The sequence below is a fragment of the Hemitrygon akajei genome, chromosome 17, assembly GCF_048418815.1.
Source record: "Hemitrygon akajei chromosome 17, sHemAka1.3, whole genome shotgun sequence".
Taxonomy (NCBI): domain Eukaryota; kingdom Metazoa; phylum Chordata; class Chondrichthyes; order Myliobatiformes; family Dasyatidae; genus Hemitrygon; species Hemitrygon akajei.
Window position 1 is genome coordinate 28,790,045 of NC_133140.1, and position 243,793 is coordinate 29,033,837.

Here is a 243,793-nt window from a genome sequence, read left to right on the forward strand (position 1 = left end):
AATGGTGGAGTGAAAGTGTGAGAGGTCCAGTGGCTTTACTGATCTCTGAATTAATACGCTCTGCAGGCTCTTTATTAACTGCCTGCTGTAATAGTGGCCGCTGAGTGGAAAATTGTGGTCTTCCAGCTGCTGTAGACCATCCAACGCAAGGGTCAACGTGTTCTGTGTTCAGAGGTTACTGATGTAATGCACGGCTATTTGAGTTATTTTCACCTTCCCGCCAGGTCAAACCAGTCTGGCATTCCCCTCTGACCTCCCTCATTAACAAAGTGTTCTTACCCACAGAAGTGCCGCACACCAGATATTTTGTTGTTATTGGGTTTTTTTTTGTACCATTCTTTGTAAACCCTAGACACAGTTGTGTGTGAAAATCCCAGGAGATCAGCGGTTTCTGAGAAACTCAAACCACCTTATCTGGTATTAAAGTCAAAGTCCATTAGATTCCACGTTCTAAGTCAATTAGATCACATTTCATCCCCATTCTGATGTTTGATCTGAACCGCAATTGAACTTCCTAACTATATTTGCATGTATTGAGTTGCTGCTATATGATTCGCTAATTAAAGATTTGTATTAATGAGTATTAGTTACCTAATAGAGTGACCACCGAGTGTATGTCCATATAAACAAAAGGAAGAGTACCTGGAAAGTACATAATTTGATTCAAAAATGGAGTAAAAGCAAATATCAAAAGAGCAACATAAAATAATTAAGGATAATTTAAAAAGCAGCAATGAGTATCTGCTTTGGGAAAGAGGGCTAATAGCAAATGATATATGTAAACTTAACAGTACTATAGGGACAATACCACAGGAAAAGAGTGATTTTGGTGCAGAATATTCATTGCTAGTACAACTCCAAGCCCTGATGGTTCAGCTTGTGTTTTAACAATGCCTGGTCACAGTATATAATTTATTTTTAAAAGTTTCCTTAACTTGAGTGGATGTTAATTGGGGAGGATAAATATATATGAATTAAAGTTTCAATCAGCCACACCTGTGTCAAGTTAGAAATAATAATAGGAAGTGCAAAGAATATTCAACAGGTCAGGCAGCATCAGTGAGAGAAACAGGAGTTCAGGCTTCAGGTAAATGGTGTCCCACCATAATTGCTTGGTTCTGATACGCACAGGAACGGTTGGTTATCTGAGGTTGTTGAATTCAGTACTGAGTTCCGAAAGCTGTAATGTGCTGAATAGAAAGTGAGGGGCTGTTCCTCAGGCTTATATTGAGTTCATTGAAATGCATGCGAAGGGAAAGAAAGAGAGATCAGAGTGAGAGTGGATGAAGAACAGAAGTAACAGGCAACTGGAAGATCAATGTCACCACTGCAGACTGAATGGAAGCAGTTTGCAAAGCTATCACACAGTCTGTGTTTGGTTTCTGCAATGTGAAGGAGGTGCCATTGAGAGCACTGAACGAAATGCACCAAGTTGGAAGATGTAAGTGGACGGAGAGTCCTTGGAGGGCGGGGCGACGGCATCTCTTGTGGCTGCATGGAAGGCTGGGGTGAGAGGGTAAGCTGGTTGCTGGCGGTGATGGGAGCGTGGCGGGGTGTTGTGAAGGGAATGAGGAATGCAGAAACGGAAGAAGAGATGTGTCACATCTGGTTGACGATGGAGGACATTGTGGAGTATACCTTCATTGTAGAATGAATATAGCCCTTGGTAAAATGCAGTGTTGGTGATAGTGCATCTTCAACTCCTTCTCCCACTGGACATGTTGGAGAAGGAGCAAAGTAAAACCACTCTGTCAATTTGCTGAGACCACGTGGTCGTGGGACAGTGCAGTTCAGGGGCATCCTGGTCTTGGGTGCTGTGCATATGAAATGTGTAATATTCCCCATGACTGCAACAGGCTCCACTGGGTGCACTCATTTCCTTCCGTGCACTGAAGAGGAACTGGCAGATCAACTGGTTGCTGAAAATAACCCCTAATGTAGGCGGGTGACTGGATGATCGAGGTACTGGATAGGTTTACAGAAAATCGATTAGCTAAATGGCCTGCTTCTATGACAATAGAAAATGTGAAGTACTATACAGACACCCAGAAGTCATGCACAGAACCTTTCTTCTACAACCCAAATGAATATCCCCATTCCAGGGGGCGTGACTGTTCCACTTTGCACATCCCAAAGACTAACAGATGGGAAGGTTACACGAGCACCTGTGAATTATGCCTAAGAAATTTGGGGAAAACGGGAATGCGGAGAAAAACAAAATGGGGTTAATGGAGGATTACTGTGGATGAGTGGTTGGTGGTCACTGCAGACACGGTGAGCCAAAGGGGGCTGCCTCTGTGCTGTATGCTCATTGGTAGATGAAGTCAGTAAGGCAAACAGCAGAAGTTTGTTCAAACTTCAATAAATTTATTATCAAGGTATGTATATCTCACTATATACTGTCACTCACAGTACAACAAAAAATACAATAGAATCAGTGAAAATCTACACACAAGCAAAAGCTGGCAGACAGCCAATGTGCAAAAAAAAAAGACAAACTGTGCAAATACAAAAAAAAAAAGAAATAAATAATACTGAGAACATGAGTTGTAGAGTCCATAGGTTGTGGAATCAGTTCAGTGTTGAGGTGAGAGAAGTCAGGTGGATCATTGTATTTTATAGAAGGAAAACTTAGGGAGAATGGGTGAGAAGGGATGAGCAGGGAGTGTTCAGAGACTGAATAAAACAACGGCTAAAATCAAGTGGATAGATGTGAAGGAAAGTTAAAAAGGTTTTTTTAATGGGTAGTTTGTCGTTATCAAGAGGAAGCTCAAATATAAATTAATGGACTCAATTTAACAGTAGTACAGATCCCTGGACTCCTAATGTTCTAGAGTCAGAGTCAGAAGCAGGATCAGGTTTATTATCACCAGCATGTGATGTGAAATTTGTTAACTTAGCAGCAGCAGTCAATGCCATACATAATCTAGCAGAGAAAATAATAATAATACAAATAAAATTAAAATAATCATAACAATAAATAAACAAGTGAATCTATTATGTATATTGAATAGATCTTAAAAAGTGTAAAAACAGATATACTGTATATTAAAGAAAAAGTGAGGTAGTGTCCAAAGATTCAATGTCCATTTAGGAATCAGACGGCAGAAGGGAAGAAGCTGTTCCTGAATTGCTAAGTGTGTGCTTTCAGGCTTCTGTACCTCCTGCTTGATGGTAACAGTGAGAAAAGGGCATACCCTGGGTGCTGGAGGTCCTTAATAATGGACGCTGCCTTTCTGAGTCACAGCTTCTTGAAGATATCCTGGGTACTTTGTAGGCTAGTACCCAAGGTGGAGCTGACTAGATTTACAAACCTCTGCAGCTTCTTTCAGTCCTGTGCAGAAGCCCCTCCAGTGATGCAGCCTGTCAGAATGCTCTCCACGGTACAATTATAGAAGTTTTTGAGTGTATTAGTTGACATGCCAAATCTCTTCAAACTCCTAATGAAGTATAGTCACTGTCTTGCTTTCTTTATAACTATATTGATATGTTTGGACCAGGTTAGATCCTCAGAGATCTTGACACCCAGGAACTTGAAGCTGGTCACTCTCTCCACTTCTGATCCCTCTATGAGGATTGGTATGTGTTCCTTCGTCTTACCCTTCCTGAAGTCCACAATCAGCTCTTTTGTCTTACTGACGTTGAGTGTCAGGTTGTTGCTGTAGCACCATCCCACTAGTTGGCATATCTCACTCCTTTCTTTTCTTTTCAAATCTTTTTATTAATTTTTAAGAAAAACATAAGTAAAATATAAGTACAAAACATTTGAGAGTACATAATAGATTAATTAACAATCAAATATGTATTAATCAATACATAAAGTCTCCCAAACTCATAGTATAATGTAAAGGAATTAAGAAAAAAAAGAAAAGAACCCCCCCCAAAAAAAACAACTAAAAAAAAACCTAAAAACTAACCAACATGGGCAATTGCATAATGTTAAATACATACAGTAGTGCCGATGACTCCCAACCTCCATCCACACAATTCAGGATAGTAACAATAAGGTTCAGGATCAGACCATTTAATTCATATGAAAATGTTGAATAAATGGTCTCCAAGTTTCCTCAAATTTAACTGAAGAATCAAAAACCACACTTCTAATTTTTTCTAAATTCAAACAGGAAATAGTTTGAGAAAACCACTGAAATACAGTTGGAGGGTTAATTTCTTTCCAATTCAGTAAAATAGATCTTCTAGCCATTAGTGTAACAAATGCAATCATTCGTTGGGATGAAGCGGATAAACGCTTCTTATCTATCATTGGTAGACCAAAAATTGCGGTAAAAGGATGTGGTTGGAGATTAATATTTAAGACCCTTGAAATAATATTAAAAATATCTTTCCAATAGTTTTGTAAACAAGGACAAGACCAAAACATATGGGTCAACGAAGCAATATCAGAATGACATCTATCACAGGTTGGATTAACATAAGAATAAAATCGAGCAAGTTTATCTTTAGACATGTGAGCTCTATGTACAACCTTAAATTGTATTAGAGCATGTTTAGCACAGATAGAGGATGAGTTTACCAATGATAAAATTTTTTCCCATTGCTCAGTAGATATAGGGCAATGCAATTCTTCCTGCCATTCCTTCTTAATTTTTTCTGATATATCTGGTTGTACATTCATAATCATATTATAGATGATAGCTACTAAGCCCTTTTGACAAGGATTAAGAGCTAAAATTCTTTCTGTAATGTCCAATGGACATTCTCTCGAAAAAGACTTTAGTTCATTATATAGAAAATTTCTAACTTGTAAATATCTAAAAAAATGGGTTTTAGATAAATTATATTTATTAGATAACTGTTCAAAGGACATAATGTTATCATCCAAAAACAGATCACGAAAACATGTTATACCTTTTGTTTTCCATAAAAGAAAAGCTTGATCTATAGACGATGGTCGGAAAAAGTAGTTAGATATTATAGGACTTGACAGCATAAACTTATTCAAACCAAAAAATTTACGAAATTGAAACCAGATTCGTAATGTATACTTGACTATAGGATTAGTTATCTGTTTATTCGTTTTGAATAACGAAAAAGGAAGTGAAGATCCTAAGATTGAGATCAATGAGAAATCTTGCACAGATTTACATTCCAAATTTACCCATTGTGGGCCAGCAACTGTAGTCGATTCTTGTGTCCAAAATATCAAATACCGTATATTAACTGCCCAATAGTAAAATCTTAAATTTGGTAGAGCCAAGCCGCCCTCCTTCTTAGGCTTCTGTAAATATTTTTTACCTAGCCTAGGATTTTTGTTCTGCCACAAATACGAAGATATTTTAGAGTCAACTATATCAAAAAAAGATTTAGGAATAAAAATTGGTAATGCTTGAAATAGATATAGAAATTTAGGTAGTATCATCATCTTAATGGCATTAATTCTGCCTACCAAAGACAAAGATAGTGGGGACCATCTATTAGCAAGTTGCTTAATTTGATCTATTAAAGGCAAAAAATTAGTTTTAAATAAATCTTTATGTTTTTTAGTAATTTTAATACCTAAATAAGTAAAATAATCTGTAACAATTCTATATGGTACCTGATTATAAATTGAAGTATGCATACTTAATGGAAAAAGTTCACTCTTATTAAAATTCAATTTATATCCAGAAAAATTACTAAATTGAGCAAGCAAAGAAGAAATAGCAGGAATAGATCTTTCAGGGTCAGATATATATAATAACAAATCATCCGCATATAATGATACCTTATACATCGTCTCTCCACGGGTAATACCTAAAATATTGGGTGATTCACGAATAGCTATAGCCAAGGGTTCTAAAGCAATGTCAAATAATAAAGGGCTTAAAGGACAACCTTGCCTTGTGCCCCGAAATAACTGAAAAAAAGGGGATCTTTGATTATTGGTGAAGACCGAAGCTAAAGGTTTCTGATATATTAATTTAATCCATGATATAAATTTTGAACTAAAATTAAAATGTTGCAAAGTATTAAATAAATATGACCATTCGACTCTATCAAATGCTTTTTCGGCATCTAAAGAAATGACACATTCTAGGATGAAGAGGTATAAACAATATTAATTAATTTTCTAATGTTAAAAGATGAATAGCGATTTTTAATAAATCCAGTCTGATCCTCAGAAATAATCCGAGGCAATATATTTTCTAATCTAATAGCCAAAATTTTACTAAAAATCTTAAAATCCGTATTCAGCAAAGATATAGGCCGATAGGATGCAGATTCAGTAGGGTCTTTATCTTTTTTAAGAATTAAGGAAATAGAAGCTTCATAAAAAGATTGTGGTAGTTTACCTATACTTAATGCATCTTTAAAAATTTTACAAAGCCAAGGAGAAAGTATGGAAGAAAAGGATTTAAAAAATTCTGCAAAAAACCCATCTGGACCCGAAGCTTTACCCGAGTTCATTGAGAAAATAGCCTTTTCTATTTCAGACTCCGTAATAGGTGTGTCCAAAAATACACTATCCTCAACAGTTACTTTTGGAATATTCAATTTCCTTAAGAATTCATTCATTATAGAAGAGTCCTTAGTACATTCTGATTGATATAAAGAATTATAAAAATCTTGGAAGGCTTTATTTATCTCTTTATGATCAATCGTCAAAGTACCATCTTGTTTGCGAATCTTAGTAATTTGTCGCTTATCCGAAACAATTTTCAATTGGTTAGCTAGTAGTTTACCAGACTTATCTCCATATGTATAGAATTGAGCTTTCGATTTAATTAACTGACTTTCAATCGAGGAGATTAATAATAAACTATGCTCCATTTGAAGTTCCACCCTTTCTTTATAAAGTTCTTTACTAGGGGTCAATGAGTAGATCTTGTCAATTGCCTTAATTTTATCAACTAATGTTAATATTTTAGAATTAGTTCGTTTCCTAACCCCGGCAGAATATGAAATAATCTGTCCACGAATATATGCCTTAAAAGTATCCCACAAAATTCCACTAGAGATCTCTGCTGTAGAATTTATTGAGAAAAACAAATCAATTTGCTGTTTAATAAAGTTAACAAAGTCAGAGTCCTGCAGTAAAACAGGATTAAACCTCCAACCTTTAGTACTAATATATGAATCCGTCACCTTAATAGATAACTTCAAAGGTGCATGATCAGATATAGCAATAGAGTCATATTTGCAATCCATAACATCTATAAGTAAATGCTGATCAATGAAAAAGTAATCAATCCTTGAGTAATTATGATGCACATGGGAAAAGTATGAGAACTCTTTGTCATTAGGGTGTAGAAAACGCCAAATTTCACAAATAGCTGAATCAATCATAAAAGAATTAATAAGAGAAGCCGATTTGTTCGGAAAAGTTTGAGTGGGCTTGGATCTATCCATCAAAGGGTTTAGACAACAATTAAAATCCCCGCCCATTATCAATAGGCATATCTCACTCCTGTACGCCCTCTCATCACCAGTTGAGATTCTACCAACAATGGTGGTATCGTCAGCAAATTTATAGATGGTATTTGAGCTATGCCTAGCCACACAGTCATGTGTATATAGAGAGTAGAGCAGTGGGCTAAGCACACACCCCTGAGGTGCGCCAGTGTTGATTGTCAGCGTGGAGGAAATGTTATTACCAATCTGCACAGATTGTGGTCTTCTGGTTAGGAAATTGTGTATCCAATTGCAGAGGGAGGTACAGAGGCCCAGGTTCTTCAACAAGTCTTGGAGACCTCCCATGTTTATCAGCACCAAATTTAAGGATGAATTTACTGGCCATGTAGTTCAAAGTAAATTTATTATCAAAGTACATTTATGTCACCATATACTATCCTGAAATTCATTTTCAAGTCAAGTCAGGTCAAGTCACTTTTTATTGTCATTTTGACCATAACTGCTGATACAGTACACAGTAAAAATGAGACAATGTTTTTCAGGACCATGGTGTTACATGAACAATACAAAAACTACACTAAACTATGTAAAACAACACAAAATACTACACTAGACTACAAACCTACCCAGAACTGCATAAAGTGCACCAAAAACATTGCAGGCATTACAATAAATAATAAACAAGACAATAGGGCAGTAAGTTGGTGTCAGTCCAGACTCTGGGTATTGAGGAGTCTGATAGCTTGGGGGAAGAAACTGTTACATAGTCTGGTTGGGAGAGCCCAAATGCTTCAATGCCTTTTCCCAGATGGCAGGAGGGAGAAGAGATTGTAAGAGGGGTGCGTGGGGTCCTTCATAATACTGTATCTTTTGCGGATGCAGCATGTAGTGTAAATGTGTGTGATGGTGGGAAGAGACCCTGATGATCTTCTCAGCTGACCTCACTATCTGCTGCAGGGTCTTGCGATCCGAGATGGTGCAATTTCCAAACCAGGCAGTGATGCAGCTGCTCAGGATGCTCTCAATACAACCCCTATAGAATGTGATGAGGATGGGGGGTGGGAAATGGACTTTCCTCAGCCTTCGCAGAAAGTAGAGACGCTGCTGGGCTTTCTTTGCTATGGAGCTAGTGTTTCTTGTGGGCATTCACAGTAAATACAAAAAAAATAGAATTAATGAAAAATCGCTCAGATCAAAGATGGGGCAAGCACAAAAAGAGGAACAATAGTAATATTAATTCATAAATAAGCAATAAACATTGAGAACATGAAGTGAAGAGCCCTTGAAAGTGAGGCTATAGTTTGTGGGATCAGTTTGGTGTTGGGATGAGTGCAGAGCGGATTTGAGTGAAATGGTCCTTCATATAAATTGTAGTACATTTATCCTCCAAGTCTTATTGGAACTGAGCATTCTTTGTAAACCACAGGATTAAGATTATGGTGATGTGATGTCTTTTGAGAGCACGCAGAAGATCTCTGGATTAGAAAGTGCTAGCGATCAGGGAGTTTGGACATTTTGAATGGTTTTCTCTGGAGCAACTGAGGCTAGGGGGAGATCAGACAGAGGGTTTTAAAATTATGAGAGGGATAGATAGGGTAGGTAGTTAGAAAACTTGCCCCCAGGAGAGCTTCACATTAAGTTGAAGGGGGAAGCTTATAGGAGATGTGCTGGGTAAGCTTTTATTTTCCACCGAGAGGGTATTGGTGGAATGCGACATAATAGTGGTGATGAAGTGGCATTTTTCAGGCACATGAACGTGTGGGGAATGGACAGAAGTGGAGCCTGTGAGGGCAGATAGGTTTAGCTTCATTTGGTACCATGGTCAGCACAGCATTATGGGCCAGCAGGCCAGCTTCTGTGCAGTACTGAACTATGTTTTATATTCTAGTAGTTTGGGATTAAGGGTTGCACCATCAATACTGCTGGCTTGATGAAGTTACTGGTGTTACAAAGATTTTCCTGCCAGTGTGATCGTATGGTTCCAGAGTCTAGTTTCAGTCCCCACTGTGGATGCTGTTCATATGGAGTTTGTATGTCTCTTCATAACTGTGTAGTTTTGCTTGAGTTTGGTTTCCCAAAAGAGGTGCTGCTAGTTTAATTGGTAAGCGGTAAAAAGGTTTGATGAGCATGTGAAAGAAATTAAGTTTCAGGACCATGGGATACCAATAAGAGTCCAACAATCTGGACTTTGGACTTTGGCTCTGCTTTGGTAAATTTTCCAGACAAGTGGAGTGTACTACCATAAGTACTGAAATGCACGTTTAATTCCTTTTTTTTTATTAAACATATTTGAATACATCTTCCAGTGAACCAGGTGAGGTTGAAGGGAGCAGAAGTTTAAGTACTCCAGTCCCTGCTCTGGCTACACACTGAGCCTAACTACATACCCAACGTCTGGTGCTCTGATCCCAGTCCCTGCTCTGGCTGCACACCCAGGCTGGGCTTCAGATTCCCTGCTCTGCAGCAATGCCCTGCTTGTGTTCTGGAACCTGGGCTCACACTCTTGACCAAACTAGTGAGCCAGGTGTTAAAGCAGTAAGATTTCTGAACCATTAGATGCCAGATTATTGGTGTTTGCTCTGATTGGGGGCTGGCATGGATCTGATGGGCTGAATGGCCTCCTTCAGTGACATCTTAAGTAACTTAAGCAACTTTCAGCATAGGGTTTTGTTCCTATGCTTCAGCTTCTCCCAGTTTAAAGCCTCTTTTGCAAGTTGAAAATCCTTTATTATTGATGCTCCTAAATTATTGTTTCTTTTCTGCCCTTCATTTTACAATAATTTTATAATATCTGTTAAGTTAAATTGGTGAAAAATCAACTATCTATAAAATATCAGCATTTACGAGAGTTATCTTTTACTCAGGACCAGATCCCTCATTCTTTTTGATAAATGCCCTCCCATATTAGATCTCTCACTGAGGTATTTAGTTTAAGAATGTCTCTTCCATTGATTACTACAGCAGCTTCTGAATATTCTTAATCTTGCTACTGGACATTTCCCTTTGATACTTCCCTGCATTTGCTCATAGGACATTGCCTAGCTGAAGAATTAGAGATGCATCCAGCTTCCATTAAAATCCTGAATTGTTTTGTTTATGTAATTCCTGCATGCAATCTCCAAAAGTCACAAGCACATACCTATAGAGTACAAGAAGGAACTTGTGGCAATGAATCAATCCTTCATTGTCTGAGAAAAGAGTCTGATCATGTCCCTTCAGATTACCTCATTCAAATCAGCCGAAATTTATTTACTCCTGCATTTAACCAGTATCCCAAAGTGCTGGCGGAGAAACTCTTGGAATAGGATTCAGATAGGTTAGTTATTAATAGTCAACTCCTTCCTCAGAGAAGGTGGATTCCTGAAATCTGGATTTGTGCAAACATAAAATCTGAATGGTTGACACTTAGCCTGTATATTGGGATTCAACTCTAATCCAGAGCATCTCCAAAGCTGCCTTGAAAAAGAAATAGACAACTTTGGCCTATTTCTGGTCATTCTTTGGAAGCAATGCATAGTTTAAAGTAAATTTATTATCGAAGTATGTATATGTCATCATATACTACCTGAAATCCGTTTTCCTGCAGGAATCATTGTAGAGCAAAGAAATACAATAGCATCAATGAAAAACTATATGAAAAGACTGACAATGTGCAAAAGAAAACATACTGCATAAATACAAATAATAATAACAATAATAATATTAATTATGATTAATGTCCATATTAACATATTCTTTTGGTACAATATCTTGGTCTGAAACAACCTGGAAAATTTACAAAGGAAAATAGGAACTGAATTTCAGAAAACATTCTGTACACTCAAACATGCTTCGATTAACACTACCTAGGACAAAAGGGGGAAGGGGAATAACAGACATTAAAAATCTATACAACAGTCAGATAAAACTTCTAAGGATATACCTTCATCAGCACTCCATGTAAGCATATGCTTTTCTGATAAGAAGTACATACCACTAAACAAATGAGAGCACAATCCAGAAAAATGAAGGAATTATCTCTACAGAAGAAAAAGTTAACCAATGCAAGAGCATGACTCTCCATGGAGGACTTTCCCAGGGTCTGAGCAGACTAGGTGTTGACAAGGAAGTGTCAGACACCTGGCTCACAGTTGGAGACCTCTTCCCAGAAACAGAAGGGTTCCTTGTGGCAATACAGGACCAGGTGGTTAACACAAAGAACCTCAAAACACATAATAAAAGACCAACAAATACAAGAATGCAGAAAATGCCAAGAGAAAACAGAAACGATTCAACATATCGCAGGATTCTGCAGCAATTTAATGCAATCTGATTTCTTACACAGGCACAATCAAGAGCCAAACATTATTCACCAAAATCTTGCTTTAAAATAAAAACTCATAAAAGAAACCATATCTGACTATAAATCCAAGCCTGATCCAGTTTTAGGGTCAGAGTTCCAGAATTTATTTTATGACCAATCCATTATTATAGATGGGACAATGCATAATAACCATTCAGATACAACATTACAGGATAAACAAGCGAGAACAACTTAATTAATAGACATAGTCTTCCAAACACACATAACATATAGAAATCGACAACTGAAAAACAGCAGAAATATGCTGAAACAAAAGGGGAAATTGAAAGACTATGGAATATGAACAGTATATCTTGGACAGCTAGTGATATCTACAACTGGTGTCATCTCAAAAGCACTTCACATTAGCATTAAACAATTAGGGCTACACAGTAATATCTATGTAAATCTTCAGAAAGCCACAATACTAAACACCACTAGAATGCTCTGGAAGTTCCTAGCATTTGAGAAATAAGTGTGCTTGGTAATGCCAATACCTCAGGTTTTAAATGCTTGAGCTGAGAAAAATAAAAATAATAATAATAAATAGAAAAAATATGCAGCCAACATTCAACGTTGCCCAATAACACCACAGGATGTGACTGCTGCTGGTGTTTCTCAAGGGAGCAGTCCACTTACAACTGAGACTACTCAAGATAAGAGAAGAAAGGCACGCATGAAATGATCATTAGAAGTAAACAGATTCATAATGTGTGTATATTATTGAGTAACAGAACTTGACATCACACAGGGACAATTTTCATCAATAGTTTATAACACAATATTCCCTTATGTAAGTAGATGTACAACGAATTGCAGAGCAGTGTAGAGTGATAGTAAAAAAAAATTAATCCCTATAGACATGTTAAACCAAATAAAGCATGAAGTTGCACAAGAGCTAGAAGGAAACTAACTTAAAGACCACAAGAATGTTATACAACAAAATAATGTAGATATCAACCTCCGAAGCACTGATGAAAATAGAATTACTTCAACAGTTGCTCCATAAGCTGATGCTGATAGCAGCAAAGCAAATGCAGAGCCTCTGCAGAATGCTGATGGCAAAGCTAAGCCTACAGACAAAATTTTCCTAACCTTTAACAACACACTAGTAGAATACAGGGTCACTCACCCAACAAAAGGACCCTACATACCAAGCCAAAACACACCATCAAGATTTGCAACTATCATTAATACTCTCAACAATATTATATTACCACAATATTTAGGAAAACTTGAAACAATGGAAGAATTGCACACAATAACATACTATGCAACTTTAACAGCAGAGCAATGGATCCAGAATAAAGGCACTTATCAATAGAACCCAAAACTGAGTAATGAGAACATAGAAATGGCAGAAGAGATTAAGGAACAAAATTGTAACCTTAAGAGCAGAAATAGCCCGGCTAATGAAGTCTCAAATAGATAACCCGAGTAAGAAATTTAAGAGAAAAGCTAAGGAGATACTACAGAAATATAAGGTCCATACAAGATGTGATCAGCCTGTCAAAGGCATTGTAGAACTTATAGGCACACTAAAACAAAAGCTTGGAGCATACAAAGCCAGACTAAATAGATACATGAAATGCACCCGGTGAAGAAAACAGAATTATCAGTTCAGAAACAATGAAAAAAAAATTATACAGGACTTTGAAGCTAAATTTGGTACACCAGAATGTCACCAACCCTAGCACAGAGTTACTAACAATCACAGAGATAATGAACTTCTGGTCTAATATCTGGTCAAACAATCAAGAAGCAAGCTGGGTTAGGGAGGACAAAGAACACACTCACACAATTGAAGACATGCTAGCAACTGAAGTTACACTGGAAATGCTGAAGGAAGTTATAAAAAATACCCAAACTGGAAAAGTACTGGCACTGATACTATTCATAATCATTGGTAGAAAAAAGTTACTTGTCTTCATCCATACCTATTAATACATATCAACAAATCCTGAAAAAGAGCCTGATTTTTTGACAGAAAGTAAAACTTATCTGCTATCTCAAGGGGGAATCACAAATGACCCATCCACATATCATCCTATTGCTTGTTTAAGAACTATATGTAGAATTGTCACATCATGCATCTCGCAACTAATCACCACTCACTTAGAAAACCATAATATTCTTACAGCAGAGCAAAAAGGATACCGTAAAGGCTTGAAAGGATGTAAAGAACAAATGATAATAGATTATGTAATTCTAAATCAAGCCCAGAGGAAAAGCAGAGAATTTTCATGTTGTTAAATTGACGACCAAAAAGAATTTGATTCTGTCCAACACTCATGGTTAATAGAAGTTCTTAATAGATAAAACTACACCCAATACTTGTGAAATACCTACAACATCTGTTGAAGCATTGGTGTACTATAATCACCCTATCCATTAACAACCAAAGTTCAAAGTACATTTATTATCTATCTATGTATGTACAAACCCTTGAGGTATGTCCCCTTAGAGGCAACCACAAAACAAAGAAACCCAAAAGAACCCATTAAAAACACCAACAAATACCCAATCTGCATCGAGAGAGAGAAAAAAAACACACACAGATCATGCAAACAGTAAACGCAAGCAAACAGCATTCAGAATGAGAGTGAGTCCATACGTGTGAAGCCTGGAGCAGGCCCACAGCCTCAGCCTCAGTTCATCACACAGCAGAGCAGAAGCTCACAGACGTGAAGCCCAGAGAGGCTGGACCAGGCCCACAGCCTCAGCCTTAGTGCAGTGAGAAATGGAGCAAATGCCGCACATCAGCGAGCAGAACCAGCTCAGCCCTTGCCTGTGATCCCAACACCCTGCCTTTTCAATCCATCCGGCCCATCATTTATATCATGCAAATCAGGTTGTTCCTCACTCTAAGACCCAGGCCTTACACATCGATACTCTCTGGGCCTGGACCCTGCCGCCCGTAACCTGACCTTTCTAAATCAGCCCAGTGCTCAGATCGATCTGGGAAATCTCACTGAATTACAGGAAGGATATTAATAAGGTTGAAAGAGTGCAGAGAAGGTTTACAAGGATGTTGCCGGGACTTGAGAAACTGAGTTACAGAGAAAGGTTGAATAGGTTAGGACTTTATTCCCTGGAGCATAGAAGAATGAGGGGAGATTTGATAGAGGTATATAAAATTATGATGGGTATAGATAGAATGAATGCAAGCAGGCTGTTTCCACTAAGGCTAGGGGAGCAAAAAACCAGAGGTCATGGGTTAAGGGTGAAGGAGGAAAAGTTTAAAGGGAACATTGGGGGGGGGGGCTTCTTCACACAGAGAGTGGTGGGAGTGTGGAATGAGCTGCCAGATGAAGTGGTGAATGCAGGCTCACTTTTAACATTTAAGAATAACTTGGACAGGTACATGGATGAGAGGGGTTTGGAGGGATATGGTTCAGATGCAGGTCAGTGGGGACTAGGCAGAAAAATGGTTCAGCACAGCCAAGAAGGGCCAAAAGGCCTGTTTCTGTGCGTAATGTTCTATGGTTCTAAAAGAAAAGAAGAACTGGAATGACAAGTTTTAGAAAACACTATGTACAATTGAACACATTTAGATTAACACTACCTGGGACAGAAGGGGGAAGAGGAATGACAGACATAAAAAGTTTACACAACAGTCAGATAAAACTTCTAAGGAGATACTTTAATTACCAAAAATGGGATCCAGCACTTTATGTGAGCATTTGCAATATTGATAAGAAGTACATACCACTAAATTTAAATGAAAGTACAACCCAGAAATACGAAGAAATTATCACCATAAAAGAAAAAGTTAACTAATGGACCTTCCATGGAAAATATCCCCACGATCTGAGCAGGCTAGATGTTGACAAGGAAGCATTGAACACCTGGCTCAGAGTAGGAGACTTCTTCCCTGAAGCAGAAGGGTTCCTTGTGGAAATACAGGACCAGGTGGTTAACACAAAAATGGTCAGAAATACATAGTTAAAGACCAACATATTCAAGACAACAAATGTAGAAAATGCCAAGAGAAACTAGAAACAATTCACCACATTGCAGGATCCTGCAGCAGTTTAACTCAATCTGATTACTTACACAGTCACAATCAAGAGGCAAAAGTCATTCACCAAAATCTTGCTTTAAAATAAAAACTCATAAAAGAAACCATACCTGACTATAAATACAAGCCTGATCCAGTTTTAGAGTCAGAGTGCTCCAAATCCATTACTACAGATAGAATAATCCATAATAACTGTCTGGATATAATATCACGGGATAAACAAACAAGAACAGCTTACTGAATAGATATAGCCTTTCCAAACACACATAACATACAGAAATCCATAAGTGAAAAACACCAGAAATATGCTGAATTAAAAGGGGAAATTGCAGGACTGTGGGACATAAACAGGGCATACATTGTCCCGGTAGTATTATCTACAACTGGTATCATCCCTAAGTCACTACACAATAGCATTAAACAATTCACCCTACACAGCAACATTTATGTAAATCTCCAGAAAGCCACAATACTAAACACAACTAGAATAGTCCAAAAGTTCCAAGCATTTGAGAAATGAGTGTGGTTGGCTATGCCTGTACTTCAGGTTTTACCAGCTTGAGCTGAGAAAGAATAGAAAATAGAATAGGAATAAATTGATTGATTGATTCATTGATAAATAGATAGATATTCTGCAAACATGAGTTGTAGAGTCCTTGAAAGTGAGCCCATGTATTGTGGAATTAGTTCAGAGTTGAGGTGAGTGAAGTTATCCATGCTGGTTCAAGAGGTTGATAGTAGAAGGGTAATAACTGTTCCCGAACCTGCTGACCCAGCTGGGTTAAAAGAAATTATAAACCTGGAAGACTGGTGTTGGAAATGCTAAATGGATCTGCATATACTGTACAAGGTGGCAGACAGCTACCTTAAATAATGATGAAGAGAAGCTTCTAGTACTTCCTGGCATGCCAGCTGCATGCCAGGAGAGGGGAAGCACAAGTTAACACCGCAGGTTAATGACTTTTCATCGGGATTAGCTGGAGTTAACCAGTCTGTAAATAAAAGGGGGAATGGGGAAGATGGGAAGGAGAGAACAGAAGGGAAGGTCTTACAGTGGAGGGCAGAAAGTAAATGACAAAGAGACGATGCAATGAGGTTAAAGGCTGTGTTATTAGGGAATAAAAAGAAAGCCTTCTCAACAAATAAAATGCCAAGCAACCCTTCTAAATTTCACTGCATCTGACTGATGTCATTGTTAGCTAGTGAGTGTATCTGAAACTGGGGATACCGGCACTTGGTGAACCTGTTCTCTGTGGTAGGGATTGTGATCTGATGTAGTCTACTGGGTCACATAGTAGGGCCATCAGACTCCCCTGTCTCTTGAAGTGCCACTTGCATTAACAAGGATGTGCTGGGGCCACCCTACAAGTGTTGCCACACATTCCAGTGCCAGCATTGACGTACTTCATTGTACGTCTTGATGTACGTGTGATAAATAAATATGACTCTGAAATCTGATCTGATGACTAGGGACTACTTATTCTCCCAAGTCCATCACCAAACTGAGACTAGAATAAAATGCATGGATCTCCCTGTAACCTATTGAATATTGAAAGGCCTAGACAGAGTGGATGTGGAGAGGATGTTTCTTATAGTGGGGGAGTCTAGGACCAGAGAGTACAGCCTCAGAATAGGGGGACGTCCATTTAGAATGGAGATGGGGAGGAATTTCTTCAGCCAGAAGGTGGTGAATCTGTGGAATTCATTGTCACATGTAACTGTGGGGTCCAGGCCATAGAGTATACTTAAAGCAGAGGTTGGTAGATTTTTGATAGAGAATATTCTATCTAAGGTTATTTCTAAGGATCAAACTGGATTTATTAAGAACAGATAGATACTCATATTTTAATATTTGGAGATTATTGAACATTATTCATTCCTCTCCATCTAAAGAATGCAAATGTCTTGTTTCCTTTGATGCAGAAAAAGCCTTTGATAGGTTAGAATGGTCCTATTTATTTGAGGTTTTAGAAAGATTTAATTTTGGTCCAGGTTTTATTTCCTGGATTAAGCTGATCTCTCAAGCTCCTATGGCGGCAGTTATGACTAACAATGAAAAATCTCCTTATTTTAGGCTATACAGAGGTACCCAGCAGGGTTGCCCTCTTAGTCTGCTGTTGTTCAACCTGGTTTTAGAACCTCTTGCTATTGCTCTTCAGGACTCCAACAAGGTTCAAGGTATTAAGAGAGGAGATAAAGAGCATAAGGTTTCGTTGTATGCAGATGACTTGTTAGCTTATATTTCAGATCCTAAGAAATCTATTCCTGCTATGTTATCTATATTTTCTGAATTTAGTTTTTCTGGATATTAATTAAATTTGCACAAAAGTGAGTTATTTCCTATTAATAACTACTTGGATCAATATGATCAAATTCCTTTTAGCATTGCTAAAAATAACTTTACATATCTTGGTATTAAAATTACCAAAAATTTTAAGGACCTGTATAAATATAACTTTCTTCCATTAATTCAGTACACACAACAAGTACTTTCTAAATGGTCTCCTATGACATTATCATTCATTGGTTGAATTAATGCTATTAGAATGTTAGTGTTACCAAAGTTCTTATATGCATTCCAAGCAATCCCTTCTTTTGTTCCTAAACTGATTTTTGACAGAATAGACTCTAAAATTCTATCTTACATTTGGAATAATAAAAACCCTAGATTGAGTAAACCTTTATTGCAGGAATTAAAGAAGTACGGTGGTATGGCTTTGCCAAATTTTAGAATGTATTACTGGGCAATTGATATTTGATATATTTCTTTTTGGATTCATTTCTCAGACATACATGACTGTCCTTTATGGGTGGATTTGGAGAAAAACTCGGTGAAGGAGTATTCTTTGGCCTCTTTACTGGGAGCTCCTCTTCCTTTTTTGCTTTCTAAGATTGGTAGTCGAGACCTTAATCCCATTATTAAATATACATTAAGAATTTGGTTTCAGTTTCATAGATTCTTTGAGTTTAATAATTTTGTTCTTTCTAGTATAATCCATCAATTTCAAATCAGACTTTTTTAATTTGGAAAACCAAAGGAATAATAACTTTTTTAGACTTATTTATGGGGGATTGTTTAATGTCTTTCATTCTATTAGTGGACAACTATGACTTATCTAATGCACACTTTTTTAGATATTTACAAATTAGGAATTTTCTACGTAGTTTACTTCCAAATTTTCCCTCTGCTTATTCACCCAATATAATAGATACTCTTTTTCAGGTTAAACCATTTCAAAAAGGACTGATAGTTATAATTTATAAATGGTTATTGAATTTGTGAATGTTATCTAACGATAAAATTAAAGCTGCGTGGGAACTGGAATTTCGAGAGTCACTTTCAGATAATCAATGGGATAAAATTTTTCATTTGGTAAATACTTCATCTATTTGTGCCCGTCATTCCTTAATACAGTTCAAGGTAGTACATCGGGCATATATGTCAAAGGATAAATTAGCCCGTATCTTTTCCAATATTAATCCTATTTGCGACAGATATAATATTGAGGTGGCTACTTTAACTCATATGTTTTGGTCTTGTATCAAGGTAGATAATTTTTGGAAAGAAGTCTTTAAAACTTTATCAAAAGTCTTGAATTTGGATCTACAACCGAATTTACTTACAGCAATTTTTGGGATCATTCCATCGGAGGCAGGATATATTCCTATTTCCGCTCAATAAATGATAGCTTTTACAACTTTATTGGCTAGGAGAGCCATTTTGCTTAAATGGAAGGACTCTAATCCACCCACTGCTTTTAATTGGCTTACTTCCATTACGTCCTGTCTAAGTTTAGAGAAAATAAGAAGTCAGACATTTGATACATCTTTTAAATTTGAAGAAGCTTGGTGACCTTTTATTCAATATTTTCACATGGTTTGATTTATGGCTGTTCCAGTTACCTTCTCGAAACACTGGATTTGATCAGAAAGTCTCTCTTTTTTCTTGCTTTCACTCTCAGCATGAGCTGCCCAGTTCCTTTAGTTCTCTCTTATTCTTTGTTTTCTGTTTAGTGGTTTTTTTATGAATATAAAAATTATAAAAGTTTCTTTATCTTTTTTCTTCTTTTCATGGAATGATAAGAGAAGAATAGATTATCTTATTTTTTATTATATACTATTAGATTAATACTATGTATGATCTTGAGAATGTTTATTTTACTTTTTATTATTGATATAGATATTTGAGATAATTCTCCTCTTGTTTATTTATAAATGTACTTTTTTAATTAATAAAAAGATTGATACAGAAAGAAAGATTTTTGATAAGTCAGGGTATGAGAAGTTACCAGGAGAAGGCAGGAGAACGGGGTTGAAAGGATGTATCTGTCATGATCAAATGGCGGAGCAGACTTGATGGGCCAAATAACTTAATTCTGCTCCGGCGTCTTATGGTCTCGTGGTCTCATGAAACTGGAAAAAGACATGGCTGTGTGAGGAGAAAGATTCAGTTGTTGTGATCATGAAATTACTCACTGCATAAGGAAGGCTAAGAAACAGGCTCTGCAGAGGGAGAATGAGAGTAATAATCTCTGGAATACACTCAATGGCCACTTTATTAGGTACACCTGCTCATTATTGCAGATATCTAATCAGTCAATAATGTCGCATCAGTTCAGTGCATAAAAGCACACAGAAGTGGTCAAGTTCTTGTTCAGACTAAACATCAGAATGGGGAAGAAATGTGATCTAAGTGATTTTGGACATGGAATGATTGTTGGTGATAGACTGGGTGGTTTGATTATCTTAGAAACTGCAGAACTCCTCAGATTTTCAAGCACAGCACTTTGTAGAGAATGGTGTGAAAAACAAAGAACAAAAAATCCAGCAAGCAGCAGTTCTGTGGGTGAAAATGTTTTGTTAATGAGAGAGGTCAGAGGAGAGTGGCCAGAGTAGTCCAAACTGACAGGAAGGCAGCAGTAAGTTAAATAACCATGCGTTACAATGGGTGTGTGCAGAAGAGCAGCTGTGAATGCACAACACGTTGATGCTGCAGTGGGTGGGCCATAGCAGCAGAAGACCATGAACATACAGAAATACGAGAGGTACTTGATGAAGTGGTCCCTGAGTCCATTATCTGAGCACATGCAAATTGGCATATGTTTAAGAAAATCAGAGAGTTGAATGGTTGTTTTGAAAAGAGTTAGTGTAAATTCATTGGTCGTTGGAGAAAGAAGGCATTGTTTTCTTGGCATGGTTTTCACCTGACCCAACCTTAGACTAATGATCTAGTGAATCATATGACTAGGACTGTAGGTAATTGTGGAGGGGGGAGGTGTGTTCAGATGAGGAGGGGCTTCATAAATAAAAGAGAAAGGACAGGGTTATTATACAGGTTAGTGAAATGACCTATGATAACCATGGAGTGTGGGAAGTGGCTTTAAACTTCCACCATTTATACCTGGCTTTCCTGTGGCCTCTAAGCACGGAAGGTGCTCAGTGCCATTTCGAATGCTCCACCACCTCTTTGAACAGCTATGGTCCAGGTATTCATCAGAATCGGGGAAGAGTAACTTTCTTCTACGGCGATCTTGAGAATATTCTTGAATTCTTCTCCCGTTTCACGTAGTTTCGGAGTGGAGCAGGAGACTGGTGTTGGGTCTGCTCATAGGAGCGAGCTGAGTGTGCTGCTGGGTGTGTTGGTCTGGGAGAAGGTGCTGATAATGGATTGCTTCTCCTGCCATTCCGATTTGGAAGGCGTCGGCTGGGATAGGTAGCTGATACCCTGCCATTGCTTGCAGGTGCCTTACTATAGATGGAATGTGCTCAAAAGATAAGGGTGGGGTGGCCTCTTCTTTCTCCATAACCGTCTCACTGAAGTGAGCACTCCAGACTCCATTCCACCTCAGACTAATGGGTTCAATTTTCATGATCATCTGTATGACAACTGACCGACAAGGGCTCTGGAGCTGAAGGTTTCCTGAAATTCCAATGTTTGGCAGCAAGGAACTCCAGTTACAAGGTCACATCCCCTTCTGAGAGGGCAGGACATGGCAGAAGATCCCCGGGTGCTGGATTCATGACCATTTAGAAAAGAAAGCACCGACGCCACCTGGTAACTACAGAAGGGGGGGGGGGGGGGTCTCACTCTGTTTGTCAAAGAGAAAGTCCTGGCCAGGAAACGCCCTGAGCTGCAGAAAATCAGAGTGTGGATTCTGACCCTCTGAAACATATTAGGCATAATGGTTCCTACGGGACAAACGCAAGGGATATGTCAGGAGCGGCTGCAATCACCACAAGTGTTACCACGCCCCGACACTAAAAACGGCTCTGAGTTTCATTTTCATTTTGCTCTTTGTTTCATGCGCAATGTAAAGAATCTGGCGTTATCATGCGTTCCCAGGTAAGAATTACCACTGTTGAAAAGTGTATAAATGTTTTGTGGAAACAGTAGTTGCAGTAAGGAAGTTGATCAAGGACACTATACTAAGAGCGGTGGCTGGTGGTGATGTGATGCGCAATGTTCTTGTCCTTGGAGACGCGCGATGTTCAGACGCCAAACAGAAATATTTAATTCCGTGTGTGTGTGTGTGTTGAATACAAGAGGGAAGGGACGGAGAACACGCGAGCAAAAAGAATGAAGTTATTTCGCGCCGCTCGGGTTGCAACGTCTTAGCGGAGACCCGGCCAAAGACCGCCGCGGACCTGGCCTGCTCAGGCAGTCCCGTCGTGTTGCCGCGGCCTCCAGCGGCCGCCCTGCGCGCTGGGAAGTTCGCTGAAAGGCTGCAGTAGGAAATGCGAGCCATTCGCTCTGTCAGAGCCCCCTCCCAACGGTTCGCGAAGTGAGATAAACCGGCAATGCGTCCCAGACCTAACTTAACAGCAAAAATATCTCCCGCGTTCCACTTTACCGAGCGTATCCATGCCCCCCCTTCCTGATCCAACTGCCAATCCGAAGTTGCTCCCTACTTTCTATATTAGTGCTTTTAAACTTCTCTGTCTTCTTCCGTCGGCCTCTGCTCTCCGAGCGAGAACTACCGCAGTTTATCCATCTCACTCAAGTCCCTCATCCATCGCATCAGGATATCTCTCTGTCAGAGACAGAGAAGCAGTTTCAGCGACAGGTTACTATCGATGCAATGCTCCTCAGACAGGATGAAGAGGTCAATACTCCCCAATGCCATTAGGCTTTACAATTCTACCGCCAGGACTTAAGAACTTTTTAAAAGCTATTATTAATGCTTTTTGAGACGGTGATTTAGATGCATATCATATTTTTTTACTGAGTTAAGTATTGTATGTAATTAGTTTTGCTACAACAAGTGTATGGGACATTGGAAAAAAAGTTGAATTTCCCCATGGGGATGAATAAAGTATCTATCTATCTATCTATCTATCTATCTATCTATCTATCTATCTATCTATCTATCTATCTTTTCCAGACTCTTCTCTCCTACTGGAAGCAACATTCCAGATCTGGCCGAACCAGTTTCGTTTTGTGAAAAACATCACGATTCTCTCCTTTCTGTCGCAGCCTCTTTCTCATCCCCGGGATGCATTTAACCATTTCGCCAACTTGCCCCGTTACTCTTAATGGGCATCGCAAGGCCACACGGAGTACTGTGTCCAGTTCTGGTCGCCTCACTATAGGAAGGATGTGGAAGCATTGGGAAGGGTACGGAGGAGATTTACCAGGATGCTGCCTGGTTTAGAGAGTATGGATTATGATCAGAGATTAAGGGAGCTAGGGCTTACTCTTTGGAGAGAAGGAGGATGAGAGGAGACATGATAGAGGTGTACAAGATATTAAGAGGAACAGACAGAGTGGGCAGCCAGCACCTCTTCCCCAGGGCACCACTGCTCAGTACAAGAGGACATGGCTTTAAGGTAAGGGGTGGAAAGTTCAAGGGGGATATCAGAGGAAGGTTTTTCACTCAGAGAGTGGTTGGTGTGTGGAATGCACTGCCTGAGTCAGTGGTGGAGGCAGATACACTAGTGAAGTTTAAGAGACTACTAAACAGGTATATGGACGAATTTAAGGTGGGGGGGTTATATGGGAGGCAGGGTTTGAGGGTCGGCACAACATTGTGGGCCGAAGGGCCTGTACTGTGCTGTACTATTCTATGTTCTATGTTCAAAATAAAGCGTAGCCGCTGCAGAGAAAGTCCAAAGCAAGTAGACTGCAAGGTGCAGGATCATAACGAGGTAGATGGTGAGGTCAAGAACGCATCTGTAGTATTATTGAACCATTCAATGGTCCTATAACCTCGGAGTAGAAGCTGTTCAGGAGCTTAATGATGCGCGCTCTCAGGCTCTTACAGTACTTACAGGAATATCTAGTACAAGGTGTTTGTGTTTGTATGTTTTGTGATGTGCTGCGTTTTCACTTGCACGCACACAGACAGAGATGTCCTTGCCACCTATGGTTTACGATTGGAAGCCATACATATATGTCCAGAACAGGTAAACTTATCTAAAGCTTTAACTTCGTCAGTTACATCAGAAGGCGTCATGATAATGTGCCGAATTCAGTAGCGAACAGTTATATTCGGGTTACTTCCCTCGCTATCAGAATCAGAATCCTGTTTATTATCACTGGCATGTGTCGCGCGATTTGTGCACTATGTGATTATAACAGGGAGAATGCGGCTTTTGACGAAAGTTTGAATCCAGAACCAAACGCAGCAATTTCAATGAAAATCAGATAGGAAAACTAAAATAAGAAAGAAAATGCTGAAAAGAGGCTGTTTCCCTTTTCACGGACGATGCCTGACCGACTGGATGTTTCCAGCATTTTCCGTTTTTTTTTAATTTTAAGAAACTTTGGCCAGTTAAGAATAACCTAACTGCATGGCCGATGTTTATAGAGCCATAGAGCATTTGAAGAAGCGCCTCGGTATCCTGGGACGCACCGACCATCAAGTACCCACAGGTTTGGACAGCTCCAGATATCGCTTCCACGCCACCTAAGGGCGATAGCAAGGTACACTGTCGCGATAAAAGGGAAACAGAAAGCGTGGTGGCCCACACGCGGGATTTGTCGTCGTCTCTCGCTCTTTTTTACAACAGATCTCTGCACTCTGAGTGGGTGATATATCCCCCACCCCATCCCACCGCACCCCTCACTGAAGGTAAAAATAGGCCCACGCATCAAAGCAGGGGCACATTACCTAACAGTGAAACAACACACTGTGGGCTGTCCAAGTTAACGTCGTCGTGGTTATCCGTCGAGGTCGAGGATGACGGTCTTCATTCCGTTCATCTGTCACAGGGCGAAGACGCCTGTGCGTGTATTTGTTTAACGTGTACTCGATGTTGCATTCCAAGAAGCACCCGATACTTCACAAATCAACCAACTGATTCCAATGGCATGGAAACCACGACGATCGGAGCTGATGGATTTGTTGCGGCCTTCATCCGCCTTCACACCCGTTGAGTTCGAAGTAACTTCATCCGCCTGTTCCACCGTTGAGGTCTTGGTTGGATTGTTCTTTGTCAGGGACCTCACCCTCAACCTTACCGCCATGGGTGACCCTACCAGGAGGATAGCTCCAGACTGCATCGCTCTCGGGATCGCAGGACCACACAAACTTCTCCAGCACGGCAATCCACGGAGAAGATCCAAATTAACAAAACTCGGGAGACAAGAATCACCATCCTTCTCAGACAAATCGATTTGCTCCCTCGAATGACATTGTTCATTTATAGTTTCACTTAAACTTTTTTTCGAACTTTGAATTATTTATCAATCGATCCATGCGCCTCATCCGGTCAGCGTTAGGCTTCCGCTGTCATAAAGTGAACTTAGAGAAGTAAATATCAAAGTGGAAACCTTACGTTAAGAATGGTTACGCTAGTCCATAGCTGGGATACCAAATACAGATCGAACGATTATTTTGCAGAACATTCTATCAAATTCACAAAGAAAACCCTCAAAACCTCACTCACTTCTCGTCCCGACACGTTTCGGTCTTCCTCACCCAAATCCCAGGTGTCGCAGCCTCCCACAAGATTTCAAGCCCGACCTCTTTCTCAAAATTTTAGATGTTCACAAAATGATTTTCTCCTTAGATTTTCAGACTAACATTGGACTCTAAGAGCCTTTGATCTTGTGAAAAGTCGTTCCCTCTCCGCATGCAATGAATTTTGATGAGGGATATGGTGAACGGAGATGTCAACGCCTCTTGTCATTGATGACGACTTGAGACTGGGGTCAAATTAGTGACAGGATAATGATTTGGGTTTAATGCGACCGGTAAGGGTCACTGAGTTCGCACTGTATTGTCACTTGAATGATTTTTTCCCCGGTAATATACTGTATCTGCGTAAATTATATTATTCTCTTGTATTTCCATTTATTTAACGCCCTCGAAAAGACCTCCTTTTAAATATAAAGGCAACACGAGTGAATCTGCAGATGTTGGAAATAAATAAAAAACAAAAAAATACAAAATGCTGGCAGAACTCAGCAGGCCAGACAGCATCTATGGGAGGAGGTAATAACGACGTTTCGGGCCAAAACCCTTCATCAGGAGTTGTGACAACGTTTCGGGCCGAAACCCTCCTGATGAAGGGTTTCGGCCCGAAACGTCGTCACTACCTCCTCCCATAGATGCTGTCTGTCCTGCTGAGTTCTGCCAGCATTTTGTGTTTTTTGTTTTTTTTTTCTTTTAAATATACATTTATTCCGTTTGTATATTTTTTGTATATCAAATACATTATTTTTGGATTTTAAATTATCCAATTTATTCACTGTTGCATTAAATTTATATGTGTTGCCTTTCAAATTGTAACTACTGAATATCAACTATTACATTTGTTGTCTCCCGCTTTTACATTTTAAACTAACCATGGGTAGATCACTTCTCCCTTCACATTTGTAGTTACATTGTCCACTCCCTGCCCTATTCCTCTAATTATTTTACCTAAAGTCTATCAGGCTAGATTGTTAAATGCAAATTATCTTAACAGGAAAATATATTAAAATTGGTTAGAGAATTAGTCTGTGAGATTCCTATTTTGCGATATTTTTGGACTAGAACTTTGATCAGTGACGATGCTATTGAGGCATTAAATAGTTCTTACATCGATGGAGCATTTTGAACTATATTTAGAGCAGCGCTTTATTGATGGTGATTTTGAACCCAGATGCAATGCTGGAAGTTTGAACGGCGACGACATCGTTGGGGTGTTTGATTTCTGAATGAAGGTTGTATGGAATGTTACTTTTTGACCATTGAATAGGCTTTCAGTTATTGATGGACTTGGGTTTGTTTTTTTTCTGTCAGCATTCAGTAATAGCAAAGGATTATTTTTGTACTTAAACTGATAATTTGTCACATTTCTATAATAATTGAGCAAGTGCGTGGGCACTTCAGCATAGGGAAGAAAGAGGGGGATCTCATCAAATGAAATAAGAGGGTAAATGCAAAAACAAAACATTGTGGATGATGGAAATCTGAAGTAGGAATATAAAGCATTCAGCAGATCAGAGAGAATTTATGGATAGAGAAAGAAAGGGTTAATGCACCAGGGCATAAGAGTCACAGAGTAATACAGTGAAACACGATAACACAGAAAACAGACACTTCAGCCCAATTTGTCCATCTCCAGGTGCCCAACAAGCTAGTTGTCCACCATTTATCCACAATTGACCCACACCCCCATAACCGTCTGATTCATGCACTTTTCAATGTTGTTACTGCACCTGCCTCAACTACTCTCTCTGGTAGCTCACTCAATCTACACACCAAGTCAAGTCAAGTCGCTTTTATTGTCATTTCAACCATAAGCTGCTGGTACAGTCCACTGTAAAAACAAAACAACATTCCTCAAGGACCCTGGTGCTACATGAAACAACACAAAACTACAGTAGACTTCAGACCTACATGGGACTACATAAAGTGCACAAAATAGTGCAAGACAGTACAATAATTAATAAACAGGACAATAGACACATTAAAGGGCAAATTATAATATAAAAATAAATGATGTTGTGTGCATACATCTACTGATGCCTCTGGACACATCATCAGTGATGTTCCTGGAATCATTGGGTGTTTCGGGTCTTTCAACATCATAACCCTCCTCCAGGTGACCCAGCCGGGGCTGATCAGACCCCAGCTTGTGTCCAGATGGCTCGCTACACATGATTCCATGGCTCCCCTCTCTTGAGCCACAGCCACCTTGAGGCCCTCTCTGCCGCATCGGTGGTACTGCGGATGGCTCTCCTCTTCCTCTCTCCCTCGATGCCCAAATTGCTGTAGGCTCTGGCTAAGGAACGGGCTGCGAATCCCCTACATTCAATCTCCACTGGGAGACACCTCGCTTTCCATCCACCCTGCTGGCAGTTGCTGACCAGTCCTGCATACTTAGATAGCTTCCTTTCAAAGGCCTCTTCCAAGTGATCTTCCCATGAGACTGTCAGCCCCAGCATCACCACCTGCTTCGTAGACTCAGACACAAGGACAATGTCTGGTCGCAAGGTGGTGGCTGCGATATGGCTGGAGAACTTCAGCTGCCTTTCAGGGTCCACCAACAGCTGCCAGTCCCTTGCAGAGGTCAGGATACCTGCCGATGTTCTTTTGGCGGGTATTGGCTGCTCCCCAGCTCTTACCAAGGCAATGGTCTGCTTGGAGGGTCGGGACTGCTTCGCCCACTCCACTCCTGCACTGATAGCTTCGGCGATGGTCTTCAGGACCTGATCATGCCTCCATCGGTACCGTCCCTCACCAAGTGCCCTTGTGCAGCTGCTGAGGATGTGCTCCAGGGTTCCTTGCTTGGAACACAGTGGGCACGCTGATGACTCTGCCTTGCCCCACATGTGCAGGTTTGATGGGCTTGGAAGCACATCGTACACTGCCTGGATGAAAAATTGGATGCGGTGTGGCTCGGCTTTCCAAAGCTCAGCCCAGGTCACTTTCCTCTCCGCCACATTCTCCCATCTTGTCCAAACTCCCTGTTGCTTCATTTCCACTGCCTTGCAGGTTCTCGTCTCCTCCACTGCTGCTCTCACCTCCTCCTGAACTGAGCAGTGCCTTTCCTTCCCTCTGATGGTGTCCATTTGGGGAGTTGGAAAGGATCCTAGCCCAGCTCGGCCTTGTGTGACCACTCCCACCAGCCTCCTGTGACGCAGCCTTTCCTCTGCTTCCTGAACAGTTTCCTCTGCCCTCCACTTCCTGCCAGTCCTCACATGGATCCCTGCTCTAGCCACTTTCGGATCACTTGAGTCTCTGTACTGTACCAGTTCTCTGGCTCCTGTTACCTTGAATTCCTGCTCCAAGGATTTGAAGGGCAGTTGCAGTTTATTGTGGTGTCCATAGCGTAAGATGCTTCTCAGGCTCCTTGGTAACCCCAGCCATCTCCTAAGGTGCTTACTGACCCTCCTCTCTAAGGTTTTGACTGTTGAGATCAGAACCGCATAGACGAGGAGGGGCCGCAGGATTCTGGAAGAATGCCATGCTGATACACCCAGGCTTTGAACTTCCCAGGCAGGCCAGACTTGTCCACGGATTTCAGCCAGCCATCCAACTCGGTGCAGGTTGCCTGAATGGATGCCGTGTCCCTTAGAGAGCTGTCAAAAACCTTGCCTAAGCTCTTGACTGGCTTTTCTGTGATGGTTGGGATGGCTGAACCTGCGATGCTGAAACGGAACTTGTTTTCCACCTTGCTTTTCCTCAGCACCATTGATCTTGATTTGTCTGGTTTGAAACACTTTAGACCCACTCCACCAGCTTTTTGAGCCCCTGCAGAATCCACCGGCAGCCTGGGGCTGATTCTGTGGTGACTGTGAGGTCATCCATGAATGCCCTGATGGGTGGTTGCCGTTGAGCGGAATTCACTCTGGGCCCTCTGCACTCTGGTTCAGCAGACTTAGTGAGCATGTTCATGGGTAGGGAGAACAGTGTCACTGAGATAGTGCACCCTGTGATGATGCCAATCTCCACCTTGTGCCAGCTTGATGTAATCGCTCCTGAAGATACCCTCATCCTGAAGTTGCTGTAATAATCAGCGATATGGTCTCTTATTTTTCTCAGCCTTCGCAGAAAGTAGAGACGCTGCTGGGCTTTCTTGGCTATGGAACTGGTGTTGAGGGAGCAGGTGAGATTCTCCACCAGGTGAACACCAAGAAATTTGGTGCTCTTAACGATCTCTACGGAGGAGCTGTCGATCTTCAGCGGAGAGTGGTCGCTCCGTGCTCTCCTGAAGTCAAGAACCATCTCTTTTGTTTTGTTTACATTCAGAGACAGGTTGTTGGCTCTGCACCAGTCCGTTAGCCGCTGCACCTCCTCTCTGTAAGCAGACTTGTCGTTCTTGCTGATGAGACCCACCACAGTCGTGTCATCAGCGAACTTGATGATGTGGTTCGAGCTGTGTGTTGCAGCACAGTCGTGGGTCAGCAGAGTGAACAGCAGTGGACTGAGCACACAGCCCTGGGGGGGCCCCGTGCTCAGTGTGATGGTGTTGGAGATGCTGCTCCTGATCTGGACTGACTGAGGTCTCCCAGTCAGGAAGTCTAGGATCCAGTTGCAGAGGGAAGTGTTCAGGCCATCCTCAGCGTGAAGAGGTTGACCAAAAAAAAGTCCCTTTTAAAACTTCCATCTTTTGTTTTAAAACTATGATCTCCCCCTTTCCTGAGGAAAAAGACCATGTATATTCACCCTGTCTTTGTCCCTGATGGCTTATCCACCCTCCCTTCACCTGTGGCAACTATCTCTACAAGGTCTTCTGCAGTTTCTTCCCTACTTCCCACAAGGTCTGAGGGTGTACTTGAGAGAGGCCCTGGGAACTTTCCCACCTGAATGCACCTTAAGGCCAGCACTCCTTCCTCCCTTGTGAGTGTCATCGGAGCTGGGGAAAGAATAAATCTGAGGTTGCAGGAAAATGTTAAAGGAAGGGGGAAGCTCCACGATAGGATGGAGATCAGGAAAGTTAGAAGGCAGGAGTGATTGTGTGAGCTGAAAGAAGGTGGTTAGGAGGTGGCGTGGATAGGAAATGATAGAAAAATGAAATTTCAGAAGAGAGAGAAAAAAAGAAACGGAATGCTGGAAAATGCTATGCATTTCCAGTCACGTAGCCAGTGAATCAAGACTAGAATGGGTGATATCTGAAGTTGCCACTGTTGAGTCCTGCAGGCCACAAGATAAGGCGTTGAGTGTCTTCCGTGCAGACAGGAGAATGTTCTGCAGTGCAGTTGCTCAATCTGTATTTAGTATCCACCTCAGACCTTGTGTTCATTCACCTATACAGATCCAGTGAATTTCAGTGTAAATATTGATGAACATTGTGACTGATTTTCTGACCAGCTCAGAAATTGTAATTCATCTACAATGAATTACAATTACAAATAAATCAGCCAATCTTGTAGTGGCTACTCTTTGTGCTCTGTTTTTTTTTCCTTTCTTCTTTCAGTATTTCAGGTTTTATTTGTCTCTTCCCACTTAATGTCCTCCAAACACACTTTCATCAGCCATGCCAACACTTAATTTCTTCTTGGTTGTGCACTATCAGACTTGCCCTTCATTCTTGCCATCACACCCCACCCCAGCTTTCTCAGTTTCCCTCTTAACATCATCTGCACTGTACTCCTCTGTTTTTGTTTAAATACATATTACAATAGTGCAGCTGGACACATTTCTTGAAGCCAAAACAGAATTGCTAGAAGAGCTGGGCCAGTCAAGCAGCATTAGTATAAAAGGAAACTAGGTACTATTAATGGTCAGTGACTCTTCCTCAGAATTGAGATAGAGTGAAAGGTTTACAGCTTTTAAAGCACAGCTGGGATATCTTAGTTTTGATTAAAGTTATTATTAAGTATTTGTTTTAGTGTATTTATTGTTCAGATTGCTTGCTCCATTGAGCAAGTGTCCCCCTGGAACTTCCACAAAGATGATTTTGGATTAACTTGGCAACGTTCAATACTGAATAAGATATTTCTTGTAGTTGAGGAACCAACTTCATAATATCATCGCTGGTAGTATGTGTGGTGAACTACATATATCTGTCTGGACACCCCCCCCCCCCCCCCCCCCCCCCCGCTGACTGCTCCTGTGACTCCTCCCACAGACCCCCTGCTGACTGCTCCTGTGGCTCCTCCCACAGACCCCTGTCTGACTGCTCCTGTGGCTCCTCCCACAGACCCCCTGCTGACTGCTCCTGTGGCTCCTCCCACAGACCCCTGCTGACTGCTCCTGTGGCTCCTCCCACAGACCCCCGCTGACTGCTCCTGTGACTCCTCCCACAGACCCTGCTGACTGCTCCTGTGGCTCCTCCCACAGACCCCCGCTGACTGCTCCTGTGGCTCCTCCCACAGACCCCCGCTGACTGCTCCTGTGGCTCCTCCCACAGACCCCCTGCTGACTGCTCCTGTGGCTCCTCCCACAGACCCCTGCTGACTGCTCCTGTGGCTCCTCCCACAGACCCCCGCTGACTGCTCCTGTGGCTCCTCCCACAGACCCCCCCTGCTGACAGCTCCTGTGGCTCCTCCCACAGACCCCTGCTGACTGCTCCTGTGGCTCCTCCCACAGACCCCCTGCTGACTGCTCCTGTGGCTCCTCCCACAGACCCCCCGCTGACTGCTCCTGTGACTCCTCCCACAGCCCCCCCCCGCTGACTGCTCCTGTGGCTCCTCCCACTGACCCCCTGCTGACTGCTCCTGTGGCTCCTCCCACAGACCCCCGCTGACTGCTCCTGTGGCTCCTCCCACAGACCCCCTGCTGACTGCTCCTGTGGCTCCTCCCACAGACCCCTGCTGACAGCTCCTGTGGCTCCTCCCACAGACCCCCTGCTGACTGCTCCTGTGGCTCCTCCCACAGACCCCCCCCCCACTGACTGCTCCTGTGGCTCCTCCCACAGACCCCTGCTGACTGCTCCTGTGGCTCCTCCCACAGACCCCCCCCCCGCTGACTGCTCCTGTGGCTCCTCCCACAGACCCCCTGCTGACTGCTCCTGTGGCTCCTCCCACAGACCCCCCGCTGACTGTTCCTGTGGCTCCTCCCACAGACCCCCCGCTGACTGTTCCTGTGACTCCTCCCACAGACCCCCTGCTGACTGCTCCTGTGGCTCCTCCCACAGACCCCCCCTGCTGACAGCTCCTGTGGCTCCTCCCACAGACCCCCCGCTGACTCCTCCTGTGGCTCCTCCTACAGACCCCCTGCTGACTGCTCCTGTGGCTCCTCCCACAGACCCCCTGCTGACTGCTCCTGTGACTCCTCCCACAGACCCCCTGCTGACTGCTCCTGTGGCTCCTCCCACAGACCCCCTGCTGACTGCTCCTGTGGCTCCTCCCACAGACCCACTGCTCCTGTGGCTCCTCCCACAGACCCACTGCTCCTGTGGCTCCTCCCACAGACCCCGGTATAAAGGCGATTGGAGGCACTGCTCCTTCCTCAGTCTCCAGGATGTTGTGTGGTGGTGGCTTGCTGCTGATGGTGCTTTCTTCCAGCCAATAAAAGCCTACCTTAATATTGATGGTGCATCAGTATGAAAGTGATCTTGGGGCAGATTCAGGGATTAAGGCTATTGTGTGACTTGGGCCCCCCATCTTATGCTGCATTATGCAATTTAAAATTTTAATTGTTTTGATGATTATATAAGGTAGTTATTATATCATATTGAAGGATGTTATTATATTATAATGATAAAAAGCAGGAAGAATGTGAACATGAGGAAATCTGCAGATGCTGGAAATTCAAGCAACACACACAAAATGCTGGTGGAACACAGCAGGCCAGGCGGCATCTATAGGGAGAAGCGCTGTCGACGTTTCAGGCTGAGACCCTTTGTCAGGACTAACTGAAAGGAAAGATAGCAAGAGATTTGAAAGTAGGAGGGGGAGGGGAAATGCGAAATGATAGGAGAAGGCCTGAGGGGGTGGGGTGGAGCTGAGAGCCGGAAGAATGTGATCCCCGTTCCATGTGTCTCAGTGGCTGTTCAGATCAAAATTTATGCAGTACTCTGTACTATACCTGGTAAAATATAAGATAAACATTTTGGAGAAGCCTCCATTATATAAAATATAATTCAGCTCGGATTGCTCCCAGAGAAATGGTTACAAATGGGAATATTCTTAAACTGGAAAAGAAGAGATACTGCTATTGGAATTCTGCTGAAGTATTTATATTCAAAATAGCAATGTTCTCCCTTTTTTAGAGCAAGCATAATTGTTAAAATAATAGAAGTTTTGGAGTGAAGACTATTACATTAATCCTGCGATTCCATGGAAGGCAATTTGTTCAGAGCAGAGGAATTCCCGATAAATGGCAATCCGTTTTTTATATAGTCATTTAGGGATATACATGGGTCAAGACAATTTCCAAGTCACCCACAGGGAGAGAGTAAAATTCTATTTTAATATTTCACATGGATAAGCTTTAACTTAATGCCCAACCTCATATAATTAAGATGGGAAAAACAGAGATACTGAGAAATAGATCTATAAGTGGGTAGATAGAGAGATATAGAGATAGCTAGAGAAAGTGAGAGAGAGAGAGAGAGAGAGAGAGAGAGAGAGAGAGAGAGAGAGAGAGAGAGAGAGAGAGAGAGAGAGAGAGAGAGAGAGAGAGGTAGGGAGAGAGTGACAATAAGACATAGGAGCAGAATTAGGCCATTTGGCCCATCGCATTCCATCACGGCTAATTTATCATCCCTCTCAACCCACTCTCCTGATTTCTTCTCATAACCTATTACACCCTTACTAATCAATAACTTATTAACCTCCACTTTAAACGTACCCAATGACCCACAGCTGTTTGTGGCAATTCCAGAGATTCGCCACACTCTGATGAAAGAAATTGCTTCTTATCTCTTTTATAAATGGATGTCCTTGTCCTCTGATCATAGACTCCTCCCCTGCTATAGGAAACATCCTCTCCATTTCCAGTCGATCTAGGCCTTTTAGTATTTGATAGGTATCAATGACGTCCTCCCTGCCCACCCCACCCTGTGTTTTTCTAAACTCCAGTGAGTATAGGTGCAGAGCCATCAAATGCCCCTTCCATTCCTGAGATAATTTTCATGAACCGCTTCTGGACTCTGGAGAGATAGAAGGAGAGGGAGAGGGAGAGGTGGAGGGAGGGAGGGGGGAGGAAGGGGGGGGAGAGAGAATTATTTTAATGTAAAAATTTGCTTTGCAGTATTATCACCCAAGGGAACAGAAACCTACAGAGAGTGTTCTATAGTTTGAGGATTATGAAAACTACATAACCAGTTAACTACAGCTTCATTCAGATAAAAACAGGTATAACTGAGATGTATTATGATTTTTCTTAAATGTTCTCACTGAAAATACATTACTAAATAAACAATAAGTGAGAAAATGGACAAAAGAAATTTTAGTGCCTTTCATAGATTTCTGGTTATCTAAGAGGCATTTTAAAGGAGAACCAATTACAGTAATCTGTTTTACTCTAACCTAACAATTGAGGGATAATTACTGAACAAGTGTTAAGCTGGTTCTGTTTTCTTTGGAGTGAAGGAGGCTGAGATGTGTCACGATGTGTGCTGGCAATGCCGGAACCCAGATGCAGAGGAGAGACAGACTCCAAAGTAGAGATATCACCCAGAGTTTATTCATAAGAATTCCAACAGAACATCAGCCAAGCAGCAACATAAGACGTAGCATTCTCAAAACTAGGAGCCTGCAATAGGTGCTAATCAGGAGTCAGCTTAAATAATACAAGTAACACCAAATCCCTGAGTCTATCAAAAGAAACTTAACAAGTTTAAGCAGAAAGTGCCTGGAGACCACATTACAAAAGAGTGTGTTTCTTGAGAAAAACACAAGGAACTCTAAATGGGTAATGACTCTCCTTAAGCAACATTAACCAGTCCAGGTGCTCAGAGCCCAATGCTCTCCGGCTCCCCACACAGGCCTAAAGAGGTGACGTGATATGAATGGCACAGATAGGGTAGATAGCTAGAGTTTTTCTCTGAGGCTATGTCCGTAACCGAAGCTTTTTCTCTTCGTTTTTACCCTTCGTCCACACTAAAATGGCGTTTTCATCCCTCAAAACCGGAGCTTTTCAGAAACGCTCTCCAAAGTGTTTGAAAACGCCGGATTGGCCGGATCAGTGTGAACAGGGTAACCGGAGAAATCTGAAAATGCTGTCAGACGGCCGCGCGCTATTTCATTGTTTTCTTGAACGCAACCTAACAATTTCAGAATAGACAGCAACAAAACTAATGCCAGAAGAGTTAGAAATGTACTCACTAAATACTTTGCCCCAAACTTACTGAATAAATAAATATACTCACTTTGCTCTGTTCTCTGTCCTTGCGTGTATGAAGGTGGTTTACCTATTTATGCAAGTACTTCTCTGACAATAGATGTGTAACAGCCTAATGTAACATTGTATGGAAATACAAGATAACACTGATGCAGACATGTTTTATACATTTAACAAGGTGCTTTATCAATGCAACAGAGTTAGTCAGTTTTTCAATGTTTGTCATCAGCCGGGTCATATTGTCCGTGAACTCCCTGTCGGTTGCCTCCATACACTCCAGTATTTTTTTTTACTTTTAAGTCCTCCTGCGCAAGAGCCAACAGCTGTCCGTTGTTTAAGTTTTTCTAGTCTGTAACTAACACAAACGCGCACTTTTACGGTGCGATTCGACACCAAACATGTTGCTTGTTTTCGGTAGATGCGTCTTGCGCATGCGCAGGAGGAGGAGGAGATTCACCGAAATCTCCGTTTCAACGTGGGCAGAGATATTTTTTAAAACGCTTAGTGTGGACGCCAATCGCTTTTACGCGAAACCGGCGTTTTCAAAATTATCCGGTGCAGTGTGGACGTAGCCTAATGCTACGAGCTTCTGAAACTAGAGGCTGTTTGTTTATGGTGTGGTTAGAGGGAATCACTGAAAGTGTAGCTGGTATTTGGAATGAGCTGCTGGAGGAGGTGGTGGAAGTAGAAACAGTAAGAACACCAAAGAGGCATCTTGACAGACAGTCGAATGGTCGGGACTTAAAATGATATGGAATTGATGTCAGATACAATGATTGGCAGTGGGTAGCAGAGCCTGTTTCTGTATTATAACTAAGACACTCTGCCCATCTTCCCAATGGGCGAAGGTTTTATTTCAAACCCACATCAAAAGGCAGATGGCCCAATCCCAAGTGCTTTCATGTGAATACAAATGCACTGATGAAGTTACTCTATCAGTATCCAGAGGCCACTACTGGCCCAGGGACAAAAATCTCACCGGAATAATGTAGCCCGCATCATCAGCACCCGAACTAGCCATTCCCTCACTATCAGTGCACACCGACTGGGTTTGCCCAATGGTACCTCCAGAACCAGCGGCTTGCCCTGTGAAAATAATATACTGTATAGCAAGAAATGGAATCCCACCACTCGCTGTTTCCCTTCAAGCCCCACACTAGACTGACTGGTAAATACAAACGCCTTTCCCTCATTATCACTGAGTCTAAATCCCGGAGTTCCGGCTCCATCGGCTCCGTTGACAGTGGGTCAGGGAAGGGGGTCTCCCACTGTACTTAGGGACTGGCAACAAACGGGGACGCTCACATCGTGGTGGCAGCTCCGGGAATTTAAATTGCAGTAATGACTAAATAAATGGAGGAGCCCCTTGCAGCTGCTCTGTTGTGGCAGGAATCAGATTATCGAATGCAGGTTACGTTGAGCCGGCAATTTTGTTTTTCCCTCACTTATGAAGAAGGACCACGTGATTTTCTGTAAACCAGATGCGAGTTCTTTGAAATCTGGGCAGCGGCGGGCGGTTAGTTTCGTTTTCAGTTGCGGAGAGAATCGCTCATGAAGCTCCGCGATTCCTTGCGAGGGCTGGGGGCCGGGCCGCCGGTTACCGGGTAGGTGTACGGGGGTAGGGCTGACTGACCAGCCGGCTGCGGCAGCCTTCACTTCGGCGGGGCTCAGAAGGAATTTGCCGGCTTGCCGCTGATAAATGGTCAGGTCGGTTGTGTCATTGCGGTAAGCGGAAGCGGGTGGTGGGAGAGGAGGCGGTGAGGATGGGATTTACGGTAGCGCCTGCGAGTAAAGTCAGAGCCGGCTCTTTAGTTTTTGTTTGGAGTTAGTGGAAGGAGTGGGCGGGAGGAGTTTGTAAACAGGAGCGCGTGGAGACGCAGGGGGCGGGCGCGGAGCGGAGGGGAGGACGGCCTTTTGGCCCAATAAAGAGACTTGAGGATCGCTGAATGAGTAGTGAGTGAAATCATCTCCTCCTCGGGCACGTGTGTAGCAGCTAGGGGCTCGTATTATTACTGAGAGAGAGAGGAGGGGGGAAGTGATGGATACGGTACAGTACATCTTGGGTAAATCCCTCGCAGGCGTTGAGCACATCTAGATGAAACGCTGTGGTAACACCCATCATCAGCGATCCCTGCCACCCAGGTCATGCGCTCTTCTCGCTGATAGAAAGTCCAAGGGGTCCAGACTCGCACCACCAGGTCCAAGAACGTAACCCCTCGACCATCAGGCTCTTGAACAAAGGGGATAATTTCACTCAACTTCACTTGCCCCATCATTGAAATGTTCCCACAGCCCATGATCTCACTTTGAAGGACCCTTTAACTCATGTTCTCGATATGTATAGATTGTAATTGATTTGTATTTGCGTATCCGCAGTCACCCTGGTTCATCCAGTTGTACTTGGGATTCTGTAGATTTGCTGAGTATGCCCACAGGATAAAGAATCTTGGGGTTGTATATGGTGACATATATGTACTTTGACAATAAAGTTCACACAGAAAGGAAAGTGATTTCTTCAACATGCCAGAGAGTTTAACTCGCTGTTTTGCCCCCCCCCCCCCCCACACACACACAGACACAGACACACACACGCACTAGCGCGTGCATATGAGTGCTTAGACAATGTTTCATCAAAATACACAGTCTGAGGCCTCCTTCGGTCAGAGCTGATCATGGATACTGTGTCGTAGCTGTCTAGATACGCAAGCCTGGACAATACCATACGGGGAACAAGCTGGTGCAAGTTCCCCCTCTCCACGCATCTGATAGGAACGGCAGAGACCGATACAGTTTGGTACCAGCAGCGTCGCAGGAGTTGCCAGTCAGTGTTGAACTCAGTGTAGGACTGGCTTAGGACTCCAGCTCCGGATTTATCCCTTGGTATCTACTCTCGAAGCCTTCCCGGTGAGTGGGTATAGTCGCAAAGCAGCGGTGGTTTGAGATCAGAGTTTTCCTTCTAGGTGAGCTGCCAGCCACGGCTGATGAGCCCCATCTGCCCGAAGCCACTGGTTTGAAGGTGCCAGGAACCCGCCTTTGCCCCTTCTCCTGTCAGTAGAAATGGTTCTGTCGGACTTAGTAGCTAAGCCGCACATGAAGGCCAGGAGCTGGACTTGGTTGTCAGCGGCTGTCTGAGGCACATGCCACTGGGAACATTTAATAGGTAGTGGGTGGTTGTCCCCATTACCTCCCTGGGCTATCACGACCTTAAGGAACTCATATATTGTAAAAATATTGGGACATGTCTTTCTCTACATTCATTCTTCCATCAATTCTCATAAAAAGCCTGTGTTTCTCCTGTTTTTTCCCCCTAAACATTGCACCATGCCTGGTCCCACAGTGGCAGCAGCTGCCCAGATTTAACCCCCTAAACATTGCACCATGCCTGGTCCCACAGTGGCAGCAGCTGCCCAGATTTAACCCCCTAAACATTGCACCATGCCTGGTCCCACAGTGGCAGCAGCTGCCCAGATTTAACCCCCTAAACATTGCACCATGCCTGGTCCCACAGTGGCAGCAGCTACCCAGATTTAACCCCCTAAACATTGCACCATGCCTGGTCCCACAGTGGCAGCAGCTACCCAGATTTAACCCCTTCAGCACCGACCCTCGGCAGTACTTACAATGAGCTTCAGTTTGTTCATCAGTATGCACTGGTGCCCCTCTGGAATGCCCCAGCTAGCTATCATTTATGGACAGCTCCATAACATGGGAGATCAATAAATCAATAAATAAAGCTCAGCGTTTTTTTTTTAATGGTTGTCTAGTGGCAGCTGTTAGAGTCATACTGCACAGAAACAGACCACACAGCCAATCTAGTCTGTGCTGAAGGTTATTCTCTATAGTTCGATGACCCACACTTGGACGGCTCAATACTACGTTCAATACTAAAGACAGGAGGGACTGGGTAACCTTGTCTGACTCTAGATTGGAGGAAGCATTCTATTTCCCATCCCTTAATATGGATTTTGTGACTGATGCAGATGTAGGGCAGTTAAGTCAAACTTCTGATTCCTACCCCAAAGCCCAGTTTGGAAGGTGTGCCCATGATGTTCATGTGAAATATTCTGTGAAAGACCCTGTAGTCCAAGATGCAGTCGTCAGAGAGCTGTAGAAATGGGCCGGGAAAATCAACTTCTTGGGTCCGTGTGTGTTGAAACATGTAGTTGACTCATTTCTTCTCAGATGCTTTCCTTTGTGCATTGTGCATTTCCTTTTTTTTTAATGTAATGATTTTGGAGAAAATAAAATAGGTTAGGGCAGGGTTCTTATAAGAATGGAAGCTGGATGCTTGATGCTGACTCAGTGGCCAAAGGCTTGATGCCGTGCTGTATCTTTTTATCTCTATGGTTTTAATTCTACAGTCATAAATCTATGATTTTAATTCATCATGTTAACTTGTAATAATTTACATGTGGGACACACCAGTTCCCCTGAACACCAACTCCTTTCAAAGTCTCACCATTTTAAAATGAGGGGTGACTTGATAGAGCTGCAGATGAAACGAGGTAAAGAAAGAGTGGATGGCCAGAGACTTTTCTCCCTGGGCAGAAATGGCTAATACAAGGGGACATAATTTTCAGGTGATTTGAGGGAAGTATAGAAGGGATCTCAGAGGTAACTGCTTCACACATAGTCATGGGTATGTGGAATGCACTGCCAGTGGTGGTGACAGAAGCAGATAGATTAGGGACATTTAAGAAACTCATATATGCACATGAATGATAAAAAAAGAGGGCTATGTGGGGAGAAAGTTAGATTGATTTTAGCATAAGTTAAAAGGTCAGCAGAACATAGTGGGCTGAAGGGTCTCTACTGTGCTGTAATGTTCTATGTTATTTTGACTTCACCCCATCTACTACAACCTTATGCATTCACTTAGTCTGTCTATCTTCCCTGAACTTTCTCTGCATCATCCTCATGGTCCACTCTGTCCGCAAGCTTTGGAGTATCAACCAGCTTGGATTTATTAAACATGATCCCTTAATTCAGATCTGTGTTGTAAATTGTAAGCAATACCACACTAGTCAAAAATTCCCAATCCCAAAATAAGTTGCTTATTTGTTCTGTATTTGCCATCCAATAATCATTCCTCAATTCTGTATAATCCCACACTTAAGAATTTGGTTTAATGTGACAACATCTCAAAAACTTTCTGCAAGTCTAACTAGATCATGTCTACCAGGTCACCCATATTTATTCTACTAGTTGCAGTCTATTCAGGTACGAGTAGATTATGGTTGAAGTGTTACCTTTGCATAGTCCTATGTTTATTCTCTAATATCCCATTATCATTTTAGTGATAAATTTCATCATCTCTCCTTACAGTTGATGTCAGGATAACTGGTCCCCTGTTTTCTTACGCCTTTTAAAGAAAAATTCAAGTCTACAGATGTTTAGAAAACACTAGCCAATGGTCCATTATCTCTATTGTCACTTCCTTCAAGAACTTGGGATACAGATCTTAGGGATTTATCAGCTTTAGACCCATTAATTTCTCCAAAACTAGTTTTATAACTACATAGATGTCTTCCTTGGCACTCGGGATGCATACCCATCCAAAACTTAATTGAAAGTTCCTCTCTGTCTCCCTGTTTCTTGGCTGTACAGCTCCCCCATGCCTGCATGGCAGGTGTTGGGCAAGCTGGAACGAACAATGCGGCCTCCCACCACCAAGGAGGGAGAGGTTGGTACCAGGATGAATGCATCATTGCTGGGGACAGGCAAGTTTTTCTGGAAGCTCTCGTCTTCCTCTCTTTGTTTGGTTGCTTCAGTTCCCCCAGCCCAGATAACCATAAGACCATACGACCATAAGATATAGGAACAGAAGTAGGCCATTTGGCCCATCGAGTCTGCTCCGCCATTCAATCATGGGCTGATCCAATTCATTCCAGTCATCCCCACTCCCCTGCTTTCACTCCATACCCTTTGATGCCCTGGCTAATCAAGAACCTATCTATCTCTGCCTTAAATACACCCAATGACATGGCCTCAACAGCCGTCGGGGCAACAAAGTCCACAGACTTACCAGCCTCTGACTAACGTAATTTCTCTGCATCTCTGTTCTAAAAGGACATTCTTCAATCCTGAAGTCATGCCCTCTTGTCCTAGAAACCCCTACCATGGGAAATAACTTTGCCATATCTCATCTGTTCAGGCCTTTTAACATTTGGAATGTTTCTATGAGATCCCCCCTCGTTTTCCTGAACTCCAGGGAATACAGCCCAAGAGCTGCCAGACGTTCCTCATATGGTAACCCTTTCATTCCTGGAATCATTCTTGTGAATCTTCTCTGAACCCTCTCCACTGTGAGTATATCCTTTCTAAAATAAAGATCCCAAAACAACACACAATACTCCCAAGTGTGGTCTCACGAGTGCCTTATAGAGCCTCACATCACATCCCTGCTCTTATATTCTATACCTCTAGAAATGAATGCCAACATTGCATTTACCTTCTTCACAACTGACTCAACCTGGAGGTTAACCTTTAGGGTATCTTGCACAAGTCCCTTTGCATCTCTGCATTTTGAAATCTCTCCCCATCTAAATAATAGTCTGTGCAGTTATTTCTTCCACCAAAGTGCATGAACATACATTTTCCAACATGGTATTTCATTTGCCTCTTCTTTGCCCATTCCCCTAATCTATCTAAGTCTCTCTGCAGGCTCTCTGTTTCCTCAACACTACCCACTCCTCCACCTATCTTTGTATCATCAGCAAATTTGGCCACAAATCCATTAATACTGTAGTCCAAATCATTGACATACATCGTAAAAAGCAGTGGTCCGAACACCGACCACTGTGGAACTCCACTGGTAACCGGCAGCCGGCCAGAATAGGATCCATTTATTCCCACTTTCTGCTATCTGCCAACCAGCCAATGCTCCAGCCATGCTAGTAACTTTCCTGTAATTCCACGGGCTCTTATCTTGCTAAGCAGCCTCACGTGCGGCACTTTGTCAAATGCCTTCTGAAAATCCAAGTACACCACGTCTACTACATCTCCTTTATCTACTCTGTTTGTAATTTCCTCGAAAATGCAATGTTATTTAGATTAAAAGAGATCAGAGTTATTTGTTGCGAATTATCGAAACATATAGTGAAATGTGCCATTTGCATCGAATCAAATCAATGAGGATTGTACTGCGCAGTTTGCAAATGTCACCATAATTCTGGCGCCAACATGATATGTCCTACGTCTTTGGAATGTGTAAAGAAATCCGAGCGTCCAGGGCAGTCCCTTATGTTCATGGAGGCAAACATACAAACACCTAACAAACAGTAGCAGAAGTTGAACCTTGGTCGCTGATGTTGTAATAGCAGTATGCTAATTGCTACACCTCCATTCTGTATTACCTTTGATACCATGGAAACAACTCATTGTCAATTTGCATATGGTTTAGGCTGTAATCCAGAGACCATCATCTCCTGTGGCTGTGCTTTGTAATTTGGACCCTGGTCGCCTGATGGTATCCAGGGGTACTGTGGGAAATTTCCTGGACCGTCGCGCACCTCAGGGGCTCAAGTCTGTTCTGGATAGTGATGTTCGTAAACTGCGTGTATGATAAAGTAGTGCAATGCTGTATTTCTGTGCTAGTATAATCACTGAATAAGCCACCTTTGGAATAGCAGGAAAAACATAAAAAGCAGCCTAACCTCCCTCCTTGGCAATTAAATGTCAATATTATGAGGGGCACCACTGACAAGAGACACAGTGGTACAGTCACATAAAAACTGTGGCTGCAACTCCTGATACCTTGTGACTCGAAGCTCACCCCTTGATGTCAGAATGCCTTTGGTAGGCCTGCAGGGCACAAGCAGGTTTGATGGAACACTCTTCCTAGGTGAGCACAGTGCTAATGGAGGTAACACCGTGCAGCCTCACCAGCCTTCCACCACTGTAAACCATTGGTACAGTCCATCTGTAGATTACTGTGTTGGTTGTACATCTTCTCCGTCCATTGCCCATTTCGCTAAGTGATTGCATTGTCCTTTTTCTGTAACTTTCTACATCTCCCCTCACCATTGTTATCTTTGATTTCTCTGTATCCTTTCTCTTTATTGAACGAAGGTATTGACTATAGATATGTCGCTATATATTCCCACAGTTTTCATTAACTCCCACATACTGCAGCTGCAACACCTCTCCTGCCTGAATCAGGTTTACTATCACCGGCATGTGTCGTGAAATTTGTTAACTTAGCGGCAGCAGTTCAATGCAATACATAATCTAGAAGAAGAAAAAGAAAATAAATAAATCAATCAATAAGTAAATCAATTACAGTATACATATATTGAATAGATTAAAAATTGTGCAAGAACAGAAATAACATATATTTAAAAAGTGAGGTAGTGTTCATGGGTTCAGTGTTCATTCAGGAATCGGATGGCAGAGGGGAAGAAGCTGTCCCTGAATTGCTGAGTGAGTGCCTTGGGTTATTTATATGACTTTCTCACCCGAGTCCACACTGGTATGTGTCCACAGGTCCCTGTGTTTCTGCACACCTCTCAAAGTGGATCCCTAGCATAAATCTAGGCTGGCATTTTGGTCCAATATTGAAAGAGTTCTGCACCATTCAAGCTTCATGGTCATTGGAATGAGTAACTATTTTATGTGTTGGTTTTGAAAAGAAATTTGAAGCTATTATAATCAATCTGTAATTACAAATAAATTTTTAAAAATTAAATTGTGATTTCTTCTTACCCCAGAAGCATAACCATTATATAATCCTCAGGCCTTTTGAGTTGTTCCACAATTTTGTGTCTTTATTGCAAGTTTTCAGCATTTGCAATTTTTTTTCTGTTTTTCTGACCATTATAGTGGTCACGAAAATAAAGACAAATTTGGTTTTTGCTGACAGATTTTTTGAGGACACTTAAGCATTTACCTCACTGAAGTTTTAAATAAATCTGCAGATTTCTTTGGTGTGGAAATCATAGACCAGTGAAAATATCAGTCTTTATCTTTGTCATGGAAGCTGGAATCTTCAACCTGTATCCTCTTTCATCTCACTACAAGTCAAATTATGCCTTTGTTTTTGATTAGAACTTTTGTGCTAATCAAACTCTGTATATTTTTTATGGCACAGCTGTGTATGTAGGTTTATCAGCCTGCAGTCATTTACTCCTAAATCCCCTGTACCCTGTCCATGTTCTATTCAGACCAGTGAAGGTCTGATCATCATATCTAATATTAAAATGAGATGGAGAGTATGGATCAGCTACCGATCCGACACTAGGACAAGCGCCCTTCAACCTTAAGGCGATGTGTTCTGTTCTTAGGCAAGGTTATTTTCCATAGCAATAGGAGATTGCAATAGGAGACTGTAGCAATAGGAGATTATTCATTAAAATATGTAGACGATCATGGAAATGCAGAATTATAAATCTGGCTCATTATTTATATTTGTATTATTCATGCTGTAGTTTTAACTGTGTAGCTGTGCTTCACCTCACTCCTTCGTTTTTACAGAGAAGACTACCGAAAGTACTAATCGTTTATAAGATAAGATTAGTTCTATTTGTCAAACGTACAGCAAAACATACAGTGAAATATTTTAGTTTGCATCAGTAACCAACCAGGAATTGTGCTAGGGCAAACCCACAAATGTGGCCATGCTTCCGGCAGCAACATAGCATGCCCACAGCTGGCTGACTCTAACCATACGTTGTTGGACTGTGGGAGGGAGAGAAAACCACAACACAAGGAGAACGTGCAAACTCCTTATGCACAGCGGCAGAGTCAAAGCCCCATCAGTGATCAGTGGTCCAACAGAGCACTGTACTACTGTTTTGTTAGCGGTTCTAATTGTTTTAAAAGGGAACACAGCAAAAGTGCAGGTTCTGTAAATCTTAAATGCAGAGCACTGGAAATGCTCCGCTGGTCAGGAAGTGTCTGTGCTGCAAAAAACCATAAATCTGTCAGGTTGCTGACCCCTCATCAAGAAAAAGAAATTTTGAAATTGATCAAGTTTTAAGTTGCAGGTGGCATGATTTAAAACATATTCAATGTTTAACTCTTCTTAGTATCCTCAGCAGTATTTGTGAAGAGAAAAGTATCTGTATTGAAAGGAAATGTCTATTGTATTAAACAAATATTTTCTTTTCCTGCTGAAAGTTTCCAGCACTTTCTGTTTCTGATTTAGGGTTTCAATTGTGTTTTTCACCATGAACCTTTTAATTTCACATTATGCACGTTCAACATATTGTTAAGATCTTCCCCCACCAGGAATTTTAACATGATTGTTACCTTTCATCCATCAGAAATGTGTGGTGCCAAGATTCCAATACCACAACTCACCTGTAAAGATATTGTGCCATGGAATCACAAAGTTCTACAGAGACTGGACATTACGCCAGCATGTCCACACTGACACCTTTGCCCAATGTGAACATAGAACACAGAATGTTACAGTACAGTACAGGCCCTTCAGCCTGTCATGTTGTGCTGACCTTATAAACCTACTCCAAGATGCAGCCACTTCCCCTCTATATAGTCTTCCAGTTTTCTTTCATCCATGTTGCCCAAGTGTCCTTAATGTGTCTGCACCTGCCACCACACCGGCAGTGCTTTCCACGCGCACACCACTCTTTGTAAAAAAACACCTATCTCTGACATCTCCCCTTTACTTTCCTCCAAACACCTTGAAATTATATCCTGGGAAAAGGGTGTTGGCTGTCCACCCTATCTTATCTAATGCACTTCACACTTCACACCTTCCTTCACTCCAAAGAGAAAAGCCCTAGCCTGCTCAGCCTTTCCTCATAAGACATGCTCTCTAATCCACGCAGCATCCTGGCACATCTAGTCTGCACTGTCTGTAAAATTTCCAAATCCTCCATATAGTTAGGTGACCAGAACTGAACATAATACTCCAAGTGTAATCCAACCAGAGTTTTATGGACCTGCAACGTTACCTCACAGCTTTTGAACTCATTCCCTGGACTAATGAAAGCTAACACATCATACACCTTCTTAATCATCCTGTCAACTTTGTAGGATCTATGAACTTGGTTCCCAGAATCATCTGTTCCACCACACTGTTACGAATCCTGCTATTCACCTGTTCTCCTTCAAGTTCAACCTTCCAAAGTGCATCACTTCTCACTTCTCTGGATGAACTCCATTTGCCACTTCTTTGCACCCTATCAATGTCTCGTTGTAACCTACAGCAACCTTCTACACTATCCAAGACAACCTTTGTGTCATCTGCCAATTTACTAACCCAGCTTCCACTTCCTCATCCTAGTCACTTATAAGAATCACATAAGAGCACGGTTCCCAGAACAGACCCCTGTGGAACATCAGGCAGAATACTGTATGCTTCATCTACAACCACCCTCTGCATTCTGAGGGCAAAACAATTCTGAATCCAAGGCCTCAAGCAGGTGTACAGGCTACCTAATAAAATGGCCACTGAATGCAGATCGTTTCAATTTCAAATCGTGATTGTCTTTAACATCTTATTGCTATATAGAAGGAGGCCATCTGTCCCTTTGAGCCCATGACAGCTCCCAGCAGAGCGATTGGATCCGACCTACTGGGATATGGGAGGAAACCAGGGGACCTAGAGAAAACACTTGTGTTGACACAAAGAATACACAAGGACCTGGGGTCATGATCTAACACGAGACCTTGAAATAGTTGCTGTTCCACTGTGCTACCTTCTCTAACATAGTGGAGTGCTTCAGGGACTTATTCTGTGGTGATAAAAAGATTGTATTAAGTCAGAGACCATTATCTGTGTCCAGCAACATTTTGACTGTGGGGAAATAAAAGGTCTTTGGTGAAGATTTGCCTCAATAATGGAAGTTAGTGCAAGAGTGTCTCTCACTTGTTCATTGAGCTGTACTCCTGACTGCGTCAATGACCAACACTAGAATACTTATATTTTTAGCTTCAAATAAAAAAAATCTTCATTTGGCTCTTCTCGGAGTAAGATGGAAGTTTTGACATATAGTAAGCTAGTTTGACACCAGTTATAAACTATTGTCACCCCTTATATTTAATGATCCTGTCTAGGGATCTTTGAAAATAACATTGATATGTATGAAAAGTGTGACATTGATATATCCACACAAATACATGCTTGCATTTCAATCTTAAAAACTAATTCTTCACAATATTAAAATGATCGCTCTGGTCAAATTCATCACTCAGGCAAAATGATGGCCATTCTAACATGCCATGGATAACTGAGGAACTAAGAGATAGTATCAAATTAAAAGCTCATGTGTACAAAGTTGCAAAGAGTAGTGGAGGATTGAGAAAACTTAAAAAAGCAACAAAGAACAACTAAAGAAGAGATAAGGAAAGGGAAGATAGAGTATGAAAGTAAATTAGCACAAAATATAAGAACAGATAGCAAAAGTTTTTATAAATATATAAAGCGGAAGTGGGTGGCTAAAGTCAACATAGCTCCCTTGGAAGACGAGAAGGGGAAATTAATATTGGGTGATAAGGAAATGGCTCGGCATTGAACGACTATTTTGTGGAGGACACGTCTAATATGTCAAAGAATGCTGGTATGGATGAAATGGGAGGTGAGGACCTCGATAAAGAGATAATGATGAGAAAACTGGAGGGCCTGAAGATAAGTAAGTCCCTTGGCCCTGATAGAATGCTTTCCAGGGTACTGAGCGGAATTGGCAGAGGGTTACCAAAACTCTCTAGACTCTGGGCAGGTCATGGCGGATTGGAAGACAGCAAATGTTACACCACTTTTTAAAAAGGATGTAGGCAAAAGACAGGCAACTATAGACCAGTTAGCTTAACATCTGTAGTTGGGAAAATGCTTGAAGCTGTCATTAAGGAAGAAATAGCAAAACATTTAGAAAGGAGTGCTTCCATTAGCCAGACGCAGCATAGATTCAAAAAGAGCAGGTCCTGTTTGACAAAATTACTGGAGTTCTTTGAGGACATAATGAGTGCAGTGGATAGAGGGGAACAGGTGAATGTCGCATAATTGGATTTCCAGAAGGCGTTCGATAAGGTGCTGCACAAGAGACTTATAAATAAGATACGGATGCATGGAGTCAGAGGAAGTGTATTGGCATGGATGGTGGATTGGTTAACCAATAGAAGGCACATGTTTTCGTGATCTATTTTTAGATAACAGCTTTATGTCCTTTGAACAGCTGTCCAATAAAGATAATTTGCCTAAAACTCATTTTTTTAGATACTTGCAAGTTAGAAATTTTTTGAATAATATGTTACAGTCTTTTCCGAAATTATGTCCAATGGATATTACGGAAAAAATTCTAGCTCTGAATCCTTGCCAGAAGGGTTTAGTAGCCATCATTTATAATATGATCATGAAAATACAGCCAGGGTTATCAGAAAAAATTAAGAAGGTATGGGAAAAAGAATTTCACTGTCTTGTACCCACAGAGCAGTGGGAGAAAATTTTACAATTAGTCAATTCTCTTCCACTTGTGCTAAACATGCTCTAATACAATTTAAGGTTGTACATAGGGCTCAAATGTCCAAGGATAAACTTGCTCGATTTTATTCTTATGAAAAGCTCATGTGTACAAAGTTGCAAAGAGTAGTGGAGGATTGAGAAAACTTAAAAAAGCAACAAAGAACAACTAAAGAAGAGATAAGGAAAGGGAAGATAGAGTATGAAAGTAAATTAGCACAAAACTTACTGTGACAAAACCTGTGACAGATGTCATTCTGAAGTTGCTTCATTGACCCACATGTTTTGGTCTTGCCCTTGCTTGCAAAATTATTGGAAATATATTTTTGGTATTATTGCAATAGTTCTGAACATCAAGTTGCAACCGCATCCTATTACTGCAATTTTCCGTTTACCCATGGTTGATAATAGTTGTTCATCCCCCTCAGCTCGGCGGATGATTGCATTTGTTACATTAATGGCTAGAAGATCTATCCTATTGAATTGGAAAGAAATTAATCCTCCAACAGCTAGTTTTCTGCTTCATATTTTTGAACAATGTTATGAAATAGAAGTTTTATACTATACCTTTTATGTATTTTATAAGTGCCAAGTGCTAAATCTGCTCTCTAGAGGAAACTGTTTCAAGATTTAAGTTTGTTTATTACCTGTATGTCAAAACATAGAGTGAAGTGTGTGTTGTGCTTTCACAAGGGTGTGTTGGGGGCAGCCCACAAGTGTCGCCGCACAGTTCAGCGCCAGCATAGCGTGTTCACAGTGCTCGGCAGAACAGCACAGAACACAATGAGCAAAAAAAAAACAACAGCAAAACAAGCTGCATCCCTCCCTCCCACCATGCGCTTCCACAATCCTCCACCCCCAGTTTTAGGCCCTGAATGAGGGTAAGGGAAGAGGTAAATGGACAGGTACAGCATTTCTGTCACTTGCCTGGTGCCAAGTGGGAGATTAATGGGGAGGGATGACTAGACAAGGGATTGATCCCTGCAGAAAATGGAGAGTGGCGGGGGGGGGGGGGGGGGGAGGAGATAAAGACTCTGTATGTCTGGTGGTAGGGTCGTTTGGAAGATGACGGAGATCACGGAGAATGATGTGTTGAATGTGGAGGTTCTTGGGGTGGTAGGTGAGAACAAGAGGAACTTTATCCATGTAAAGGCAGCAGGAAGGTTGGGTGATTGCGGCTATCTGGCAAATGGAAGATATGTGGATGAGGGCAGCATGAAGGAAGGGAAATCCCGTTCTTTGAAGAAGTAAGACATTTCTGATGCCCTGGAAGGAAAGCCTCATCCTGGGAATAGATGCAGCGGAGATGTAGGAACTGAGAAAAGGGAATAGTAGTTTTACAGGAGACAGGGTGGGAAGCTATATGGTCATAGCCATGGGAATCGGTAGTTTTCTATAAGTTATCGGTAGTTAGTTTGTCTCCAGAAATGGAAACCGAGCCGAGAAAGGGGGGAGAGGTGTCAGAAATGGACCAAGTGAATTTAAGGGCAGGGTGGAAGTTGGAGGCAAAGTTGCTGAGATTGACAAGCTCAGCCTGGGTGCATGAAGCAGCACCAATGCAGTCATCAGTGTAACGGAGGAAGCGTTGGAGAGCATTACTGGGGAAGGCTTAGAATGTGGACCGTTCCACATAGCCAGAGAAAAGACAGGTATAGTTGGGGCCCATGCGGGTGCTTCTGGCCTCAGTGGAGACTGCATCTTGGAAACGCTTTCAGCTGTCCTCACCGCACAATTAAAAAGCAGTAATTGATAGCAATGCAGTGCCCTTGACTGTATATGCAAAGTATGAGAGGTGGTTTATTAAATACTCTTTGGGCATGAAGTAGTTATGCTTGACAGTAAATGGGATCACACTGAACTCCTTTGTGGGAACCAACTATTAGGCCTTTAGTGCTGGAATGATTGCACGGCCTGTGAAAACCCCCACCAACTTTACTATGCAGTATACTCATTTTGGAATGTTTTGTTACCTTACAGGTGCTTTATAAATGGTGTTAGTGTCACAACTGGATCGATGTGTTCTGTATTTGGTCAGTGTCACAACTGGATTGTTGTGTTTGGACTCTTTGGTTTTTCACTGTTTTGCAGGTTTCTCTCCTGGTATCGCCGGGATTGTATTGTATTTATCATCCTTATTCAGTTATGAGCCTCAGGGTGTATTTCAGGTGGTCATGCCAACCGCTCTTTGCTCAGTCATTGTGGTTCCTTGTCAAGTGAAACTTTGAGTTCTTCTATGTATCAGAAAAGATTCCAGTTCATCGAGATCCTGTGTAGTTTACCTTAGCTCTTGTTAATTTTTCTAGTTTAATTTTTCTGTAATAACTCTTTCGTTTTGTCTGAATTGCTGACATCTCTGTGATTCCTGTACTTGAGCTTGCTACTGGCCCTCACAGTTAGCTTGCGATGGAGTGAGCCTTGTTAATTATTTTCTCATTTGAATTACTTGGTTACGTTATGGTATATTTGTCAATCTAGTTTTGGCAGGATGAGCAGCAGTGGAATAAAGGAACTGCTGGAGAGCAACCACAGGCAGCTGGTGGAATCACTCAGTCAACATGCAAAGAGTGTCATAGAGAAGGCCAAGACTGTTCTCAGCAGGAAGGAGCAGGAGCTTGTCGACAGCCGAGAAACCGACGAGGAGAAAATCTCAACATTGTTAAAGACACTGTTTACTAAAGATAATAACACCTGCAAGGATTTCATCCAATGGGTGATCATCGCTATGCCCTGTGACTCATTCCCCATGTGCCTGGAGAGCTCACTAATGGCAGCTGGAGAAGACAATGCCCAAGGTAACTTTTGATACTCTCAAAAAGATTGCAAGCTATATAGTAAACAAGAATCTGAGAAGGAGAGAACTTTCAATTATGATGAACGAAGTTATTTAACTTTGTCCTAACATTAATAAGATTAGGCTTCCTTGTTCACTGTCAACGTTTTAGGAACAGCTTCTTCTCCTCCACCATTAGATTTCTGAATACTCCTTGAACCCATGAATACTACCTCACTATTTCACTATTTCTGCTCTCTTTTTGCACTACATATATACTTATATGACAAGGGAACACACATTGAGGGTTCAGAAGTGGAAAGGGTGAGCATTTTGAAGTTCCTGTGTGTCAGTATCCCTGAGGATCTAACCTGGTCCCAACATATCGATGCAGTTACAAGAAAGGCATGACAGTGATTATATTTCATAAGGAGCTTGAGGGGATCTGGTATGTCACCAAAGACTGGTAAAATTCTACAGATATACAGTGGAGAGCGTTCTAACTGGCTGCATTGCCTTCTGGTAGAGGGCGTGGGGGCACTGCACAGGATCAAAGTAAGCTTCAGGAAGTTGGAAGCTGACCCAGCTCCATCATGGGCACTAGCGTCCCCAGCATCCAGGGTATCTTCATGGAGTGATACCTCAATCGTTAAGGACCCCCATCATTACAGACCTCCATCACCCAGGACATGCCCTTTTCTCATGCTACCATCAGGGAGGAGGTACAGGAGCCTGAAGGCACACACTCCATTATTCAGAAACAACTTCTTCCCTCTGCCATTAGATTTCAGAAAGGACATTAAACCCATGAACACTATCTCACTACTAATTAATTTTCTCTTTTAATTTTCTATTATGCTTAGTTAATATAATATTTTTCATATATATTATTGTTACTGTATGTAATGCCCTGGTTAAGATGTCTACTGCTATGTTCATTTTAGCAGGTTTCTGTAAAAGCAGCGTGTCCTGTTGGTAAGAGTGTTTTGGCTTCTGCTAAAGATAAGGAGCCATGTTGTCCAACGTAGGAATGTTGTGTCAGCCAATTGTAACTTCTTACCCAGTGGAAGATTTGGGAGAGCTGGACAGGATCAGATTTCTGAAGGACAGTAGTCTGGTTTGTGTTTTTTTTTGGGTGGGAGCTGTGGAGCGGGGACAAGGGAAGATGTCACAGAATGCTGTTGGAAGGAGAGTCCCCATTGTAAGAGGCATTTTGTTTCGTTGAATGGCTCCAAGGAGGAACGGCCAATACTCCTGAGAGAACCAGTTCATTTGAAATGGTCTTGAGGCAAGTTCAGAATGTGACAGGTGCTTTCACGCAGATCATGGGTCTAGTGCATGAATAAAGCAATACACCCCAACTACTCCAGAACGAGCTCCAATGTTTATGTGCACGTTGGACTGGTTTATCTGTAATTAGCCCTTTTATTGCTCTTTTCTTTTTCTGTAACTGTTCGTTGAAGTTGAAAATTTGATAAATATACTTCCTTTATAATTTTCTGCTGGTGTACAACCTATGATGTCTGTGTATGGGCAGTATTTACATGGCGTTCTCTACAGCCTATGTTCCTTAATTGGAACATCTTAACTTTCCTGTTTGGTTGAACTCCAAATCATACCGACCGTAGACGTACATTGTTTATGAAAGGTGGCCTTTGCACTGCTGAGTCACGAGCCTGTTAGCAGAGTTAGCTAGTGAGCCAAGTTTGGATATGAGCCCTGGTGAGAGGGTTACATTTGGGGGTGCTTGGATTTCAGATGCTGAGTGAATGCTGTTTTAGGACTGATTGAGCAGTTTATTGTGTGTTTTATTTGTGTGTTTAAGCTACTATTTGGGGAAGGTGAAGTATGTCATAATTAAGGTACTTTATTATGGATTCCATTGGAATTAATGTTTGGTCATCTTGAAGTGGTTATCCACAAGTCATGCTTGTGTTCTGAGTAGGGTGATATTTGTTCCCCTGATGAACTGCTACTCGGAGTGCTGAGTTCTATAAAAGTGTTGGGAAGAGTTACATGCTGTCTGATAGGATAGGGGCACCTGGAGAGGTGGGGCCATGGTCAGTTCATGTCTCTAGAGAAGGGGGGAATATAGCTGAGGATGAAGACTTTAAAGACAAGTTGTTTTTGTTTCTGCAAAGTGAGGGAAAGGAATTGTCTGATCAGAAAGGCCTAATGGTCGATCAGCAGTTGATGGAAATTCTGAGCTGGTTTCAGCTATAACATCGCTGGTTGATAAATGCAGAGAGCCAACGTTATCATAGGCTGGGAGTGTTCTCTGGAGCCAAGCCTACCCCTGATAGGGAGAAGAACATGGGGCTTGGGCTGAGCAGACAGCTCAGTTACTGGACGAATGGCCGTACTCGGATAATATGAGGAAAACAGAGACCGATAGAGAGTGTAAAGGATCCGGTAGCTGATATAGTGAGGTTCCTAAAGGCAGAAAACCCATTACCCATATCGGCTAATTACTTGCAAGCTCTGGAAGATGGTTTTGGCACTACTGAAAGTTCAACTGATCTTATGAGGAAGTTTGGGCACACATTCCAGGAGAAAGGGGAGAAGCTCCCTGCCTACCTTTTCAGGTTGGAGAAACCGCTGCACTGTTTATGCCACAAAGGGACATTCCACTCTCTGAGAGAAATTGCGTGAAGATGGAGCAAGTTGTGAAGGTCGCAATGTCACATGGTATGATTGCTCTACGTATTCAAGTGACCCGCAAGATGCACCCTACTCAGAGAAGATAGGTGAAAAACATGACTGAGTAGCAGAACATTTCCTAAAGCCAAGTAGTGTGTTCAGTGGGAGCCTTCGCTACTAAAGTGTACCCTGATGTCACAAGAGATAGAGCTTTCGAGGAATGAGGTGAAAGCGTTTAAGCTGAGCTGATCTGATGGATTTCTACTAATGTTTCAGTTAAATGTGGTATTTCTGTCGGGTTACGATGCAGAGGAATGCCGCTGACAAGGATCTCTTGACCAGAGAGGTGACTGGTCTTTTCTGTTACAACTGTGGAGAGAATGGACATTTCAAGCAGACCGAGAAACTTTCGAAAAGTAATTCAAAATCAGAATCAGAATCAGGTTTATTATCACCAGCATGTGACGTAAAATTGTTAACTTAGCAGCAGCAGTTCAATGCGATACATCATCTAGTAGAGAGAAAAAAATAACAAATAAAATTAAAAAAATAATGAACAAGTAAATCAATTACGTATATTGAATAGATTAAAAAAACATGCAAAAACAGAAATACTGTATATTTAAAAAAAGTGAGGTAGTGTTCATGGGTTCAGTGTCCATTCAGGAATCGGATAGCAGAGGGGAAGAAGCTGTCCCTGAATTGCTGAGTGAGTGCCTTGGGTTACTTATATGACTTTCTCACCCGAGTCCACACCGGTATGTGTCCACAGGTCCCTGTGTTTCTGCACACCTCTCAAAGTGGATCCCTAGCATAAATCTAGGCTGGCATTTTGGTCCAATATTGAAAGAGTTCTGCACCATTCAAGCTTCATGGTCATTGGAATGAGTAACCATTTTATGTGTTGGTTTTGAAAAGAAATCTGAAGCTGTTATAATCAATCTGAAATTACAAATGAATTTTTAAAAATTAAATTGTGATTTCTTCTTACCCCAGAAGCATAACCATTATATAATCCTCAGGCCTGACCTTTTGAGTTGTTCCACAATTTTGTGTCTTTATTACAAGTTTTCAGCATTCACAATTTTTTTTCTGTTTTTCTGACCATTGTAGTGGTCACGAAAATAAAGACAAATTTGATTTCTGCTGACAGATTTTTTGAGGACACTTAAGCATTTACCTCACTGAAGTTTTAAATAAGTCTGCAGAACATATAATCCATTAATAATTGCTTCTGGATATCAGAATCAGGTTTATTGTCACCAGTATGCGACATGAAATATGTTAACAGCAGCAGCAGTTCAACGCAATAGATAATCTAGCCGAGAGAAATAACAATAATATTATTAATATAAATAAAATAAATAAATAAATAAATAAATAAACAAGTAAATCAATTACATATATTGAATAGATTTTAAAAAACATGCAAAAACAGAAATACTGTGTATTAAAAAGTGAGGTAGTGTTCACGGGTTCAATGTCCATTTAGGAATCGGATGGCAGAGGGGAAGAAGCTGTTCCTGAATCGCTGAGTGTGCGCCTTCAGGCTCCTGTACCTCCTACCTGATGGTAACAGTGAGAAAAGGGCATGTCCTGGGTGCTGGAGGTCCTTAATAATGGGTGCTGCCTTTCTGAGACACCGCTCCCTAAAGATGTCCTGGGTACTTTGTAGGCTAGTGCCAAAGATGGAGCTGACTAGATGTACAACCTTCTGCAGCTTCTTTCGGTCCTGTGCAGTAGCCGCTCCATACCAGACAGTGACGCAGCCTGTCAGAATGCTCTCCACGGTACAACTATCGAATGTTTTGAGTGTATTTGTTGACATGCCAAATCTCTTCAAGCTCCTAATAAAGTATAGCCGCTGTCTTGCCTTCTTTAAAACTTCATCAATATGTAGTTAATCAAATGGAGAAGAAAAGAAGCAAAACTACGGTGGGACCTAGTAAAGGAACGGGCTGGTGTCTTGGAGAGAATATGTTCCAATCAGTATGTCAAGGGTACGGTGTAAAACACTCTTGCTGAAGGCTTTGTGGGACCGAGCTCTGGTGTTTCCATACAGATTGAAGGTGTTCATGCTAGATCCATACTTGACACTGGTTCTCAGGTGACTCATCTTTATATTCCCTTTTACAACCGGTATTTGACGCATTCCCATTAAGGGCACTCAGCGCCCTTGATATTTGGGGGCTTCGACTTATGAGTACCTGTACAGTGGTTACTTGTCATTGAATCTGGCGTCTTCGGAAGCAGACGTTAGAGTAACTGAGACTATTGACACTGCCATGTTGGTCTGCCCAGATCTGGTTGAAAAAGGTGTAGCTTCCGTTCTTTCAGGAACAAATACACTCATTGTGAGAAGGCTCATGGGTGCGTGAAAGGAGAGAAATGGAGAGAATTCTCTGAAATCCTGGTCCATTCACCCAGTGTTCAGAGCTGTGTTTGAGAAGGTGCAAGTTCTTACTAAGCAGAATTTAGAGCATAAATGAGGAACTGGAAGTTACTCCCAGTCTAAACCTGTCATATTACGTCCTGGAGGAGTAGCTAGAGTGACTGATGAAACTTCCTTTCTGAGAGAGGTCTCACCATTTAGCACCAGCGGATGCTGAAAATGGAAGGAGGCGGAGTTCAGTCATGGGGCAGGGGTACCTGAGCCGCTGAAATGTACAAGTGATAGACAGGGGTGGTGTCCTCTCGTAGACAGGAAAGGCCACAAGGAGTGGCTGAAATGGATAAAAAGCTGAAGATGAGATAAGGAGGTCTCAGAGGGACAGGAAACCCCCAGCCAGGCTGGCAGAGGATGCACATGAGAATCAGAGTGTTATGTCAATTCCCATGGTGAGATACCTCACTTTCATTTACAAATGGATTGGGAGGTCTTGAAATCTCAAAATTCATTTGAATACTCTATTATTAGTAATGGTTTAAAAGTTCCAAAGTCATGAGGACATGACTGTTTTTGGTGAGGGGAGAACGTAATGCCCTAGGTAAGATTTCTACTGCTATGCTGCGATGTTTTTGATTTTAGGAGTTTTCTGTAAAAGCTGAGTATCCTGCTGGTAAGAGTGTTTTGGCTTCAGCTAAAGGTAAGGATCTGTGTTGTCCACCTTAGGAATGTTGAGTCACCCAATTGTAACTTCCTGCCCAGTGGAAGATTCGGGAGAGCTGGGAGGGATCAGGTTTCTAAAGGACAGTAGTCTGGTTTGGGTTTTTTTTGGTGGGAGCTGCAGAGCAGGGGGCAGGGGAAGATGCCGCAGAATGCCGTTGGAAGGAGAGTCCCAGTTTGCAAGAAGAGCTCTGTGCAGGGCCAATATTCCTGAGAGAGTCTCCCTGAGATGGTCTTTGACAAAAGTTTGGAATGAGGTGGATGCTTTCACTCAGACCGTGGGTCCAGCGTGTGAGTAAATCGATACACCTAACTACTCCGGAAATGAGCTCCAATGTTTATGTGCACATTGGACTGGTTTAACTGTAATGGGCCCTTTTATTTTATTGTTTCTTTTTCACTAACACTTTGTTGAAGTTGAAAATTTGGTAAATATACTTTCATTATAATTTTATGGTGGTGTGTGACCTGTCGTTTCTGGGCTACCGATAACAGTGTATGGACTGTATTTACACAGCATTTGGTACAATCTACTTTCCTTACTTGGAACATCCTGACTTTCCTGTCTGGTTGAACCCCAAATCATATCGACCCTGGTCATGTATTGTTTATGAAAGGTGGCCTTCTCACTGCTGAATCACGTGGCTGTCAGCAGAGTTAGCTAACGAGTCGTGTACTACTGCTGCATAACAACAAAGTTCACGACATGCCAGCGATATTACATCTGATGCTGATTATATGTCGGTATGACTTTTGCACAGTAATGTGTAAGTATGTATGTGTGTAATAGACCTGATTCTGATTCCAACATAAGGATTCCCAAATGTGAATGAAATACAGGTGAATCTAATTGTTTTGCTTATTGCCATTAACCACCATGACACAATGACGCAGGCTCATCATTTCTATTAGTTTCTTACAATTAGACATTAAAAAAATCCGGCCATAACCACAGCTCCCTGTTTCTGCTATGTAACATTTAACAAGCAATACTCAAAAACTTTGCCCCCAAAATGTTAACTATTAAAACCTTATGCTGTTCTGTTCCCATTCCGTTTTGTTCTGCTTCAGGTAGGGAAGTGTGGTTTTCCCAGTATCATCAGAGCCAGAGACTGAATTTGGAAAAGCTTTACCCTCACCATTAAAAACCTATCTCTGATTCACCAGTCTGCATTCTTTCTGTTTCCTGATGAGGCCTGCAACAGTTAGTCGCCTAGTACTCAGCTAAGCTAACATTTGATGCTGGTTAGATAACCCAATCCACGCTTTTCCAAACAGGCAGGAGAGATGAAAGTTAGATCCCAGTATATAAGTTTGATCAAAATTCAGATCACTGAATTCTTGCTCAAAAAGGGTAGCGATCAATGCCTCAGGAAACTTAACAAAAAAATGCACTTTTGAAAGAGACTACATGAAATCAAGAGCACAGCAAATGGTGCTTATGTAATGTCCTTTAAAATTGTTATATGCATCTCCAGTAACTGTTTGGTTTGATTCCTAGCGTGACCAAAATATATTGAAGCTCTCTTCTTGAATGGTACTGGTACAAAAGTCCATGTTCAGAAGCATCTGGCTTGGGTAAAATTTGAAAGGGATACCTATCAGCTTTTCCAGAAGGTGTGTTCCAACTGGTTGTATCTGGAGATACTTCATCAGGGCTACGCCTCTGATTCGTCTGGCATGTGAAATGTAAAATTCCAGCGTGACTGTGCTTTTGTTTCCTCAGATTTGGTACACCTGGACCAGACTGAAACCAGTGCTGATTCTGCGATACTGCCTGAAGTCGAATCAAGTGCAAATGGTAATAATGGAAATCAAAGGAAAGATTTGTAAAAGGGAAAAAATAATGGATGATTGATGGGGAGATGAACCCCATTAGTCCTTCCATTCTGTGATCTGACTTAGAATTATTCTGAAGACTTTAGTTATGATGGCAAGAATGTTACTTTTTTCCCACGAAGGGGAATGAACAGTCGATGTTTCTAGCTGGAACCCGTCATCAGGAGGGGAAAGGAAGGGGGATGCCTGAAAGTGCGGAAGAGGAGAATTATTATGTCTTTTTCCCTCTTCCTTAACAGTTCTGATTATGGGTCTTGGTCTGAAAGAGCAGCTGTTTATTCCCCTCCTTAGGTACGGCCCAATTTGTTGAGTTCCTTCAGCATTTTGTGTGTTGCCCTGAGTTTCCAGCACCTGCAGAATCTCTTGTGCTTATCATTATTTTTTTCCTGTTCCTCAATAAGTGGCAACAGGATTGGGGTATACTTTGAGATTGGTTTTGTTAACTCTATGCTGCAGTGATCATGAAACAGTTTTGTATCTGGTTTATCTCCTTTAACTGCTCCAAACTATACAAGAAGGAATAAAGATTGGACAGTTATGGTGGAGTGTTGCCATTCACTAGTTAACTTGAACCAATCCTTCAGCCACAGAAACACTTAAAATAAATTGGTCCAAATGGAATTACATGAATCAGTTGCAAAGGAAAAATTGCAAAACTAATGAATATAATGGATTTGGCTTTAAAGCAACAGTATGGTGCTCAGTCCCAGTTATTTTTACCAAGATATGAAACCATGCTGTTGGGTGAGATAACATGTACAACCCTTCATATTGCAAAGGAAGCTAACTATTTATTTCATAAATGAGGCAGCACAGTAGTGTAGCAGTTAGTGCAGTCACTCTACACTTTGCCAGCTGGAAGATTGAAGTTCGATTCACCCCACCATCTATAACAAGTTTGTATGTTTTCTCCGTGACTGCCTGGGTTTCCTCCGGGTGCTCTGGGATTCCTCCCATATTCATAGACGTACAGGTTAATAAGTTGCAGGCATGCTATGTCGGCACCAGTAGTGTGGCGGCACTTGGGGGCTGCCATCTGATTTGATTGAATACAAATGACATATTTCACTCTGCGTTTTGATGTACATGTGATAAAGCTAATATTCATCTCCTTTTATAATGTTACGTCATAGATGGTGAACATTTCCAGCCTTAGCAGGATCCACAGCCTCTGGCAACTGGTAGATCCACAGCAAAGAAGCAAAACCCTTGTATGTGTTTGGAAATGCAGAGCGAAGTGTTCAGTTCATTGCTTTTCCAACTGATGTTGCCAGAGAGTCACCACTAGGGAGAAAATCCAAGCTCTTCCACGGAGCAATGCTAGGGGAGCTTGTGAATCCACTTGAGAGGTTGGAGAGGGTCTCACTTTAAGATTACTTAAGAAAGTTGGCACCTCCAGCATCCAGCACTCCCTCAATAGATTGTTAGCCTGGACTTCACACTCCAGTCTTCACAACTTTATACAAAAAGGAGATCAAAGTGCAACTGTAGAGCACAGCTGAGACCTAATTTGGGATATTTTCTGCATCATACTTGTACCAAATCGAAAACATGTTGTGAATTGTGTATTGCTCCATAAGTACTTAACTAAAGTACAAAACAGGGTACATGAACAATTTTGAAGTATTTGCTAGTTATTTAAATAATTCCACTTGTTCTAATTGCTGTACTGTGATTAACAATTTATATAGCTTCAGTTCCTTTACTGAGAGGAAGAAAACGACCTCCATGCCAATTAAAGAACCATCGTCCCTCTGGAGTGAAAAAAGCAAAAACTGGTAAGCAGGAGGGCTAAAGGTAATGAATGTGTAGAATGGAGAGGCTAAAGATAATGCGAAGTTATATATGTCACTGGAATCCAGCATTGGGAATAGATAGAACTGTGGGAATTACCTGACCCAAGCCTACATGCCTGTGTTGCATTAGAGACTTGATATGATCAGGAGCTCATCTCACGTCACATGGAACTAATGTTCCAATTAGAATCAAGCTATCTTGTTTGTTTTGACAACCCTTCATTCAGTGCACAATCTTGAAAACCGGTGACATTTCACAAGGTGATGAAGTGCTCAGATAGCTACAGGATTACACCCCCACAGTTGCGAAACTGATTAGCATGCAGTTGGTTGAATAATAGACGTGTTCAGTGGCCATTTGATGGAACGGATAGTCCGGACTGTAAACATTATCTTGCTTGTCTCACTGTAGATGTGATATCTGGATTAATTACAGAGAAAATAGGAAGTTTCTAGAGTTTATTGGCTAGGAATTCATCTCTGCTGGAGTGAAAAGTCAGTAGAGTGAATTTTAGAGGCAGGTACAACATACTGACGTGACCTCCTGGTGTATTTAACTCCACTGACTGAGATTGACTTTTTAACCATCCATCCATTTATTTTGTTGCCTCCACACTCAGAGGAATACAAAACTGGACCAGGATGCAGGTACAATGCTCTGGAAATCATCATTTGTGTGTTCAGAGGCGATAGGGAACTGAAGTCATAATTTTAACGGTATTAATCAAGATTTTCATAATGGATTCTTGTATGTTTAAGTCTGAAATGCAAACTCCTTTTCCTTTTACAGTGAATTATTGGAAAACAGCAATCCCCAAGTCAGATTCCTCAGCCAAGGGAACCCCAGCTGTGTTAACCCCTGACCCTGTAGAAATGGACCAAATTCTGCACCAGTCAGGAGAAGAATATTTGAACCTGCCGGCAATTTCAGGTCTCTTTTAACCTCATGTTTTGAAATCAAATTTGTTTGTTTTCCTTATTAACTGTTTAATTCCTTGAAATGATTTCCTTGGAAGTGGCATCACAATTAGACAGGGTCATAAAGAGAACTTTTGGCAAATTGGTACAGGAGTTGGAATGTGTATGTGGAAGTAGCGTAAGATGTTGGTGAGGCCGAATTTGAGTATTGTGTGAAGTTCTGGTCACCTACCTACAGGAAAGCTATCAGTAAGATTGAAAGAGTGCAGAGAAAATTAACAAGAATGTTGCCAAAACATAAGGGCCTGAGTTATAGGAAAAGGTTGAATAGGTTAGGACTTTATTCCCTGGAGCGTGGAAGAATGAGGGGAGATTTGATAAAGGTATGCAGAATTATGTGAGTATTGATAGGGCAAGTGCATGCAGGGTTTTACCACTGAGGTTGGGTGATGCTGGAATTAGAGGTCGTAGGTTAAGGATGAAAAGTGAAATATTTAAAGTGCACGTGAGGGAGAACTTGTTCACTCAGAGGGTGGTGAGAGTGAGGAGAAGTGATGGATGCTGGTTTGATTTCAACATTTAAGAGAAATTTGGGTAAGTACGTGGATGGGAGGGGTATGGATGACTATAGTCTAGGTGCAGGTTGGTGGGACTAGACAGAATAACAGTTCAGTGTGGACTAGATGGGCCAAAGGACCTGTTTCAGTTCTGTAGTGTTCTGTGACCCTGTTACTATGAGTTGGGGCAGGTAGAAATTTACATTTTATGTTTACAAAACACTGTGTAATTTTGGGCACCACACCTTAAGGTGGATGTCAGGACCTAGGAAAGTTCTTACCAGAATGGTATCCAGGGGTACCGGTCCTTGTAATGTGGGGGAAAGTGGTGTCGTTCTCCTTACAGCAGAGACATTTAAGAGGAGATAAGGTTTTCAGTGGAAAAACTATCAAATGATCTGACCTCCACCAGCCTCAGGTAGAGAATTCCAGAGATTCACCATTCTCTGAGATATGAAATTTCTGTGCCATTAACTTCTAAGTTAAGGCTGTAGAATGTCCCTTTTTTGTTACTCTCTCACTAGTTAAAACATTCCTACATCTCAATGTCTAGCCTTGTGAGCTCCCTTGGGATTTTTCATTCCTCTATACTCCAAGGAATACAGACTCGCACTCACACTATCTAGACCCTCTTGATTGGATAACTGTCTCATCATCACTATTTCTTCATTCCAAACTGAACTCCAGTTTCTCATCAGTAGAGAACTGGTCAGAGCTGTCATTCCCAGGGATTTTTATCACCTTGTAGAGAGCTTTACGAGAGGGGAAAAAATGCCAATTTCTAACACTTTTAAGATAGATTTTCAACCGGGGAAAAGATGAAGTAGTAATTGAAGCTAACATCAGAATATTTTTGAAGACTTTTGATTTCATTTTTCCTCCTACTTAGAGACTGTTAGCTTTAAAGAAATGAACATGGGATTTGATTGCTCAGTTTCCACCTTATTGATTTCCCCATTCATATTTACTGAGTCAATCATCTTAAAACTATGGGTAAGTAGTTAACAGTTTTCAAACTCCAAAAGTCTGTTTGTTTTCCGTTGACAGATTCTGCTGAGGAATACAGAGCATTAATGATAAAGACTATCGCGCAGAAATACGAAGCCAGAATTGCAAAAGGAAAAATGAAACAAGTCACCCTTGCTCAAACTTTTCGGAGTTTAAACATGAAGGACAGAAGTGTGACCAAACTCAGAGAGAGAATAGATGCTAGCCGGGATGATGTGCTCAGTCCACATGGGATTGAGGAAAATGAGGACACAGTTGCAAACTTAGCAGAGTTTCTCAACAATAAACTCATTTCCAATTGCAAAGTCAATATCCTGCTGGGAAAAGCAGGAACTGGGAAGACCAAGTTTGTGCACAAGATTTGCTACGAGTGGACTAGAGGGGCTATCAGTCAATTCCAGTATGTATTTCTGTTTGAGTTTCGTCAACTGAACTTAATCGATAGGAACATTGATCTGAAGACTTTGTTATTCGATTTGTTCCTGAAACCAGAAAGGAGTGCCCATGCTGTATTTAGGTTTATAGTAGGAAACCCACTGAAGGTTTTGATTATTTTCGATGGCTTTGATGAGTTTTCAGCGAAAGCCTCTATCTGTCCTTCGGCTGTTACTAGCAACCCCAATGCACAACTATCAGTGGGAGAGTTATTTTCCAGCCTGTTTACTGGGAAGATGCTTCTTGGATGCACAGTTCTCATAACTTCCAGGCCCAAGGACATTCTCTGCTTACCTTTGGATGTTGTGGGCCATGTAGGGGAAGTCTCAGGGTTTAACCAGTATAAAATCGAAGAATATGCCGGCCATTTCTTTGAAGATACTGAACACAAACATAAGTCTATCTCTCACCTACAGAAGAATGGGAAAATTTTAAACATGTGCTACATCCCTGCCTTGTGCTGGGTTGTCTTCCTTTGTCTTGAACACTTGTTTTCTCAAAGCCCTTTAGAACCCAAGCTACCTCATACAATGACGCAATTTTACATAAAGATGCTAACAGTTTTTTTAAACAAGGATGCCAAGAATACAGAGGCCCATGGTCAGACTGAAAACATGCTGCTAAACAAATACAGAGAAGAGATTCATGGGTTGTGCAACCTTGCAGTTAAAGGGCTGCAGGAGGGCAAGTCTGTGTTTTATTTAAAAGACCTTCTTTCTGAGAAGGTCACCACATTTGCTTCCTCGTTTGGATTTCTTTCTACGTTTGAAGTGAAGACGATTGACCACAACCAAGAGAATGGATATGCCTTCATCCACCTGACGCTCCAAGAGTTCCTGGCTGCACTTCACCAAATGATTGACAACCAGACAACCGACCAAATGATAAAAAGCAAGTTTTACCTTAAATCCAAATGGACATGGAGGAACGATGCAAAGAATGAGTTTGCCGATGCTGATCACATATTTCTGTCTGGCTTAGCTTCGAAAAAGTGTAAGTCGTTCCTCAGCGTCCTGGCAAACAAGAACGAGATGTGGGTGCAAAAGAAGCAGAAGGCCATCTTACTGAATCTGCGGAAGCTGGCCACCACCAACCTTACCGGACCAAAGATCATTGAGCTCTGCCATTGTGTGTATGAGACGCAGGACTGTGACCTGGCAAGGGATGTGGCATCGCAGTTACGATACAAGTTTGAGCTGCGTAACTTCAGACTGACACCAACAGATATAACTGTTCTAACTTTTGTTATAAACAGCGGAACCAACTGTGCGTCTGTGGATATTGGAGGTTGTGCCCTGGACCTAGAATGTGTTACGGTCTTGGGCACATGCAAGAATATAGAAATTTTAGTGTAAGTAAATGCGGATAACCTACAGCAGGAATTTATTGTTTCTGTCATTACGTACACTCGAGAGCCTCACTTTTCCAGTGCAGCTCCTGCGGTACAGTCCCACAGGAGATTCTGCAGATGCTGGAAATCCAGAGCCACACACACAAAATGCTGGAGGAAATCAATAGGTCAGTCAGCATCTGGGGAGAGGAATAAATAGTCGACGTTTTGGGCCGAGACCCTTCATCGGGACCTGATCCTGGTGATAGGTCTCGGCCCGAAATGCGGCTGTTTATTCCTCTTCAAAGAAGCTGCCGAGATCCCCTGAAGTACAGTCTGTGTCGGTCTGGGTGACACAGGTCATTAACTTTTTCAAAGCCGCATTCCTCATGAGAAGTTTCTGGTCCGCGGGAGCAGAGACTGGAGAATGAGGAACAGACATCAACGCGGCAAAATGATGCTTACCATTCTGCGGTAGCTCTGGAAATTTGGAACTGGAGTGAATTGGATGAGGAAGTGCTGATTGGTGTTCTTATTGAGTAATGCTCTAGACCAGAAATGAACCTTTGCAAAATTATCCTTAACAAGTATACAAGGTGGTAAGAGGCATAGATTGCGTGGACAGCCGGAGACTTTTTCCCAGGGCAGAAAGGGCTAATATAAGGGGGCATAACTTCAAGTGACTGTTGAAAAGTATAAGGGGAAGGGAGGCAGATGTCGGAGGTAAGTTTTTTTTATACAGAGAGTGGCGGGTATATGAAACATTCCACCAGGTGCATCGAGATGCAGCTCCTTAGAGACGGTATTGGGGAACTGGAGATGCAGCTCGACCTTCGGCTTCTGTGGAAAGTGAAGCAGTGATAGACAGTGGCTACAGGAGAGAGATAAATAGGTGACTGTCCGCAGAGGGAAGGGAGAACATCAGATAGTGGAGAGCACCCCTGCAGTTGTCCCTCTCAACAATAAGTAATCCAATTAGAAACAAGCCTGCAGATGCTGGCAATCCAAGCAAGACACACAAAATGGCGGAGGAACTCAGCAGGCCCGGCAGCATCTGTGGAAAAGAGTGAATGGTCGACGTTTAGGACTGAAACCCTTCGGCAGGATTGTAGAAAAAAAGCTGAGATTTAAAAGTTGGGGGGAGAACGAAACACAAGGTGATAAGTGAAACCTGAAGGGGGAGGGATGAAATAAGGAGCTCGGAAGTTAATTAGTGAAAAAGATGCAGGGCTGGAGAAGAGGGAGTCTGATGGAAGAGGACAGAAAGCCATGGAAAAAAGAAAAGGTGGGAGGAGCACCAGAGAGAGGCGATGGACAGGCAGGGAGATGAGGTGAGTGTGGGAAATGGGGATGGGGAATGGTGAAGGGGGGGCATTACCAGTAGTTTGAGAAATCGATGATCATGCCATCAGGTTGGAGGCTACCCAAATGGAATACAAGGTGTTGTTCCTCCAACCTGAGCGTTACCTCATCACAACAGTAGAGAAGGCCAGAGATGGGCATATTGGAATAGGAATGGGAAGTGGAATTAAAATGGGTGTCCACTGGGAGATCCCACTTCTTCTGGTGGATGGAGCGTAGGTGCTCAGCGAAGCAGTCTCCCAATCTCACCAATATACAGGAGGCCGCACCGGGAACACTGAACGGACTCACAGGTGAAGTGTCGCCTCACATGGAGGGACTGTTTAGGGCCCTGAATGGTAGTGAGGGAAGAGGTGTAGGGCCAGGTGTAGCACTTGTTCCGCTTGCAAGGATAATGCCAGGAGGGAGATCGGTGGGGGGGGGGACAAATGGACAAGGGAGTCACATAGGGAGCGATCCCTGCAGAAAGGGGGGAGGGAAAGATGTGCTTGGTGGTGGGATCCCGTTGGAGATGGCGGAAATTGTGGAGAGTAAGTGCTCCATTTTGAGCACTGTTGGGGGAGGTGGGGATGACCTACCTGTGGGAACCAACAGAGGCCGTGCTGCTGGCACTGAGTCTGGTCGGTCCTGTGGCTCAGAAGGGTAAGGAACTGAAGAGGCTGCAGTGACAGAGGACTCTGTCGTCATTGGGTCAGACAGGCGATTCTGTGGATGTCAAAAAGAAACACGGATAATAGTTTGCCTCCCAGGTGCCAGGGTCCATCTGCGATGTTTCTGAATGTGTCCACAATATCCTGAAGAGGGAGAATAACAGCCAGAAGTCGTGGTACTTTTTGGTACCAGTGGCATAGGTAGAGAAAGGGAGGAGGTCCTGATCAACAATACGGAGAGGTAGGAAGGAAGCAGAGAAGCAGAACCTCAAGAGTAGTAATCTTGGGATTACTGCCTGTACCATGCGACGGTGCAGATAGGAATGGAATGATGTGGCTGAAGAATTGGAACGGGGACAGGGATTCAGATTTCTGGATAATTGGGACCTCTGCTGGGGCAGGTGGGACCTGTACAAAAGGGACAGGTTGCACTTGAATCAGAGGAGGACCAATGTTCTTGCGGGCAAATTTACTAGAGCTGCTGGGAGTGGTTTAAGCTAATATGGCAGGGGGATGATTGAGCTGAGGGTGAGCCAGCAGGTTTGCAAGTAGATGGTGGATGTAACATGAATGTTAGAAAGGACAAGCCATTGATTGGGTACAAATGCAGACAGAGTAAAAAGTTAAATTGAACCACAGAGGCAAAATTCAAAATGGTGAAGAATGCAGAACTGAAGGTGCTGTATTTAAATGTGTGTAGCATTGGGAATAAGGTGGACAAACCCATGGTGCAATTAGAGATTAGTCAGTATGACATTGTGGTCACCTGCATCATGGCTGAAAGAAGGCCATAGTTGGGAGCTTAACGTCAAAGACTCCGTATTGAAAAGGCAGGCAAGAAGGCATAGTGTGGTGGTTCTATTGGTAAGAGATGGAATTACATCTTCAGAAAGAGGTGATGTAGCATCAGAGAAAGTTGAGTCTTTGTGGGTGGAGCCTGGTACAGGTAGTAAAATTGCAAGGGTGAAAAAGCCATTATGGGAATCATATATATAGGGTTCCCAATAGGAGCCAAGATGCAGGGTTGAGATTGCAAAGGGAGCTAGAAGAGGCATGTAGTAATTGTAATGGGGGACTTCAGTGTGCAAGGGGATTGGGAAAATCAGATTGGTGTTGGATTGCAAGAGAAGGAATTTGTTGAATGCCTACGAGGTGGCTTTTTAAAGCAGCTTGTGCTTTTCCTTACTCTGGGAAAGGTTATCTTGGATTGGGTGTTGCATAATAACCCAGATCTTATTAGGGAGCTTAATGTAAAGGAACCCTTAGGAGGCGGTGATCATAATGTGATTGAATTCATACTGTAATTTAAGAGGGAGAAAGCACAACTGGCATGTATCAGTATCACAATGGAATAAAGGGAATTACAAAGGCATGAGAGAGGAGCTTGCCCAGGTGCATTACAGGAGGTTATTGGTGGGGAGGACAGCAGAACAGAGATGGCTGAAGTTTCTGGGAATAGTTCACAAGGTGCAGGATAGATATGTCCTACAGAAGAAAACGTCCTCATATGATGGGGGTAGGCAGCCACGGCTGACAAGGGAAGTTACAGACTGCAAAAAAGCCAAGGGAGGGGCATATAATGTAGAATAAGTGAGTGGGAAGTTGGACAACTGGGAAGCTTTAAAAACCAACAAAAGGCAACAAAAAGCTACAAGAATGGAAAAGATGAAAGATGAGGGCAAACTAGCCAATAATATAAAGCAGAATATGGCAATGTTTCGCAGTAATATGAAGAGTAAAAGGGAGGTGAGAGTTGGTATTGGACCACTGGAAAATGATGCTGGTGAGGAAGTGATGAGGGAGAAAGAAATGGCAGATGAACAATGGGTACTTTGCATCAGTCTTCACTGTGGAAGACAAGAGCGGTGTGCCAGAGGTCCGTGAGTGTCAGGGAGCAGGAGTGAGTGCCATGGTTTCTCCAAGGGAAATCTTGCCTGACAAACCTGTTAGATTTCTTTTAGGAAGTAAGAAGCAGGGTGGACAAAGGAGAGGCAGTGGATGTCATTTACTTGAATTTTCAGAAGGCTTTTGATAAGATTCCACACAGGCAGTTTAACAAGATAAAATCCTATGGCATTACAGGAAAGATACTAGCATGGACCGAGGAATGGCTGACAGGCAGGAGGCAGTGAGTGGGAATAAAGAGGGCCTTTTCTGGTTGGCTACCAGTAACTAATGGTGTTCCACAGGGGTCAGTATTGGGACCGCTACTTTTCACATTATTTGTCATTGATTTGGATAACGGAATTGATGGCTTTGTGGATGATACAAAAACAGGTGGAGGGGTAGGTAGTGCTGAGGAAGCAAAGCAATTGCAGCAGTACCTAGATAAATTGGAAGAATGGGCAAAAAAGTGGCAGATGGAACACACTGTTGGGAAACATATGATAATGCAATTTGGTAAAAGGAACAATAGTGTGGACTGTTATCTAAATGGGGAGAAGGCTCAAACATCGGAAGTGCAGAGGGACTTAGAAGTCCTCGAGCAAGACTCCCAGAAGGTTAATTCACAGGTCGAGTCTGTAGTGAAGAAGGCAAGTGCAATGCTGGCATTTATTTCAAGGGGAATAGAATATAAAAGGAAGGAGTTAATGCTGAGCCTTTATAAGACATTAGTCAGCCCGCACTGGGAATAGTGTCAACAGTGAAACCTGTTAGAGTGAATTTTTGTGTTTAGGTCATTCACACTTAGCAAATGGCTTCGGCCACCATTCTTCTGTTCCTTGACAAAGTGCTGTGGATTGAGTTCAAAACAATGCATTTCCGAAAAGCAGTGAATACCAGGCGCTGCTGACACCATAGTTTGACCAGATGCTGTAGTTTCGAAGACAGTGTAATCTATACTTTATAAATATGAATTGTCCTCTATGTTAGCACGTCATATACCAAATAAATGTATTGTGGATTTAACTTGCATTCCGAAAGGCTGTGAATACCAGCCCAGATGTGTGGGCGTCAGGAGGAAAGGATGAAGTCAGAAGGTGTAAAGTTTTGTATGTAGCTTCAAAAGAAAGCATTGTCTATACTTTGTAAATACGGATTGCCCTTTGTGTTTAGCAAATAAATACCGAGCCCCACACTGGGCCAGCAGACCTTTCCACCGAAAGTGTCTCCGTCCATATGATGCCTGCTGAACCTTGTTTTCTCGAATAAAGAAGCTGCTTTGTATCTACCAGTAACTCTCTCTCCGGTGACTTCATTCACGCAACAACATTTGGTGTCAGGAGTGGGACGCCTTCGTGACCCATCGTGTGGCCAGCAATCCTAGCAGTCTTAAGTTGGTGAGTATTTTTCTAAAATAGCATTCATACTTGGACCTGTTCACAGGAACATGAGGTATCACGAATGCAGAGAGCTGAAGGTGGTGTGTGCGCGTGCACGTGTGTTTATGTAAGTGAGGAAACTTTGCGTGTTAACTTTGTGAGACCGAGCCACCAGTTGTGAAAGGTGGTTACCGACGGTTAGAGATGCCAGAGTAGAGGCGTGTGTACTCGTTAGGGGAGCTGCATTTTAGTGTCTGCATTTGCAAGTGTGATGCAAAGGAAGACAGCAGGCATCATGAGTTCAGGTACTCAAAAGTGGCAGATTGTGGAATACATACTCTGTGGTTTTAAGTACGTGCTGTTTAACTGGTACCCATCTTTAATATTTTGTGTAGCGTGGGAATTAGGGTGGGGATATCTCAGGGAAAGGTTTCACCCAGATAGATCTACCAGAATGGCACCTATTGAGGTCAGGCAACGCCAGGTTGAGAACCCTGATGATCTGAACCAGCCTTTGACCGTGATTACAGCCATTCATAAGCCCTTCACCCCCGAGGAGAAACAGAGCATTTTGTCTGATTTGCCCTCACTTAAAGTCGCATGTGGGAATTCAGAATTCTGGTGTAAGCTTGAGGAAATGGTTGAAGTTCACCAGATGCAACTTAAAGATATACACGTGTTGGTAAAAGCGCCAGTAATGAAGAAAGATATCGCTCTTTTAAAGGGGAAGTGAGGCAGCGGCTGGGGGAAGGTGAGAGTAGCTGAGGAACGATAATAGCAGTGACCCAGAGGACTGATGAGACAGCCATGGATTATGCAGAACGTAAATATCGAGCATATGAGGAGTATTCCGGGTTGGATAATCCAGAGGGGGATGACCCAGTCTTCCTGAAAATGCTGAAGGAAGGCCTGAGCTCAGCCCACCAGGAAGTTTTAGATTTAGGCATAACAGTGGGGTCGACCTACTCTGCGATAGTTTCCTGGGCCAGTGAGATAAACCAAAGAAAGTGCAAGAGAAATCGTAATGTGGCAGCTGTTACAACGACACAAAGGGTTTGTTTTAGGTGCCGACAAGTAAGGCACGTAGCAAAGGACTGCCGGACCAGGTATAAGGTGATGAAGGAGTTGATATGCTACAGCTGTGACCTATCAGGATATGGCTGGAGACAGTGTCCAAAAGGAATGGGGAAAACCCAGGCAAAGGTCACAGCAGACACCCAGTCACTCACCCCATCAGCAGCCAGTCTGACTGTCGATCAGATCAAAGAGCTAGTAACGGCGCCTCTTGGGGCAGAAAGAGACGTGGCGGCGGGGCCCCACTGCCAGTGCTGGTGACCCGTGAATGTACACGTGGCAGCGGGGCCCCACTGTCAGTGCTGGTGACCCGTGAATGTACACGTGGCAGCGGGGCCCCACTGTCAGTGCTGGTGACCCGTGAATGTACACGTGGCGGCGGGGCCCACTGCCAGTGCTGGTGACCCGTGAATGTACACGTGGCGGCGGGGCCCCACTGTCAGTGCTGGTGACCCGTGAATGTACACGTGGCAGCGGGGCCCCACTGTCAGTGCTGGTGACCCGTGAATGTACACGTGGCAGCGGGGCCCCACTGCCAGTGCTGGTGACCCGTGAATGTACACGTGGCAGCGGGGCCCCACTGTCAGTGCTGGTGACCCGTGAATGTACACGTGGCAGCGGGGCCCCACTGTCAGTGCTGGTGACCCGTGAATGTACACGTGGCGGCGGGGCCCACTGCCAGTGCTGGTGACCCGTGAATGTACACGTGGCGGCGGGGCCCCACTGTCAGTGCTGGTGACCCGTGAATGTACACGTGGCAGCGGGGCCCCACTGTCAGTGCTGGTGACCCGTGAATGTACACGTGGCAGCGGGGCCCCACTGCCAGTGCTGGTGACCCGTGAATGTACACGTGGCGGCGGGGCCCACTGTCAGTGCTGGTGACCCGTGAATGTACACGTGGCGGCGGGGCCCACTGCCAGTGCTGGTGATCCACGAATGTACACGTGGCGGCGGGGCCCCACTGCCAATGCTGGTGACCCGTGAATGTACACGTCGCGGTGGGGCCCCACTGCCAGTGCTGGTGACCCGTGAATGTACACGTGGCGGCGGGGCCCCACTGCCAGTGCTGGTGACCCACGAATATACACGTGGCAGCGGGGCCCCACTGCCAGTGCTGGTGACCCACGAATATACACGTGGCAGCGGGGCCCCACTGCCAGTGCTGGTGACCCGTGAATGTACACGTGGCGGCGGGGCCCACTGCCAGTGCTGGTGATCCACGAATGTACACGTGGCGGCGGGGCCCACTGTCAGTGCTGGTGACCCGTGAATGTACACGTGGCGGCGGGGCCCCACTGCCAGTGCTGGTGACCCGTGAATGTACACGTGGCGGCGGGGCCCACTGTCAGTGCTGGTGACCCGTGAATGTACACGTGGCGGTGGGGTCCACTGTCAGTGCTGGTGACCTGTGAATGTACACAACAGCAATATTAGGGGGACGGCAATGCAATACATTAGTGGACACAGGGGCATCAGTATCGATAACAGACTTACCCTTGCCAACAACCAGACAGGCCATTTATATCAGGGGTGTAGGAGGGAAAACAGTGAAAGCAGAAAGAAGCGAGTCACAAATACTAGAAATCAGGGGAGTGCAGCACTTACGCACTTGGAACAGTTATAAAGTATAAATTATACTGTCTTCGAAACTACAGCATCTGGTCAAACTACGGTGTCAGCAGCGCCTGGTATTCACTGCTTTTCGGAAATGCATTGTTTTGAACTCAATCCACAGCACTTTGTCAAGGAACAGAAGAATGGTAGCCGAAGCCATTTGCTAAGTGTGAATGACCTAAACACAAAAATTCACTCTAACAAAACCCACCTGGTTTCCTTGGCTGCATAAGTCTAGGGAAGACACACTGAGGTCCCAGCAAACCTTTTCCCATCCCAAACCTGGTGCGTGTGGAAGCTGTGTAATTTCCTACCCGGTTACAACTCAGTGCCAAGAAATTACAGACAGTACAGTGCAGACAATTAAGGGAATTATATTTATGAATCTTAACTAAAGGGTTAGTAAAGAAAAGAAGGGGAAGAAACAAAAAGGGCCCATTATAATTGAACAGCCAAACGTAGACAAGCTGGAGCTCAGCTCCAAGTCATACATGTTCTCCGATGCTCCATCGAATCGCTGCCCCCCATCAGCTCAAATCCTGTGACGGGTTCTCTCCAGCATCTTCTCTCTTCTTCTCCTGCCGAACAAAGGTTCCAACTCACACCAGTGTCACAAAAACCCATTCCCCTGATTGGGTGGCTCACATTCCAAAACACCTTTTATCTCTAACCGTAACCCAAACACTGCTTGTACAGAAAGACCATCACATCAGCAGTGAAACCTTTCCCACGGTGTCACAACAGCTTTGGGCCCCATATCTCAGATAGGATGTGTTGTCACTGGAAAAAGTCCAGAGGAGATCCACGAGGATTAGTCCGGGAATGAAGGGGTTAACCTGAGAGTAGTGTTTGTCAGCTTTGGGCCTGTATTCACTGGAAACTAGACAAATGCGGGGTGTTGTTGAGGGGGGTGGGGATCTTATTGAAACCTACCAAATGTTGAAAGGACTAGGTAGGGTGGATGTGGAGAGGATGTTTCCTAGTTTCCCATGGTGGGGGTATCCAGAGCTACAAGGCACAGCCTCAAAATTGAGGGGCAACTTTTTTAGAATAGAGATCAGGACTGTTCTTTTGCCAGAGAGTAGTGAATCTGTGGAATGGTCTGCGGTGGAGGCCAGTCCATTGGTATATTTAAGGTGGAAGTTGATCGTTTCCTGATTGGTCAGGGCATCAAAGGGTATAGTGAGAGGGCAGGTGTATGGGATTGAGTGGAATCTGGGATCAGCTATGATGGAATGGTGGACCAAACCCGATGGGCTGAATGGCTTAATTCTGCTCCTGTGTCTTATGGTTTTATTCTGCTGGGGGTAGTGGAGGCAGATACATTCAGGATATTCAAAAGGCTCTGAGATAGGCACGTGGATGATAGAAAAATGGAGGGCTATATAGGAGTTAAGGGTTAGGTTGACAGAGTAGATTAAAAGAGTAACATAACATCAGAGCTGCAATGTTCAATGTTCTAACACTGGAAGATAAGAGTGGGAATGGATGTCAGTGTAGTAATGCCCTTCAGCCTGCTCTGACCATGGCTGAACTTGGTCCAAGTCCCACTCTCTCAGTCCTGATGAAGGGTCTTGGCTCGAAACATAAACTGTTCACTCTTTTCCATAGATGCTGCCTGGCCTGCTGAGTTCCTCCAGCATTTTGTGTGTGTAGCTTTGGGTCTCCAGCATCTACAGACCTGCTCCTGGTTGTGATTTCCCACTCTCCTGCCTGTTCTCCTTTACACTTGATTCCCCACATTGTTGGCCTCCAAAGTTCTCTTGGGAAAAGAATGCAAAAGACTTAAGTCCCTCTGAGAGAAGAAACTCCTCTTTACCTAAATGGATGTTAAATCATTCTGAAGTAATGTTCTTTTTATCCAGAAGGGGTGACAGCATTAGCGCTGGTAAAGTCTCTCCTTATTGCCTCTTGCCGGTTATGAGTCTAATGCTTACACTAGTGAATTCCATTCCAGGCTGAATCAGAATCTACATTCAGTGGTCTGTTCCGTGCCCAGCACTACCCTGGATTGAAAGCATGGGAAAGACATGGCATTCATCCTGGGTTGCTGGTGTAACAGAAAGCCCAGTGTACAGGCCACAGACCAAAGCCTAAACAGTTACGATGGAAGTTTAAGCAGACTCTTTGATCATCCTTTTCATTTCTCCACATACTAAAATCTAAAGGACATTAGACAACCCAAAGTCTGAATTCAAAGATATGCATTTTGCAGTCCGAAATTATTTTCTCAACTAATAGAATTCCCCATCCCCGTCCTCTGGCCGGGGCTTTCCTTTAACTTATTATTCACATGTCAAAACCATCATAAAATACCATTCAGATGCCTTCCCCATTTCACTGAGCTTTCATTACCCCTTCTTTCAACTTGCTGAGATCTGTCTGGAAGAGTGTAACACAGAGGATATTATTTACAAAGAATAATTTTACCACTATGCTCCATCAGCGTTGTCACTTCATTGGCCCCAGCTCCCTCTCTCTCTCCATCTGTTCCCTCAGCTCCTGCCCTTCCCCAGCACTGCTGCTTCATTCACCTGACCCGTCCTTCCCATTGACCTTCCCTCACAGTGGCCACTCAATCTTTTCACCAGGCTTCTAGATCTTCCTAATGAGACACTTGAGATTCTTAATGCGTTTCCTCCAATCTGAGCACTTACAGCAGCAGGGATGAGCAGTAAGGACATATTTTTCAAGGCTTTGAGAACATCCTTGGAGCTTTTTCTCTGTCCTCTGTTGCCGGGGATTGGAATTGAGAGCCTGCTTTGTGAGTATGTTGTCAAAGTTGAGTTTATTGTCAGATGCACAATTACATCATTGCACAGGTTTATAGCATCATATAAGCAGCACTCACTAGAAAAACATAAATTAATCACAATTATACACTAGTTTTTACAAAAATGGACAAAATTAGAACAAAGCAACACAAAGTCCACTTTTTTGCAAAGTGATCAAAATGGTCACAGCAGCACACACAAAATGCTGGAGGAACTCCGAAGGCCAGCATTACCTATGGAAGAGTAAACAGTCAACAGACCCTTCATCAAGACTGGAAAGAAAGATGAGAAGTCAGAGGAAGGTGGGGGGAGGTCTTGCTCTAACTCCTCAGCTTCTTTTCTAGTCCTGATGAAGGGTCTCGGCCTGAAGTGTTGGCTGTTTACTCTTTTCCACAGAGGCTGCCTGACCTTCTGAGTTCCTCCAGCATTGTGTGAGCGTTGCTTGGATTTCCGGCATCTGCAGATGTTCTCATCAAAGTGGTCATAGTGCTGCTGTACGGTAACGTTTGGGGATCTGAAAGTAAGTTCAGTAACCAAATAGTTGAAGAGAGGTAGCTGTTCCTGAACTTGGTGGCATGGAACAATAGGATTCTATACCTCTAACTGCAAGAAGAGGGCATGGCTCAACTACGGTTATCTTTGATGATCAATGTTGCTTTCTTCCCTCCTGCAGATACTACCAATTTTGGGGAAGATGTATCCATGATGTATTGGCCTGAGTCCATTATTCTCTGCAGCTTCTTTTGGTAGTCCATCCATTGGTTTGCCAGTGGATGGGGAGAGTGTTGGTGGTATCTCTCCAGTGCTTTGAGAGGCCTTATGGAGGTGGCCAAGCTCTCGAGACGTTCAGAAAGCCAGGATCACTAAAACGTTATAATTCTTTCCTCAAACAAAGTGAAATTTGTATGGGTATTTAAATGTGCATACGGTAGAGAGATATGGACTAGTGTAGGCTGAAGGGATTAGTTCAGTAGACTTTACCAGTTTAATTAGTTAATAACAAAGTTGTGGACCAAAGGGCCTATCCCTGTGTTGAACCATTCAGAAGTTCTATGAAACATTAAGGGTGTATCTGTTGCAAAAATTTGCATAGCAGACTGGAGTTTGAATTTAGTTGGAAAGCCCCCACACTTTACTCTCCAGTTTTGTGGTATAACATTAATTGACATTTACTCCTTCCCTTCCCTGCCATTTTCAGCTTTTCATTCTTCACACCTATGATGATCGATTTGATTGGCGGAAGATTCACTGGTCAGAACAATGGCTGTATTTTAATCTGCTAGTATCTGAATGCCGGTCATTTCCCTTCCTTCTCGTTTTCTGCGGAACACCAATGGTGTTGAAAGTTGTTTCGAAGCAACATAACAGTATTTAAGCTGATGGAATTAAGTCCAGATACCATCACCATTAGATAGATCCTTGCACAGAGAAATAATGCCAGGGGAAAGAAGAAAGGGAGAATTGGGGGCACTCTCTTCATTGGCCTGCTAAGACTGGGATTGATAGAGTTCTGAAAGTTGGCTCTGCCCTCTCTCCTTGGTGATGTGCATTGGCCAGGAGCAGGTAAACACCCTCCCACAATTGTAATATACCAGGCATGTTCAGTGAAATGGCATGTAGCACTGCCTCCTTGTTTTCCATATCTGATAGCAATTGTCCTTGAACTTCTGGGAGCCAAACTGGTAGTAAATGGTGAATGATACGATGGTGTGGAGGGGTCTGATTTAACCAGAAGGTGATTGAGATGAAACCAGTAAATGCTGGCAGTATTCAGCAGCTCAGGCAGCATGTTTGGCAAGAGTTTATGACTCAGGCTAATGATCCATCATTAGAACTGAACGGAGGCGGACTAATCTTGTTCGATATAGGGTAACAATCCATCAGAGAAAGATTGAATCGCTTGGCTTTTAGCACAAGGTGAAACAACCATGAACTTTAGCAGCCTTATTTTCTACATGATCTCTTAAAGGAGGAAGGGGGCGTACTGCGTTGCTGAGAAAGCCTTGAGGATAAATCTAATGAAGGTGGTATTCATTCACCAACTGCTGCTGGTCAAAGGGGAGATGCAAGGCAATCTCCAGTGACTTCCGCTAGCATTAATTATTGGCTGGCTGCCTCTTTAAGCAGGGAGTGACCAGCTCCAACTAAATCACATTGATTGAGCACAAACTATCTCTCTAGTGTAACATCCACCATAATTTGCTGCATGTTTTTATTTTTGGGCATTGAAAAGTCTCAATAAATGGGCCAAGTTCCTGTTTCTCTTCATTTGTACCATAGATTGGTGTGTCAAGGAAGCCATCATGAGAGTACAGCCAGTGCTACTATTGTCATACACTGCTTCCCCACCAACTATTTGTTTGGGCCCTTAAGATATGACACCAGCCTGTTTTGAAGCAAATGCCACAAAGCTGTTTAAGGAAATTAATGGTTTATATTTGAAACAAGCCACAATGACATGAGATGAGAGCGTTGTGAAATTTAAACCAGAATGGGTGTCCCTGACTTCCTGATTTCCCTGTCACTGATCTCCATCTTCTCACACTACCATCCCCAGTAAGTGTATCCACCTGTGACTTGAGAGAGTGGCTGTGTGTGACAAGCTAACCTGAAGCATTCCAAAGAGGGAGAAAGCAAATTCTGTGATCAGAGGGTAATACTGTCTAATAAAAGATGCTATACTGTATGTGTAAATCAATACAAAAATGTATATTGAGTGCCTTTTCAATTGTAGGTTCAAAAGCAGGAAGTATGAGGACAAATTTGCTCAAACGTTGTCAGAAGTTATTCCTAGAGTCAACAGCCTGAAGAAACTTATGTAAGAGTTTGCTAACACTACGCTTTTATAATTGTTTGCCTTGAAATTGGAATGCTTGGCGCTTCAACCTGGATATGGGATTAATTACATCCATTTGCACCTATATTTTGTGACTAAGTAACACATCACACAATTTTCTACATGTTTGCATTCACTTCCAAAGGAAATCCTACCTTTCAGGAAATTGGTCTGGGCATCTTCTGGCCTGATTCACCCCAACTCAAATATTATTTCCAACTCTGATAGTATTTGACCCATCTAATGATGTCATCAAAGCACACCACATATATAATTTACTTAATTGGATCATGGTTCAATAGGGTCAACGTCATGCTAAAAGTAGAAGAGCCTCCATTGTTTAAAGCACCTCCCAGAAATATTGGTTTATCTGTTGAAAATCATTCCCTGTAATTTTAATTTCTGTAAAATGTTATTGCCAGCGGTTGGTAACTGCAGTTCACAGATCCTTTGGTTTGGGAATCAATGGTATTGGTGTTTGCAGAGGCTCAGCACCACTCATGATCATGGTCTGTCTTAGGGTGCAGATCTTCTAAGGAAGACTCATGAGTTTTCCCTTTACATTCCCTTTACTTCCCACCCCTCATCTGTAGTCACAGCACACGACTGTCAGAGTTGTTGCCTATCTGGTAAGCTTCAAGGTACGAAAAATGATCATTAGGTTTTACTGCCTCTTAAAGTGCTTTATAATATCTTCTGAAATCAAGGATGCCCCAGTTTTGGCTTTCACTTGATATTAGCTGAGCACATGCACTCCGTGGCATCTTTATTAGTGGTGCTGCTACGTGTTGTGCATTCAGAGTTCTCCTTCTGGACACTACTGTTGTAACACGAGGTATTGTGAGTACCGTCACCTTCCTGTCAGCTTGAAACAGTCCAACCATTCTCTTCTGACCTTTCATTAAGAGTCATTTTCACCCACAGAGCTGGTTGTTCCTTGTTTTTCACACCATTCTCTATCATCTCTAGAGATTGTTGTGCCTGGAAACTCCAAGAGATCAGTAATTCTGAGATACTCAAACCATCTCGTCTGGCACCAACAATCATCTCATGGTTAAAATAGCCTAGGTCACATTTCTTCCCCATTCTAACATTTGGTCTGAACAACAACTGAATCTCTTGACCATGTCTGCATGCTTTTATGCATTGAATTGCTGCCACATGATTGGCTGATTAGATATTTGTATTAACGAGCAGGTGTACAGGCGTACCTAAAAAAAATAGCCACTGAGTATATTTAGTATGTTAAAAACGGGTGCAATCAAATTTCCAGTCATTTGTTTTTGTGCACTTGGCAACTCCATTTCAGTGAAAAAAATCAAGTATAAAGGAAATTGGGATCTTAATCCAAATTCCATGAAGTTTGCAATTTGCCAGGTTCTAGTGTTTTTGGGGCACTGACATAGGTCTGAACCTGTTCACATGTACTGGCAGTACATGCAGTCGCTGATTGTAGGTCATGCATTCAGAAACACTACTTTGCAAAGCTTATGATGCTTTCTTTGTTGTAACTTAAAGGGGTGTACCCTGGGGAGCTCGGTGTTCAAAGCTGTAGATCTTCTTCAAAGTAAAGCACTTATCCATTACAATGGTGTACAATCATGTTTTTTAATTAAAACTTTGCTTTACTTTGAAACTTCTAATGTGAACTAAACTTGTGATTCCAGCCTTACATCTTGCAGTATTAGTGTGAAGGGAGCGAGCCCCTTGGCTTCTGCACTGGGAACCTGCCGGCACTTGGAAGAAGTAAAGCAAGTATCTAAAATAAGCCAAGTTATTCACCTTTTGTCCGCAAGCCTCTGTTGTCACTCACTTTCCCCTCTTTCTATTTCTTTCCAGCTTGCACGGTAATGAGCTGGGAGATGCTGGGATAGAGATGATTCTCAACGTGCTTCCTCAAATGAATCACTTGAGAAGAATTGAGTAAGTGGTATTTTTGGGTTTGCAAGATTCATGTGGGTAGAGGACACTTGGGCGGCAAAACAGAAGTGCACTGAGGAACCTAGTTCTGTTTCCTCATGGCAAGTAAGCTGCAGGAAGAATTGGTGAAGGAGGCCCTGGCCAGTCCCTTATTACTTTCTTATGATCCCACTAACTTCAAGTTGCATTGAAGAGAAAGATCTCCATTTTGTTTAATTTGCTGGATCAGTGACTCTTTATAAATAAAATATACATTTTCTTAAATTGAATTGTACAACAAAATGTTGCACTTGACAGCTGGATAGGTGATATATCTTGGCTAAGGTCTATGACCCCGGGCACAAATGGGCACAAGGTTTAGAGCAATTGTGCCCTGAGTTAAAACTGTTTAGAGCAACCAAGTTAATACCTAACATAAAGTTGTGTTGATAGGCGTTTACGTCATGTGAAAACCATAAGGAACATTTCCTCTTCTACAGATGCATGGAGTAGCTCTGTATACATAGTAGATCTGATCCTCTTGTTTGTTCATCTCAGATTCAGATTCAGTTTATTGGCATTTAGAAACCACAAATGCGATGCAGTTAAAAAATGAGACAAAGTTCCTCCAGAATGATATCACAAAAGCATATGACAAAACAGACTACACCAGAAAATCCACGTAACGTTTGGCAATCCCCAATCCAGAGTCCGGAGAGGCTGCTGCGTATTAATATCACGCTATCGTCTTAGCGTGTTCCCCGGAAAGGGGCTCCAAATCCACCAGACTAACAAGACCAAAAACTAAAGCTACAAGACCTGCACAATATCACATAGTTACAATATATAGTTACAACAGTGCAAACAATAGCATAATTGATTAAAAAAAACAGACCATGGGCACAGTAAAAATAGTCCAAAGATGTTAAAGGACTATAAGTTCAAAAGAAATCACCACACATCTGCTCAGCTCGATAAGATTATATGTTATTGCCGCAAGGTGTTTTTTATTCTAATAATACACAACCAATAGTCTTAGGTTAAATATTATTTACTTTAATGTTACGCACATTTGGATAAAAGTCATGAGATTTAACACTTTTGCTGATAAATCTTTGCGTGTATCACCTGACACAAACGTTTAAAAGTCTCTGTTGGCCTAGTAGGGGTTGCGGATTGGGGAGCTGCTGCTGCAGTTGCTGCATTACCTCGCAGCTGTCGTGCATTGCATAGGAGGCAATGAATGTTCAAGGTAGATTCCTTGTGCTTTAACAGGTTGCTTTGACCTGGGTGTCTTGGACCACCTTAGCATTGTTGAGTCCCTCATCATCAACATCTTGGGATGTCATAATTGACAAGAGAATCATGTCACACAAATACTGTGACTACAAGATTAAGTTAATGCCATCTACACCTTGTCGGGGGCAGATGGAAGTCTCTCCATTTGCGTTGACAAGTGCAGCGTGATCAGCTCTCAAGAAGGTTGTCACCATCCACGACAAAGTAGCCTGCTCGACGAGCACCCCACCACCCAGCCTCGACTTTCAGTCCCTGCATCACTGATGATCAAACGGTTGCCTGGGCTATTCCGGCAGCTTCTCCCAAGCCTGCATCTCCAAGCTCCAAGAAGTCAAGAGCTTCAGGGACATTAGAATGCTGCCATTCTGCAAACAGGAGGAAATCTGCAGATGCTGGAAATTCGAGCAACACACACAAAATGCTGGAGGAACGCAACAGGCCAGGCAGCATCTATAGGGAGAAGTGCTGTCGACGTATCGGGCTGAGACCCTTTGTCAGGACTAACTGAAAGGAAAGATAGTAAGAGATTTGAAAGTAGAGGGTGAGGGGGAAATGCAAAATGATAGGAGAAGACAGGAGGGGGTGGGATGAAGCTGAGAGCCAGAAAGGTGATTGGCAAAAGGGATACAGAGCTGGAGAAGGGAAAGGATCATGGGATGGGAGGCCTAGGGAGAAAGAAAGGGGGAGGGGAGCACCAGAGGGAGATGGAGAACAGGCAGAGTGATGGGCAGAGAGAGAGGAAAAAAAGGTGGGGGGGGGTAACTAAATATATCAGGGATGGGGTAAGAAGAGGGGGGCATTAACAGAAGTTACAGAAGTCAATGTTCATGCCCAAGGCCTCCCATCCCATGATCCTTTCCCTTCTCCAGCTCTGTATCACTTTCGCCAATCACCTTTCCAGCTCTCAGCTTCATCCCACCTCCTCCGGTCTTCTCCTATCATTTCGCAATTCCCCCTCCCCCTCCTACTTTCAAATCTCTTGCTATCTTTCCTTTCAGTTAGTCCTGACGAAGGGTCTCGGCCTGAACCGTCGACAGCGCTTCTCCCTATAGATGCTGCCTGGCCTGCTGTGTTCCACCAGCATTTTGTGTGTATTGCTGCCATTCTGACTAGTTATGTTATTGTTGCTGGGTCCAAATTGTAGAATTCCCGCCCTCACAGTATCGTGCATGTACCTTCATCAATTCAAGAAGGTAAGTCAGTGCCAGCAGCCTTTGAATAGCAGTTGGATTACTCAGACCTGGCCAGTGATGCCCAGATCCCAAAAACATGAATTGATAAAAAATAAGTAACAGATACGGAAAATTTATATTTATTGAATATAAATTTCAATGCTCTAATTCTTTGTTAAAGTGAAAGCTGGAAACGCTTAGCAAATCAGATAGCACCATTGGAGGAAAAAGAGTTACCGTAACACTTCAGACCAAAGTGCAAGTTGAAACATTGGTTCTCTTTCTTTACCCACAAGTGCAACATTGCTGAGTATTTTCAGCATATCATGACCTTATTTCATATTCAGAACCAATACATGATTTTGCTTTTACTTTTGCTGGTGTTATTTCCTCCATATTTGGCACCTGCATTTTTCTAACTGGCACTGAGAATACAAGACAGTAATGGGAGATGTTGTCCAGATACTAGAACTTGTTTCAGTTGCACCTTTCTTCATTTCAGCTTGATTTATTCCATTCCTTCCTCACATGGGGCAGAGGGAGAAAATACATGCACAAATATAACTCTGTGAGTGTGAGAGGGTGTGTGTATGTGTGTGTTTGTGGGTGTGATATTATAAACTTATTGGAGAATCAGCTAGATCATTTGTTCCTTGGCTGCTACTTTTGAATTTTGTAGACAATGTGAGCTCTATAATTGTAATTTTCTTTTATTTCAGGTTGGGTAGCAATAACATTACGTCGGAGGGTATTCTTAAGATTGCAAATGTTTTAACGACTTGCTCAAATGCCTTGGATATCCAAGTCAGGTAGGAGATGTCTTTGACAAAAATAAACTCCTTTCACTGTTTAATGCTCGTTGGAGATATGCAGTTCCTCTGGACACTTTGATGTTCAGTAACAGGATTCCCCCGCTATCCAAAAGTAGAGCGTTCCTATGAAACCTTTTGTAAGCCGAAATGGCGTGAAGCAAAGAAGCATTTATCATTAATTTATACAGGAAAATTTTTTGAGTGTTCCCAGACCCAAAAAAATAACCTACCAAGTCATACCAAATAACAAATACCCTTTACTGGATGCCACTTTGCTACTAGCAGAACCAAGAGTAACATCGGCACCTTTCAGGATTCTTTCTCTCTGCGTGTAAGTAGTACGAATGGTGGACGCAGGCAAGTTCAACGCACGCACAGTGTCTTTATTTCATCACCACGATCGAAACGCTTAATTACATCCAGTTTTCCGCTAAGCGTAACACTCTTACGAGCTCTCTTAGGCTTTTCTGATACCTTAGGACACATCTTGCTAATGGATGCACAAATAATTCGAGATAAAGCACAGATGCTCACAAACACGGTTCAAAGCTATAGCGGCTTGATGCTGAGCATAGTTCCAAGGGAAGGCGCTTTGTGGCGCTACTCTCGCTGCGCGGGGTGCCCGCTGCCTCTATAACGGTTCGCTGCAAAACAAACACTGAACGCTATTTTTGCTTTTCGTCTTCGTTCGTAAAAGCGAAAATCCTCTTCGGGTTTCTTTCAGTTAGTGAAAACAGGTACTAATGTAGGTGTTTTGTAAAAGCGAAGTGGTGTAAAGTGAACTTACGAAAAGCGGGGGATACCTGTATAGTTTTGCAACTTCATATCTGCATTGGGGAAGTGGTATTGAAAAAAATGGGCTGTCTCAGAGGGTGTAGTGCACATATGCAGCCTTGGTTTAGGAAAGCATTCACTGCAGAGCTTGCTGGCATTGGAGAGGGTCCAGAGGAGGTTCACAGGGATGATTCCAGGAGTGAAAGGGTTATCATACAAGGAATGTTTGATGACTCTGGGTCTGTATTCACTGGAATTCAGAAGGATGAGTGGGGATCTCATTGAAACCTTTTGCATGTTGAAAGGCCTAGACAAAGTAGATGTGGAAAAGATGTTTCCCGTAGTGGGGGAGTCTAGGACAAGCGGGCACAGCCTCAGAACAGAGAGGCGTCCTTTTAAAACAGGGATGCAGAGAAATTTCTTTCACCAGAGGGTGGTGAATTTGTGGAATTTATTACCACAGGCAGCTGTGGAAGCCAGGTTGTTGGGGAGTGGGGCTAAGGAGAAGAAAAAAAGATCTCCCATGATTGGATGGCCGATCAAATGGCCTAGTTCTGCTTCTATTTCTTACGGTCTTACGCAGGATAGCGTGCACATTTATTTCTCAGCTGGGAATAATTACTAGTATGGTATTGGTATTGGTTTATTATTGACAAATGTGCCAAGATACAGTGAAAAGCTTGACTTGTGTTCTATTCATACAGATCAGATCATTATGCAGTACATTGTGATAGAACGTGGTAACACAATAACATAGAATAATGTGTGAAAGCTAGGGAAAGAGTGAAGTGCAGGTAAACAATAAAGTGCAAGATGATACTGAGGGCAAGAGTCCATCTTATCATTCAAGACCCTGATAATAGCGGGATCGAAGCTGTCCTTGAGCCTGGTGTAATGTGCTTTCCGGTTTTTGTGTCTATTGCCCGATGTGGGGGGGGGGGGAGAATAGAGAATGCCCAGGGTGGGTGGTCTTTGGTTATGCCAGCTGTTTTACCGAGGCAGTGAGAAGTTAGAGAGAGTCTATAGAAGGGAGGCTGGTTTCCATGTTGTCTTGGCGGTAGCTTGCAGAGCAGTTGCCGTACTAAACACTATGCATCCAGATTGGATGCTTTCAATGATGTATTGATAAAAATTTATAAGAATTTCTTTAGCCCCTTAAGGAAGCATTAGTGAGCTTTCTTGACCATGACATTAATATGGTTGAACTAATAAATTTAAAAGTTAAGAGTAATTAAACCCTTCTAAAGCTGTAGTTAAATAATTAAGTAGCCCCCTGCAACTGAGTGTAATAATGTTCTTTGAAAGAGTAAACTAATGTTGTGCTTCCAATGAATAAGCAGGAGTTTTATAACTTTGAAATAACCGTCCAAAGTTAAGTCTTGTTTTGAATGAAGTTTAATACTTTTGTAATGGCTTCCCCTAAAGTGGCTGTAAGTCTCACTTCTGGTCTGCCGCGAGATAGATTTGCTGATAAAGATACCAAATAATAAGGATAATGAACATTTCAGCATTTGGTTGAAGTAGCTCCTAGCGATGAGAATCACATTTACAGGGAAAATTCAGTGGTCCTGCTCATTTAGGGTTGGTGAAGAGGGAATGGGCTCTGGCATGTATTTCTTGAAGGGGATTGATGCTACAACGTTATGCCACCATCCCTGATGTTTCAGGGTTGACTCCCTATAAGGAACAAAGGGGAAAGTCAAACTCTCATTAAATCCAAAACAGTGGGCCAGAATCTGTGTTTGCAGAGTTGTCTTATTTACAGCTCTCCTCAGACAGTTACAAAGGTCGCAACTTGTCGAAGAGTAGATTCCAAGTAAATTATTGCCAAATTCAACTATGCCAATACTGCCAGCATCCTATTCTTCAGCTTCCATAAGCTTCAGCTCTGCTTCCCTTTACCCAACCCTATAAAACAAGAAGCCATACTGCAGGAGCAGCATGAAGCCATTCGGCCCATCAAGTCTGTTCTGCCATTCAATCATGGCTGATTTATTTACCTTCTCAACCCCATTCTCCTGCCTTCTCCCAATAACCTTTGATATCCTTAATAATTAAGCACCTAATAGCCTCCACTATAAAAATACCAAATGACTTGGCCTCTACAACTGTCTGTGGCAGTGAATTCCACAGATTCTCTTCCTGCTGGCTAAATAAATTCCTCCTCATCTCTGATCTAAAGGGACACTTCTATTCTGAGGCTGTGCTCTCTGGCCCTAAAATCTCCCATTAGTGGTAACACCCTCTGTGTGTCCACTCTTTCCAGTGGACTTTTCTATATTTGGCAAGTTTCAATGAGAACCCCCCTCATTCTTCTAAACTCCAGCAAGTACATTCCCAGTGCCATCAAACACTCCTCTTGTCAGGGCCTGTCCAACCTCTGACTTATTTCCTGGTCTTCCAATGCCATCCTCATTTGAGGTGAATGAACTTATTCTGTGACAAGTTGTGTTCTGGAAGTTACAACTGTGTTTGTTTCTTGATGAGTTAAGGCCTGTTCCTGGTGAAAGTCATCCCATTTTTAACCACTAATGCAACTGCTGCAGTTTTAGCTGTGGACGGGATTAACTTCATACTCCTTGTAGCATATGTGGGATAACTGCTGTCAACAGATTGTTGTATCATAGTCCAAATAACGTCAGCAAATGGCAGTCAGGGAATTAATTAAATAAAAATGATGAAGAAATGAAGCTAATTTATACTTTGAATTTCTTCCAGTGATGCTGGGAATATCGCAACAATTGGATTTTTACCAGGCTCAACAACCATCCTGATTAACAGGTAACTCAGTTTAAGTCTGAAGTTTAACATGCAATTAAATCCATTCTGTTAGTTACAGACTTCCAACATTGCTTCTGTCATTTTACAGACCTTCCAAGTCCTTATTATCTCCTATGGAATCAGAAGGCGGTCACGAGGTAGTTCTGAGGAGACTCAGGTAACGGGAGGAGTTCGACAAGGGTTATATTCTGATACTTTACCTTTCTTAACAAGTAGAGTCTGTGAGGTATGTTGCCCAGTGCCAGTTCAAGTAGGCACCACTGACCACTGTGATGAGTGTTAAACCGCAAGGAAAAGGATTTACACTGAGATCGTTACAGTACTATGGTAGAAATAGGGACAGAAAAGGCGTCATTCTTGAACTACTGAAGTAAAATATTGGTGATTTTCCTAGAATTTGCACTGCCAAGCATTCCTGTTGCCAGTCAGACAGGCTCCATTTCAGCCACTTGGTATTAGACCAACACTTCCAGATCTGTTAAGGTACAGTTGATGTTGAATGCCTTGTACTTCACTCAGCCAGTGCCATGGTTCCTTTCCACTGCCTCTGAAAGGTGAGCTCTCACTGGTGTCAATATCTGCCTCTGCTTTGGATCAGATGCCAGGCAGGATGAAACTGATGATGTTTGAAATTATTTATATGGTAATAGGAAGCCATGTCAAGACTGCTCTTTATGGATTTTCCCAGCTGCCTGCATGCTTTCAGTTCCCTTGCAAACTCTCAGTCAAGTTTATTTTGCACAAGTACATAAGTGCACTGATGCAATAGACAACCTACCAGCAGCACAGGCACATGGAATCACATAAGCTGCATTCACAAACAAAACATGAATTATACACAATTTTAACTTTAAAAAAAACACAAAACAGAACAAAAACCTATTTCGGTGTAAAGTGACATAAGTGTTAATAGTGCTGTTAAACCTTAATGATTAGGGTTTTGCTGGTTGGTTCCAGAGCTGAGTGATTGAAAGGAAGTAGCTATACTTGGATCTGGTGGTGTGGCACTTCAGGCTTCCCTACTTCCTGCCCGTTGGTAGCTGCGATAAGATGTCACAGCCTCCTTAATGCAGTGCCTTCTGTAGATGCTACCAGCAGTGGGTGGGATGTGCCTGTGATCTGTTGGGGTATGACACGATCAGAACACTTTGGGTCCAAGACACTTGATGCGAGGTTGCAAGACGTGTTGAAATTGGAAGCTGTAACCTACTGAATTCATTGTTTGCATGCTCAGTCTTGTCTGTTATTAATCAGCTCTTGTTTTGGTGTGTGCAGTTGGTTGCTCTCATGAGCTGCATAAAGCATTTTATCTGTGCAAGTATCGAATGGCCATATTTGCACACGTCTGCTCAGTTGCACTTTACTCCACATTGCTGTGTTCCGTCCCATTACCATAACTTGCTTTTCAAACTACTACTGTATGACAGTTGATCAGTTTGCACTAAATGCCAGACTAATGGAGGATGAGTTTTGTTTTCAGTAGGAGCTCACACAGTCACTCCGTCTTATTTGACACAGAATATAATGCTTATGGATTTAAAGCAATGTTTATAGCTGGCTGGTAATGGATCTGGGTTTGGGTGCCCGAATCATTTTTCTGGGTGATGCACTCCCAATTTAGTCTACTACATTTGTCGCTCAAAAATGTGATCCCCTTCACATGAGAGAAATAAAACTCTGAGTGAGTCGCCACTTCACAAAACACTTCCATACAACCCTCAAGAATGGCCTCGAACTTCCATCCATTTTAATTTTCTGATCGTTCTCACTTTGACCTCTACTTTCACCTTATATAGTAGATCATAAAACCACAAGATACAGGAGCAGAATTAGGCCATTGAGTCAGCTCCACTATTCAGTCATGGTTGATTTATTTTTCCCATCAACCACATCCTCCTGCCTTCTCCCTGTAACTCTTAGCATCCAATTAAGAATCTATTAACCTCCACATAAGTATACCAATGACTTGACCTCCACAGCCATCTGTGACAACAAATTCCGCAGATTCACTGCCCTCTGGCTAAAGAAATTCCTCCTGATCTCTGTTCTAAAGGGCTGTCCTATTCTCAGGCTGAACCATCTTGTTCTTGGCTCTCCCACAGAAACATCCTGGCCTTGTCCATTTTGTCTAGGCCTTTCAATATTCGGTAGCGTGTTGTGTATTTAACATTTCAGTAATATTTGACTAATATTGTAGGTATATCATTTGATTAAAACTTCTTTGGTTAAATAATTCATTATGGTTTTTTTGTAAAAGTACATGAATAGCATATGTCGTAACACATAAGTGCGCACTTTGCTTGCAGTAAAAACGAAACTAAGACACCCACCTCCCAGCTCTGTGTTTTTCTTTCTATTAGTTTTATATTTAAAAGTTACAAAGCAGCAGTTAAAAATGATTTTTAAATAAAATCAGAGCACATAATCTTTGGAAGGGTAGAGACGGCCGAGTTTTTAAAAAAAAGTAGAAAATGAACGAAATTCACAGGTTCATAAACAGTGAGTATTGGGTGATAATAATAATGACAAATAGCAGAAATGGCTGGCTACATTGGAATGATGTATATATATATTCAATTGCATAACAGATAACCCGTTGATGTATACTGAGCAAATTGAACAGTATTCTGAAGCAAATGAAATAGCCAATGAAAAGTGAGTGCCAGTTTTGCCAAGTGCATTGGATGGAAAGCATGCAGCTTACTTGGGAGTTTGACTGTTCCAATCAAATCAGCTGAAATGAGCTTTGCAGATAATATAAAAGTAACACAGAAACATTTAGATGAAAGCATTTTTGATTGCAAAATGCTTTAGGTTTCATAAGCAGAAGCAAAAGGAAAGGGAGCCAATTTAAGCGTACATGGCTGAATTGAAGCAGTTGTCTGAGTATTCTCAGTTCAGTGATGGGCGTAATGATGCACTGAGAGATCATTTAGTTTGTGGAATTCAAAAACAGCTCCCGACTGAGGCACAACTCACATTTAAAAGAGCAGTTGAAATCGCTGTGTCAATGGAAACACAACTGAGTGGCAGTCAGGAATGAAATTGAGCATGAACAAAATTGCAACATCTAACCACCTGGCTGGACAAATTGGGTTACCATTGTGGCAGGGGTTCACATACACCAGACCAAGACAGGTTTAAAGGTGAAACTTACAGAAAATGTAACAAATTAAGACATGTACAAAGAGCTTGTTGGACAGACAAAAATAAATGGACTGCACAGGGAAGAGATGAAAATAAAAAGTTAGGTTGCAGTTTCAGAAAGACCTAATTTGCATGCTGTTGATGAAAAATCTGCTAACGATGAGTGACGCAGGTCTGGGTACCATTGAGATTTACAGTGTGAAAACTAACAATAGATAAGTAACATGGCTTACACTAGAAGTGAATGGCAAAGTAATTAAAATGGAATTGGGCACTGGCTCAGCTGTTCCAGTTATTGCACAAGAATGGCATTTCAAAGATACTGAACTGTAGCCTGCAGATACCCAACTGAGAATGTATACTGGAGAAAAGTTAACTCACGTAGAAATAACATTCATAACAGTGAAATACTACAGCAAACAAGCCACACTGGGCTTATATGTGGTAAAAACAGGAGGGCCAGTATTGTGCAGTTGTGATTATTTGGAACAACTACAACTTGATTGGAGATTTATCTACAAATCACGTGCCACATCCTCTGCAGTACAGTCAATTTAAGATTCAAGATTCAAGATTCAAAAACTTTATTGTCATTCTAACCGTACATCAGCTCTGCAGGGCAGAATGAGACAGCGTTTCCCAGGAGCAGTGCAATCATAACATAACAAACACAACACTAAATAATAAACATAACAATAAATAGTAAAACACAACAGCCACATGTCAGTTAAAAACAAGTTATAAATGTCCAGTGCAAGTTAAAAGTGTCCAAAGCAGAGTCAGGTAGAGCAGCTATTTAGCAGTCTGACTGCCTGTGGGAGGAAGCTGTTTAGTAGCCTTGTGGTTTTAGTTTTGATGCTCCTGTAACGTTTACCTGATGGCAGAAGAACAAACAGTTCATGGAGAGGGTGTGAGGGGTCTTTAATGATGTACTGTGTCTTCTGGAGGCATCGACTCTGAAAGAGGTCTTGGACAGAAGGTAGGGAGACCCCAATAACCTTCTCTGCTCCCCTAACCACCCTCTGCAAGGCTTTTTTGTCAGCAGCACTGCAGCTGGAGTACCAGGTTGTGATGCAAAAGGTCAGCACACTCTCAACCACGCCTCTGTAGAATGGAGTTAAGATGTTAGTGGGGAGTGATGCTTGTTTAAGCTTCCTCAGAAAGTGCAATCTCTGCTGGGCTCGTTTCACAATCCCAGTGGTGTTCCTGGACCAGGTGAGATTGTCCGAGATCTGCACCCCAAGGAACTTGATGTTTTCCACTCTCTCCACTGTGGAGCCACTGATGCTGAGGGGTGTGTGCTCAGGCTGAGACTGTCTGAAATCGACGATCATCGCCTTGGTTTTGGTGACATTAAGCATCAAGTTGTTGTCACTGCACCAGCTCTCTAGGTGTTTAACCTCCTCCCTGTACATTGTTTCATCATTTTTGCTGATGAGCCCCACCACTGTGGTATCATCAGCAAATTTAATGATCAGGTTCCTCTTGAATCTGGCTGCACAGTCATGTGTTAGCAGTGTAAACAGCAATGGGCTAAGCACACAGCCTTGTGGGGATCCAGTGCTCAGTGTGATGGAGTCAGAGATGTTCCTGCCAACACGGACTCACTGTGGTCTCTCTGTCAAGAAATCCAGCATCCAGCGACACATGGCAGTGTTAAGGCCAAGCAGCAACAGTTTCTCCACTAGTCTCTGCGGGATGATGGTATTGAACACTGAGCTGAAATCAATGTACAGGATTCTGGCATAAGTGTCTTTGTTGTCCAAGTGAGAGAGAACTGTGTGCAGTGTGGTGGATATTGCGTCCTCCGTAGAGCGATTTGGATGATAAGCAAACTGTAGAGGATCCAGCAATGAGGGGAGGCTGGCTGTGATATGAGGCTTGACAAGCCGTTCAAAACATTTCATCACTATGGGGGTCAGGGCAACGGGACGGTAATCATTCAGACAGGCTACAACTGATTTCTTTGCTACAGGGATGATTGTGGAGATTTTGAAGCATCTGGGGACAATGGCTTGACTAAGGGAGATGTTGAAAATGTCTGTCAGGACATTTGCTAATACATCAGCACATTCCTTGAGCACACGTCCAGGAATGTTGTCGGGACCTCCCGCTTTTCGTGGGTTGACTCTGGCAAGGGTCATCCGTGTTTGCTCTGAATCAATGATTGGAGCCGGCTGGTCAGATGGTAAGAAGGGACTGGCTCTCCCCCTTGCTGTAGTGTTTGATGCTTCGAAGCGTGCAAAGAAATTGTTGAGCCTGTCTGGAAGAGAGGCGTCGCTGTCATCAGTTTTCTGCCTGATCTTGTAGTCTGTCAGAGCTTTAATTCCCTGCCACATCCATCTGGTGTCACCTGTGTCATAGAAGTGTCCATGTATTTTGCCCACGTAGGCCCTTTTCGCTTTCCTGATCCCTAGTGAAAGCGCAGTCCTGGCTGAGCGAAGCGCACTCCTGTCCCCGATCTGTAGGCTGTGTCACGGGCCTTCAGTAGTGAATGTACCTCTGTTGTCATCCATGGCTTTTTATAACCACGTGCGGTGAAGGTTTTCACCACAGTGACATCCTCCATGCATTTGGCTGTGTAGCTGATTACTGCCTCCGCATACTCCTCAATGTCTGTATGGTCATCATAGGAGGCTGCTGTTTTGAATATGTCCCACCCAGTCTGTGTGCAAAAAACAGTCTTGTAGTGCTGAGGCTGCTCCTTTTGGCCAGACCCTTACCTGTATTTTCTCTGATCTCACACGTTTAAGCAGTGGTTTATATGCTGCTGTTAACATGACAGATATGTGGTCAGAGTGGCCAAGATGGGGGCGGGGGGCTGCTTTGTATGCCTGTGGGGTGTTTGTATAAACCAAGTCCAGTGTGTTGTCTCCCCTGGTTTTGAAATCCACATATTGTGGGAATTTGGGGAACACAGTCTGTAAGGTGGTGTGGTTAGAGTCCCCAGCAGTCACCACAAAGCTGTCAGGATGTGTAGTCAGTAGCTCACTGATGGCTTCATGTAGGCCTCCCAGTGCTTCGTTAGCATTAGACTCAGCATTGGCACTGGGAGCTACGTAAACAGTTGCCACAAGCACGATGGTGAATTCCCTCGGCAGACAGAACGGCCGGCATTTCACAATGAGAAATTCAGCCAGCGGTGAGCAGTGTTTAGCAGCTACTGTAGCGTTCACACACCAGTCTTTGTTTATATAAATACACAGACCTCCTCCTCGGCTCTTACCAGAGCTAGCTGCCTCTCTGTCCGCACGAAACGATGTCATTCCCTCTAGCTGTATCGCCGCGTCCGGTATGTTGTCGCAGAGCCAGGATTTCGTGAAAACATACACACAGCAGTCTTTAAATTCCCTGCGTGTTTCTCTCAGCAGATGCAGCTCATCCAGCTTGTCGATGGAGCGGGCATTTGAGAGCGGGGGGATGGTACCGCTGGCCTGGTGGGGTTAGCTTTTAGCCTAGCATGGATGCCAGCCCTCTTACCCCTCCTCTGTCTTCTCTTACCCATCCTCTGTCTTCTCTTACCCCTCCTCTGTCTTCTGTCATAGCGCTTTCGCTTCCTCCTCCCTCGGGAAGTAACCGGCTTGGTAGCGGATAGTAATCCGTAGCGGTGTAAACTGTCCATGTCACACCAGAACTCGTCAGTTTTTCCGACATAGTATGCCCTGATGTTAACGAGCATATTCCGACTGTATGTTATGCGTCTAGGACAAACAGAACAAACACTAGATACACTTATCGCTCCATGAGGGGCCGCTGCGTCCATGCGCGCCGCCACCTTTAACGGAATTTTAAGCAAATGAAGACAGATACTGGATGATGCCATGTTCGAGGATGGTATTAGAAGACTCAAACATATCAAGGGTAAAATATTGTTAAATGAAAATGCCACACCCAAGTTTTCCAAAGCCCATCTGGTTTCTTATACTATCCGTGATAAAGGGATGAGTGAGCTGGACCACATGGAGGCTGAAGGAATTCTTTGCAAGGTTGAGTGTAGCTAAGAAGAATGGGTCTCTCAAGATCTGTGGTGATTTTAAGGTCACCATCAACACAGTACTGAAAGTAGATCTATACCTAAGATAGAGGATATCGTTGCAAACCTATCTGTTGGGAAACACTTCAGCAAAGTGGACTGAGCTGAGGCCTACCTACAGATGAAGATTGGAAGAAGAGTCCAATGTGTTTCTCACCATAAACACTTACAAAGGGAAAGGACTTTATCACTGTTGTAACATGAACAAAGTCACCAGAGAGACACTGAAGCCAATGGATACAGAAGGGGTTTATTCAACAGAAGTGAGCAGCAGGCATCATATTGAGGCCCTCACAGTGGAAGCGGCCTGTTCGACCCAACATTTTATAGGTTAAAGGTCAAAGGAAATTCTACATTTACAGTGTATCTACAATGCTTCCTTTGAATTACTTATAATTTTCACACTTTCTTCTTTATACTTCTGTACACAGTCAGCCCTCCTTATCCACGTGGATTGGTTCCAGGACATCCCGTGGATACCAAAAAAATGCAGATGCTCAAGTCCCTTATATAAAATGATGTGGTGGGTGGTGGGTGGCGGGTTATCAAACTACGCAGCTGCTTTGAGCGTCCTATGGACTCGGACCCCAAAACCCCTCTGATCCTCCACACTGCCAAGAGTCTTACCATTAATACTATATTCTGCCATCATATTTGACCTACCAAAATGAACCACTTCACACTTATCTGGGTTAAACTCCATCTGCCCCTTCTCATCCCAGTTTTGCATCCTATCAATGTCCCACTGCCTCTCAGGATCTTCTCCATCAACTTACCAACCACTGAGGTAAGACTCACTGGTCTATAATTTCTACTCCCTTTCTTGAATATAGGAACAACATCCACAACCCTCCAATCCTCTGGAACCTCTCTAGTCCCCATTGATGATGCAAAGATCATCACCAGAGGCTCAGCAATCTCCTCCTTCATCTCCCACAGTAGCCTGGGGTATATCTCATCAGGTCCCACCAACTTTTCCAACTTGATGCTTTCCAAAAGCTCCTGCACATTCTCTTTCTTAATATTTACATGCTCAAGCTTTTCAGTCTGCTATAAGTCATCCCTACAATGGCCAAGATCCTTTTCCATAGTGAATACTGAAGCAAAGTACTCATTAAGTACCTCTGCTCTCTCTTCTGGTTCCATACACACTTTTCCACTGTCACACTTGATTGGTCCTATTCTTTCACATCTTATCCTCTTGCCCTTCACATACTTGTAGAATGCCTTGGGGTTTTCCTTAATCTTGTCTGCCAAGGCCTTCTCATGGCCCCTTCTGGCTCTCCTAATTTCTTCCTTAAGCTCCCTCCTGCTAGCCTTATAATCTTCTAGACCTCCATCACTACCTAGGTTTTTGAACCTTTCATCAGCTCTTCTTCTTGACTAAATTTACAACAGCCTTTGTACACACGGTTCCTGTACTCTACCATCCTTTATCTGTCTCATTGGAACGTACCTATGCAGAACCCCCCTGCAAATATCCCCTGAACATTTGCCACATTTGGTCCGTACATTTCCCTGAGAACATCTGTACCCAATTTATGCTTCTAAGTTCCTGCCTGATAGCCTCATATTTTCCTTTATTCCAATTAAACGTTTCCCTAACTTGTCTGTTCCTATCCCTCTGCAATACTCTGGTAAAGGAGATAGAATTGTGATCACTATCTCCAAAATGTTCTCCCACTGAGAGACCTCACACCTGACCAGGTTCATTTCCCAATACCAGATCAAGTACATCCTCTCCTCTTGTAGGCCTATCTACATATTGTGTCAAGAAACCTTCCTGAACACACCTAACAAATTCCACCCCATTTAAACCCCTTGCTCTAGGGGGATGCCAGTCGATATTTGGGAAATTAAAATCTCCCATCACGACAACTCTGTTAATATTACACCTTTCCAGGATCTGTTTCCCCATCTGCTCCTTGATATCCCTGTTACTACTGAGTGGCCTATAAAAAACACCCAGTAAAGTTATTGACCCCTTCCTGTTCCTAATCTCCACCCTCAAAGATTCAGTAGACAATCCCTCCATGGCGTCCACCTTTTCTGTAGCCGTGACACTATCTCTGACATGCCCCTACCTCCTTTGCCTCCCTTCCTGTCCTTTCTGAAACATCTGAAACCTGGCACTTGAAGTAACCATTCCTGTCCCTGAGCCATCCGAGTCTCTGTAATGGCCACCACATCATATCTCCAAGTACTGATCCACACTCTAAGCTCATCTGCTTTGTTCACAACACTCCTTGCATTAAAATAGACAAATCTCAAACCTTCGGACTGAGCGCATCCCTTCTCTATCACCTGCCTATCCTCCCTCTTGCACTGTCTCCAAGCTTTCTCTATTTGTGAGCCAACCTCCTCTTCCCCAGTCTCTTCAGTTCGGTTCCCACCCCCCAACAATTCTAGTTTAAACTCTCCCCAGTAGCCTTAGCAAACCTCCCCACCAGGATATTGGTCCCCCTGGGATTCAAGTGCAATCCGTCCTTTTTGTACAGGTCACACCTGCCCCAAAAGAGGTCCCAGTGATCCAGAAATCTGAATCCCTGCCCCCTGCTACAATCCTTCAGCCACGCATTTATCCTCCACCTCATCCTATTCTTATCTTTACTGTCGCGTGGCACAGGCAGTAATCCCGAGATTACTACCTTTGCGGTCCTGCTTCTCAACTTTCTAACTCCCTGTAGTCTTTTTTCAGGACCTCTTCCCTTTTCCTACCTATGTCATTGGTACCAATATGTACCACAACCTCTGGCTGTTCTCCCTCCCACTGCAGGATATCTTGGACGCAATCTGAAACATCCTAGACCCTGGCACCTGGGAGACAAACTACCATCCGAGATTCTTTCCTGCATCCACAGAATCACCTGTCTGATCCCCTGACTATAGAGTCCCCTATCACTGCTGCCTTCCTCTTCCCTTCCCTACCCTTCTGAGCCACAGGGCCAGACTCTGTGCCAGAGGCATGGCCACTGTTGCTTACCCCAGGAAGGCTGTACCCCCACCCCACCTGTACTCAAACAGGAGTACTAATGTCAAGGGATACAGCCACTGGGGTACTCATTAGTACCTGACTCTTCCCTTTCCCACTTGTCTGTCTCCCATGGTCTGTCCTGGTGTGACCACATGCCTAAAACTCCTTTCTGTGACCTCCTCGCTCTCCCTGACAGGCGAAGGTCATCGAGCTGCATCTCCGGTTCCCTAACTCGATCCCTTAGGAGCTGCAGCTCGACACACCTAGTGCAGATATGGCCGTCCGGGAGACTGGGAGACTCCAGGACCTCCCACGTCTGACACCGAACACAGAAAACTAGCCTCACACACATACTTCCTCCTTTCCACAAATAACACAGGTAAACCTACCTCGCCTTGTCCTGTTACCGCCTAAGCCCGTTGAGCCAAAGTCTGTCACTCTGCTGCCTGCTGGGTATGGCGGTCTTTTTAAACCTTTCGCGCTCTACTGGCTGACGTCACACACCTGTGCAGTCTCACCTCTCTTTTACCCCGAGTAGTAAAGCTGCCTTTGCTCCAGAAATCAGCCGTTCACTGAAGACCTCTGCAGGGCACCATTGAGAGCAACCTGACTGGTACGGGAACTGCACCAACCTTGATCAATGGGCACTGCAGAGAGTGGTACAGACATCCCAGCACATCTGGATGTGAACTTCCCTCCATTGAGGACATTTACAGCAGCAGGTGTGTAAAGAAGGTCTGGAAGATCATCAGGGACACCAGTCACCCCAACCATAAACTGCTTCCGGCTGGGAAATGGTACTGTGGCATGAACACCCGGACCAACAGGCTATGGGACAGTTTCTGTCTGCATGCCATTAGACTTATAACTCACAGGTCTGTACATTGCGACAGAGTCATAATGTAAACATTTTTACTCCCTCACTTCATGGGATGGATGTAAGATTTAAATAAATTCAATTTAATATCTATGCCTCTCATAATCTTATAAGTCGCTATCAGATATTTGGAGCTCAGCCTATGCCGGTCCAGAGAAAACAACCATCGTTTGTCCAACCTCTCCTTATAGCACATGCCCTCTAACCCTGGTAGCATCTTGGTAAACCTTTCCTACATCCTTTCTAAACATTTGACATACTTCCTTTAATGGGTGACCAGAACTGAATTCAGCACTCCAGATGGGGTCTAACTAAAGTTTTATAAGACCGCAAGCTGTCTTCCCGACTCCTGAACTCAGTTCCTTGACTTCTGAAGGCAAGCATGCCTTTGGCCTCTTATCTACCCTATTAACCTGCGTAGCCACTTGCAGGGAGCTACGGACTTGGATTGGAAGATCCCACTGTACATCAGTATTAATAAGGGTCTTGCCATTTACAGAATACTCCCCCTTTACATTTAAAGCTTTACTTTTGGCCGGGTTAAATCCCATTTGTCATTTCTCCACTCGTAACTGAACTATATCTGGCTGTATACTTTGAACTATTCACAACAGCACCAATCTTTGTATCATCTGCAAACCAATCTCTGTTTATGAGACAAATAGCTGAAGTCCCATTATAGATCCCTGAGGAACACCACTAGTCTGAGGCCTCACACCTGAATAAGTCACTCTCTGATTTCAAGTCAAGTCAAGTGACTTTCATTGTCAATGGGCAAACTAATTCAGCATGGATCCCATGAATCTTAATCTTCTTGATGAGTCTCCCATGAGTTACCTTGTCAAATGCTTTGCTAAAATTCATGTGGACAGCATCTACAGCTTTACCTTTATCATTCACCGTCATCATGTCCTTGAAAAAACTCATGATTTGCTCCCTCAAAATCATGCTGTCTGTCTCAAATTAGGCTATGGTTTTCCAATTGTTCATAAATCCTATTCCTAGGAATCCTCTCCAATAGCTTTCCTATTACTGATGTAAGGCTCATTGGTCTACAGTTTCCAGGATTATCCTGAACTCTGTTTTTGAATAATAGAGCAGCATTAATTACTTGCCAGTCCACCCAGAGCTTCGTCTATGGCTGGAGAGGTCACAAAGATATTGCTCAAGGCCATAGCAATCTCACCTCTTCCTCTCGAAATAACTTGGTGTATATGCCATCGGGCCCTTGGCATTTAATCACCTTAATGTTCTTGAAGAGATTCAGTGCTTCCTCCTTCTTTATCTTGATTTGCCTGATCAAATTAGTATGGTGCGCACTGATCTCCCTACCCTCCATGTCTTTCTCCTTGATAAATACTGATGCAAAGTACTCATTTAAGACCTCACCCATTTCTTTTGCCTCCGTGCACATTCCCCCTGCCCCTTTATTGTTTTAGTAGTCTTACCCTCTCTGGAGTAATAATAGGCCTCCATTAGTCTCGCCTTGGATTTGCACCTTAGAAAGTTTCCAGGGCACATGCCTGGGTAGGGTTGTATGGGAGACTGATATTTTTGGGCAACATTTTGACCTGTAAGTTATCCAAGACTGACACAGCGTAGCACCTTCAGATTTCTGAGGCTGCTTGGTGGAGGAAATGAAGAGGAGGGGATTCCAGTAAGCATATGGGCCAACGGGGTCAAAGGTCTTACACAGAGCCTGCTTTGCATGGAGTCTGGGAAGCCGTCCTTTCCACTGTGACATTGCCAATGCCTTCTGTTATCTATGAGACCAGCTACCATCCAGGTAACTTCCCACTGTGGTGCTGAGCACTCCAAACCTTGCTGCACTTCTAGTTAAACTGTTCTAACATAGTTATAATGAGATCTAAGGTGAAAAATAGTTGGAGTACCCCCTGTTCACAAAAAACATTGTGGCTACTTGCTGCTCATTGAGTCCGTGGTCAATCATCAGTAAAGTGATGGAAACTTGTCATCCACAATGATACCTAGCAGCAGTTTTTCACCAATAACCTCCTCATGAATTCCCCATTTGAACTTTGCCAGAATCACTAAACTCCAGATGACCATAGCTTTGGTAGAAGCATTACCAAAGAGTTCAATTCCAGAGGCAAGGTGAGAATGAGGGCCTCTGATATCATTTGATTAATTTTGGCAACAAGGCGATAAAATTCAGCTCAATGACTGTCATAGAGAAAACACTCCAGTTGTGTAAAAGATGATTATTTGAGGTGAATCATTCCCGCTCTAAGCTCCTTGGAGTAATGCCCTTGGCCCAACCATTTTCAGTGGAGCCTATTTCATCACTCCCCCCAGAACTGTTATCTTTTAAATGGTTGTCTAGGAGTGTCAGCTATTGAGGCAGTTGCCACAGGACACCCAGCGTTTGTAGAAGAAATACTTAGGTGATTGGTCCTGTCATATTTCTGGGCAGTGTTGATCCCCCAAGATGTTGAAAGTGATGGACCTGGTGATGCTAATACTGTTGAATGTCAGGGATAAATTACTGGGCTCTCCTTTGTTGGAGATGATCATTAATTTATTGATCAGTTCGGGCTGCTGCTAGTTTAGTTTTCCCAATCAACCACTCTAATTCCACTCATTCCCACTTCCCACTTCCATCTTCATGGGTGCAAACTAGTTGTTCTATATGGATGAACATACAGTCTTCATTGGTTATGTGAGTATCAGATGAAAATCACACCAGCGGAAAGGTTCAGACACTGACATCGCCTGTCCTGGTTGTTCGCAGTGACCCTATTCTGTACGAGCTGTTTTTTCCCTTGTAGCTTTTGCTTTAATATGTAAATAAAATAATTGACCCAAGCTGTGACTTTCCTACTTGTTGGGTTGCTTGGCCTGACTGTACAATGCCGGCATCAAGGAATGATGGAGGATGGTTCCATGGGCTTCACCACAGCAGTAAGTTAGCTGGCCTTGTAAATAAAAATGATCATTTAACCATTCAGCATCTCGCCCAAGTTTCTGATTTTGCAATGTGCTCTCAAGCTTATTGGGTGGTGGAAGGGGGGCTTTGATGTTGCTATCATTCATTCTTTGGGGTTTCGTGGATGTCTGTGAAGAATAAGACTTTCAAGTTGTATATTGTATACGTTCTCTGACATTAAATGAACCTAAATGAAATGAATAAATGGTAGCGTAGCAATTAGCATAACTGCTATAGTGGCAGAAGCCTGTCACTTCCTGCCATTGTCTGTAAGGAGGAAATTGACTGCACGGATTTCCTCGGGTGCTCTGGTTTTCTCTCACATTCCAAAGACACACGTATCAGTAGCTTAATTGGTCACGTGGCTATAATTGGGCTTGTCGGGCCTGAAGTGCCTATTACTGTACGGTACCTTTGAAAAATAAATTCATTTGAAATGCTGTTGCCGTATTAATGTGGGACACATTGCAGCAAAGTTGTGCAAATAGGTTGTGTTCATCAGGTAATCAGTTTTATTCATGACATTAACTGAGGGATAAATAGCAGCCAGACTCAAATGTCCTTTGGTAAATGGGATTTTTTATGTCTACCTGGGAGGGGCCTTTGACCAAATATCTCATGGGACAACCCAGACCTCTGGTATGGAATGGAAAAGTCTACTAGAAGCGGTGGATGCAGCCGAGTCAATCACAGGCAAAGCTTTCCGTGCCACTGAGCACAAGCTGCCATCAGGAAGGAGGTACAGGAGCCTCAGGTCCCACACCACCAGGTTCAGGAACAGTTATTACCCCCTCAACCGTCAGGAAGGAGGTACAAGAGCCTCAGGTCCCACACCACCAGGTTCAGGAACAGTTATTACTCCTCAACCGTCAGGAAGGAGGTACAAGAGCCTCAGGTCCCACACCACCAGGTTCAGGAACAGTTATTACTCCTCAACCATCAGGAAGGAGGTACAAGAGCCTCAGGTCCCACACCACCAGGTTCAGGAACAGTTATTACCCCCTCAACTGTCAGGAAGGAGGTACAGGAGCCTCAGGTCCCACACCACCAGGTTCAGGAAAAGTTATTACTCCTCAACCGTCAGGAAGGAGGTACAAGAGCCTCAGGTCCCACACCACCAGGTTTAGGAACAGTTATTACTCCTCAACCATCAGGAAGGAGGTACAGGAGCCTCAGGTCCCACACCACCAGGTTCAGGAACAGTTATTACTCCTCAACCGTCAGGAAGGAGGTACAGGAGCCTCAGGTCCCACACCACCAGGTTCAGGAACAGTTATTACTCCTCAACCGTCAGGAAGGAGGTACAGGAGCCTCAGGTCCCACACCACCAGGTTCAGGAACAGTTATTACTCCTCAACCGTCAGGAAGGAGGTACAGGAGCCTCAGGTCCCACACCACCAGGTTCAGGAACAGTTATTACTCCTCAACCGTCAGGAAGGAGGTACAGGAGCCTCAGGTCCCACACCACCAGGTTCAGGAACAGGTCTTGCCCTTCAATCATCAGGCTCCCGAACCAACATGGATAACTTCACTCACCTCAATACCGAACTGACTCTGCAATCTATAGTCTATCTACCAAGGACAATATAACTCATGATCTCAGTATTATTTGCCTATCTATTTGCTCGCTTGTTATTATTTCATTTTACTTGCACGGTTTGTCTTGTATGTTGGTTGTTTATCAGTCTTTGAGTATAGTTTTTCATTGATTCTTTTGTATTTCTTTGTTCTACTGTGAATATCTGCAAGAAAATGAATCTCGAAGTAATATATAGTGGCATAAATGTAGTTAATAAATTTACTCTGAACTCTGAAGAAGTTTAGGCATTGATTATGTCTCTGCAGTGGGACTTGACTTGACAATCTTCTGACTGAAAGTTAAGGTTGCCAGCAGCTGATGCATGGCTGATACTGCAAGAAATTGGGCAACAGTTGGTTTTGAGGAGGTGGGGCAAACAGTTGTATTAAAAGATTTGTTAGATTTCTGAAGTTCTAAATGCATGTTGTATGCTTCCTTTACAGTCTAATGAACTGCAAACTAAAAGAGCAGCATGTACAATCTCTCTGCCAAATCTTGCAGCACTCTCCTCAACTGGCATGTCTCGAGTAAGTTGAACATCTTCTTTGTAATGCATTGAAACAGAAAGCACTCTTGCACTCAAAGATTTAAAACAATTTGACCAATGTAAGCACCAGGCCAGATTGGAAAGGTCAAGTACAGGCTGAATCGAGGCAGTGGGTCCTAGACCCAAGAGCCCAGGACCCACTCTTTGGCTGATTTAAGCATCAGGTCAGATTTAAAAGCACAGGGTGTTGGGGCCAGAGGAGAGGGACAGTCCAGTGTTCATCTCACTGCTCATGAGGTTTACTCATATCTGCACTGAACTGAGGCTGTGGCCTGCAATTAATGGGCTCCTTGTTCGGCTGTGACTGGCTTTGTGTCTGTAAACTCACTTTTGTGAAGTTAATTCTGAATGTTATTTACTTACCTCTATCGCTTGCAGTTTGCTTTTTTCTGCACATTGGGTGTTTGACGGTCTTTGTTTTTATGGTTTCTATTGAGTTTCTTTTTTTGGGGCTGCTTGTAAGGAGACAAATCTCAAGCTTGTGCATGATATACATACTTTGATAATAAATGTACTTTGCACTTTTGAACTTACTGCCAGTGATTTGTGCAGACAAGAGCAGATTCAGATCAAAGTTCATTTCTATCTCTCAACAGATCTACTGTTGAAACTTCCTTTTGAAACATTTGCAAATTTGATTCACAATACAGCCAATATTTCTTTTGAATTATGTAAAGAAATACATGTAACTATCTGGCACTTTTCATATCCTGCTTAGAAAATGATAAGGGTGTTTTAAAAGCAAAGAAATAATTTTGAAATGAGCCACATTTGCAACTTGGCAGCGGAATTTACACGTAGAATGCTCCCACAGAGAGCAATGGGTAAATAATGATCTGTTTTGGAAAAGTTAACGAGGAATAAGGATCAAGCATGACACTAAGGGCCTGGGCAAAGCTGTGCACTGGGATCTTTTGTGTTCACCTAAGATGGGTCCTCACTCCAGGCACATTGATATTACTACAGCTTGGATAATTCATATAGGGCTCAGTCATTTGTGGGCAGATCTGTAGGAATGGCTTTAATTGTTGCTGCCAGTTGACTAACATAACTAGAATCCGTGGTTACTTGGGTGAATGTGAAGAATTCAGGGACTTTATCAATGGGGATTTCCAGGACCTTGGAGTTGAATTGACCACAGGAATTCTCACTCAGTCTCAACAGCTTTAAGAGCAAAAGCCATGGAAGCTCTGAAGAATGATGAAGGAGAGAAACTCCACAAAAACTCATGCGAACCCTGCTATTTATTTCTATCTCATTTCATTTTGAAATTGATTTATTGTTGTCACGTGTACTGAGGTACAGTGAGAATCTGTAGTTTGGATGCCATCCATCCTAATCATTACAGCAGTACTTGGTTGATATTGGTAACTAAGGAGATGAAGCAGAAGTAGGCCTTTCAGCCCCTTGGGCCTGCTGTGACATTGTCACTGATCTTTTACGTGAGAGATAGCTTTGTATTCCCTTAATATTCCAAAAATCTCTCCCTCCACAGTTCTCTTCAGTAAAGAATTCCAAAGATTCATTATCCGCTGACGTCCAACTCTCATTTTCAGCTCTGCCCTGTTTGTGCCACTTCATGTTTAAGGGTTGTGCTTTCAGTGTTGGCATCGACCGTCCTGGTCACGTCCCCCCGTGATCAGTAGCAGGCGCCTTTGGTTGCTTAGTCTTGGTTCCCCACTCTGGCCAGTTCTCCTTGACATTTCAAGGCCAAGATCCATAAAAGAGGAACTTTTTACCCTCGGTCAGCTGATTTCTTGTTGATATGAGGAGCAGTTTGAGAGTTGCAGCTTCTGATTCAGGGCTAGATGATTCATTAGGCAAGCTTTGAGGTTTCTCCACAGCACAGAGTCACAGAAACCGTCCTTTCAACCTATTGAACTGCGATGGGCATCATGATCTGGTTTAGCTTTACCCTACACTAAGCCAGCTTTATTCTCCCCACATTGCCATTGATTCTGTCGAGTACTATGCTTATTTTCCAAGTGTGATCCCAGATTCAATTTTCTGACTGGACACTGACCGCTTCTTTATTGAAAGGGTTCTGTTGAGAGCAAATGCCCAGTTCTGTCCCTGAATGGCCTTGACAATGAAGCCGTCCCTCCAGGCTGATCAGCTGTTGGTGTCAAGTGGCCTGCAGATTGGGAATGGATTCAAGCAGAGTAACTGAATCCCAAATGAAAGAAAATGTTGAAACACCCAGCGTGTTGACTAGTATCTGTAGAATGGGAAGCAGACTTAATGCTTCAGGTGAAAGATCCTTTGCCAGAAGTTAATTTCCTCTGTCCATAGATGCTGCTTGACCTGCTGGTTAATGCTTACGATCACTGTTCAGATTCACAGAATCTACAGGTTTTTGGATTTCAAATGGATCTCTAAATGGAATTTACATGAGGAGCTTTTGAGAAAATGTTCGCAAGTAGCCACATGTAGAATTAATCACAAACAGGAGAAAATCTGCAGATGCTGGAAATCCAAGTTAACACACACAAAATGCCGAAGGAACTCTGCATCTATAGAGATGAATAAACAGTCAACGTTTCAGGCCCGGACCCTTTTCAGATCTTCTGATGACGGGTCTTGGCCCAAAATGTTGACTGTTCACTTTTTTCCACAGATGCTGCCTGGCCTGCTGAGTTCCTCCAGCATTTTGTGGGTGTTGCATGTGGAGTTGATGTCCCTTTCTTAGCTGCTGGTTGTCTTCTAAAAGCCAGTATATGAAACTTATCATAAAAAGGGAGTGCAACACGAGACTATCACTGAATATAATTGTGATTGCTTGGTGTCCATTTCCAGTTCCAAGCTGTAAGAACGATACTGTCAAGTTAGACTGTGAAATAACCAAGTTCCCTAATGTCACTTCATTGTATCCTTGGATACAGAGAATACACTCATTTTGATTTGGGGTTTCCACATCAAGTAAAATAATTCCTCTCTAGATCTATAGTTATTCAAATCCTTTTAACCCTTCAACGGTCTTTTTAAGCCATTCTTTGTAAGCCCGGGCTCTGCAAATCAATTTAGAATTTAACCGTATTAAGTCAGCACAAGCTCTGTAGACAAGTCAAGGGGTGGCATAGTGGCAATGATAGAGGTGCTGTCTCACAATTCCAGTGACCTGGGTTCAACCCTGACGTCTGGTGCTGTCAGTGTGAAATTAATGATTATCCAGGATCAACTTCATTTGCCATATACATTTACCTGTATCAGGGACTTGCTAAGGAGAGCTGGCCAGGGCGCCACGTGCAATGAGAAACCACATTCAACAATTATAAAAATAAAGATTTATATTAAAAAAGTCAAGTTAGAGGTTAAAGGACGGAAATGGAATAAAATGTTCATAAACACATAAATACCAACATGTGTTTACAATGTAAACAGCATGATAAAAAGTGGTTTAATTGTTAACAGTGCTGTGAAGTGATGGAAGTAATAGATAGAGAAATATATTTATATATATCGTATTAATATTATTTGGATATATGGGTTTCCCCACATACAGTACTTTGGTTTCCTGTCACATCTGAAAGAAGTAGGTCAATCAGATGCTGTAAGTTGCCTCCAATGTATGGATGAGTGGTCGGAACAGGGAGGGTTTGTGGGGAAATGTGTGCTTGCATAGGATTGATGGACTGAATGGTTTCATTCAATGTTGTATGGGAATAAGGAAAACAAAATGTTTTGTGAATTGAGTAACTGCTGAGCTAAGTTCAACCATGCAGCTTATGAGAACAATGAGCTTCCTCTGGTCTGTGCCCCGACCCTCCCCTGTCTCTCGCTATTGCTACTCTCTGCGTTCACCAGTGGACCATGGGCTGCCAGGGTTGTTGGATGTGGCGGGTCTTTGGCTGCCACAGAACAGGAACACTGACGTCAGACGACTGTGGGGAGTGCAACATTACAGCACGCCCTGCTTGGGAGAGCACTGATAGTGACGGTCGGCCCTGTGGTTCAGGCTGGTATACAGGCAGTTCTTCCGAGCAGAACCAATAGGTGCTGGCAGTTGCTCCTAGCCTGGCTTTAGAAGATCCTCTGTGATATCTGGCTTCAGCTCAGTCACGTGTAAAGTAATACAAAGAGCAAGGGCAGCAGCTCCCTTCTGAACCAAGAGAAAAGAAATAAGAAAGAAGAAAAAAGGGAAATCATCCATTGCACAGGGTCCTGGTGGGACCACACTTGTAACTAACGGGGTCTTTGTCTAAGCACATCTGTAATGATGTGAGGTCTTGGTGATACCACACCTGGAAATTACATTGCATCTTGTTGAGGCTGCAGCTGTAAGTTTCTCAGAAATATTAACTTTGAATGTCTTTCTTTAGTTTGTCCGGCAATGAATTAGAAGATCACGGTTTGAGAAGACTTGTCAAGTTCCTTCCAGAATTTCATATTTCCAAATCAATTAAGTAAGTCTGTAAATCATTTGCGATTATTTCTTTTATATGCAATTCACAGTATAATTTGAATAACAGAGGTAGCTGAGACAGTTTGCAGGCACAATATCAGCACGCATATTGAAATTTTGACCTGTATATTAATGGATAGTTAAATAGGCTAATTTTTTTCACCTTTTTCAAATAGAACGACTGATGTCATATGGCACTGAGATCAATAAATGGTCCCTGCAGCAGGTCATTGTACGAGTAACATTCCTAATAATTGCAGTAGAAGAGAGATACTCTGAGGAAAGTGTGTTCATTTGGGTACAAGGATGTAATTTCCATAAAATCAAGGAGGTTCAGGTGCCGCACCTACATTAGTGAAGCTAAATTGTGACCACCAATCACTGTGTAAGATGATCTTTGGTCAACAATGTTTGGAGAAGTAAAATGTGCCCGTTTTCAACCTTCTTTTAAAATTCCTTTCCATCTTAGCCTCAGCGACAATGGCTTCTCTGGATCGGGTGTTCTCTGCTTGGTAACAGTCATGAAGGAATGCCCCGAGGTGTTGGAAATGGAAGTGAGGTAAACAAGAGCATTTTACTACTGCAGGCTTAGTGACATGCAGTGTGTAGAGCACATTGGACGGAAGAGTTACTGGAGCCTGTTGAAAGGAAGATCAGATTGGGTGTGGGGAGGAGAATTAAAATGCTGATACTTAGTTAAAACTTACCACTTTAGATTTTACATTTCCAGTGAAAGGTAGTGAGTCTGTAAAGTTTCTCCCACCTCACAAGCTGCCTGATCTGTTATTTCACATTCTCTGTTATTTAAGATTTCAAGCATTCATAATATTTTGCTTCTTAATCCGAAGTTTAGAGGTGTGAGTTCAAATCCCAACATATTGATTGAATTTATTAATTTTAAACATTGCAAATCAGAATCAGGTTTATTATCACTGACATATAGAAGCATAGAAACATAGAAAACACAATACAGGCCCTTCGGCCCACAATGCTGTGCCGAACATGTACTTACTTTAGAAATTACCTCGGGTTACCCATAGCCCGCTATTTTTCTAAATTATTTTTCTTATGTCTTTGGTGACATACCAATTCGCCTCAAACACCTAATTAAATAGAGCTGCTGTTGTGCCTTCTTTGTAATTGCATCAATATGTTGGGCCCAGAATAGATCTTCAGAGCTGTTGACACCCAGGAACTTGAAAGTACACACTCTTTCTACTGCTGATCCCTTGATAAGGACTGTTGTATGTCGCCTGGGCTTTCCCTTTCTGAAGTCAACAATCAATTCCTTGGTCTTACTAACATTGAGTGCAAGATTGTTGCTGTGACACTGCTCAACCAGCTGACCTGTAGCCCCCCTCGTCACTGTCTGAAATTCTAGATATGTCATCAGCCACACAGTCTACACCCTAGTACACTCTCTTCATCATTGTGGCCATACGGGCAGATTTCTGTTGGGAGGCTTGGTAAGCTCATGGCATTACAGGGTCTCGTCCAGTGAAAGTGGCTTTGCACGATGAGAGTCTGCTTATAAATTGCCAAGTATGACATTTAAGTCGAATTAAAATACAAAATGCTAGAAATATGCAGAAAATCACATGGTATTTGTGGAGAAAGAAACAGCATTTCAGGTCAATGACATAAAACCATAAGCTCAGAAGACAGGAGTAGAGTTAGGCCATTTGGCCCATGGAGTCATTCTATCATGGCTAATCGATTATCCCTCTCAACCCCATTCTCCTCCCTTCTCCTTGCAATGTTTGACAACCTTACTAATCAAGAATCAATTCAAGCTCTGCTTTAGATATACCCAATGACTATATGTTGTGGAATTTGTGGGTTTGAGGCAACAGTACAGTACAGTACACAAGAAACTATGGAAAAGAGCTATCAGGACCATCACAGAGGCTTCTGAGTGAGCCTCCGGATGGCTATGCCCATGGCCGTGGACCATTGCTGTTGGGACACAAGCCAGGGCCTGATCAACCCCGGCTGGGTCGCCTGGGCGAGAGTGTCTGACATTGACAGACCTGAAAAACCTGATAACCCCAGGTTATGTCACTGATGATGAGTCTGAGCACATCCAGAGAAGGAAGTCCAACGTCTTTGCCCAATCCAGCCTACGCATGACTCCCACCCTATCTGAAATGTTAGATTCTAACAATGAATAAGAGGCTGGCTGAAGAGACACAGTAGTCTTCTTATTCAGATCAACCCACTGCAAATTGGCAATCAAGTATAAGCATTATTGTCCCTGTCCATAAATATCTACGAATCTTTATCTTAAGAAGGGTTTTGATTACTGCAGGAACCTAGCAGCCTAAATGTCGGATTGATCTGATTCCGATATTGATGACAGAAAAAAACTCGAGCCTGTTGCTGTAACAATATTCTTGGTGTCCTGACTTTGCTGGCTAACGTCTGGGATGAAATGGAAGATAAGGAGCAATGAAGAAAGATCTACATTCTTTGGATTTTAGAGGATCAAGGGTGCCCTTATTGAAGTGTACAAGGTACTAAGGGCCTTAACGGGGTAGGTGCTTAAATGTTGCCACTCCTGGGAGAATCTCCAGCGAGGGAACGTAATGACTAACATCAGAGAGCAACCATTTGAAACTGAGTGCACAGGAACTTCCCGCAGATGGTGGGGAATCCAGGATGGATTTGAACGTATTATGATCACTTGCCCCTAAAGGTTCTTTTACCTTAAGCTCTCTAATCAATTCTGGTTTGTTGTAAAACACCAAATCCAAAATAGCTGATCCCCTAGTTGTCTCAACCACGAGCTGCTCTAAAAAGCCATCTCATACGTAGGCATTCCAGAAATTCCCCTTCTTGGAATCCAGCACCAACCTGATTTTCCCAATCCACCTGCGTATTGAAATCCCCTTAACTATTGTAACTTTGCCCTTTTGACATGCATTTTCTATCTCTCGTTGTAGACCACATCCTTACTACTGTTTGGGGGTCTGTGTACAACTCCCATCAGGGTCTTTTTTACCCCTGCAGTTCCTTAATTCTATCCACAATGATTCAACACCTTCAGACCCTATGTCACCTTTTCCTAATGATTTGACTTCATTTTTCACCTACAGAGCAACTCCACCCCCTCTGCCTCCTGCCTGTCCTTTTGATGCATTGTGTATCCTTGGACATTAAGCTCCCAACTGTAATCTTCTTTCAGCCATGATTCAGTGATCATACCTGCCAGCTGGCAATTGTGCTTAAGTTCATCTCCATGTACTGCACGCATTTAAATACAACACCTTCAGTCCTGTATGCACCCTTTTCGATTTTGTCCACCTTTTATGTTGCAACTCATCCTGTTGACTGCAATTTTGCCCTACCAACAGCCTCTCCTCACTTCACATTGCCTCAGTTTGTAAACCAGCTACCTCATCCTCAGCAATATGATCCACTTTTCCTACGGTAATTCTTGCATTGAAATACAGGCAGCTCCGGACCCTACTCGCACCATGCTCAACCTTCTGATTCCCGACCTTTTCTGAGCTCTTACCAACATCTACATCCACAACCTCTCCACTAACTGTTCTGGCACTCTGGTTCCCATCCCCCCTGCAATTCTAATGTAAATCCCACCATGCAGCATTAACAGACCTTCCCACTAGGATGTTTGTCCCCCGCCAGTTGAGGTGCAAACTGTCCCTTCTGTACGGGTCCTACCTCACCTGGAAGAGAGCCCAATGATACCAAAATCTTATGCGCTTTCTCCCACACCAACTCCTTAGCTGCGTGTTAAACTGGATAATCTTCCTAGTTCTGGCCTCACTAGCATATGGCACGGGTAGCAATCTGAGATCACAACCCTGGCGGTCCTGCCATTTAACTTAGCACCTAACTCCCTGAACTCCCCGAGCAGATCTTTGTCACTGGTCCTACCCATGTCATTGGTACGTACATGGACCGCGACCTCTGACTGTTTACCCTCCTAACTAAGAATGCTGAGGACTCAATCTGAGGTGTCCCAGGCCCTGGCACCCAGAAGGAAACATACCATCTGGAAATCTCATTTTCACCCACCAAACATCCTGCCCATTCCTCTAACTAACGAATCACCTATCACCACAGCATGCCTCTTCTTCCCCGTTCCCTTCTGAGTCACAAAGGCAGACTTAAGTGCCAGAGACCCCAGCATTGTGACTTTCCTCTGCTCAGTCAATCCCTCCAACAGTATTCAAAGTGAGATACCTGTTGTTGAGGGGGACAGCCACAGGGGTACTCTGCACTAGCTCCTTAACCCCTTTCCATTTCCTGACTGTCATCCAGTTTCCTGTGTCCTGCACCTTGGGTGTAACTACCTTTCTATATGTCTTATCTATCACCCCTTCAAACTCCAGTATGACCTGGAGTTCATCCAGTTCCAGCTCCAACTCCTTAACGTGGATCGTTAGAATCTGCAGCTGGATGCACTTCTCGCAGTTGTAGTTGTCTCCCTGCCTTCACGCATTCCGCAAGAGGAGCATTCCACTATCCTGCCTGGCATCTCTACCGTCCTCACTGAGCAGACGTAAACAAGGGAAGGAAAGAGAACTTAACCTAGAGCTTTTCTTTCTCTTCACTGAAGCCTCGAAGAGCTAAAGCCTCAAGATCACCACTCTGACTCTGTCACTCAGACGATGGCCGCTGCACTTGCCCTGCCTTCCTTTTATTTGCTCTTGCTAGTTAATCCGGAACTCAGACTGGGCGCTGGTCGAAGCTCTGTTACACTGACGTGACCTGCTGCTCCCTTTCACAAACGAGAAAATCTGCAGATGCTGAAAATCCAAGCAGCACACACCCTGCAGTCGACGTTTCAGGCCGAGACCCTTCAGCAGCCTGATACATCGACTGTACTCTTTTCCATAGATGCTGGCTGGCCTGCTGAGTGCCTCCTGCACTGTGTGTGTGCTGTCTGCTGCTCCCTTTTCTACTCGGGCAGTGGACCTGAGTGAAATCCCCTCCTCTCAAAACTTGCGATGTCCGGATTGGTCGCTGATCAAAGCTTTATATCCCTTAGAATTCTCCACCTTAGTGAGTTGTGGACGCTGGATCTTAAGACCATACGACCATAAGATAGAGAAGCAGAAGTAGGCCATTTGGCCCATCACATCTGCTCTGCCATTCAATCATGGGCTGATCCAATTCTTCCAATCAACCTCACTCCCCTGCCTTCACCACACACACTTTGATGCCCTGGCTAATCAAGAACCTATCTATCGCTGCCTTGAGTACACCCAATGACTTGGCCTCCACAGCCGCTCGTGGCAACAAATTCCACAGATTTACTCCATTCTGACTAAAGTAATTTCTCTGCAATTCAGTTCTAAAAGGATGTCCTTCAATCCTGAAGTCATGCCCTCTTGTCCTAGAATCCCCTACCCTAGAAAATAACTTTGCTATATCTAATCTGATCAGGCCTTTTAACATTGGGAATGTTTCTGTGAGATCCCCCCTCATTGTCCTGAACTCCAGGGAATACAGCCCAAGAGTTGCCAGATGTTCCTCATACAGTAACCCATTCATTCCTGGAATCATTCTCCTGAATCTTCTCTGAAACCTCTCCAATGTCATTTGGGAGTATTTAAAAATGAAGTGCATATATGTTTTTCAAAGTTCAAGGAATTGAAGGCTTTGGGAACTGAAACAAAAGAGGAGATAGGTCATGGTCACACTGAAAGACAGGAGAGTCACACAAGTCCAAGTAGCCTACCCCTGCACATATTTTATTGTATTTGTTAAGCTCTTACCCTTTATTTTTTATTTTTCTTTCCCTATCTCATCTCCATTAGTTGTGGTTATCCATGAAGGTTCCACCTCTGTAGCCAACAGCAACAGCTGCCTTAACCAACAAGCCTATTCTCTCCAATGAACTGAGGCAGGTCAACCATTCTCTTTTCTCTACTTCACATCATTAATTGTGGTTATTCACTCAGAATGCAATACCACAAACACCAGCAATAACAGGTGCCTTTTCCAACAAGCTGCTCTTTATAATGAGCTGAGGGAGTACTTTCATCTCACAAGCAAGATCAGCTACTTTTGCTAAAAAAGGGTCTAGTGTTTTCCCTGCATATATGATGAATAAACTCTTCTGAGGCATCCAGCTGGGTACAGGTATCAATTATAACCAATGCTTGGATGACTACCTTTGCCATCTTCTTCAGAGTTGATGCCTGGGCATGTCCAGTTTGGTGGTATTTATACCCCCAGAGTCTGTCCCTCCCGATTGGCTAGTCCTCATCCAATCAGGATTCCATTCTTCCACCTTGTTTACAATTGAGTTCCAGCGCTTACTTAGAGTGAAACCTTTGTCTTCGTTAAAATTCTTTTCCTCTAGTTTTATTTCAGTGGCTTCCTTTACCAGGTGGTCCCAAAAGCCATTGGTGTAGCCCAATAGTTTTGTGCTGCCAAAGTCAATCTTATGGCCATTGTGAATTCAGTGTTCTTCTACCACTGATTTCTCCGGGTAACCCAAATGGATACACTTCCTGTGCTCCTTGATGCGGGTTTCTGATAGTCGTCATGTCCAGGGCTACCATCTGGTGTGCATCGTAATAGAACGTCCAGGAATGAGAGGCAACCATTCTTCTCCATCTCTATTGTAACTTAAATGTTTGGATGTATACCGTTCAGATGGTCATGGAGTTCATGAGGCCCCACTATGAGGGTATCAATTTACAAAGGAGATGGAGCAGAATGGTTGCCTCCCGTTCCGGGACATCCTAATACAAAGGAAGCTGGGACATGGCGTCTATCGGAAACCCACTCACAGAGACTTACACCTCAACAATGACAGCCACCATCACGCCTCCCAGTGTAGAGTGGTCCTTTCTACTTTGATTAACCGCGCAAATACTATTTCAGACCCAGGGAGTCTCCCCGAGGAAGTAAGACAATTACACCCGACCTCCCTTCAGAACGACTACAAGGTGAAGGGAATCAATCAGGCCCTAAAAAGGGCTGACGGAAAAACAAGGAAACCTAACAAACAGTAGGAATCCGTCGCCACCACCTGTCTCCCCTATATTTCCACGATTTCTGGAAGGATCACCAGGATCCTAATGAAATACCGGATTAATACCATCCCCAAACCTGTAAGGAAACTAGTTACAAATTATCCGGGTCAAAGATGACCTGGATTCCCTGTGAATGCGGAGCTGCGTGTATCAGCCAGATGGGACACACAGTGGAAACTCATATCAAGGAGCACAGGAGGTGTATCCATTTGGGTTACCTGGAGAAATCAGTGGTAGAACACCTCATTCACAATGGATTGACTTAGACTGCACAGAAGTACTGTGCTGAGCCAGTGGCTTTTGGGACTGCCTCGTAAAGGAAGCCACTGAAGTAAAACTAGAGGAAAAGATTCTTAACGAAGACAAAGGTGACGATCTAAGTAAGAATTTGTTTGTAAACAAGGTGGGAGATTGGAAATGAGAAAATCTGCAGATGCTGGAAGTCCAAGTAACACACACAAAATGCTGGAGAAATTCAGAAGTTCAGGCGGCATCTATGGAAAAAAGTACAGTTGATGTTTCAGGCTGAAGCCCTTCAGCAGGAGGGGGTTTCTGGGAGAGCAGAAACCTGATTGGATGATGATTAACCGGTCAGTAGGGATGGTATAGATACCACTGGACTGGACATGCCCAGGGATCATCCCTGAAGAAGACAGCAGTTTGTCATTGAAACGTCAGTTATAATTGATACCCGGTTGGAAGCCTGAGAAGAGTTTAAGCTTCTTTTGCTATTTTTGTGACACGTCTGCCTTGTGGTATTGGTTTGATGGCCACATCCTGAGGGCTAGGGAAGAGGTGGTGATTACTCTTGCCGGCATTGTCACGAGGTATGTGCCCTTTGAGGTATTGGCTATTTTAGGTCGACTACAAGCTATTTTGTTAATACTCGTGACATTTCCAAGATGCATTAGAAATGATTCTTAGTGTCTGAAATACTGTCTTGCTGCTCCAGGCTTTGTGACAGAGGGTAAGGGTGTTGAGGTATGGTCACAATGGGAATAAACTCCAGCTCAGGCTTGTTAGGCCTTTCAGCCCGTTTCCATCCTGTGACTTCCATACACGGCAGGCATTTGGAGCCAAGCACACACAGCAGTACGTTCTCTGGGAGCTGGCAGTAACTTGCAGGCTGAATGGAGTGTGCAAGGTGAATGGAGTGTGCAAGGCTCTGACTTCACCGCAGCATGTGACGAGCCAGCAGCCAGTCCACATTGCTGCATTGCAGCTATCTCTTGGGCACGAGGAGCCGGTTTTCTCGTGATCAGAATCAGCTTTATTGTCACTGACCTGCACTCACTGGCCACTTTATTAGGTGCAGGAGTGGAAGCCATTGTGGTCTTCGGCGTTCGACATACTGAGCATTCAGAGATGCCCCTCTGCTCACCGTTGTTGTAAGGCCTGATTATATGAGTTACTGTCATCTTCCTGTCAGCTCAAACCAGTCTGGCCATTCTCCTCTGACAGCTCTCATTAACAAGGCGTTTTCACTCACAGAACTGCTGCTAACTGGGTGGTTTTTTTTGTTGTTGTTTGGTTTTCACGCCATTCTTTGTAAACTCCTAGAGGCTGCTGTGTGTGAAAATCCCGGGAGATCAGCAGTTTCTGAAATACTTAAACCACCTTATCTGGCACCAACAATCATTGCACGAGCAGTCACTTAGATCACCTTTCTTCCTCATTCTAACGTTTGGTCGGGACAACAGTGAGCCTCTTGTCTGCACGCTTTTATGCATCAAGTTGCTGCCACATGATGGGCTGATTAGATACTTGCATTAACAAACAGGTGCATCGGTGCTCCTGGTAAAGTGTATGTTGTGAAATTTGTTGTTTTGTGGCAACAGTGCATATCTGTGAAAGATAAGTTACAACATATATAGATAGATAGATGTAGTGCGAAGAGAGAACAGAAAGTGAGCTAGTGTTCAAGGTCCTTTCAGAAATCTGACGGCAGGGTAGAAGAAGCTGTTCCTAAAATGTTAACATTTTACAACAACCCTTGTAGCTCTGGTCAGTCCTTCCAGCATTCACAAATAACCATGCGCGGTTTCTGGTATCACTATCACTATAAGGAAGGGGAACCATTGCTGATTGCACCCCTCTCTTCCTCCTTCACCCACATTACGTTGGTGGCAGTGTAGAATAGATGTTTCACACTTATTAATGTTCTTAAGGTTTAACTAGATTTGATAGCAACGTCAATGACAAATTATTTTTGCATGCTCTAACACTGGTGTATAATTTGTGTTGTTAGGTGCTGGGGGTTTGTGTGGGGTACGGTGGGGTGAGGATTAAATTGAAAAGAATAATGATGTATCAGTATTTTATTGAGAATAAAAAAGAAATGCCAGAGTCTTCCTTGGGAGATAACCAAAGCTCTTTGTACTGGAACATTGTCTTATTCCTTGATGTAGTCGCAGTCAGCATTCCTTCTATTTTTTCACAGCTGCACAGACCAATCATTGCTGTGGGCAGTAAATTTTTACACGGCTTGAAAACTGTGCAGCAACAACGGCTATGTGCACAGGAGCTTTTCAGTTACCGTGCAGCCTTGTACCCGCGTAACTTAGTGGGAACAGTGGTCACAGTCCCTTTATTAGAAACGTGGCCCTGTGTAGGAGGTTCGTACTGTGAACTTCAAGTTAAATGAGCAGTCACTTAGACCAGCACTCTTTGATAACTTGCTGGGACCAGGTAATCAATTTTGTAGACCTCAATCACTAAAGGTTGAGCAATGTGCATTAATTTTTTTATGTAACTTACCTTCCACAGCCTAAAATCTCGTCAGATTGTTTTAATTAAGTTTGCAGAACACTGTGAAGGTACAGACCACAGGTAAGAACTTCCGAGGGGAAGGGATTCATTTAAATTAAACTTCAAACATGGGACCACTCCAGTGTTGTATCCTGGCTGGCAAACTCTTTCACATAGTCCCGTCTCTGTATCGGGAACACTACATATGTTGACGGTGTAAATAATTTTCCAACCACGTTACTTTTGTCAGCATAATGAAACTTGCATTCTACTCCTGTGAGTTTGTACTTGAAGAATTTCTTAGTGTGAATGACTAAATAAAATTAAAGTTTTATTACAGTGGATAATGGAATTGCTTCAGTGTTTCCCGGGTTTAAGATTCCCTGATTCAGTCCACTTTTTTCAGTGAAAATCCCAAATTAAAACTTGTCAGTTGTCTTTTCAAATAAATGTTCATAGAGTTGTGGAACACTACAGCTCAAAGGTAGGCCATTTGGCCCAATAGTCCGTGCTGAACTATTAATCTGCCTCATCCCATCAACCTGCCCCCCTCACAATAGCCCTCCATACCCCTCCCATCCATGTAGTTATCCAAATTTCTCTTCAATGTTAATATCAAAACCGCATCCACCATTTCCGCTGGCAGCTCATTCCACACTCACCACCCTCATGAAGTGAAGAAGGTCCCCAGTTTCACCTGTGACCCTTAACCCATGAACTCATTACAGGGACGGCTGCAGTGCTTGAAAAGCCTCAGCTGTACGTCATCTATCACAGCTCAGCCCTTCAAGTTGAAGCTAGTCCAAATTCCAGAAAAAGATGAAACAAAGATAGCAATCACAATTTTTGAATTTAATTGAACATTTAAACAGCTTATATGAGCCTTGAAGATGAGAAAAATAAAAAATCTCTCTTGATTTGCCATTTAAACATCTTTCAGTTCAAAGCAGAGGTACAGTCGGGAGTCAGAAATCCATGGAATAAGAAGAGCAGCCTTTGCCCAAAATATCCATTCCAATCAACTCTATACTAAACCCTTTTACTAGTACTTAGTCCACAACATTCTGCGCCTTTGCAATTTGAGTTCTTGTCTAGATATTTCTTAAATATTTTGAGTCATCACCATTATTATATGCTGTTTCATATGGCATGGCTGATCATGACCATAATTGTTCTTGGCAAACTTTTCTACAGACGTGGTTTGCCATTGCCTTCTTCTGGGCAGTGTCTTTACAAGATGGGTGACACCAGCCGTTATTAATACTGTTCAGAGATTGTCCGCCTGGCATCAGTGGTCACATAACCCAAGACTTGTGATACGCACCAGCTGCTCATATGACCATCCACCACTTGTCACATGGGTTCATGTGACCCTGATTTGGGGGGAGTGGGCTAAGCAGGTGCTACATCTTCCCCAAGGGTGACTTGCAGGTTAGCGGAGGGGAAGAGCACCTTGCACCTCCTTTGGTAGAGATGTATCTCCACCCTGTCACCCATTTTGAGAGTACCTGCTTCTATCACCCACGCAGAGTGTTCCAGATTCCACCTACCTTTTAAGCAGACCACTCTAAAACTCTGAGCCTGTGCTCTCTAGTAAAGATGCCTCTTATGGGAAAAGTGCTTCCTATTATCTACCATGTCTATGCCTCTCATTAACGCAAGAGATTCTGCAGATGAAGGAAATCTAGAATAATGCAAACAAAATGCTGGAGGAATTCATCAGGTCAGGCAACATCTGTGGAGAGGCATAAACAGTTGACTCTTTGGGCTGAGACCCATCATCAAGAAATCGGGTAGATGTGGCCTGACCTGCCTTTTGTTCCACCAGCATTTTGTGTGTGTTTCTATGCCTGTCATAATTATATTTAGGAAATGGGTTTCAGTGCATATCGCATCCTCTCATCACGTCTTTGACATCCTATCAGATGTTGAGTTGTCATATTTGATTCTGTTGTATTCTTTACTAATAAATAATGGTTCAGAACTGGCTTTTCCTTTATTGTCCAATCTGTTTCCATTGCACAGAGATGAACTCAATCGCCAGCTGATGCATTTAAGACCGAGTACCATTGGCAATTCAGAGATCAAGCCAACACCACTGAGGAAGCTAAGGTAAGTTGGTCTGAAGAAGCTGAGGAATTTTAGATAAATGACACACGAAAGGACTTGCCTTATGAATTATTTTGTTGACAACTGTGGTTATCCAAGAACTTTTACTGCATGATCTAACCCAAGTACAAATGATTCCATTAAAATGGTTAATCATAAATAAGCCCACATCAGAATAAGGCCCTGAAGCAGGCATGCAGTGGGCATTAAAAAAACCATCCTTGCCATCTGAACAGACAGGCACTATGAGTGATACTGGCTGTGGGCTTAGCTTTCATTAGGCTGGTGAGTTATGGATGCCAAATGCTTATGCAGCAAAAATGTTTGTTTACTGTAAACAGGGAAAGGCTGTGAACACCCAACAGGCCTAACAACAGATATGGGGAGTGAAACATGCCTGAGACTTGTGGGCTGTTGGGGAACATGGGTTTTCCTTATTTTGTTTTGGGAGCACAGCTGATGTCTGACCTGCTGATTACTTGCTATAGTATATTTATTTCAGGTTTTCACCATCTACGGTGTTTTATTGTCTTTACCAAACATGATGACCAAAGGCCACGATTTAAGAATAAGGGATAGGCCATTTAGAATGGAGTTGAGGAAAAACTTTTTCACCCAGAGAGTTGTGTATCTATGGAATGCTCTGCCTCAGAAGGCAGTGGAGGCCAATTCTCTGGATGCTTTCAAGAAAGAGTTAGATAGAGCTCTTAAAAATAGTGGAGTCAAGGGATATGGGGAGAAAGCAGGAACAAGGTACTGATTGTGGATGATCAGCCATGATCACAGTGAATGGCAGTGCTGGCTCGAAGGGTCGAATGGCCTACTTCTGCACCTATTGTCTATTGTCTATTTAGTTGATTTCTAAAGTCTTTGAACTATTTATTAACTAATTACTTTCCTTAAACATTGCTTTTAAGCTGTTTAATTCACTAGCTGTGTAATTCAAATGGTGTTTTTTCTCTGTTATTACAGGGTAGAAAATACTTCTCAGCTATAATGGATCTAATCAATAGTAACAATGGTAGTTAGAGTTTAGGAGGGAAAATAAATGACCTCCAATCAAATGGAGTCAAATCCCAAATTTGTCTTTGGTGGTAGCATAGAATGAGGATCTTACACTGGCCTCCTGTTAAATAGCAGGTCTCATTGTCAAAGTCAAGCAATGGATAATTGCTGTTTATGTGCTTTCATTCAAGGCAAATATACCCCTGCTATAACAGTGCAGGAAGGAGAGTAATCCACTTTAAAGATTAAAACCGTAAGCGACATGGCACTGTAGTGTTTTATAGTCTGCCCCCTGTAAGATTGGGGTTTTATTCCTGCCACTGTCTATAAGAGATTTGTACATTCTCCCTGTGACTGCATGGGATTCTTTGGGATGTTCCAGCTTCTCCCCTCATTCTAAAGATGTCCAAGTTAGGATGAGTAGGTTGTGGGCATGCTACGTTGACTCTGGAAGCATAGCAATACTTGTGGGCTGCCTGGCACAATCCTCACTGATTTGACACTCAACCGTTCAATGTTTTGCGACATATAAAGCTAATCTGATGTAATCTAATCTAAAACTTGTCTTTATGATTGAAGATTCTGTATTCAATTTTTTGATGGTTGTGATTTCAAAATCAAAATGTGTTAGGGGAATCTTACGTCAATTGTATAATGACACTTTGATGTAGGCTCACAGAAAACAAGTGTGGCTTAAGTGAGAACAAATTATAGCAAACAGAGACACCAGCTCAAACTTGGACCATTGCAGTTTGCATCATCTAATCTTTCTTCCTGTTCCATTTGAGCTGCTGTAGCATTGCCTCCATGAGTGAGGTCCTTTGAGTTGTTTGAGCCGTTTTATTGGTGCTGACTGAGCTCCCTGAGTACAAACATCCACTTAATCTCTTCATGCTCTCCTTCGCAGTCTGACCAACTGTAGCTTCCAACCGGAACAACTGGAGGAATTGAGCTCCACACTTGAGCATTGCAGTGATCTGGCAGAGTTAGAGTAAGTGTTTTCTCCACTGTCTCATTTTAGCATTTCTCTCTTCTTTCCATTAACAACTTTCATTTTAATTTCATATATATTTATCATTAGAAATTATAAAATAGAATTACATATTTAGCTGTTTATTAATTACAATAAATGCTCCAATTTCTCAGCAGCTTAACTACCTGAAAACAAATCAGTTTCCACATGTTGCATAGAAGTAGTGACACAGGGAACTTTTCAAATGGGGATGACTCAGATTCCATCTTTTAGAGTTTACTGCATAGGCCTACCACACGCATAGTCACCTTTATCCAAAATGACCCAGGAGCAAAGGCTCTTTCCTCCTATCTCAGATGTCAGGATTCTGGTTAAAACTTTCCCTTAGACTGCCAACTGCTGCACAAAACCTTTGTCCCTTTGTTTGCCGGCTGCCCATTATGTTATAACGGTTATAAGGTTGAATTTCCCCATGGGGATGAATAAAGTATCTATCTATCTATCTATCTATCTATCTATCTATAACTGCTGGGCAGGGCTCTTGCTTTTCCCCAAGTTGATTGACATTCACAAGCTCCTTTTTCTGCATCTGACTTTTTTACCCCACAAATGTACCAGAGAAAGCAGAAATTCCAACCTCCTTTCTCTCTTTCCACCCCCACCCCCAACACACACTTCATATCAGAGAGCAGTCATTCTCCACCTCAAAGATTCAGCTTTGAATGTCTCTGATCAGTAACACTGTCAGTTCAAGGCAAACTCCCCCAGAAGATCAAAATGTTCCACACAAGGTAATGGGACTTTGCATCATAACATTAAGGACAAATGCCTGAGCTTCTAACAATTCTCACCTGCCTGTGCTGGCATCTTTGACCTCCATCTATTTAATTACTTATTTCTCATAATAATATAGTTCCTTAATTTCAATGTTAATTAATTGAAGATCTGCTTTCATTTGAAATTAATTAGTATTCAGTTGTTATATATTTTACACAGCAAATAATTAATGTAAGTGGGATCATTTGAATGGATTCATATGTTTAGCCTAATTTGTCTCATTAGTTTTAGTTACTCTTTTACACCTATGTACTGAAGAATGACAATAAATAATTGAATGTTGAGCTTCTTGGATCTGTATGTTGATTCAAAGGGCAATGTTGCTGTCAATATGTAGATAATTAATAGAAATTAATTTATCACTGAATATGACAAAATCATTGCTTACTGAACACTGGCTCAAGAACTTTCACTTCGTTGGGCTGTGACAGATTAGATTTCACTAGGTGGGAAGGGCGGGCAGTAGTGATTGGGACAATGTAGAGAGGTTGGGTCAAACGATATAACCCTCCTATTGGCAGACATTTCTGACACTCTGGTGAGGTAGGAATAACTGCTGTGGGTCTTCCTGTGCCGGGTTCATACTGAGGCAATGGAGAAATCTGCCTTGATGCTGCAGGCATGGCAAGGATGTTTCTTAAAAGGGAGGAATGAACAGTGCACGGAGTGAGTCCATGTAGGCCTTGACCAGAGTCCTGCAGACTCTAGATGCTGACACAATCTGTGCCTGAGTGACACCTCCCCCTGAGCCTTATGGTTCGTCAATGGACCAAACCAAGAGGCTCACCGTCACAGGAATTTAAATTTTAACCCTTTTGAACTGGGCCCATGCCTCTGCCTCTAGCAAAGTGGAAGAAAAAGAAATGCTTGAAATACTCAGCAGATCAGGCAGCGTTTGAGGAGAAACAGAGATAATGTTTCACATCAATATACCAGATCTTGGGTAGCTGTTCCATAAGAGGGACGATGGTGAGAAGGGACAAAAGAAGTGGAACCCAGTCTCTGAGCGCCACCCATTTGCCCTTAACTGTTACTACTAGAAATGAGGCCTCTCTCTAGCTGGAGCAGTGGTCTTTGCCAGGGCCCTCAGCTACTTCTTATTCTTAAATGTTTGTAGAGATGCAGCACAAGAACAGGACATTCCAGCCCAATGAGCCTGGGCTGCCCAATTACACCCTTGTGACCAATTAACCTGCTAAACTGTACGTCTTCTGGAGTGTGGGAGGAAACCAGAGCACCTGGAGGAAACCTGTGTGGTCACAGGGGGAACGTACAGACTCCTTATAGACAGTAGTGGGAATTGAACCCAGGCCACTGGCTCCGTAATAGTGTGACGGTAATCACGATGCTACAACATCAGAGCAGTCATAGCAGACTGCTTCTGCTTCTGTGGATAATACTGAGTGTATGTCACATTGAAAAAGGAGGGGGAAAGTTTCCAGTTTCACCAGAAGTTTGCATACAGGTATTTGTAGAGAACCACATGACGTTATTCTTTGCACAACCATGACATATTGGCTATTAAGTCACTGGTCTTCATAAGAACATGGGTATAAATTGACAGGCAAAGTTAACCGACGTCATGAGGAAAGAAATATTTTTAGGCAGCAAATAGTCAGGATTTGGACTGGATGCCTATCAGAGTGGGGGAAAATAATTTGATTAAAACTTTCAAGAAGGAAACATTGGCAGAGGTGTGGTGTCAGGTGATGAAGACAGGCCAGTGATTGCTTTTCAGACAAGATGGAACTGGTGAGACATAGCAACACTTCCCAGCAAGCAAAACTACTAACTATTCTATTAATTGCGCTTTTTTCTGGACTACGGACACTGCAATCCACAGCCTGGAATTTCTCTTTGGGAGCTGTGTTTTTGAACTGTCTGTATGTACTTGGGGCTAGACTGAAACTTCAGGCCGGATCGAAGCAGTGGGGCCTGAGCCCAAGAGTGAAAGACAAACCGGACGTTTGCCAGATTAGGAGGATCAGGATGTCAAGGCTGAGGGTGAAGGAAGAACTAGGGTTCAGCTCACCACTCCACGAGGTTTACTTGCTTCAGCAATGAGCACCTGCCTCGGTGCTGAACTGGCTCCGTGGCTGGGGCCTGCAGCTTCAGGCTCCTGACCAGCTGCAATGCTGAACTGACCCCATAGTTGTGGTTCATGTTTTACATGCTATTTATTTACTTTTTGATTGTTTGCTGAATTATTTCTTTTTATTTTGCACATTGGATGCTTGACAGTCCTTGTGTAGGTTTTGTAAAAAAATATTTTGTACAGTCGACCCTCCTTATCCGCGGGGGATTGGTTCCGGGACCCCTCGTGGATACCAAAATTGGCGGATGCTCAAGTCCCTTAGTCAATCTGTCTCAATGCGGTGGACCTTAAGACCCAGCGGAACTCCAGACCTTATTTAACCTGTCTCAGTGCGCTGGACATTAGGACCCGGCGGCAGAGCTCTGAATGCGTAGTGTTTCTGTTCACGAAAATAATCACGGTCATGGTTGAAAATGAAGTGGCAATAATAAAGTGATTGGAGAGAGGTGAAACACCATCGGTCATTGGAAAAGCGTTAGGCTACGTCGGTCAACGATCAGAACAATTTTAAAGGATAAAGTGAGAAAGGCCCTGCCCCGATGAAAGCTACAATTATTACCAAGCAACGCAGTGGTTTAATTATTGGGTTTTTGATCCTCCACATCAACCTGGCATGGTGGAGAGGGCGCTGGGGAGCGGTCTGTCACTGGCTCACACTCAGAAACTTCCGTTCCTGAGCCTGGTGCTGAAACATATGTTCTTAAAGGCAAAATATATACTATATACTAAGACAAACGTTTGACTGACGCTAAATAATACCGGATGTACCTGGTCCAACTTACTTAGTAAGAGAACTTCTGATTTTTTCTGATCCCAATCCACGATAACCTATGCACATCCTCCCGTATACTTTAAATCATCTCTAGATTACTTATAATACCTAATACAATGTAAGTGCTATGTAAAATAGTTGTTATACTTTATTGTTTAGGGAATAATGACAAGAGAAAAACAGTCTGCACGTGCTCGAACAATAAGTGCTGGAAGAGCACTTCCGGGTTTTCGCAATTTGCGGTTGGTTGAATTCGCACATGTGGAATTCGCAGATAAGGAGGGCCGACTGTATTGTGTTTCTTTGTTTGTGGCTGCCTGCAAAAAGATGAATCTCTAGGTTATATATAATATACCCTCTTGGTTAGTGCAGGTACTTTGAGCTGTGAAGTTGTGTGAGGTGTGCAGCCTATGCTCGGGGTGCAAACAATTCTGTCTACATTTCTCATTTCTCGTTGCAGCTTATCTGATAATGCACTTGGGGACGGAGGATTCAGCAAGTTAGTTGAGTTGCTACCAAAGCTGCATGTTGGAAGACTCATAAAGTAAGTAATTATGGAAATCCAACTGAGTCACCATCAGATAAAATGGAAAGTTTTCTTTTATTTGGTGATGTTTTATTTACTTCAAAGGGTAAGTGGATTGAATGGAAGTCTATTAATTGGGCCTGATATTCTGAAAAAATGTTGGCTCATGTTTGAAGATTTGGTTGTGATGGCCATCTTGTGCTGCTAAATCTTTGCTTTTTGATGATACTTACTGTGGAAGAGTGGAAGAGCTTTTATCCTGGCGTAGATATGGGGCAGGAAATAGCAGGAGACCCAATGCCTACCATGGGTTAATGTGTCATGCATGGTTGTTTTGTTGCTGAAGTATTTGATAATATGATATGAATCCCTTATTAGCAACAGTCTATGAAGAATGTCATTTATCTCCACATTGCTTTGTATCAGAGAAGGAAAGGTTTCATTTCCATTCACTCTGAATGCAAATGCAATAATAAGAACTATCAGGGTAGATAAAAAGGAACCAATAGACGTGATATATTTGGAATTCCATAAGCATTTGGTATGGTGCCTCTTGTCGGGTTAATGCATGAGGTAAGAGCTCTTAACACTGGGGAAATTTATTTGCATGAATAGTGTTTTTGCTAACTAACAGAAAATAAAGAGTTGAAATAAATGGAGTTATTTTCATGTTGACAGGGTTAAATAGTAAGATAGGGAAGCATAATTAGGCCATTCAACCTATTAAATCTGCTCCACCCTTTTGTAGGTGCTACAAGAATCAGTACAGGGGCTTGACTATTTATAAACTATGTTAATCTTCTTTCAAGCAATGCACACAAGCTGCTGGAGTAACTCAGCAGGCCAGGCAGCATCAATGGAAAAGAGTAAACAGTTGACATTTCAGGCCAAGACCCTTCATCAAGACTTCTTTATTCTTCTTTCATGTGACTTTAGGACTAGAGACTATTAGCACAGCTCAAGTCCTCTAACCAGTACACCACCCCCACAGTGGATGAAGTGACCAAGTGTGTTGTAGCTATACTTGCTAATGATACAACGGTAGGTTGGAAAGACATGAAGAGATATAGAGACTGCAGACCGATATTGACATGGCCATAAATGAGGCAGATGGAGTGCGATGTGGGAGATGGAAGAATAGAAAAGCAGAATTTGTTAAAATGGAGAGGGACTACCAATTGCTGCTGGAGAAGGGTACCTGGGCACTCTTGTACAGGAAATGCAAGTCAGCACTTCAGACACAGCTGGAAATTAGAAAGGCAGATGGATTCTAGCCATTTAGTGCAAAGGAAAATGCAGTTTAAAGTAGGGAAATTGTACTGCAATTGGGCAGGGTATTGGTAACTCCAGACTGGAAGAACAGTAGCTTTGGTCTCTTGAGATAAGGAAGGACAATTCTGTATTGGATGTAGTTCAGAAAAGGTTTACTAAGCAAATTCCTGGTTAATACATTGTCTTATGAGGAACAGTTAAACCAAATCAGCCTAAAATTGAAGGAATTTAGAAGAATGAGAGGTGATATTGAAATTTATAAGGAGATTGGCCGGGTTAGTATTGAGAAGACATTTCACATTGTAGGTGGGATCCAGGGTGAAGAGACATTATTGTAGAATAATCTGTCATTTATTTAAAAGGTATTGAGTTTGGGAGTTCTCTACTGCAAGTTATTGAAAATATTGAAGGCTTAAGTGGCACATTGTTTGACTCTGGGGGGTCAGGAAGACAGAAAATTGGAATTGAGGCCAAGATCAGACCAACCGTGATGATAGTATCTAATATTATTTGCTGTTACCAGCATTCTTATTCTGTGTGGAAAATTCCAGAGCTGATAGCCCTGATAGCAGTTGAAGGAATACCTCCCCATGGACGCAAGCAAGAGCTCACTCAAGAAGCAAGAATTTAACAGGTTCAAGTATTGGTAAACATAGTGCTATGGAAGGAAGACTCCAAGAAATTATTTGAAAGGAAAGATATGAATAACGTGTCCTTAAGTGAAAACTCTAGCACATCACTTCATAAAAGAACACTGAGGGAATACACCATTTGTTCCCATTCTTGTGTGCAGACTGCTCGACTCTAGACTTGACCTTAATCATTTAGCCCCCGAAAAAGAGTCCTGAATTTCTTATGATATTTCTAAGATCTCAGCAGCTTGTCTGATGTGACTTTGTGATTCCCTATATTTGGGTTGACGGGGATCCTTACTCGTTCTGATCCAGAAGTCAGGCAAGATTTGAGAGCGGCTGAGGTGAGACAGTTCCTGGTGTAGCCTTGGTACATGTGGAAGGAGACACAGTACTTTCAGTTGAAGCTGATGAGTAAGGATATGTAAAAGAGATGTATAATTTCAAGAATGGAACCTTAGGAAAGAACCAGAGGCAATGCTGTGGGAGCAGGAAGAGAAATATTGCAGTTGATTCTTGGTCTAAGGTTGGACTGGTCTGAATGGGTCCAGGTAATTTGAGAGCAGTTTATAGCAGTGAGTGCTAGACTGGAAGTAGGAAGGTGATGATTATCCTTCAGATCCATATGGTGGTTTCTGTTTAGTCTAAATGTCATTGGACTTTTGTACTCGATACAAAATAATGGAGTGTGCTAAGCAGAACTTCTAGCTTGACCAGCTTTGAAGCTCTAGTTTTCTTTCTGCATTGTCTGGACAGTGGAAGGTCAAATCTTTAATTAACAAGCAAGTATTCTGACTCAGCTTCTAACATACTGTATAAAGAATGCATAATGCAAACTAATCTCATCATCTGATGACTGCCTCAAAACAAGCTAATCCTCGGAGACCTTTGATTAAGAAAAGGAGCCAAGAACTGAAGATATCATTTGGAAATTATTAAAGATGTTAATACAAAATTTTGAACACCTTGGGATGAATTGCAGTTAGTGTTTGGAAGAATGCTGCTAGACTGAACTTCTGCCTCAGCAAGGACCTGGACCCATTGCAATTTGCCTATCACCACAAATAGGTCAATGGCAGACACAATCTTAATGGCTTTTCACACATCTTTAAACCACCTAGACAACACAAATACCTATGTCAGGATGCTGTTCATTGACTATCGCTCAGCATTTAATACTATCATTCCCACAATCCTAATTGAGAAGTTGCAGAACCTGGGCCTCTGTAACTCCCTCTGCAATTGGATCCTCGACTTCCTAACCCGAAGACCACAATCTGTGTGGATTGGTGATAACATAATCTTCCTCGCTGAAAATCAACACTGGCATACCTCAGACATGTGTGCATAGCCCACTGCTCTACTCTCTGTATACAAATGACTGTGTGGCTAGGCATAGCTCAAATACCATCTATAAATTTGCTGATGATATAACAATTGTTGGTAGAGTCTCAGGTGGTGACGAGAGGACGTACAGGAGTGAGATATGCCAATTAGTGGAGTGATGCCAGGCAACAACCTGGCAGTAAGACGAAAAAGTGATTGTGGACTTCAGGAAGGATAAGATGAAGGAACATATACCAATCCTCATAGAGCGATCAGAAATGGAGAGAGTGAGCAGCTTCAAGTTCCTGGGTGTCAAGATCTCTGAGAATCCAACCTGGTCCCAACATATTAATGTAGTTACTGTATAAAGAAGGCAAGACAGCGGCTGTACTTTATTAGGAGTTTGAAGAGATTTGCTATGTCAAAAAATACACTCAAAAGCTTCTATAGTTGTACCGTGGAGAGCATTCTGACAGGCTGCATCACTGTCTGATATGGAGGGGCTACTGCACAGGACCGAAAGAAGCTGCAGAAGGTTGTAAATCTAGTCGGCTCCATCTTGGGCACTAGCCTACGAAGTACCCAGGACATCTCTAGGGACCGGTGTCTCAGAAATGCAGCGTCCATTATCAAGGACCCCAGCACCCAGGGCATGCCCTTTTCTCACTGTTACCATCAGGTAGGAGGTACAGAAGCCTGAAGGCACATACTCAGCGATTCAGGAACAGCTTCTTCCCCTCTGCCATCCGATTCCTAAATGGATATTGAAGCTTTGAACACTAATTCACTTTTTTAATATACAGTATTTCTGTTTTTGCATGTTTTTAAATATATTCAGAATATGTAATTGATTTACTTGTTTATTTATTTTTATTATTTTTATTTTATTTATTATTTTTTCTTCTATATTATGTATTGCATTGAACTGCTGCTGCTAAGTTAACAAATTTCACGACACATGCTGGTGATAATAAACCTGATTCTGATTCTGATTCTGAGTTTGTGAGGGAGGTTTTAATACTAATAATTGTTTGATAGTAGTAGCAGCTGCCCTCATAAAGCCATGAACATAGATACAGTATCTGAAAGAACTTTCTGTCCTCTCTACAGTGTCAGCAATAACGCCATCACCACAGTAGGAGTCTTTTGCTTGCTTAAGTGCATGAACGAGATCAAAAACATAAGGGAGGTGGCAGTCAGGTAAGGTGAAAACGCAAAGAGGATTGTAAATAGTAATGTATGTTATAAATTTCACTTCAAGGAGAAGTACTGATGTCCCAGTTGAAAACTTGTGTCAGTTACGTTTATCTCACTGTAAAATTGTTAATGTTGGAACCTCTGTTTGAGAACAACATGTCCTTCAGTGTAAACTCCAGTACAACATTTCATTAAAGAACACTGAGGATGTACGCCATTTGTTCCAGTTCTCGTGTGCAGACTGCTCAATCCTTGGCTTGATCGTAACCAGAAATCTCAGCAGCTTGTGGTCCCTTTTGTTTAGCGCAGTGCTTAATCTGAATTTGACCTTTTAATTCAGTTTCATAATGGGGAGAGCTTACAATGCAGTGCTGACCATTATGTAATACTTACAACTAGCTAATTAAAGAGTTATGCTCTGCAGAAAAACCCTCTTCCATTTGTAAGCCCATTCTTCAGCTTTCTGAATGACACCCGCAGAATGTCCACTGCTCCTTGATGCAAATTATCTACATTGTTCTCTTACTGAGTACAACTTTATTGTTATAACAGGAGGCCATTTTACCTGTTGAATCCATGCCGATTCTTCTGGGAGAAATTCCATTACTGCAATTTCCCTTCTTCTCTTTCCCCTTTCATGACATACCAGCTTCCACATGCCCATCAATTCCCCTTTGACTCTGATTTATTTATCTAGTGATACAGCAGGAACTTCTGGTCCACAAACATACACTGCCTAATTACACCCATGTGACCAATTAGCCTACTAACCCATACGGACTTGGAATGTGGGAGGAAACCAGAGCACCCGGAGGAAACCCACACAGAGTCAACTCAGTTCAATTCAGGTTCGATTGTCATTTCAACCATGCGTGAATACTCATGAATACAGCCAAATGAAATCGCGCAATACAGGGTCAAGATGCAAAACACAGCACAGTCGCATACACCACAAAGCACACATTAAATACACAAAAAAACTATCACAATCAACAGTAAAAGAGCCAAAAGAACTTGCACCATTAGCCCACAGTCGACTACAATGGAGCCCGACTCCTCCAGCCTGGATGCCGCGTCCTACTGTCCCTACCACCCCAACCCCCCACCCAGCACCACGGCTTGAGGTCCAGTCCATGCACATAACAGGCCCATATAAAATGTTGGGAAAAAAGATACAATCACACAAAATGCCTGTCGAAAATGTCAGTTGACCTCAATGCCCCGGGGAGAACTTATAAACTCCTCACAGACAGCGGCAGGAATTGAACCCAGCTCTCTGGCGCTGGAATAGCATTATGCTAATCAGTATTCTACCGTGCCGTTCCGAACATTTCCAGCAGCCTGTGGAAACCAGAGAACCTGCGAAAACCCAGTGTAGATACAGGGTGAGCCTGCAAGTCCGTGTAATCCGTGCCCAAAGTCAGAATCAAAGTTACTGAACTAACTGCTGCTTGACAATGCTGCTTCATTCAGAGCTTAGTAGAAAGCTAATATTATATTTCAAAACTATTGTCTCATTTTATTTTATTGGTATGAAAGAACTCTTCTGATTGACTGAATTTGGAATTAAATGTTCCTTGAGTTGAGCAACAGATTTCCTTGGGTGTGCCAGTGGGGTGGTTGGGTGGGTCATAGTGGGGTGGTTGGGTGTGCCAGTGGGGTGGTTGGGTGGGTCATAGTGGGGTGGTTGGGTGTGCCAGTGGGGTGATTGGGTGTGCCAATGGGGTGGTTGGGTGGGTCATAGTAGTAAGACGGTCAGGGAAGCTGGCCCTGATCAGCTGCTATGATTCTGCAAACCACAGAAAAACTGATTCTCTGCAATCAGTTGAAAGATCTCTCCTTATTTGGAGGTGGCCCAACATGCTGTATACTGTAAATAGCAGCTGTTTACCATTCATCAAGCCGTCTGTATTGAGCCATCAGAACGAATGCAGATTATTGTTGCATTTACACAGTGAAAGGAGTTTCAAAAGACAATTCTCACAAATCGGGGGGAGCTCGAGGCAGTTTCAACCTGCAGTGTCTGTATGATTTAACAGCATAGACCACGCACGTGCTAATAACTTAGTGAAGTTCAGAGGTTACTTTCCACTAAAAGGGGAATGGCCTGTGGCCTTATTTCTTTTACAAAAATATCCTTTTTGCAAATTATATTCTACAATTCTGCAAAAAACTACAGCAAACACATAGACAATAACAGTGACTGACACAATTGCTAACACAAGCTAAATTAAATTAAATGCTCCCATCTCTGTCAGTGATGGTTTTAATCCCCTGCGGTACCCAAGGGTCTCGGAACCCCTCCATGGTACCTGTGGACACTGCATGTTCCATCTCCATGGTTACCTGGGCTTGGACATACCCCCAGAACATCTCTAGGGAGTTCAGCCCTGTGGTACCTGTGGTGTCATGGTCAGTTGAGTGGGCTGCTTCATGCCTCTGGTCAGGGGGGCAGCACTGGAGTGTAAAGGTATTGCCTTTTTCAAGATTCAAGATTGTTTAATGTCCTTTCTTGTACATAATTGTAAGGAGAATTAAATAATTGTTACTCCAGATCTGATACAGCACAAAAAAACATACACAAAAGATAAAGAATACAAAAAGCCCAAGAGGTTCATTTTAAAACCCAAGAGTGCCAATCACAAACCAAACACAAGCAGCGTGTGAATTGTATTAAATTGACTTTATTTCTTACATCTGTTACATACATGAGGAGTAAAAATCTTTACGTTACATCTCTGTCTAAATGTGCAATGTGCAATCATGGTAATTTATAATAATTTATAATCAATAGAACAGTCAATGCAACATAGAAATACACTCAAGTCAGAATGAGTTCATCAGTCTGATGGCCTGGTGGAAGAAGCTGTCCCAGAGCCTGTTGATCCAGGCTTTTATGCTGCGATACCGTTTCCCGGATGGTAGCAGCTAGAATAGACCGTGGTTGTGGTGACTTGGGTCCCCAATGATCCTTTGGGCCCTTTTCACACACCTGTCTTTGTAAATGTACTGAATCATGGGAAGTTCACAACTACAGATGCACTGGGCTGTCCGCACCACTCTCTGCAGAGTCCTGCAATTGAGGGAAGTACAGTTCCCAAACCAGTCAGGATTCTCTCAGTTGTGCCCCTGTAGAAAGTTTTTAGGATTTAGGGGCCCATACCAAACTTCCTCAACTGTCTGAGGTGAAAGAGGTGCTGTTGTGCCCTTTTCACAGCACAGCCGTTGCTGTGTTGCTGTTTCCAATACTTTTTTTGTTTACTCTCAGTTTGTGAGCTACACTGGCAAAGGCAGCAGCTGTTTCCTGCCCTGTTTCCTCCTGAGGAGGGAGAGGTGAACTGCCTTGAACCCTTGGAGGCCAGGTTTTGGATTTGTATTTTAAAGAGGGTTCCTGCTCCTGGCCTGGCATGGCCTCACTTGCCTGAGTGCTGGCCCAACTCCACACCTGTGGCCTCACTTGCCTGAGTGCTGGCCCAACTCCACACCTGCGGCCTCACTTGCCTGAGTGCTGGCCCAACTCCACACCTGTGGCCTCACTTGCCTGAGTGCTGGCCCAACTCCACAACTGCGGCCTCACTTGCCTGAGTGCTGGCCCAACTCCACACCTGCAGCCTCACTTGCCTGAGTGCTGGCCCAACTCCACACCAGCGGACTCACTTGCCTGAGTGCTGGCCTAACTCCACACCTGTGGCCTCACTTGCCTGAGTGCTGGCCCAACTCCACACCTGCGGACTCACTTGCCTGAGTGCTGGCCCAACTCCACAACTGCGGCCTCACTTGCCTGAGTGCTGGCCCAACTCCACACCTGCGGCCTCACTTGCCTGAGTGCTGGCCCAACTCCACACCTGCGGCCTCACTTGCCTGAGTGCTGGCCCAACTCCACACCTGTGGCCTCACTTGCCTGAGTGCTGGCCCAACTCCACACCTGCGGCCTCACTTGCCTGAGTGCTGGCCCAACTCCACACCTGCGGCCTCACTTGCCTGAGTGCTGGCCCAACTCCACACCTGCGGCCTCACTTGCCTGAGTGCTGGCCCAACTCCACAACTGAGGACTCACTTGCCTGAGTGCTGGCCCAACTCCACACCTGTGGCCTCACTTGCCTGAGTGCTGGCCCAACTCCACACCTGTGGCCTCACTTGCCTGAGTGCTGGCCCAACTCCACACCTGTGGCCTCACTTGCCTGAGTGCTGGCCCAACTCCACACCTGCGGACTCACTTGCCTGAGTGCTGGCCCAACTCCACACCTGCGGACTCACTTGCCTGAGTGCTGGCCCAACTCCACACCTGTGGCCTCACTTGCCTGAGTGCTGGCCCAACTCCACACCTGCGGACTCACTTGCCTGAGTGCTGGCCCAACTCCACACCTGTGGCCTCACTTGCCTGAGTGCTGGCCCAACTCCACAGCTGCGGACTCACTTGCCTGAGTGCTGGCCCAACTCCACACCTGTGGCCTCACTTGCCTGAGTGCTGGCCCAACTCCACAACTGCGGCCTCACTTGCCTGAGTGCTGGCCCAACTCCACACCTGTGGCCTCACTTGCCTGAGTGCTGGCCCAACTCCACACCTGTGGCCTCACTTGCCTGAGTGCTGGCCCAACTCCACAGCTGCGGACTCACTTGCCTGAGTGCTGGCCCAACTCCACACCTGTGGCCTCACTTGCCTGAGTGCTGGCCCAACTCCACACCTGTGGCCTCACTTGCCTGAGTGCTGGCCCAACTCCACAGCTGCGGACTCACTTGCCTGAGTGCTGGCCCAACTCCACAACTGCGGACTCACTTGCCTGAGTGCTGGCCCAACTCCACAACTGCGGACTCACTTGCCTGAGTGCTGGCCCAACTCCACACCTGCGGCCTCACTTGCCTGAGTGCTGGCCCAACTCCACACCTGCGGACTCACTTGCCTGAGTGCTGGCCCAACTCCACACCTGTGGCCTCACTTGCCTGAGTGCTGGCCCAACTCCACACCTGCGGACTCACTTGCCTGAGTGCTGGCCCAACTCCACACCTGTGGCCTCACTTGCCTGAGTGCTGGCCCAACTCCACACCTGCAGCCTCACTTGCCTGAGTGCTGGCCCAACTCCACACCTGCGGCCTCACTTGCCTGAGTGCTGGCCCAACTCCACAGCTGCGGACTCACTTGCCTGAGTGCTGGCCCAACTCCACACCTGCGGCCTCACTTGCCTGAGTGCTGGCCCAACTCCACACCTGCGGACTCACTTGCCTGAGTGCTGGCCCAACTCCACAACTGCGGCCTCACTTGCCTGAGTGCTGGCCCAACTCCACACCTGCGGACTCACTTGCCTGAGTGCTGGCCCAACTCCACAACTGCGGACTCACTTGCCTGAGTGCTGGCCCAACTCCACAACTGCGGACTCACTTGCCTGAGTGCTGGCCCAACTCCACACCTGTGGCCTCACTTGCCTGAGTGCTGGCCCAACTCCACACCTGCGGACTCACTTGCCTGAGTGCTGGCCCAACTCCACTCCTGTGGCCTCACTTGCCTGAGTGCTGGCCCAACTCCACAACTGCGGACTCACTCCTGGGGAGTCTGCAGCTCACGTTCTCAGTATTACTTGCGACTTTTTGTATGATTTGTCTTTTGCACATTAGGTGTTAGTTTTTTTGATGTGTGACTTTCTCATGGATTCAATTGTAATCTTTTATTTTCCCGTGGGTGCCTGCAGGAAAATAAATCTCAAGGTTGTATATGGTATACATACAATGAAAATAGACGTACTTTGAACTTCTGAAATAGAAAAATGTGAAATTGCATGCTTTACAAGTTATCCTGATGTTCAATGAACTTCACCCCACACTTTCATTTCTATTTTAGTACGGGGAAGACTGGAAAAGCATTAATCGAGTTCCAAGGGGATCACAGGTAATCCTATTCTTAGAGTTATTGAGGATTTTAAAGAGATATTTATTTTGGGTCTTTTGCAATACGTACACTTTGCATTAGTAGCTTACTAAGTGCAGGAATCGTGAGCAAAGTGACTATAGCCATCTACTTTGCAAGTTCTGATGAAACCACTGTTTATAGAATGTGCTCCAATGGGTCGTAGATGTAGGAGCAGAACGAGGCCATTCACCCACTGAGTCTGATCCACCTATCGATAATTCTCCTGCCTTCTCTCCATTACCTTTGACAGCTTTAGTAATTAGATGCCTTACAAACATCTGCTTCATCTTGGGTTTAAATGCAAAGAAATCTTCTAACCAAAAGAGGAAGTGCATTCGAGAAATTGGTGTTATCAGTCTTCAAGATGCAATGTAATTTCTCGTACACAAGTCTAAAGGAGAACAAAATAATTGTTACTCTGGATCTGCAGCACAAAAAAAGCACCATAAGATATAGAAAACAAAAAAACACACAATAAAGATAAATATGGAAGAGAGCTTATCTGCACTGATTGATTGATATGTCCATAAAGTGACACGAGGCACTGACGAAGGGTCTCGGCCCAAAACATCGACAGTGCTTCTCCTTATAGATGCTGCCTGGCCTGCTGTGTTCCACCAGCATTTTGTGTGTGTTCTTGTTTGAATTTCCAACATCTGCAGATTTCCTCGTGTTTGAACATCCTGGTAAATCTCCTCTGTACCCTCTCCATAGCTTCCACATCCTTCCTATAATGAGGTGATCAGAATGGAACACACTACTCTTAAGTGCGGCCTCACCAGAGATTTGTAGAGTTGCAACATGACCTCTCTACTCTTGAACTCAATCCCTCTATTAATGAAGCCTCACGTCCCATAGGCCTTCTTAACTACCCTATCAACCTGCGCAGCGACTTTGAGGGATGTATGGATTTGAACCCCAAGGTCCCTCTGTTCATCCACACTCTTAAGTAACTGACCATTAATCATGTACTCAGTCTTCTGGTTTGTCCTTCCAAAATGCATCACCTCACATTTATCTGGATTGAACTCCATCTGCCATTTTTCTGCCCAACTCTGCAGCCTGTCTTTATCCTCTTGTAACCTTCGACAACCTACAGCTCCATCCACAACTCCTCCAATCTTCGTGTCATCCGCAAACTTACTCACCCATCCTTCCGCCTCTACATCTAGGTCAATTATAAAAATCACAAATAGCAGGGGTCCCAGGACAGATCCCTGCAGCACTCCACTAGTCACCGACCTCCAGGCAGAATACTTTCCTTCCACAACTACCCTCTGCTTTCTTCCTGTAAGCCAATTTTTTATCCAACATCCAAGGTTCCACTGATCCCATGCCCCATGACTTTCTGGATGAGTCTCTCATGGGGGACCTTGTCAAATGCCTTGCTAAAATCCATGTAGACCACATACATCTACCACCCTACCCTCATCAATTATTTTTGCTACCTCTTCAAAAAACTCAGTTAGGCTCGTGAGGCACAGCCTTCCCTTCACAAAGCCACGTTGACTATCCATGAGTAGACTGTACTTCTCCAAATGCTCGTAGATCCTATCCTTAAGAATCCTTTCCAATAGTTTGCAGACCACCGACGTAAGACTCACCGGTATAGTTCCCAGGATTCTCCCTATTACCTTTTTTAAACAAGGGAACTACATTTGCTATTCTCCAATCCTCCAGCACCTCCCCTGCAGCCAAAGAGGATTCAAAGATCATAGCTACTGCTCCAGCGATCTCTTCTCTCACTTCCCACAACAACTTGAGATATATCACATCCGGCCCTGGGGACTTATCAATATTGATGTTTTTAAGAAGATCCAACACTTCTTCCTTAATCTCCACATTGTCCAGCACACAGGCCTGTTCTATTTCGACCTCACCCTGATCAAGGTCCTTTTCACTTGTGAATACTGAAGGAAAGTATTCATTTAGGACCTGCCCAACCTCCTCCACCTCCAGGCAAATGTTGCCTTCTTTATCCTTTTGCGGCCCCACCTTCATTCTTGTCATCCTCCTATTCTTCACATACACATAGAATGCTTGGGGTTCTCCTTAATCCTACATGCCAAGGCCTTCTCATGCTCCCTTCGAGCTCTCCTAAGTCCTTTCTTAAACTCCTTCCTGGCTACCCTATATTTCCCTTTTCCTACCATTTTTTCCTTGTCTCAGTGGGACAAACCTATCCTGAACCCAGCACAAGTGGCCCCTTAACTTCCTCCACATTACTTCTGTGAACATATCCTTTGAACATCTGTTTCCAATTTACTCTCGCTAGTTTCTGCCTCATCCCTTCAAAGTTAGCCCTTCCCCAGTTAAGCACTTTCCCATTTTGTCTGGTTTTATCCTTTTCCATAGCTAAAGAAGTTGTGGTCACTCTCACCAAAATGCTCCCCCACCAAGAGGTCTGCCACCTGACCAGGTTCATTACCCAGAACTAGATCCAGTATAGCCTCTCCTCTCGTCGGCCGGTCCACATACTGTGTCAGGAATCCTTCTTAAACACACCTGACAAATTCAGCCCCATCTATCCCCCTTGCACTCAGGAGGTGCCAGTCAGTATGAGGGAAGTTGAAATCACCCATAACTACAACCCTGTATTTCCTGCACCATTCTAAAATCTGCCTGCCTATCTGCTCCTCGGTGTCCCGAGGGCTATTTGGAGGCCTGTAGACTACTCCCAGCACAGTGATTGATCCCTTCCTATTTCTGATTTCCACCCAGACCGACTCAGTGGACACTTTCTCTGCAGCATCCTCCCTTTCTATAGGCTGTTTCTTTGTTGTAAGTTGGTTTGCCCAGAAATTCATTCCTGGTCAGTGTCACTAAGTTCACTTTGTTGTAGCCTTCACTTTGTGTTCTCATTTCAATGCTTCCATCAGGGAGGAGGTACAGGAGCCTGAAGACGTACACTCAATGTTTTAAGAAAGCTTCTTCCCCTTCACCATCAGATTTTTGAACAGACAATGAACCCATGAACACTACCTCACTAGTTTTGCACTAATATAGGTATTTATTTAATTTATAGTATATTCAATATGCTGCTAACAAAAAATCTCTTGACATATATCAGTGATAATAAACTTGATTCTGATTCTGCCTCTGAAATCCAGTTCTTTCAAAAATAAGTCTTATTACATTTTTCTCACCCATAACCCAGGTATTACCCTTCATTCTTAATTAAATGTCTCAGTCCACAACATGGACAGTTCTTTTCCCTCCATAGGTGCTGCCTGACCTGCCGAGTTCCTCTGGCATTTTGTGTGTGTTGATCCAGATATGGTTATGTCTGGTTTTATTCCACTGTACACACACATGTAAATACACAGTTTGTTGTCAGCTGATTTCTTTTAACTACTCTAGGTTTCACAAGAAAAGAGAAACACAAGAAATCTTGTTCAAAGATATATATGGAAAACAATGTTTACATCTTCCAAAGAAAATAAGGTGAGAATTTATCACAGGATACTTTATAAGATATTTCAATAAACTGGAAATTATTGACTTAAGTAGAATATACAAGAAGTTATTTTTAGAGTCCAGATGATCCGACTAAGTACATAAGAAATAGAAACAGGACTAGGCTGTTCAGCGCTTGAGTCTATTTCAATAGTATTAAAGCTTATCTTTTGTTAAGTGCCACTTCCCTGCAGTAAGCCCACATTCCTCAAGTTTATCAGCTTGCAAAGCACTGTCAATCTTGGGTTGAATATACTTAGTATCTGAGTCTCCTCAGCTCTCTTGGATGGAGAATTCCAAAGATTCATCACACTATGGGTGAAAATATTTCATGTCTCTGTCATGAATGGCTAACACCTTATAGAACAGTATAACACAATACAGGCCCTTTGGTCCATGGTGATGTGTCGACCTTGCAACCCACTCTAAGATCAATCTAACCCTTCCTTCCCCAGAACCCTCCATTTTTCTTTCATCCATGCGACTAAGAGTCTTAATTGTCATTAATGTATCTGCCTCTATCACGCCCCCTCCAGCAGTGCATTTCAAGCTCACACACTTTCTGTGTAAAAAAAAACAAACAAAAAAAAACATTAGCTCTGACATAGCCCTATACCTCCAATCTCCTTAAAATTATGCCCCGTTTTAGCCACTTCTGGCCTGTGGAAGATCTTTGGCTGTCCACTCTATCCATGATTTTGAACACCTCTATTAAGTCACCTCTCATCCTCCTTTATTATAAAGAGAATAGCCCTAGCTTGCTCAGCCTGTCCTTGTAAGACATTCTCTGTAATCCATTTAACATCCTGGTAAATCTACTCCGCACCCGGTCTCGCTTCCATATTCTTCCTAACTGAAGACACCAATCCAAGTGTGATATAACCAGAGTTTTATAGAGCTGCAACATTACCTTATGGCTCTTGAACTCAATCCCCTATTAATGAAGGCCAACACACCATTTATCTTCTTAAGGGCAGCACGGTAGCGTAGTGGTTAGCACAACGCTTCACGCTACCAGCGACTGGGGTTCAATTCCCACTGCTGCCTGTAAGGAGTTTGTCCCTGTGACTGTGTGTGTTTCCTCTGGGTGCTCTGGTTTCCTCCCACAGTCCGAGGACATACCGATTAGTAGGTTGATTGGTCATTGTAAATTATCCTGTGACTGGGCTAGGATTGAATTGGTGGGTTGCTGGGCAGCATGGCTCGATGGGCTGGAAGGGCCTGTTCTGCTCTGTATCTGAATAAATAAATTAAGTAAATTAACCACCTTACCAAATTGTGCAGCAGCTTCGAAGGATCTATCGACATGGACTCCCAGGATCCCTTTGTTTCTCCAATTCGCTAAGAATCCTTGTGCACTGCCTTCAATTTCAACCTTGCACAGTGTAATGCCTCACGCTTTTCCAGACTGAACTCTGCTTCTCAGCCCAGCTCTCATCCTGTCAGTCCTGTTTGTAACCTATGACAAATTTCTACCTTATCCATAATACCACCAACCTCATCTACAAAATTAGTAGACCACTTTTTCATTTCATCATCCAAGTCATAAGTAAAAATCTCAAAGACAATGGTTCCCAAAACAGGTCACTGCAGAACACTGCTGGTCACAGACCTCCAGGCAAAATAAGCTCCATCTACTACAACCCTCTTTTGCTGTGGACAAGCCACTTCTGAATCCACTCAGCCAGGTTTCCCTGGATCCCATGTCTCCTGGCCTTTTGAAGGAGCCTCCAGTGAGAAATTTTTTCAAATGCCTTACTAAAATCCATGTACACCACATTCAAAGATCGACCTTCATCAATTTGTTTTGTCACTCCCTCAAAGAATTCAGTCAGGCTTGTGCGGCATGACCTGCCCCTCACAAAACTTTGCTGACTAACCCAAGTCAGACTATACTTTTCTAAATGCTTGTAAATTCTGTCTCTAAGGATCCTTTCCAATAGTTTTCCCACCAATGATGTAAGACTCACTGATCTATAATTCCCAGGATTATCCCTGTTACTTTTCTTGAACAAAGGAATAACACTTGCCGCCCTCCAGTCTTCTGAGACTACTCCTGTGGCCAATGAGGACACAAAGATCATCACGAAAGGTGCAGCAATCTTTTGCTTCATTTCTCATAGTAACGAGGTATGCCCTGACTGACCTATCCTAATGTACTTTGAAAGTGCTTTCATAACATCAACATGTTCCAGCATGTTAGCCTGTGCTACGCTGTCCTTATATTTGTTAAGATCCTTCTCAAAGTATTCATTGAGGGCCTCCTCTTCTCCTCAGGCTCCAGGCACATATTTCCTCTTTTATCCCTGTTTGGTCCTACCCACTGTCTAGTCACCCTCCTGATCTTCACATATGTGTAGAATGCCTTGGAGATTTCCTTAATCCTATTCTCCAAAGCCTTCTGATGTCGCCTTCTGGCTCTCCTGAGTCTATTATTAAGCTTCTTATCTTGAGATTTGACTCCTGCTCTTCGGCTTCTTACCAGGGGAATACCCATCTAGATCAGTAACAATTTTATTATTCTAGTGATCTCATCTCCCCATAAAGATAATAGGCATCTATGTAATTGGAGTCTTTTGTAGCTCTTCAGCATTCATCTTGTGCTTTGTGTTGTAGCCTGGAAGAATGTGAACTGGATGGTGAGGCCATGAGAAACCTCTGCTTGATCCTTAAAATGTGTCCTGCACTTACGGAACTTGAGTAAGTACTAGATGGTAATAGAAAATGGGCTATAGGGAGACCGTGGGTAAAGAAACCAAAGGTCAGGCTCAGTGGCTTTAATCAGCCTGGCACTAGTAGTTGGGAGGGGCCCCTGCTCATTGAATATTTTATTGAGGAAAAGCAGATGAGTAATCTGCGTTCAAGTAGAGTGCACTGACAAAGGCACATCAGAAGCTGAATTAAAATCCACATGCCAAAATGCGTGGAATTGGCGACGCTTGCTGGCATCAAGGGCTTCTGCACTGTCGGTAATGTTGATAACATTGTGCGCATGGGGCCACTCACTCCCCTGTTAAACAGCTTGTGCTACAATACTGAAGTTTCTATGACGTTTGGAAACTTTCCTTTAGAACATAAAATTGACAGGAGTAAAGTACATTTAGATGATGCACAAGAAGACTGCACTTCACCCTGGCAGGCTCCGTTACCAAACAAGCATGTGTGCGCTCACTCATAAACACGTACAAGTAAGCACACGAGGGCTTTGCTTTTTGGAGCAATGGAGGATGAGAGGTGACTTGGTAGAGGTGTACAAGCTGGTAGAGGCTTAGATCAAGTGGATAGCCAGAGACATTTTCCCTGGGTGGAAATGGCTAATTCAAAAGGGCATAATTTTGAGGTGTTGGGAGGAAAATATAGGGGGATGTCAGGGGTATAATTTTTACACAGAGTGCTGGGTGTATGGAATGCCCTGCCATTGGTGATGGTACATCAGATACATTAAGGACTCTTAGATAAGCACGTGGATGATAGAAAAATTGAGGGCTATGTGCGAGGGAAAGGTTAGATTGATTTTAGAGGTTGAAAGGTTGGTACAACATCATGGGCTGAAGGGCCTGTACTGTCTTGTAATGATCTATGTTCTGCATCTACTGTACACACACACACACACACACACACATACACACACGCACGCACGCACACACACACACACACACACACACACACACACACACACACACACACACACACACACACACATACACACACGCACGCACGCACACACACGCGCGCACACGCACGCACATGCACGCACACACACACACACACACCACACACACACACACACACACACACACACACACATACACACACGCACGCACACACCCACACACCACACATACACACACACACACACACACACACACACACACACACACACACACATACACATACACACACACACACACACACACACATACACATACACACACGCACGCACGCACACACACGCGCGCACACGCACGCACATGCATGCACGCACACACACACACACACACACACATACACATACACACACGCACGCACACACCCACACACCACACACATACACACACACACACACACACACACACACACACACACACACACACACACACACATACACATACACACACACACACACACACACACACACACACACACACACACACACTTCAAATGACACATTTGGAAAAACTCAGGAAAAAGAAGACAATTGAACAGGACCTATGTAGTCCCTTAGACTAGGATATTGTGTCTGGAATCAATTGATATACATGAAGTGAAATCTTCATTTGTACTAGGGCTGTGTATCCCATTTGTACTGGGTGAATGGAAACCAAGAGTTCTGGGACTTCATAAGGACAGTGGATAATCTTTTAAGTGCCCAGACTACATAGCCTGGATTTGTACCATCAAAATTTCAGAAAATACTGGCTTTGGTGAGAAGCTCTTTCCATGTATTGAATATCCAGGCAAAGGATCAAACACCACTTGCTGACAGCACACCTTCATGCTACTGAACGTCGACCGTACACTGCTCTTACTTGTGCAAGTTTATCAGCAGCTTAAGTAGCGATCCATGTGTGCCAGGAGTACAGTGAAACTCCAGTAACCTGTCACCTGATTGCTTGGGAATCCAGCTCATTCACCAGGGATCCTGAGTGAGCTGGAGCCAGGATCTGGACTATGAGCAGGGTGAGTGGCCAGAGCTAGGGTTGGGTCAGGAACACCAAAGGACAGGAACATTGCTATTGGTTTATTATTGTCGCATGTACCAAAACACAATGAGAAGGTTTTCTTGCACGCTCTTCATACAGATCAGGTCATTATACGGTGCATTGAGGTACAATAAGGTAAAACTATAACTGCAGAGTAAAGTGTAAGAGCTGTGAAGAAAATGCAGGGCAGATAAACAATTATGTGCAAGATCATAAGGTAGATTGCGAGGTCAAGAGTACGTTTTATCATGCAAGAGATCCATGTTATCTCTTTTTATCATGTTTTATCATGCAAGTCTCTAATACAGCTGGATAGAAGTTGTCCTTGAGTTTGGTTGTACACACTTTCAGTCTTTTGTTATCTTCTGCCCAATGTTGGAGATGGGTGGGGTCTTTGATTATGCTGGCTGATTTACTGAGGCTGTGAGAAGTCTATAGAGGAGGGGCTGGTTCCTGTGAAATGCTGAGCTGTGTCCACAACTGCATTTTCTTGCAGTGGCTACCAGGCGGGATGCTTTCTACCTTAAAAGTTGACAAGGACATGGCAAATTTCTTGTGCCTGCGGAGGAACTAGAGGCATTGGTGAGATTTCTTGGTTTTGACATCGATGTGATTAGATCAGGACGCGCTCTTGGTGATGTTCACACCAAAGAAGTTGAAGCTCTGAACTTCCACACCATTGATCTAGACAGGAGCATGTGCACTGCTCCCCTTTCTGGTCAGCTCCTTTGATTTCTGGACTTTGAGGGAGATGGTGTTGTCATGACACTATGTCATTAAGCTCCCTATCTCCTTCCTTTACTCTGACAATTATTGTTTGAGGTGCAGCCCACTTCAGTCTTGGCATCTGCAAACATGTAGATGGAGTTAGACCACCATCTGTCTCAGTCCTGAGAGTACAGGAGTAGAATAGGATGCTGAGGACACGGTCTTGTTGAGCACCAGTGTTTGGAATAACCGTGGTGCAGATGTTGCTGCCTATCCTTAATGATTGTGGCTTGTTAGGCAAGTGCATATTCACTGGAATATTCATTATGTAACTGCAGAACATGTAAAACTGTAAAGTGAAAGTGTGTTGGGGTAATAAAGGGAGTAGTATCCAATAGTCCAGAAAACCTTCTAGTCCAGCGCCATCAAAGTCCTGAAGATACCAGATTATCAGAGTTTACTATAACTGTGTTACATATGGAGGCACTTCTCATAACAGTTCTCCAGATTTAATAGATGAACTTTGTTACAAAATTGCCAAAACAATTGGATGCAAGGAAAATGGCCCCTGCTGCTAATTCTCAATGGTTTCCATAAGACCGTAAGACTCAGGAGGAGAACCAGGCCATTCAGCCCATCGAGTCTGTCATTCCATCTCGGCTGATAGATTATCCTAACAGCATTCTTCTGCCTTCTCCTTGTAACTATTGATGCTCTGGCTAATCAGGAACCGTTCAGCTTCTGCTTTAAATATTCTCAGGGACTTGGCCTCCACAGATGTCTGTGGCAACCTCATATGGACTCTTTCCAATATCAGCATATCTTTTCCTAAATGAGAGGCCTAAACTGCTCGCAATACTCCATGTAATCTGATCAATGTCTTATAAAGCCTCAGCATTACATCGTTGTTTTTATATTCCAGTCTTCTCAGAATGAATGCCTACATTAGATAGGCCTTCTTCAGACCTAACCTTCAGGTTAACCACTAGGGAGTCTTGCACAAAGACTCCCAGATCTCTTTGCATCTCTAATTGCTGTCCTTTCTCCCTACTTAAAAAATAGTCTATGTTTTAATTCCTTTTACTGAAATACATGACGGATTCTGTATTCCATCTGCCACTTCTTTGTCCATTCTCCTAATCTGTCTATATCCTTCCATAGCCTCAACACTACCTGCCCCTCCACTTACCTTCATACCATCCACAAACTTGGCCACAAAGGCATCAATTCTGTCATTCAAATCATTGACATATAATGGGAAAAGAAGTGATCCCAACACTGACCCCTGCGGAACAAGGCTAGTCACTGGCAACCGACCAGAAAAGGACCCCTTTAGTCCCACTCTTTGCCTCATGCCAGTCAGCCAATCCATGCTAGTATCTTGCTTGTAGTACCATGGACACTTAACTTGTTACACAATCTTACATACAGCACCTTGTCAAAGGCTTCTAAAAATCCAAATAAATAACATCCACTGACTCTCCATTGTCTGTCTTGCCTGTTGTTTCCTCAAAGAATTCCAATAGATTTCTCGGGCAAGATTTCCCCTTGAGGAAACCATGCTGACTTTGGCCTATTTTCTCAAGTGTCTCCAAATACCTGGAAAACTCGTTCTTAATACTGGACTCCAACATCTTCCCAACCACTGAGTCAGACAAACTGGCTTATAATTTCCTTTCTTCTGCCTGCCGTCCTTCTTAGAGTGTCCTCTGAAACCATTCTTGAATCTAATGGTTCTTGAAAGATCATCACAATCACTTCAACTAACTCCTTCAGAATCCTGGAGTGTAGTCCATCTGATCCAGGTGATTTATCTACCTTCAGAACTTTCATATTCCCAAGGAGCTTCTCTTTAATAATAGCAACTACACTCACTTCCATCCCTTGACACTCTCTAACTTCTGGCTCACTGTTACTGTCTTGCACAGTGAAGACTGATGCAAAATACTTACTAAGTTTGTCTACCATTTCCCTGTCCCTATTACTACCTCTCCAGCATCATTTTCCAGCGGTCTCACCTATGGAAACTCTATCCTATGCAGACTCTCATATCCAGTCTCACCTCTCTTTTATTCTTAATAAATCTGAAAAAAAGTTTTGGTATTCACTTTTATTTTAATGGCAAGCTTTCCTTCATATTTCATCTTTTCTTATGGCTTTTGTAGTTGCCTTCTGTTGTTTTTTAAAAGCTTCCCAATCCACTAAATTCCTACTAATTTTTGCTACATTATATGTCCTCTCTTTTGTTTTTATGTTGCCTTTGACTACCCTTGTCAGCCATGGTTTCCTCACCCACCTTTGGGATGTATCTCTCCTGTGCCTTTGGAATTGCTTGTGGAAACTCTAGCCATTGTTGTCCCCTTCCAATCAACTTTGGTCAGCTCCTTTCTCATACCTCTGTAATTCCCCTTACTCCAGTGCAACACTGATACATCTGACTTTATCTTCTCCCTCTCAAACTACAGGGTGAATTCTATCATATTTTGATCAATGACTCCACAGAGTTCCTTTACCTTAAGTTCCCTAATCAAATTCGATCATTACACAACACACATTCCAGGATTGCCTTTCCCCTAATGGGTTCAACCACAAGCTGCTTTAAAAAGTGACCTTGTAGGCATTCTACAATTTTTTTCTCTCAGGATCCAGCACCAACTTGATTTTCCCAGTCTACCTGCATATTGAAATCCCCCATAACTGTCGTAACATTGTCCTTTAGACAAGCCTTCTCTATCTCCCATTGTAATTTGTAGTCTATATACTGGCTGCTGTTTGGAGGCCTGAATATACCCCCCATCAGAGTCTTTTTACCCTTGGATTCCAGTGTAATCTGTCATTTTTGTGCATGTCATACCTTCCTCAGAAGAAATCCCAATGCTGCAGAAATCTGAAACCTGCCCCCTACACCAATTCCTCAGCCATACATTTATCTGCCAAATCTCCTTATTCTTATCCTGACTGGCACATGGCATAGGCAGCAATCTGGAGATTACTACCCTGGAGATCCTGTTTTTCAGGTTTCTACTTAACTATCAATATTCACTCCTCAGTCCCGCCTCCTTTTTCCTACCTATGTACCTTGGTACTGATATGTGCCACGACTTCTGGCTACTCACTTTCCTCTTTTAAATGCTCTGGACCTGATCCAAGACATCCCTGATCCTGACACCTGGGAGGCAAAATGCCATCTGTTGACTCTTACACAATGCACAGAGTCTGCTCCTCTGTTTGTAGGAGCCACGCATCTGATTTCTGTCTGCATTGTATTTGGTGCTGAGCATTTATTATGGTGTCTAATCACGTGGCTGGGGGCGGGGTAAAATAATTATGTACTTGTGCTTTACTCTCAGGAATTAGAGTTGGGCATCGTCGGGTATCATGTCTTTTGTTAAAAACTTATTTACTCTCGACTTCGATTAAGTCCACTTCAATCCACTTAATATCGCTAGTTTTAGCTTCTTAAGTTTCATCACTTCAGGATTGTTTGTTTTGCTAGTTGCTAATAAAAGATCAGATAGACTTCTTTGACTTTTTGGAACATTATTATTGGATTGATCAGAAGGCGTAACACACAAGGATAACAAACCGTGGGGGTCACCAGCAGTGGCACCGAATAGCTGCTACACTATGGAATCCCCTGTCACTAACGCAGTCCTCTTCTGCACACCTTCTCTTCTAACCGCTCAGTTAATTTCCACTGAAGTCAACTCCTCTGGTCATATTTCTATTCCTTGAGAAACAGAAACTTAAATTTATTAAGTGATGCGTTGAGATGCACTTTTCATAGCTTGCTGCGCGCGTTGTTTTTTGCAGAATATCCAATAATGCACTGAGTAACGAAGCTATTGGGGAGTTGCTGCATCACCTACCATATCTAGAGGACTTGGAGACGTTGAAGTAAGTCATCTGATGTGAATTATTGCCATTGTTGGGAGTAGATTGCTGAGATTAAAGAGTACTGTGCTCCTTACACTTTATATATTTCCTGACTCTAAGTTTGAGAAAGACTATTAAAAAACACTTTATTACAGGAGAATTCATTGGACAGTTATTTTGAGGGCCTCTGTGATAAACTGTGCTAGAGTTGTTCCACTTGTTGAGTTTAGGAGTTAGCCGAAGTTTAGATCTTAAAATGTGACAAAGGCTCCAGTTAAAGAATGCAGAACCGGCTCTGATATCAGATACAGGTCTGTGTAATTTGTCACAGGTGTTCTTCAGATAACTTTTTTTTAGTATGTTGGCAGAGTGAGATTTCAACTTATAAAGAGACTGCAATATTATCAGAAGGTAAAAGTTGGAGGTTATCTCTCAGTCAGATGAACACGGGTAGCTCGCCTCTTGTGAAACTACAGTCATATCAGAAATACTTGAACTTTGTTTTTGCTTTTTCTGTATTTTTGCCTCTTCTTCACCTCAGTATCAGCAATAAGAGCATCCCTTCAGACACCGTTCTTCTGCTGGCCAAGTCTCTGAACATTTGTGAAAATGCTCAGCAAGTTGAAGTGAGGTAAGTGTGGAAATTGTTAACTGTACCAAGATACAGTGAAAAGCATTTGCTTGCATGCCATCCAGAAGTAAGCACTTGATGTAGTACGTAAGGACAACAATGATAGAATGCAGAATATAGTGATGCAGTTACAGGGAGAACACAGTGCAGATGCAATGGTTATGTTGAGGTAGAGTGGGAGATGGAGTTCATTGTACGTTGTACATTGTGCCTGGTGCACCTATTTTTAAGTTTTATCTTTTCACTGATGGAGTGGGGTGGGGGTGGAGAAGACTGAATGACCGGGGGAGGAGTCTTTGACTATGTTGGCAGGAGGTGTAGACAGAGTCAATGGAAGGGCGGTTTGTTGTTACTGTAGGCTCTGCAATATCTTGTCTTGGCTAAAGCAGCTACCATACCAATCTGGAAAGGATGTGGTGCATCTATATAAGTTCTATGAAATACAATCTTTGGAAAGCAAAGAAATATGTTTTGTTGGGATGTGTCTGGGCAAAGCAGCGGCATCCATGGGCTAAGTCTGTTGGGAGGTAGTGCCACCATGGAAAGTGTCATCTCCTAGGGGATGCATTGGAAATGGAACGGTTTTACCATTGAATCGGCACCTTTATTAAATCATGCTGAGAGTGATCTGTATCTTAATCTCGGCCATTCAGTGTTAACACCCTCAACCATCTGAAATGCATTGCTCTCACTTCTGAAGGTTGCAGATGACATTGGCATGGCTAGAGCAGAAAGTTGCAAACATCCATTAAAGAGCTCACCTGATTTCTCTTCGGTAGCTACGGGAGAGCACAGGCAGAAAATCCTGGCAACTGACCATCTCCTGGTCCTCTCATCCACTGGACATTACCTTTAATCATACTTAAACCAGTTTTGTGGAGGTTCTGATCAATCATCTGATTTACAGGCCAATTCCACCAGCTCTCTCGTACCAACTCTCGCTCCTGGAACTTCTTATTGAAAGTAACAGTGGGCATAGTTGAAAGAATGAGCTGAAATTCCATCTTTGTTGGTGGAACTAGAATTGTTTTGTTCATATACGAATGTGAGAAGTAGGAGTTGGAGTTGGAGTAGGCCTCTGGCTTGTCAAGCCTACCCCGCCATTCAGAAAGATCATGGCTGATCTGGCTGTGGTGACAACTCGAACTACCTATCTTTTTTTCCATTGTACTTAAATCCTTTCCGAAGCAAAACTCTATCTAACTGTGTCTTAGGTATATTTAGCTTTTATCTATTTCCAATTTTAACTGGTATCAGGAATCTTGATTGTTGGCAATCATGATTGCACAGTGAAATGGTGATGGGGTCATGAACTTGACATCCACCATATTAGGAGCTGTTAGGGTAGATGTGCAGAGAAAAGCAGAAGGGATTATGCAGTGTCTTCAAAGAGGAGGGAGGTGAAGTGGTTAATTTAACTTAATTTATTTATCTGCTTTGGATGAAGTAGCTCTAAACTCCAAGGAAATGATGAATTTTCAGATATGACTGACTATGACACAGCACCTCTGTTCCATTGTTACAGAATTTTTTAAAAATTAGGTCCTAAAATATTGTTTTGGCTTCCGTTATAGAGCAAATGGGAGAGTCTCAATAAGCTTCATGAAGAAGGGCTGCAGGTAAAGATTTTACTATTTCTCTAAATTTTACTCTTGGTTTGTATGATGTCATGTTGCATCTTTAGATAGGCTGCAGTTCTGCTTCTGTGGGATTGAGCATTTCCAATATTTCATATTTTTTGTATTGTTATTCACCAATAATGATAGAAGTAGCATTTCTCATTCTTCACCGTCTGGAGATCTTTGTATGTGGTACCCGGTGTGAGGATATTTCTAATAGCGAGGAACAGAGGCTGCCGACTCAGAATAGAAGAAGATCCCTTTAGAGCAGAGATGAGGAATTTCTTTAGCCAGAGGGTAGTGAATCTGTGAAATTCATTGCCACATACAGCTGTCGAGGCCAAGTCAAGTACTTGGGTATACTTAAAACTGACGTTGATTAGTCTTTGATTTATCAAGGCATCAAAGGTTACAGGGAGAATGGGGTTAAGAGGGAAAATAAATCAGCCATGATTTAATGTCGGAGTAAAGCTGATGGACCAAATAGCCTAATTCTGCTCCTGTGTCTTATGGTGTTATGAACATAGAAAGGAGCCATTTAGCCTTTCAGGGGTAGGTTGGCTCACAGACCAAGCCCATTCCGTCACTAATTTTCCCCGGAAGGTATTCAGGCAATACTTACATCAATTCTGCCAGCCACTTGCACTAGGAGCAATTCACGGTGACCAGCTAACATATCAGCATGCTTTTGGGATATGGGAGGAAAGGGGTACTCATGGTATCCCACGCAGTTACAGGGAGAAAGAGCAGATTCCATAAGGAGGGAAGTGCAGGTCAGGCTTGAGTCCAGGTTGCTGGTGCTGTGAGGTGGAAGCTCAACCTGCTGAACCAGTGTGTCTCCCATTGCTTTCGGAATTGTGCGAGTAGAGGAGCCGGTGTCTGACATTCGACCCCTCGCGTCTGCTCACCCGTTCAGTATGATCATGCCTGATCATGTTACGTCAATATCATACGTTCACTCTGTCCCCATTCCCCTTGATTCCTTTAATGCCCGAACATTTATTGAACTCCCACTTAAAAACATCAAGGGCCGAGACCTTTGCTGCCATGTGACAGTGAATAGCACGGGCTCATTAACACTTGCTTATTTAGAGTTATAGCATGGTAACAAATACTTCCAGCCCAATGAGACCTCGCCACCCAACAACACCCATGTGACCAATGAACCCACTATCCCGTTAGTCTTTGGAACGTGAGGGGAAACAGGAGCAAGTCCACATGTTGATGGGGAGAACGTAGAACTTGGGTCTCTGGCATTGTTACACTAACTGCTGCACTACTTTGCCACGCACTGTGAGAAGAAATTTTTCTCTTCTTCCAAAATGTCTGGCTCTGTAATCTCCCATTCCAGACAGCCCAGTCAGGGAAGCATCCTCCCCAAATCCAATTCTCCTCAATCTGTTACAATTTACAGTTTCAATTAGATCCTCACTCATTCTTTTAAGATCCCACAATTACAAACCTGGTCAATTTAAGCACTCCTCATGCAACACTTCCACAGTTCCAGGAATCAAGCTGGTAACCATTTGCTGAACGCCCACCATGGCAAGGTGGTTTTTGTTTCTGGCTGAGGAAAATGGACTGGCACACACTAATCCATCTGTGGTCTTACGCTACATAACTGAAGCTCTTGTCTTCAGAACTTGCTGCAATGAAAGCTAACACGGCCTTTGTCCGCGGCCATGCCGTGTTTGCTCTCAGTGAACTTTGTACAAGGACACAAGTCATTTTGTGCATCAATACCTCCCAAAGTAATGCCATCCTATGCAATCTGCCTCTCTGTTTTCACAGCTGAAGTGGATAAATTCAAATTTTCTCCATGGTGCACTCTCTCATTTCAATTTTACCCCATTGCTGAGTCTGGCCAAATTGCTCCTCCTACCCCCCCCCCCCCCCCCCCCACAAGCCTATTTACAACTTTCTCACAATTCACAAGCTTATCCAGTTTATTGTTATCGACTAACTTTGCAATATTACATTTGGTTCCCTCATCTGAATCATTTTGGGCATATGATGTAGTGTGGACTAATCAGCGTGTAACTAACCTGCTGATTCTTTATTCACAGTAACAGTGGAATTAGTACCCTTTTTAACAACAATGCCCTCTCAATTCATTCTTTGTTAGTGTTTTATTGGGTGAACTCACACAATTTCAGTATCAGGATGTTTGTGTGAACTACTTAGCTCTTGTTTTAATGGTTTCTATTTCCCACAGACCGGAAGGAAATGGGAAGAAAGCAGAGCCCCCAAGGATTCTCAGGTACTGTAATCTTTAGCCAGATCCAGTGAAGCAGGCACTTGAGTCTTGTTCTTCTAAAGTTCACACCCTGTCCTCTTTTTCAAAGCTTGAGGGAGTGTAATCTGCACAAAAAGAGCGTGGAACAGCTTTTCAAGATTCTTATATCCTGCAAGAACCTGGCAGAAGTGGAGTAAGTACACCCTTGAGAACCGTGTGTGGGGAGTTTTGCACATTCATCTTCGTTTCCTCTGGCGCCTTTGGTTTCCTCGCACTTCCTGAAGATGTACAGATTGGTTGTCACTGCAGATTGCCCCAGTGGTGGAATCTGTGTTGTGAGAGAGGCCATGGGGAACGTTCAAAGTTCAAATATATTTATTATCAAAGGATGTAGATGTCACCACATGAAATCTTGAGATTCATTTTCTTGCAAGCACTCACAGAGGAACAAAGAAATATAATAAAATCAATGAAAAACCACACAAACAAAGACTGACAAGCAAGCAGTCTGCAGAACTGCAAATCTGAGGAGAATAAACTGTTCTGATAGTATTCCTGTAAAGATAGGCACCTGGTGGTTGCCAAAGGTATGCTGAGTTCAAAGGCCCATGTCCCCATTGTAATCACTGTCACTATCCTTTTCATCCAGTTGATTTACACGTAGGTGCACGCAAGATAAGGCACATCTATCAGATTCATTACAAGCAAAAAGTGTCTTCTAGGTCAGGAGTACAAAACACAGCAATGAGCATTCCTTGCAGTTTCTAAAGGTTGTGTGCTCAGTTTAATTTTCCAATAAACTATAAGTTTGGAATGCCTATATGCCAAGGCAAATTGCCTCTATTGGACGCAAAAGTACGATTTTAACTTTCCTCTTGAAGTTTAAAGATGAGGATCTTAAAGAGTTGTTTTATTTGTCACGTGTACATTGAAACATGCAGTGAGTTGTGTTGTTTGTGTCGAGGGTTTTCTGGGCAGTCCAGAAGAGCTGCCACGCTTCCTAGGCCAATGTAGCAAGCCCACGACATGCTAATCCTAAACTGTACGGCTTTGGAATATGGGAGGAAACCAGAGCACCAGAAGGAAACTCGTGTAGTCATGGGGAGAAGGTACAACCTCTTTACAGACTCCTCAGTGAGAACTGAAACCTGATCTTATGGATTGTGCTAACCGCTACAAGATCGTACAGTAAACTGCTGGGAAATGATACTGCAGAGGCTGTAATGGGGGTCAAAGAAACAGCGGGCAAACGTAATCAGCATTTTGAGTCAGTCTTCGCTATGGAAGACTCTAGCGGTGTTGCAGAAATTCAAGAGTGTCAGGGCAGAAGTAAGTGCTGTTACAGTCCCTAAGGAGAAGGTGCTTGGGAAGCTGAAAGGTCTGAAGGTGGTAAGTCACCTGGACTAGATGGACTATACCCCAGGGTTCTGAAAGAGGTAGCTGGGGGGATTGTAATGATCTTCCTAGGAGCACTAGATTTTGGAATGGTTCCAAGGATTGCAAAATCGCAAATGTCACTCCACTCTTTAAGAAGTCAGCGAAACAGGGAAAAGGCAGTTATAGGCCAGTTAGCCTGACTCAGTAGGTGGAAAATGTTGGCGTCTGTAAGTAAGGATGTGGTCTTGGGTTACTTGGAGGCACAAGATAAAATAGGTCAAAGTCAGCATGGTTTCCTTAAGGGGGAATCTTGCCCTGACTGATCTGTTACTTTGAGGAAGTAACAGGCAAGATAGACAAAGGAGAGTCAATGGACGTTATTTACTTGGATTTTCAGAAGGGCTTTGGCAAAGTGCTGTGATGAGGCTGCTTAACAAGATAAAAACCCATGGTATTACGGGACAGATACTAGCATGGATCTTTTCTGGTTTGCTGCCAGTGAATGTGGTGGTGTTCTGAAGGGGTTGGTGTTGGGACTGCTTCTTTTCACGTTATCGGTCATCGATATAGATGATGGAATTGAAGGCTTTATGCCAAGTTTGCAGATGATATAAGGTGGCAGATGGAATATGGTGCAGGGAAGTGTATGGTCATGCACTTCGGGACAAGGAATAAAGGGATAGAATATTTTCTAAATGGGGAAACTATCAAAAATCAGAGGTGCAGAGGGATCAGGGAGCTCTTGTGTAGGATTCCCTATTGGTTGACTTGCAGGTTGAGTCAGTGGAAGGCAAATGAAATGTTAGGATTCATTTCAAAAGGACGAGAATAAAAGAAGGAGGAGGATGATGTTGAGGTTTTATAAGGTATTGATGAGGCTGCACTTGGAGAATTTTGAGTAGTTCCTAGCCCCTTATCTAAGAAAATATGTGCTAGCATTGGAGAGGGTCCAGAGGAGGTTTGTGTGAATGATTCCAGGAATGAAAGGGTTAACCAATGAGGAGCACTTGATGACTTTGAAATTTTGCAGAGTGTGGCGGGATCTCATTAAAACCTATTGAATGTTGGAGGGTCTGGATAGAATGGATGTGGGAAGTATGTTTCTCATTGTAGTGAGTCTAGAACCAGAGGGCACAGCCTCAGAATAGAGGGCTGTCCATTCAGAGCAGAGATGAGGAGGTTTCAACAGGTACATTTAATGTCAGAGAACTGTATAGAATATACATCCTGAAATTATTTTTCTTCGCAAACATCCACCAAAGGATGAGTCCCAGTTAAACGTTAGAACCCCAGATCTCCTCCCCCCAGCTCCCCTTCCAACGCACAAGCAGCAGCAAGGCAACGACCCCCCCCCCCCAGCAAAAAGTGTCAGCACCCTCCACCGAGCACTGGAGTATGCAGCAAGCATCCATAAAGACACAGACTTGCAGTACCCCAAAGACTACTGGTTCACCCGGTAATTTGACATATCACAGGCTCTCTCTCTCTCCCTAATAAGGGAAAAAGAGGAGTCCCCGTTTCACAGCAAGAGGGGAGACATAACAAACAACTCACTGATTTATGATGTTAAAAGTCTCTGGCGTCGTTTTTTCCCGAGTCGGTACCAGAAAGGCACAGCTCTTCGGACACACAACCCCCGGAAGCTAACCCGCTGCTCGCGATGTTCCGTGTTCTCCCACGGCGCCTCAGTCAGGGGCACCGGCCTAGAATCAGCATGTCTCCAGAGCTACAAAAATACAACACCCTGAAGGTGCACTGGTCTTCCAGGCCTCGTCTCTGGGATATCAAAAAGCAGCCAGTTGAGAGGCCCTGAGAGCGGGTCCCACTCCCACAAAGAACCAAAGTAACTCCAGCTCAGAGTTTTCAAAAGAACCTTGAAAAGGAAAAAAGAGATATCAAAGATGGAAACAGAGCTGTTTCCGCAGCTGCAAACAAAGGAATTGCTATTCAGTGCCATCAGGACTCCATTCCGCTCTTCTTCACTAAATTTTCTTTAGCCAGAGGTAGTGAATCTGTGGAATTCTTTGCCACAGACAGCTGCAGAGGCCAAGCCATTGAGTACATTTAAAATGGAGGTTGATAGGTTTTTGATTATTCAGGGTGTCAGAGATTCCAGGGGGAAGGCAGGAGAATGGGGATAATATATCAGCTATGATGGAATGGCAGAGCTGACTCAGTGTACTGAATGGCCTAACTCTGCTTCTATGTCTTATGCTTATGGTTTTAATCACCATAGAGTAAAGTAACTAAATTCTGATATTAATTATTTAAGTTTAATAATCATTCTTTAGCTTGTCCTGCAACTTACTTGAAGATGAAGGAGTACAGAGTCTGCGAGACTTCTTACCAAAGCTGCAGTTTTTGAAACTATTAGAGTAAGTATCTTTTCCATTCTGATTAAAACTGAAACCCTCAAAACAAAAGAACGATTGCCCAAAAGCTTCTTACACCATTTTCATTTCTAAACTTAATTTTCAATTTTAATTTCAGTTGAAATGTTTTTTTTAAAATTAGTTTACAGAATTTAACTCAGACGTTCAAAATTATAAGTTTTGGGAGGTTTGACCAGCCTGGGACATGCACAATGAATGGCAGGGTGCTGGAGGAGTTTTTGAAAAGAGAAACTAGGGCTACAAGTATGTTGTTCCTGAAAGTGCCGACGCAAGCTCACAGGGTGATGAAGGAGGCATATGACAAGTTTGCCTCCATTGTCTTTGGAACTTAGTCCCAGAGCTGGGAAATCGTCATTAGGCTGCAGTTGGAGTATTGTGTGTAGTTGTAGTCACCATGCTATAGGAATGGTGTGGTTAAACGGGAGAGGATGCGAAAAAGGATTCACAAATGAGTTGCTTTGACTGGAAAGCATGAGTTATAAGGAAGGATTGGATAGGCTGGGCCTGATTTTCCTGGAGCAAAAGAGGATGAGGGTAACCTTTTGGAGGTTTTCAAAGTTATGAAGGGCATGGATAAGCTATCTTGTTCCCAGAGTAGGGAAATCAAAAACTAGAGAGCAAAGGTTAAAGGTCATGGGGGAAGATTCGAAGGATACCAGAAGGGTAAATTTATCACACAGAGTGAGATGGGTATATGGAACAAATTGCCAGAGGACATGGTATCAGAAGGCACAGTTGATGATTTTTAAAAAAACAATTGGACAGATACATGGATAAGAAATGTTTAGAGGGCCAAATGCAAGTGGGATTATATTAGATTGGCATCTTGTTGAGCATGGACAAGTTCGGCTGAAGAGCCTGTCCAACTCTGTGGCTCTGTGAATAAGGAGTGTTAGGACAACGATCATGAGACAGCCCTTTCAGTTTCTGCCTGGTGCTGTACGGAAGAGCAGCCTCAGCAAAACGATCAAAACTAAAATCAGACTCACTTGTAGTATACGTGGCATGCACTGGTGAGGTGGCGTACGTGGGGTCATTGTCCATTAAGAAATCTGAAGCTGGAGAGGAAGAAGCTGTTCCTAAAATACTGAGTGTGTGTCTTCAGGCCCCTGTGCCTCTCAGTGATGGGAACGATGAGAAGAGGGTGTTTGCTTGGTGATGGGAGTCCCTCACAATGGATGAGGCACTGCCTTACGAAGGTGTCCTTTAAGCTGGACAGAATAGTGCCCATGGTGGAGCTGGCTGGGTTTACAGCCTCCTGCAGATTTTTCTGATTCTGTGCAGCAGCCCTTCCATACCAGATATACCAAGTCTCCTCAAACTCCTAATGAAATATGGCCACTGTCATACCTTCTCAACGCTCAGCAACTTGAAACAGCTCACCCTTTCCATGCTGATCTCTCGTGTGTTCCCTCGACTCCCCCTTCCTGAATCCACAGTCGGTTCCTTGCTGTTACTGATGTTAAGTGTAAGGCGGTTGTTGTGACACCACTCAACCAGCTGGTCTACCTCACCATCTCATCACCTGTCTCCTTTGCCTACTCATCACCATCTGAAACTCTGCCAGTGTTAGTTGTGTCATCAGCAAATTTATAGATGGCATTTGAGCTGTGCCATGTATGGGTGTAGAGAGAGTAGAGCAGTGGCCTAAGCACTGATAAAGTCTTGGTAAAATCCTACTGTTTTTCCAAGTTCAGATGTGCTTCTCCTAGGTCTCCTCAAATTTTTCATTAAAATACTTACCAGTTCAATATTACTCAGTGTCAGTATTCAATATTCAAAAGTACCCCAAATTCCCAAGCTTGGGAAATCTATCTGATTATCTGCAGTCCTTTTCACAGGGTACAGTTTTGTAAAACCAATATTTCATTCTGATCCCCTGCAGTGTCAGCAACAACAGAATCTCCCTGACTGGTGTTCTGTACCTGGTGGAATCCCTCAATATATGCAGGGATGTGGTGGAGGTTGAAGTGAGGTAAGCAGGCATGTCCGTTAAATTCACGTTGAAGCCTATGATACCCATCCTGGGATCTGGTAACCTGATTGCTCCATTCAGACATGCCACACACATCATTCATTGAAGATGAATGTGCCGTTGTATAGAACATGACCTCTGGGGTGGAGTGAAACGTGAGCTTGCGGTCATGAATGTGGTACTCAGAGACAAACTGGCCTGTTCTGGTTGTTAAATGCCAAATATCTAGAATTAGCTGGATGTGAAAATGGAGACCGGCGGAAAGAGGTGGATTACAATGTGGGTGAATGTTAGGTGATTGACTGACTTGTAAATGATATATAGTCATAGTGATAGTGTTATACAGCACAGAAACAGGTCCTTCAGCCTACCATTCTACACTGACCATCTGACACTTATCAATACTAATCCCATTTATCAGCACTTTGTCCACAGTCTTCGATGAGTGGGCGATTCAAGTGCTCGTTCAGATACTTTTTAGATGTTGCCTGGGTACCTGCCTCTTTTTCAGGTACGATTCAGCATCAGAGCTGCTCATAAGGAACTCAAAAGTATCATGACTTCAGCTGCCAATTTCTAGTGTTTGATAGACCCTGAGGGTTTGAGCTAAATCACTGGATGTGCATCCTGAACAACGGGTATCCTAAAGGTGTCCTGTGTTCTGCAGCAAAAAACATGCTCCACTCAGTAGTCTGATCAAACACGAGCATTTTCAAATCAAAATTCTCCACTGGCAAGAAGGAGGAAGAGATGGGAATGATTGTGAATCAGCTGATGTTGGTTTGAAGAGAGACACAAAGTAAACGCACAAAATGATGAAAAGGACTGGGCGAGGAGCAGGGAAGTAAGTCTGTTGAATTTAAACAATGAACATAAGACTATGAGATGCAATCTCCAGTTCTGCAGCAAGATTGGAATTAGTTTCACAACAGAAGCTGTAGGTTCAGATTGAGATTTATCTATCCATACACAGTGAAATGCATTATTTGCATTAACAACCAACGCAAACCAGGGATATGCGGAGGGCAGCCCGCAAGTGTCTCCACACATTCCTGCGCCAGCATAGCACGCCCACAGTACTCGGCAGCACACAGCGAAACAGACCATACCATAACAAACAACCAAACAATAACAGCAAAACAAGTTCCTTTACTCCCTCCTCTCCACCCACACACACAGACAGTCCTCCAACTCCAGGATGGGCCTCCAGCCTCTTGACTCCAGGCTTTGGCCATCGTGCTTCAACTTCCGGATTTCTAATTGACCTTCAGTCTCCAGTCTCTGTAATCGACCCCCTGATCAAGCAATGACTGATGTGGGGACCCCAAACTCCAGACAAATTCCAGGCTCAAACTCCGGGTGCACCAACTGGCCACTCCTGCTCACATCGCCTTCAAGCGCAGAGCAGATGCCCGGATTGCAGACGTCCTTAACATTCAACTCTGTGCAACAGATTTCTATGGAATGATGCTAATTCAAAGTTAGTTAGCATGTTAACGGAACTGGACTGATAACATGTTAAAAGGTATTGTAAACTATACACAACTTAATAGCATGGCTAATCTTCCTCAGAGAGTTAAGGTGGGGGAAAACAATTTGGTGTTCCCTAAAGTGAGGGAATTTACCTCAGAATCAAGTCTTGGATGATATAATCACATGTTGATAATAGATTCCGTAATTACAAAGATGTTCTGTGTTCTGATTCTCCGATGAATCTGTGTAACTATTTACCTGTGTCCCAGTTTTAGAAAGTTTGATCCCTTTAAATAATGTTTGACTTCTGCAGCAACAACCCCAGTGACCTTGTATGCCGAAAGGAAATTCTAACTCAAGTCCCTTCCCCTCCTCCCATCCTCCAGTATGGAGGAGGCATTCATAACGACTCCAACAGCTTACTTATGTATTGAGAAATCTTGAGAGTTTGTGGGGCTGGTTAGGGTCAGTAGCTTTTCTAGGTGAAGAACTGTCAGTAATTTTTATTCTTACACATTAAATTTCCCTGACAACGTTGGCTTTCTTTGGGATAAACAGAGCAAGCAGTCTGTTTTCTCTATGGAACTTACACTACATTAAATTAAGTAATTTTGAAAAAAATTAGAGAAGAAGGTTTTCAGCAAAACATGGAACAGCTTCGATGTTTGGAGCGAGGGAAAAGCTCCGTAGAGCAGGGAGGCAATCACCTCAGAACCAACTCGTTATATTAAAGAAACAACATTTCAGTCTCCGGCTGGAGAGCTCCCTTCTCAAGAGAGAGAAGAACAGTTTTGTTGACCACATCTCTGAATTAAATGAGCAAGTATTTTGATGTAGAATGCACTGTACATTGACTTTCCCATCATTTAAGTCTGCCTCATCACGTAAAATCCACCCAGCAAAAAAATGCACTGTTTTTTGTCTGCGATAAGAGGTGCAGCAGGATAGCATAGTGTCAGTGTAAATGATTACAGTACCGATCGGTCAGCCAGGTTCAATTCCACCTCTATCTGTAAATTCTCCCTCGGACCACATGGGTTTCTTCTGGGCCCTCCCACCATTCCAAAGCTGCCGATCTTTGTAACAGGTTAATTGGTCACTTGGGTGTAATCAGGCAGCTCAGCTTCATTGGGCTGGAAGGGCCTGTTATTGTGCTGTATCTCTTAAAAAAAACTTTTACTAATATTTGCTTCATTTAATTTTAATCTTCAGATGATCTTAAATCTATCTGGAAGGAATATAGATTAAGTTGATTAGTGACTTATCCACCTGGTCCTGAGGATCTCTCTAGCATTTTTTAGCTACATAAAGGAAAGTAGCCACATTCCCGACCCTGATTGGAGTCCACACCGATTTCTGTACCGAGCTTCATCACAGGCAGATATTACCAGAGATACGGATACAAGGAAGTGCTCGATGCATCTTTGAAAAAATGCAACCTCCTCACTCACTCAGGGAATCTCTGGTCTATAATCGCTCAAAATGGAGAAGGAGCATTCAGACTGGTACTGAGAGCATCATGCTATGCTTTAGGACCACAGAGAGGACATTATGTAAACGGGGAATGGAATGAACCATCACTCAACCATAACTACCCTCTCACTCCAGTGATGACCTCCTTCCCATCCGTGGGAGGGTGGGCTTCCCATATTGGCTGATTGGCCGCCTGAGAACCCAAAACGCTAGAGTGGAAGAAAGTCATTGTCAATCCTACGATGGGAAGTTTGACCATCACAAATTAAAATTGAAAGTTATGTAAATACAGCAGTTCGGTTAGTATTGGTCAGGAGAAAGGACAGATCATGTTCCTTTTTTTGAGAAGCTGATTTCTGAGGCCAAGCTTCCCTAGAAACTTACCTCTTACCAGAGATTGTGTCCTGTAATAAGATGGTTTTCCATTCATCACTTGTAAAATCTTAAAGGGCCAATCAAAATCTACCGATGCTTTTATTTCTTCTACATGTCAGTGAATCCTGAATTTTGTTAATTATAGTTCGTTTGCCATGAGGCATTAACTGAAATGAGAAGGTTTTGAAATCCTATTGATGATATACAAGAAATATTGGAGAACGTTTATTGTGTGAAACCATTGTACAGACTGCAGTGCATTGTGGCAATAAATTGATCATATAGCGATCCAGGCTTTACAAATCACAAAGCCAGCTGATACATTGTGGTAAAAAAGATTTGTGAAGGAGGAGAGAGTGAGGAAGGTGTTTTAATCCATTAATAGCCCACCCACCATCTGCAATTTGGTGTTACATAAACCAGTAACCAGTCCCCTAGTCAGATCAAGTTCTGTTGGAATCTTGGCTGCACCTATGTAAACTGAGTTTTTTTTTAAGTAACACGGTAAAGATTACCGATGTGAATGACATATGCTGTTTGTCTTCATTTTAATGTATAGTTTGGCATCAAATGGAAGATCGTTTCTAAAATTTGCAAAGCAAAGTGAGAAGAAGGCATGCAGGTGAGTGAATCAGTTGCTTTCGGAATATGACTAATAGTATTAACATCTGCTAGCTGGTGTATAACAAAGCCTGAAATTTCCAGTGAAACAGCGAGATCAACCATCAATTTGAGTTTCATTGTCAAAGACCCAATGAACTCATAGATCACTTATGTAGGCAGAGTGGTACACTTTTACAAAGGATGAGATGTATGCTATTTAATGATTTGAAACTGGGCGGGTTTCAATCACAGAATTACATGGCTGTAGATCATATGATTGTTTCCATCTTTCAAAACTTTTGGCTCCAAAATTTGCATCTTTTCCACTGTGAAAAACATACCCACAGAATCTTGTAAAAAATGTAATATATTTTGGTAGTACTTTACCCGGTTGCATTAAATTAAATTCATTTCATTCCAATTCACCTACTGATTATTATGTATTAATACAGGAAATGTTCCCCTTATTTAACACGAGTTCATAACCAAGAGCAATGTTTTTTAAAGTAATGAAAATATTAGCTTCACAAACACAAGGAAATCTGCAGATGCTGGAAATTCAAGCAACACACACAAAATGCTGGTGGAACACAGCAGGCCAGGGAGCATCTATAGGAAGAAGTACAGGTGACGTTTCGGGTCGAGTTCCATCGTCAAGGTCCTGACGAAGGGTTTTGACCTGAAATGTCGACTGTAAAATATTAGCTTCATCATTTTCACTGTATCCATCTGTGCTTGTTATTAATTTGGTCTACAGTACTTGAATTCTCAGTTCCCTGGTTTGCTTCTTACATTCTTTTGCCTGCCTTCCATTCATTCTTGTTGGCTCCTTCTTCCATTTGTTTATTCTGCTGAATTCCTTTTATAGCTTAGTTAGTATCCTGTAGTGTGAGTCCTATCCTGCAATCATTGGTAAAGTCTTACATTCACTGGAGGGAACAATGCATGTCAGACTCTTGCTGATAATCTTGATGTGAATTACTTCTCTTTATTCTGAGGACAAAGGATGCTGGAGCTACTCAGCAGGTCAGGCAACGTAAAGAGAAACAAAATCAGTATTTCAGATTGAAGCAAAGTTATTGATCTGTATTATTTTCTGTTGTTCCTTCTGCAGACACTGCATGACCGTCTGTGTGTTTACAGTACCTTCTGATTTGTTTCAGGTTCACAGCATCTGCAGTTTGTTGACTTTAATATTTTTTTCCTTGTTATTGGGTGTGTACAGGGTGAAGGAATGTCAACTGAAAAAGAAAGACCTGTTGAAGTTTTTCTCCATTGTTGGACGGAGCACATATTTGACAGAGCTAACGTGAGTTCTTGGTTCCCCTGAAATCTTACACTGTCTTATGGTTTAGAAACATATTTTTGTGTACGAATTCCCTTACACTCGAAGAGGACAGTCCCCACAAGGTAGAGAGCAGACCTTGATGGCAGATAAAGGTTTTTAATGACTGCTTATCCGTTGAACATTGTGATTCTAGATTTTGTTCAATGCCACTAAACTGGAGAAGATAAGAGAAGCAGGAGGGAGATCCTTCTCATCTCACCCCCAAAAGTCCATCAGCCCCAGCCTTGGAAAAGCAGCCACAGTCCTCAGAAGTAGAGAATTACAAAGATTATTTTCTTAAGAATTTGGTGCATGTTTTAGTGATCTTTGGTGCTACAGAGATTGAAAAGTAGTTGTCTAAGGTTTCTCACAAGCACCTCCTTGTATTTGACCACTTGCGATGCGTTGCTGGATTGATTGTTGCCGTAAGTCCTTGGTTCGTGCTGGTAGTTGCATGGCCATCGTTGGACCAGTTTTCTCAATAGTCTCTTGAAATGATACCGGCTCACATTTATTGTTCCTTAAATGTGGTTAAAAATGCTTCCTCATGCAGCCCACAGGAGATTTATTAGAAAATCTGCCCCAGAGAATAATCTGTATAAGTGACACATAAAGACCAGGGAATTTCACCAAAATCCAAATTACATGTACCTTTGTGTTCTAGTTCTGAGCTCTCCCAGCGAGGCTGATGGATGCATGTGGTAGCAGCAACTATTGTGAACATATGAAGTCACTTCCCATGAGGGGAAAAGAAAAGTGATCTGATCAAACAGTTATGATTAGCATGGGGCTCTCACACACTGAAACAATCCTTAACTTGAGTTTTGGTTAAAGGGGTTTCCCTCTGACCTGAGGGGACAGTCCAGAGAGTTCACTTTCTTCTATCCAACCACTTGCTGCTGATATTCTGAGGCCTTCCTATAGCCTCCCTGACCACCAGCCAGTCCCGGTAACCCTGGACAGGTGAGACCGGCCTAGAGGCATAGCCTGATCCATTCCTCTCCCATTAATCCGAGCTTGATCCTCTGTTCAGTCTCCTTCCTGCAAAGCATCCTGACCCTGGTCCAGCCCTCAATTCCCTCAGACCACACACTGTCAGGAATAGAATCTCAGCTGAAAACCAGAGGAGATGAGAGACATGGAAAGGTTTTCTCAACACCCTCTTGACAAATTATATTAAACTTTACCGTCCACTAATCTACCCACAATGTGAAATGTTTACACAAAATATTCTGCAGATACTGGAAATGCATTACCATAAGACATAGGAGCAGAATTAAGCCATTCAGCCCATCGAGTCTACTCCACCATTTCATCATGGCAGATCCCGGATCCCATCCAACCCCATATACCTGCCCTCTTACCATATCCTTTGATGCCCTAAGGAAACGATCAACTTCCGCCTTAAATATACCCATGGTCTGGCCTCCACCGCAGTCCGTAGCAGAGCATTCCACAGATTCACTACTCTCTGGCAAAAAAAAAGATTCCTCATCTCTGTTCTAAAAGGTCGCCCTTCAATTTTGAGGCTGTCCCTTCTAGTTGTGGATACCCTCAGCACAGGAAATGTTCTCTCCACAACCACCCTACCTAGTCCTTTCAACATTCAGTTTCAGAGAGATCCCACATATTTTTCTAAATTCCAATGAGTACAGGCTCAAAGCTGCCAAACACTCCTCATATTTTAACTCCCTTCATCCCCAGAATCATCCTCGTGAACCTCCTCTGGACTCTCTCCAATGACAACACATCCTCTCTGAGATAATGAACCTAAAACTGTTGACAAGACTCCAAGTGCAGCCTGACTGGTGTCTTATAAAGCTTCAGCATTATCTCCTTGTTTTTATATTCTATTCCTCTTCAAATAATTTCCAACTTTGCATTTGCCTTCTTTACCACAGACTCAACTTGTGAATTAACCTTCTGGGAGTCTTGCACGAGGACTCCTAAGTCCGTCTGCACTTCTGATGTTTGAACCTTCTCCCCATTTAGATAACAGTCCACTCTATCGTTCCTTTGCCCAAAATGTATTATCATACAGTGTGTTCCATTGGCCACTTTTTTGCCCATTCTTCCAATTTGTCTAAGTCCTGCAGAAACCATGCTGACTTTGACTTATTTTATCATTAGTCTCCAAGTACCCCGAAACCTCGTCCTTAATAATGGACTGCAACACTTTCCCAACCACTGAGATTAGACTAACTGGTCTATAGTTTCCTCTCTTTTGTCTTCCTCCCTTCTTAAAGAGTGGAGTGACATTTGCAATTTTCCAGTCTTCTGGGACCATACCAGAGTCAAGTGATTCTTGAAAGATCATGACTAATGCACCTGCTATCTCTTCAGCCACCTCTCTCAGGACTCTGGGGTGTAGTCCATCTGGTCCAGCTCAAGACCTTTTCCTTTGTAATAGCAATGTCACTCACTCCTGCTCCCTGACACTCATAGACCTCTGGCATACAGCTAGTGTTTTCCACAGTAAAGACAGCAGCAAAGTACTTATTAAATTCATCTTCCTTTTCTTTGTCCCCCATTGCTACTTCACCAGCATCATTTTCCAGTGGTCCAATATTGACTCTCACCTGTCTTTTATTCTTTATGTAACTAAAAACAATTTCGGTATCCTGCTTTATATTATTGGCTAGTTTGCCTTCATCTTTCATCTTTTCATTTCATACAGCTTTTTTTAGTTGCCTTTTGCTGGATTTTAAGAACTTCCCAATCATCTAACCTCCCACTCACTTTTGCTACCTGATGTGCCCTTTCCTTGGCCTTTATGTAATCCAGAGCTTTCGTTGTCAACCACGGTTGCCTGGCCCTGCCATTTGAGAACAACTTCTTATGTGTGACATATCTATCTTCCGCCTTGTGAACTATTCCCAAGAAACTTCAGTCACCTCTGTTCTACCATCATCCTGGCCAGTATCCCCTCTGCCACCTTCCAATCCACTAGGGCAAGCTCCTCTCTCATGCCTCTGTAATTCCCTTTATTCCATTGCAATACTGATACATGTGAGTTATGCTTCTCCCTCTCAAATTACAGTATGAATTCAATCATATTATGATCACTGCCTCCTAAGTTTTCCTTTATCTTAAGCTGACTAATAAAATCAAGGTTATTACACAACAGAGTAACACATATTTTCTTAACACATTCCTGTGTCACACTCAGTGTAGAATTGGTCTGGCTTAACCTGTTATCTTGCTGCCAGATCATTGCACAGCAAGGATTTGGAACTCAATGTCTTGTGAATCAAGTTCACATTCCATTACTTGGTGTGATTTGGTAAGTGTTAAAGGTCATTTTCATATAACTTGTACTGGTTTAGTCCTGGTTCTTTTATTTCACCTAGTCACTGTCTGAAGAGATAGCAGTAGCCAAGAGAATACGAACAAAGTGTCAAAACATTTGGATGTGGCCCAGGTATGGAAAGAGAGACACTGACGTGGGTCGACGGTTCACCAACCTTAATAAGAACTGCTGCAGAATTTAAAGGCTGAGGAAAACAATAAACTCTGTGCCATTAACAAAAACGGTTAAACTGACAGTTAACGCCAACATTGCAGCTGGAAACAATAACTAATTTCTAAATGAATCCCGCTTCTTGACAGCGTCAGTCAAAATGGCAGTCCTCTTTCCTGGACAAGGACAGGTCAGTAGGGAGCATTAATGTTGCTGTACTTTGGGTCAAGTCTTGACGAGGCCAGAACAAAAGGAAGCAAGTTAAGTACCATCACCATGAGACAGTGATTAGCTGGAATGTGTGTACTCACAAGCACAATTGCCCCTCCGTAGGTGCAGCTCCTGATGCACCGCAGACCTGTGGCCGCTGGGTCCTGGATGAGAGATTTGTCCAAGAGATCATTGGCTGGGATCCAAAAATGTTCCTCGGGGCCATCCCTCTCTCAATCCACGAGGTACTGGACCTTGCCCAGCATCCAGCGAGATGCTAGGAAGTGCTGAATGGTATAGACCAGGGAACCATCCACCAAGTAGGGAGGAGGGTGGGTTGGGGTGACTGGAGCCAGGCTGACCAGCCTGAGCTGAGAAATATGGAACACTGGGTGGATCTTAATTGATACTGGTAGGCACTATCTATATGAGACCTTGTTGATAGCCATTTCCACTATGAACAGTCTCACATAGTGTGGGGACAACTTGCGGCTCTTAAATTTGAGGGGAAGATCCCTTGATGCTAGCCAGGTCTTCTTTCCTGGCTTGAGAGACCTCACATGTTGGCGGAGGCGATCAGCCTTCTGGGTATGTTGTTTCAAGCATGTATGAAGGAAGTCCTGGCTCATCTCCATGTGAGCTTGTAGTGTTGGATCAACTGTTCAGCAGCAGGAATTCCCAGGTCATTCTCCTGCTCAGGGAAGAGTGGTGGTTGGAATTCCTTCTGGCATTCAAAGGGGGACATGGAGGTTATTTTGGGCAATCTCTGCCCAAACCAATTAGTAGCTCCAGGACACGGGGTTGGAAGAGGCAAGGCAGCTCAGGGTTGTCTCCAGCTCCTGGTTCACTCTCTCAGTCTGACAACTAGATTGGGGGTGGGTATCAGACAAGGAGCTGGCCATGGCTCCCACAAGAGAACAGAAAGCCTTCCAAAAACAGGATGTGAACAGTGGTCCTGGATCACACGTGATGTCCTGGGGGAAGCCTTGCAGCCTGATTACATGTGGGTGGCAGTCTCACAAGCTGACGGGAGCTTAGGGAGAGCAATGAAGTGGGCAGCCTTGGAGAATTGGTAGTGCTTCCATTGGACAGTGATGAAATCCACCAGGAGGTGGGACCAGGGGAGGTGAGGCATAGGCAGCAGACATAGCAGACCCTTGGAGCACTGGCTTGATGTCTTGTTCTCAGCACAAGTGGAACAGGCAGAGATAAAGTTGTGGGCATTCTGGGACATAGATGGCCACCAAGAATTTTCCCAGGTCCTTTGAATTCCCAGATGGCCAACCAGACAGGAGGGGTGGCCTCATCGCAGCACCACGGAGTGCATCATAGCCGGGACAAACAGTCTATCGGGAGGTCCCCCACTGGGGTCTGGATCCGACTGTTGGGTAGCCCTCACCTCTGCCTCTTCTCCCCAAATCACTGGAACAGCAAAGCACGAACAAGGAAGGTTGGTGTCTGGATCGGCATTGTCCTCAGACCTGCTGAACTGCTGGGAGAGAGCTTCAGCCTTGGTATCCTTGCTGCGGGGATGATAGGTGAGAGTGAAATCAACCGGGTGAAGAAGAGAGGTCAGCGGGCTGGGTGGGTGTTTGTGTCTCTTACCGTCCCAAACGTAGGAGAGGCTCGAGATCTGTCCAAGCCAAAAAGGAATGCTCTGCCCCCTCTGGCCAGTGTCGCCATTCCACCAGAGTCTCCTTGACAACCAGCAGTTCTCAGTTCCCAGCATCGTAGTTACTCTTGGCAGGAGGCAAGCGAAGGAGAAGAAAGGCGCGAGGGTGCAGCCGGCTATCCGGTGAAGCGCGCTGAGAAAGTACATCTCCAGTGCTGACATCGGGTGTGTCCACCTCGTCAGTGAATGGCCAGGATTGGCCTGGGTGCTGCAGCACTGGGAGTGGTGAAGCATCTCTTCAGTTCTGGGATTGTTTGGTTTGCTTTGTTTGTCCAGTGGAGTCCTGCAGAGGTCGTCCTGCTGAGTGCATTCATGTAGGCCACGACTGAGCCTAAATTTCAGGTGGAGCAACGATAAGTTTCACAAACCCCATGAAGCACTGCCCCTGTCTGACCATGGATGGTTTGGGCCTCTCTGTGACTGCCTGAACTTAACGTGGGTCCATTTGATCACTGGAAGAGGTGAGTATATAGCCCAAAAACAACACCTGGTCTTCATGGAACTTACACTTCTGAGGCTTGGCGTACAAGTTATTCTCAAGGAGCCTTCTGGACATGTTCCTAGCATGAGCAGAAATAGATCAGAATGTTGTCCAGATACACTAAAACGAACTGATTCAACATGTCCCTACGTACATCCTTGACTAGGGCTTGAAAAACAGCAGGGATGGTGCCCAGATGAAAGGCAAGGGACTCATAGTAGCCAGAGGAGGTGTTGACAGCTGTCTTCCACTCATCCCTGCTCTGATTTGGACAAGGTTATAAGCGTTGCACAGATCTATCTTCAAACGAAGAGGAAAGCGGGGGAAGATGGCAGCTGCTTCTCACGGTCATATTGTTCAGGGACCGATAATCAATGCGGGGACAGAGCTTGCCATCCTGCATGCACACTAAAATCGCCCCTCCTGGTGAAGTTGACGGGCGGATAAATCCCAAGGCTAATGCCTTCTGGGTGAACTCCATGGCCATCATTTCTGGGTGAGAGAGTGCAAAGAGCAAGCCCCAGGGAGGACTGGTACCGGGTGAGCGGTCAATGGCACAGCGAGGTGGCTTTCTTTTTACTGAAGACCTCAAGAAGATCAGTGTATTCAGCCGAGATGCCAGACAGGTCCACCTCAGTCGCTGACACAGGAGGTTTGCAGACCAGAGCTTGAACTGGACGCAGATGGGCATTAAACGTCCCCCCAGTCTTAGAGTGCTTTTAGTCTCTGGGTTATGTCAGGATGACCAGGAAAGGCCAAGCACCAGTGTCACTTCCGGCGAGTTAACCAGGTAGGAGGAGAGTTGTTCCCTATGGTTGCCCTCCAGCACAAGTTGGAGGGGTTCGGTGGAAAGGTCGATCTTCCCGGTGCCCAGAGGTCGACCATCCAGGGCTTTGTTGATCTTTTTTCTCAATTACTGAGTCAGAACTCTCCATCTTCGAGCCAGAGAGATGTCCAGGAGTTTCCTGGCTGCACTGGAGTTGCTAAGTGCCTTATGTTCATGAGTACGAGAGCACCACAGCAAGGAGGATGGGAACATAACACAATGAGGGAGGACTGACCGGTGTGGGCTCACCTCCCTCCTGATGGGCATCCTCTTTTATTGGACACCTAGAATGTAGCTGCCCGGGGATGTCCTGGATCACCGCAGTAGAGGCAGGAGCCCGTGTCCTGCACTGATCTGATTCCTCCTGAGGTCGGTGCTTGTGACCCCCACTTGCCCAGGCTCCTCCATGGACTGGGTGCTGTGTGATGAGGCTGAAGATAGATGGTGGTACAAAGTGTAGGAAGCTCAAGACATGCTTTTCCAGTGCCTGTCATTTACCTGATCGTCAACTCAGATAGCCAAATTAACCAGGTTGCCTAAATCATTCTGCTCAACACAGACAGTGATCTCATGTTGGAAGCTTACGTTCAGCCAGTGCTGGAAGGCAGTGATGAGGGATCTCTCATTCCATCCCGTCTCTACCGCAAGGGCGCGGAATTTAACTGCACGTTCCCTCACCGTCTCTCTACCTCGGTGCAAGTCCAGGAGTCTCCTGACCACTTAGCCAAATACTCTGCTTAACTCAGCAGCAGCGTGTCAAAGTGACTGGGCTGTGGAGGAAACCTTGCTCCCATAGAACGTTGAACAAGCTGGGTGGAGGTCCTTCCAGGAGTCTGCTCTGAGATGGATCTCATCTACGTGACGAGCAGGAGTGGCATTTGGACTGAGAACAGTGACTGCTTGCATGAACTTTCGTTCACCTGTATTAGGAAGTTTTCTGAGGTGTGTTGGTGTGACATGCACCCAAAAACAACAACATTCAATAATTATAAAGAATTATATAAAATAAAGTTTAGAAATTAAAGTATGGATATGGAATAACATATGTGTATATACATTAATAATAGCATGTATATACAGTACAATGTGCAGTGATGGGGGTAATAGAGAGGGGTTAAGGTGGGCTAATTAACAAAGCCTATTTCAGACATGAAAGAGTGTAAATGAATTAAATATAAGTAACAGGATTACAACAGTATGAAGTATATGAAAATGACTCTTAACATGTATACATAACCATAGTTAGTCATCATTAACAACAGAAGTCACAGATCAAGTGTTAGCTTTAAAGCTGCTATTTGCCATGTGATCTCCCTTGGTTACAATAGTCAATAAATCCCCCCCATTCAGGAGTTCATTGCATCTCATTTCTTTTTGCAGTCATTGGGATCAAGAGAGTTAATGTGATGGGCAAGATTCTGAATTTGCATTCATTCACCCCAGCACCTACCTCCCTCTGCTGTAAGATTTAACGCCTTATGTTCTTCAAACATCATCATCGCATCATTGCTTTCAAAGCTGAAAATCCCATGTTATCCTGCCTATGGGATTTATAAACTAGACAACAAAGCTTCACTGTATGCTGATTCCAAGAACTGAACACCGTTTTATAGTTTTGAATACACCTGTTGCAATCTAACCTGTGCTCTGTGCAAGAAGTCAACTTCCTGTGGTGTACACCACATGATTGTTCCAGTTATTTGCAGAGTTTGCACAGTTGCAGCAAAGGTATTGTTGAAGGTATTGTTTCTCCTACACTCTATCTTTGTCGCTGGTGAATGATGAAAGTTATGTCTTACAGAGAAAAAATTGTTTAAAAAGAGATGCTTAATTGTTGCTTTTTAATCGTAGGCTCACCAACAACATAATGGGGGATGAAGACATGGGAAATCTGGTGCAGGTCGTGGGTAATCTCAAACATCTGGAAGAACTCAAGTGAGTGGTCACACACAGTGCAACCCCTACAAGAACAACTTAAAACTTGACCCAGTTACATCAATATGAGCTAAGGAACTTTATAAAAAGTAAACACTTCAATAACCCACAACTTAAAATTAACCAGTCATTAGTGATTTAAATCTTTGGAAAATAATATTTTAAACTAATAACTCCCTTGTCCTGGTTTCTTAGAGCATGGAAACAGCACTTCAGCCCAGTTGGTTCATGCTGACCAAGGTTCCCATTTAAACTACCGGTAGTCCATTTGACCATGATTGGTTCATTCTTTTCTTTCCATGTACCGGTCCAAGAGCTTTTTAAACATTGTTTCAGTGTACCTGCCTCAACAACTTCCTCTGGCAGCTTGTTCAAAGTCAAAGTAAAATTTATTATCAGAGTACATGCATGTCAGCACATACAACCCTGAGTTTCCTTTCCTGTGGTCACACTTAACAAATCTATAGAACCGTAACAGTAAACTGCAAACAAACTATGCAAATGCAGATATAAATAAATGGCAATACATAATGAGCATGAAATAACAAGATTCAAGATTCAAAAACGTTATTGTCATTCTAACCGTACATCAGCTCTGCAGGGCAGAATGAGACAGCGTTTCCCAGGGGCAGTGCAATCATAACATAACAAACGCAACACTAAATAATAAACATAACAATAAATAGTAAAACACAACAGCCACATGTCAGTTAAAAACAAGTTATAAGTGTCCAGTGCAAGTTAAAAGTGTCCAAAGCAGAGTCAGGTAGAGCAGCTATTTAGCAGTCTGACTGCCTGTGGGAGGAAGCTGTTTAGTAGCCTTGTGGTTTCAGTTTTGATGCTCCTGTAACGTTTACCTGATGGCAGAAGAACAAACAGTTCATGGAGAGGGTGTGAGGGGTCTTTAATGATGTACCGTGTCTTCTGGAGGCAACGACTCTGAAAGAGGTCTTGGACAGAAGGTAGGGAGACCCCAATAACCTTCTCTGTTCCCCTAACCACCCTCTGCAAGGCTTTTTTGTCAGCAGCACTGCAGCTGGAGTACCAGGTTGTGATGCAAAAGGTCAGCACACTCTCAACCACGCCGCTGTAGAATGGAGTTAAGATGTTAGTGGGGAGTGATGCTTGTTTAAGCTTCCTCAGAAAGTGCAATCTCTACTGGGCTCGTTTCACAATCCCAGTGGTGTTCCTGGACCAGGTGAGATTGTCCAAGATCTGCACCCCAAGGAACTTGATGTTTTCCACTCTCTCCACTATGGAGCCGCTGATGCTGAGGGGTGTGTGCTCAGGCTGAGACCGTCATCGCCTCGGTTTTGGTGACATTAAGCATCAAGTTGTTGTCACTGCACCAGCTCTCTAGGTGTTTAACCTCCTCCCTGTACATTGTTTCATCATTTTTGCTGATGAGCCCCACCACTGTGATAACAAGATAAAAGAGTGAAGTTATCCCCTTTTGTTCAAGAGCCTGATGGTTGAGGGGTAGTAACTGTTGTTGAACCTGGTCCTGTGAGTCCTGAGGCTCCTGTACCAACCACCCTCTGAGTGAAAAAAATTGCCCCTCAGGTTCCTACTAAACACCTCTCCTCTCTCCTTAAACCTGTGCCTAACCCTGGGGAAAAGACGAGGTGGCAATTAGTGCAGACTCATGCTTAGTTCTTGAGCTGTTGCTTTTTAATTATGTGAATATTATTGTGTTAATATTATTTTGTGTGCTATATGAGGTATACATACTGTGTTTTGCACCCTGATCCCGGAGGATACATCTGTATGGTTCGATGACAATAAACTTGAACCTGATCTTAAACTTGCTGCCAAGTCCTTGACCACAACTTCTGGCTTTCTACACTTCACATTCAGGTTTATTTTTCACATGAACATGGACTCATACTGTCAGTTTCCCTGCCAGTTTCCTCCAACATCGGTGTATGTAAAGCAACAGATAAATCTTGATGGGATCAGTGTGCTAAACACTGAGATTACAATTTGTTGACGTTGAATCTTTGAGATTAATTTTAAAGTTGAAAAGTGAAAAACAGGTAGGTCATGCAATTCTGGTAACCAATCAATGTGTGTTCCTACTGCAATAATAAAAATCAAACTGCCAGAGATAGACAGCAGGTCAGGCAGCCCCTGTGGAGGAAGAAGCACGATGAATACTTTGGACTGATGATCTGGCAGTTGGTCCTAACTCTTCTGATGAAATGTAATTGACCTGAAATTTTAATTATTTCACTACAAATCCAGGCTGGCCTGCTGAGTATTTTCAGCACATTTACAGTACTGTGCAAAAGTCTAGGCACATATTTATAGCGAGGGTGCTTAAGAATTTTGGACAGTCCTGTATTTGTCAACATGGAGTGGAGAGCAAGTTTGTAAATCTGGTGGGAGAAAAGGATGTAAGGAATGGTGAGGGAGGAGTGCCGTGGGAAGATGGTAGAGAAGGAGTGCCCGGGGAAGGGGGTGGCATGGGTGCAGGCACACCCAGTCCTGAGACACCAGGCAAGGTCATTTGGTTACAAACAATTGGTTTATTGATCATTATAGAATGTTTCTCTGGTGCTTCCCTCTCCCTGCCCCTTGTCCCAACCATGACTCCCCTCTCCCAGACCCCTTCCCACTCCCAGTCCAAAAAAGAGGCCCATATCAGAATCAGGTTTATCATCACTCACATAGGCCATGAAATTAGGTTTTTTTTGTGACAGTGATGCACCATCAATAACTCACGCTGAGACTTAGGAAGCGAGATATCGGCTTTTATTGACTGGAAGAATAAACAACACTACATCCTGGGGAAAATGAGGGAGAGCAGCAACCCACAGTCGCCTTTATACAGGGGTCTGTGGGAGGAGCCACAGGAGCAGTCAGCAGGGGGTCTGTGGGAGGAGCCACAGGAGCAGTCAGCGGGGGGGTCTGTGGGAGGAGCCACAGGAGGAGTCAGCAGGGGTCTGTGGGAGGAGCCACAGGAGCAGTCAGCAGGGGGGGGGTCTGTGGGAGGAGCCACAGGAGCAGTCAGCAGGGGTCTGTGGGAGGAGCCACAGGAGCAGTCAGCAGGGGGGGGGTCTGTGGGAGGAGCCACAGGAGCAGTCAGCGGGGGGGGGGTCTGTGGGAGGAGCCACAGGAGCAGTCAGCAGGGGGTCTGTGGGAGGAGTCACAGGAGCAGTCAGCAGGGGTCTGTGGGAGGAGTCACAGGAGCAGTCAGCAGGGGTCTGTGGGAGGAGCCACAGGAGCAGTCAGCAGGGGTCTGTGGGAGGAGCCACAGGAGCAGTCAGTGGGGGGTCTGTGGGAGGAGCCACAGGAGCAGTCAGCGGGGGGTCTGTGGGAGGAGCCACAGGAGCAGTCAGCAGGGGGTCTGTGGGAGGAGCCACAGGAGCTGTCAGCAGGGGTCTGTGGGAGGGGCCACAGGAGCAGTCAGCAGGGGTCTGTGGGAGGAGCCACAGGAGCAGTCAGCAGGGGGTCTGTGGGAGGAGCCACAGGAGCAGTCAGCAGGGGTCTGTGGGAGGAGCCACAGGAGCAGTCGGCGGGGGTCTGTGGGAGGAGCCACAGGAGCAGTCAGCAGGGGGTCTGTGGGAGGAGCCACAGGAGCAGTCAGCAGGGGGTCTGTGGGAGGAGCCACAGGAGCAGTCAGCAGGGTCTGTGGGAGGAGCCACAGGAGCAGTCAGCAGGGGTCTGTGGGAGGAGCCACAGGAGCAGTCAGACAGGTATATCTAGTTCACCACAGACAGTTCTACAGTGCAATACATTAAATTACTACAGTACTGTGCAAGAGTCTTAGGCACATATACATATGGTAGGATGCCTAAGATTTTTGCACAGTACTCTACATTATCTGCAATTATTTGTTTTCAATTCCCACTACGACTCCATTCGGAAACCACAAGAATTTATGGGGACACAACGTCGTCCGACTATCCTCAGCTATTTACAGTATGCTTTCTGCTGGCTTCCTATTGAAGGGAATCAGATGCGATTTCAAAGCTGGTACAGTCTGTTTCAGATTTCATGATATGTTGCTATATATTTCCGAAAAAATATCATGATACCTGATAGTTCCGTGCGGGATGCAGAGATAAGCTGTGGGACAAGTCCTTACTGTCCCACTCATGTCAAATGCAGAATTTAAAATGTTATTGTTTTATTTTCCAGTCTACAGAAGAATGGGATTTCTCTTGCTGCTTTTGAAAACCTTTGTGCGACACTGAATTTTTATCCTAAAACATTAACAGTAAGGTATGTTTGTTACTGACTTGGGGCAAAGGAAGGGTGTTGCCAGTTATTTATTTTCACTTTATCTTTATCTGCACTGGCAGAGACACTCCAACACCCTTACACAGCAATCTTCTGGACTTCCTCTCTGCCTCTGTCTATGTCGGTTTGTCTGCCTCTCCCTCTATCTACGAGGCCTATAAAAAGTACTCGTCCCCTTTGGAAATTTTCATCTTTTATTGGTTTACAATATTGAATCACAGTGGATTTAATTTTGGCTTTTTTTTTGACACTGATCAATAGGAAAAGACACTTCTGTATCCAAGTGAAAACAGATCTCTACAAAGTGATCTAAATTAATTACAAATATAAAACAAAATAATTGATTGCATTAGTATTCACCCCTTTAATATGACACACCAAATCATCACTGGTGCAGCCAATTGATTTTAGAAATCACATAATTAGTTAACTGGAGATCACCGTGTGCGGTCAGGGTGTTTCAATTGATTGTAGTAAAAATACACCTGTATCTGGAAGGTTCAACTGCTGGTGAGTCAGTATCCTGGCAAAAACTACACCATGAAGACAAAAGAACAACTTCGTGAAAAGGGTATTGAAAAGCACAAGTCAGGAGATGGATACAAGTACATTTCCAAGTCACTGAATATCCCTTGGAGTACAGCTAAGTCGATCATCAGGAAATGGAAAGAATATGGCACAGCTGTAAATCTGCCTAGAGCAGGCCGTCCTCAAAAACGGAGTAACCGTGCAAGAAGGGGACTAGTGAGGGAGGCCACCAAGAGACCTATGACAACTCTGAAGGCGCTACAAGCTTCAGTGGCTGAGATGGGAAAGACTGCGCATACGACAACTGTTGCCCGGGTTCTTCACAGGTCGCAGCATTGTGGGAGAGTGGCAAAGAGAAAGCCACTGTTGAAAAAACCTATGTGAAACTTCAGCTAGAGTTTGCCAGAAGGAATGTGGGAAACTCGGAAGTCAGCTGGAAGATGGTTCTATGGTCTGATGAAAATGAAATTGAGCTTTTGGCTATCAGACTAAGCGCTGTGTTTGGCATAAGCCAAACACCACACATCGTCAGAAACATACCATCCCTCCCTGCCATGAAACTTGATGGTGGTTGCATCATGCTGTGGGGATGCTTCACTGCAGCAGGCCCTGGAAGGCTTGTGAAGGTAGAGGGTAAAAGGAATGCAGCAAAATACAGGGAAATCCTGGGGGAAAACCTGATGCAGTCTGCAAGAGAACTGCGACTTGGGAGAAGATTTGTTTTCCAGCAAGACAATGACCCCAAGCATAAAGCCAAAGCTATACAGGAATGGCTTAAAAACAACAAAGTTAAAGTCCTTGAGTGGCCAAGTCAGAGTCCATATCTCAATCCCATTGAGAATTTGCAGCTGGACTTGAAAAGGGCTGTTCACTCATAATCCCCATGCAATCTGACAGAGCTTGAGCAATTTTATAAAGAAGAATGGGGAAAAATTAGTGTCCAAATGTGCAAATCCCTCTCTCTCTCCCCTCTTCCAACCCCCCTTCCCCTCTCCACCCCTTGCCCCCCACCCCTCTCCACTCATCCACCCCTCTTCCCCACTCCCACCTTCCCTCTCTTACCCCCCCCCTTCTCTCCAACACAGACATTATGGAGGGAATCCTTTTTGACCCTTTATCCTCTTTTGGACACTAGCATATTTCAACAATGGGGGGCTGAAGGGCTTCAGAATTGACCCCAAGATTGTTGCTGTCAGAATTTCGAGTGTTTTAAAACTGAAGGCAGTTGTTGGCAGTGTTGTTTCTGGTTTCTGTTTCAGGTTTGAAGAGCTGTGGATACATGGAGCAGATTCTGCTAACCTTGTTGTGAAGTGTGTCCAAACCCATCTGAATATTGCGGAAATTAGGTTAGAACTTCACTCTTTATCAGATTGGTGGTTTATATCAACATTACAGTAATAGACTACAGTATCTGTTTTATGATTCTTTAATGTTCAAGCTTGATGTAAGTACTGCTGGAAAACTACTTTGATGTAGACGTGGACTGAACCAGGGTCAGGTGTTTGGCTTGTTCCCCATGTAACTTCAGCTTGTCTCAGTAAAGCTAATGAGTGTAAAGTTAGGCTGGATTTAATGGGGCCTTCGCAGAAATTGGCAAGCAGGAATAACCGAGCTGCTCCATGGTATTCCCTCATACTCACGTTCCCTGGATTATTTTGATTGGATCCACACAATCACTGACACAGGACACGTAGATTAGCAGAACATTCATGAAGACTACTCATTTGGTAAAAACACAGACCTAGCAGTTCAGTAAGATTAACTTTTCTTGAGATTACTTATAGCAGTATTAATTTATTTCCAAGAGATTTAAAGGAGATGTGAGCTGTCTAGGTCATCTAGCCTATCAGAAGGACATAATTTTCAAGCTGCTGTTGGATAATGTTATGTACACCTGCAGTTGAAAACCAACATCTAAGCTTTGTATCATGTCTGAGGCATCTGAGGTTTCTCTAGTGATCTGTGGAAGCCTGTTGTCAAGGGGAATTGAAAAGCAAAGTCAACTATCTGTAGTGCCAGACATAATTTTTGTTAAGCCCTGAGTGCTTTAATGTGGTCTGTGAATCACTGATCCACCACAAGTACCAGCCTGTGTTCAGCTGTGTGCTCAAGCATCAGATGTTGGTGTTCAATCTTCCTTTTGGCTTACTTGGAAGTGTGACAGTGAGGGATCCATTTGGCCAGGACCGTAAGTTCACATTGACAGGGCCAAGTGCTACATCACTAGGTTTGAACCTCAGTTCTCCTCACCTGGCCCAGCTCCATATCCCTTATTACCCCTCACTCTCAATGATGTATCGACTCCTTTCATGAAATCTAAGAGGAGATTTACAAGGATGTTGCCTGGATTTGGGAGCATGCCTTAGGAGAATAGGTTGAGTGAACTTGGCCTTTTCTCTGTGGAGTGACGGAGGACGAGAGGTGACCTGATAGAAGTGTATAAGATGATGAGAGGCATGGTTCATGTGGATAGCCCGAGGTTATTTCCCAGGGCTGAGAAAGGGGGCACAGTTTTAAGGTGCTTGGAAGTAGGTACAGAGGGGATGTCAGAGGTAAGTTTTTCACACAGAGAGTGGTGAGTGTGTGGAATGCACTGCCAGCGACGGTGGTAGAGGTGGATATAATAGGGTCTTTAAAGAGACTCTTAGATAGGTACATGGAGCTTGGGAAAATAAAGGGCTATGCGGTAGGGAAATTCTAGGCAGTTTCTAGAGTAGGTTACATGGTCAGCACAACATGAGCTTATAATATGCTGTAGGTTTCTATGTTCTATGCTGCCCCAAAAGTCAATCTTTTACGGAGCTATTCATCACAGAAATGGGTCTTATACGTCCACAACGGCCTCTTTGCCCATCAACATTAATCCCATTTACCTACGAAAGCATCATATCCTTCTGCGCCATACTTATTTAAATGTCTGTTTGAAGGCCATTTAAATGTAATATTTGTATATCATTCCACTACCCCCTCTGGCAGTGAGTTCCAGATATCAACTATTCTCTGCATCAAAAGATCTTACTCATCATATTCCCTTTAAAACTCCCTCTCACCTTTAATCTATGCCTCCTTTGTTTTGATAGCTCTACCATGGGAAGCAGGTCCTGACTATCTACCCTAGCTCTGCCTCTCAGGATATTATGTACCTATCAGGCTGTCCCCTCAGCTTCCCTTGCTCCAGGGAAAACAAGTCCAGCTTTTGCAATCTCTCCGCATAACTAATACACTCCGGTCCGGAGAACTGTGAGAGAGAATTCCAGTTTTTTGCTTTTCTGAAGTGTTTCCTAACTTAAGAACGTTAGATTGAGGAGTAGAAGTAGTCTATATGGTGCTCTGTGGCTGCTCCAAGAGTCAATAATATCACAGTTGATCTTTCAACTCAGCACCGTTTTCCTGCACTAATCCCATAACTAAATATTAAAGGTTAAATATTAGAAGTCTGTAACTTGCTGACTTGAATATTCTCAGTGACTGAGCCTCAACAGCCCAATAAGATGTGCATTTCAAGCCTTCAGCACCTTTCAGATGAAGAAAGTTCTATTGATTTCGCTGTTATTCACCAGTCTTAGACAGTCGGGCAAGGGAAATCCCAGCTCCTTATCCTGTCAAGCCTCATTCAAATATTAGATCCTTCAAAGAGATCATCTAGACCCAAGAAGAATGATAGCTGAGTCCACCCAGTCTCTTCTCATTGGTCAAATCCCCAGCCCAGGGTCAGTCTAGTGAGCCTTTGCTGCACTCACTCTCTCACAATGATTTGAAAACCCAAACTCCCTTCTTCTTTTGTTCAGCCTGACAGCAAGGAACTATCATCTCTTTGTCTACAACACTAAATTCTCCTCCTATATGATCCTCCTTGATCAAAGCCTCATTTCTCTAGACCCACCGCAATAAAACCCAAATTTATGAACCTGGATATTCTCGTAATTCGTCCTCCTTGCCTTTGGGATCTATCTGCTCCTGGACACTCAGCTAGACAGAAATCAAAAGGTTTCCTGCTGACATCTAGTGACATCTTCTTGCCAACCAGATACTGCAGCACTGTCGTGTAAATGGGTTGCAGAGAAGACTGAAGGTCAAATCACTGGAAGAGGTTTTTCCACGGATTCTCCCTTATTTATTGTTAAGAATCTTTGCTTGCTGTTCTGCTTGAGATTGTTTGACTGATTAGATTGATCAATAAAAATGTACTTTTCAGGATAAAGGCGAACCAAGCTTTAATAAGGCTAATGGACAGTGATTGCCGAACTTCTGATGGGTACGTAAATCTCAGGTGTCATTAAAATTGGCAAGGGCAATAACCAACAGGCAGGATGGTAGAGCTGAGGCCATGATCAGACTACCCATCGCTTAATCAAATAGCAGAGCTCAACGATCTTTATCTGATCTTTCTTCCTATGTTCATCTGTCTGGTTTCTATTCATAGTGTCAATTCTTCCACTGAAGCTGATATTGGCTGTTCCAAAACGGGGTCAGGCAATACCTCACCTTGTCCTGATGAAGGGTCCTGGCCTGAAACATTGAGCATCTATTCCTCTCCATAGACGCTGTCTGACCTGCTGAGTTCCAATGGCATCAAGTGTTTATTATTCTGGATTTGCAGCTTCTGCAGAATTTCATATGTTTATGATGACTTTGTTAACGCTGGAGTACTGGCTGTTGCTGTTGGAAAGGACTATAACCCCCTCAGTGCTTTGGGCAGCAGTACCCCAGACAGGGGCCATATCTCTTCACCTGGGACATGTCACATTTCACAGTCACTCCAAATGCCCCCACATGAAGAACTTGTCTTTGTCAGCCTCCATCCCAGCGTCTCACTGATTGCTATCGTTATCCTGCCCTGTACTGATCCCATGGTGACCTTGGGCTGTGCTTCCTTAAAAATGAGAAGAGTTTGGGAGCAGAGTCAAAATGCTGGAAGAATTTTCCTGATGAAAGCAACAGGATATACCCTTAACACAAGAGATTCTGAAGATGCTGGAAAACCAGAGCAACACACACAAAGTACTGGAGGAACTCAGCTGGTCAAAGAGGATCTTTGGAGAGGAGTAAACAGTCAATGTTTCAGGCCAAGACCCTTCATCAAAACTGGAAAGGATGGGGGAAGGGTAAGAAATTGAGAGGAGGGCAAGGAGTACAAGCTGGAAGCAATGAGGGTGGGGATGAAGTGAGAAGCTGGGAAGTGATAGGTTGAAGAAGAAGGAATCTGATGGGAAAGGATGGTGTAGGATGGGAGAAAAGAGGAAGGTGTTCCAGAGGGAGATGAGAGGCAAGTGAGGAGAAGAGGTAAGAGGGGAGTCAGGATGGGGATATGAACTAGAGAGAGGGGGGAGAAATTACTGGAAGTTAGAGAAGTCAACGTTCAATTTGTTGGAGAGTGTGGGAGCCTCTTTTCTGTAACCCTTTATATAAATGCCTATGAAAGGCCGTGCGGGCACACAATCTGTGTCTGACTGCGTTGTTACCATTACAAGGCCGTGGCCCACCAGCCCAGAAACAATGATGAGCATTTACAATTCACTGAGTTATTACAGCACAGGAAGAGGCCATTCAGCCCAGTAGGTGGAGCGACGGCACGCCATGCAGGGAGCACCTGAGTTCAGATTCAGACCCAGGTCCCGGGAGCTGTGAGGCAGAGCCGCTGACTGCTGCAATACAGGGACTTCCTGTGCACCCAGGCTGATCCCAGATCTTTCTTATTCTTTACAGCACCCGAATGGACAAAACAGCGTCCTATCCTTCCCTCAGATTACTCAGGTAATTAGTCAGTTTAATTACTTTGATTATCAAAATTATACTTTAAGAATTTTTCTTTGCAGTCATCTTTATAATCTAATATACTGGCAGTTCATTTGTAAAGGATTAATGTAAAAATACAGGTGTCCCCCCTTTACAAAGGTAGAGCGTTCCTATGAAACCACTGTTAAGCCGAAGTGGCATAAAGCGAAGAACCATTAATTTATATCGGAAAAATTTTTGTAAAAGCGAAAATCCTCTTTGTAATGCGAAAACAGGTTACTAATGTAGGTCTTTTGTAAAAGCAAAGTGGCGTAAAGCGAACATTGGTAAAGCGGGGGACACCTGTATTGCAAGGAATGAATTATTTCTTCTAAACAGTCCTGAATACAAAGCACATTTTTCTACCTTACAGTCTGCAACAGTGTGAAATCGAAGCACCCCACCTTCTACAACTTTCGTCCATCATTAAACAATGTCCCAGTTTAATGGAGCTGTAGTAAGTTTTTCACTTATTTGTAGCTTTTCATTTTATCTGTGTGTTGCCATGAGCCATTACCAGTCTTTGCTGAGGAAAATATTATTGATGTACAGTATATTGTACCAAATTTAGCGAAGCGCTGTTACTTCAGTCGGTACTGTATTGCTTTGAGTAGTGTAAAGATTTTATCAAGTGAGTGAAAAACACCCAAAAATCTGCAGTTGCTGGGAATCCCTAATAAAATATGAAAATGCTGGAAATGATCAGCAGATCAGACAATATCAGTGGGAGAGAAACCAAGCTCACATTTCAGGACAAATGCCCTTTGTTTGAAGTGCTCAAACAAAGATTTCACCAGCTGAATTGTTAATTCCATTTCTCTTCCACAGATGCTATCTGACCTGCTGAGATTCTCCAGTATTTTCTGCTTTAATTCTGATAAGTGAGGCTTTGGGCCTACTCCAGGCTTCAGTTCTGAGGACTTACTTCTGGTTCGGAATGCTGGTGTTCGTTTCAGTTGTTTGCCTGACTTGTATTTTCTTTTCTTTCTCTTGAGCATCGTGTGTTGGTCTTTTATTCTTATTCTTTTTTTTTACTTTAATTGGGTCCTTTGGGGTTTCTTGCTTTCTGGCTACCTGTCAGCAAGCAGATCTCAAAGTTTTTGATAATAATAAATGTACTTGAACTTGAACATTAATTATCTATTTTGACAGAACCCCGTAATGAAATTCCAGGCATATAAAGATTCTGATACTTGACATATAAACTCCCCTCGGGCATCCAGCCGGGTACAGGTATCGATTATAACCAACGGTTTGATGATAAACTCCGCTATCGTCATCCTGAAGATGGCAGAGTTTGTCATCGAAACATCGGTTATAATCGATACGTATACCCGGCTGGAAGCCCGAGAGGAGTTTATTCATAATAGACACTGGGAAAGCACTAAATCCTTATTCTGATACTTGGCTCTCACACTTGAGTGTGGTGTTCCTCCTAGTCAAGTAATGATAGATAGCTAGGTAGATACTTTATAGATCCCTAAGGAAATTACAGTGTCACAAGACCATTGCAAGTGCACAGATATACAAATATTAGAAGAGAAGTGACAAAGCATAAAGGAAGAAGGTGCTGCTGAAAGCAAGAATCCACTCAGGGACTGGTGTCTCTGTTGCTCCAGTGGTGGTCCACTGGGTCAGAATAGTTCGGTTGTAATAATTTTCTGTGCACAAAAATTTTGTTATCAAGTTCCACTCCAGGACTGAAAACTAACTTGATAATGCAGTGCCCTTCCAAACTGTCCTGTCAGAAGTCCTGGCTTCTGGAAGCCTTGTCCAGTGGGTTGCTAAAGATCCCTCCCTCAGTTCTAAGAGGTGGAGGATTTTTGGCCTTGGACTTGGCCTTGACTATTTTCCCTCTTCAACAGTTTGACTATCCTTCTGCATTGCACTCTGGTGAAGCCAAAAATAAGTCAAAATCAAAGTAAATTTATCACCAAAGTACACATTTGTCTCTATATAAGTCCTTGTGATTCATTACTTGCAGATTTACAGGAAAATAACGAATACAATAGAATTTAGGAAACTTAGGCATGAACAATGACAGACGAACAGCTGTGCAAAAGAAAACAAGGTCAGAAAAAAAAATAACACTGAGAAAGTGAGTTATTGAGTTGTTGAAATTGAGTCTATGGGTTGTGGAATCAGTTCAGAGTTGAGGTGAGTGAAGTTACCCACACTAGTTCAGGAGGCTGATGGTCGATGGGTAATAACTCTTCCTGAACTGGGTGCTGTGGGACCTAAGGTTCCTGGTGCTCTTGCCCAATGGCAGTGAGAGGAGTACATAGTCTGTATGGCGGGGGTCCTCGATGATGGACGCTGCTTTCTTGTGGCAATGTTCCTTGTAGATGTGCTCAATGGTCAGGAAGACTTTGCCTGTGCTGCGCTGTATCCAGTACTTTCTGTAGACCTGTTCATTGCATATCAGACTGTGATGCCATCAGTCAGGTATTCTCCACTGTGCATCTATGGAAGTTTGTCAACGTTTTAGAAGACGTGCCAAATCTGCATTCACTGTGCTTCAAATGAGTTCCCTGCTTGGATCCCCAGTGGCAGTTGTGCAGTCTGTGTGTCCGATGATCTCACCATCCTGAGGTGGAAGTGACGGTTTGGTACTTGGCTCTGTGCCTTCTTGGTTCTGGATTTGATATCATTGGTTCTGCTCATTCCCTTGCAGCCTGTCTCAAAACAACCTCGGTGACAAGGGAGCAGAAACACTGGCTGAGTTCCTTCAGGTTATCCAGGGGCTGAGAATTCTCAGGTAGGTTCTGGAACACAAACTTGATCCCTGTTTTCAATCTTAAGTTGCCATTCTATGTTATTGGACATTGATTTGCATCATGAGAATTATTCAGCTGTGTCGGTGAGTAAGGGGGTGAAGCTCAGCAAAGGGCCTGTTTTTAATCTCCAGTGTCTGCTCCTTTAATGATTGACACACTCCCTTTTATAGTCAACTTGCCTTTGGTCCCCCACACCCCTCCCTCTCCTGGCCATCAGCAGCAATGAAGGCTGCTGTCCAAGTGCCTTGCAGATCCTGGACACAGCCTTCGTCCCCCCCGTCAGGGAGTGTGTGGGTGGCAGGAAATGAAGCTTAGCTGAGACAATCCCCAATAGTCCCAGTCCGTGTCCTCACACAGGGCAAGGTCTCAGTCTTCATAGTTAGGATCCGAATCAGGTTTATTATCAGTGCCGTACGTTGTGGAGTTTGCTCTTTCGTGGCAGACATAACAAACTACTACAAGTTACCATAAGTAGAGGAAAATAGTGAGATAGTGGTTGCAGAACGTTCATAAGTCTGACAGTAGAGGGGAGGGAGCTGTTCCTAAAACGGAGTATTGGTCTTCAGGCTCCTGTACCTCCTGCCTGATGGTAGTAATGAGAAGAGGGCACATTCCTGATGGTGAGGGCTGTTAATGATGGACGTGGCCTGCTTAAGGCACTGCCTTTTGAAGATGGGCTCAATGGTAGGGAGACTCGTGCCCATGACGTAGCTGGCTGAGATTACAACCCTCTGCTGCCACCTTACGATCCTGTGTATTTCCATCTCCGAACCGGGCAGTGATGCCACCAGCTGAAATGCTAAATCCCCTCAAGCAGTTGGGGCCGGTAGAGTTGGTTCCTGGCAAATAGTGGGATGTTTTGAAGGTGAGAGGCAGGTGGCAGAGTGTAGTTTAAAATTACACAAAATGATTCAAAACAGATGTGATTTAGATTGGGTGTGATTTTAAAGTGAGTGTTATTTAGAATGGGTGTTATTCAAGGTGGGTTTGATGTAGAATGACTGGGAGATCTTCGCAAGGCTTCAAGGATACACTGTTGGTGCAGTTTCGGGAGCTTCTCATAGTGTACATATTTCATATTTCGGAAGATGATGAGGTAGATCTTTTGCCTTTATCCATTCTGAGACGCAAATGCCTCACCAGAAAGGGCAGGAGGGAAGATGCTCCAGGTCTCTGCACTGAGAGCAGTCATCAGAGGCTGAGCTCAAGATGTCTGCCATGACTTTTAAAATTGACTTCATTTTTCATTCTGAAAAAGCCCCTCTTTTAATCTGGCTTTAAGCATCTACTAAAAAATAAAGGTTAGCTTTATTTGTCACATATACTGTACATCGACACATACGATGAAATGCTTTATTTTTGTCAGCGAGCAACACAGTCTAAGGATGAGCTGGGGGCAGCCAGCCAGTGTCAGCGTACTTTTGCCGCAAACATTGCATGCCCACAACTTGCTAACCCTTAGGAGTATGGGAGGAAAGCAGATCAGCCTGAAGAAAGACAAGTGGTCACAGGGACAATATACAAACTCGTTACAGGCAGCGGTGGGAATTGAACTCTGGGTGCCGACTCTGTCAAGTGTCACCCAAACCGCATGCTACTGTAACACCCAGTACTAATTCCATTGGGAAGACATTGGACTGTTTGCCCCAATACCTTGTACAAAACTGACCTAGTAACAGGTGCTCATTTGAAATCTTGCTGCTATGATTAGCTAATTACTGTCTCTCCTCTCTCAGCCTAGAATCCACCAACATAAGCAACGCGGGCATGGTGCTGCTAACAGCAGGTCTTTGTAAATGCCACAGCCTTGAGGAGTTAAAGTAAGATCTGAATTTTGCTTTGTTCACTTTGTTTGTTGTCTGGATGATTGGATAGTCTGGTGATTTCTTTTAGAAGATGGTTGCGATCCACCCCGCTTGACGTTCTTGGGTTCCCAGAATCCTGATTTCAAATGGTCCAAGGGTGGTGTATTTCCCATCAATGCTGCTACTCCTTGCTGAGAGAGGGTGCAGTCTTCACACTCTCAGCAGCCAGGTGAAATCTCCGTACAGGATAGTCATCACCAGTGGCCCGGCTGGCATTTATCCCTTACACATAGATATGCACGCACGCACACATAGCCACTCAGAACCTCTTACCCCACATCAAACACATCACCGTTGACCAAACAACCCAGTTAGAACATGAAACTTCCACCACATTTGAGTTGACCACCAAGATGCATTTAAGGCAATGCTGGTTTAGTATATGGTAAGAGGATTAGCAGAAAAGAATCCAAGGGTATTTTGATGGAGGGCAATGAAATAAACAATAAAAATCACATCTACTGAGCACCAGGCAGCTGATGGGCTACACAACTGTGTTTCATCAGAATTTGGGCTGGGCAACCGACAGTAACCACTTAGCAATATCCAGTTCCTCTTGAGCCTGTTCCATTGTTTAGTCAGATTATAATTAATGTGTAGAACTCTTATCTATTACCTTGATTCTGAAAGTCCTGATAACATATTCTAGGAAGCATTTACTTGGAACCATCTTAGGCTACTTAGCTTCCGACCACCAAGAATAACACGTCATGCTGGGTAATGACTTCTGTTTTGAGCTTTCTGCTTTCAAACCACAGAAACCGGCAATATTTTAGAGGTCATCTCTGAAGGGTTTAACTCTATACAAAGGATGCAGCTTTAGTGACACCCTGTGGGCATTTTACCTGAGCATTACACAGAGTGAATCTCACTCTCTGATATTTTTGCAGTGCCAGGTTTGCTTAAATCAGTGCTGCTTATTTAGATTTAGGATTTCAATACACATTTGTTTACCACATGTGCATGGAGACATTTGCATTAACCAACAGACCCGGGGGACAGCCTGCAAGTGTTGCCACACATTCCAGCGCCAACGTTGCCCTTTCCTTTTTAAACTGTGCACCATGATACCAGCCCCACTATAATGCTTCCTTCGTCAGTTTGTATCGACTGCTGCTGTTGACTGAATTGAATTATTCACTGTACATGTGCCCACGTGTCCCTGTAGACTGCTTCATTCCAGTGACTCAGCCAGGCTGGCAGATTTGTACTGCAGCTTGTAGTCGTGCCACTGCTTAACCGAAACGGGCAGCTAATGAAGAGTGATGACAACCAGTTGGAAAATCAAACACAAAAGTACAAGATTGTGTAATAACACTAAAGTTGCCTTTGGACAGTAGTGTTAAGTGTGAGTTAGAGGTGAACGTCAGAGTTCCGGTGTCACCAGACTCTCAAAAACTAGCCGCAGTCCGTCACAGTAAGCCTGGCACGTTGACTGCCATCACTGGAAATGATTCAAAGTGTTTATGTGTCTTTATACGGTACTGATCGCTAACACTGCTCCAATAATCTTACTGGGAAGCGTTAGTTTTCCAGGACCGTGCTCCTCTGGCTCATCCTGTCTCGGGGTGTGGGTGACCCCAGTGCAAGCGGGTCATGGCAGTGTTCTCACTGCAGACGTTTCCTGGTCCCTCTCACTGAGACTGGGGCATTGGCCTCTTCCAGGCCTTGCTTTCCAAGGACTCACTTTTGTTCTGATTCCTATTTGCTTTCTTTTATTGTTTGCACAATTTGCTTTTCCCCTTTCTTTCCACCTTGGGTCTTCTTTCTTTCAATGGGCTCTTTTGGGTTTCTTTGTTTTGTGGCTGCCTGTAAGGATATGAGTCTCAAGGTTATATGATGTATACATACTTCGAATCAGAATCAAGTTGAATATCACCGGCATATGTCGTGAAATTTGTTAACTTTCTGGCAGCAGCACAATGCAATACATGACAAACGAGAGAAAAATCTGGGCATTACTCTAAGTTTATATATTTATAAATAGTTAAATAGTAGTGCAAAAACAGAAATAGAAAAAGTAGTGAGGTAGTATTCATGGGATCAATGTCCAGTGACAGAGGGGAAGAATCTGTTTCTGAATCGCTGAGTGTCTGCCTTCAGGCTGCTGTACCTCCTTCCTGATAGTAACAATGAGAAGAGAGCATGTCCCGGGTGGGGTCCTTAATGATGGACGCGGCCTTTTGGGGCATTGCTCCTTGAAGAGGTCCTGGATACTACATAGGCTCATGCCCATGATGGAGCTAACTAATTTTATAATTCTTTGCACCTTACTTCGATATTATACGGTAATGTTCCACCCCCCACCCCCACTCCATACCAGACAGTGATATAGCCAGTTAGAAACACCTCGCTGCTTGTAAAAAAGGCACAACAAAGACTCTTCTTGCTCAGAAAGCTGAAACAGGCCAAACTCCCACAAAAGCTGTTGCTTAACTTCTACAGAAGCACAATTGAAACCATCCTGACCAACAGTGCCACAGTGTGGTGTGCCAGCTGCACAGCCGCTGAGCGACAAGACCTGCATCGCGTGGTGAAGGCGGCCCAGCAAATTGTCAGGATGGAGCTCCCAGGACTGGACACCATCTATTCCAGCAGACTCGGGAGGAAAGCAATCAGCATAACCAGGGACACAACACACCCCGGCCACTCCCTGTTTGACATGCTTCCGTCCAGCAAAAGGTTCAGGACACTAAAAGCCAGAACAAATAGACTGAGGAACAGCTTCTACCCCAGAGCTATGGCCTCCATCTCACCACTCCCACAGAACAATGACTGAAACTGTGAGCACACACAAGGACTCAAATACTCGCACTAACGGCACTTTGTGCATTACTGTGATTCTGGTGCTGCTGTAACTTATTTTCTGCCACTTATCTATTTAATACTGTTTTTCTATCACTGTCTTGTTTTTATCTACCACTTTGTTTGATTGCCTGAGAGGAAGCCAAACAGAGTTTCATTGTAGCTATGTATAATGACAATAAAGATCATTCATTCAAAGAGTGTTCTCCATGGTAAATCTGTAGAAATAGCGAGTGTTTTAGTTGATGTACCAAATCTCATCAAACTCCTAATGAAGTAAATTTGCTGTCTTGCCTTCTTTATAGCTGCATCAATATGTTGGGACCAGGTTAGGCCCTCAGAGATATTAACAGCCAGGAATTTGAAATTGCTCACTCTCTCCAATTCTGATCCCTCTATGAGGACTGGTGCGTGTTCCCTTCCTGAAGTCCACACTCAGCTCTTTGGTCTTGCTGATGTTGAGTGCAAGGTTGTTGCTGCGACACCACTCCACTAGCTGGTCTATCTTGCTCCTGTGTGCCCTCTCATCACCATCTAAGACTCTGCCAACAATGGTTGTATCTTCAGCAAATTTATCGATGGCAATTCAGCTGTGCCTAGCCACATGGTCATAGGTGTAGAGAGAGTAGAGCAGTGGGCTAAGCACACATTCCTGAGGTGTGCCAGTGTTGATTGTCAACAAGGTGGAGATGGTATTTCTAATCCTCACAGATTGTGGTCTTCTGGTTAGGAAGTCAAGGATCCAGTTAAAGAGTGAGATGCAGAAGCCCAAGTCTGGAGCTTTTCCTTCGGGACTGTAGGAATGATGGTGTTAAATGCTGAGCTGTAGTCAATAAACAGCAGGTGATCCAAGGCCGTGTTGAGAGCCATTGAGATTGTATCCACTGTAGATAGGCAGATTGCAGTGGGCCCAGGTCCTTACTGATTTGATTCTAGCCATGACCAATCTCTAAAGCACTTCATCACCATAGGTGTGAGTGCTACTGACGATAGTCATTAAGGTGGCTCAGGCTGCTCTTCTTGGGCACTGGTATAATTGTTGCCATTTTGAAGCAGGTGGGAACTTAAGACATTAGCAATCAGAGATTGAAGATGTATTTGAACACCCCCGCCAGTTGGTTGGCACAAGCTTTCAGAGCCTTACCAAGTTCTCCTTCGGGGCACTGTCCTGTGAGGGTTACCCTCCTGAAAGACAGCTTGACATCGGCCTCCGAGATAGAGATCACAGGGTCATCGGCTGCAGCAGGGATCCTCATTGCTGCAGTTTTGTTCGCCCTTTCAATGTGGACGTGACAGGGATTGAGCTCATCTGGGCATGAAGCACCACTGCCGTTCATGATGTTGGGTTTTGTTTTGTAGAAAGTAATGGCCTACAAACCCTGCCAGAGCTGACGTGCATCCAGTGTCTCCCCCAACCTCACTCCGAATTGTTCCTTAGCTCTTGAAGTAACCTTTCCCTTCCAAGGTGCCACTGATAAAGGCGACTCGTGTGGTAACTCCTTCAAATATTCTCATTTCAGCCTGCCTCAGCTGAGAACCACAACTGGTCAAGTCTGGTCTGGTCAATTAGTAATGTCATGCTTGAACAATCTATCGAAGTAGACCAGACTCTAGGGGCAGAAGAGGGGTTGTCGTGCTGGGCTAAAGGTGTGTTTAAGAAAGAGGGGCTTTCAGCTCCCAATACCGACTACCTTGCTGGCAAATGTACAGTCTCTGGTAAATAAAAATTGAAGATCGTAGAGCTAGAGCTGCTTCAGAGGGACATTAGGACCACTTGCGTCTCTTGTTTCACAGAACTTTGGTTAACCCTTCCCGTTCCAGATGCAGTGATTCAGATTGACAGGTACGCAAGGCACTGCCAAGATAGGACAAGTTGAGTCTTTTAAAGCCAAGTGTAGTGGAGTGTGTTATGCTTCATGATCAGCTCCTCATGGTGTACACACGTGGCTGTGCTGTCCCAGTCCTGTCCGTCAGACCTGGAACACCTCACAATCAAGTGCCGTCCATTTTACCTGCCAAGGGAGATTTCAACGATTATTCTGGTAGCAGTGTGCATCCTACCAAGCAGGCTCTAGACGTACTGAGTTTTGCGATCAAAAGGCATGAAAAAGCACATCCTATCCTTTTGGGGGATTTTATCCAGGCCAGCTTGAAAAAGTCTCTAAATAATTATCACCAAAAAATCACGTGGTTCTTGCCGAGTTATTCCACGCCCACACTTTGGGAAGTCTGATCACCTGACTGTACTTCTACTCCCTGAGTATAGGCAGTGACTGAAGACTGCAGCACCAGTAGTGAGGACCAAGAAAGTACAGACAGAGGACACGCAGGAGCGCTTACAGGACTGCTTTGAATTGGCGGAGTAGACTGTATTCAAAGATTCATCTTCAAGTCTGAATGACTGTCACCAACTTCATTAAACCTGCATGGATGGGTGTGTGCCTACAAGACCTACTATGCTTCCCCAAATCAAAAGCCATGGATAAACCAAGAGGTTCATGGTCTGATGAGGGCTAGATCTGTGGCATTCGTCTGGCTTGTGGAGAGCTATTCAAGAGCAATGATGATAAATGAACTTTGAACTTTGAAACAGGACATGCTTCCCCAGTGATTGAACAATGGCAGGTGGAAGGTAGACCGCAGGAGACCATGAAGGGTGACCTTCGGTAGCTCCTCAGCCATGGCTCTGCACTCAGTGACTCTTTGGTGGCGTGGTTGCCAGAGGGCTGACGGGAATGGTGGTGGGGCCATGAATACTGGGCCTGCCGCAGATTCGTGCCCCACTCTTCTCAGCAAACCCAATCCTGGATCCTTCTCAACACACACAGAATGCTAGAGGAGCTCAACAGGTCCATCAGCATCTCGGGAGTGGGACGAGGAGGCCCATGGACTCTCCTGAAAGCAGATTGGGGGGGGGGAGCTGCGAGGTACACTCATTCTGTTGTTTTATGCTTGACTTCTGTCAGCTCCCAAGGTTCTCAGTACCAACCCAATGCTCCTTCTCTACTTTGAGAGGTTGCAGCCCAGAGATTCTCAGGAGCTGGGGCAGAGTGCCTGCTTCAGGGCCCAGTTTCTGTTTACAATGCAGAGGAAGGAAGCTGTGGTTGTGATTGCACTGTGTGGTTAGGTGCAGTTGTACAAATGAAGTTCCTAGCACTTCTACAGATGTGAGAAGGGAGAGGCCCTCAGCTGCACACGATGCTACGTGTGAGGTTGGAGCAAGTCATTCATTACGCACCGGCTGTGCTGGTAGGGCACTAAGTATTTGACGAGGCACCTCTCCCATCCGCTGGAGAACTGTGGCCACATTACCGGTTCTCCAGAACTGGCCACAGGCTACTCCTGACTTCTAGGTTAACAACCATTTCGAATGCAGTGCTTGTATCAGTGAAGTGGCATCCAGCATCAAGGACCCTCACCATCCGGGACAAGCCCTCTTCTCTTTGCTACCATCAGGGAGAAGGTACAGGAACCTGAAGGCACTTAGGAGCCGCCCCCTCCCTTCCACCACCAGATTTCTGAACGGTCCATGGACCTCACTGTTCCTCTTTTGCACTGTGTATTTGTTTTATCTTTTATTGTAACTTACTGTAATTTATGTCTTGCGCAGTACAGCTGCCACAAAACAACAGTTTTCATGAGAAACGCCAGTGATAATGAACTTGATTCTGATTCTGGTCTTTGTTGATAGTTTCTTATCTTCACTCCTCCTGCTATTCCACCGCCTACCTACACGACGGCTCTTGTCTGCCCAGAAGGCTGAGATGGGAGGCCAGGCACTGTGTGCTTCATCCCGTCTGCGGCTTGTGAGATGAGATTGGGGTGGGAAGAATGGGTTGAGGGGACGGTGGCCTTCTTTTCTCCTCACACTCCCTGTGGCAAGGGATTCTTCAGTGTGGATGATGCACCTCCCCATTTCCCTGCAAGTTCCCCTTGCAGATGAAGGAGCTGCCTCAGCAAATAGCTTCTCAGGGCCCAGGTCCTCACAGATTCTCTGTTTCTCTCATTGCAGCTTGTCGCACAATGAAATGGGGGTGGAGAGTGCCAGTGAACTAGGAAGAATCCTTCTGGGCCTGCCACGACTGAGGATAATCACGTACGGTCTACGATCAAATTTCTTTGCAGCTCTTTACCCATTGAATAGCAAAGTCTAGTGATAAAATTAAACAAATCCTATTTTCCACTTGCCAAGTACTCTGTCTTTCCCTCATAAACTACATGACATAATTACAGTATTTGAACAGAGTCATTCCTGCCGGGTCAATTGGTACTTGCTATATGAGAAGACAGAAGAACGGGATTGAGAAGGATACTAAATCAATCATGATGGAATGAAGGAGAATCGATGGGCCAAATGGCCTCACTCTGCTCCTATGTCACCTGATCTAACGGAATCACTTGGTTGTGACATTAATCTGGATAAGATAGAAGTTAGCCTGACACTTTACTAATGGTGATAGTTTGATCTGATCTTCTAATTTTTTTGGCATCTATAAATGGAGCATTTAAATATTGTAAACCGTCAATGAACCTTGCATGAAATTATTTTGTTTTCCACTGGAGGTTCCTGGTGGAACAGAGAACTTATTGACATTCCCAGTTTCTGCCTTGTACATAAAAACGGCAATAATCTGATGCTAGTCGTCGGGAAATAATGGTGGTTCAGCATCTGGCACACTGACTCTTATACCGGCATTCCCTCAACACTCCATTCCTGATGTTCCCACACTCCCTCAACACTCCATTCCTGATGTTCCCACACTCCCCTCAACACTCCATTCCTGATGTTCCCAGACTCCCCTCAACACTCCATTCCTGGTGTTCCCACACTCCCCTCAACACTCCATTCCTGGTGTTCCCACACTCCCTCAACACTCCAATCCTGATGTTCCCACACTCCCCTCAACACTCCATTCCTGATGTTCCCACACTCCCTCAACACTCCATTCCTGATGTTCCCACACTCCCCTCAACACTCCATTCCTGATGTTCCCAGACTCCCCTCAACACTCCATTCTTGGTGTTCCCAGACTCCCCTCAACACTCCATTCCTGGTGCTCCCACACTCCCCTCAACACTCCAGTCCTGGTGTTCCCAGACTCCCCTCAACACTCCAGTCCTGGTGTTCCCACACTCCCTCAACACTCCATTCCTGATGTTCCCACACTCCCCTCAACACTCCATTCCTGATGTTCCCACACTCCCCTCAACACTCCATTCCTGGTGTTCCCACACTCCCTCAACACTCCATTCCTGATGTTCTCACACTCCCTCAACATTCCATTCCTGATGTTCCCAGACTCCCCTCAACACTCCATTCCTGATGTTCCCAGACTCCCCTCAACATTCAGTTCCTGATGTTCCCACACTCCCTCAACACTCCATTCCTGATGTTCTCACACTCCCTCAACATTCCATTCCTAATGTTCACAGACTCCCCTCAACACTCCATTCCTGATGTTCCCACACTCCCCTCAACACTCCGTTCCTGATGTTCCCACACTCCCTCAACACTCCATTCCTGATGTTCTCACACTCCCTCAACATTCTATTCCGAATGTTCCCACACTCCCCTCAACATTCCATTCCTGATGTTCCCACACTCCCTCAACACTCCATTCCTGATGTTCCCACACTCCCTCAACATTCTATTCCGAATGTTCCCACACTCCCCTCAACATTCCATTCCTGATGTTCCCACACTCCCTCAACATTCTATTCCGAATGTTCCCACACTCCCCTCAACACTCCGTTCCTGATGTTCCCAGACTCCCCTCAACACTCCATTCCTGATGTTCCCACACTCCCTTCAACACTCCATTCCTGATGTTCCCACACTCCCCTCAACACTCCATTCCTGATGTTCACAGACTCCCCTCAACACTCCATTCCTGGTGTTCCCACACTCCCTTCAACACTCCATTCCTGATGTTCCCACACTCCCCTCAACACTCCATTCCTGATGTTCACAGACTCCCCTCAACACTCCATTCCTGGTGTTCCCACACTACCCTCAACACTCCATTCCTGATGTTCACACACTCCCCTCAACACTCCGTTCCTGGTGTTCCCAGACTCCCCTCAACACTCCATTCCTGATGTTCACAGACTCCCCTCAACACTCCATTCCTGATGTTCCCACACTCCCCTCAACACTCCATTCCTGATGTTCACAGACTCCCCTCAACACTCCATTCCTGATGTTCCCAGACTCCCCTCAACACTCCATTCCTGATGTTCACAGACTCCCCTCAACACTCCGTTCCTGATGTTCTCACACTCCCTCAACACTCCATTCCTGATGTTCCCACACTCCCCTCAACACTCCATTCCTGATGTTCACAGACTCCCCTCAACACTCCATTCCTGGTGTTCCCACACTCCCCTCAACACTCCATTTCTGATGTTCACACACTCCCCTCAACACTCCATTCCTGATGTTCCCAGACTCCCCTCAACACTCCATTCCTGATGTTCACAGACTCCCCTCAACACTCCATTCCTGGTGTTCCCACACTCCCCTCAACACTCCATTCCTGATGTTCCCACACTCCCCTCAACACTCCATTCCTGATGTTCCCAGACTCCCCTCAACACTCCATTCCTGGTGTTCCCAGACTCCCCTCAACACTCCATTCCTGATGTTCACAGACTCCCCTCAACACTCCGTTCCTGATGCTCCCACACTCCCCTCAACACTCCATTCCTGATGTTCACACACTCCCCTCAACACTCCGTTCCTGGTGTTCCCACACTCCCCTCAACACTCCGTTCCTGATGTTCCCAGACTCCCCTCAACACTCCATTCCTGATGTTCCCAGACTCCCCTCAACACTCCATTCCTGGTGTTCCCAGACTCCCCTCAACACTCCATTCCTGATGTTCACAGACTCCCCTCAACACTCCATTCCTGATGTTCACAGACTCCCCTCAACACTCCGTTCCTGATGCTCCCACACTCCTTCAATACTCCATTCCTGGCATTCCCACACTTCCTCAACACTCTGGTCCTGGCATTCCCACACTCCTTTAACACTTCAGTTCTGGTGTTCCCTCGCTCCCCTCAACATTATGTTGCTGGAGTTCACAAATTCCCCTCAACATTCCAGATTTTGGTTTTGTGCTACCTTCAACATTCCACCTTTCTCTCAACACCAGTGTAGATATCTGTAACCAGCCTCTGGCGTCACTTTTCCCTCGTACCCTTCACATCCCATGAAAAAGAGACCTGTCTCTGACTAGTGATACTGAATGTGATGTCTAACTCCATGAAGCCGATAGCTTATTAGTCTTGGCTCCACTCAGTTCGGATGCAGACTGTCAGTCATGTTGCCATAAGGTATTAGCTGATTACTTTTGCTCTTTCAGCTTGCCTGGAATAACTACAGCTGTGGGCTTGATGGAGACCAGTGTTTTGGCAAGAGGACTCAGTGACTGCAGCAGCCTGGAAGAGATAAAGTGAGTGAAACGTTGCCGTGCTTTTTCCTGATAGCAAGCTACAGCATACTCGGGGAAATTGTGCCAATATGCAGATGCAATTGGTTTGCAAAGTGTAATGAAAACAAGATTTTGGAATATCATCACGTTGCACTTGTTGAACACTGATATCACATTCAGTGCAGATCAGGAAATAAAAACAAAAGCTGAAAATACTGATATTTTTTTTTAACAAGTCAGAGCAGAGGAACATTTCAGGATTGGAAAGATAGGATAAATGGAACAGGATGCAAGAAGGGGGACAGAACAGTGGTGGGGGTAAAGTGTCATGGCCATAAGGGTAGGTGAGAGAGATGGCCCCTGTCTGGCCCACAGCGTAGTGAAGGGCTTGTTTCTGTGACTCTAACATAATTAAAATGTTTTTTTTAAAAAAGGCAAACAAAACCTTAACAAAAACCCATTCTCTTTATTTCTATGCAGTCTGGATTCCTTGCAGCTCAGAGACAGTGGAACACAGTTGTTGGCTGAAGGGATACCAAGAATGAAGTGCTTGAAAAAATTAAAGTGAGTTCTCACAGGATTGTGTTCAAAATTGCCGGCGGGATTTCATAGGATGCAAGTTACTGGACAGGAAACTGGCATGTGTCGAAACTGACGGGTATCCACATTCTTGAACAAGTTTTTAATGAGTTCCATCCCTCACAGCAATGCCTCTGTAACACACGAGGTGTACTGGTCATTTCAGACATTGCCAGGGCTGTTGGTTACAGTGACAGGGTGGACAAATCATGAAGCTTGAGTTGCAAATGGACACTGTGGAGAACCAACTCCAAATTCAAAGTAAATTTATTATCATTGTACATACACTACCCTAAGATGCATTTTCTTGCAGGGATTCACAGTAGAGCAAAGAAATGCAATAATGTCAATATTTAGGTGAAATTTGGATAGCAATGGTGTGATGGACTATGGTGTGGATTCAGATAGATGGGACTAAGCAGAATAACAGACCAGATGGACCAAAGGACCTGTTTCTGTGCTGTGGTGATTTATGACTCTAAAAACTACACACAAATAGAGACTGACAAACAACTAATGTGCAAGTACAAAAATAATTCAGTAAATAAATAATACTGAGAAGATGGGTTGTAGAGGACTTGAAAGTGAGTCCATAGGTTGTGGAATCAGTTCGGTGTTGAGGTGAGTGAAGTTATCCACACCGGCTCAGGAGCCTAATGGTTGAACAGTTCCTGAACTGGGCAATGTGGGACCTTAGGCTCCTGTTCCTCCTGCTTGATGGTGGCAGTGAAAAGAGAGCATAGTGGGGATCCTTGATAATGGATGCTGCTTTCTTGAGGCAGTGCTCCTTGCAGGTGTGGAGAGGGCTTTCTCTGTGATGGACATTACAGGTGGTGAACACTCGGACTCTCCCTTCAGCCCTGTAAGTAACCTTTCAACAAGTACCGGTAATCTATTTGGTATTAAAGTTACTTTGGATACCACACCCACCACCCTCTCTGAGAGGGAATGCAATGTCCTTTTGCCCTAAAATAGGGGTCCCTAATTCCTCCCTTTTGTTCTGAAATTTATGATTAATTATTACCGACACCTTCTCACTCAATAGATATTTGTTAGCGTGGGGTGAAAGGTTACCAAGGTTAGGTGGAAAGTGGAGTTGAGGACAACAATGATCGTATTGAATGGCATAGCAGGTTTCAGCGGCTGAATTGTCCACTCCCACCCCTGCTCCTAATTTGTGTGCTGAGCCTTATCATCTAACTTGGAGGGTTTATCAGTTCTGGTGGCGTTCCATCTAAAATGTATTTCTCCCTTAAAATAGATCAAATCTCCTCCCAGTTTTGATGAATTGCAGTACTGGTGTTAGCTAAGCACAAGAGACTGAGTGCCCAATGTAACTGTTGGGTTTTCCATCTCTGAGTCAGAAGATCATGGGTTCAATCCTATCTTGAGCACATAGTAGAGGCATAAGATCATGCAACACAGAAAAAGGCCCTTTGGCCCATCACATCACTGCTGACCATTAAGAATCCATTTCAACGAATCCCATTAACCAGCCCTTGGTCAGCATCCTTGCCCACCCTGGTGATTCAAGTATTCATTAATATATTCCTTAAAGTTGTGAAAATACCTGATTCCACCATGTCCTCAGGCTGGGCCAGAAGAGGAGCCTCTAAGCCTCTCAGTACTTGTCTCTGTCAAGTTCCCCACAGCCTCCTCTGTGCCAAGGAAAGTGACCTTATTTACCTTCCAATATGGTCCTGACAGGGCTGTGGTCATCTTGGAGGAGCCACACCTCATTATCTCAGTAGCCATCACATGATGGCGTGACTGTCAATTTTTTTTTACAACTTCTGTTAATTACTTGCCACTCCCTCTTCTCCCTTTTTCTATTCCCGTTCCAGCTCCCCTCTTACCCCTTCTCTTCTCACCTGTCCCTCTGTTGCCCCACCTTATTCTCTTCCTCCTGTGGTCCACTGGCTTTTTCTATCTAATACCTTCTTCAGACCCTTATTTCTTGACCCTATAACCTCCCAGCTTCTCACTTCATCCCCTCTCCACAAACACTAGGCTTCCTCTATCACCTTCTAGCTTGTACTCCACCCCCTTCTTATTCTGGTTTATTCCCACTTCCTGATGAAGGGTCTCGGTATGAAACGCTGATTGTTTATTCCTCTCTATAGGACCCACTGAGTTCCTCCAGCATTTTGTGTGTGTTGCCCTGGTCTGGCCTGTCTCTCCTCCTGAGTGAAACACTCCATCCTAAGCAATATCCTTGATCGATGCTGAACCTTAAGTATTATTGCTGAGAAAGTGTGGTGCTCTCAGATGGGGGGGGGGGGCGATATTCAACCAAGGCTCAGTCTGCTCCCTCAGGTAACTATAAGGGCTCTCACTGTGCTATTCCCATAAGAGCAGGGGTTTTTGCTGTCCGGCTACATCACCAGAACTGAGCTCCTCAGTCGGAGGCCTTCTCCTTTTGTGAGCTTGCAGCAGTGCTGAACATCCAGGTGTACCAGAGGCCGGCCGGCCGGCCACAGCCCCACCCCACTGCACGGCGATATGTTCTGAGCCACATTTTCAGAGTGTTAGTGAAAGGGGTGTGAAGGGTTCCTTTGATTAACCAGTGGAACAGCGACGTTGGCCATGGACAGGGCTGATCGGTTTTGACATCTCTGCAGTAGAGACAGTCTTGAGTTTGCAAGGACAGAGACCCCTGGGTCATCAGTGATGATGCACGTGGCATTAGTATAAACTGGGTCATTTTGATGGAATGCATAATATGGTATGATCTCACTGCATACCAGTAGTGTATTGGTTTATTAATGTCTTTTGTACCGAGATAGAGTGGAAATCTTTTAGACAATAGACAATAGACAATAGGTGCAGAAGTAGACCATTCGGCCCCTCGAGCCTGCACCGCCATTTTGAGATCATGGCTGATCAACTACTATCAATACCCGGTTCCTGCCTTGTCCCCATATCCCTTGATTCCCCTATTCATAAGATACCTATCTAGCTCCTTCTTGAAAGCATCCAGAGAATTGGCCTCCACTACCTTCCGAGGCAGTGCATTCCAGATCCCCACAACTCTCTGGGAGAAGAAATTCTTCCTTAACTCTGTCCTAAATGACCTATCCCTTATTCTCAAACCATGCCCTCTGGTACTGGACTCTCCCAGCATCTGGAACATATTTCCTGCCTCTATCTTGTCCGATCCCTTAATAATCTTATATGTTTCAATCAGATCCCCTCTCAATCTCCTTAATTCCAGCATGTACAAGCCCAGTCTCTCTAACCTCTCTGCGTAAGTCAGTCCAGACATCCCAGGAATTAACCTAGTGAATCTACGCTGCACTTCCTCTACAGCCAGGATGTCCTTCCTTAACCCTGGAGACCAAAACTGTACACAATACTCCAGGTGTGGTCTCACCAGGGCTCTGTACAAATGCAAGAGGATTTCCTTGCTCTTGTACTCAATTCCCTTTGTAATAAAGGCCAACATTCCATTAGCCTTCTTCACTGCCTGCTGCACTTGCTCATTCACCTTCAGTGACTGATGAACAAGGACTCCGAGATCTCTTTGTATTTCTCCCTTACCTAACTCTACACCGTTCAGATAATAATCTGCCTTCCTGTTCTTACTCCCAAAGTGGATAACCTCACACTTATTCACATTAAACGTCATCTGCCAAGTATCTGCCCACTCACCCAGCCTATCCAAGTCACCCTGAATTCTCCTAACATCCTCATCACATGTCACACTGCCACCCAGCTTAGTAACATCAGCAAATTTGCTGATGTTATTTTCAATGCCTTCATCCAAATCATTGACGTAAATTGTAAACAGCTGTGGTCCCAATACCGAGCCCTGTGGCACCCCACTAGTCACCACCTGCCTTTCCGAGAAACACCCATTCACCGCTACCCTTTGCTTTCTATCTGCCAACCAGTTTTCTATCCATGTCAATGTCTTCCCCCCGATGCCCTGAGCTTTGATTTTACCCACCAATCTCCTATGTGGGACCTTATCAAATGCCTTCTGAAAATCGAGGTACACTACATCCACTGGATCTCCCCCGTCTAACTTCCTGGTTACATCCTCGAGAAACTCCAACAGATTAGTCAAGCATGATTTACCCTTGGTAAATCCATGCTGGCTTGGCCCAATCCTATCACTGCTATCTAGATATGCCACTATTTCATCCTTAATAATGGACTCTAGCATCTTCCCCACCACTGATGTTAGGCTGACAGGACGATAGTTCTCTGTTTTCTCCCTCCCTCCTTTCTTAAAAAGTGGGATAACATTAGCCATTCTCCAATCCTCAGGAACTGATCCTGAATCTAAGGAACATTGAAAAATGATTACCAATGCATCCGCAATTTCCAGGGCCACCTCCTTTAGTACCTTAGGATGCAGACCATCTGGACCTGGGGATTTGTCAGCCTTCAGTCCCATCAGTCTACTCATCACTGTTTCCTTCCTCAATCTGTTTCATTTCCTCTGTTACCTTTTGTTTGCATGCCAACCGAACAGATCAAAATCAGTTACTTACATTTTTTTTTATTGAGATTACAGCACGTGGGAGGACCTTCTGGCTCTTTGTGCCACGGCACCCGGCAATCCCCTATTTAATCCGAGCCTAATCGCAGGACAATTTACAATGACCAATTAACCTACCAGTTGGTAGGTCCTTGGACTGTAGGAGGAAACCCACGTGGCCACGGGGAGAACGTACAAATTCCAACAGGCAGTGACAGGAATTGAACTTGGGTTGTCTGCACTGTAAAGCATTGTGCTGTCGTTATCAAATCAGTGAAAAGAAGACATAGATGAGGGAGCCCAACCAACAGGGCAGACAGCTTTCTGCTGCTTGTGGTCACGATTGTCCCATTATATCCATAAAACGGGTGCCTGCCCGGGTGGTCTTGAAGCAAACTTTGAGCGGCAGGATTGAAAGACAATGCAGGGAAAAAGATCACAAAGCAAAAGGGGGAGCCTCTGTTTATATGTTTATGAGATAATGTGAAAATAAACAAAACTTTCCCACCTTAATTTTTTGTTTAGAAACCTGCCATCTCTACAGTTAGGCCAAATGTTGTCAGTTCATGCATTGCTATTATGAAGGGAAGTTAAGGAAGAACTACTGTTGAGAAACTCAAATGCTTTCAATGCCTTGCTTATACTTTCCAGTAGTTTGTAACCGTTTAAATCCTCCGCTTTACTTCCTTTAGTCTGAAGTCTAACTTCATTGGTCGCAAAGGGGCAGTGGAACTGGCAGACAGTCTGAGATTGAGCACTGTGATTGTAGAGATCAAGTAAGTACAAAACTGCCTTAAAACCTAGCCAAGTATACTCCATCTTATTTAGTTAACTCCAAGCATAGGCTTGCACATAACTGTTTCTTGTTCCCCGGAGCAAGGAAGGGTAGAATCCAGGCGGAAACGCCTGTAGAGTTCTGCAGGTACGCTGCACTGCGATGGGCGAATGTAAAGTATTTCTTGAAGAAGGGAAAGGGAATTTCCACCACCCTCCCCCCATCTGGGGTCCTGGTTTATCACTGAACCTGTGGGATCTTACCTTGGTCTGATTGGTTGCCACTGTTCCCCTATTACAACAATGTTTACATCATTTGTAGGCCATTAGTTGTCAAGTGCACTGTTTGGGGCATTGCAATAAATCTGTTTACTCTGAAGTCCAGTTATTTCATTGCGTGGTTGACGAGTAAATACCAGTTCTTCCATAAAAACAAATTCTTCCCAAGTGTTGAAAACCAGACAGAGGCATTTTGTGTAATTGGATTAATGTCGTGGCAGTACACAATGCCTACCTAATGAAGTTAATCCAGCCATCCTGTTATGAATATAATCTCCATGATGCCAAAAGCAGACAACCTCATCAAAAACCACGACAGTGAAACATGCACTTTATCATCTTAATTTTGCACTGTGACTAGTTAATTCCTGGTTTGTGGGAGTGCTGTGTTATGTATAAATGCATTTGTCTGTTTCCCATCCAGTTTGTGTGACAACAGTATAGAGGATGTGGGAGCAATGAAACTGGCTGAAGTCCTACCCGGTTTGACGAATTTGAAGATACTGAAGTAAGTGGCTGCGTTATGATCCTCTCTTTCTACCAGTTCTTGCCCCATTGCTTAGTTGTTGTGCATTGTGTGCTGGGCCAAGCCTCCGAGGAGTTTCATCAGCAGTCGGCGTGGAGCCAAGTAGCTTCCCTTGTCAGTCTGTGTTTAGCCTCTGTCAGCATTGTCTTATCCTCGGTGAGGAGGGAGAGTTGGAAATTCCCTCATTCTGGTCAGGCAGAACTGGAATGAGGGAATGAACTGGAGTCCAAGCTCAGATGACGAGTGGGATCCACTAAGCCTCTTGGGGGAGGACGAGTAGCTTTTGCGACCGAGGTTCCTCATCAGGACAGGAAAGTCCGGGCTAGTTTCCATTTCCTTGTTTTCATGGGATAAATAAATGTGCTCTGGGGAGCCTTGCAGCTCTCAGGGAAATAATGCAACAGAAGCAGATCCTTCACCTCACCAAATTGTATGAGCACCTCTATATAACGATAATCAGGAGTTGTCACACATACAACGAAATGCATCAAATCAAATCTGTGAGGTTTGCGCTGGGCAGCCCACAAGTGGCTGCCACGCCTCCAGTGCCAACATCGCAGGCCCAATTCTGCAACCCAAACCCAAATGTGGGGAAAATCCAGAGGATTTGAAGTCACAGGGAGAACGTACAAACTCCTTACAGGCAGCGGTGGAAATCAAACGCCAGTTGGTGATGGTTGGTGCTGTAATGGCATTATGCTGTTGGCAAAGCTTTAGCTATCCATCTGATTGCTGATTGGAACAATGCAGTTCTCAGCAGGACGCTGTTAGAATTGCAGTCAGTTGAATGATGAACTTGGTAAAGGCATCTTTTGTGGAGATGAGGCCGGGGGGTGGGTGGGGTGCAGAGTAGCCATGGTCACGTTGAATTGTGGTCTAATTGGTCTATTCGCTTGTATTCTTGTGGAGAGACTGTAGCCTTGTGATGGATTGAAGTGTGTCTCCTCAACGCTGGCTAGCTGGATTTCAGCAAAGTGTGCAGTTGTTCTGGTGTAAGTCATTCTGAACAGCTATAGGAATCTAAACTGTACAGTGTCAGGCTCTATACAACCGTTGACTTGTGCCCCCATTCCAGTTCCGTTTAACTTCACGTCCTGCACTCTGTTCGAAGCACAACAGCTTGGGAGGTGGAGACACAAGCATCTCCAAGTGCTGGAATCAGGAGCAAAAAGCAATCTGATGGAGGAACACAGTGGGTCAAGCAAAAGCCACTGACATGATGTAGAGTTTCAGTTCCTTCCCAGGCCCCCTGCCAGCCCCTCCCATGCTCAACCTACTGAGTTCCTCCAGCTGATGGTGTCTGGATTCACAGTGCCCGCCTGATCATTCACACTGCTATGTGCCAGCAGGTGCAGGGAATGGGAAGGTGTCTTGGCATTGCGGTTGGAGGGGGGAGAGATATTCTGCGGAGACGGTTTTATTCTTTAACCAACTGATATGTCTTTAAGAGAGAGAATATGGAACCTGTAAGCAAGGATTTGTGACCTTGATGCAGGAATTCTAACGGATTTTGTTTTTGGAAAGTGTTCCTGGAACAATCTGAAATATTAATAAATTAATTTGATTTCAGTGGTTCATTTAATATCAGAGAATGTATACAGTATACAACCTGAAATTTGTACTCTTCACAGCCACCCACAAAACAAACAACCCCATAGAATGAATGGTAGAACACTGAAGCTCCAAAGCCCCCCACTCCTACCACCCTTCGCACAAGGAGAAGCAAAAGCATCAATCCTCCTCCCCCCCCCCCCCACGGGCACCAACAGAAGCACTGACCCCCATGCAAGTAACAGCAAAAGCCCCCAAAGAGATACTTTGTTTACAGCAAGTTACTTAACTTCAGCAATTTTCATAAAGAATCTGAACAACTGTAGTCAGCTTCAAAATCACATCCAGACAGTTCCAAGTGTTCCAGCAAAGGTTGGGGTGAGGACTCAAGCTACATTCCATCAATATTATCCAGTTATTTATTGCCTGGAGAATTTTCCCCAAGGAATTCGAACTGCCTAAGTCAAAGAGTTAAGAACTTCAAGAACTGTCTTGAACCACCGGAAAGGTTTTATTTTTCATCCTGTGCATCTGTGGGAAGAAAGAACTGTCAACTCTTCAGGTGAAAGCCCTGCATCAGATTACTTGTTTTTCCCGATTCCAGTACCCGTGGTCTGTAGTGCCTCCTCACTCAGTCTTGGATTGCAGTTTTATACTTGAAGAGCTGGACAGGGGGTTGATACTGCAAACACACCTGAATGTTGTGTCATTATTTGCATAATAACCTCTTGGTCAGCCGGGAGAAAACTGGACAGTATCCCTTTTAAACCCCTGAGGCAGCCAAAACCAATCGCATGTGCAAAGTATGTCAGCCAGACCTCACCACCCAGGACATGTTCTCTTCCTATTACTCCCATCAGAGACAAGGTACAGGAGCCTGAGGACCCAGCATTTTCACAACAGCTTTTCCCCCCATTGCTGTCAGATTTCTAAACAGGTTAAGAACCTATGAACACTACCTCACTACTCCTCTTTAGATACTCTGTAGATATTCGTCATCTATCTACTGATTGATTGTAGCTTATAGTGACTTGCCGTACCTGCATCGTATTGCCACAAAACAAGTTCCATGACTTGTGTCAGTAACAGTAAACCTGATTCTGACTCATCCTGCTAGCTTTGGGAGCTCGGATAAGAGCAGGTCATTGGCCCTGGGTTCTATTCTGACTTACAATTAGGTTCACTTTCCAACATTGCCCTCAGTATCCTTGTACGAATTTTTTCTGCTACTGAGTTCTTCGTCACAAGAAGTAGTTTCTATCAACTTCTTTAATCATCTCAAATGCTTCAAACTAAATTACTTCTTAAAACTATGTTGTTAGATTCTGATGTTTTAATCCAAGGTTCTTTCAGAAGTCAGCAAAGAGATGCAAAACATATAGCTTCATGATTGTTTTATTAAGTGTTGATAAAAGAAAGGAAAACGAGAATGGACAGTAACAGGAGCAGATAGCTCAGAGACTAAGATGGTGCCACCTCATGGTCAACTATTTTTATACCCATAAGGAAAATTTCCATTCAAATTTGTATATAAGAGTCAGCCAATGAGAAAGCTCTTATTCAAATAATGCAACACCGAGATAGAATTATATCAGTGTAACCACTAGGGGGACACACTGAACAGCTGTATATACATACTGTGCCACTAAGAGGCATAATAAATTGTTACATATATATAACATACAAACAGGTAATTCATTGTTAAATTGCAAAGAAAATAGCAATTAAACAGTCCAATTTAAGAACTAAACAGTCAGATCCAACTCTGTACTGAAAGCAGTACAAACATCATCCATCCAGGTAAATCAGATGTATATTTGGAAAAGGGACACTGCCTTTCCCAAAAGAAAACTCCCTTCTGGAAAGCACTAACAGGCTATTAAAACAAAAAAAAACCTTCACATCATCTTAAAAGTTTCAATCCCCAATCAGTTTATCTGATCAATCATTCTAGTTAATACCCTGGTCCCCTCTATTACCTCAGCCGCTGCACTGCCAACACTTCAAAGCACTTCTTATAATGCTGCTTACATTGTAATTACATGCTGATATTTATACACATCTTATTCCATATCTGTACTTTAACCTCTGACTTTATATACAGTAATTTTTTATTTGTATATGAATGGCGTTTTTTGTTGCACGTTGTGCCAACGACCACAACAAATTCCTAGTATATGAAAATATATTTGCAGAATAAAGTTGATCTTTGATCCCTAATCAAGGAAGCTCAATCATTGCAATCTTTTCTGCTCCCCCCCCCCCCCCCACCCGGCAGCGTGACGCAAAACAACATCACAGCGACCGGTGGACAGAAACTGGCAGAAGCTCTCCGACTGTGCCCATCAATGGAAGAGGTTCAGTAAGTGCACTACATTGTCACATTGATTGGTCACAGTTTGGACTAACATAATCTGCTTGCCTTGAAGAGTGAAATGTCAGTATCATGTTGTCTTCTCCTGAGCTTTACGTTCGTAAGGGGGTTGGATGATACTGTGCATCATTTCGAAAGGCTGCGTTCCCAGCCGACGGGTCATTCAGTTCCCCTCTGCATACATATTCATTGCCCCAGATGCTGATGTGGGCAGATGCAGGAAAGATGTTAATGAAGGGACAGTGAAATTGGATTGATATTAAATTTAAATAGACTGCATAACACTGAAAAGGAGGTGTTGGATCCTGACGTTTCTGTGATCCAAAGGTTCTTTGGATGTCAAGCATGAAATATAAAACTTGTTGCTTCTGATTGTTTTATTAAGTGTCACGAGAGCAGACAGTGAACAAGAAAGTGGAGCTGAGAGAACAAAGGAAAGATAGACCCAGGAAAACACAGTTGTGGTCATCTCAAACTCAGTCCAGGGGTAACAAAACTCCAGCTAGAGCAATTCACCTGCATCGTTCTCACTAGTTGTCTCAGCCAGATCCAAGCAGCCTGACACCTGCTACTGAAAACCGAGATCTTTCTAGAAAGATACTGAAGTAACTGTACTGTAATTACTGGACAATTCCATGTATGTAGGTGATTATACAAAGATGCAAGTGAGCATTGGAAAGTTAAAATACAAGGCAAATGAAAGTTCTACACCCCGATCCAACAGAGGGCTACTTCAGAAAGCCACCCCTACCCACGAAGCCTTCTAAAATGGATTACCAAGTGCCTTTCAGAAAGGCCAGGGCTCTGGAGCCTTTGTCAGACAATCGCTGTTAGTTGCTAGTGGTCTGAGATTTTGTTTTGCATGGAGGCCAGCCACTCCACCACTGCATCCTTGGACTGCATGAGAAGGAGCACCCACGATTCAGGCCGCACGTCCCCACCCTTGGCTGCTGATACCCAAAGTGCAGGAGGCATGTCTCGTCACCTGTGGTAGAAGGTGCCTCCTCCCCAGGTGGGTGTGCCAGGGTCTACAGGAAGGAGTGGGTGCCTCCGTGCTGAGAATTTAGGACACCTAGTCCATGTTGGCCCCAGCCAGAGCAGGCCTGTTACCCATTAGCCTCAAACCTTATCTTCGGTGCTTTTGCTCTTTACTGCTGGAAGGTTAGTTTATAGCCATTAGTTAATGAACCACTGGGATGTGGGATGAATCCTGAGCACCTGGTGGTCACAGAGGAACATGCGGACTCCACAAGGAGAGCACCCAATGTCGTCATCGAATCTGTGATCAACAGCACTAACTGCTGTGCCAGAGGCAGCCCAGATATTGAGGGCACCAACTTGGCAGTTCTGGCTGTTGATTTTCTCTTCCTCACTGAACCTCCCATTGAAGGCAGGGGCACAGTCTGCAGAATTGTCCAGCTCTCTCTCTGGTCAGCTGGCCAATTGAGGGAGAGGGGAGATTCCAGGAGCAGGGGAAGGGAAGCCCCATCGGCACTGCACCAAAGGTGTTTCCATCTCCCTCTCTTGTGTAGTTGCTGTGAGGGATTGCATCCTATTAGCAGCCTCCTCCAGACATGGTCAGACTAGACAATTCCAATTGGGAATCTACCTGAATGTTGACATGGATGTGATGGAAACAGGGACAATGAACAGTTGGCAACAAATGCTTCAGAAAATCAAAACCCCTCCTCGGCAGAATTGAGATATCAGGAAAAGCCCTAAAGAGAACAAGTAGGATGAGCTTGGCAGTCCTCTCGGTACAAAACCAGCCCGTTAAATCAGCAGGTAGGACGCACAAAGTGAAAATCCAAGATCTTTCTGCTCTGGCTGTGATCCTTCTGAGCACGAGACAGAACTGGATCCATGATTTTACAAACCATTCCTTGAAAAAAATGAACCATTAATTCTTCTTCAACATCTTGGATCTTGGATTTGATTTGAGAGGAAATACCCCACACAGTGTCAAAAAGACAGTTTTTGCCTCTTATCCCTGAAAGTAGCATCTCTACTTTCTGTGAAGGCTGAGGAAAGTCCATCTCCCACCCCCCAATCCTCATCACTTTCTACAGGGGTTGTATTGAGAGCATCCTGAGCAGCTGCATCACTGTCTGGTTCGGAAATTGTACCACCTCGGATCGCAAGACCCTGCAGCGGATAGTGAGGTCAGCTGAGAAGATTATCGGGGTCTCTCTTCCCGCCATTACAGACATTTACACTACATGCTGCATCTGCAAAGCAAACAGCATTATGAAGGACCCCACGCACCCCTCATACAAACTCTTCTCCCTCCTGCCGTCTTGGAAAAGGCACCGAAGCATTCGGACTCTCACAACCAGACTATATAACGGTTTCTTCCCCCAAGCTATCAGACTCCTCAATACCCAGAGCCTGGACTGACACCTTACTGCCCTATTGTCTTGTTTATTATTTATTGTAATGCCTGCACTGTTTTGTGCACTTTATGCAGTCCTGGGTAGGTCTGTAGTCTAGTGTAGTTTTTTTCTGTGTTGTTTTTTTACATAGTTCAGTCTAGTTTTTGTACTGTGTCATATAACACCATGGTCCTGAAAAACATTGTCTCATTTTTACTATGTAGTGTACCAGCAGTTATGGTCGAAATGACAATAAAAGTGACTTGACTTGATTTGTCATATCCTAAAGTTTATCCTTCAGATATAAAAACTTAGTTTGCCCCTATTAAAGTCAAATCACTCAAGAATTGTAAAGCACTTTCCTAGGTTTAAAGCTAAGCTAGATGCATCTTATCTTGCTGTACTGATATAACTCTTTGCCTATACATGGATGTTGAATGCTCATTGCACATTTTTTTATGCAAATACATAGTTTGTCGAGGAACAGGTTCGGTGACGAAGCCACAAAGAGGTTAGCCAAAGCCCTTCCAGAGATGCATCGTTTAAAGATTGTGAAGTAAGTGTTGCATTCACTGTGTGCCTGTTTACTATAACTAATATCAGTTTTGTTGACGCAGCTTATTAAGATTAAGACTGTTTCTCGCTAAGGAGCTGTAATGAGTTGGATTAGTATGTGCATAATTCACTACATTTTATATCCAGGGTAAGTCCCACAGTGCAATGGAGCAGTGTGAGTGAAGGCAAGGCTGTCATTTAACCCAACACCTGGATCCACATGTGAGATTAATATTAGGCATTGAAATTAGAGACCAGTAATGGGCTGTAACTAAATCCATGATTCCACCCAAACCCGTTCAAGTTCAAGTTTATTGTCATTTGATTGCACATATATACAACCGAATCAAACAACGTTTCTCTGGACCACAGTGCACCTACAAAACATGTATCACAAGCAGCACATAAAACAAGGTATTACCACAAGTAAGTTAGTAAAATATAATTCATAGTGCAGTTGGTGTGCAGCCCGGGTAAGCAGTAAGCAGTCAAAGAAGTTGTGGGATGGGTGGGAGGGAACCTCAGCTCTGCTTCGGGTGCTTTGTGTACAGTCTGTTTGGGCTTAGCTGGAGTTGACAGCTTGAAGTGAGAAAATAATAACCAAATAGCAAAATACTTGGGACTTTAGAAACTTAAAATAAAGACCACAAGACAAGGGAACAGAATTAGGCTATTCAGCCCACTGAGTCTGTTGTACCATTCCATCATGACTGATTTTTTTTAAATCTCTCTCTACCCCGTTCTCCTGCTTTCTCCCCATAACCTTTGATGCCCTCACTAATCAAGAACCTATCACATTAAATATATCCAATGACTTGGCCTCCACAGCCAGCTGCAGCAGATTCACCTTCTGGCGAAAGAAATCCCTTCTCTGTTCTACAGGGAAGTTCGTGTATTTGGAGGTTGAGCCCTCTGTTCCTAGCATTCCCCACTAGAGGAAACATCCTCTTCATGTCCACTCTGTCTGGGTCTTCCAATATTTGATAGGTTTCAATTAGATCCTCCTTCGTTTTTCTAAACTCCAGCCGTCAAACGCTCCTCATATGCTGATCCTTTCATTCACTAGAACACTAGAATACTATAGCACAGCACAGGCCCTTCAGCCCTTGATGTTGTGCTGACCCATATATTCCTTAAAAAAATGTACTGAACCCACCCTACTATGGGATCATTCTCGTGAACCTCCTCTGGACTGTCTCCAATGCCAGCATATCTTCTGTTAAATAAGGGGCCCAAAGCTGCTCACAATACTCCTAGTGAGGCCTGACAAATGCCTTAAGAAGTTTCAGCGTTACATCCTTGCTTTTATATTCTATTCCTCTCAAAATGAATACTAACATTGATTTTGGCATAAAAGCACTGACTGCTGGAAATGCTTTGCAGGCCAAGCAGCTGCTGTGCAGAGAGATGCAACGTTACCCTTTCTGGCCAATAACTTTCCATTATGTATAATGATCTAATCTCTCTACCCCCCTGTTCAGCCTTCATTGCTGTGGCATTGGCACGGATGGTGGATTAACCCTAGCACAGGGCCTGGTGTTGTGTCCAACCCTCAGAGAAATAAGGTGAGGAACTCCTTCTCTTGCTAATGGAGTCTGAACTGGTTGGTGTCCCTGCTATGTTAAAAATGAAGAATAGCCTGTTGGAAACATGCTGTTTTTGTACAGAGATCCTGAATGCTAAGTGTTATGATTGACTCATTTGAAGCTGAGGCAGAAATAGCAATCTTTGAAGAATAAAAGGGAAAATATACAATTTCTCTGCTGAAAATAAGTAGGTTTCTATTGAGAAAATCTAACCAGTTCATCAAAATAGTGGTAATTTGTAATTGTAATAAATATGTTACAGTTAACTGCACTCAGAAGTGAGTCAGTAAGCACAATAAAAGATATTCTTCCAGTTCTTTGGCCGGCAGATCGTTACGTGCTGGGAATTCCTTTACTCCTGATCATCCCCTCTTCCCTTAGAACCAATCTTTAGAAACATGTCGTATCAGTGATTATGATATCATCAACCTTGGCCAAGGCTTCGGTGGAGTTTCATAGATGCTGAGCAGTAGATGGATGTGTAAGGGCAGATCACCAAAGATTTTGTTAAAGAAGGGGGCTTTAAGAAACATCTGAAAGTACAGGCAGGAGAGCTGGAGGCATGGCTGTCAATGAGGGATTGATTATTCCTTACATACAGTTCATATTCTATACCTTCACAGTATGGTCCCGGTCAATTTTGACCTGGCCCAAGAATCCCCTCGATAACAAGTGTCTATACCAAATTTCAAACCACAGGTCTACTTAGAGTGTATAAATAGCCTATCTGACATTAATAAATGTGTGATTAATCCTTAATTAATAATAATTAATGTTGGCACGTGGCCTAGTGGGCAAGGCATCAGACTAGTAACCTGAAGGTCACTGGTTCGAGCCTCAGCTGAGGCAGCGTGTTTGTGTCCTTGAGCAAAGCACTTAACAACACATTGCTCTGTGACGTCACTGGTGCCAAGCTGCATGGGTCCTAGTGCCCTTCCCTTGGACAACATCGGTGGCGTGGAGAGGGGAAGGCCTGCAGCTTGGGCAACTGCCGGTCTCCCATACAACCCTGTCCAGGCCTGCGCCCTGGAAACTCCAGGCACAGATCCATGGTCTCTCGAGACCGACGGATGCCACCTTAATGTTTCAGAGATGTAAAATCCATTTCAATAGATATGGGTCAAATTTGACCCGGAACAGCCTCAATGTGCATTAATCCTTAATTAATGTTTCAAAGATTTAATATCCATTTCAATAGATACGAGTCAAATTTGACCCAGAACAGCCTCAATGTACAAAGATTTGTAGCTTCTGTACAAAAGTATAAAATTTTAAAATATTTTCATTTTTGCATGTTTTGCATCATTTAGGAAAAGTCATCAAATTTCAGCTAAAAAAAATGGCATTTAGGGTGTTTTCACTGCTGTCAAATGTCAAAACGGGTCGAATGTGACCGGAACAGTATGTAAGGGTTAAAAGACCAGAATTAGAAAAGCACGAGTATCTTGCTGGATTGGGATTACAGAGATAAGGGGAGGTTGGGACCATTTAGGAAAGGAATTCACGTTGGCCTGAATGTTGCTGTAGGTCGGATTGTGCCCTGTTGGTACTAAACACTGTTGTACTCTATGTCTGTTTCCTTTCTCCCTACAGCCTAGCTGAAAATAACATTGGGACTGAAGGAGTGATGGAGCTTGCTCTGGCACTGCAAAGCTTGAAGTCTTTAAAGAAGCTGAGGCAAGTGTTCCTGCCCAACATGGACAAGATTGAGTAGAATGCCTCATAGTGATCAATGTGGCTGCAGTTTATCATCACTTCACTTTCAATCCAAACTCCGGAACCTAAGCTTCAAAAGTTTTGAAATAGTCTGTTCAATAAGAATATTCTGTGTTCAAGCCCAGCATCAAGTTCCCATGTCACTTTTGGTGCAGGATACACAAACTTAATTTTTTAAAAGAAGAGGTGAAGTGGCTAATCTTTATAATGGTTCTATTGCCACCACTCTAGGTTTTTGCTTTAATAGCTTAATTCCCCAGTTGTCATGATGGGATTATTCTAGTTACATAACCACTGTGTGACTCTACTTAAATATAGTGCAATAATATACAGTATTCACACAGCAAATTCTGGAAAAATTATAGCTCTTTCACTACAAATCTGAGGGACTGTGCCAGTTGAAAATTTCAACAGTGAAATATTTAACACAAAATATTAGTAATTAATAAATTTGAAAATGTCAGGGTTAAGATGCCTGTCATGCTTCAGTGACTGACAAAGTTGGCTGCATCAGAAACCTGTGGTTCAAGATTCTATGTATAGGCGTGAGGAGAAAGAGACAGGCTGACCCCACTGAATAGAGTACCGAGAGACCGCGCTCATAGTCCATGTCATTCTTCAAAGAATCATTTAACCCAAGTCCTTGTCTGCCAGCACATCTGGACATGAGAAATGCCTTAGCATTAATTCAATGAAGAGCAATCAACAACACCACCAAATTATTAGTCATCTGTGGGAGTTCACTGGGCCTGGCTGAGTTGCCGAGCTTCCTCCAATAGGAACATGACTGCAATTTATAAGTATATCATTGGTCATTAAGCACTTTAGAATGTGCTGAGATAGTGAAGGGTGCCTCGGGAATCCAGAGTAACACACACAAAATGCTACAGCAACACAGAAGTTACATCAGGACTGGAAAGGAGCACCACCTCCTTTCTCCTTCTCCCATCATCTGCTCTCCTTTCCTATCAGATATCTTCTTCGGCATTTTACCTTTTCCACTCGTCACTTCCCAGCTTCTCACTTCATTTCTTTTCCTCCCCACAACTTATCTTCCCCCTCAACTGGCTTCACCTATCACCTGCCAGCTTACACTCCAACCCCTCCCCTCACCTTCTTACTCTGGCTTCTCCAATCCTAATGAAAGGTCTTGGCCTGAAACAGCTCCATAAATGCTGCCTGACCTGTTGAGTTTCTCCAGCAGTCAGTCTGACTTCAGTGGTGGGCAAGCTTTGGAGAAGATCCTGAGAGACAGGATTTATGAGCATTTGGAGAGACATAATCTGAATAGGGATAGTCAGCATGGCTTTGTCAAGGGCAGGTCATGCCTTATGAGCCTGATTGAATTCTTTGAGGATGTAACAAAACACATTGATGAAGGTAGAGCAGTAGATGTAGTGTATATGGATTTCAGCGAGGCATTTGATAAGGTTCCCCATGCAAGGCTCAATCAAAAAGTAATAAGGCATGGGATCCAAGGAGACCTTGCTTTGTGGATCCAGAATTGGCTTGCCCACAGAAGGCAAAGAGTGGTTATAGACGGGTCATATTGTGCATGAAGGTCGGTGACCAATGGTGTGCCTCAGGGATCTGTTCTGGGACCCTTGCTGTTTGTGATTTTTATAAATGACTTGGATGAGGAAGTAGAAGGATGGGTTAGTAAGTTTGCTGATGACACAAAAGTTGGGGGTGTTCTGGATAGTCTGGAGGGTTGTCAGAGGTTATAGCAGGACATCGATAGGATACAGATCTGGGCTGAGAAGTGGCAGATGGTGTTCAACCCAGATAAGTGTGAGGTGGTTTATTTCAGTAGGTCAAATTTGAAGACAGAATATTATATTAATGGTAATTCTCTTGGCAGTGTGGAGGATCAGCAAGATCTTAGGATCCAGGTCTATAGGACACTCAAAACTGCTGCACAGTTTGAAAGTGTTGTTAAGAAGGCATATGGTGTGTTAGCCTTCTTCAACTGTCGGATTGAGTTCAAGATCCGTGAGGTAATGTTACAGCTATGTAAGACCTTGGTTAGACTCCACTTGGAGTACTGTGTTCAGTTCTGGTCACCTCACTACAGGGAGGATGTGGATACTATAGGGAGAGTGCAGAGGAGATTTGCAGGGATTTTGCCTGGATTGGGGAACGTACTTTATGAGAATAGGTTGAGTGAACTTGGCCTTTTCTCCTTGGAGTGACGAAGGATGAGAGGTGACCTGACAGAAGTGTATATGATGATGAGAGGCATTGATCGTGTGGATAGCCAGAGGCTTTTTCCCAGGGCTGAAATGACTGACACAAGGGGATAGTTTTAAGGTGCTTGGAAATAGGTACCGAGGGGATGTCGGGGTAAGTTTTTCACTCAGAGAGCGGTGAGTGCATGGAATGCACTGCTGGCGATGGTGGTGGAGGTGGACGCAATCGGGTCTTTTAAGAGACACTTAGGTAGGACATGGAGCTTAGAAGAATAGAGGGCTACGTGCTATGGAAATTCTAGGCAGTTTCTAGAGTAGGTTTCATGGTCAGCACAACATTGTGGGCCGAAGGGCCTGTAATGTGCTGCAGATTTTCTATGTTTCCAGCATCTTTTGTGCGTTGCTGTGGATTTCCAGCATTTGTAGAATCCCTTGTGCCGCAGAAATACACTTCATTCTTTCATTGAAGTCACGACACAGCTGGGCCATGATCTGGTTAAATGGCTGCCCAGTTTGAAAGAGCTGAATAGCCAATATCTTTTTTCCACTAGAGCACAAATTAATCTTGCAGTAACAATAACAGAGCAAGGCATGTTAGGAACAATAACATCTTGTGCAAAGCACTGAATGAGTTCTTTGCTGATGTGGTAACCATTGAACTAAATTGAGCTTCACGAGCAGACTATTTCTGGCTAACCACTTCCCTCTACCATTTACACCCAATCCCTAGTATCTTCTTCCAGATGAGCTCCTCAGAAGCTACCTGACTGAAGTTAGAAGAGTTTATTCTTGAAACAGGATGTGGTGAGCCCCAGATTACTTGTCTGTTTTCACACAGACTGTTATTTTGAGCCAGGTTGCTGTGAAACCCTGTTCCTCCTCTATTGAGATGGGAGAGAGAGTAAATGGGAGCATAGCCTACTTCTCAGTTGGTGGCTCCCTAACCGGTTAGCTCATTAGGAGCATTTCACTAGGAAGATCAATCGCCAAAGCTGCGTGTGGAAAAAGGCAGTTTTCAATTTGTCAAAATCTGCTTTGGCACTCGGGCTGATTATCTGGAGGCAGCCAATGGGTCCTCAATGAAAGTTACAGAAAGCGAGCTCTCATTGGAGAATTGGAGGGTCCAATGCTGAATTCTTGGATCTTATCTCACATACTACAGGATATTGGTGCGATAACTGTCCTATATAATTGCAAGTAGGAATTTTTTGTTGTGTTAGTCTGGTCTCTTGGAGAAATGGCTACATTGGGATTCATTCCCTTTCTGTACCAGTTGCTGAATCTGCGAATAAGAAATTACTTACAGGATAAATCATCTCAACCTACTGAATCAGGAAGATACAGCAGTTTCCAACTGAAAACCCAATAAGGGACATGGAATAGGGGGGAAAAGCCATAGTTTTTTCTCTTTCTATTTCATTCCCTAGTAGTCCTCACAAAAATCAAGACTCGAGTTAAAGTGCACTTAATGTGAAACATATGCTAATATATGATCAAAAGTATTAAAAGCAATTAGCAGTAGATTGTTTTTAAAGTTTTATTAATGCACATTTGTTGCGCTGGGATTCAAAAGGGTTTTTAGTATTCCCAACTCCCTGTGTGACAGATGGTTAAGTGTCCTTTTCTACTTTAATGCAAGTAAGACCTATGTTCCGGTCTGTGTTTAGCTAGGTATTATTGAATTAGGTGATTGTAGAGGTCACTTACCAGCCGACGGCAGAGAGGGTAAGGATTATCAGCCTTGCTTGCCTGCTCTTGAAGACTAAGGTGGGAAATAGACTGAGGTGAGGAAGGCTATCACAACCTGCTGATTTTTGGATTGTTAAGAGTCACACCTGAAGAACATTTGCTCAGGAAATGTAACAAGGTGGTTGGGTAGTGACAAAGGTGAAGATTTGAGCAATGATAAGAGAACCTAGAGAACATGCTCCCTCTCCCAAAGGAGAAACCAGAATCCATTGTCAGGCCTTGCTTTCTGGGCACTGGGAAATACTGATGTGTGTATTCTTCTCTTCCAGCCTTCAGCTGAACAGGATAGATAACAGCATGGCTAAAGAGCTTGCAGCCGGCCTTCTATCCTGTCCCACTATTGAGGAAGTCATGTAAGTGTTAAACTTCTGAAATACCAAGTGCCTGCTGGCAGCTGCATATATAAATTAAAGTGAAGCTTAGGCTTAATACAATGGTCATGGTCTTAATCAATAATATCAAGCTGGCCCCTACTTTTAGAGTTAATCGCAGAAAGGATTGGTTTAGCGGAATCTGCCCAGCCACTCACTCTCCTCAATAAACAGATGTATGTTCACAATTTTAACTTCTGTTTAGAATGAACCTTTGAGTGTCACTAAAAATACCAAGAAGCTTCCTCTGCTCTCTGAGCCTGAAGGTGGGGCAAACAACACGGTTCAGCTCACTGACGCAGGAGCGTGAACATCCGGTTTTCATGAGCAAAGTCACTGACTTCAAAGATGTTCATACAGTATGCAAGGCTGCTTCACAATACACGTGACAATAATAATGTACAGCTCACCCTGTCCTGCATTTCTCCAGCCAAACTGACAAACTTATCCTACGTTCCCCTTCTAGGGATCTTTATGCAGACGTACATCTCCCATGCAGACTGTAAGAGATAGGAGCAGAATTAAGCCATTCGGCCCATGGACACTGCTTTGCCATTTGATCACGGCTGATTTACTAATCTCTCCCTAACAGTCATGCACGAGCAGACAGATTCCAGTCTCCGCCCAACTAACAGGAGACACCCGCCACTCGTTCCTAGCCTTCAGCTACCTCGTTGTCTTGTGTTAAGCATCTGTTCTCTTTATTCTGTGGGCCCTCGTGCTATTTTGCAGTTTACTAGTGAAATATTGTTTGCTGCTAAAGTGTCTCTGCTCTGCTTTTGGGTCAAGTCTCCTCTACACTTCCCGATAGGATGAGTGAACCAATGGTTGACCCAGCAGAGTATGCTAGGCTGAAGGAAGTTATCTGTCACCAGGAGCACACGATCCTGAAGCAGCAGGAGCCGGTCACCACCTGCTCACCCCTCTCAACCAACTCTCCAGCTCAACACAGTCAAAGCTCCAAACTCGGATTCCAGTGCTCAAATACTTCGACGGATCCCCGACCCGATGCCACAGCTTCCTGTTCCAGTGTGTCTTACACTTGGAGCCTCAGCCAGCGCTCTGCGTTACAGACTGAGCTAAAATTGCCTTCGTCGTGCCTCTCTTGACTGGGTGAGCCCTGGTCTGGGCCACCGCTAACTGGGATGATAAAACCACCATTTGCAATAAACATGAAGGTTTTACAGCTGAGATCCGGGAAGTGGATCGGATACTTCACCTGCGTCAAGGCCATTGTTGGGTTACACTGTAGAATTCAGGGCCCTGGCAGTGGTGTTCGGCTGGAATGCAGAAATACTGCTAGCCCATTACCATCGCAGCCTCTCGGAGTGCTTGAAAGATGAGCTATCCACCCGGGAGATGCCCACTGACCTCGAAAACCTCTAAAGCCCCCCTGGATTAGCAAGTGTCTTATGGAACGGCCCTCCAGATCCCCAGTTCCATTCCCAGAAGCATTTCAAGCTGCAGCACCCTCATCACCAACAGCTCCAGAACCCAGGCAGGTAGGGAGAGCTCCCTTTACTCAGCCCCTCCCTCCCCAAGAGCGTGAGGCATCGGTGGAGAAACAGCCTGTGTGCTTCCTGTGGAGCAGCCGATCATCCACACATCAAATTCCCACTGTGTCCAGGAAAATGGCGCCACTGCGTAGAGACGAGGGGCCTGCTATCTGGTAAGCTCCCCTGGCTTCTTGTTCCAGCACCATTGCCCTGCCTCTCTCTCCTTGTCCTCCTCCACCCGCCAATGGCTTTACACACACAGTAGGCTCTGTGGGTTCCAGTGCAGCAAGCAACTTTCTGGACTGGACTCTGTGTGTGCAGCTTGGACTCCCAAATGAGCCTGTTCCTCACCCCTTCTCCGTCATGGCCATTGCTGGCCACGCCATGGGTCAGAGCACCCACATGAGCACCAGGGAGCACCGCGTGTCCCTCCTTACCGGCTCGCCCAGAACTCCACTCCTGACCCTCGCTTTGCCTGGTCATCCGGATCACGGCCGAGTGGGGGACCTCCTGCCTGCAACCTCGGCTGACTCAATCCCGTAACTCCAAGGAAACGGAGGGAACTTTTGACCTCATCAAACTCCCGCAGCAATGCCTTAATCGTTCATTAAAAGGGAGGCCAGCACACTGACAGACCACACAAATGTGCCTTCAAACTCCTCCCAGGCACCACCCTCCCCGCAGGTCTCTCCCCTCCTGAGACCCAACCCATCCCAGATGCGTACAACATGGCTTCATTCGAGTGCCCCGGTCCCCAGCTGATGAAGGGTTCACTTTCATCAAACACAAAGCGAACCACATTTTCAAGAAACTTTACGGCTGCTCCCATCCTCCGCCATCTGAATCCCTCCAGACCTTCTCGTGGCAGAGGCGGACACATCTGACATGGGTGCTGGGGCCATCCTCTCTCAACAAGGACCAGAGAAGAAGACCCACCCCTGTGCCGACTCTGCATAAAGCCATTATGGAGTGGGAGACAGGGAGCTGCTCGCCTTTAAATGGTGGAATGGAGACATCATCTGACTGACCACTGGAACCTCATATCCATTCAACATACTTGCCATCAGACTCGCTTCGCCCGCTTCTTCAAGCAATTCACCTTCATCTCCTACCGACCCAGATCCTAGAACACAAAGACAGACGCCCTGTCACACCAATACAACCCAACTGAAGTGGAGATCGACGCTCAGCCCATTGTTCCATCTGTCCAGATCCTCGCCACGGTCGTCTGAGACCCGGAGAACCAGATCCGCCGGGCTCTGACAACTGCCTGGCCATGCGCTCGGAAGCAGTCCAGTGAGCTCACTCCTCGTCCCTCTCCAGCCACACAGCGGACCCTGGATTTTCTGTGACACTGGTCCTAGTGGATCATAGATGTATGTAAATTAATTTCTGCCTGCCTTCAACGTGCACAGTCTCACTCCTCCAACCAGCGGCCCTCTGGGCTCCTGCGGCTGGCTCCGGACCCCACCTCACCATTCATTTCATCACGGGTTTGCCACCTTCCAATGGGGCCACAGTGATCATAACAGCAGCCAATTGGTTCTCCAAGGCGGCCACTTCATTGCTCTTCTCGAACTCTGTCAGCCGCTGGGACAGCAGACCGGATTCTCCAACATGTAGTTTGCCACCATTGCTTCTCCCAGGATGTTGTGTTGGACCGGAACCCGCGATTTCTCTCCTGCTTCCGGCAAGCTGCGTCTCCTTTCTCCACTCCTCAGTGAGTTTGCCCTCTTCCTGACTGTCCATTGGTCTGCAGATGATAGCCAATCAGCAAGTGGAGAGGGTTCTGTGACACTTTGATGTCTCAAGTCCTTCAACATAGAAGAAGTCCAAACTGTCCCACAATCTACGCACTTTCCTGGCCCTTTGAAGTGCTTCATGGCTTCCAACTCTCACTGTTCTCTGTGGAAGAGCCAGAGGTGGAGGTCCCATCCGCCAGCACCTGGTTCGCTGATGCCAAGATACTTAGAAGAAGGCACAGAGAGCCAAACTAGCTGCCAACTGTGCCTACTGCCTCCAAGCTAACCGCCTGGGTGCCCAGCTAGATGACTGCAGCCTGGGTACTGTGTCCGGTTGTCCGCCCGACATCTGCCTCTGTGCTCCAGCTCCCGTAAGCTCGTTCATTGGTCCCATCACAACAACACGACCACTTACCATCTCCAGCAGCGTCCCTCATTCCTACCTTGCACGTGTCCTGCACCAAACCCGTTTTCCATGGACAACCCACCTGAGACTGCACCTCTCAAACCAAGGATGGTGGAAGGTGGTCCAGTGTACACAGTTCGCCAGATGATGGAGTCATGGCGTCGTGGATCGGGTGTGCAGCAGCTGGCTGACTGGGAAGGGTAAGGCCCTGAGAAAAAAGTATTGGGTGCCATCCAGTTCCATCCTGGATCCATCGCTCATTGGAAAAATTCCACCGCATCCATCCGGATTACCCTGGGCCGTCAGGAGCCTGCCGTAGGAGGGGGGAGTGATCCTATCAGGCCTGCACAGGGAGGCACCTCCCAGTCTCCACCCAGCTAACATGAGTCACCTGCCACTAATTTCCAAATCATCACCGGCAGCCTATTGAAACCCAGCTCACATCCACAATATTTGTTCACTCACTCGAACCAGCCAGCCTCAACCAGTTGTTCCTAGCCTTCAGTCTCCTTGTTGCCTTCTTGTGTTAAGTATCTGTTCTCTCTTATTTTGTGACCCCCGGTGGTTTGTTGCTTTGCAGTTGACTGGTAAAATATTGTGTACTGCTAAATCGTCTCTGTTGCTTTTGGGTCAAGCCTCCACATTTCTCAACCCCATTCTCCAGCCTTCTCCCTGGAATCTTTGATGCCTTTACCAATCAAGAATCTAAATATACCCACAGCCATCAGTGGCAATAAGTTCCTCAGATTCACTATCCTCTGGTGAAAGAAATCCCTCCTTATTTCTGTTCTAAAGGGACATCCTTCTATTCTGAGGCTGTGGCCTTTGAAATATGGAGTCCTAGACTCCCCCACCATATGACACATCCTCTCTATGTCCACTCTATCTAGGCCTTTCGAAATTCAGTGAAATTCCCCCACCCCATTCTTCTGAATTCCAGTGAGTACAGGCCCAGAGCCATCAAGTGCTCATCATACATTAACCCTATCATTCCCAGGATAATTCTCATAAGTCTCCTCTGGACCCTCTCCGATACCAACTCATCCTTTCTTAGACAAGGGGCCCACAACTGCTCACGGACTGATGCTTGGTTTTATCTTTTTGACTAGTGGACATGACACAGCACCCCATATTTTTGTTCAAATATTATTTATGTGAGGGACGTAGATACCATAGAATCATACAGTATCAAAGCAGGTTCTCCAGCCCATCGGGTTTGCACTGACGATCAGACCTTTACACTACTTCCTTTTTTAAGCCCATCTCCCTACTGGAGCTACTTTAAGTCCTTCCAGTTGTCCCCAGGTGTAGCCCACCTTGTATGGCTTTGAGGTGAACACCCTTCCTCTCCTAGGGATGAGGTCTTTGGAGCTTCTATTGGTGTTTCTGCCACTTTGGGTATTGACGGGGTGGGATTGCTAGCCCCACGTGGACATCACCAGAGCCGCCTTCTACCTGGGACAGAGTTAGAAGTTCCAAATCCATTGCTGGGAGAAAGCCCACTGCCCCGCGAGCCTTTGGCATACCCTGAGGAAAGATGCTGATGAAAATTCTGAACGGGCCTTTTTGTTTCCCTGCTCTTCCTTGCAGCTTGTCCTGGAATAACATCAGCGACGAGGGGACAGCGTGGTTGGCTGAAGTACTACCCAGAATGCAGAGCTTAAGGAAACTTGAGTGAGTACAGTTTGAGTGAGGCAGAAAATGTCAGTGTGCCTCTAGATTGGCTCTGGAGAGGTCTTAACATTGCACAGCGGTGGTCACATGGTAATGAACAATGACGTGCAGGGCAGAGACCATCTTCATGCATTAATTAGGTAGCACTAATTTAGAAGCCAAACATCTCCCCTGGCAGATACAGGGCCCAGCCAGTTTGCCCAATAGCTACTGAGGATTCGAAATCTCATGGCATTATACTAAATATAAAAATATGATAGTTTTCCTTCTGCGGTTGTACTGGATTATGTAAGATATCTGGTGCAGAAACCAGCCATTTGGCACAGCCAGTCCATTCTGGAATTAATGCTCTACTTGAGCCACCTTTTGACTTTACTCATCTAAATCCTTCACTGTCACCTTCAGCCTAATGTGCTTGGCCAATCTTCCACTGGCTTGAAACATTCCCTGTGGGAACGAGTTCCACATCACTCACCATTCACTGGGTAGTGCCTGTTCCTTCTGAACTTGCTATTGGACTTCATGGCTGTGTAGTTGCATCCTTCTCTATAGGTCCTCTTCATCCACCCCATCAACCTGTCTGTTAGGCTATCCCTCAGCCTTCTTTAAATGAAAAGAGAACCAGTTTTCTCATCGTTTCCTGATAACCTACACCCATGCTTTCTGATACTACCCTTGAGAATCTTCTCTGTATTCATTTCAATGCCTTCATGAATCCTTTTTACAATATGATGACCAAAACTGTACACAGACATTCCAAAAGTAGTCTAACCAAGGTTTGGGCTTACTGTAATTTCCATACTTTTCAATTTGATCCTTCTAGAAATAAACCTTGCTGCTTGCTTTGCTTCCCCTGTGCCCATGCTCACCCACGTTGCCACATTAACTTACTGGCATACTTGTCCACTGAGACCTCATTGTTCCTCAGCCCCACCTCTACTGATACTATTTTTCATAGTTGGTGCTATATAAATCCAGACTCCTTTTTAAAATATGGTATCTGCAGATTGAAGTGTATGTAGAGATGAACAAATATATCTTGTGCGCTCTGTCAACCATGGGTTTATGACTATTGATATAGTTTTATCGGAGCCCCCGTATATCTGAAGTCAGAGTAACTGTTCGGCTACAATGCCCACATGTTCCTGTAGGTGGCAGTGTGTAGGCAGTGAGCTGAGAAATTTCCAATTTGAGCCGGATCGTTCTGGCTACTGCGTGGAGTTCTGATGGGAACTGGCGATCTTGAGTTTGTCCAAAACTTCCGAGCACAGCTATTGGATTTGAAACATGGGGCAGAGCCCAGTTTTACTCTATTATTTTGGGGAATCACCTGTCCGGGCCAGTATCTTTTAGTTTCAACAGAGATTATAGGCTAAAGTTTTAAGAGGCAAATTTGTTTTAAACTATTTCACGTCATTAAGATTTAGAGTTTCAGAATCTTTTTATTTTTTTAATTATTTATTTAAACTTCAAGATTTTTAAGTGCCCCTCAATGTTAAAGACATTGAATAGCTACAGAACTCTATTATAGCTTTTGAAGCCTGCTAAGTCACACTCCTAGAGTGCTACAACACTGAACCAGACAGTTAATAGAAACATAAAAAATAGGTGCAGGAGTAGGCCATTCGGCCCTTCGAGCCTGCACCGCCATTCAGTATGATCATGGCTGATCATCCAACTCAGAACCCTGTACCTGCCTTCTCTCCATACCCCCTGATCCTTTTAGCCACAAGGGCCATATCTAACTTCCTCTTAAATATAGCCAATGAACCGGCCTCAACTGTTTCCTGTGGCAGATAATTCCACAGATTCACCACTCTCTGTGTGAAGAAGTTTTTCTTCATCTCAGTCCTAAAAGGCTTCCCCTTTATCCTTAAACTGTGACCCCTTGTTCTGGACTTCCCCAACATCGGGAACAATCTTCCTGCATCTAGCCTGTCCAATCCCTTTAGAATTTTATACGTTTCAATAAGATCCCCCCTCAATCTTCTAAATTCTAGTGAGTATAAGCCTAGTCGATCCAGTCCTTCTTCATATGAAAGTCCTGCCATCCCAGGAATCAATCTGGTGAACCTTCTTTGTACTCCCTCAATGGCAAGAATGTCTTTCCTTAGATTAGGGGACCAAAACTGCACACAATATTCTAGGTGCGGTCTCACCAAGGCCTTGTGCAACTGCAGTAGAACCTCCCTGCTCCTGTACTCAAATCCTTTTGCTATGAATGCCAACATACCATTTGCCTTTTTCACTGCCTGCTGTACCTGCATGCCCACTTTCAATGACTGGTGTACAACGACACCCAGGTCTCGTTGCATCTCCCCTTTTCCTAATCGGCCACCATTCAGATAATAATCTGTTTTCCTGTTCTTGCAACCAAAGTTTGGTCCCTCTGGTTCATGGGATCTCATCTTCTATCTAGTCCCAACTACCTGTACCCAGTCCATAACCCTCCATATCCATATAACCTATAAAACATAAAATCTTCTTCGAAATGTTACAATTGTGTCCACATCTATCACTTCTGCTGTCAGCTCATTCCACCCTCTGAGTGAAGAAGTTCCCTCTCAGGTTCCTCTTATATATTTCACCTTTCACCTTAAGTTCCATTCCCAACTTGGTGGTACAAGCTGTTAGGGACATTTTGGAGACAGAGTTTTGTGCAGAATGGGTGCTAGGTTCTCTTGTGTCCAGCATTGAGAAGATTGTGCCACAAGATCCAGACAGAATCCAGGCATGGGCAGATTACTGGCCTTCATTGCCACAAGTGCCAGACAATGACCAGCTCCAACAAGAAAGAACTTAACCACCTATCCTCGACGCTCAGTGTGGCCCTACCACTGCTGAGTCATCCATTGTCGAATGACCAGCCACTTAAGTATAAGAACAGATCTCGGAGGCAGAGATCCTGTGACAGATGAATCGTCCTTCTGCCTTTCCATCACGGACATGGCAGAGATTATGTGTGTGCAAAAACACTCACCATCTTCCTTGGTGAGTGCATCTCTCAGGGAAGCTGAACACCACCAGGATGACAGATCAACTTTATTCATCGTAATCGTTTGCATGTATAAAGAATTTACTTCGGTGTGTTAGTGTGACGTGCAACAAAAACATTTAACAATGACAAAGAACTATATAAAAATAAAGTTAAAAGTTAAAGTGCTGATTTGGAATAAAATGTGCATAAATGCCAACGTATTTACAAAGTAAAGGCCATTATAACAGTAGTTTAAAGGGTTTTCAGTGTGGTGCAGTGATGGGGGTAATGGATGGGTGTGGCTAACTAGAATAGATTATGGGGGAGGAAGCTTTTAAGATGACTTGATTTTTTTTAGTAGCCCTATTTCAGTTTCCGGAAGGGAGCTTTTAGAAACGGCGGTTTACAGAGGGCGGTGTCAGCGAGGACTTTCCTGCCTGCTTCTTTATCCTGGATGCATACCCGCCACGAGTGCGTGGACAACATTAAGCAGCTGGATTAATTGGCACTTCCTCCACCACTGACACTTGTCTGCAGTGTGTACTGGCTGCAAGATGGCTGGTAGTTACCCACCCAGGCCACTCCGTCAGACTTGCCAAACCTTTGAGCGTACCTCCCCCACCACCACCAATAAGCAGAAGGTGTGTGGGAATAACATGGCCTGCTGATTCCCTTCCAAGCTGCACCCATTCGAGTGTGGAAGTGTACCTGTAATTGTGTGATGTTCTACAATACACAATAAAATATCCTCCCTGTCCCAGCTCCGTAACTACCTCGTGGGCCATTCCTTTTAAATAACTAGGGCAATCCCAAGGACTCTAGCAGCCCTCCGAGCCAAGCTAGCAAGCGTACCGAGTTTACTTGTTTATTTTTGTGAGCATCTTCATTGGATTGCAAAGTTCAAAGTAAAATTTATTACCAGGGTACATACACGTCACCATCTACAACCCTGAGATCCTCCTTCCTGCGGCATCCTTAGCAAATCTAGAGAACCGTAACTGTAAACAGGATCAATGAACAACAAATGCAAATAGAAACAAATAGCAGTAAATAATGAGTATGAAATAAAATGACATGGAAAAAGCCTGAAATAACAAGATAAAGAGCCTTTAAAGTGACACCAGAAGTAGAATGAGTGTAGTCATCCCCTTTTGTTCAAGAGCCTGATGGTTGAGAGGTAGTGACTGTTCCTGAACCTGGTGGTGCGAGTCCTGAGGCTCCTGTGCCTCCTTCCTGATGGCAGCAGTGAGAAAAGAGCATGACCTGGTGGTGGGGATCTCTGATGATGGATGCTGCTTTCCCGCAGCAGTGCTTCGTATAAATTTGCCTCATGTATGTATTGCCTCAATATTATTAGATGCTCATGGACCGTCTGTAAACATTGGTGCTTATGTCCCACCACAAGGAATCCCCAGATAGGGAGCAACTACTGTCAGTCAGTCCCAATGCATGCAGACAGACCACCCCACCTGTTTTCCAACTCTGATTCCCAGTGTAATCAAAGCTATTCAGTCACACTCTGCCCTGCAGAGATTTCTATCATCTAGATCTATTTCCAGCTTCTCAGGAAGCTAAGAACCTGAAAATAATTAAAAATGCCATATGCACTTCAAACTGATTGCCTGATGAATGGAGATTTGATATTGCAGCCGTGGGAAGTGTTGCCGAGATTTTTACCTCTCGCTATTTGTGTTCTGCTCGAGAGATGTTCCGAGAAACCATTCAGTGTGAGCTCTGTCACAGGGCGGATATGTGCATTTGATGGGATTTTTTCCAGGTGAGCTGGGTCTAATAAGACCCAAAGGCTGCATTCTGGAGATAGCAGCTACATTAACCATGCAGACTTAGAGTAAAGGTGATTGCTACATTTATGTAACTTCAAAGTATTAAATTAATTCAAAGGAAGACTGAGATGTGAGTCTAACTTTGTGTTTACTTTAAGCACACATGTGGTAACGTGATGATGTAGGTAATTCACGTTTTTTGCATATAAGCTGTAATGAATTATTTAAACAAGCAAGAATACTTAATCAACCAAGATATGACTCAAAAATTAAATTCAGCTGTTGGAACGACATGCTCAGAACCTGAAAGAGGAGTTGCTGTAGTCTGGTGATGCAGGTTCTGAATCAGATTCAGGTTCACCTGTACGATGAAAGGCCTTGTTTGCGGTAACTGCCAGCACACCCAGGGACGAGCCACACTTTCCGATGCCAACACTGCGTGTCCACAGTACTTGGAGAACACAAGAAGCAATCAAACAGCAAAACAAGCCCCCACCCACCCCAGGACTGGCCATCTTCGGCCTCCAGTCGCCAGAGGACGCGAGGACTCATGGACACCAGGCTTTGACTGCCAGAGATTTGCAGATTTAGGGACCAGCCATCGAGCCTTGTTGAGGATGTTCTCCCAAAGCTCCCTGTTGGATGTGACTGGGACCAACCCTCACAGCCTTCCAGCAAGCTTCTTCCGCTCTACAAATAGTGGTGAAGGCAACATTCTCTTACCTCTCTGTGCATCCATGAAGAAGCTGGGTGTCCAATAGATCAAAGGGACTGCTGCATTAAGAAAGAAGGCCAATGAATGAGGAGACAAGAAAAAATTCGGTATAGGGGTACACCCACAGGAAGCGAAACAGGGACCGCAGCCAAGAGAACCACAAAGAGCCCAGTTCCTTTATTTCCTGATCCAGTTGAACCTTGAGCATAAGGTTCATAATGCATCATAATGCATATGTTCATAAGAACATAATGCATCCTTGAGCCTGAATGAGTCTGACAAGGACTCGGAGTATATCACGTTCTCCTGCAAGCGTTGCGTAGAACATAGAACTGTACCACATTGTACAAGCCCTGTTGCCCACAATGTTCTGCCAGCCTTTTAACCTGCTCCATGATCAGTCTAACCCCTTTCGCCTTCTTAGCCCTGCATTCTTCAGCCATCCATCTTCCTATCCAAGAGTCTCATTTTTTTATTAAAGTAAAATGTATTCATTGTAAAAATGATTTACAAAATTAAGCTGAGCAATGGCTTTTCATTCTTCCATGTATAGTCAATGATTTCATTACTGCTCCGTTACATTCCTTAAAACCAGTCAGACTGTTGGCACTGATGAGACCCCCTTGGGCGGTACACTACTACAATAATTGAGTCCCTAATATATCTGCCTTTACTCCGTGCACTTACCATTCTCTGAGTCAAAAACATTCCTCCACCAATCCCCCGATACTTCCTCCAATCACCTTAAAACATATGAACTATTACACGTACATAGAACAAATTATATGTGGGTTTAAGCTTTTAGTATATCCTGAAAAATTATTGGTGTGATGAACTGGAAGGCACAACCCATGTTTAATTCCATAGCCTTTTGATTGAGGTGTTGATAGTGAATTTATTCATGCCTTAATCCTTTGAGCAAATTTCCAGTTGGTTATCAGCTTGTTCAAGTACAACAGTCCATCCTGTTAATCAGTATGAACGGTGTTTTGAATGTTTATTATCCAAGTACGTTCCCTACGGATTTTGTCGAGTTACACATCCTCCTCTGCTACCTTCAAAGCCTTTCTTGTGTTCAGCATGTATTTGGCCTCAGCTGCTGGGCCGACATGAACAGTATAGTCTGTAACATTCTGCTCTTCTTCTGCAGCCTGGAAGGAAACAAAATCACATCTGCAGGAGCAGAGAAATTGGCTGCCAGCCTTAGGCAGTGCTCTTCCATAGAAGTCATTCGGTAAGTGTCAGAGCGGAAGCTTAGGTCACTCCTGCACCGGGGCTGATGTAGCCATGAGCGTTCCATTGATTAAGTATGATGTTGTGATCTTGTAATGCAGGTTACGTTCCCATCTCAGTTGAATTAAAGTATTCCATCCATAAATGGAATTTCAGTTTCCATGAGTTAAAGCTATTTCTGTCATATTTTCCATTTCTACTGTTTCTGTTCACCAGGGTGGTAGGTGAGTTTTTATTGAATCATATTTATTATTTATTGAGATACAATGTGATTTAGGCCCTTCCATGCCTTCAAGCCACACCACCCAGAAATTCCCTGATGTAACCCTAGCCTAATCGCGGGACAATTTACTATGACCAATTAACCTACCAACCAGTACGTCTTTGGTCTGTGGGAGGAAACCCACATGAACACAGGGAAAATGAACAACTCTTAATAGGCAGTAGCAGGGATTGAGCCCGGGTCACGGGTACTGTAAATCGTTCTGCTAACCACTACGCTGCCGTGCCACCTGTTTGTATTCCTATTTGTTATTGTTCTCTGAGAATACAACTGTGGGTACTGACATTTCCTGTGTGTGTGCATTCTGTGCACACTCAGTGTGTACGCACCTGTGGCTGTGTGAAACCACGTCAGCCTGTTCGAAGGTACCAGCGTGAACCTGGACCTGCCTGTACCTTTGCCCCACACAAGAAACAGAATCAGGAGCAGACCATCTGATCCCTGATACCTGCTCCATCATGGAGTACGATCGTGGTACACCCAAGGTCACTGGGCCCCAAACCCGAGACATCACATGGAGTGAAATTGCTCCTCACCCCTTATCACTGGTCACTAGAATAGGAAGAAGACTAGACCCTTGAGTCTATTGCACCGTTCAGCCAGATTGAGACCGACTCTTGAGGAAACAAAGATGAAGGCTGAATGGAAGTGGCAGTCCCGTGGAGCTGATGATTTTGGGTGATGCAAGTAGCAAATGTAAGAAGGGCAGAAGCCCTTCTGTCCGTAAACTGACCCTATATACACAATCCTGATGAAGGGTCTCGGCCCAAAACGCCCTTCTATAAATGCTACCTGGCCTGCTGAGTTTCCCCAGCATTTTGTGTGTGCTGTTTGGATTTCCTGCATCCACAGATTTTCCCGTGTTTGTGGTTTATACAGTGTGCTTACTGTACCTTTGATCCATATGCTGCCTGAATTCGAGAGCGTGTCTCCCGAGGACAGGTTGAACGAGCTGGAGCTTTTCTCTTTGGAGTGAAGGAGGGTGAGGGAAGGTTTGATAGAGCTGAACAATATGATAAGAGGCATAGATGGAATGGATAGCCAAGGGAGAAATGGCTGAGGTGAAGGGGTGTAAGCATAATTTTAAGATGATTAGAGGGAAGTATAGGGGGGATGTCAGAGGGAGGATCTTTCCGTAGGGAATAGTAGGTGAATGGTCACAGGTGGTGGTAAAGGCATGTCCATTAGGGATGTTTAAAAGCATTGTACGAAGGGTGATTGATAAGTTTGTGGCCTAAGGTAGAAGGGGATGAGTTATACAGCTCTCGTTACATGCACGTGCAGTTCAACTCTTTGAGTGATTATGCAGAAAGTTTTAATTTAATAACTCATTAGTTAGTAACTTATCAGGGGTGATTGATAATTTTATGGCCTAAGGTACAAGGAGATGAGTTATTAACTTCAAACTTTCTGCATAATCACTCAAAGAGTTGAGCTGCATGTGCATGTAACGAGAGCTGTATAACTCATCTCCTTCTACCTTAGGCCACAAACTTATCAACCACCCCTGCTGTGGACACTTTCTGGAGGTCCAAGATCCCTATGCTCCACGACCGCTGGACTAAGTGTGTAAATGTAGGAGGGGACTATGTTGAAAAATAAATGTGCTAGATTTTCTAAAATTGATTCCTTCTACCTTAGGCCACGAACATATCAATCACCCTTCATAGGTAGGCACATGGATAATAGAAAACTGGAGGGAGAAGGGAAGGGTTAGATTGATCTTAGAATAGGTTAAAAGAGTAAGCACAGCATTGTGGGCTGAAGGGCCTGTACTGTGCTGTAGTGTTCTATATTCTATATAACTTGTCTAAAAATCACTAAGATTCTTCTGATAAGATCCACCAGTTCAGCCCAGGCAGTGGATTGGACCTTGAACCATCGCAGTCAGAACAACTCAGGAGTCATTCACAATGAGATTTGTATTTCTATTGCACATTTCACAGCTTTGGCTGTTTGAAAGCTGCATCTAATGCAGTGTGGTCAGTGATGCAACAGAGGAGAGCCAGCTTCACCGCCCCCCCCCCCCTCCCCATGACAATCTGGCCAGATCAATGCTTGGAGGGGATTCTTTTGCTCAGGGTTAAGAATTGTGGAGGGCGCTGAGGGAGGTAACACCATGGGGCCATCCACTTCCATATAAACAGGTGAGGTGGATCCTTCATTGAACATTTTCTTGAGAAGGCAAAGGCCTATAACTGAGATTGTATGCTTCCTTTGTGGTCCAATGTCAACGAAATTTAAATTGCAAACTGGGGTCTTTTGTTCTAGATCCCTCAGCATTGAGCACAGCATCCCCATTCCAGAATACAGTGGTGTCCAACCATGTGGCTGAGTAACTGGTGCAGGGGGCAGGGCTTCAGATTTCTGGATTATTGGGATCTCTTCTGGAGAAGGTATGACCTGTACAAGAGACAGGTTACACCTGAACCTGGGGGGCGGGGGGGCGGTGACCAATAGGCAGATTTGCCAGTTCTTGAGGAAGGTATGAGCTAATTTGGTATGAGCAGGGTAACCAGAGTAATAGAGCTGAGGATGAAGCAGATTCAGTGTGTAGTGAGACCATCAGGAAGGACAGGCAGATAAAAGAGCAAAATTGGAGTCAGTGAGATGAGTTGCAGTGTAACATATGGATAAAATTGAAAAGAGTGACAAATACAGGACTGAAATTGTTGTATTTGAATGCACACGGTATAAGGAATAAGTTGGATGATCTTGTAGCACTGTTACAGATTGGCAGGTATGATGATGTGGCCACTCTTGAGTCATGGCTGAAAGAAGATTAGAGTAGGGAACTTAACATCCAAGGATACATGTTGTATCGAAAGCACTGGCAGGTAGGCAGAGGGCTGGAGCAGTTCTGTTGATTTGAAAAATGAATTCACATCCTTAGAGGTGACACAGGATGAGAAGATGTAGAGAAACTGCAAGGATGAAAAGACTGATGGAAGTTATATACGGGTTTCCGAACAGCAGCCAGGATGTGGGGTACAAATTACAACAGGAGATTCAAAAGGCATGTCAAAAAGACAATTTTACAAAAATCATGGGGGATTTTCAATATGCTGGTAGATCGGGAAGATCAGGTTGTTGCTGGATCCCAAGAGAGGGAGCTTGTAGAATGCCAACAAAGTGACTTTCTGGAGCAGCTTGTGGTTATTCTAGATTGGGTATTGTGTAATGAACTAGATTTGTTTACAGAGCTTACAGTAAAGTAATGCTTAGGAGACAGTGATCCTAATATGATAGACTTCACCCTGTTATTTGAGAGGGGATGCTGAAGTCAGATGTATCAGTATTACAGTGGAGTAAATATGAAAGAGGAACTGGCCAAAGTTGATTGGAAGGGAACACTAGCAGGGATGATAGCAGAACAACAATGGGTGGAGTTTCTAAAAGCAATTCAAAAGGCACAGGATAGAAACATCCCAAAGAGGAAGTATTCTAAAGACAGGATGATGCAACTGTGGCTGACAAGGGAAGTCAAAGTCAACAACAAAAGAGAGGGCATATAATAGAGCAAAAATTAGTGGGAAGGTAAAAGGTTTAAAAAACCAGCAGAAGGCAACCAGACAAAAGCCATAAGGAGGAAGAAGATGAAATATGAAAGTAAGCTAGCCAATAATACAAAAAAAAATTTCAGATATAGAAAGAGTAAAAGAGAGGAGAGAGTAGATATTGGATCACTGGAAAATGATGCTGAAGAGGCAACTATTGAGGACAAGGAAATTGATGCAAAATACTTAATTAATTTGCTTGCCATTTGTCTCCACTGTGGGAGCCACCAACAGTATGCCGGAAGTTCAAAAGTGTCAGGGGCAGAAGAGAGTGCAGTTGCTATTACTGGGGAGATGATGCTTAGGAAACTATAAGGTCTGAAGTTTGGAAAGTCACTTGGACCAGGTGGACAACACCATAGGGTTCTGAAAGAAGTAGCTGAAGAGATTGTGGAGGCATTAGTGATGATCTTTCAAGAATCACTAGATACTGGCACAGTTCCAGAGGAATGGAAAATTGTGAATGTCACTTGACTCTTCAAGGAGGAAGGAAGGCAGAAAAAAAGGAAATTATAGGCTAATTAGCCTGATCTCAGTGGTTGGAAGTATGGTGGAGTCATCTGTGGGGTTCTTGGAGGCACATGATAAAACAGGCTAAAGTCAGCATGGATTCCTTAAGGGAAAATCTTGCCTGACAAATCCGCTGGAATTCTTTAAAGAAATACCAGGAAAAATAGACAAAGGAGTCACAGGACTTTGTTCACTTGATTTTCAGAAGATCTTTGACAAGGTGCCTCACATGAGGCTGCTTTACAAGTTAAGAGCCCACGGTATTACAGGAAAGATACTAGCTTGGATAGAGCATTGGCTGATTGGCAGGAGGCAAATAGTGGGAATAAAGGGAGCATTTTCTGGTTGGCTGCTGGTGACTATTGGTGTTCTGCAGGGGTTAGTGTTGGGACTGCTTCTTTTTACTTTATATGTTAATAATTTGGATGAGTGAAATGATGGCTTTGTGCACAATATGAAGATAAGTGGAGGGGCAGACAGTGTTGAGGAAGCAGGAGACTGCAGAAGGACTCGGATAGATTAGGACAACGGGCAGAGAAGTGACAGATGGAATACAGTGTTGGGAAGGTCATGTTCGGTCATGACCTTGGTAGAAGGAATAAAAGTGTAGACTATTTTCTAAACAGGGAGAAAATTCCAAAATCCAGTGTGCAAAGGGACTTGGGAGTCCTTGTGCAGGATTCCCTAAAGATCATCTTGCATGCAATGGTGTAGAAGGCAAATGCAATGTTACCATTCATTTCAAGAGGACTACAATATAAAATCAAGAATGCAATGCTTTATAAGACACTGGTGAAGCCTCACTTGGAGTATTGTGAGCAGTTTTGGGCCTCTTATCTAAGAAAGTTTGTGCTGATATTGGAGAGGGTTCAGAGGAGGTTCACGAGAATGATTCTGGGAATGAAAGGTGTATCATGTGAGGAGCGTTTGATGATTCTGGGCCTGTAGTCACTAGAATTTAGAAAGATGTCAGAGGATCTCATTGAAAGCTATTGAGTGTTAAAAGGCCTAGGTAGAGCAGGTGTGGAGAGGATGTTCCTATAATGGAAGAGTCTAAGACCAGAGGGCGCAGCCTCACAATAGAGGGACATCCGTCTAGAACTGAGATGAGGAATTTCTTTAGTCAGAGGGTGGTGAATCTGTGGACCACGGGCAGCTGTGGAGGCCAGCTCATTGGGTGTATTTAAGGCAGAGGTTGATAGTTTGTTGATTGGGTTACAGGAAGGAGGTAGGGAAAAGGATGAGCCATGATGAAATGGTGGAGCAGACATAATGGGCCAAATGGCCTAATTCTGCTCCCATGTCTTATGCGCAATTCAAAATTTATTATTCTTTTTGTTACACTGTTTGTTTAATTTAGTAATTTTAAGTCTTTGCAGTATTCTGCTGGTGCAAGACAACACAATTCATCCCTTTAAGTCTCTGATAATAAGTCTGATTCCGATTGTGATTGTGAGCAGACTCCACTTCTTGCACTTCCATTCCCTGTTTGCGTGGGATGAAGATCATACTGGGTAAAGGCTTCCACTGCACCCACATCAGCTCTCCAAACCGAATCTGGGATCCCAATTCAGGCTCTCAGTTATATTCAACACCTACACCACTAATTGACCATCCCACTGACCACTACCTCCCCGTGCCAACTCCAGCCTCAGCTAATTTTGTTGGCCACTCTGCTTATCAAACCAAAGCCTCTGCAGTGCAGCATGCACTCAGTACTGCACGCGTGTGGCATCTCGTACACGTGTGGCATCTCGCACTCCCATGGCATCTCACACTCCTGTGGCATCTCACACTCCTGTGCCCAAGTGTCTGCAGTGGGACTTGAACTTGTACTCTGCTGTCCAATGGTGAGAGTCTGAATCTGCTGCACCTGAGTGTGACCTGACTCCACTACATTGCACAATGCATTTAATCTTTGGAGTGGCCTAATCTAGTAGCAGCTAACGAACTTATGATGTCCCTTTAGAACAGGGATGAGGAGGAATGTCTTTAGCCAGGAGGTGGTGAATCTGTGGAATTCAATGCCACAGGTAACTGTGGTAGCCAAGTCATTGAGTATATTTAAAGCGGAGGTTGATAGGTTCTTAAGTAGTAAAAGGTTACAGGGAGAAGATGGGAGAATGGAGTTGAGAGTGATAATCTATCAGCCTTTGATCAAATGGTTGAGCTGACTCTATGGGCCAAGTGACCTAATTCTGCTTCTACGTTTTATGGACATTACAGACAAAAATTAGAAATAAGGGGCTGCAGTTTTTGTTTGGAGATTTCCAGTGTGGACTGTTTCATGAACATCTGACGTGAGATACTCCGGTTTGCTCATAATCCTGTTTTAGCAACAAGACCGTCTTCAGTCTGTCAATTTGGGGCACCAGTGAGTATCTACATGATTGCAGGCAATCTTCCAGAGGCATCAGCTGTCGCCAGGAAAATGCGTGCAGTTTCCACACAGTGAAATAAACATTACACAAAACTAGTCACAGTCAGCAGCAAGAGAGAAAAAAATTAAACTGCTTAAAGAGGCCATTCAGCCTATTGTGTCCTGACGAAGGGTCTCGGCCCAAAACGTCGACAGCGCTTCTCCCTATAGATGCTGCCTGGCCTGCTGTGTTCCACCAGCATTTTGTGTGTGTTGTTGTTTGAATTTCCAGCATCTGCAGATTTCCTCGTGTTTATTGTGTCTATACTAGGTTTTTGAGAGAGCTGTCAAATGTCCCATTCCAAGCTAATTGAACCAGATATTTTTAAGAGAGCTATCCAGTCAGTCCTATTCCAAGCCTTTTTCATGTCTGAATTTAATCAGTTTTCCTTTGTGAACCATTCCTCCAACTGTTCAGGTAGTGCATTGGAAGGCAGTACAACTCACAGCGTGATGACAGTGCGATCGTTCAGCTGGTAGAGCCACTGTCTCATGACGCCAAAGACCCAGGGTCAATCCTAGCTCTGGGAGCTTCTAGTGTGGAGTTTTCATGTTCTGTCTGTGACCAGATGGGTTACATCCAGGCACTGACTTCCATCCACGCTCCCAATGCCTGCTGGTTAGTAGGTTAATTCGCCACCCTAGTATGTGGATTAATGTTAGAGTACAGGATAAGTTAATCAGGAAGTGGGGAGAGAAAAGAAAATGGGATTGGTGTAGGATTGGCGTAAATGGGTGGTTGACTGGGCCAAAGGGTGTGTTTCCATGCTGTGGTCCTTTCCCAACCTGTGACCAGTCCTCCTGCCGGAGCAAGCTGCCTCCCTCTAATGACTCTGATGAGTGCACGTTTCGGCATCAGAGAGGCAGTCCTCTTCTTCCACAGTGCAAACCAACAGAACAGAACGGAACTAAACGGTGAAAAATACAAACTACTGGAAGATCCCAGTGAGTTGAAACTAGCATCTTTGAAGGCAAAGGGGTAGTGAATGTTTCACATCAAGACCCGGTCCTGCCTCCTCAGATGCTGCCTGATCTGCTGAGTTCTTGCCACAGTTTGACTTGTTTTTTTTTTTGTTTTCTCCAGCTTACAGCAGCTACACACTCTTGTCTCCAGTAGATCTGAGATGTGGTACAAACAGACTGGAGTTAAAAATGAGCTATGATTCCCTCAATAGTGGAAGGCCGAGTGGTCTATTTTGTTTTCTGTTACGGCAGGATGAACCCTGCAGGGCTGCTTCAGGGATCAGTTAGAAACCAGCCACATTATTATGGAGCTACAATCACACAGCCAGAGTGGGGACTGGCAGCCTTTTCCCATTTTTGGAGGGTATATTGGATCAAATGGGTTTTAGCAAAACTCCAGGTCATTTCATGGTCACCATTTGTGACCATTTAATTATTTGAATTTTAAATTGCCCTTAAAACTCACATCTGCAGAACAGTATTTCAGAACTGAACAGCAGTCCCATTGGTTCACCACTCTGCTACTGTATGTCCTGACCCAATTTAACCCAATTTGATTTAACTTCAAAGTTAAGGTCAACATAGAACCTAGAACATTGTAGGTCCTTTGGCCCATGAAAGGGGAAATACCATTGCAAGAAACTCGCTGGGCTGCATAAGACAATCCCATGGGAAACCATAGGGAATGGACAACACAGGACAATAGACAATATGCTTCCTTCAGCCCACCGTGTTGTGCCGACCTTTTAACATACTCCAAGATTAATCTAACCCTTCTTTCCTACATAACTCTCCATTTTTCTTTCATCCATGTTCCTATCTAAGAGGCTCTTAAATGTCCCTAATGTATCAGACTTTACCACCACCCCCTGGGAGTGTGTTCCATGCACCGGCCACTCTCTGTGTAAAAATACTTAGCTCTGACACCCCACCCCCCACCCCATACTTTCCTCCAATCACATTAAAACTGCTTCCCTTCGTATTGGCCATAAGCTTAGTTTTAAGGTTTCTTGATGGTAGCGGTGCCTTACTGGGGGTATTGCTGACCGTAACTGTTCAATCCTTGCATGTCTTCTTCAGTTCGTTTATCAGGAAGCTGAACTGGAATGTGTCAGCTGTTTTGAAATTTACTGCTTTACAGAGCTGCAGGTCATTAACCTAACATTTCTGCCCTGTGCATACAGGTTGTGGAAGAACAACATACCCAAGGACAGAGCACAGAACCTTCAGGAACAGGATTCAAGACTGAATTTCTTCTCGGTTTACAGCAGTTCTCTATAACACTGGGACTTCTTCCAGGGTTAAAGTTCAATCCTTCAAGTGATGATTCCATCCCTGTCCTACCCCACCAGGTTTCTCCTCTCCCTCCCTCAACAATGCTCATACAGTATCAATATAAATATTTTGCACTACTTCAAGTACTTTGATTTCATAATTTTATTATTTATTATTTTATTTTAAGACCTTTTGTAATGTTATCACATTGCTGTTTTTGGAGTTATGTAAATAAAGTTGCTTATTTTGTGAATTTGTCTCTCTTTGTTCTGCACATTCAGTTTTCACATTGTGTCTGTGCAGTGGAATTATTGAGAGATCACTGGTCACTAGATTTTCTCTAAGGATAGATTTTGGAAGCCTGGTCTTTTCGATGATTCAAAGTACATTTATCGAAGTATGTATGCAGTACACAGCTCTGAGATTTGTCCTCCGGCAGGCAGCCACGAAACAAAGAAACACTGTGGAACCCGTTCAAAGAAAGCACCAAGCACACAACACATGAGAAAAAAGAACAAATCACGCAAACAGCAAAGAAAAACCTGCAAATAACTCACAGAATATTGCCTATAATTCACAAAGCCTATAATGCATTGCTGTATTAGGAGGTGTTCTTTCACTCTTCTCCATTTCGTTTGAGGCTCTACCCTCATCCAGTGATGTTATCAAGGCTGATTTGAGGAACAAACCACTGGAATTTAACAAGGCTGATTTCAAGAATAAAGGGGATTAATAATGCTTCAACCCTTTATTAATTACTTATGTCCTTACAAGGAGGACATTTAATTGAGGCATCCGTTGAAATGGTTGTCCTCCATATTAAGCAGCACCTTTGACACTTATTGATGGCAAGTGACAGCTTCTTAATTCAGGCTGATGTCCATCATAAGCACAGGAACATCTGGGCCTGGTGTTACAAAGGGTGGAGAGAACGTTTGCGAAGCTGGTGCATTATGTGAGTGATCCCCGTGGGTACGCGGCTCTTCCAGAGCTGACGGGACACAGAAAGTGCAAAATCCTTTATTATACGAATTAGTGCAAAGCAGCAGTTGTCAAAGATCTTCTCAGGAATATACAACCCTGTGGTGTCCTGTTAAATACATAGCACCAGCCAAGCTGTGTGTACTCTGACATGAATGCACCAGGGCAGCACGGAGAGGGAAAGAGAGGCTCGATGCCTTGGAAGTAAATGAGGCAAATATAACCTTTGAACTGCAAACAGTGGACTGTGTAGAGCTCTTCCATTTTCTGCCCTGTGAATTTAACTGTGGATTGCTCCCGAACATGTTTAACACTAAGTCAGGATGCTGGGGATTGTGGGTGACACCTGAGTCGTGAGTGCTGGCAGCCCGAGTGGGAACTGAGCCGACACTGGCCTGGTGCCAGCCAAGGCAATGCATTCTTTGGATGAGGAGGCTGGCAAAGGAGTAGGAAGCACTCAGCACCTCCCCTTCCAACCTGCCACTATTTAAATGGCATTGGGCTGTTGGCGATTGGGTATGCCGGAGAGAACTGCGGTAAATGGTGGATGTGAGAAGGAAACCTCCCATTGCGACAGGGTTTCAGAGTTCATGCATCTCCGTTCTTTGGCATAAATTGGCACATTGCCCATTGTACCAGTGGATCTTCAAAGCAATGGACAAAGGCAAGTCTCCCGGCCAGGAGGAGGGGGAGAAAGAGGAATGGGTGAAGGATTCCAAAACAAACTCCACCCCCCACCCCTCGCCACTGCTTCAGGAAATGGCTGAGGACAGAACACTCTACTGCAGCAAGGAGTTGTGGACTAAGACCTGACTGTGGCCGGTTGTGCAGGTGTTTTATTGCCAGTATCAAGCTGGAATGGCCTGACGAGAAGACAATTTGAAGTTCAAAGTAAATTTATTATCAAAGTGCGTAAACGTCACTATATATTGCCTTGAGAGCTATTTTCTTGCAGACATTTACAGGAAAAAAAATACAATAGAACTTACAATAAAGAGACAAAGACAACCAATGTGGAAAAGAAACAACACGCACAAAATGGACCAGGTAAATCTGAGGGCGGGGGAAAGGTGGAGGAAGTGGAGGGGCTTCCCTGTCCTCATCTTATTTTTACTTTGGACGTCCAGCCCGGCACACCACCATCCCCCACCAGGAAGGCCTCAAAGCTCTCTTTCTGGACGCCAGACCCAAGCAGTTCCCCTCCACCTCCACTCTCCTCTGCCTAGCAGAACTTCTCTTCACTCTAAATAATTTCTCCTTCGGCTTCTCCCACTTCCTTCAAACAAAAGGTGTAGCCATGGGCACTCACATGGGTCCCAGCTATGCCTGCCTGTTTGTAGAACAGTCTGTGTTCCAAGCCTACACTGGTGACTCTCCCACACTTTTCCTATGCTACATCAACGACTGCATTGGTGCTGCAACCAAGTCAACTTCATCAACTTGGCCTCCAATTTCCACCCTGCCCTCAAATTTACTTGGTCCGTTTCTGACACTTCCCTCCCCT

At 43.7% G+C, this 243,793-nt stretch overlaps 1 protein-coding gene across 2 annotated transcripts; it reads left to right on the plus strand.

Moving 5' to 3' along the window:
• The first annotated feature begins 21,992 nt into the window (after positions 1-21,992).
• On the plus strand, positions 21,993-241,561 carry nlrc5 (NLR family, CARD domain containing 5). 2 transcript variants are annotated; one of them, XM_073069838.1, is made up of 53 exons: positions 21,993-22,059; positions 51,777-52,093; positions 59,544-59,618; positions 61,348-61,434; positions 62,243-62,383; positions 63,975-65,721; positions 79,172-79,255; positions 80,941-81,024; positions 81,113-81,196; positions 84,363-84,452; positions 87,948-88,010; positions 88,099-88,167; positions 104,011-104,094; positions 108,434-108,517; positions 108,986-109,075; positions 118,299-118,361; positions 120,306-120,392; positions 122,302-122,385; positions 126,532-126,615; positions 130,938-131,027; positions 136,858-136,905; positions 140,287-140,370; positions 142,999-143,082; positions 149,607-149,690; positions 150,211-150,300; positions 151,875-151,919; positions 154,135-154,179; positions 154,265-154,348; positions 157,824-157,907; positions 159,811-159,900; positions 163,781-163,843; positions 165,050-165,133; positions 173,652-173,735; positions 177,879-177,962; positions 179,768-179,854; positions 182,704-182,763; positions 184,215-184,262; positions 184,657-184,740; positions 186,958-187,041; positions 188,797-188,880; positions 195,743-195,826; positions 199,099-199,188; positions 199,648-199,731; positions 204,925-205,008; positions 205,710-205,793; positions 209,641-209,724; positions 212,581-212,664; positions 214,145-214,228; positions 215,843-215,926; positions 220,173-220,256; positions 225,509-225,592; positions 232,219-232,302; positions 241,218-241,561. In XM_073069838.1, exons 1-53 carry the CDS (start codon positions 22,019-22,021, stop codon positions 241,312-241,314), a joined length of 6,159 nt encoding a protein of 2,052 aa, XP_072925939.1. In that variant the 5' UTR covers positions 21,993-22,018; the 3' UTR covers positions 241,315-241,561. The 2 variants fall into 2 exon arrangements, with proteins under 2 accessions (XP_072925939.1, XP_072925938.1); XM_073069837.1 differs by lacking the exon at positions 21,993-22,059 and adding an exon at positions 37,390-37,485.
• The last annotated feature ends 2,232 nt before the right edge of the window (positions 241,562-243,793 follow it).

What these genes read in the sequence shown, in the direction of transcription:
- nlrc5 (XM_073069837.1), top strand. Translation starts at nt 37,433, where the DNA reads ATGAAGCTCCGCGATTCCTTGCGAGGGCTGGGGGCCGGGCCGCCGGTT. An exon ending in ACGAATTTGAAGATACTGAA is followed by an intron (nt 205,794 to 209,640) that starts GTAAGTGGCTGC and finishes CCCACCCGGCAG; the next exon opens with CGTGACGCAAAACAACATCA. An exon ending in TCTTCCATAGAAGTCATTCG is followed by an intron (nt 232,303 to 241,217) that starts GTAAGTGTCAGA and finishes CTGTGCATACAG; the next exon opens with GTTGTGGAAGAACAACATAC.